The following is a 219161-nucleotide window of genomic DNA, read 5'->3' on the forward strand; positions in this document are numbered from 1 at the left end:
ATTCGTTTCAGTAAAATACGAGGGTTATTCGGAAAGTGTCTAATCGCAATCGTTTTTCAAACATTTTTTTTTGGAGCAATTAGAGTTTTCCCTGTAGTTATTGACGTGTCTACTTTACGTTTAAACAACAAGTACGAATCGATGCGACGATCTAAGCTTACCGAGATATCTGCAAATATAACGAGACTAATTTTTCGAATAACCCTCGTATAAAAACTATGTAGGCAATTTAATAACCTACTATCGAAATTATTCCGAAAATTACGAGTTTTTTAGTCTAAAAATAGGATGAACTGCGTAATAAGGAAACGTGACGTGTATTCGAATTACTTATATACAGATTGTCCAATTAATTGGTTCATAATATTCTTTAATATTAACTTTCACTGTAAAGTTTTATCAAAATTCCGAAACCCAAATTCGTAAAAATAATCAATATCGAAATACTGTCTAATTATTAAAAAAAAATATATTTTATAAATTAGGAGATAAATCGATTTTTGTACTTACCCTGTATAATAAGAACGGCAGCGGTTAAAAGAACGCGTAGTGACCACATGGTGACTGTTAAACATCTAACATTAAAATAAACTTAACGAAAAAGAAGATGAATCTTCGCAACTCGAGTCGTTCGCTTACTTTTTGGCCAGTGGCGTGCATCGAAATTTGTTCAAACAAATTTTGTTCACTCAAACAACAAATAATTTATTATAAAATAAATTCAGTAGGATACAACCTATTTTATTTGAAAAATATGAAGTACAATCAGTATATTACGAAAAGTCTTCATACAATTTAATTCGCGACAAGCTACGAAATTTAAATCTGTACATCGAATCTTCCAGATTCAAATCCTTGTGACTTTTTTCTGTTGAATAACCGTTTAATATTAATAGCCTTTTAAATATCTCAATTCGAACTAAAAATTTCTAATTAATTAATTCTCATTTACATAAACTTTTATATCCACCCCTGTATATTTATTTTAAATTTTTAATGCTGCCAATCGCAAATCCACAGTATTGCCAACTTTAATTAGATTTACTTCGTTTTGGTTATGAATAATTTGTAGTTGAATTAAGTTACGTACGCCTATGTACAGAGACCCCTTTAAAATAATATTCAAGGTCTTTAGAAATGATGAAAAAAGGTATTGAAGAGATATATCGGTTGTTTAAAATTTCTACGGCTGTTGAATCAATAAAATTACATAACACGGCGTGTTATAAAATCTGATAAACTTGGAGAAAACGACGAGAATGATATCTCATTACAAAGAGAATAAAACACTTATCATCGGTGTGGAATTATGCAATATATGATAGAATTGGTGTCGGAAATATTAAAAGAAACTCGTATATACTAATTATTTTATGCAATTGTCGTAAATTCTATCCTAACCTATGAAAAACTGTCATATCAACCACTGGTGGAATAAGTTGCAGTGTTGCCAAGTTTATTTATTTTCCTAATGTAACTAAATATTTTGTAAATCTTGTCCTAAGTATGTTATTTGCATGAAAAATATTGGAAAATAGAAAAATTATTCTGCAAATATTTACTAGTAACGTAAGTGTTGAAATAATTATTATTTTATTATTTCAATAAGGAAAATCATTTGTTCTACGGATTCCCCACCTCTACATTTACAAATATGTCAAATACAACAACTCACAACATTTTATTTTGTGGAATTATATTCCTTTTGTTTAATTTTTTATTAATTTGTATTTAATTGAAAAAAAAAATCCATTACTTTATTCAATGACCTCAAATTATAATAGAAATACATTCCTCCATTTTGTTTTCGTTTTAGACTTGTTGTCAAGTACCACAGATCTCACTAAATGTCAAATTTCGATATTAGTTTTCAATGTAATGTTATAGAACACAATATACTAATATTAATCGATTTAAAATCGATTCAAATTAATCCCGAATGATGAAAAAAAAAACACAAACATTTTAAACAAAAATAATATTATTGTATTCAAAACGTAAAATAAAATTTGTTACAACACAATCGATTAGTTTGTTAGTCGACAGATTGACAAAATATAATACTGCTAACTGATCCTGAAAACATAAAATACGATAAGTCATTTGGAACGAGCGAAATCATCACAACACAACAAGCCACAATGACATGCGTTAAAGCATCTAAAATCACAGACGTTTAAAATTAAAAGCGACATCTATACTTTCAAAAATAAACCTAAAATAATAAGGTTTAAAGTTGCCCAGAAAACTGTAAGTGGTGTTAAGTGTAGAGATGGGAACTTCTGTTTATATTGTTATTCAGTTATTTTTTAACTCGTAAATAGAAATTCCCATCTCTGTAAAAATAAACACCAACATTTTTAGGTTTGTAGCTATAGCAAGTTCTGAATTATTAAAAAGATAAAAGCAGCTACGTCATGAGTCTGGTATACATACAATAAATATTGAATAGATGTAGATCAAGTGGATATTAAGGAATTGATAATATATAAAATTTTGGAATCAAATTGGAATTTGCTATAGGCCGAGGTTCAGAAATATTTTTCTCACTCTTATATTTCCTCAATTTTCCTGAAAAATTAAATGATTCGAGGTTAGAGGTGGAAGTCAACAATTGCCAACTTTTATATTTTTTTATTGTTAATATAAAAAAAAAACGGTAAATAAAAATATTTTGTAAATTTTTTTGATAAATATGATCTTATATTAAATATCGTTCTGGTAATGAAGGTGGCGTACCTGGAGGCGGCGGCGGAGCTGGTCTAGAAAATACTGGAGGCGGTGTTGATAATCTATAATCTAAAAACGTTTTTAAATGATCAATAGTGATAATAATTTGTTATTATTCAATTATAAACTTCGAAAAATAATTAGATCAAGCAACAGAAAGATTTATAAAAAAATTACGTAGAAAATAAGTTATAACAGTGGATCTGGCAACACTGTCTAAAGATATAAATTGATGATATACCCCCACCGACTTCAGTTACTCTTCGATTGTGTTCCGTGACAGTCGTGTTTGTTGAGTGTTAGTTATCGACTGGATATTAACAATTAAACTTTTTAAAGTTTTTAAAATGTGAGTAAAAGTATTGAATTAACCCCGTTGCTTGTTCTAAATAGTAAAATATAAATTGAAAATTACTTTTTTTAGTCGCTATTGTCGGTTTATTAGAAACAGTTGATAGGGAATAGTGATTTTCTTCTTCTTTATTAATTAAAGTATTACTGGAACATTTCATCGTACAGTCACCTATTATATCTAAAGCTGATTTACAAGCTTGAAACATCGCCATTTTTTCTTCTCGTTTTTTAACTTCCGCCGGACATTCTTCTAATAAATTAATCTATAAAAACAAATTTCGATTTCCATAAGAGAAATTTTCGCAATTCCCGTTTATTTTCCACTCACCTGATCTTCTTGAGCATAAATACTGACGAGTAACTCTTCGAATATAAACATTTTCGTATTTTTAATTATCAAATGCGTGATTATTTTGGGAACTAAATCTTTGGTGGCTTTGCTCACTATCGACATGTAACTTTCCACTAAATTTCTTATCACTTCAACTTGTCTTTTAAGTTGAGGATCGACGTCGTTATCTATTATCGCGTTATCTTCTTCTGTTTCATCGTTGATCGGCTTTTCGGGGTAAACGCCGGCTCTTAAGAACGACGCTTTCCACGAATTCATATCGTCTAAAGAACTACAACTCAGTTCCAATTGTTTGTAATCCTACAAATTTTGCTCTGAAGAGAACGTAAGTTTGCACAACTCCCCCCTAATTCGTATATAAATTCCAAATAGACGCAAAATTAGTTCAATTTTGGGTACATTTTAAATCCCATGCTTCGATTCTTCAGAATCACCCTATATAATTGTTAACCGTTAACAGCTGTCTGGGTCTATTAGTTCGAAACAGTGTTGCCAGGCTTTTTTATCGACTTTTCTTTTTAGTATTTTGTTTTATAAAATTGCTAATTATTATAAAAATTGAGTTAACTGTTAAAATTAAATAATTTCTAAATTTGGCTTAATGGCTTAATTTGGTTTTAATAAACAAATTTTTGTTGCGAAAACTTTCTTATTAGAAGTTTATAGTTCAATACCGGCAACGCTGGTTTAAATACATAAACGTTTAACGCGACGTTGTCATATGTAAAAATTCTTTAAGGTTTCAATTCTAATTTAATAATCTACTTCGAAAACAAGCTATAAACATAAAAGTATATTGAAAAAATATTAATATTTTTGTTATCGTCGCGAATATTATTTTTAATCTATCCATAATGCAATTTTTACTTTTACATATAAAAATAATTTAGTTGTGACAACACTGGTTCGAATTTATCTCTAGACTATACGGTTTTTACGAAGCGACGTTGTCATGTTGTATAAAATATCTTTAAAAAACTTTGTAATCTGAAATTTTGTTGCATATGTTATCTAATTGGTTTTGTATGATCACGAAAGTGATGTTGTATGATAGTATCAACGTTCTTCTTACGATTTTTTTGTATTACAACGTTGCCATTTCACAATTTTAGGTACAATGTTTTTTTTTTTGAAAACAACATTTACTCCAACTTCAACCCTGTATATTAGTCACTAGTATAGAACTGAAGGAATACAATGTAGAAAGGAACTTAGACAGACGTTTTCTCAATTGATTCATGTCAACAATGAAACTATATCTCAAATAGCTGCCGAAATACAAAATGTCTTACACAAGCGTGTCAAATTTTTTTGTAATTTCTGGATTTTTTTGTTGTTTTTTCTAAAAATCATGTTACATTTCGATTAAAATGTGTAACTTTCTGCTGTAATCCTTTTTTTAGGACATCCCGATCGTTGGATAGTCATTCTCAGATTTATTAATAATTAATATAATGTTAAAATTTTGTTAAGGAAATTTTGATAAAAGTGGCAACAACGCGATACTACTTGGTGCGAAAAGAGAGAGAGAGATGTTGCTTGGCCGCCATTACAATGACATCATCGTATGTTCGTAGCAGTTCTTGAAATCGAATTAAAAATGAAATTATACAGGGTCTACTCTAGTTTCCAATAACAGATAAATCAATTTGAAAACGAAATAAAAAAATTAAACATTTTTTTGAATCTATTTCAATCTTCAAAACTTGAAAAAGAAAACGTCGAAATATAAATATTATAGCAGGTCATCTTACCTTATATACATTAGCGCCGTTGGGTAAGAATAAAGCAAAAGTTGGTTTCTTATTTATAAAACCAGATCCGACATCCCTTAATCTCAATTTATTTAAAGGTAAAATGTACTGAATTTCCTTTTCCGTTTCATCTTTGTACCACGCCAAATTATCCGAAGACAGAACATACCAGAAGCTTCTTCCTTTTATAATACTTAGATTATGCAACGTCATATAACCTTTTCTGATCACTTGATTACCCAAATGATCGTTACTGACCGGAACTGATTTTTTAGCTTGATTTTCAGCACTGAAATAATTTTTATTCTATTGGCAACACCGCAATATATTTCCCCTACTATTGACGTCATTAGTGAGATATTTGTTAGAGGTGGGCGATGTTACCATGGAATTAAACGGAACGACTTTGAAAATAAAAATTTATACAGGGTTAATATGCACTTACTTGGCGAATCCTATAAAGTCTTCGTGGTTTGTATTCATATAAGACAATTGACAATGTATATAAACCGAAAGTTGGTCTTTACAAAATTCTTCTCTTCGTCTTAAATAATTCGTTATTATCCTCTCTACTATTTCTTTTAATCTCGGAAACCTCGACATCTACGAGAATTATTAAATGTTTTGTAGAGATAATTTTTTTTACATTTACAGTGTTGCCGTACCTGATCTGTACACGTACGAATGATATTTATTAATTCGGTTACTACTAAGTTGACGCATTCTAGACACGGTTCTTTAAGTCTAGCTATCTGTTTTTTAACTATAGCGTCGAAAGCTAAATCGGGTGTAAAAAGCCCGATCTGAAACGAAAATAATATATACAGGATGTCCAGTAAAAGACGATCGTAAATTACAGAAATGATAAATTGTTGAAATACTATAAAAAAAGTATTACAACGAGTTTATATACAGGGTGTACAATGAAAGATATATAATAAGAAGGAATTCTAACCTATAAAAAAATTATTATCATTTCTCTAATTGAAACGGCATTATATATACGGGGTGTACAAAGTTTTTACCCTGATTCCGTGTATGTTGGCAATGGCGATCGCTATTTCTCGTCTTAATTCGCTTTCGTCGAATTCCATTTTGACTATTTCGAAAGGGAACCGTTCGTGGAATATGCAATTAATTTTGGCACCACCCGAGAGTTCCGTCGTATTGACGTCGTCCGATCTAGAACCTTCTAACACTTTTTCGAAACTCAACGCAAATTGTTGGATCATCCTATAAAATTTTCCGGTTTCATTTACGGAATTTCGGTTCGAAAAATTCATTCAAAAGTAATAATAATCGAAAATGACATATTTTCGTGGTATCTACCTGATACTTTCGGCTAAATATTCCTGGGTAGTCATTTTTTTTTGAGTCCGTTTAAAAAATTTATCGATTTTAATGTCACCTGTTTACGAAATACATATTACAAATATGACGTTTATTATAATATGTCAAAATACGTCTATATAATCTAGAATCATTTCTTTCTGAATTAATTTATATATTTTCAAGACTTTTTACACAATATGACAACGTCGCGTCGTTAAAACAATACACCTTAATTATAATTCGAACCAGTGTTGTCATATCGGTAAATAGAGTTGAGGTAAAGTTTTTTTTTTTTCTTTTAAATATTGATAGAAATGTAATTTCATTGGAAAACGCCTTTTCAAAGTTTACCTATTTGAACCACTTATAACTTGGGTTCTTTTTTCCAAAAAATACTAATAGTTTATAAAATTTTTTCATTTTCACAAACTTTATCACATCTCTATCAATATTTTCCTATACGCATAGAAATAATTAAGTTATGGCAACACTGGTTCGAATTTAGTAGGCTGTATTGTTGTACAACACAACGTTGTCATATTGTGTGAAGAATTTTTAAAATAAATTCAATAATACAAGTTTCGATTTTAAGATATGTGATATTTGTGCATTGTTTAAATTTTTAAATTAAATAGGCATTCTCCTTTTCCCCATAAAACAATTTCCTGTTCAGATCTTTTTTATGAAAAATTGAAAATAGTGGCAACAACGTGAACTATGATTCTTTGCCGTGATAGGAAAGTTGTCGTTTAGCGGCCATTACAATGACATCATATATTTCTAAGTCACCGTTCACGGAATACATATCAAAAATACTTCCTTATCCTTATTCTGATAATTAATAAAAAAATTCGATTAAATAGCCGAACTATAAATACATAATAGAAAAACTGGCAACTACGCCTTTTCTTTTATGTGAACGAGCCTACTAGTAGTTAAGTTGCCAGGTGTATATTCAATATTGTAGCTGTGACGCTGAATGAATAAAGTCACTTGATATAAAAAAGAAGATTGTTGACAGTTCATGATATTGAAAGTGTGAATATTGTGTAATTGCATGAATCTGGCTTTGAATGAGTGAATAAAGTACAAAAAAAACATTATGGTAAGTGATTCATTCTATTTTTAACCAATAAACCTTCCATTTGATATATAAAATTCAATTTACTCACGATTCGAATAGAATAAAATTGAAAAGTAAGTTTGAAGAGTCGCCATTAAATTATTAACGATATAAAAACAAAAATTTGATATATTATATTCATTTATTAGAGCAAAATAATTTACTAGTAAACTTTTTAATTAAATATTTTTTTCATTTAAACAAAATACGCTGTTGCCAAATATCTTTTGATTCAAAACTTAATACTTACTGTAACAACGCCTTGTTTTTCAAACTCGGATCGTCCGGGCTGAATTTCTTAAAATCTCCCAATTCTTTTTCCAAAATGATCATTTGTTTTTGTAATTTATCTCTCAATGAGGGTAATGTGTTTCTAATATGATTCGTTAGTTGTTCATTCAAAACTTTTTGTAAATATGGCGTTCCAAGTTTATCTGCAATGTGTCTATAAGCTGGGTGTCTAAAAAATATCAAAAACCATCGTACCTACTAGAAGAAAATCGAAAAAATTTTGCTTAAAAACTGTTTTTTTTGTATTTAGGTTACATATATATAAAATAATGTCCTAATTGAATGATTTTTCCCCGCATAGATTCGAAACAAAATGGAAAAAATTATTTTTGTTACTGTATTAAGCAAATATACAGAGGGAAGTCGAAAAATTTCCTGATGATATGCAATAAAACAATAATTTCAATATATTTTGCATAAAATAGGGAAAAAATATCAAATTTTTGATTCTCGTGATAACTTTGAGTAACCCTCGAAATTGTAAATGAGCAAATCTTCGAACTCTTACCCTAAAAAATATTTTCTTTCCGATTCCAAAGCGAGTTTGATATCTTTTTGACCATCGATGTCTCTTTGCGAACGATTTACTACCCCGACATAACCTCGTCTTAGGGGTAATAATTTATTTTCAAGAATTAATCTGGCGTCTGTACCTTCATCCATAATATCTAGTTTTGTGATCACCCCTATTGTACGATATCCTTAAAAACAAACAACCGATCTGACAACGTTGCTAATTATATTGGAGGTTTAATCAATTTTACACTGTGCCGCGTTGCCAATTTTTCTATTTTCACTTGATCTATTTTCAATTTGATCATAAAACTGAATATATATTGAAAAATTCAATAAAAATCAATATTCTTGTAACGAAAACAGTATTGTTTGAAAATTAGTAGATTTACTGATGAATCTATTTATATGGCAACACTGTATAATATAATGTAATGTTCGTTTTATCAACAATAATAATCTAAAATTAATTTCTCACAAGATTTTATGAAAAATATTCGTAGAGATAAAAATTTATTGCTTTAAATGTGATAAAAAAATATAAATAATATTGTATTAAAATTTTAATTTAAAACATACGATTTTTCACTATATAAAAAGTTAATATCTATTATACTGAAACATGACAACAGCGCTAAATCTATTTTCAATATATTTTGACAGACGAAATTCTAAGAATACGTTATTGTACTTTCATATAAGAATTGACTGTTCAATCGTTAAGATCAAGGCCAGTTAAAAAAATAAAAAGAAGAAAATCTTCATAGACACAGTCATACGAGAAACGCGACTTTATTATTTTGTACTTGTGTTTACGATTATGTGTCACGTGATAATATCCGTTATGTTTACGAGGGTATACTCGAAAGTAGTGAGTATAAATTAGATTCAGTTTACCTTGCGGATCAACTTCTCTTGCAATTTGTAAAGCATCTGAATTCGCTAAATCGGTATTGGCAGGCGTTACCGCCAAAATCAGACAAGATTCTTTTTTGATAAATTGCATAATCATATTTCTGATTTGTTGTTCGATGTCAGCTGGTTGATCTCCTATCGGTACTTTCGTCATCCCCGGTAAATCTATCAGTGTTAAATTCAGGACTGAAATGAATATTGAAAAAAAAAAAATTATACCGGGGTAATTCCAAAAGAAATATTTCGTAAAAATGAAAATTTATTGAAAAATCAACTATATTTGTATACAGGGTGATTCTTAAGTTCGGATTATTTCCAATTGGAATAAAAACTTACCGTGCGGGGAATAAATTTTCAGATTTATGGGAAGCGTTGAAATTCCTTTATTGTTTCCAGTAATTCTATCGGTTTCGGCTTCGATTTCTTTCCTAACCTCATCGAAATCGGTGAATTTCTTTCCCTTGTTATGCAGGAATTCGGCATATTCTATAAAAACAATTGAAAATATTATTTCGGGACACCCAGTATGTTATCGAATTTTCAATAGCGCAACCACGCCTTCCGTTGCTACGTATTATACAGGATGGGTCATTTATTTTGATTAAATTAATCAACTATTTAATTATACATATTGACTCACCAAATTTGGAATGAATCAGTTGAAGGATAAGCGGCCTCCTGGTTACGATTCCCGATCCTCTCGGTAAAAAATCTCTGTAACAAAATATTTATTTAAAACTACGTCACTAATTATCCGTTTTCAAGTTTTATTGGCGCTGTACGTAAATATTTGGACTCGAATTGTTTTTTTTTTTTTAATAAATTGTATAAAGAAAGCGCCTTTGAATATTTGACCTTGAAAAATATATTAAAAACGATCATTTCTTAAACAGAGACGTACTTATATAAAATAAATAAGTACAGAGACATAATAAACATAACGAAACGTCTTAAAAACCTTTAAAAGTTACGATTTATACATTATTTTTAATTAATATATGAAATGGAAGTGAAAATATTGATTAGGAGTGGAAAACACGAGTGTAACCTCCTCTTAGACCGTCTACTAGTTACTGGAAAGGCGTTCAGAGGGTCTAATGATTGCCAGAGTGGCAATTGGAGCAGATTTTGAAAGGAATTGGTGACCTGTACCAACAGCGAAGTCACCAAGATCAATAAGAAAGAAGAAGAGAGTAGAACCTCCTCTTAGAGCGTCTGTTGGTCACTAGAAAGGCGACTGGAGCAGTTTCTGAAAGGAATTAGTGACCTATATCACCAATGAAGACACCAAGATCAACAAGAGACCAGATGGGAGTGGAAACTACTCTTAGAGCGTCTACTGGTTTACCAGAGAGGCAATTGGAGCTGCTTTTGGAAGGAAACAGCAACCTATACCAACAGGGAAGTCACCAAGATCAATAAGAAAGAAGAAAAGAGTAGAACCTCCTCTTAGAGCATGTGTTGTTGACTGGAAAGGCGACTGGAGCAGTTTCTGAAAGGAATTAGTGACCTATATCACCAATGAAGACACCAAGATCAGCAAGAGACCAGATGGGAGTGGAAACTACTCTTAGAACGTCTACTGGTTTGTCAGAGAGGCAATTGGAGCTGCTTTTGGAAGGAATCAGCAACCTATACCAACAGGGAAGTCACCAAGATCAATAAGAAAGAAGAAAAGAGTAGAACCTCCTCTTAGAGCATGTGTTGTTGACTGGAAAGGCGACTGGAACAGTTTCTGAAAGGAATTAGTGACCTATATCACCAATGAAGACACCAAGATCAGCAAGAGACCAGATGGGAGTGGAAACTACTCTTAGAGCGTCTACTGGTTTACCAGAGAGGCAATTGGAGCTGCTTTTGGAAGGAAACAGCAACCTATACCAACAGGGAAGTCACCAAGATCAATAAGAAAGAAGAAAAGAGTAGAACCTCCTCTTAGAGCATGTGTTGTTGACTGGAAAGGCGACTGGAACAGTTTCTGAAAGGAATTAGTGACCTATATCACCAATGAAGACACCAAGATCAGCAAGAGACCAGATGGGAGTGGAAACTACTCTTAGAACGTCTACTGGTTTGTCAGAGAGGCAATTGGAGCTGCTTTTGGAAGGAATCAGCAACCTATACCAACAGGGAAGTCACCAAGATCAATAAGAAAGAAGAAAAGAGTAGAACCTCCTCTTAGAGCATGTGTTGTTGACTGGAAAGGCGACTGGAGCAGTTTCTGAAAGGAATTAGTGACCTATATCACCAATGAAGACACCAAGATCAGCAAGAGACCAGATGGGAGTGGAAACTACTCTTAGAACGTCTATTGGTTTACCAGAGAGGCAATTGGAGCTGCTTTTGGAAGGAATCAGCAACCTATACCAACAGGGAAGTCACCAAGATCAATAAGAAAGAAGAAAAGAGTAGAACCTCCTCTTAGAGCATGTGTTGGTGACTGGAAAGGCGACTGGAGCAGTTTCTGAAAGGAATTAGTGACCTATATCACCAATGAAGACACCAAGATCGGCAAGAGACCAGATGGGAGTGGAAACTACTCTTAGAACGTCTACTGGTTTACCAGAGAGGCAATTGGAGCTGCTTTTGAAAGGAATCAGCAACCTATACCAACAGGGAAGTCACCAAGATCAATAAGAAAGAAGAAAAGAGTAGAACCTCCTCTTAGAGCATGTGTTGGTGACTGGAAAGGCGACTGGAGCAGTTTCTGAAAGGAATTAGTGACCTATATCACCAATGAAGACACCAAGATCAACAAGAGACCAGATGGGAGTGGAAACTACTCTTAGAACGTCTACTGGTTTGTCAGAGAGGCAATTGGAGCTGCTTTTGGAAGGAATCAGCAACCTATACCAACAGGGAAGTCACCAAGATCAGTAAGAAAGAAGAAAAGAGTAGAACCTCCTCTTAGAGCATGTGTTGGTGACTGGAAAGGCGACTGGAGCAGTTTCTGCAAGGAATTAGTGACCTATATTACCAATGAAGACACCAAGATCAACAAGAGACCAGATGGGAGTGGAAACTACTCTTAGAGCGTCTACAGGTTTACCAGAGAGGCAATTAGAGCAGATTTTGAAAGGAATTGGTGACCTGTACCAACAGGGAAGTCACCAAGATCAATAAGAAAGAAGACCAAGACACCAAGATCAACAAGAGACCATATGGGAGTGGAAACTACTCTTAGAGCGTCTACTGGTTTACCAGAGAGGCAATTAGAGCAGATTTTGAAAGGAATTGGTGACCTGTACCAACAGGGAAGTCACCAAGATCAATAAGAAAGAAGACCAAGACACCAAGATCAACAAGAGACCATATGGGAGTGGAAACTACTCTTAGAGCGTCTACTGGTTTACCAGAGAGGCAATTGGAGCAGATTTTGAAAGGAATTGGTGACCTGTACCAACAGGGAAGTCACCAAGATCAATAAGAAAGAAGACCAAGACACCAAGATCAACAAGAGACCAGATGGGAGTGGAAACTACTCTTAGAGCGTCTACTGGTTTACCAGAGAGGCAATTAGAGCAGATTTTGAAAGGAATTGGTGACCTGTACCAACAGGGAAGTCACCAAGATCAATAAGAAAGAAGACCAAGACACCAAGATCAACAAGAGACCATATGGGAGTGGAAACTACTCTTAGAGCGTCTACTGGTTTACCAGAGAGGCAATTGGAGCTGCTTTTGGAAGGAATCAGCAACCTATACCAACAGGGAAGTCACCAAGATCAATAAGAAAGAAGAAAAGAGTAGAACCTCCTCTTAGAGCATGTGTAACTGAAGCCCAAATAAGCTGAAAATTCATAAGTTCGATTAAAATAAAGAGAGTTTGGCAACAATGTATTGCGTTTGAAATGAACGTCACATGATTTCAATACCTTGTTGTCAGACATTATCAGTATTCCGTAAATTGATGGTATTACCTTCAGCGTTACAAGTTGATACTTTATCGGGCCAATCGCATCTGTACGTTTCTCCATTAAACGCCAATCCTTCGGGACAATCGAATACGTACGCGTGTCCATCGACGCAATTTATAAATTTTCCACAATTAGCTTCGTCGCCCATTCTATAATAACCGAATTGGTGGGGACAATCGTCTGTTGGTTGAGCGGGATCTACAAAAATTCGTAATAATTAAAGAATAACCTCGTATTGTTAAATCGACTTACGTGTTTGTTCTCTTCCTGTACAGTCTACGTCAATGGGATATTGACATGGGAATGCGAATATGTCTGACGCAGCGTTAAATAGAAGCCCGTCCGGACATACTTTTTCTTCGGCAACTCCATCTTTGCATTCTATGTACCTGTAGAATAGAATTTCGAATGAAATTTAATTTCGTTTTTTCCACTATTTGCGATAACACTGGCAACCCTGCGTAGAAGTGACAGCATTATTAAAAAGCAATTTCATTCTAGTCGGCGTTGTTTGACATGGAGGGAAACGAAATTATTTTTCTTTATTTTTTAAATTAGTTATTAAATATTTTGCACGTGTTATTTTTAATATATTTTATGACGTAAATACAGGGTATAGTTATTGTGTGTAAAAGAATTTCATTGTTTGTGCTGTGGAGTGTTGTATGTACTACCTATATCGTAATTTTTCTCGGGATTGCCAGATAAATATGTAAGTACTATCAATTTTTGTTGAAAAATGCCCTATTATATAAAAGATAAACAATTTTTAAATATCATTACCCGTCGCAAGTGCTAGTGGGGAAACGACCGTTTTTTTCTGGACAAGCTCTCGAATTTACTGCAACTTGTGGTGTATTTCTTACAAAATCACTTTGGTAGATTGGTTGTCGATAATTTTGGCTGTAGGCTGAAAAGTATCATTTTTAAGTAAACTTTATGAGAATATCGGATTTGTATTTAATGTTTTTGAGCGGGAATTAATGTAGGCCACATCATCACCACTAAAGAGATCGGTTCGAACTTCGTACTTATTCGGCCGAAACCGGACATGCCGCCATTTAATAATAAAACGAAATATTTTTAATTGTAAACATTTATTTTCTACCTATTCGTATGAGAGGGTGTAGTTTAATGTTTTTTTATAAATTAAAAATTTATGTCCTATTATCAACCTACATTTTTTTCACACCTTAACAAAAAAAAAATAGTAGAATCGATGTTATGATTTAACTAATAATCGATTACGTAAATATTACTTTCTCTATTGATCTCAAAAAATAAGCAATAAATAATTTGTTAATAATTATTGTCGTTTATAATATTAATTTTGAAATATTCAACGCATTGTTATCAGTTATCAGTCGTTGATTTACATACGGGGTAGTGCAAAAATACTTTTTTCGATACTTCAATCGATTTGGTAAAACGAGTTACGTAATTTTTCTTTCACTCAAGGCGTATCTTCGAAATTGAAACTTTCACGAGAATATTATATTTATGAGAATATTCAAAATGTCAAGGTAACCGTAGGTTAGTTAATTACCTGTTTTATCAACTGAGAAAATTGTTTATTGCCGAGGGATTGTCACGTGATCGTCTAATCAATATAAATGTCATCAATATACAGGGTGCGAAAGATATATAACAAACATATTAATATTATTACGTCTTAATTAGCTATTTAATGGCGTCCAACGACTAACTAATTAATTATTATAACGAAAATATAAATTTTCCACACTACTAATATCTTCAATCATTATAAACAACATCCTGTATTAAATATTGTAGTGAATATCGAATCTGAGATTATGGTTATTTAAATGTAATCGAATATATAAATATTCCGATCACGTGTCCCTAATACAGCCTTGTAAAGATATTATTTTTGATTCGATGATTCGTTTCAGTAAAATACGAGGGTTATTCGGAAAGTGTCTAATCGCAATCGTTTTTCAAACATTTTTTTTTGGAGCAATTAGAGTTTTCCCTGTAGTTATTGACGTGTCTACTTTACGTTTAAACAACAAGTACGAATCGATGCGACGATCTAAGCTTACCGAGATATCTGCAAATATAACGAGACTAATTTTTCGAATAACCCTCGTATAAAAACTATGTAGGCAATTTAATAACCTACTATCGAAATTATTCCGAAAATTACGAGTTTTTTAGTCTAAAAATAGGATGAACTGCGTAATAAGGAAACGTGACGTGTATTCGAATTACTTATATACAGATTGTCCAATTAATTGGTTCATAATATTCTTTAATATTAACTTTCACTGTAAAGTTTTATCAAAATTCCGAAACCCAAATTCGTAAAAATAATCAATATCGAAATACTGTCTAATTATTAAAAAAAAATATATTTTATAAATTAGGAGATAAATCGATTTTTGTACTTACCCTGTATAATAAGAACGGCAGCGGTTAAAAGAACGCGTAGTGACCACATGGTGACTGTTAAACATCTAACATTAAAATAAACTTAACGAAAAAGAAGATGAATCTTCGCAACTCGAGTCGTTCGCTTACTTTTTGGCCAGTGGCGTGCATCGAAATTTGTTCAAACAAATTTTGTTCACTCAAACAACAAATAATTTATTATAAAATAAATTCAGTAGGATACAACCTATTTTATTTGAAAAATATGAAGTACAATCAGTATATTACGAAAAGTCTTCATACAATTTAATTCGCGACAAGCTACGAAATTTAAATCTGTACATCGAATCTTCCAGATTCAAATCCTTGTGACTTTTTTCTGTTGAATAACCGTTTAATATTAATAGCCTTTTAAATATCTCAATTCGAACTAAAAATTTCTAATTAATTAATTCTCATTTACATAAACTTTTATATCCACCCCTGTATATTTATTTTAAATTTTTAATGCTGCCAATCGCAAATCCACAGTATTGCCAACTTTAATTAGATTTACTTCGTTTTGGTTATGAATAATTTGTAGTTGAATTAAGTTACGTACGCCTATGTACAGAGACCCCTTTAAAATAATATTCAAGGTCTTTAGAAATGATGAAAAAAGGTATTGAAGAGATATATCGGTTGTTTAAAATTTCTACGGCTGTTGAATCAATAAAATTACATAACACGGCGTGTTATAAAATCTGATAAACTTGGAGAAAACGACGAGAATGATATCTCATTACAAAGAGAATAAAACACTTATCATCGGTGTGGAATTATGCAATATATGATAGAATTGGTGTCGGAAATATTAAAAGAAACTCGTATATACTAATTATTTTATGCAATTGTCGTAAATTCTATCCTAACCTATGAAAAACTGTCATATCAACCACTGGTGGAATAAGTTGCAGTGTTGCCAAGTTTATTTATTTTCCTAATGTAACTAAATATTTTGTAAATCTTGTCCTAAGTATGTTATTTGCATGAAAAATATTGGAAAATAGAAAAATTATTCTGCAAATATTTACTAGTAACGTAAGTGTTGAAATAATTATTATTTTATTATTTCAATAAGGAAAATCATTTGTTCTACGGATTCCCCACCTCTACATTTACAAATATGTCAAATACAACAACTCACAACATTTTATTTTGTGGAATTATATTCCTTTTGTTTAATTTTTTATTAATTTGTATTTAATTGAAAAAAAAAATCCATTACTTTATTCAATGACCTCAAATTATAATAGAAATACATTCCTCCATTTTGTTTTCGTTTTAGACTTGTTGTCAAGTACCACAGATCTCACTAAATGTCAAATTTCGATATTAGTTTTCAATGTAATGTTATAGAACACAATATACTAATATTAATCGATTTAAAATCGATTCAAATTAATCCCGAATGATGAAAAAAAAAACACAAACATTTTAAACAAAAATAATATTATTGTATTCAAAACGTAAAATAAAATTTGTTACAACACAATCGATTAGTTTGTTAGTCGACAGATTGACAAAATATAATACTGCTAACTGATCCTGAAAACATAAAATACGATAAGTCATTTGGAACGAGCGAAATCATCACAACACAACAAGCCACAATGACATGCGTTAAAGCATCTAAAATCACAGACGTTTAAAATTAAAAGCGACATCTATACTTTCAAAAATAAACCTAAAATAATAAGGTTTAAAGTTGCCCAGAAAACTGTAAGTGGTGTTAAGTGTAGAGATGGGAACTTCTGTTTATATTGTTATTCAGTTATTTTTTAACTCGTAAATAGAAATTCCCATCTCTGTAAAAATAAACACCAACATTTTTAGGTTTGTAGCTATAGCAAGTTCTGAATTATTAAAAAGATAAAAGCAGCTACGTCATGAGTCTGGTATACATACAATAAATATTGAATAGATGTAGATCAAGTGGATATTAAGGAATTGATAATATATAAAATTTTGGAATCAAATTGGAATTTGCTATAGGCCGAGGTTCAGAAATATTTTTCTCACTCTTATATTTCCTCAATTTTCCTGAAAAATTAAATGATTCGAGGTTAGAGGTGGAAGTCAACAATTGCCAACTTTTATATTTTTTTATTGTTAATATAAAAAAAAAACGGTAAATAAAAATATTTTGTAAATTTTTTTGATAAATATGATCTTATATTAAATATCGTTCTGGTAATGAAGGTGGCGTACCTGGAGGCGGCGGCGGAGCTGGTCTAGAAAATACTGGAGGCGGTGTTGATAATCTATAATCTAAAAACGTTTTTAAATGATCAATAGTGATAATAATTTGTTATTATTCAATTATAAACTTCGAAAAATAATTAGATCAAGCAACAGAAAGATTTATAAAAAAATTACGTAGAAAATAAGTTATAACAGTGGATCTGGCAACACTGTCTAAAGATATAAATTGATGATATACCCCCACCGACTTCAGTTACTCTTCGATTGTGTTCCGTGACAGTCGTGTTTGTTGAGTGTTAGTTATCGACTGGATATTAACAATTAAACTTTTTAAAGTTTTTAAAATGTGAGTAAAAGTATTGAATTAACCCCGTTGCTTGTTCTAAATAGTAAAATATAAATTGAAAATTACTTTTTTTAGTCGCTATTGTCGGTTTATTAGAAACAGTTGATAGGGAATAGTGATTTTCTTCTTCTTTATTAATTAAAGTATTACTGGAACATTTCATCGTACAGTCACCTATTATATCTAAAGCTGATTTACAAGCTTGAAACATCGCCATTTTTTCTTCTCGTTTTTTAACTTCCGCCGGACATTCTTCTAATAAATTAATCTATAAAAACAAATTTCGATTTCCATAAGAGAAATTTTCGCAATTCCCGTTTATTTTCCACTCACCTGATCTTCTTGAGCATAAATACTGACGAGTAACTCTTCGAATATAAACATTTTCGTATTTTTAATTATCAAATGCGTGATTATTTTGGGAACTAAATCTTTGGTGGCTTTGCTCACTATCGACATGTAACTTTCCACTAAATTTCTTATCACTTCAACTTGTCTTTTAAGTTGAGGATCGACGTCGTTATCTATTATCGCGTTATCTTCTTCTGTTTCATCGTTGATCGGCTTTTCGGGGTAAACGCCGGCTCTTAAGAACGACGCTTTCCACGAATTCATATCGTCTAAAGAACTACAACTCAGTTCCAATTGTTTGTAATCCTACAAATTTTGCTCTGAAGAGAACGTAAGTTTGCACAACTCCCCCCTAATTCGTATATAAATTCCAAATAGACGCAAAATTAGTTCAATTTTGGGTACATTTTAAATCCCATGCTTCGATTCTTCAGAATCACCCTATATAATTGTTAACCGTTAACAGCTGTCTGGGTCTATTAGTTCGAAACAGTGTTGCCAGGCTTTTTTATCGACTTTTCTTTTTAGTATTTTGTTTTATAAAATTGCTAATTATTATAAAAATTGAGTTAACTGTTAAAATTAAATAATTTCTAAATTTGGCTTAATGGCTTAATTTGGTTTTAATAAACAAATTTTTGTTGCGAAAACTTTCTTATTAGAAGTTTATAGTTCAATACCGGCAACGCTGGTTTAAATACATAAACGTTTAACGCGACGTTGTCATATGTAAAAATTCTTTAAGGTTTCAATTCTAATTTAATAATCTACTTCGAAAACAAGCTATAAACATAAAAGTATATTGAAAAAATATTAATATTTTTGTTATCGTCGCGAATATTATTTTTAATCTATCCATAATGCAATTTTTACTTTTACATATAAAAATAATTTAGTTGTGACAACACTGGTTCGAATTTATCTCTAGACTATACGGTTTTTACGAAGCGACGTTGTCATGTTGTATAAAATATCTTTAAAAAACTTTGTAATCTGAAATTTTGTTGCATATGTTATCTAATTGGTTTTGTATGATCACGAAAGTGATGTTGTATGATAGTATCAACGTTCTTCTTACGATTTTTTTGTATTACAACGTTGCCATTTCACAATTTTAGGTACAATGTTTTTTTTTTTGAAAACAACATTTACTCCAACTTCAACCCTGTATATTAGTCACTAGTATAGAACTGAAGGAATACAATGTAGAAAGGAACTTAGACAGACGTTTTCTCAATTGATTCATGTCAACAATGAAACTATATCTCAAATAGCTGCCGAAATACAAAATGTCTTACACAAGCGTGTCAAATTTTTTTGTAATTTCTGGATTTTTTTGTTGTTTTTTCTAAAAATCATGTTACATTTCGATTAAAATGTGTAACTTTCTGCTGTAATCCTTTTTTTAGGACATCCCGATCGTTGGATAGTCATTCTCAGATTTATTAATAATTAATATAATGTTAAAATTTTGTTAAGGAAATTTTGATAAAAGTGGCAACAACGCGATACTACTTGGTGCGAAAAGAGAGAGAGAGATGTTGCTTGGCCGCCATTACAATGACATCATCGTATGTTCGTAGCAGTTCTTGAAATCGAATTAAAAATGAAATTATACAGGGTCTACTCTAGTTTCCAATAACAGATAAATCAATTTGAAAACGAAATAAAAAAATTAAACATTTTTTTGAATCTATTTCAATCTTCAAAACTTGAAAAAGAAAACGTCGAAATATAAATATTATAGCAGGTCATCTTACCTTATATACATTAGCGCCGTTGGGTAAGAATAAAGCAAAAGTTGGTTTCTTATTTATAAAACCAGATCCGACATCCCTTAATCTCAATTTATTTAAAGGTAAAATGTACTGAATTTCCTTTTCCGTTTCATCTTTGTACCACGCCAAATTATCCGAAGACAGAACATACCAGAAGCTTCTTCCTTTTATAATACTTAGATTATGCAACGTCATATAACCTTTTCTGATCACTTGATTACCCAAATGATCGTTACTGACCGGAACTGATTTTTTAGCTTGATTTTCAGCACTGAAATAATTTTTATTCTATTGGCAACACCGCAATATATTTCCCCTACTATTGACGTCATTAGTGAGATATTTGTTAGAGGTGGGCGATGTTACCATGGAATTAAACGGAACGACTTTGAAAATAAAAATTTATACAGGGTTAATATGCACTTACTTGGCGAATCCTATAAAGTCTTCGTGGTTTGTATTCATATAAGACAATTGACAATGTATATAAACCGAAAGTTGGTCTTTACAAAATTCTTCTCTTCGTCTTAAATAATTCGTTATTATCCTCTCTACTATTTCTTTTAATCTCGGAAACCTCGACATCTACGAGAATTATTAAATGTTTTGTAGAGATAATTTTTTTTACATTTACAGTGTTGCCGTACCTGATCTGTACACGTACGAATGATATTTATTAATTCGGTTACTACTAAGTTGACGCATTCTAGACACGGTTCTTTAAGTCTAGCTATCTGTTTTTTAACTATAGCGTCGAAAGCTAAATCGGGTGTAAAAAGCCCGATCTGAAACGAAAATAATATATACAGGATGTCCAGTAAAAGACGATCGTAAATTACAGAAATGATAAATTGTTGAAATACTATAAAAAAAGTATTACAACGAGTTTATATACAGGGTGTACAATGAAAGATATATAATAAGAAGGAATTCTAACCTATAAAAAAATTATTATCATTTCTCTAATTGAAACGGCATTATATATACGGGGTGTACAAAGTTTTTACCCTGATTCCGTGTATGTTGGCAATGGCGATCGCTATTTCTCGTCTTAATTCGCTTTCGTCGAATTCCATTTTGACTATTTCGAAAGGGAACCGTTCGTGGAATATGCAATTAATTTTGGCACCACCCGAGAGTTCCGTCGTATTGACGTCGTCCGATCTAGAACCTTCTAACACTTTTTCGAAACTCAACGCAAATTGTTGGATCATCCTATAAAATTTTCCGGTTTCATTTACGGAATTTCGGTTCGAAAAATTCATTCAAAAGTAATAATAATCGAAAATGACATATTTTCGTGGTATCTACCTGATACTTTCGGCTAAATATTCCTGGGTAGTCATTTTTTTTTGAGTCCGTTTAAAAAATTTATCGATTTTAATGTCACCTGTTTACGAAATACATATTACAAATATGACGTTTATTATAATATGTCAAAATACGTCTATATAATCTAGAATCATTTCTTTCTGAATTAATTTATATATTTTCAAGACTTTTTACACAATATGACAACGTCGCGTCGTTAAAACAATACACCTTAATTATAATTCGAACCAGTGTTGTCATATCGGTAAATAGAGTTGAGGTAAAGTTTTTTTTTTTTCTTTTAAATATTGATAGAAATGTAATTTCATTGGAAAACGCCTTTTCAAAGTTTACCTATTTGAACCACTTATAACTTGGGTTCTTTTTTCCAAAAAATACTAATAGTTTATAAAATTTTTTCATTTTCACAAACTTTATCACATCTCTATCAATATTTTCCTATACGCATAGAAATAATTAAGTTATGGCAACACTGGTTCGAATTTAGTAGGCTGTATTGTTGTACAACACAACGTTGTCATATTGTGTGAAGAATTTTTAAAATAAATTCAATAATACAAGTTTCGATTTTAAGATATGTGATATTTGTGCATTGTTTAAATTTTTAAATTAAATAGGCATTCTCCTTTTCCCCATAAAACAATTTCCTGTTCAGATCTTTTTTATGAAAAATTGAAAATAGTGGCAACAACGTGAACTATGATTCTTTGCCGTGATAGGAAAGTTGTCGTTTAGCGGCCATTACAATGACATCATATATTTCTAAGTCACCGTTCACGGAATACATATCAAAAATACTTCCTTATCCTTATTCTGATAATTAATAAAAAAATTCGATTAAATAGCCGAACTATAAATACATAATAGAAAAACTGGCAACTACGCCTTTTCTTTTATGTGAACGAGCCTACTAGTAGTTAAGTTGCCAGGTGTATATTCAATATTGTAGCTGTGACGCTGAATGAATAAAGTCACTTGATATAAAAAAGAAGATTGTTGACAGTTCATGATATTGAAAGTGTGAATATTGTGTAATTGCATGAATCTGGCTTTGAATGAGTGAATAAAGTACAAAAAAAACATTATGGTAAGTGATTCATTCTATTTTTAACCAATAAACCTTCCATTTGATATATAAAATTCAATTTACTCACGATTCGAATAGAATAAAATTGAAAAGTAAGTTTGAAGAGTCGCCATTAAATTATTAACGATATAAAAACAAAAATTTGATATATTATATTCATTTATTAGAGCAAAATAATTTACTAGTAAACTTTTTAATTAAATATTTTTTTCATTTAAACAAAATACGCTGTTGCCAAATATCTTTTGATTCAAAACTTAATACTTACTGTAACAACGCCTTGTTTTTCAAACTCGGATCGTCCGGGCTGAATTTCTTAAAATCTCCCAATTCTTTTTCCAAAATGATCATTTGTTTTTGTAATTTATCTCTCAATGAGGGTAATGTGTTTCTAATATGATTCGTTAGTTGTTCATTCAAAACTTTTTGTAAATATGGCGTTCCAAGTTTATCTGCAATGTGTCTATAAGCTGGGTGTCTAAAAAATATCAAAAACCATCGTACCTACTAGAAGAAAATCGAAAAAATTTTGCTTAAAAACTGTTTTTTTTGTATTTAGGTTACATATATATAAAATAATGTCCTAATTGAATGATTTTTCCCCGCATAGATTCGAAACAAAATGGAAAAAATTATTTTTGTTACTGTATTAAGCAAATATACAGAGGGAAGTCGAAAAATTTCCTGATGATATGCAATAAAACAATAATTTCAATATATTTTGCATAAAATAGGGAAAAAATATCAAATTTTTGATTCTCGTGATAACTTTGAGTAACCCTCGAAATTGTAAATGAGCAAATCTTCGAACTCTTACCCTAAAAAATATTTTCTTTCCGATTCCAAAGCGAGTTTGATATCTTTTTGACCATCGATGTCTCTTTGCGAACGATTTACTACCCCGACATAACCTCGTCTTAGGGGTAATAATTTATTTTCAAGAATTAATCTGGCGTCTGTACCTTCATCCATAATATCTAGTTTTGTGATCACCCCTATTGTACGATATCCTTAAAAACAAACAACCGATCTGACAACGTTGCTAATTATATTGGAGGTTTAATCAATTTTACACTGTGCCGCGTTGCCAATTTTTCTATTTTCACTTGATCTATTTTCAATTTGATCATAAAACTGAATATATATTGAAAAATTCAATAAAAATCAATATTCTTGTAACGAAAACAGTATTGTTTGAAAATTAGTAGATTTACTGATGAATCTATTTATATGGCAACACTGTATAATATAATGTAATGTTCGTTTTATCAACAATAATAATCTAAAATTAATTTCTCACAAGATTTTATGAAAAATATTCGTAGAGATAAAAATTTATTGCTTTAAATGTGATAAAAAAATATAAATAATATTGTATTAAAATTTTAATTTAAAACATACGATTTTTCACTATATAAAAAGTTAATATCTATTATACTGAAACATGACAACAGCGCTAAATCTATTTTCAATATATTTTGACAGACGAAATTCTAAGAATACGTTATTGTACTTTCATATAAGAATTGACTGTTCAATCGTTAAGATCAAGGCCAGTTAAAAAAATAAAAAGAAGAAAATCTTCATAGACACAGTCATACGAGAAACGCGACTTTATTATTTTGTACTTGTGTTTACGATTATGTGTCACGTGATAATATCCGTTATGTTTACGAGGGTATACTCGAAAGTAGTGAGTATAAATTAGATTCAGTTTACCTTGCGGATCAACTTCTCTTGCAATTTGTAAAGCATCTGAATTCGCTAAATCGGTATTGGCAGGCGTTACCGCCAAAATCAGACAAGATTCTTTTTTGATAAATTGCATAATCATATTTCTGATTTGTTGTTCGATGTCAGCTGGTTGATCTCCTATCGGTACTTTCGTCATCCCCGGTAAATCTATCAGTGTTAAATTCAGGACTGAAATGAATATTGAAAAAAAAAAAATTATACCGGGGTAATTCCAAAAGAAATATTTCGTAAAAATGAAAATTTATTGAAAAATCAACTATATTTGTATACAGGGTGATTCTTAAGTTCGGATTATTTCCAATTGGAATAAAAACTTACCGTGCGGGGAATAAATTTTCAGATTTATGGGAAGCGTTGAAATTCCTTTATTGTTTCCAGTAATTCTATCGGTTTCGGCTTCGATTTCTTTCCTAACCTCATCGAAATCGGTGAATTTCTTTCCCTTGTTATGCAGGAATTCGGCATATTCTATAAAAACAATTGAAAATATTATTTCGGGACACCCAGTATGTTATCGAATTTTCAATAGCGCAACCACGCCTTCCGTTGCTACGTATTATACAGGATGGGTCATTTATTTTGATTAAATTAATCAACTATTTAATTATACATATTGACTCACCAAATTTGGAATGAATCAGTTGAAGGATAAGCGGCCTCCTGGTTACGATTCCCGATCCTCTCGGTAAAAAATCTCTGTAACAAAATATTTATTTAAAACTACGTCACTAATTATCCGTTTTCAAGTTTTATTGGCGCTGTACGTAAATATTTGGACTCGAATTGTTTTTTTTTTTTTAATAAATTGTATAAAGAAAGCGCCTTTGAATATTTGACCTTGAAAAATATATTAAAAACGATCATTTCTTAAACAGAGACGTACTTATATAAAATAAATAAGTACAGAGACATAATAAACATAACGAAACGTCTTAAAAACCTTTAAAAGTTACGATTTATACATTATTTTTAATTAATATATGAAATGGAAGTGAAAATATTGATTAGGAGTGGAAAACACGAGTGTAACCTCCTCTTAGACCGTCTACTAGTTACTGGAAAGGCGTTCAGAGGGTCTAATGATTGCCAGAGTGGCAATTGGAGCAGATTTTGAAAGGAATTGGTGACCTGTACCAACAGCGAAGTCACCAAGATCAATAAGAAAGAAGAAGAGAGTAGAACCTCCTCTTAGAGCGTCTGTTGGTCACTAGAAAGGCGACTGGAGCAGTTTCTGAAAGGAATTAGTGACCTATATCACCAATGAAGACACCAAGATCAACAAGAGACCAGATGGGAGTGGAAACTACTCTTAGAGCGTCTACTGGTTTACCAGAGAGGCAATTGGAGCTGCTTTTGGAAGGAAACAGCAACCTATACCAACAGGGAAGTCACCAAGATCAATAAGAAAGAAGAAAAGAGTAGAACCTCCTCTTAGAGCATGTGTTGTTGACTGGAAAGGCGACTGGAGCAGTTTCTGAAAGGAATTAGTGACCTATATCACCAATGAAGACACCAAGATCAGCAAGAGACCAGATGGGAGTGGAAACTACTCTTAGAACGTCTACTGGTTTGTCAGAGAGGCAATTGGAGCTGCTTTTGGAAGGAATCAGCAACCTATACCAACAGGGAAGTCACCAAGATCAATAAGAAAGAAGAAAAGAGTAGAACCTCCTCTTAGAGCATGTGTTGTTGACTGGAAAGGCGACTGGAACAGTTTCTGAAAGGAATTAGTGACCTATATCACCAATGAAGACACCAAGATCAGCAAGAGACCAGATGGGAGTGGAAACTACTCTTAGAGCGTCTACTGGTTTACCAGAGAGGCAATTGGAGCTGCTTTTGGAAGGAAACAGCAACCTATACCAACAGGGAAGTCACCAAGATCAATAAGAAAGAAGAAAAGAGTAGAACCTCCTCTTAGAGCATGTGTTGTTGACTGGAAAGGCGACTGGAACAGTTTCTGAAAGGAATTAGTGACCTATATCACCAATGAAGACACCAAGATCAGCAAGAGACCAGATGGGAGTGGAAACTACTCTTAGAACGTCTACTGGTTTGTCAGAGAGGCAATTGGAGCTGCTTTTGGAAGGAATCAGCAACCTATACCAACAGGGAAGTCACCAAGATCAATAAGAAAGAAGAAAAGAGTAGAACCTCCTCTTAGAGCATGTGTTGTTGACTGGAAAGGCGACTGGAGCAGTTTCTGAAAGGAATTAGTGACCTATATCACCAATGAAGACACCAAGATCAGCAAGAGACCAGATGGGAGTGGAAACTACTCTTAGAACGTCTATTGGTTTACCAGAGAGGCAATTGGAGCTGCTTTTGGAAGGAATCAGCAACCTATACCAACAGGGAAGTCACCAAGATCAATAAGAAAGAAGAAAAGAGTAGAACCTCCTCTTAGAGCATGTGTTGGTGACTGGAAAGGCGACTGGAGCAGTTTCTGAAAGGAATTAGTGACCTATATCACCAATGAAGACACCAAGATCGGCAAGAGACCAGATGGGAGTGGAAACTACTCTTAGAACGTCTACTGGTTTACCAGAGAGGCAATTGGAGCTGCTTTTGAAAGGAATCAGCAACCTATACCAACAGGGAAGTCACCAAGATCAATAAGAAAGAAGAAAAGAGTAGAACCTCCTCTTAGAGCATGTGTTGGTGACTGGAAAGGCGACTGGAGCAGTTTCTGAAAGGAATTAGTGACCTATATCACCAATGAAGACACCAAGATCAACAAGAGACCAGATGGGAGTGGAAACTACTCTTAGAACGTCTACTGGTTTGTCAGAGAGGCAATTGGAGCTGCTTTTGGAAGGAATCAGCAACCTATACCAACAGGGAAGTCACCAAGATCAGTAAGAAAGAAGAAAAGAGTAGAACCTCCTCTTAGAGCATGTGTTGGTGACTGGAAAGGCGACTGGAGCAGTTTCTGCAAGGAATTAGTGACCTATATTACCAATGAAGACACCAAGATCAACAAGAGACCAGATGGGAGTGGAAACTACTCTTAGAGCGTCTACAGGTTTACCAGAGAGGCAATTAGAGCAGATTTTGAAAGGAATTGGTGACCTGTACCAACAGGGAAGTCACCAAGATCAATAAGAAAGAAGACCAAGACACCAAGATCAACAAGAGACCATATGGGAGTGGAAACTACTCTTAGAGCGTCTACTGGTTTACCAGAGAGGCAATTAGAGCAGATTTTGAAAGGAATTGGTGACCTGTACCAACAGGGAAGTCACCAAGATCAATAAGAAAGAAGACCAAGACACCAAGATCAACAAGAGACCATATGGGAGTGGAAACTACTCTTAGAGCGTCTACTGGTTTACCAGAGAGGCAATTGGAGCAGATTTTGAAAGGAATTGGTGACCTGTACCAACAGGGAAGTCACCAAGATCAATAAGAAAGAAGACCAAGACACCAAGATCAACAAGAGACCAGATGGGAGTGGAAACTACTCTTAGAGCGTCTACTGGTTTACCAGAGAGGCAATTAGAGCAGATTTTGAAAGGAATTGGTGACCTGTACCAACAGGGAAGTCACCAAGATCAATAAGAAAGAAGACCAAGACACCAAGATCAACAAGAGACCATATGGGAGTGGAAACTACTCTTAGAGCGTCTACTGGTTTACCAGAGAGGCAATTGGAGCTGCTTTTGGAAGGAATCAGCAACCTATACCAACAGGGAAGTCACCAAGATCAATAAGAAAGAAGAAAAGAGTAGAACCTCCTCTTAGAGCATGTGTTGGTGACTGGAAAGGCGACTGGAGCAGTTTCTGAAAGGAATTAGTGACCTATATCACCAATGAAGACACCAAGATCAACAAGAGACCAGATGGGAGTGGAAACTACTCTTAGAACGTCTACTGGTTTGTCAGAGAGGCAATTGGAGCTGCTTTTGGAAGGAATCAGCAACCTATACCAACAGGGAAGTCACCAAGCTCAATAAGAAAGAAGAAAAGAGTAGAATCTTCTCTTAGAGCGTCTGTTGGTCACTAGAAAGGCGGCTGGAGCAATTTCTGAAAGGAATTAGTGACCTGTACCATCAATGAAGACACCAAGATCAACAAGAGACCAGATGGGAGTGGAAACTACTCTTAGAGCGTCTACAGGTTTACCAGAGAGGCAATTAGAGCAGATTTTGAAAGGAATTGGTGACCTGTACCAACAGGGAAGTCACCAAGATCAATAAGAAAGAAGACCAAGACACCAAGATCAACAAGAGACCATATGGGAGTGGAAACTACTCTTAGAGCGTCTACTGGTTTACCAGAGAGGCAATTGGAGCAGATTTTGACAGGAATTGGTGACTTGTACCAACAGCGAAGTCACCAAGATCAATAAGAAAGAAGAAGAGAGTGCAACCTCCTCTTAGAGCGTGTGTTGGTCACTACAAAGGTGACTGGAGCAGTTTCTGAAATGAATTAGTGACCTGTATCACCAATGAAGACACTAAGATCAACAAGAGACCAGATAGGAGTGGAAACTACTCTTAGAACGTCTACTGGTTTGCCAGAGAGGCAATGAGAGCAGCTTTTGGAAGGAATTAGTGACCTGTACCATCAATGAAGACACCAAGATCAAAAAAAGACCAGATGGGAGTGGCAACTACTCTCAGAGCGTCTACTGGTTTGCCAGAAAGGTAATTTTGGCGAAGTACCAGTAATATACATCAGTTGTGACGATGCCAAGATGAGCAAGACGAAAAAAAAGTGTCATTAGAGATGTCATTAGTAATTGAATCCACTCGATGCTAATGGATTGCAGAAAAGATGCAACAAATACAACCACAACGTGACTGGGATTTGTTTACAGTAGCCGTAGACGCTGCATTCTTAAAAATTGGCCGTATCTCGTATATTTCAAGTTATTTGACATTTTTCTATGAACCTTGTATCAACTTAAGACAATGTACGAGGTTAATCTATTAGGATTATGTGATGTAGGACTATTTGAAACCTTAGTCGATATTTATTGACCATACCCCGTATGATTTGTAAAGGAAAAATGTGCCATAACCTCAAAATTAATCTTAGATGCCATTTTCGATTATAAAACATTGAAATATCTACGGGATTTTGATAAATAACTCAAAAAAAAGTTTTCAACGTTTTTAATTCATTGTTAACGGTATTTAATCAACGTATGTGTCATTAGAGGTTATGTAATCATTCGATATGTACTTGTTATTGTTTCCTGTTGTTATTGAATTCTTGATAAGACTTTTGTGTAGGTTTATTTTACACAGCCATTCGCCCAGACAAGCCCGGTTTAGCGTTAGTAATATACAGTGTGTTCAGAATAAAAACATCGTTATTCATTCCACTTTCAACGGTTGTTTACCAATAAAAATACGCTGCGTTAATTGTATCGTTTTAATTTATACTAATTAACAGTTTCTTGAACCTAAAGTGAGAATTAAGATAAATTTACGGGGTTGACAAGTAATAAAGCCAGTAATTAATATAAACTTGTTTTTTTCTGTATGTACAATACATAAAAATGATAATATTGATGTAAAAACTTTATATGGAACACGAAATTTAATTTACTTAGATCAAAATATAAAAAACTCTAATTTTTTCCATAAATTTTATCAAATTGTTCTCTCAAATAAAAGTTCTTTATAATGTCCGACCCTGTATATAGTAATGGCGGGTTAACCTTCAAAAAACAACAATTCAACTTCGCGTACATCGTGTATAATTTTTACTGCACTTTTTTTTTACTATAATTAACACATTTCGATATAAACGATTAAAAATTTTCAATTCCCGCTTCTCTACATACTCCATTATTAAAAAAAAACATTTCATATTTAAACTTATAGAGAAATGTGAGGTTAAATACTTCGTAAATAATTAACGGGTTCTTTTCAACGACGTAATTATAAAAATTTATTTTTCTGGTCCTACCTTCCGACGAAATTTTCTAAAACTGAACTTTTTCCAGCTGATTGTCCCCCCACCACGGCGATCTGGGGTAAATCGAGACTTAAGTTCACACCCAGTACAGTAAAAGCATCTTGTAACTTATTCACGATCGGTATTAAATGTTCCATACCGGCGTTACCCGCCATATTGTGTCTTTAGAAGAAAAAAATCACCAACTAATTCACGGTAAAACATAAATTATAAACAATTCAATAATCGTCGAACGTTCTGTGATGGCTACCGAGTCGCGAATGAATCATACACGATGGGACTATAGTTTTAAGCACTTTTAAGATAACCACACCATGATCTGCTTTTAGCTTATAATAAACAAGATTCGTTAACCGAGTATTTTGTTAATTTTCCTTGTGTTGCACAGTACACATTGTTATCTATAAAAAATTTAGGTTAGATATTTATTTTCAAGAGGTTAGTACGGTTACTAGGTGTTTAGAACAAATATTAATTATGTCACGATGAATTAAAATCAATCTAAATCTAATAATTATTTTTCTATTAGTTTCGGTACGTATATTCCAATTTTTATCATTACTCTTATACAGATTGTCTCGTAAAAAGGTAGATATTTGATATTGACAAATTAAGACCTAACCTTAAGTAAGTTGAAGTAATCTTAACCTAACTAATGTGAACCTTACCTGAATTCATACTTTTGTCTACATCAATAGATAATTCCATATTTTGATGTAAATAAAAGTTGTATAAATAAAAATTTTAACAATTATTTTTGACTTTCTTCAAAAAAACAACAGTTTACGACATCCAGAACGACGATAAATGTATTATTCCACCTCGAAAACATGTTTTATTGTGATCCTAAACCGGACTGATACGAAACTATAACTAATTATTCAAAATATCTAAAAAAACATCTCGTAAGATGAAAAGTCCCTTCAAAATGCATCAAAGGTATAAATTTTGTATAATAATAATAATAATCAGGGGTTTTTAATATATGCAATATTCTTTAAACACCCTATAAGAAGATTAATCTAGCTCAAAAACTACTTATTTATAATTATAAATCGACAACATTAATTTATATCAATATACATAAGGATTGGCCTAAAATTTTAATTGATATTATTCACAAACCAATCTGGTATTACTGGTTGCCTATTATTAGGTTTAAATTTAGTCGTATTACATTCTTGTTTCGTCTTATTACATTTTATCACTTTGATAATTATTGTAATTTGATATAATTATTATATCTAAATCTTTTATTATATTTTTTAAACACATTATTGTTTTTTTAACGCATCACCCTGTAACTATGAATATAGGGTAGGCGGGACTATAATCTCTCATCATAACATGGCCGCATCTTACGACGGTAACCATGGTAACTCCCCACGTTGTTCTAATGCCGATAAAGTAGAAATTCTTCTGATACAATACATTGTAGTCTTAATACGTCGGTTAATTTGTAAACATGTTTACCAAACGATATTTATCAGGTGCAATTAGAGACTATAACAAAAATTGATACTGTTCTAAGTAATTTTTGGATGACTTAGTATTGTTTCACAAATGTTTGTCGCCGGTTATATAAATAGATCTAAATATTACTATCGCACTTCGATAGTGAAGTTTGTTGAGAGATGTTAATTCGATGTTAATTTAAACGGTGAGTAAAAAAATTTTGTGTTTAGTTAATAAGATAGGGAAAAAGTTCGATGTCGTCGAAAAAGTATTCTATCAAACGGTTAGGTATTTGGAAAACTGAAATCTAAGGTTTTATGTTTAAAAAATGTTTAATTTAGGCTTATATTTTTCCAAAATCTATATTTATATTTTATACATACAAGTTATTATTTATTTAGGGCGTTTTATCGTAAATTCAATGCTTTTATCAACGTTTTTATCAACTTCCTGTTCTTTTATTTCACCATATCAAACTTTCGTAGAGGTTGTAGTATTTTGTATTGATTTATTCATAAACTAGATAATTTTAATAAATGTTTCTAATGTTTATTCCATACTTATTGAACGTACTGTATGCCGGCAGTCTCGAAGACGACGACAAACTAGTTTTACCCCTACTCTAAGTAGATGTACATAAATTTACCGCTCGATATGTGAACTTTAATTTCGTTAGTGACCAGAATACATGCTCAGTTTTTAATTTATCGTGAGCGTGATTAGTGAAAATAGAAGTAATTGCAATATTTTTTAATATTTCGATCATTTTCTAAAAAAGAAATTAGAGAATTTGCGTATACTAAAGGTTAGTGATTGTTATATACGTTGCTTTATCGGAAACTAACAAAATTTGGGAAAAATCTCCGCCACACCTCGTAAAAATTGATTGAATTTAATAGTTATTTGTTTGAAATTAATTAAGGACACCCTATATTGCTTCCTACTATTTTTTTTTATTCCCATCCACATTATTCCTGTCGTTAAAAAAATTGATTCATGAATTATTCACCACACCTCGTAAAAATTAGTTAAATTTAACATTTATTCGTTGGGTCCAATTTTTGATCGAAATTTTTTGTCATTTCAGAAATAATGTGGTTGTATTTACTATTTATATCGATAGTCCTGTTGCCAGTTATTTGGAAATCAAGTTCTTTAGGTAAAAAATGGATAAAATTTTCGATATATATAGCCTTTTCTTTCGCCGTTACACTTTTAATACCGATTTGGTTATTTAGGCCGAAAGACTACAGAAATGCATTGTAAGTTTAAACTTTACAAAAATACCATTGAAATATTTGTTCACCTCGTATAAAGACAAACCTACAGCACAGACCTTAAAATCATATTTAAACCTCCTATTATAACGATAAGAATCAAATAATACAATTATCTTGTTTACTTAGATATTTTTATAAAAGAAATTAGTTTCCTTAATCTTCAAAAAAAAAGATAACAAGTAGACATTTTTTTTTTACAAAAAAAAAAATCAGTCGATATCCTAACAAGATGTTTCATTCATAAATTTAATTATTTTAAAAGTCATCATTAAGTAAGGGAGAAACAGAACCAGCCGGCAACACTGGAAACCTTGAAACACAAGAGTATCAGCAGGCACAATGTTTGAAACTTAACAGTGTTGTCAGAGTGTAGTAATGGGATTCTAATCTGGGTAGAAATTATGGTTTTTGGTTTAATTAAGGTTATTTTTTTAGACTTCCCTCGGCTGGTTTTCGAGGTTTATGCAAAATATTAGGTCTAAAATACAGTATAGAAGGTCAAGAACATATTGTTAGAAATAGCGGCAGCGTTGTTTTGATAAATCATCAAAGTATATTAGATCTAATAGGTAGGTGAAAAATAATAAAATCCGTGGGAAATTGTAACTATTTGACAACATCGCATTTTTTTAATATTATTTTCAGTTCTGTCGTGCCTATGGCCAATTTTACCGAAATGTACGGTTATTTCAAAAAAAGAGATACTTTATTATGTTCCTATTGGATTGTCTTTTTGGTTGTGTGGAACTATTTTTATTGACAGATCTAAATCGTCGAATGCTCAAAATGCCGTTAACAAAACCGGCGAAATTATTAGAAAAACAAAGGTAGTTAAAAACATTGAATTTTAATATTTGCAATCATTAACATACTCGTATAATGGTGGGTGTAAAATGACACCAGCGGTTGCACAAAATATTTAAAAATATTTATTCGTTACCTCGGTGTTGCCAGATCTTTTGTCGACCTTTCCTCAAGCGACTAAAAAGTTTCTTAAAAAAACTACAACAAAATCAAATTTACAATATGAATTTTCAATAAAATGAAAAATTTTCATCTTGTAACTGACGGAAATAGATATCTTTCCAAGTAATTAATTTCAAAAAAGCTTTTACAAGTACAGAAATATCCATTGAATATAAATTTAAATATTTCAATTTCAAGAAAATCTTTGAACTCTGGCAACTCTGTAATTTATCATTTTTATCTACTTACATGGCTCCTGACCTCATTTCCCGTAGCTCCACGATGGAATATTATATTCTGAAATAATCGTTAAATAAAGGAATTTATTCCATTAACTTTTATGTATTAATACTTTATCTATGACTGTTCTTTTATATGTTCTGTGAAACTAATATGACAAATGACATGTTAACTATCAGAAATAAAAAAGAAGATGATTGTTATGACATATCGCTTTAACCTTAGAATGAACATTGTAATAACATTTTTATTAACAATTTGATTATTAATTAGAAAAAAATCAAAGAAATGTTTAAAAATTCATGAAGAAATCACTACGATTAATTTGATACACAATATAACAATGTAAGTATTACATTTAATACCACAATATCTCTACCAATCTTTAAATTATATTTTGCATTTTCTTTATTCAATTCAGACTATTTCCAAACAGTTATTCTTCAAATATATATTTGTGTTCACTAATTGTTTATATATTTCAATTGACCAATGAATATAGTTGTCCGTAGAATGTTTTATTTTAGTCTAGAGTATTAATATTTCCCGAAGGGACAAGAAATGATGGTCCCAAACTACTGCCGTTTAAAAAAGGCGCTTTCCATCTGGCAGTAGCTTCCAAATGTCCCATACAACCTGTAGCGGTATCCAGATTTACATTTTTGGGACCAAATAAATTTGAAGAAGGTATGTAACTACCTTCAGTTGATTTATCGATTAAAACCTCTCGTTTTCGTATAAGTATTGCCAATCTTTTTAAATTGAGCTCTTGTTAGCATAAAAACCCGATTTTAATCTCCCCAGTGACTTTTTTATCACAATTTTCAGGGGAAATTAAAATTAGAATCTTGCCTGCCATACCGACAAATAATTGTACAGTAGAAGATATTCCCAGGCTTATTGAAGAGACTTACAAGACTATGTCGGATAATGTAGATCAGCTTTCAACTACACCTAATTAATATTTAATATTTTTTATGATTGTAAATAAATTATTTTTACAAATTTTTGTTTTTATTGTCACCTTTTATATCCAAAAATGAAAATACGAACCAATAGACCTATCCGTTCGTTTTTTTTTTTTTAATCAAACAGTTTTGATTAGTTTATGTGTAATACTCTATTCATAGCTTTGTTTCGATGATCTGATTACGGATCAGTTTAGAACCGATCAAAAGTGCACTTTCATTGTAGTTCAAGGTTAGTTCAGTTTTAAATCGCCAGGTACAGTTCAGGGGTCACAACGATTTCATTAATTATTAATTACAAATCAGTGATAATATTTCTGATTCGAATGAATATAACAAAGCTATTATTTTGGATATAAATAAACATATTAATGATCACTTCAGTGTGATTGTAGATCTATGTCCAATTGTAACAATTAGATTTATGATCTAGAATTGACAAGTGAGCATAGAACTAATAAAAAATTAAGAATCAGAAAATCGTTCGGTAGGTATTGGAAAAGGTGAACTTTATTTTACGTTATTCTCTAGAAGCTTTTTCATAAACTATGATCCAATTCAAATATTTTTCCACTAAAAATTCACCTCCTTGGATCGAGTTAATTTGATGTTAGGAAGTGATCCCGATCATTTACATTGGAGTGATGAAACTGAACGAAGTAGTATACTACAATGACAAATGGCAAATATGACAGCTAAAGGTTTGTTTATATTTTTTTAATTTACTAACTATTAACCCCAGATATGTATTAATGTTTATACGCAGCGTAATTAATAGGATTCTAAGGTTTGTTATTTTTGTATTTATTATTATTATAGTTTTGAATTTAAAATTTTCGCCAAAAACAAAATAAAAGTCGAGTTGTAGGTTACAATTTGCTTTACAATTTATATCCCCTAGTTGACAATGTTGCTGAATCAAAGTAAACTTTATTTTTTATTTATATATAGTTATTATTTAAAATAATTCCGGTTTATTCAATTCATACATCTTAAACGCTCTTTCATTGGAAATAACATGTGCCCAAGGATGAAATAATGTAAAAATAAAAAACGTAACAAAATTAAATTAAAATTTATTTTAAAATAAATAAACAAAATTAAATCTTCTACAATTAGTTAAAACACAACATGAGAATAAACATTTAACAATAAAAAAATTGTTTTTCAATATATTGAACACTCAGCTAGTTTTTAAATTGTTTTTCACATTATTTTTTGAAGAAATTTCATTGACATTTTCTGATATCATTTTATAAGTTTTATCTATCAATTTTGGTATATCATCAGACGTACAACCTTCTGTAGAAACAGCTGGAAGAATTCTTATTGTTATGTGCCCTGAAAATTATTAGAAAACCATCAATCAACACCCCTAGAACCTCTTCACGTTATAAACAATGACTTAACCTCAATTTAAAGTTGATACATCAATAAAATCACGAAACGTTTACAAATTGAATAAAAAAAGACTAAAAATAATCAATTATGTACCTGAATCGAATCTAAATTTCCCTAAAAATGAATATCTAGACACAGCTACCGGTTGAATGGGAACTTTAGAGGCGATAGCTAAATGAAAAGCCCCTTTCTTAAACGGTAACAACGTATTTCCTAAATTCCTAGTACCTTCGGGAAACATCAATACACGAGCCTGAAAATACAAATAAACAGTTAAAGTTGATGAAAACCGAAGTTATAGACCAACAAAATCACCTTTCGTCTCCTAATAATTTCTCCAGTTTGATTAACAGTTGATTGTGCGTCTTTCGCATTCACCCTGTTTATAAAAATAGTTCCCCATAACCACGACGCCAAACCAAACGGTTGGATATAAAAAATTTCTTTTTTCGATATCACAGTAGAATTTGGCATTAATGGCCAAAGATAAGCCAAAACTAACAAAAAAAAAGAGTCTTTATTAAATAAATTGAATAATATAGAATTTACTCACCAAATAGATCAATAGCACTTTGATGATTTATTAAAACTACACAACCACTATCTTTAATTATGTTTTCAATTCCTTCCACATTATAAGAGAGACCATAAATTCTTTCGGTGGCTCTTAGAAGTGCAGCAGGTATTCTTAAAAAACATTACAATTAGAGTCACTTTTTATCACATTTTTTGACGTATTTTCACTTGTAATATCACTTCCCCGTATAACGAAATTTATTTATTTTATTTATTACATAAAACATTTACTAGATTTAACCACGATATAACTAAATCAGTATAAATAAATACTAAACAAACATTACTCATAACAATCTACTTTATCTATGACCAGTATTACTCCCACACAATTCTAGAGTACGATATAAGAGCAGAGCATTTATGTCTATGGTGTTGATAACAAGATGATTCGACAATTTGTTCTGATCACATTAGCGCCGTCTGGTGTTATATAAACCAACTATTATGCACTTAGAATGATAGAAAGTTTTAATGTAATTTTACTGTAGTTTGTAAATAAACTGCTATAATTTCGAATTGTTTTTTTGTTCCTTATCATAGAAGTAATTAGTACGTATTTTCGAGGTCTATAATAACTAGAATACTAGTTGAAACGTCAATGAGTTTATAATTGGAAAGTATGTCGTGAAACGTTACAAATCTACTAAATTCACATTATAAAGAAATATTTATTATATATTATAAAAACTTTATGAAACAAATTAATATTGTAATCGATAGAATCGAAAATAAATAAATAATTCAAACGCAACAATTCAACAAATTATAACTATAAATGACAGATGTTTTACAATGTTGCCACGTTTCATTTCTTTTCATTTCTAGTTGTTAGCATAAGATGAAATTAAAATTTTGAAGTGAATATTTTGCTAAAGTTGAGGATCGAAACGGCGAATAAAACGTATATATCCAAGGAATTGAATATCGAAATTTAAAAAATGTCAAATCTTTCATTATTACTCAGGAATCAACTAAGCATTTTGTTATCTATATAACAATAACATCCTGTATATGAAGTATACCTATAAATAGTAGTAAAATAGTTATACAATTTCCGTATATATAATTCGAATAGACACAAGGTAAAACGTATACAATGACGGGTCACAAATTTGAATATATTAGTCAGGTATTTAAAATGCGAAATAAATAAAATGTAAATTAGATATTTGACCGGACAAAATTTGTTGATTTTTGAAATATTAAGAAAACTTTTACGTAATTCATTCAAATATGTAAAAAAATCGATAACGCACAGAGCCGTATTTACATACTTACAAAGCGTTTTTACTATCACGGGGTTTTAGAAGCATTAACGGAATAGGTGCGCAAGCAAATATCATACTGGTTATCCCAAAAAACGTAAATTTCAATACACATCTCGCGACAGAGTTTATTTTCCATAATATTGCCAGGAATGTGATTAAAACTAGAGTGTAAAGTAGAAATCCCATATCTGCAATAAAAAACCACCACTGAATTTGTACAATTTAAAATTTACGTCACTAGATACAAAATTTATCAATTATGTTCCTTTATACAAACTTTTCTCACTATATTTTCAATACTGTTATGATATATTGTTGCTTTTTCATACTCGAAAATATCTGGTTACAAATTTTCAACAAAACAGATAAATAATTACCACAATACATATAATTACATTCAAAGGATTACTAATGGATGCAATTAAAAATGAAATTCCAAAACATTATTATCTAAAAGTACTCAAAAACGATGTTTTTCAATATATAACCTCAAAAATTTCACAGCCATGTTGTGATGGGCCGAATCCGACCCTGTAATCGGAAATAATAAAGTTTTATTACTACAATAAATAAATTCAAACAAGTTTTATCTATACAATAATTTATTGTTTTAAATTTGGTAACGGTATGTGTATAATTTTCGTTACTTCAAAACCCTTATTCAGCATCATCGCGAAACTATTTAATTAGTATTACTAGCAGAAAATAACCAATAAAAAAGTAAATATTGATTTTAAACGTTGCATAAATAGTAATTTAAATCTGTTTACGGCTATAATTAGTTAAATCATTCGTTTAATTACTTTTATTTAATAAATAAATCTATTAATCTTTACGCCTTTGTCATTATACAAGAAATTTGTAAATTTAATGATTCACGCTAATAAAATAACTGATTGGTATGTCTAGAGATGGGAATTTCTACTTGCACCTGTACGTGATTAAAAATAACAGTTTTTCTAACTAAATTCTACAAGTATAGAGATGGGAATAACGGTACTGATTTCATTTCGTTTTGAGTTCAATATTTCCGTATTAATACCGAAAATAAACTTAAATTGAGTAATTTTACAATAGATCTAACAATTACATTCGAACGATGTTGTTTTCATAATAATTTTTTATCGCAAATAAAAAACTGCACGATGATGTAAATCGTTGATATCGTTTATCGATTCGGCAACTTTATTAGCAAAATAAAGATAAAATTATATAACCAAAGATAAAAAAAAGATGATGTACATAATAAATATTTATAATATTAACCAGAGATTGTGATTTTTAGTAGTTTAACTAACCTAATTTGCTAAATAGAAAGGCTTGTTCTATATAATTACCATTAGAAGAATAATTGAAACTAAAAGTGAAATTTAAATTATAGAATAATTTAAAACGCTTATAATACAACTTATTTCTAATAAATACATAACATTACTCACCTTATTACTTTAAAGAACTTATATATCGTTCTAAAAAAATCGTTATTTAAATTTATTTTGAAAGAATAGTGTTATAACTTCACGTTTCATGTAGTTTAGAATTTGCACACGATAAAACACTTATTTATCTAACTAAACTACTAATAAAAACCACTCACTCGGAAAATAAATTGTCGATCTCTTAAAAAAGTAATTGTGCAATTCAAAGACATTCGCTTAACGCTTAGTGAGATGTTACAAACAGTGCAAACAAACTCAATGTCAAAGCGACTACCCAAAATGCTGGTATATATATATATATATGGAATCACTCACGAATGCGCGGGAACTATTAAAAATTGTATCTACACTGTTATTAATTTGTAATAAACAAAAAATATTGAGCTATTGTTCGTAATATACAACGAGAATAATCTAGATCACAAGTTTATTATAAATTGGCCTAAATAAAGGAACATTTATATTAAGATTTTTATCTTCTTTAAATTGTTTAAGCAATGTTGCCAGGTTTACTTTTTATATTCTACATAAATCATTCCACATATGTCGACGATTTTGATATCGTTTCTTATCATCTTCGTTGATTAATTTAATCATAAGTTATTTTTCAATAGCGTATTATCTAATAAATTTGTTTTTAACGGCTAGAATCAATTCAGAATTAATAAAGAACCCATAGACAAAGTAGATTATTATCTATGATCTTAATCTGATCATTTTTGGTGCTGTTTTCAAAACTTTTCCGCTTAATACAATCCATACATCAAAAATAAGTTATTTAGATGAAATTTCTGTGAAATATTACCAACGATAAATTAATTAACGTTTTAGAAATATATATTTAAGGTATAAGCTGTAGGATCATAGAAATATAGTACAAGACTGTGTTATTCGTATATTTTCTATGTTGAAAAGTTTTGCCAACTTTAGAAAGAAAAAGCCCCTGGTCCAAGATAGAGTATTTTAGTTTTACTGTACGTTGATTGGTGGCATGAGTTAAAGGAATAGAAGAAGTATTTGACAGAGATAACTAAATCTCATCGAATTCGCAGTCTATGATCGAGCTTAAAATGGCGTCATAGTTGATATTAATGGAGACATAATTTTATGGATATACCTCGTATTTGAATCAGTTGTTAAAAAACCACTATTTTGTTGGAAATAAGAAAAATGGCAAACAACCAGAAATAATTTTGTAATATTACCAATAATAAAAAGAAGTTTTGTTTTAAAATCGTTTATTTAACGTGTATCTACAAATATTAAATAAATTTAATGTGGGGTAAAAGTTGAATCTTTTCCATATTTTTCTTCCCAAAGTTTGACATATTCTTTTTTCCTCTGTTCCCTTCTGGCAAAATATTCAGGATATTGAGCTTTTTCCAGAGGATGCCAGTAGTCTAATACCCAATCCGGAGGTGGTACTTCTCTTCCATAAGCTACACCTCCAGGAGATTCGGGAACTGTAATACATTATTCCTATAAAAACTTGTAAAGCGACATAGACAGAATCATAACTCACATTTTCGTGGGTGCCAGTGTTGTTTGTCGAATAACTCAGCTTCTCCTTTGGCAATTAAATCTTTAGCAATTCTGATATCGGAAATTTTTTTGTTTTCGTCGAATCTTTGTCTCATCAATACAGCGTAGTATCTGTAAACTTCTCTAAAAAAATAAAAGCAGTGTATAAATTATATAACATAATCTGATCTAATATTTATATACCTACGATCGTACCAATTTTCTAGCATGCGAAGAGACCTTTTATACAAACTTTGAACTCTCGCTTTATGAGTTATCAAACCCGTTAAAGAACCCGACATTATTTTATATTAAATAATATTATTTAATTAATATTATGACACTGACACACTACATATGATTATACGTGACAATTGACATTTAATTTAACCATAGAATACTTGTATTTAGAACAAGTCAATAGAGAAATATCATAATAATACAAGTCATAGAAAAACTTGTAAATTGAAATTATAGCTTCGAATTTTATTTTATTAGTGAATTTTCAGTGATGGAATAGTAAAAATTGTCATTTTGTTTTATTTTTCTCAACTTTTTAACAAAAACGTTGTATGTTATCATTCTTCTTTTTTATTCTTGTGTGTCTTTTGTCAATACTGTCTTTAATCAATAATAAAACGTGTATGAATTAATAACTAGAAATCTAAATAGTCATTATATACCGACCAAAAGTAAAATAATCAAAGCCCTGCAGATATAATATTTCTTTTGTTAATATTTTTATTTATGCCAGCAGTGATCTAAACCAGAAATAAAAAATTAATTTTACAAGGAATAATTTACATAAACCGTCTATAAAATTAAGGGTTTGCGATGTTCCAAATAAGGACATATTTTAATTAAAATAATCATTTATTTATAAAGAAACCAATTTCTAAAAATATTTTTATTGTTGTGAATTAAAGAAAATAACATCATCAGCTGCTATAGCTGTTGTTGTTCTCGGTTTTCCATCTTCACCGCGGACTTCTCCATAAGTAATTCTACCATTAACGTGAACTCTCTGACCTTTCTTTAGGTAATTGAGTATAGTTTCTCGAAGACCTGGTTTAAAACAAACTATTCTATGCCATTCAGTCCTTTGCATAAATTCGCCGGATTCGTATCTATAATTAGTATGTGTTGCTAAAGAAAAAACTGCAATCGGATGTTCTTCTGTACCTTTTTTCTGAGGATCTGCCCCTACTCTACCAAGCAATTGAACTGAATTTATTGCTTAAATAGAATAGAGAACATCAGTACGTAATTAATCAAAAATATTAACATTATATCAACAATCAATATGCTCGATTAAAAATTACACAGACAAATAAACAGTTAATAGGAAAATTGTTGTAAAACGTGAATAAAACATATAATATAACAAAAAACTGTTTAATATTTGTACTAACTTTTTTCTATTCTGGCTGGTTCCTGTGTACTAGTTGTAGCTTTACGAATTATATCTAAATACAATATCGGTTTCTTATTTAACATTGAAGATATACTTTTTAGGGCCTAAAATTAAAATTTGTTAATAATTAGAACGCTTATTAAAGTCAGTAACAAACCATTTTAAAGTAAAAATCAGATCTTAATAATTTTCTACCGCCTAGTTTATTTCTTCTTCTTTTTTATTTAAAATCATATGTCAAATACATCGAATATAATGACAGGATGATGTAAGAATACACCGTGTTAATCGAACGAACAGAGCAACTTCCAAATGTTGATAAGCATTGATCGATGTCAAAAATATTTGACAATACTTTGCAAAATTAGTCAAAATATTGAAAATCCCAATATTTCGATCACGTTTTTTATGAGATTTTGAAAAGAAAGTCGTGTATAATAGAAGCAGAGGAACAAAGTTGTAAAAAATTCTCAGTAAGTTTTTCTTGGTATATTATTCTAACAAAACACCGATAAAAACTAGTATAAATCAAATAAACAACTCCGATAATAGAACGATATCTTCGTGGTTTGTACAAACTACTCATTTTAATTTTATTTTTTTATCAAATCTAGAAAAAAAATTAGTTTTTCGAGTCCTAGCATTAAAATTAATGTATTTTATATTGTAGGTTGCAGTGATTTCAAGGAATTATCAATGACTACTATATCTGCAGTACCATTAAAGTCGAATTTTGTAAATATTCATTCCTAAAAGTATCGCATGTTTCTGTTGCATGGATAAGTTCAGCAAATTATATAATTTGCATGAAATACATGTTTACACTGTATTATGCAGCTTAGTGCAGGTAAATGTCGATTTTTTTTCTAATTAACTGTATATAGTTCCTCGAATAGTACCTAGTTTATATTAATTCATATTTTGACTAATAGAACTTGGTGTAAATTTAAAAGATTGGGAGGAAATCCACCGAATTGACAAAAATACATGATAACTGACTTGAATTACTTTAAAAAAAGCATGGGCACTTTGTTTTAAGATAAAATAGAGTATACTGAATGTATTTTCGTGTTTCTTTTATATAAATTTTATTTTTTGCAACAAATTAACTTTGAAAAATTAATAATTGATACATACTATAAGTATTAGAGCTAAAATAAGATTAAACCAGCATCTAATTATTAAATAATGAAAGAATTGTTATAATTTATTCGATTTTTAGATTTACATCATCATTTATGTTTGTTAGAATTATTCTTTCGATGAAAATATTTGAATTTTATCTTGTTATAGGATCTTTTTATATAAATTTGTTCAATATTTTGTAATTCTGTTCCTACCGCTCCTGTTTGTCTTTAAAACGTGTTTAACCCCTCAAAACTTTCCTAATATCGCCCTGGGGGTCATTTTAAACTTTTCTATTTGAATATTCTACATAAAATTAATAATATTTTTAGTATGATAGCTTAAGTATATTTATTTTCAATGAGTCAACTCAACTTTATCATAAATAACAAAATAAGGATGGTGATGATTCATTATAATGACATTCCATATCAATTTTTTGATAATAGGTTTTATATAAAACTAAAATTATTGAAAATAGATTTTAAAGAATAGTCTCCTACGAAAATTTGTTGCTTATTGGCAAAAATTACAACATAACAACAATTTTATTGAAGATTTCCCTAATTTATATTTTATTTTCAAAATCTGGCAACGTTGTTGAAATTGATCTCTCATGTGTAAATATACTTCAATCATTCAATATTTTAATAACAATATAAGTACGATATTCACTACCTAACCTCATTTCTTTCTGTTTATTTAACTCTTTGAATTAAAATAGATATTATACTTACATCTTTTTGTAATTTGATGTTTTGGCTGAAGGTTTTGACAATAAAAGTAACTAATATGTCGATAATAGTTAATTTTTTGAAAAATTGATATATAATAGTTTCAAAACTCACAAAACTTGAAGACGTCCATTCTTCAACATCATCATTGACAATTTGACAGTTGTTCGGCCATCTTTGCTGGGTGGCACACAATCTCTTTCGAAAAATTTGTTCCTTTTGTAAAAATTCTTAATCTCGATCAAATTTATTTAAAAATGCTTCATTACTGTTGTAACTTGTTGAAAGTGAGAAGAAATGCTTGTTTAAGAGCTTTAACATGCAGTGCATATGGGTCGAAATTGTTTATAACTCCCATCATGTCAGTATTTTACATCACCGTTCAAGGTCAGACAATACAGATGGTATTTTTTAATATTAAGATTTTTTTGTATGATTATAAAATAAACACAATGAATATTATCTATGAGACACGCCTTATATTCACTTGGATCCATTTTATTCACATAATGCGACAAAGACAAAAATTGAAATATTATAATTAATATTCGGCAATATGGCCGACTTGTCAAAGTCACGTGTTATAGATTGGTGTATAAAGTATATAACCACAGAACTAGACAAATCAGTGACCATCAAAATGTTTTAATAAATTCTGTAATTATTATAGTCAAGGTATTGATTGGTGATTGATGTAAATCAATTTTGCGGAATACAGTCACTTTATTAATTGTAAAAACTGAGAAAAAAATGTTTATGGGAAATATTTTAACCTAATTTTAATGACATTTCAACTTCAATTTTATAAAAACACGAACACAAAATATAATTAGACAAATCAGTGACCATCAAAATGTTTTAATAAATTCTGTAATTATTATAGTCAAGGTATTGATTGGTGATTGATGTAAATCAATTTTGCGGAATACAGTCACTTTATTAATTGTAAAAACTGAGAAAAAAACGTTTATGGGAAATATTTTAACCTAATTTTAATGACATTTCAACTTCAATTTTATAAAAACACGAACACAAAATATAATTAGACAAATCAGTGACCATCAAAATGTTTGAATAAATTCTGAAATAATTTAATTTGCGAATAGTGTAAATTGGAATAATTGTAATATACAGTGAACATTGTAAAAAATTGTTTACGAACTCTAGGTGATGAGTTAAAACGAGTGTTCATATAAGTGAAGTGATTTGTGGTGTGAATTAGAGTGATCAAATTAATTATTTTCTATTTTTTTTTTGTAGATTATCTAAAACCGTAGTTTTTGGACGCAACTATGTACGGAAACGATGTTTTCTGGAAAAATTCGATCCTATCTCAATTGCAAGAAAGAAATAGGAGGGAAACGGATTTATTTCAAGATTTAGTGAACGAACACAACAAATTATTTGAAAATTACAACACGCTGCACACGGAAAACATCCAATTATCGATCCAAATCGAAAAATTGAAAGGCGGGGGCGGTTTGGGATCGAAAAGTTCGAGTTTAGGCGACATCCGGTACCAGGAAAAAATCCAACAGCTCGAACGGAAACTTTTAGCGCAAGCGGAAGAACTGACGGAACTGCATAGGAGGAAAGGGGAAAACGCGCAGCAAATAATCGATTTGAACGTAGCGGTGCAGGAGAAGGAGAAAAAAATAGCGTCCAAAGACGCGATTTTGGCGGAAAACGCGGCGACGATAATGAAATTGCAAACGGAAGCGGAAAATTTGGAAAAATCGAAAAGCGAAGTTTTGTATTTATTGGGCACCCTAAGGGACGAACACCAATCCCTCCAATTGTTGTTCTCTTCGTTGGAGGAGAAATTGAGGAAAGCCCAAGATGAAAATCGCCAATTGGTGGAAAGATTGATAAAATATAAAGCGAAAGACGCCGATCGGATGAACGAGGAAAACGACAATTTCCTGAAAAAGCGCTACGCCAAGATACAAAAGGAAATCGAGGAGGCGTGCAAGGACGCGAGGAATTCCCCGGAGGAGTTGACCGAAGGGTGCGGCCCGTTGGGCGCGTCGAACCTGCCGGCGTGCGCCAGCGTCAAATTCGACGCGCACGAAGGCGAAGTGAGCGCCGTGAAGTGGAGCCCGTTGGAGAGGTTGCTGGCGACGGGGGGCGCCGATCGAAAAATCAAACTGTGGGAAATTTCGAAAAATTGCCGCGAGAAAAAAGCCACTTTGGTCGGTAGCAACGCTGGCGTGATGGCGATCGACTTCGATTCGACGGGATCTTTGATATTGGGAGCGTCGAACGATTACGCGACCAGAGTTTGGACGATCGCCGATCACCGATTGAAGCACACGTTAACCGGCCATTCCGGCAAAGTGATGGCGGCGAAATTTTTGGGGGAGGCGTCGAAAGTGGTGACCGGAAGTCACGATCGCACCTTGAAAATATGGGATTTGCGCAGTCGCGCCTGCATCGAAACGAAATTCGCCGGTTCGAGCTGCAACGATTTGGTGACGGTGGATAGCGCCGGTTCGATCATAATCAGCGGTCATTTCGATAAGAGCATCCGGTTCTGGGACTGCCGGTCCGAATCGAGCGCCAACAACGTGGTTCTTAACGGTAAAGTGACGTCTCTCGATCTGACCAAAGACGCCAAATATCTAGTTTGTTGCGTGAGGGACGATACGTTGAAATTGCTCGATTTGAGGATGAATCAAGTGGTGACTTTGTTCGCTTGCGACGGTTTTAAAGTCGGTTGCGATTATTCGAGGGCGACTTTTAGTCCGGACGGTCAATACGTCGCCGTCGGTTCGGCGGACGGTGGCGTTTATATTTGGGGCGTGAATAGCGCCAAAGTCGAAACTATACTCAAGGAACACGGTGCGGCGGTAACGGCTACGTCTTGGAATCCGTTCGGAAATTTTTTGGCCACCGTCGATAGGTCTAGGAGGGCGGTCATTTGGTCGGATATTTGATTCGATGTCTGATCGACCACATCTTATTTCCTTTTTATCTATTTCGATTCGAAATATTACACTTTTTCGCCGATAATTTTTCTTGTTCGATCGATCGATTTTTTCCGTTTAAACTTTTTTTTTTTTTTTTTTTTTGTTTGTCGTTGGTATATATGGAGATTTCTTATGGTTTTTATCAACTTTTTCTTCGGTACTTCTCAATCCGTCCGGTTGGAAATCGTTGAAACACGCCAATTTGGCGTTTTCGAATTCTTAACATCCATTTATCGACGTTCCAATTGTCGGAAATAAATATTTCCGGTTTTATCGATAATTGAATCGGCGAATTTCCGGTTTTTTTCGACTAAATTTTCAATTTGCGCGAATCAAATCACCAAAAACACGCTAATTTAGCGTTTTCATAGTCGTAGGATCCATTCATCGACGTCATAAATGTCTGAAGTGGCCATTTCCGGTTTTATCGATAATTCAATCGGCGAATTTCCGGTTTTTTCGACTAAATTTTCAATTTGCGCGAATCAAATCACCGAAAACACGCTAATTTAGCGTTTTCATAGTCGTAGGATCCATTCATCGACGTCATAAATGTCTGAAGTGGCCATTTCCGGTTTTATCGATAATTCAATCGGCGAATTTCCGGTTTTTTCGACTAAATTTTCAATTTGCGCGAATCAAATCACCAACAACACGCTAATTTGGCGTTTTCGAATTCTTAACATCCATTTATCGACGTTCCAATTGTCGGAAATGAATATTTCCAGTTTTATCGATAATTGAATCGGCGAATTTCCGGTTTTTTCGACTAAATTTTCAATTTGCGCGAATCAAATCACCAAAAACACGCCAATTTAGCGTTTTCATAGTCGTAGGATCCATTCATCGACGTCATAAATGTCTGAAATGGCCATTTCCGGTTTTATCGATAATTCAATCGGCGAATTTCCGGTTTTTTCGACTAAATTTTCAATTTGCGCGACTCAAATCATCAAAAACACGCTAATTTGGCGTTTTCGAATTCTTAACATCCATTTATCGACGTTCCAATTGTCGGAAATAAATATTTCCGGTTTTATCGATAATTGAATCGGCGAATTTCCGGTTTTTTTCGACTAAATTTTCAATTTGCGCGAATCAAATCACCAAAAACACGCTAATTTAGCGTTTTCATAGTCGTAGGATCCATTCATCGACGTCATAAATGTCTGAAGTGGCCATTTCCGGTTTTATCGATAATTCAATCGGCGAATTTCCGGTTTTTTCGACTAAATTTTCAATTTGCGCGAATCAAATCACCAACAACACGCTAATTTGGCGTTTTCGAATTCTTAACATCCATTTATCGACGTTCCAATTGTCGGAAATGAATATTTCCAGTTTTATCGATAATTGAATCGGCGAATTTCCGGTTTTTTTCGACTAAATTTTCAATTTGCGCGAATCAAATCACCAAAAACACGCTAATTTAGCGTTTTCATAGTCGTAGGATCCATTCATCGACGTCATAAATGTCTGAAGTGGCCATTTCCGGTTTTATCGATAATTCAATCGGCGAATTTCCGGTTTTTTCGACTAAATTTTCAATTTGCGCGAATCAAATCACCAACAACACGCTAATTTGGCGTTTTCGAATTCTTAACATCCATTTATCGACGTTCCAATTGTCGGAAATGAATATTTCCAGTTTTATCGATAATTGAATCGGCGAATTTCCGGTTTTTTCGACTAAATTTTCAATTTACGCGAATCAAATAATCAAAAACACGCTAATTTAGCGTTTTCATAGTCGTAGGATCCATTCATCGACGTCATAAATGTCTGAAGTGGCCATTTCCGGTTTTATCGATAATTGAATCGGCGAATTTCCGGTTTTTTCGACTAAATTTTCAAATTGCGCGAATCAAATCACCAAAAACACGCTAATTTAGCGTTTTCATAGTCGTAGAATCCATTCATCGACGTCATAAATGTCTGAAATGGCCATTTCCGGTTTTATCGATAATTGAATCGGCGAATTTCCGATTTTTTCGACTAAATTTTCAAATTGCGCGAATCAAATCACCGAAAACACGCTAATTTAGCGTTTTCATAGTCGTAGAATCCATTCATCGACGTCATAAATGTCTGAAATGGCCATTTCCGGTTTTATCGATAATTGAATCGGCGAATTTCCGGTTTTTTCGACTAAATTTTCAAATTGCGCGAATCAAATCACCAAAAACACGCTAATTTAGCGTTTTCATAGTCGTAGAATCCATTCATCGACGTCATAAATGTCTGAAATGGCCATTTCCGGTTTTATCGATAATTGAATCGGCGAATTTCCGGTTTTTTCGACTAAATTTTCAAATTGCGCGAATCAAATCACCAAAAACACGCTAATTTAGCGTTTTCATAGTCGTAGAATCCATTCATCGACGTCATAAATGTCTGAAATGGCCATTTCCGGTTTTATCGATAATTGAATCGGCGAATTTCCGGTTTTTTCGACTAAATTTTCAATTTGCGCGAATCAAATCACCGAAAACACGCTAATTTAGCGTTTTCATAGTCGTAGGATCCATTCATCGACGTCATAAATGTCTGAAGTGGCCATTTCCGGTTTTATCGATAATTCAATCGGCGAATTTCCGGTTTTTTCGACTAAATTTTCAAATTGCGCGAATCAAATCACCAAAAACACGCTAATTTGGCGTTTTCGAATTCTTAACATCCATTTATCGACGTTCCAATTGTCGGAAATGAATATTTCCAGTTTTATCGATAATTGAATCGGCGAATTTCCGGTTTTTTCGACTAAATTTTCAATTTACGCGAATCAAATAATCAAAAACACGCTAATTTAGCGTTTTCATAGTCGTAGGATCCATTCATCGACGTCATAAATGTCTGAAGTGGCCATTTCCGGTTTTATCGATAATTGAATCGGCGAATTTCCGGTTTTTTCGACTAAATTTTCAATTTGCGCGAATCAAATCACCAACAACACGCTAATTTGGAGTTTTCGAATTCTTAACATCCATTTATCGACGTTCCAATTGTCGGAAATGAATATTTCCAGTTTTATCGATAATTGAATCGGCGAATTTCCGGTTTTTTCGACTAAATTTTCAATTTACGCGAATCAAATAATCAAAAACACGCTAATTTAGCGTTTTCATAGTCGTAGGATCCATTCATCGACGTCATAAATGTCTGAAGTGGCCATTTCCGGTTTTATCGATAATTGAATCGGCGAATTTCCGGTTTTTTTCGACTAAATTTTCAATTTGCGCGAATCAAATCACCAAAAACACGCTAATTTAGCGTTTTCATAGTCGTAGGATCCATTCATCGACGTCATAAATGTCTGAAGTGGCCATTTCCGGTTTTATCGATAATTCAATCGGCGAATTTCCGGTTTTTTCGACTAAATTTTCAATTTGCGCGAATCAAATCACCAACAACACGCTAATTTGGCGTTTTCGAATTCTTAACATCCATTTATCGACGTTCCAATTGTCGGAAATGAATATTTCCAGTTTTATCGATAATTGAATCGGCGAATTTCCGGTTTTTTCGACTAAATTTTCAATTTGCGCGAATCAAATCACCGAAAACACGCTAATTTAGCGTTTTCATAGTCGTAGAATCCATTCATCGACGTCATAAATGTCTGAAATGGCCATTTCCGGTTTTATCGATAATTGAATCGGCGAATTTCCGGTTTTTTCGACTAAATTTTCAATTTGCGCGAATCAAATCACCGAAAACACGCTAATTTAGCGTTTTCATAGTCGTAGGATCCATTCATCGACGTCATAAATGTCTGAAATAGCCATTTCCGGTTTTATCGATAATTGAATCGGCGAATTTCCGGTTTTTTTCGACTAAATTTTCAATTTGCGCGAATCAAATCACCAAAAACACGCTAATTTAGCGTTTTCATAGTCGTAGAATCCATTTATCGACGTCATAGGTAGATTAAAATATTCTAAACTTACTTAAAGTAAACCTAACCTAAAAATAGATACGTTCTTCGTTCTTAACAACATCAACAAGAGAAAGTTCCCAATGGGGACTTAAATAAAAAGGAGAATAACGATTATTTCTGACTTTTTTCTTACTCAACCACTTTTTACTTTTCGATAAAACCCCATTCTGCCAAAAATAGCGCCCCTGAACAGGAACTACTAATTTCCGACATCTGAGACGTCAATAAATGGATTGTACCACTTCAAAAACGCTAAAACAACGTGTATACGAAGTATATTTTACGTTTACAATTAAAAATATTAATCAATATTGAGTATTCCTCTTTCTAACCCTTACAATCACCCCAAATTTTACTAATTCAACTTTAAAAATCTATCAAATCCCTTTATAAGAGCTTCAACTATTAGAATCAAATCCGATCGAATTTTCGCACAAATCATATATTCTTATCCACCCTGTACGTCTAACCTGTTTTCTAACACGGATGTTTACTGTGAAAGCGATGTTGCCTTGTGAGTCGTGGTTCCGTTAAAAATAAATGTGATTTGTAGTGACCCCTGTACGTCAAAACGCGAACTTACCGATCGTATATATTATTGTATATTGTTTGAACTGAAATATGTTTCTTCTCTATTGTTGATTTTTGTTAATGTATAATTCAATATTTGTAAAATAAATATGATATTAAAACGTTGAAAATTATTTTTTTTTCGTCCTTAATACTCAATGTTTAAATTAGTGATCGTGTTTTATTCGATTGAAACATGATACGATCAGTTTCTCTATATACGAATTAGTTGCCAGATGTAAAAAAAGATTTTGACATTACTAATAAAAGAAACTTCCAGTCATGGATTCGATACTTAAAATATCGATACATTTATAAAATTAAGTTTAAAAACAAATTTATAAGAATCACAATCAAGTTGTTGACATAACCTAACCCAATATAATGAAATTTCGTAGACGATTTGGCGAACAGATTCACATTTCCATGGGCGTACCGAATATTAAAATTATTTTATCGTTTTAAATTATATATAATATATGAGTTTTATATATTTATTATAACATTCTTAATAATTCTCTATGATTATAAATAACATACATATTAGATAAATAATTGAAATTATTTAAAAATTACCAAATAATCATAATACAAAGTTTTGTTTTTATTTTATTAAAATCACCACGTTCATGAATGTTCGGGAATGTTCGTGACATCGGTTTTTAGTTACACGATAGTCAACGTTATACATAAGGGCAGTAGTATTACAAAAAGCCCGTGTTATAAATGAAGTACAATGAAATTATTGCATGAGTGGAATTAGAATTGTGAAAAACGTTAATTTTATTAGAATATTGAAAACAAATAGTGATTTAGTTAGGTTAGGTCGGCAATTATAACGTATATTACAAAATAAGTTATTTGAATTTATTGTACGACAACGTATGTACGACACTGTCGACATATTGGTAGGTGTTTATATATATGTATATGTATGTATCTCTCGTAAAAATTTATTAACACATATGATTAATCCATCGGATATCAGTTATTCAATGTTTTTAACATTAAATCAAATCAGTGTATACAATAGACGTTAATGTGAAACATGAAAAAAATTTATGGATCAATATCTGTAACGACAGTAAACGTAAGTATTTCAAATAAATTTATCAATCTAGATAAACATTTTGTGCATGTTTCCAATTACCACAATATATTTTTTGTTTATTCGAAGTCCATTTCGAATAGCCACCAAGAAATTTTGTTAAGAGATTATGCGTCGGATACTTATTTACGAGGTGCAATCAATTAGTTAAAGTTTATAACAAACATTTTTATTTCCTCCGTCAACAATTATACCATCTCTTAATCCGGTTCTGTTAAAATCATAAAATAGAGATGGGCAGGTGTGGTACTTTCTGATTTTCGTTACTAGTTACTACAGAATATTATTAACCGTTTGTAATCTGTAAATTTTTTCATCTTCTGTTATGAACTAGGATTTTTTATTCCTTAATACGTTTTCCTTTAATTTATTTCATACTGTATTAGTGTCGACTTGTTCTGTTAGGTTATGATCAATATGTCTCAGTTTATTCTGCATACAAAACGGGAAAACAAAAAATTCATCGTATTTCTGAGCCACACCTCGTATACTTATGAAGTAAGGTTCGTTTACCCTGCAATCCACCGTAGGTTTTAATCATAAAGACGAAAGTTTCCTAATTTTATTGATTCATGTATTGCTTTGTATCTAAGTTTACGGAAACGATTATCGGTTATTAGAAGAGAAGAGTTCAAATTAAAAAAGAACGTATCCGCGGCAAATTCCATACGATAACATTATAAAACAATAGTTCACTTGCTCGTTAAGTAAATATTGATAAAACCTTTGAGAAATGTCTGGTAATCAGAAAAAATGTTTATCTAATAAAAATCACCTGAAATTGTTTTAATTATATCCACAAATACTTTAATAAATTAGAATTTATATTCTGAACTGAAAATAAGTAATTTTATAAAAAAAGTTCGTCCACCTCTATAATATTTCCAAATCTAATCATAGAACATTAAACTCTTGACAAGTCTTTATATTTGAAGGTTCCATCACCTATGCGGGTTTAAGAGCAACGTTGCCAACGCTAGTTATTAATTTTTTATAAAATAATAAATTTTGGTTGGAATTTCTAGAAATTAAAACCGAATTATTAACGCTTGTCATTCTATGACTTACAATGGTAGATTTTTAATATATTCAATTATTTTCAATTTAACTTCTAGATTTTGTTTAATACGCACAGATATTTAACTTGGCAACTGTGTTATATGGGAAGTAAACAAAGTTTTACAGCTAATTATGTGGTTTTTGAAACACATACGATATTCTTCGTATTTAAAAACCAGATTTGATTAATAAATTGAAACATCTGCTATTTAAATGAATCGGAAATTTTATATAGGGATTATATAACAAATGAGGTCAAATTATAATAAACTCATAATGTACTTTTCCTATTCATAATATAGTTATCGTTTGGAATTTTGTTATTATTTTACACTTTTATCATTCTTAATAAATTTTATAGACACAATAATGGTCAATATTAAACAATGAAAATTAATTTCATTCTATTATTTATTTCTAATTCATTTTATGGAACGTTTTTAATGAAATTAAATATTGTCTTGGTTTTTAATCACTTTGGTACAATTATTTCAGGTCGACTCATTAAAATCCATAGGAAATTAATTCAAACTTGCATCAAAGTGAAACGCAACGTTGCCAAATTTCAATTATGTATATGTAGGTAGTTTAGTACGTTTCTAGTAATGACAATATTTTGTAGTGTGTCCCTATTGCATCTAGCAAATTAATTCGTTAAAAGTTTTTGTTTCATACTGTTCGTAGATTCTAAATTGTATATTTATCAAAATTAACAGACCACAACCGAACGTACAAATATATTTATTCATTTGACCGAAAATAACCGAGTTCGAACGATCGTATATGTATACACAAATCGGTTTGGTTCGGGTCGGTTAATTTTGTCCAAAATGGTGGAAAATAGAGGGGAAAAAAGGTATATTTTTGTTATAGGAAAGTCGTCCGAAAACATCGACGTCTAAAAATGAAGAAAAACAACATCTTCTCGAAAACGACGGTCAATCGGAACCGTCGTTTACCAAAACCGATTTTTCAACTAATTTTGAAAGTTCCGTTTTGGACCGTTGTATCGAGAATCCGACGTCCAATTTTGACACAATGATTCATTTATTAAAAGCCAACATCGGTAGGAATAAAACTCGTTGATTTATATTTGGTATAATTATTTGTTTTAAAGGTACTGGTATATTAGCGATGCCGGATGCCTTCCGCAATTCCGGTTGGTTGATTGGATTATTCGGTACTTTGATTATGGGTTTCATTTGTACCCATTGCATGCACATGTTGGTTAGTTGTGCGCATGAGCTGTGTAAAAGAACGCAGAAGCAAACGATGAGTTTCTCGGAAGTCGTTGAGAATTCGTTCAAAACCGGTCCCGAGTGTTTACAACAATATTCCAAGGTCGCCAAGTAAGTTTATACAGGGGGATAACGAAACTCGATGTTTTAGAAAACATTTTATATTTACAGAAGATTAATAAACATATTCCTGTGTATAACACAACTGGGTTTTTGTTGTGTCTATTTCGTTTTCGTCGCCGCCAATATTCACGACGTCGTCAAACATTATATTTTCGAAATCGACGTTCATTGGTATCTGCTTATTTTGCTATTTCCATTGATTCTTCTCAATTGGGTGAAAAGCCTCAAATATTTAACGCCGGTTTCGTTATTTGCTTCGCTCGTAACGTGCAGCGGCTTGGTGATAACGTTTTTCTATTTGCTACAAGGGGGATTGCCGAAAATGTCGACAGTGAAAATTTTTTCTTCGTGGGAAAGGTTGCCGCTGTATTTTGGAACTGCCATTTATGCTTTCGAAGGCATCGGTGTTGTAAGTAATACAAATTTATATTAATAAACGGAAATATAATTAGACAGACGTTTTACATCGTTGCCACGTTGTCATTTTATTATTTATATTGAAGAATATTGAAAGGTACAAACTTTATTTATTTACGTTACTCGTTATGACGCGCGGAATATTTAATTCGTTATTAAATACAAAATAAATCACAAAAACAAGTTTTTTTTTCCTCACAACAACGTTACGTGGTTGCCAAACGTTGAAATATGATTTCACTGTTACATGAATAATGATTTAAGTTACACTTTGGATATTTAGATTTTGTTTAGTGGCTGCAATGGTCACGTGAATTGACATTTGACAGATTGTCATTAATTTAGTTTGTACAGTGTTTTTTCACTTCATAATTTGCAATTAAAAGTGATTTTAACGAAGATTTTATTGCATTAGATTGTTGCAGACGCAATTTTTTTTGTTTACGACGTTTTGTTAACAAGTTTTCTAAGAATAAATCTAACAACAACGTAGTGCAACGCTACGTGGTAGCCAAATGTTCAAATATGATTTCACTGTTACATGAATAATGATTTAAGTTACACTTTGGATATTTAGATTTTGTTTAGTGGCTGCAATGGTCACGTGAATTGACATTTGACAGATTTTCATTAATTTAGTTTGTACAGTGTTTTTTCACTTCATAATTTGCAATTAAAAGTGATTTTAACGAAGATTTTGTTGCATTGGATTGACATTTTTTTTGTTTCGAATAAAACGTGAAGTTAATCGAATTATTCGGTGTATTAAAATTGAATAGAAATATGAAAATATTTAAGGTTTTGCCATTGGAAAACAATATGAAAAATCCACTGGATTTCAGTGGGTGGAATGGTGTATTGAACACTGGGATGGTTATAGTCACATCTCTGTATACTGCTGTGGGTTTTTTCGGTTATTTGAAATATGGAGAAAGGGCAGTACTGGGCAGTATCACTCTATTGATTCCACCGGACGAACTGTAAGTACCTATATCTAATTGAAGTCTCTTTTTGTTGTAAACCAGATAAAAACTGTAATATTTCGTTTTTTTTTACTTGCTTACCACTTAAATATATAAATTTATCTTAAATATATGATTTAAATGCTATTTTTTTCACTAACCTTTACTTTTACTTCAATTTTAATCGATAAACTACACATTTAATATCAAATTTACGTCCTTGAGGTAGGTAATTGTTACGATTCCCTGTATAAACATTACAGTAATATATATAATGAAATATTTTTTGTTCCGTTGTTTTGGCAACTTTACTTTCAATACTTCACTATTTTCAATTCACGTTCTTTATTAAAATTATCAACTCAACTCAAAATGTATCGAATAAAAACATTAGAAAAAGCAGGAGTGCTTTTAATTAACATGAGATAGAAAGAGATGACTATCTGTTAGTAGTGCGTGTTGCCTAAGTCGACATTAGTTTTTGCAGATGTGTAGTTCAATGACCTAGACAGAAGACTTCGTTTGGATTCATATGTGCGCCGACGTTGCCAAATTTTATTCTCAATAATATTTCCAACACAAATATTCTTTTTTTTTTACCCGCTTACCAGAATAGATTTAAAACAAAGACACTTAAATATATAAATTTATCTTAAATATGTGATTTAAATGCTATTTATTTCACTAACCTTTACTTTTACTTCAATTTTAATCGATAAACTACATATTTAATATCAAATTTATGTCCTTGAGGTAGATAGTTATTACGATTCCCTGTATAAACATCATATATAATGAAATATTTTTTGTTCCGTTGTTTTGGCAACGTTACTTTCAATACTTATGTTCAATTCACGTTCTTTATTAAAATTATCAACTCAACTCAAAATGTATCGAATAAAAACATTAGAAAAAGCAGGATGCTTTTAATTAACATGAGATAGAAAGAGATATGAAATATCTATTAGTAGTGCGTGTTGCCTACGTCGACGACATTAGTTTTTGCAGATGTGTAGTTCAATGACCTAGACAGATGACTTCGTTTGGATTCATATGTGCGCCGACGTTGCCAAATTTTATTCTCAATAATATTCGTTTTTTTTACCTGCTTACCAGAATAGATTTAAAACAAAGACACTTAAATATATAAATTTATCTTAAATATGTGATTTAAATGCTATTTATTTCACTAACCTTTACTTTTACTTCAATTTTAATCGATAAACTACATATTTAATATCAAATTTATGTCCTTGAGGTAGATAGTTATTACGATTCCCTGTATAAACATCATATATAATGAAATATTTTTTGTTCCGTTGTTTTGGCAACGTTACTTTCAATACTTATGTTCAATTCACGTTCTTTATTAAAATTATCAACTCAACTCAAAATGTATCGAATAAAAACATTAGAAAAAGCAGGATGCTTTTAATTAACATGAGATAGAAAGAGATATGAAATATCTATTAGTAGTGCGTGTTGCCTACGTCGACGACATTAGTTTTTGCAGATGTGTAGTTCAATGACCTAGACAGATGACTTCGTTTGGATTCATATGTGCGCCGACGTTGCCAAATTTTATTCTCAATAATATTCGTTTTTTTTACCTGCTTACCAGAATAGATTTAAAACAAAGACACTTAAATATATAAATTTATCTTAAATATGTGATTTAAATGCTATTTATTTCACTAACCTTTACTTTTACTTCAATTTTAATCGATAAACTACATATTTAATATCAAATTTATGTCCTTGAGGTAGATAGTTATTACGATTCCCTGTATAAACATCATATATAATGAAATATTTTTTGTTCCGTTGTTTTGGCAACGTTACTTTAAATACTTATGTTCAATTCACGTTCTTTATTAAAATTATCAACTCAACTCAAAATGTATCGAATAAAAACATTAGAAAAAGCAGGATGCTTTTAATTAACATAAGATAGAAAGAGATATGAAATATCTATTAGTAGTGCGTGTTGCCTACGTCGACGACATTAGTTTTTGCAGATGTGTAGTTCAATGACCTAGACAGATGACTTCGTTTGGATTCATATGTGCGCCGACGTTGCCAAATTTTATTCACACAAATAATTTAAATTGAAAATGTTTAATTTATATGATAGTTTTTTTTTACATTTCGGTTAATCTAAATATTAGAATTCATTTGATTGATACAACATTAAATTTTTATTTTAGTTTGGCGCAATCGGTCCGTTTGATGATGGCGGCGGCCATTTTCCTTTCTTACAGTATCCAGTTTTACGTACCGTTTAACATAATATGGCCGTCGATTCGAAATAATTTCGAAACAGAAAAATCTAAAGATTTAGCCGAATATATAACGAGGGCCGTACTTGTGTTTTTTACATTTATAATAGCCATAGCTATACCTAATTTAGGAGCGGTGATATCGTTAGTAGGTGCTTTTAGTAGTTCGGCGCTGGCTCTCATATTTCCCCCTTTCGTGGAAATTATAACTTTTTGGCCGGATTGTTTGGGACGCAACAAATGGATGTTATGGAAAGATATATCCATTATTTTGTTTGGATGTATTGGATTCGTTGTAGGGTCCTATACAAGTTTATTAAATATCCTTGAATAAATATCAATTTTATTATTTAAATAAACGTATGACAATAAAGAAATAGTGACATATCCATAAAATATATATTTAAAAATAAATTTATTATAACGATTAATGTACAAAATGTGTTATTAAAAACATTCCATTAAATTATTTTAAAAATGCAGTTTCTCTTACCTACCTTTTTCCCAGTGTATTAAACTACTTGCTAAAAATCAACTTTCATATTGGCAACATTGTAAAAGTTCGTTCATTGCATCATTTAGAAATGATAAATTTCTGTGTTTAACAGTTCTATGATTTTCTTCTTCTAATTATTTTAATGTTGCCAATGTCAAAGGCAGTTTTTAGCAACCACTCATAATAATGAAATGTTTAGTATTAATTCGGGTTAGTTTTTTTTTTAACTCATGAATATTCCTGTTATTTCAATTCAATTCTCGCTAAAAACAAATACCACCAAAAAAACATTCGACAGCAAGACAGTTTTATCGATAAAATAATTAATGACATCATTGAGTAGTCGTTAAAAACTGACTATGTTTTTTGTTCCAAATACATTGTTGCCTATATCGGAGTTGATTTTAAACAACTTTGATTGAATAAACGTTAAAAAAAAAACAATTTTTATAGAAAAAAAATTATATTACGATTATAATAATACTCAAAACTTTAATTATGACTCATAAATACGTCATGTAGCCTCCGACACTCTATAATTCTGCTTATAATTTCCTGTAAGAGCGTACGTTTCGTTGCTGTAAGCTCCAGCATCAGAATTAGTGCGTTCAAAAGTGATATCGCCGTCTCGTTCGGAGTTTTTGGAATTTTCTCCAATTTCTTGATTATGGTGATATATTCTCGTACAAGTGACTATCGAACTTAAAAGTACAGTAAATTCAACGAGAACAATTACGAGACCGATACCGAGAAACGCCATGTAACGATCCCTATACCATCGTTGTAAAGGTATTCGACATCCCTAAAATAATAAAACACCCTTGTATACGACGTTTCGAAATTTAATTATCGATTTACCCCCGTATGTCGGAATCCTTCGTGTCTGTTCGTGTCCAAAGCTTGACATAAAGCTGAACTGACAGGTTCGGGATTCAAATACGATTTAGTGTCATTATCATTCGATAATTTGCAGCACGTCAAAGGTACTGAAAGTGAAGGTCTCGATGATTGTAACCTCCAATAAGAAGCGTCGTATTCATTAGACGTTTCGATACCGCAACAGTGAAACTAAAAGATGAGTCAATGATTAACGAAACTTTTTTTTTTTGTTTTTTTGGTTTCTTACCGACGCTTGTACTAAATCTATAGCGTTTGTGAATTGATCTTGATTTTCGCTACCGTAATTTCTTTGCAAAGCGTCTATCAATTCTTCGCTATTTATACCTAGACCCATACAACTAGGCCATATCCACGCTATTATAAAAATGGCACATTCCCCTATGAGTATTAACATTACAAAGCAAAAATACTGAAAATTAAATGTAAAACTAATTATTTTAATAACGAAAATATTTTAATGATTCGGCAGATTTGGTTTTACATAGTTGTCATATTTCAATTGTTGACATAAAATCATATACTTAATTTACAACTATTGCACTCTTTTCAATCCATATAAAATAAGAATAACGATTTCAAATAGAATAACTCATAATTACCGTAGAATATTAATTAATTATTTATAAAATTCAAAGAAAAAATTGAAGTACAAGAAATTGTGATATAATTGAATGATTTATAAAAAAGTGAATCTGGCAACATTGAAGACAGATACCGCCCGGCTGCTGTCAACGTCTAGAATACGCCGAGTAATGATTTAACTTACACTTTAAGTTTTTAGATTTAATTCAATGGCTGGAATTAATTTTACTGTGAGTATTTCAAAGGTAATGTAAAATAAAATCAAATAAATCTGCACATTTCACTTAATACTAATAATATGTACTTACCACGCTTAATAAATAATAATTGTGGAAACAAGATGCCCAGCAACCTAAAATAGCAACTAATGCTATTAACGATCCAATTAACGAAGCTCCAATCGAAACATAGTACAAAAGAGGATGAGGGAACGTTGAAAACGGCCCCGATGGCGATACTAATTTCGATATTAACACGTGTTCAGAGTCGAAAAAAATTAGCATACCTCCTACGATAAGTGTAAAACCTGATATCTAAAAATATACATTTTTTTATATATATTCACTTTTTTGTTTGTATACATGTACAATACTTTTTTTACTATCAAGTTTTTAATGTTTTTGTTTTGATTTTTATTATTATATTAACACGTCATCCATTCTTCGCGCCAGACGACGTCAATTACGTCATAACACAAAAACCGCTACAGAATTGACTTCACTAATACAACGTTGCCACTTCGTTAATATGTTTTATATGTTAGATAGAAAATTCTTTTGATTCAAAATAATTTATAAAACTTACCAACATTAGAAAATTGCATACTGCTAACAAAATTTTACTACCGACCAAAGATACTGCCATTTTTAACACTTTTACTATTTTATTCTTGTTATATTTGATAATATCCACTACGTGTTTAGCATCTTTTCGAAGATTCAACCAACAAATACCAGACATAAATGAATTAAATGGATTAAGTGATTGAATGACACATATCTTAATGTTTCACCCCAGGTTCACTGCATTTATTAACGAGTCAATTATGAGATGTAAGTACGTCTCAATGAATATACATCGAACAGTAACTGAAAAATAAACAGGAAGCAGCTTGTCTATTTAAAATATCGTGTACTTCGAATATTCACATTTCAAATTAATTAGTTGTATTATTTCAATTGGAAATATATCTCATAGACAAAAATATATATAAAACATATAAATATATAGTTAGTGCCATCTATTATGATTTACGTCAATTAAAAAGTGATAGAATATAGAAGATTTCGTTCGTCGCGAATTATATGATACGCCACTGATCGTTATACTAAAGGCAAAGCGTTTTCACTTTAAATAAACATTATTAAATCACTTGACCGTGTCTGTTGAACTAAATAATTAAATATGATATTAAAGAACGAAATCCAACCATATCTGTATCAAATATATACAAGGCGATTCATCACGAGGAATAATTACAAGTTTTTGTGTAAAAGATTTCTGATTATATAGAAATTATACTATTACAAAATTTAAATGCGTCAATGACTGATTTTTTGGTACATTTCAAACCTAACCACACAATTTTTATTCGAAACTTTTTTACAGTCTACAATAAGTGATTTTTTAGAACGACCCTGTAGCTATAGTGAAATTAAAACAGTGAATAAACTTTTTTAATTTAAATTACAACAAAAAAATTTTATCTAATAAAAATCAATCGTTTTTATTTTAATATATTGTTTACTAATGAATTATTTAATTTGGTACGTACCTGTATATATAGACCGATTAATTCAGTGCATCCTATCAATTCACAAAATACACCGGCTAAACCCACTTCAACGGATACAATGAAAAGTTTAGAAATTGTTTTATTGTATAATATACTAAAGCACATAAAAGAGACAGGAAGGAAACGGCAATGAATGGAACCAAATGCCAGAACCAGGGAAACATACGAGGGTACAAGAAAATGATCTATGAAAGAATTGTATCAATGAAGTTTACTTATTTATAATAAAATATATCAATAAAATTTGAATGAATTATTATATAGTAGTAAAAATCATTATGTTTATAAAGTTTATTAGTGACGTTTTTTAATCAACAATGGTAGATGTATTAGAAAAGAAATTTTACATATTTACTTAACGATATACCCCCGTATATAAAGTTCAATAATATAAATCAATTAAATAAATACTAAAATTCGTTCATTTTCATTACTTTCTTAATTTTGTATCCACAAATATCGTTTAATATTTCAAGGTCATAAAAACGATAATTAAAAATGCAACTATGGCAGTTCGCAATTGAATATATATCGTTCACAAAAAAGGTTTCAAATGTTATCTTAAAATTCTTGAGTTTAGGAATTTTTCGATGTAATTTTTATTATTTTTTAAAACCTAGTTCGGCAAAGTAATCTTGGTTGGAAACTTATTAAAAGTAGAGTCGATGTTATAAAAAAGAAGATGACGTTTGGTAACGGAAATTTTATAATTTTTTGATAAAAGAAGTATATTAATATGTTTATATTTCCATTTTGGTAAATAATGTGAATAGTTTTAGAGCATTAATAAATTATTGGTTTATTAATATATATACTTTGCTTTTACTACAAGATGGATCAAATGTTACCAAGCCCTGGCTTCAGTATCCCTAGTATCGGTAATTGTATTTGTAAATATTAAGTCATAAAATTATCAAAGGCTAAACGTTCATTGTTATTTTCGAAATACATAGTAAAAAAATGTAAAATCGAAAATTATATACGTATACGTATTTAAAGTATATTATGGAATTGTCGTATTTTTAGGTTAGGTGAAGTTATTACATTATATATGGATTTACGTGATTTAAATTTTTATTTAGTTAAAATGCTCTCTTTTATTTTCTATTGTTTGGTGTATTATGTTCTGATTCTGTGTATTCTACGAGTCAATTTGTTTTACTTTATCACTATTAAAAATTTTTTTGTCGCTTATCATCTTTTTCAATAATTGATACAAATATTTACTTTTTTATAAATTAGGATAGATTTTTCTGAAAATACGTGATTTCTAATTTATATCTAAAAATTTTTACATTGAATCTACTCTGGCAATACTGGAAATAGTTTAAATGTGTTCGCAATTTTTATTTTTTCATTTATTTCACTTTTTTATCGCTTTTTATAAACTTTCAAGTAAATTATGGATAATTTTTTATGCCCCACCCTTATAAAACAGAAAAAACGTGGAACTTAATGAATAATTTGTTTGAATATGTTATTTATAAGCTGTTAAACTAGTGGTAATTTACAAAAATCGATTTTATCTTATAACAGGGACACCTCTTCATCAACCAGAAGAAGACCAATTAATCTTACCTAATGCCCTCCAACAACAGCAGCAACTACAACAACAAATACCTGTTAGTAACTCCCAAGTGCCTCCGTTGGCTCCAATGGGAGGACTGACACCAACACTAGGACTGGGCATGGGCCACGCAATGTCCATGCCACAAACTAAATACGTACCTGGATTTGCGTTACCCATGAATTCAGTAGCACCACAAACACCAGTTAGTTAAAATTTAACATTTAAATTTATCGATATTTAATTTATTTTTGCTATTTTAGCAACATACCATGATGAGCCCAATGATAAATTTAGGTGGATCAGTAACTACCGGAGCCGGAGTAACTCCAACAATGGGACCATCGACTCCTTCTCCAATGACACCCATGACACCACATTCTGCAGATCCAGGAATCATTCCACAATTACAGTAAGTTATTTAAATTTTATTAATGAGGACGACGGAATATGAGAAAAGAGAGAATATGGAAGAAAATAGACAGAAAGTAAAAGAGAAATAATCAAAGGGAAAGAATTTTTAATGTTTTTGAGTTTGGGAAACTTCAAAAATATATAATATGCGATTTTTTTGGGTTTTTAATTCAAAAAGTAATACTTGAAGCACCGAGAGAGCTGTAAAGTTTATAAAATCCTAATAACTAATTATTTATGTTTTTCTTGTGATTGGGAGTTGAGCGTTACCATTAATTTAAACAGCAATAACAGGAAATAGTAAAAATGATAAGGGAATATTTGAAAATTGCAGAAACGGAATGTACAGGAAGTTCATCTTTAGATAATGTGGATAACAATGTTTTATATCTTCCGTCACACCTTAAAAGTGCTGTTAGTATGCAAAACCTCCAGTCAAACGTAAAAGAAATAAATAGTTTATTGTATAATCAAAAACGATGCATTTAAAATTAACATTGTAAGTAGTTTTAATTTGTTGTTCCTTTTAAATGGAATTAACTATGTCTATTTCAAACTTCGTACTTCGATTTTTTGCTTTTGTTTTAGTCCAAACCGTTCAATTCAGTAGTTCAAATGTACCACACTTTCTATTACTGTTAACCATTCAGTAGTTCAAATGGATCATCATAAAATATGAATTATGTTGTACCTACATTAATTTTTAATCATTCTCATAATTTTCTACTTCGATTTTGTGTTATTTTCCCATTATTTTCAGTTTTATCTTCTTATGAAATATTATCTCGACTATTTCAATAATTGAGGGCGAATTTGGTAAAAATTTTCCTTCCATACCGGGCTATATCCCCAAGTTTTATAAGTTGCACAATTATAAGTGTATAAATCCAATTAATTTTTGATTTTCTTTCATTTTTCAGGAATATAGTATCGACGGTAAACCTGAGCTGCAAATTGGATTTGAAGAAAATAGCTCTACACGCCAGAAACGCCGAATACAACCCCAAACGTTTCGCTGCGGTGATAATGCGGATCCGAGAACCTCGTACGACGGCCCTAATCTTTTCTTCGGGAAAAATGGTGTGCACCGGCGCCAAAAGCGAAGAAGATTCAAGGTTAGCTGCCAGAAAATACGCCAGAATAATCCAAAAGCTGGGATTTCCTGCAAAATTTTTGGATTTCAAAATTCAAAACATGGTCGGAAGTTGTGACGTTAAATTCCCTATCAGACTCGAGGGACTCGTACTCACCCACAGTTCTTTCAGCAGCTACGAACCGGAATTGTTTCCAGGACTTATTTATCGGATGGTGAAACCGCGAATAGTTTTGTTAATATTTGTGTCTGGTAAAGTTGTGTTGACCGGTGCTAAAGTTAGACAGGAAATTTACGAAGCTTTCGATAATATTTATCCTATTTTGAAAAGTTTTAAAAAACAGTGAGTATTTTTTTTTTAAATTATATTCGTTCCTCTATTTTCATTGTAAAATTACTTTTAGTTCTAGTCAACATTGAATTTATTGTGGGTATCGTTCATTGAATTTTGAGTTTAATGAAGTTTTAATAGTTCATATTATTCAGTAGTTCAAATGTACCATACTTATAAGTATCAAATTTACTTGAAATTTGAAAGATTAATCAATATTTTGATATCTATTAATTTTATAATCGTAGTTTTGTTGCTGGACTCGTATTTGTTTAATTTTTTTCCTTGTATCATAGGTAAAAATCAATATTTTGTGGTTTTAATTCAATTTTTCTTCGGAATAAGTCTTTGTCTTCATTAATATATATAATAAAGTCCTTGAAAAACAGTAATTGTCCTGTAATAATCACGAGACTTTAAAAAATTGTTAAAATCACTTTTAGTCTTGTTGCGCATAAAAAAATGAATATGTAAAATTCTGTACTTCAATCAAATTCTTGATAAATAGAAATTTGTCATTTATAAGTGTGATACATTTGAACTACTCAATGCTAGGAACTATTAAAACCTCGCTGAATTCAAATTTTATTGAAAATATAACAAATTTAATTAAATAATGGAAAAATAAAAGCAAAAATCAAAGTTAAGGATTCGTAATGGTTGAAATTCCAAAAATTGTTGATTAAAAATAATGTAGGCACTGCATAATTTGTATTCCTTTATATAGGTGATACATTTGAACTACTGAATGGTAATAATCATTTGAAATTGCACTAGGATTTAATTTAGTTGAAAATGTAGTAGATTCAAATAGAAAGTCTGAAACGAATCGTATTCTAAACATTTTAGTTCTTAATGCAATTATTACATAATTAAACGATTCAAAATAAAAGAAGGAATGATGAAACTTGCATTTTCGTCGATAATTTTTAGTAAAATAAATAGATTTCATTGTACATTTGAACTACCGCATGGTAGAAACCATTTAAAACTACATGCGATTTAATTTGACTTAAAATTGAGCAGATTTAACTTGAAAATGGAAAAACAAAACCGAAAAGTTGAAATAATGAATCAAAGTTTAAAATATTTTACTCAAAATGAAATTAACGAATTGTTTATACATATTTAGATGTTCGAAAATGAAGTAGGCAAAGTTTAATTCGTATTTCATTACAATTTTGAAATTGTTTAACTTGAAAATGGAAAAATAGAACCAAAATTTGAAATAAAAACTATAAAACAAAACAAAAATCGAAAATTTTCTCACATTTAAATGATCGGGATAAATTAGATAGTGTATCATTCGATATTATGGAATAAACAGTGCTTAATACTTAGTGGTGCATTTGAACTACTGAACAGTAGAGACTAGATTTAAATTGGTTGGAAACGCAACTTCAAAATATGAAAAAAAATCATTAAGTCGATTGATTTTATATTAGCGGATCTCTTTATAGCATATGACTTAAGTCACTTGTTATTTTTGCTTAATTAATAAAAAAATGTGGATTCAACAGGAATAATTTAATGTGGTTGAGGATAACAAATTATGGGGTGTTAGGAGGCATTAAAACAAAATTAATTTTGACTTAATTTGATTTTTTTTGAGTTTTTTCGGTACCTACATCATAATACATGTTGAACGACGCATTTTTCTTGTTACATTAATAAGAGTATGATTAAGTTTTATTGTACATTCGATTATTTTGTTAAGATTGAATAAAGAAAAATTTTTTTCAACCTATTTCTATGCTTATTAAAAAAATTTCGGCTCATTTCGATTTTCTACTTAATACCGAAGTGAAAGATCTGTCGCTAGAACTAGATTTCGACCGGGACTTTCTGAATCTTGTTCTGGAATATCGTTCGGGCGATTTAGGTGCTGGATATGCGGTTCTAGGTTTCGAAAAATTACGCCCCTTCTTTTGTTTCTTCATACTTTTAGCTATAACTCTTTTTTGGTGGTCCAGCTGAGGAAATAAATCTGAAAAACCGAAAAAAAATGTTTGTTTCAAAAGGATACTAGTTGTTTGAATCTTATTTGAAACTTGACAACATTGCAACAATAAAAAACCTTTGAAATTTGTTTTTTAATACAAAAAAAAAGATTTTATTTGGACCTTGTGATATTTCGAGAGCTTTTTTGGCTGCGTTCATTTCTGCTTGTTGTATACTATGTCCCATGGCACTGGCGAGTCTTCTTCCTCTGAAATAAACCGCTACGGTGTAGACTCTGGTATTAGTGGGGCCCTTACATTCTATCACCCTGAAAAAAATGTTAATTCATGTTGAATGACATACTTTGATCCTTAATCTTCACTGGAAACTTGAAGTCTAACTATAAAATATCGATACGAGATTTATTTTGGATGGCGATGCAGGAAATTTGTGGAAATAATGGGAAAATGAAATCGAAAGTTGAAATAAATAGTACAAAATGGGCATGATTCCAAAAATTGTAGTTTATAAATAACAATAGGCTTGTTGATGAAGATTCTGATGGTTCAATTTGTATTTAGTTGCAATCATTGTGGATTAAACACAATATTTGACACTTATGAAGATGGTACATTTGACCTACTGAATTGTTGGGACCACTAAAACGACACAAATAGTCAATAGGGTTGATTATATGGCAGTTTTAACTAAATAAGTGGCTAAAACAAAATCAAAAAGTCGAAATAAATGGTACAAAATGGAATGAATTCCAAAAATTGTAGTTTGTAAACAATAATTCACTAGTCAATAATGATTCTTATGATTCAATTTGTATTTAGTGGAATAAACACAGTATTTGATACTTACAAAGGTGGTACATTTGAACTACTGAATGGTTGGGACCACTAAAACGGCACAAAGACTCGATGGGGTTAATTATATGGCAGATTTAACTAAATTTTCGATGAAATGTAACAAAAAATTGAAATAAATTGTTTGAAAAGGTTAGAATTTCGAAAATTGTAGTCTATACACAACAATTGACTTGTTTATAACGATTCTGATGATTCAATTTGTATTTCGTGGTGGTTTTCGTGGAATAAACACAGTATTTGATACTTATAAAGGTGGTACATTTGAACTACTGAATGGTTGGGACCACTGAAACGGCACAAAGACTCGATGGGGTTAATTATATGGCAGATTTAACTAAATTTTCGATGAAATGTAACAAAAAATTGAAATAAATTGTTTGAAAAGGTTAGAATTTCGAAAATTGTAGTCTATACACAACAATTGACTTGTTTATAACGATTCTGATGATTCAATTTGTATTTCGTGGTGGTTTTCGTGGAATAAACACAGTATTTGATACTAACAAAGGTGGTACATTTGAACTACTGAATGGTTGGGACCACTAAAACGGCACAAAGACTCGATGGGGTTAATTATATGGCAGATTTAACTAAATTTTCGATGAAATGTAACAAAAAATTGAAATAAATTGTTTGAAAAGGTTAGAATTTCGAAAATTGTAGTCTATATACAACAATTGACTTGTTTATAACGATTCTGATGATTCAATTTGTATTTCGTGGTGGTTTTCGTGGAATAAACACAGTATTTGATACTAACAAAGGTGGTACATTTGAACTACTGAATGGTTGGGACCACTGAAACGGCACAAAGACTCGATGGGGTTAATTATATGGCAGATTTAACTAAATTTTCGATGAAATGTAACAAAAAATTGAAATAAATTGTTTGAAAAGGTTAGAATTTCGAAAATTGTAGTCTATACACAACAATTGACTTGTTTATAACGATTCTGATGATTCAATTTGTATTTCGTGGTGGTTTTCGTGGAATAAACACAGTATTTGATACTAACAAAGGTGGTACATTTGAACTACTGAATGGTTGGGACCACTGAAACGGCACAAAGACTCGATGGGGTTAATTATATGGCAGATTTAACTAAATTTTCGATGAAATGTAACAAAAAATTGAAATAAATTGTTTGAAAAGGTTAGAATTTCGAAAATTGTAGTCTATACACAACAATTGACTTGTTTATAACGATTCTGATGATTCAATTTGTATTTCGTGGTGGTTTTCGTGGAATAAACACAGTATTTGATACTTATAAAGGTGGTACATTTGAACTACTGAATGGTTGGGACCACTGAAACGGCACAAAGACTCGATGGGGTTAATTATATGGCAGATTTAACTAAATTTTCGATGAAATGTAACAAAAAATTGAAATAAATTGTTTGAAAAGGTTAGAATTTCGAAAATTGTAGTCTATACACAACAATTGACTTGTTTATAACGATTCTGATGATTCAATTTGTATTTCGTGGTGGTTTTCGTGGAATAAACACAGTATTTGATACTAACAAAGGTGGTACATTTGAACTACTGAATGGTTGGGACCACTAAAACGGCACAAAGACTCGATGGGGTTAATTATATGGCAGATTTAACTAAATTTTCGATGAAATGTAACAAAAAATTGAAATAAATTGTTTGAAAAGGTTAGAATTTCGAAAATTGTAGTCTATATACAACAATTGACTTGTTTATAACGATTCTGATGATTCAATTTGTATTTCGTGGTGGTTTTCGTGGAATAAACACAGTATTTGATACTAACAAAGGTGGTACATTTGAACTACTGAATGGTTGGGACCACTGAAACGGCACAAAGACTCGATGGGGTTAATTATATGGCAGATTTAACTAAATTTTCGATGAAATGTAACAAAAAATTGAAATAAATTGTTTGAAAAGGTTAGAATTTCGAAAATTGTAGTCTATACACAACAATTGACTTGTTTATAACGATTCTGATGATTCAATTTGTATTTCGTGGTGGTTTTCGTGGAATAAACACAGTATTTGATACTTACAAAGGTGGTACATTTGAACTACTGAATGGTTGGGACCACTGAAACGGCACAAAGACTCGATGGGGTTAATTATATGGCAGATTTAACTAAATTTTCGATGAAATGTAACAAAAAATTGAAATAAATTGTTTGAAAAGGTTAGAATTTCAAAAATTGTAGTCTATACACAACAATTGACTTGTTTATAACGATTCTGATGATTTAATTTGTATTTCGTGGCGATTTTCGTGGAATAAACACAGTATTTGATACTAACAAAGGTGGTACATTTGAACTACTGAATGGTTGGGACCACTGAAACGGCACAAAGACTCGATGGGGTTGATTATATGGCAGATTTAACTAAATATTACTTATAAAGGAGGTACATTTGAACTACTGGATGGAAAGGACCATTAAAACTGCACAAAGATCCAATATTATTGAGAATTTGGCTAAATCACAACAGAATAAAACCGAAAAGTAACCGGTAAATACCAATTAGACAAGAAAATAGATGAAAATTACTTGTATACTGGAATATCCGGTTCGCCGCCGTCCATTGTCCTTAGAGTGAGGCAACACTGTTGCAATTTCGATTTCGGATCGTTCCAATCTTGATTCATGATAAAATCTTGAAGTCTCGGAAACAATGTCACGTGACAGAACGCCTCGCAATACTCCATACCCTAAAAAAAATAATGTTTTAGGTTAGGTTGTACCGGAATTGATTTTTTTGTTTTGGAATTGGGGGTTTCACCTGGTCGACGTATAGAGCCCCAATAAAAGCTTCGAGTAAATCGGCCCGATCCTTAGTTTTCAGTTCGGCTTTCGGATTATTGTAAATGGCGTATTTCGCCATATCGAGATCGTCGCATACCACGGCTTGGGTCCTGTTGTTCACCAAAGAACTTCTCAATAACTGAAAGTTGAAAAAAGTAGCGACATATAAGAAGAAAAAGAAGAAGAAAAAAGGTTAACTCACCGATAAATGCCCTTCGTGATGTTCCGGGAAAAATTTGTAAAGATAATTGGAAGCTATGAGTTGCAGCACCGTATCACCCAAAAACTCCAACCGTTGATTGGAACCCATCGTTAAATTCGTATAACCGACGCTTCTGTCGGTAAACGCCCTGGCCAATAATCGGATATGTTTGAATTCGACGTTTATAGATTCCTCGAATTTCACCAAATTCTGAAGTATGTCGAATTTTTCTATCCACTGTCTGTCGCCGAGAGGTTCTTGTTCTTGCAATGGATGCGGAGGAAGATTTTTCCATACTTCGTGAAGATCGGGATCGCTGTGGAAAAACGTGTCCGAAAATACTTTATCCGCAACCTGAAATTGCAAAAAAAAACATCTATCTATATCTTTGCTTTCCTTTTTGTCTCTTCCACTAATTATCTGTCTATTTCTCTGTCCCACAAGTCAAAAATGATTAAAGATCTCTGTCTGCCAGTTTATTATGAGTGTCTGCCAGTTTATTATGACTGTCCGCCAGTTTATTATGAGTGTCTGCCAGTTTATTATGAGTGTCCGCCAGTTTATTATGAGTGTCTGCCAGTTTATTATGACTGTCCGCCAGTTTATTATGAGTGTCTGCCAGTTTATTATGAGTGTCCGCCAGTTTATTATTAGTCTGCCAGTTTATTATGAGTGTCCGCCAGTTTATTATGAGTGTCCGCCAGTTTATTATGAGTGTCCGCCAGTTTATTATGACTGTCCGCCAGTTTATTATTAGTCTGCCAGTTTATTATGAGTGTCTGCCAGTTTATTATGAGTGTCCGCCAGTTTATTATTAGTCTGCCAGTTTATTATGAGTGTCCGCCAGTTTATTATGAGTGTCCGCCAGTTTATTATGAGTGTCCGCCAGTTTATTATTAGTCTGCCAGTTTATTATGAGTGTCTGCCAGTTTATTATGAGTGTCCGCCAGTTTATTATGAGTGTCTGCCAGTTTATTATGAGTGTCTGCCAGTTTATTATGAGTATCCGCCAGTTTATTATGAGTGTCCGCCAGTTTATTATTAGTCTGCCAGTTTATTATGAGTGTCTGCCAGTTTATTATGAGTGTCTGCCAGTTTATTATGAGTATCCGCCAGTTTATTATGAGTGTCCGCCAGTTTATTATTAGTCTGCCAGTTTATTATGAGTGTCTGCCAGTTTATTATGAGTGTCTGCCAGTTTATTATGAGTGTCTGCCAGTTTATTATGAGTGTCTGCCAGTTTATTATGAGTGTCCGCCAGTTTATTATGAGTGTCTGCCAGTTTATTATGACTGTCCGCCAGTTTATTATGAGTGTCTGCCAGTTTATTATGAGTGTCCGCCAGTTTATTATTAGTCTGCCAGTTTATTATGAGTGTCCGCCAGTTTATTATGAGTGTCCGCCAGTTTATTATGAGTGTCCGCCAGTTTATTATGAGTGTCCGCCAGTTTATTATGAGTGTCCGCCAGTTTATTATGACTGTCCGCCAGTTTATTATGAGTGTCCGCCAGTTTATTATTAGTCTGCCAGTTTATTATGAGTGTCTGCCAGTTTATTATGAGTGTCCGCCAGTTTATTATGAGTGTCCGCCAGTTTATTATGAGTGTCCGCCAGTTTATTATGAGTGTCCGCCAGTTTATTATGAGTGTCCGCCAGTTTATTAATAGTCTGCCAGTTTATTATGAGTGTCTGCCAGTTTATTATGAGTGTCCGCCAGTTTATTATGAGTGTCTGTCAGTTTATTATGAGTGTCCGCCAGTTTATTATGAGTGTCCGCCAGTTTATTATTAGTCTGCCAGTTTATTATGAGTGTCTGCCAGTTTATTATGAGTGTCTGCCAGTTTATTATGAGTGTCCGCCAGTTTATTATGAGTGTCCGCCAGTTTATTATGAGTGTCTGTCAGTTTATTATGAGTGTCTGTCAGTTTATTATGAGTTTCTTCTTTCATGCTACAATAATAATTAAAACTAACTTACCTCGATGCCGCCGTCTAAAAATAGAGCTCCCATCAAAGCCTCAAAACAATTAGCCATGGCGTGTCTCAATTCCAAATCGTGGCATAGATCGGATCCGTGCGCGTATAACATGAACTGATCCAATTTGAGTATTTTCGCCAATACAGACAAATGTTGATTTTGTACGATGGCGGCGCGGTACGTCGCCAAACCCCCTTCTTCTAAATCGGGAAACGAATAAAATAGATGAATGGACGATAGAAATTCGACAACGGCGTCACCGAGAAATTCCAATCTCTCATTGTGGGTTATATTCGATTCGGTTTCTTGTTGTTTACCGAAACGGGACATTATATTTATCAGAGTATTGATTCCTGTAAAGAATGTAATAGAGTATGAACGGACTATAACTTCGAAATATAACTTTAAAAAAATTGAAAATTTTTAGTATGAATGGATTTTAACCTTGAAAAAAGTCGAAAATTTTTAGTATGAATGGACTTTAACCTTGAAAAAAATCGAAAATTTTTGGTATGAATGGACTTTAACTTCAGAAAAATCGAAAATTTTTAGTATGAATGGACTTTAACTTCAGAAAAATCGAAAAATTTTAGTATGAATGGACTTTAACTTCAGAAAAATCGAAAAATTTTAGTATGAATGGACTTTAACCTTGAAAAAAATCAAAAATTTTTAGTATGAATGGACTTTAACTTCAGAAAAATCAAAAATTTTTAATATGAATGGATTTTAACTTCAGAAAAATCGAAAATTTTTAGTATGAATGGACTTTAACTTCAGAAAAATCGAAAAATTTTAGTATGAATGGACTTTAACCTTGAAAAAAATCAAAAATTTTTAGTATGAATGGACTTTAACTTCATAAAAATCGAAAATTTTTAGTATGAATGGACTTTAACCTTGAAAAAAATCAAAAATTTTTAGTATGAATGGACTTTAACTTCATAAAAATCGAAAATTTTTAGTATGAATGGACTTTAACCTTGAAAAAAATCAAAAATTTTTAGTATGAATGGACTTTAACTTCAAAAAAAATCGAAAATTTTTAGTATGAATGGACTTTAACTTAAAAAAAAATCGAAAATTTTTGGTATGAATGGACTTTAACTTCAGAAAAATCGAAAATTTTTGGTATGAATGGACTTTAACTTCAGAAAAATCGAAAATTTTTGGTATGAATGGACTTTAACTTGAAAAAAATCGAAAATTTTTGGTATGAATGGACTTTAACTTGAAAAAAATCGAAAATTTTTGGTATGAATGGACTTTAACTTGAAAAAAATCGAAAATTTTTGGTATGAATGGACTTTAACTTGAAAAAAATCGAAAAATTTTGGTATGAATGGACTTTAACTTCAGAAAAATCAAAAATTTTTAGTATGAACGGACTTTAGACTCGAAAAATTACCATAAAATCATCTTGATAGCGAATTTCAACTTCAAAATTAACAACAAATGATAGAAAATGGTGTACGAATGGACTTTAACTTCAAAATAAACCATGAAGCATCCACCTAAGCATACGAACGGACTTTAAATTATTAAAAAATCATAAAACTCATTCTAACAGTGGCTCCTAACCTCAAAAATAACTACAAAGTATGCAAAATAGTGTACGAATGGACTTTAACTTTGAAGCATCGATGTAAGCGTATGAACGGACTTTAATATCGACAAAAAATGAGTTTAAATATATTTTGGGACAATTCACCTCTCTTTCTAGTGTTCATATAATGGATGCGTCTGTCTCCGTATTCCGGTTGCCGGATACCGCAATTAGTTAAACTGTTTCTGGCGTGATCCGGATTGGTACCGAAGTTTTCTTTATAAGATGGATGCGTTAGGGCCAATTGGAGGAGGGCTCGATTGTTGAAAGTGTATTTGATGTTTTCTTCCAATACGTTCAAGGATTGATGGAATCGCAGATGGCATACCAGCACGGGGATTAACATCGCGTGCTGTAATAGAAAAAAAAAAAAAAATTCGTCGGTTTGAATTTTTTTTTTTTTTAATTTTTATATCCACCTGTATAATATCGCACATAATTCCGGTTCTGTAGAATCCCTCGGAGGAAACGGCTACGGTTACGTCTCTCTTCATTTTTCCTTGGGTTCGCATTTCTTGTAATTTATTTTCTTTGGCTTCGAGTTTTCTTTTATCTTCGTATGTCGGTTTCGACATGTTGGCCAGAAGGTGTCTAAATTTAACGTAATCGCGCCAAGCCTTTTGATAACTACAATTCAAATATCAACTTCTACTTTATATGTCACAAAATGATTACCAGGTATGCTAATTGCGTATGAATGGACTTTAACTTCAAAAGAGATCGAAAATTTTTAGTATGAATGGACTTTAACTTGAAAAAAAGTCGAAAATTTTTGGTATGAATGGACTTTAACTTGAAAAAAAGTCGAAAATTTTTGGTATGAATGGACTTTAACTTCAAAAAAAGTCGAAAATTTTTGGTATGAATGGACTTTAACTTCAAAAAAAGTCGAAAATTTTTGGTATGAATGGACTTTAACTTGAAAAAAATCGAAAATTTTTGGTATGAATGGACTTTAACTTCAAAAAAAGTCGAAAATTTTTGGTATGAATGGACTTTAACTTGAAAAAAAGTCGAAAATTTTTGGTATGAATGGACTTTAACTTGAAAAAAAGTCGAAAATTTTTAGTATGAATGGACTTTAACTTCAAAAAAAGTCGAAAATTTTTGGTATGAATGGACTTTAACTTGAAAAAAATCGAAAATTTTTGGTATGAATGGACTTTAACTTGAAAAAAATCGAAAATTTTTGGTATGAATGGACTTTAACTTGAAAAAAAGTCGAAAATTTTTAGTATGAATGGACTTTAACTTCAAAAAAAGTCGAAAATTTTTGGTATGAATGGACTTTAACTTGAAAAAAATCGAAAATTTTTGGTATGAATGGACTTTAACTTGAAAAAAATCGAAAATTTTTGGTATGAATGGACTTTAACTTGAAAAAAATAGAAAATTTTTGGTATGAATGGACTTTAACTTGAAAAAAATCGAAAATTTTTGGTATGAATGGACTTTAACTTGAAAAAAAGTCGAAAATTTTTGGTATGAATGGACTTTAACTTGAAAAAAATCGAAAATTTTTGGTATGAATGGACTTTAACTTGAAAAAAATCGAAAATTTTTGGTATGAATGGACTTTAACTTGAAAAAAATCGAAAATTTTTGGTATGAATGGACTTTAACTTGAAAAAAATCGAAAATTTTTGGTATGAATGGACTTTAACTTGAAAAAAATCGAAAATTTTTGGTATGAATGGACTTTAACTTGAAAAAAATCGAAAATTTTTGGTATGAATGGACTTTAACTTGAAAAAAAGTCGAAAATTTTTGGTATGAATGGACTTTAACTTCAAAAAAAGTCGAAAATTTTTAGTATGAATGGACTTTAACTTCAAAAAAAGTCGAAAATTTTTGGTATGAATGGACTTTAACTTGAAAAAAATCGAAAATTTTTGGTATGAATGGACTTTAACTTGAAAAAAATCGAAAATTTTTGGTATGAATGGACTTTAACTTGAAAAAAATCGAAAATTTTTGGTATGAATGGACTTTAACTTGAAAAAAATCGAAAATTTTTGGTATGAATGGACTTTAACTTGAAAAAAATCAAAAATTTTTGGTATGAATGGACTTTAACTTCATAAAAATCGAAAATTTTTGGTATGAATGGACTTTAACTTCAGAAAAATCGAAAAATTCTAGTATGAATGGACTTTAACCTTGAAAAAAATCAAAAATTTTTAATATGAATGGATTTTAACTTCAGAAAAATCGAAAATTTTTAGTATGAATGGACTTTTACTTCAGAAAAATCGAAAAATTTTAGTATGAATGGACTTTAACCTTGAAAAAAATCAAAAATTTTTAGTATGAATGGACTTTAACTTCATAAAAATCGAAAATTTTTAGTATGAATGGACTTTAACCTTGAAAAAAATCAAAAATTTTTAGTATGAATGGACTTTAACTTCAGAAAAATCGAAAATTTTTGGTATGAATGGACTTTAACTTGAAAAAAATCGAAAATTTTTGGTATGAATGGACTTTAACTTGAAAAAAATCGAAAATTTTTGGTATGAATGGACTTTAACTTGAAAAAAATCGAAAATTTTTGGTATGAATGGACTTTAACTTGAAAAAAATCGAAAATTTTTGGTATGAATGGACTTTAACTTGAAAAAAATCGAAAATTTTTGGTATGAATGGACTTTAACTTGAAAAAAATCGAAAATTTTTGGTATGAATGGACTTTAACTTGAAAAAAAGTCGAAAATTTTTGGTATGAATGGACTTTAACTTGAAAAAAAGTCGAAAATTTTTAGTATGAATGGACTTTAACTTCAAAAAAAGTCGAAAATTTTTGGTATGAATGGACTTTAACTTGAAAAAAATCGAAAATTTTTGGTATGAATGGACTTTAACTTGAAAAAAATCGAAAATTTTTGGTATGAATGGACTTTAACTTGAAAAAAATCGAAAATTTTTGGTATGAATGGACTTTAACTTGAAAAAAATCGAAAATTTTTGGTATGAATGGACTTTAACTTGAAAAAAATCGAAAATTTTTGGTATGAATGGACTTTAACTTGAAAAAAATCGAAAATTTTTGGTATGAATGGACTTTAACTTGAAAAAAAGTCGAAAATTTTTGGTATGAATGGACTTTAACTTGAAAAAAAGTCGAAAATTTTTAGTATGAATGGACTTTAACTTGAAAAAAATCGAAAATTTTTGGTATGAATGGACTTTAACTTGAAAAAAATCGAAAATTTTTGGTATGAATGGACTTTAACTTGAAAAAAATCGAAAATTTTTGGTATGAATGGACTTTAACTTGAAAAAAATCGAAAATTTTTGGTATGAATGGACTTTAACTTGAAAAAAAGTCGAAAATTTTTGGTATGAATGGACTTTAACTTGAAAAAAAGTCGAAAATTTTTAGTATGAATGGACTTTAACTTCAAAAAAAGTCGAAAATTTTTGGTATGAATGGACTTTAACTTGAAAAAAATCGAAAATTTTTGGTATGAATGGACTTTAACTTGAAAAAAATCGAAAATTTTTGGTATGAATGGACTTTAACTTGAAAAAAATCGAAAATTTTTGGTATGAATGGACTTTAACTTGAAAAAAATCGAAAATTTTTGGTATGAATGGACTTTAACTTGAAAAAAATCGAAAATTTTTGGTATGAATGGACTTTAACTTGAAAAAAATCGAAAATTTTTGGTATGAATGGACTTTAACTTGAAAAAAATCGAAAATTATTGGTATGAATGGACTTTAACTTGAAAAAAATCGAAAATTTTTGGTATGAATGGACTTTAACTTGAAAAAAATCGAAAATTTTTGGTATGAATGGACTTTAACTTGAAAAAAATCGAAAATTTTTGGTATGAATGGACTTTAACTTGAAAAAAATCGAAAATTTTTGGTATGAATGGACTTTAACTTGAAAAAAAGTCGAAAATTTTTGGTATGAATGGACTTTAACTTGAAAAAAATCGAAAATTTTTGGTATGAATGGACTTTAACTTGAAAAAAAGTCGAAAATTTTTGGTATGAATGGATTTAACTTGAAAAAAAGTCGAAAATTTTTAGTATGAATGGACTTTAACTTCAAAAAAAGTCGAAAATTTTTGGTATGAATGGACTTTAACTTGAAAAAAAGTCGAAAATTTTTGGTATGAATGGACTTTAACTTGAAAAAAATCGAAAATTTTTAGTAAAAATGGACTATAATCACAAAAATACTCACTCGGGATTTCCAGCGTAACTCAATTGCGGTGGTCTGATACCGAAATGTACAATTTCCGGAAATTTATGTTCCCCTTCTTTTTGCAAATCTATATTTCGATCCAACTGATCCACCCTTACCGAACACGGTTTTTTACCTGGGTAAGTCACTACCATACCCTGAAATTCAATTCAGTAAACCGCATCGATAATAAAACGTCGAGATATTTATAACACATATCACCCCGTAGATATTTCGATTTCCCTTTTTTTTTTTTACCTTGATTTCGTCGGCGAAATTCTGCCATTCGTACTGGGACATTTCCATCATTTTGCTCAATTCCTCTTTCTCTATCAAAAGCGATGAGCTGTTCAATAAATATTGGAGCACTTCGCTCATGCACAATATTTCTTTACCGTTTTCCGGTAATTCACGAACGAACCGCGGCATGAAATGGAATAACGAACATCCTTCGGTATTTCCGGCCGCTTTGAAATCCAAATCGACTAATTCCAAGATTTCGTAGAACAGATAATTCGCTGGAACAAAAAAAAATAAAAATCCAATTTGATATTTTGAGTAAATCAAAAAAAAAACTCACTGAAAAGATCTAATTCGCATACTGTAAAATTCTCTGGAATCTTCTCTTCTATATATAAAATTGTATATTCGATATTGAAGCGGATAACCTAAAAAAATTTAATATATTATAGTCCGTTCATACGGAAAGTTAGACAGACAGATCGAGAGGTAGACAAATAGATACGTAAGACAAAAGATTAGACAAAAATAGTGAAATAAACACAGGAACAGGCACAAAAGGATAAACGGAGTGACGGTAAGTCAGATAAATTGACGGACAGATAGAAAATAGACAGTTAAATAGAAAGACGGACACAAAACGGCGGACAAAGTGACGGTAAGTCGAATAAATCGACGGACAGATAGAAAATAGACAGTTAAATAGAAAGACGGACACAAAACGGCGGACAAAGTGACGGTAAGTCGAATAAATCGACGGACAGATAGAAAATAGACAGTTAAATAGAAAGACGGACACAATACGGCGGACAAAGTGACGGTAAGTCGAATAAATCGACGGACAGATAGAAAATAGACAGTTAAATAGAAAGACGGACACAAAACGGCGGACAAAAGTGACGGTAAGTCGAATAAATTGACGGACGGATAGAAAATAGACAGTTAAATAGAAAGACGGACACAAAACGGCGGACAAAAGTGACGGTAAGTCGAATAAATTGACGGACAGATAGAAAATAGACAGTTAAATAGAAAGACGGACACAAAACGGCGGACAAAAGTGACGGTAAGTCGAATAAATTGACGGACGGATAGAAAATAGACAGTTAAATAGAAAGACGGACACAAAACGGCGGACAAAAGTGACGGTAAGTCGAATAAATTGACGGACGGATAGAAAATAGACAGTTAAATAGAAAGACGGACACAAAACGGCGGACAAAAGTGACGGTAAGTCGAATAAATTGACGGACAGATAGAAAATAGACAGTTAAATAGAAAGACGGACACAAAACGGCGGACAAAAGTGACGGTAAGTCGAATAAATTGACGGACAGATAGAAAATAGACAGTTAAATAGAAAGACGGACACAAAACGGCGGACAAAAGTGACGGTAAGTCGAATAAATCGACAGACAGATAGAAAATAGACAGTTAAATAGAAAGACGGACACAAAACGGCGGACAAAAGTGACGGTAAGTCGAATAAATTGACGGACAGATAGAAAATAGACAGTTAAATAGAAAGACGGACACAAAACGGCGGACAAAAGTGACGGTAAGTCGAATAAATCGACAGACAGATAGAAAATAGACAGTTAAATAGAAAGACGGACACAAAACGGCGGACAAAAGTGACGGTAAGTCGAATAAATTGACGGACGGATAGAAAATAGACAGTTAAATAGAAAGACGGACACAAAACGGCGGACAAAAGTGACGGTAAGTCGAATAAATCGACAGACAGATAGAAAATAGACAGTTAAATAGAAAGACGGACACAAAACGGCGGACAAAAGTGACGGTAAGTCGAATAAATTGACGGACAGATAGAAAATAGACAGTTAAATAGAAAGACGGACACAAAACGGCGGACAAAAGTGACGGTAAGTCGAATAAATCGACAGACAGATAGAAAATAGACAGTTAAATAGAATGACGGACACAAAACGGCGGACAAAAGTGACGGTAAGTCGAATAAATTGACGGACGGATAGAAAATAGACAGTTAAATAGAAAGACGGACACAAAACGGCGGACAAAAGTGACGGTAAGTCGAATAAATTGACGGACAGATAGAAAATAGACAGTTAAATAGAAAGACGGACACAAAACGGCGGACAAAAGTGACGGTAAGTCGAATAAATTGACGGACGGATAGAAAATAGACAGTTAAATAGAAAGACGGACACAAAACGGCGGACAAAAGTGACGGTAAGTCGAATAAATCGACAGACAGATAGAAAATAGACAGTTAAATAGAAAGACGGACACAAAACGGCGGACAAAAGTGACGGTAAGTCGAATAAATTGACGGACAGATAGAAAATAGACAGTTAAATAGAAAGACGGACACAAAACGGCGGACAAAAGTGACGGTAAGTCGAATAAATTGACGGACAGATAGAAAATAGACAGTTAAATAGAAAGACGGACACAAAACGGCGGACAAAAGTGACGGTAAGTCGAATAAATCGACAGACAGATAGAAAATAGACAGTTAAATAGAAAGACGGACACAAAAAGGCGGACAAAAGTGACGGTAAGTCGAATAAATTGACGGACAGATAGAAAATAGACAGTTAAATAGAAAGACGGACACAAAACGGCGGACAAAAGTGACGGTAAGTCGAATAAATTGACGGACAGATAGAAAATAGACAGTTAAATAGAAAGACGGACACAAAACGGCGGACAAAAGTGACGGTAAGTCGAATAAATTGACGGACGGATAGAAAATAGACAGTTAAATAGAAAGACGGACACAAAACGGCGGACAAAAGTGACGGTAAGTCGAATAAATTGACGGACGGATAGAAAATAGACAGTTAAATAGAAAGACGGACACAAAACGGCGGACAAAAGTGACGGTAAGTCGAATAAATCGACAGACAGATAGAAAATAGACAGTTAAATAGAAAGACGGACACAAAACGGCGGACAAAAGTGACGGTAAGTCGAATAAATTGACGGACAGATAGAAAATAGACAGTTAAATAGAAAGACGGACACAAAACGGCGGACAAAGTGACGGTAAGTCGAATAAATCGACGGACAGATAGAAAATAGACAGTTAAATAGAAAGACGGACACAAAACGGCGGACAAAGTGACGGTAAGTCGAATAAATCGACGGACAGATAGAAAATAGACAGTTAAATAGAAAGACGGACACAAAACGGCGGACAAAAGTGACGGTAAGTCGAATAAATTGACGGACAGATAGAAAATAGACAGTTAAATAGAAAGACGGACACAAAACGGCGGACAAAAGTGACGGTAAGTCGAATAAATTGACGGACGGATAGAAAATAGACAGTTAAATAGAAAGACGGACACAAAACGGCGGACAAAAGTGACGGTAAGTCGAATAAATTGACGGACAGATAGAAAATAGACAGTTAAATAGAAAGACGGACACAAAACGGCGGACAAAAGTGACGGTAAGTCGAATAAATTGACGGACGGATAGAAAATAGACAGTTAAATAGAAAGACGGACACAAAACGGCGGACAAAAGTGACGGTAAGTCGAATAAATCGACAGACAGATAGAAAATAGACAGTTAAATAGAAAGACGGACACAAAACGGCGGACAAAAGTGACGGTAAGTCGAATAAATTGACGGACGGATAGAAAATAGACAGTTAAATAGAAAGACGGACACAAAACGGCGGACAAAAGTGACGGTAAGTCGAATAAATTGACGGACGGATAGAAAATAGACAGTTAAATAGAAAGACGGACACAAAACGGCGGACAAAAGTGACGGTAAGTCGAATAAATTGACGGACGGATAGAAAATAGACAGTTAAATAGAAAGACGGACACAAAACGGCGGACAAAAGTGACGGTAAGTCGAATAAATTGACGGACGGATAGAAAATAGACAGTTAAATAGAAAGACGGACACAAAACGGCGGACAAAAGTGACGGTAAGTCGAATAAATTGACGGACGGATAGAAAATAGACAGTTAAATAGAAAGACGGACACAAAACGGCGGACAAAAGTGACGGTAAGTCGAATAAATCGACAGACAGATAGAAAATAGACAGTTAAATAGAAAGACGGACACAAAACGGCGGACAAAAGTGACGGTAAGTCGAATAAATTGACGGACAGATAGAAAATAGACAGTTAAATAGAAAGACGGACACAAAACGGCGGACAAAAGTGACGGTAAGTCGAATAAATTGACGGACGGATAGAAAATAGACAGTTAAATAGAAAGACGGACACAATACGGCGGACAAAAGTGACGGTAAGTCGAATAAATTGACGGACAGATAGAAAATAGACAGTTAAATAGAAAGACGGACACAAAACGGCGGACAAAAGTGACGGTAAGTCGAATAAATTGACGGACAGATAGAAAATAGACAGTTAAATAGAAAGACGGACACAAAACGGCGGACAAAAGTGACGGTAAGTCGAATAAATTGACGGACGGATAGAAAATAGACAGTTAAATAGAAAGACGGACACAAAACGGCGGACAAAAGTGACGGTAAGTCGAATAAATTGACGGACAGATAGAAAATAGACAGTTAAATAGAAAGACGGACACAAAACGGCGGACAAAAGTGACGGTAAGTCGAATAAATCGACAGACAGATAGAAAATAGACAGTTAAATAGAAAGACGGACACAAAACGGCGGACAAAAGTGACGGTAAGTCGAATAAATTGACGGACGGATAGAAAATAGACAGTTAAATAGAAAGACGGACACAAAACGGCGGACAAAAGTGACGGTAAGTCGAATAAATTGACGGACGGATAGAAAATAGACAGTTAAATAGAAAGACGGACACAAAACGGCGGACAAAAGTGACGGTAAGTCGAATAAATTGACGGACAGATAGAAAATAGACAGTTAAATAGAAAGACGGACACAATACGGCGGACAAAGTGACGGTAAGTCGAATAAATCGACGGACAGATAGAAAATAGACAGTTAAATAGAAAGACGGACACAAAACGGCGGACATTAGTGACGGTAAGTCGAATAAATTGACGGACAGATAGAAAATAGACAGTTAAATAGAAAGACGGACACAAAACGGCGGACAAAAGTGACGGTAAGTCGAATAAATCGACAGACAGATAGAAAATAGACAGTTAAATAGAAAGACGGACACAAAACGGCGGACAAAAGTGACGGTAAGTCGAATAAATTGACGGACGGATAGAAAATAGACAGTTAAATAGAAAGACGGACACAAAACGGCGGACAAAGTGACGGTAAGTCGAATAAATCGACGGACAGATAGAAAATAGACAGTTAAATAGAAAGACGGACACAATACGGCGGACAAAGTGACGGTAAGTCGAATAAATCGACGGACAGATAGAAAATAGACAGTTAAATAGAAAGACGGACACAAAACGGCGGACAAAGTGACGGTAAGTCGAATAAATCGACGGACAGATAGAAAATAGACAGTTAAATAGAAAGACGGACACAAAACGGCGGACAAAGTGACGGTAAGTCGAATAAATCGACGGACAGATAGAAAATAGACAGTTAAATAGAAAGACGGACACAAAACGGCGGACAAAGTGACGGTAAGTCGAATAAATCGACGGACAGATAGAAAATAGACAGTTAAATAGAAAGACGGACACAAAACGGCGGACAAAGTGACGGTAAGTCGAATAAATCGACGGACAGATAGAAAATAGACAGTTAAATAGAAAGACGGACACAAAACGGCGGACAAAGTGACGGTAAGTCGAATAAATCGACGGACAGATAGAAAATAGACAGTTAAATAGAAAGACGGACACAAAACGGCGGACAAAAGTGACGGTAAGTCGAATAAATTGACGGACAGATAGAAAATAGACAGTTAAATAGAAAGACGGACACAAAACGGCGGACAAAGTGACGGTAAGTCGAATAAATCGACGGACAGATAGAAAATAGACAGTTAAATAGAAAGACGGACACAAAACGGCGGACAAAGTGACGGTAAGTCGAATAAATCGACGGACAGATAGAAAATAGACAGTTAAATAGAAAGACGGACACAAAACGGCGGACAAAGTGACGGTAAGTCGAATAAATCGACGGACAGATAGAAAATAGACAGTTAAATAGAAAGACGGACACAAAACGGCGGACAAAGTGACGGTAAGTCGAATAAATCGACAGACAGATAAAACAAACTGAAAAGAGACGGATAGACGTTCGTATAGAAGGTTAAAGGCAGATAGAAAGATAAATAATGAATATTACCTTACAATTCGGTAATTTTTTTAGCGGTCGATGCGCCAACAAGGAAAAACCCTCGAATATAAACTCGTGTTCGTCGTGATGAATAATCGTCGGCGTTTTTATCAAAAAATTCGTAGGCGGCGATATCGTTATACGGTAATGGTACAATCGATCGGCGTTATTTTTGTAGATGTCGCACGGCATCGAAAACGATTCGCCCGGATAAATACCGTGTCGGATACCGGATTTTCTCGATTTCAAAGAACACCGACAAAGCGGACCGTCGTTCATTTCTCCCGGTTCGTTGTACCTAACCGATAAAAAAAAATTAATTTCGCCAATTTTTTTCCGTCTCAATTCACTCACCACATTTCCGGATGCAACCTATCCGGATGCTGTTGCTTCCTGTGCAGCTCCTCCATGGTGCAATCCTCTTCGTCGGTAAGATCCTCCTCGGAACTGTCCGAGCTACTTTGGGCCTCGGCTGAAACGAAATTCCGCGTCGTTTCTAACGGAAAACGATTTTTTTTTTTTCTTATTTACTCACATTTATGTTTGCATAATCTCGCTTTGATTTTGCGCGGCGGCGGTTCGTACTTTGGTTTTCGTTCGTTTATTTTCTTGGCCCTCGTAACTAGATTTTCCTTGAAAGTGTCGCACAGTTGTTCCAATTTCGACGTGGCTTTCATCAGTTTGGAATTACCGTCGTCTCTGACGTAGAATAGTTCCGCCGGGGTCGATCTGGTCCAGATGTTCTTTTCGTTCTCGAGGATATCGTCCACCGACATCGAGGCCAATTCTTCTAATTTATCGGTTAGTTGTTGCGTAGTCGTACAGTAATTTCGCCGCCATTTCGTCAGAAGCTGGTCCCTTTCCGACGTATCTTTTTTGTAATTTCCCCTATTTCGAGGCATGTAACATCTCAAAAGGTAAAATAAAATAATTATATCGAGAAATATTCAACATATTATAAAATACCTGCTGCTTGTCGAAGCGCTTCTGTAGTTGTATCGAGTCCTACTTCGACTTCTCGTTCTTCTTCTTCTTCTATCATAATCTCTACTTCTACTTCTGTCACTACTTCGACTTCTGCTTCTTTTCCTATAACGCGATCTTTCTGAAAAATAAAATATATATATATATATATATATATATATATATATATATATATATATAGATATTAAAAACAATAAAAAGCTTATTGTTTAATTACCTCTTGATCTGGATCGTGTCCAACTTCTTTCTCGTCTTCTTTGATATCCATCTTTTTCTCTGCTTCGAGATCTTCTACATCTAGTTGGCGATGGAGCTCGACTAAGTCTGTAAACAGTTCCTTAGTTCACGTATTGCGGCACAGTAGTCACTTCTCATATATTTAATTTTTTTAACACCCTTTTTATATATAGTGTTCACAAAATTCCCATTATCTTTAATAATTCTCTAAATTCGTGTTTTTTTTTATTTATTTCTTTGTAAACACTATAACAACAACTAAACAAAGTATAAGTGTTTTGTTTACCATCCAAGCAAAATGGCCGAAATGTCAAAATCTAGACTTGTCCATTTAAATCGTATACTTTGGAATAAGTCAGATACAAATGGACTTTTTAAGAAAAGTTCACTTTAATTTCTGTTATTATTATAAAAAAAAAATAACCGAACCGAATTTACTTAATAAAAAAGGTTCACACTAATAATAATGCACGATTCGAGAGAATGCATATTTCAAATTTCCCGCCGAAGAATTCATCACACTGCGTGTAACACTGGTATCGTATGGGGGGAGTAGCATCTCGTAATTTGTTTTGATTAATGTTAATAATAATAGATAAAAATACTATTTTTGTCAAAAGAATTTTTGGATTTACTGATGATTGTTATTTTTTCCTAAATTTGTTTACAATTTGAAAACTCGTAAAGTTACTACTGATTGTAATTTGATAATCAAGTGATCATTGATCGATTTAATTGTCAATGTCAGTTATATTTTGTTGAAGATCGAAACGTCAAAAATATTCTTAACAAAAACAAGTTATTAAATTAATGAAATTTATCAAGAAAAAATATATAATTGGAAATAGTAATAGTGAAAATAAAAACATGGTTACTGACAGGTATTTATAAGTTAAAAGTGGGTAGATATTTAAATTAAAACTTCGATTAGTTGTTTCAAACTTTTATTAAACATCCATTATATTATGTATGAATGAATATTTATTATAAATAGATTAAATACATTTCATTACACATTTCGTACATACAGAGTTAATCATAAGTAAAAACTTTTCAAAATTCCAAATACTTGATTTAAAAATGTATAAAACTTATTCCTTTTATTGAATATTGTAATATTTAATATGAAATTTCAAATTATTTCATAAAAATTCCAAAACGTCCTAAACAAAATTCATAAACACATCCATTTTTGAACACTTTGTCTTCTAACCTTAAATTTTCCATAAAAAAAAATCTGTATACATTAGTTTATACAGGGTTCATCATAATATGTATAATTTTGTATTTTATTTAGCTATATTGTCATCATTGTGATGTTAGACATAAAATTTCAAAATATATTCTAATACAGGGCTGAAGCTTTAAAAAAAAACTACTAATACGTCCTTAATGGTTCATTTTACTACTCACAAACTAAATAAACGTTCAATTTCTAAATATTTCATCTTCTAACCACAATTATAGTACAATCAGTGTGAGAATATTTGTCATTACGCTCTAGTGCATAAAATTGTGTATTACATACGTTGTACATTAGTTCATAAAGCTATAATACGAGGTGTGTCGAAGAAGTTGGGCGAATATCTACCCGGGCAACCTGGTGCTATCGGAATATGTGTTAAACTGGTTAAACGACACTGGGATTAGGGAAACTAGTGGTACCGGATTCTAGGTGGTAATAGACTCACTGATGTTGAGACCTAGTGCTATGGGAATCTAGGTGGTAAACTGGTTAAACGACACAGGGATTAGAGAAACTGGTGCTACCGGATTCGAGGTGGGAATCGATACTGAAAATGAGACCTGGTGCTACCGGATTCTAGGTGGTAATCGACACACTGATGTTGAGACCTAGTGCTATGGGAATCTAGGTGGTAAACTGGTTAAACGACACAGGGATTAGAGAAACTGGTGCTACCGGATTCGAAGTGGGAATCGATACTGAAAATGAGACCTGGTGCTACCGGATTTTAAGTGGTAATCGACACACTGATGTTGAGACCTAGTGCTATGGGAATCTAGGTGGTAAACTGGTTAAACGACACAGGGATTAGAGAAACTGGTGTTACCGGATTCGAAGTGGGAATCGATACTGAAAATGAGACCTGGTGCTACCGGATTCTAGGTGGTAATCGACACACTGATGTTGAGACCTAGTGCTATGGGAATCTAGGTGGTAAACTGGTTAAACGACACAGGGATTAGAGAAACTGGTGCTACCGGATTCGAAGTGGGAATCGATACTGAAAATGAGACCTGGTGCTACCGGATTTTAAGTGGTAATCGACACACTGATGTTGAGACCTAGTGCTATGGGAATCTATATGGTAAATTGGTTAAACGACACAGGGATTAGAGAAACTGGTGCTACCGGATTCGAGGTGGGAATCGATACTGAAAATGAGACCTGGTGCTACCGGATTCTAGGTGGTAATCGACACACTGATGTTGAGACCTAGTGCTATGGGAATCTAGGTGGTAAACTGGTTAAACGACACAGGGATTAGAGAAACTGGTGTTACCGGATTCGAGGTGGGAATCGATACTGAAAATGAGACCTGGTGCTACCGGATTCTAGGTGGTAATCGACACACTGATGTTGAGACCTAGTGCTATGGGAATCTATATGGTAAATTGGTTAAACGACACAGGGATTAGAGAAACTGGTGCTACCGGATTCGAGGTGGGAATCGATACTGAAAATGAGACCTGGTGCTACCGGATTTTAAGTGGTAATCGACACACTGATGTTGAGACCTAGTGCTATGGGAATCTATATGGTAAATTGGTTAAACGACACAGGGATTAGAGAAACTGGTGCTACCGGATTCGAAGTGGGAATCGATACTGAAAATGAGACCTGGTGCTACCGGATTCTAGGTGGTAATCGACACACTGATGTTGAGACCTAGTGCTATGGGAATCTATATGGTAAATTGGTTAAACGACACAGGGATTAGAGAAACTGGTGTTACCGGATTCGAGGTGGGAATCGATACTGAAAATGAGACCTGGTGCTACCGGATTCTAGGTGGTAATCGACACACTGATGTTGAGACCTAGTGCTATGGGAATCTATATGGTAAATTGGTTAAACGACACAGGGATTAGAGAAACTGGTGCTACCGGATTCGAGGTGGGAATCGATACTGAAAATGAGACCTGGTGCTACCGGATTTTAAGTGGTAATCGACACACTGATGTTGAGACCTAGTGCTATGGGAATCTAGGTGGTAAACTGGTTAAACGACACAGGGATTAGAGAAACTGGTGTTACCGGATTCGAGGTGGGAATCGATACTGAAAATGAGACCTGGTGCTACCGGATTCTAGGTGGTAATCGACACACTGATGTTGAGACCTAGTGCTATGGGAATCTAGGTGGTAAACTGGTTAAACGACACAGGGATTAGAGAAACTGGTGTTACCGGATTCGAGGTGGGAATCGATACTGAAAATGAGACCTGGTGCTACCGGATTCTAGGTGGTAATCGACACACTGATGTTGAGACCTAGTGCTATGGGAATCTAGGTGGTAAACTGGTTAAACGACACAGGGATTAGAGAAACTGGTGTTACCGGATTCGAGGTGGGAATCGATACTGAAAATGAGACCTGGTGCTACCGGATTCTAGGTGGTAATCGACACACTGATGTTGAGACCTAGTGCTATGGGAATCTAGATGGTAAATTGGTTAAACGACACAGGGATTAGAGAAACTGGTGCTACCGGATTCTAGGTGGTAATCGACACACTGATGTTGAGACCTAGTGCTATGGGAATCTAGGTGGTAAACTGGTGAAACGACACAGGGATTAGAGAAACTGGTGCTACCGGATTCGAGGTGGGAATCGATACTGAAAATGAGACCTGGTGCTACCGGATTTTAAGTGGTAATCGACACACTGATGTTGAGACCTAGTGCTATGGGAATCTAGGTGGTAAACTGGTTAAACGACACAGGGATTAGAGAAACTGGTGTTACCGGATTCGAGGTGGGAATCGATACTGAAAATGAGACCTGGTGCTACCGGATTCTAGGTGGTAATCGACACACTGATGTTGAGACCTAGTGCTATGGGAATCTAGGTGGTAAACTGGTGAAACGACACAGGGATTAGAGAAACTGGTGCTACCGGATTCGAAGTGGGAAACGATATTGAAAATGAGACCTGGAGCTACCGGATTTTAAGTGGTAATCGACACAAGGGATGAGACGACTCGGTTCTACCGGATTCTAGGTGGCAATCGACACACTGATGTTGAGACCTAGTGCTATGGGAATCTAGGTGGTAAACTGGTTAAACGACACAGGGATTAAGGAAACTGGTGCTACCGGATTCGAAGTGGGAATCGATACTGAAAATGAGACCTGGTGCTACCGGATTCTAGATGGTAATTGACACACTGATGTTGAGACCTAGTGCTATGGGAATCTAGGTGGTAAACTGGTTAAACGACACAGGGATTAAGGAAACTGGTGCTACCGGATTCGAAGTGGGAATCGATACTGAAAATGAGACCTGGTGCTACCGGATTCTAGATGGTAATTGACACACTGATGTTGAGACCTAGTGCTATGGGAATCTAGGTGGTAAACTGGTGAAACGACACAGGGATTAAGGAAACTGGTGTTACCGGATTCGAAGTGGGAATCGATACTGAAAATGAGACCTGGAGCTATCGGATTCTAGGTGGTAATCGACACACTGATGCTGAGACCTAGTGCTATGGGAATCTAGGTGGTAAACTGGTTAAACGACACAGGGATTAGAGAAACTGGTGCTACCGGATACGAAGTGGGAATCGATACTGAAAATGAGACCTGGAGCTACCGGATTTTAAGTGGTAATCGACACACTGATGTTGAGACCTAGTGCTATGGGAATCTAGGTGGTAAACTGGTTAAACGACACAGGGATTAGAGAAACTGGTGCTACCGGATTCGAAGTGGGAATCGATACTGAAAATGAGACCTGGAGCTACCGGATTTTAAGTGGTAATCGACACACTGATGTTGAGACCTAGTGCTATGGGAATCTAGGTGGTAAACTGGTTAAACGACACAGGGATTAGAGAAACTGGTGCTACCGGATTCGAAGTGGGAATCGATACTGAAAATGAGACCTGGTGCTACCGGATTTTAAGTGGTAATCGACACAAGGGATGAGACGACTCGGTTCTACCGGATTCTAGATGGCAATCGATATATATGCGATGATATTTGGCGTTAACGGATTCCGAAAGGTACATTGGTGACGTGGCGCAACTGGTTTTTAGCGGATAATCGACACGGGGGAGTGAAACCCGACGGTAATCGGTGGAACGGTATCAAAATTTCGAGTCCCGGACAATTTCGACCGACTTTTTTTGGAACAACCGTGAAATTATTCATCGGGTAATCATTTTTGCGGACCGAACAGTGAATTTCCGATTCTAAGAGACAATATGGGAGCGCGTTCGACTATACTCGTTTTTAGAGGTCGTAAGGCGTGTACGGGGTGTCAAATTTTTTCGCAAAGGGATTATTTTAAAACGGGAGGGGTTCAATTGTAGTTAGATATTATATTGGGGGGGGGGTGTGTGGTGATATGTGTGTGTGTATATTTAATATTTAAAGGAGTTGATCCCAATCAATTTCGTTTTTGTATACTTCGTCCTCCAACCATAGTTGATAGTTTTTTTTAAAACTTTCGGAAAATTCGTAATCGCGTCCCAAAACGCCGTTCAAACTATTATCGATCGGTTCGAATTCGTTATCGTTATTTTTAATATATCTTCTATTATTAAATTTATCGACCGCCGTTCTCAAAGTGATTTCCTCGGCTTGGAAATCCCAAGGTTTGGCGTCGAGGAAATTTCCGTACGCCCAATCGTCGTTCAAATGATGCCTGACCTTTTGATAAATCAAACTGACCGTTTGCAAATTCGATTTCCTCCAATTCCTACCCAAATATTTCGTTTGCATCTTCAATAATTTTAATACGTACAATTGCGCCATCGAATGTCGTATTTTCAACGCCCGTTTCAATATCGGCGCCGATTTGAACACCACCAACATCATGATCCTCGAATTTTTCCATTTGCACAATTTATTCAACACCCTCAATAAATTTATGCTGGAAAAAACGTTCCTCCAACAATATTTTGTATCGCAACCGATCTCGATGGTCGACGTCAATTCCATACCGTCTCCCAACACGCACGAAGGAAAATCCAACACCGGTATGTCGTTATTCGCTTTGACGTACGTCATAATTTCCTGATTGAAAAATTTGATTATCAGTGGGATGCAATTGGCGAATACCAGATGCTGCGACATAAATTCGAATTGGTAGACGTGATTCAGTTTGAAATGCTTCAAAAGCAACAATAATATACCGGATATGGCTTTGACTATTATTTCTTTGTGTCGGTTGACGTCGATGCCCAATTTCATCGATTGGAAGGAGGTCAAGGGCATTTCTTTGGGCAGGATATCGCCCAATATATTTATGGATTCGTTGCCGGTTTTGGCGCGGGACGTCGTCGCCAATAATATTTTCAAAAGACAGATCATGTATTGGGGTAAATTGGGAAATAGCGTCCGATACAACGTTTCCGCCACCGACGACGATTCGATATCGTCTTTTATAGTTAGAGGATTCTTGTTGATTCGTTCTTCTTTTTTTATTTGTAATTCCGCTACCGAAGTGTAAACGTGTCGATTTAATATTCGGACGCTGTCTTGTATCGGTTTCGGTAGACCGAACATCGTAGTTTCGTCGCCTTCCAAACTGTAACCCAGAAATTTTTCGCGGGCCGTATTTAGAAAATCGTTGATTTCGTTTCGATGCGCCTTCGGTTTCCACGGCAATTTCGCCGTTTTCGCCGATTCGACGAAAGAGCTTTCGAATTGCTTCGAACCGATTTTGTATTTCATATAATTTTGATCGGTTTCGAACATTTCCATGTCTAGCGGTTCGCCGCCGTCCTCCAAACTACTCTGTTTCATCAAACTCCTCTTTCGCCTTTGGTTTTGGTCTTCGAGCAGGTCGGGCGGGAAGGCCGGCGGCGACGACGGCCTCATTTCGCGCACTATTTTCGCGAAATCCTCGTCGAACGGCGGCAGATCGAATTTTTTCCTGATTTCCGCCCGCTGGGCGTCGACGGCGTCGACGCCGCCGAGCGCCACCAAAATCAATTTCCACAGCAGCAACAGAATTTTCTTTATCGGGAAATGCGACGAGGATCCCGCGCAAAATTTCGTCAACATGTTGAACAATTTCGCGATCAGGAAATCCTCGGCGTCGATTACGTCCGATCGAAAGGATCGATAGACGTCGGGACGATTGTCCTTTTCGCTCCTTATCACCTCGACTATGGTGTACATGACGGATAAAATGATTCTCAGATCTTCGGAATCGTTCATGCACACCGATGATCTGCTGATCGACGTTTCGTTCGTTTCTATTTCCATGTTTAATAGATCGACGAAGGAATCGAACGCCCCCAATTCGTATAACAACAGACAATTTTCTTTGGCGAATTTGATTTGATCGGTATCGCTCTGCACGCCCAACCAACTACCTTGGGCTACGTACAATATGCATCTGGCGCCTTTCATCCTTTTACATTTGTCGCTCGATTCCAATTGATCGAGTATCTTCAAAATGACCGAGCGCCTTTTGTTGGGGGAGAGCTGCCTCCACAATTGGGGCATATCGAATTCTTCCAATTGATCTTCGAACGATGAAAGGTTCAAATGCAGATCTTCGTGTTCGGTGTAACTGTACAATTCCGCTATTTCGTTCGGATGGGCGTCGCAATCGTCGTAAACGAAATCGATGTCTTCGCTACCGTCGAAATAGTTGCTCCTATCGGCCGCGTAGCTTTGCGCCGATACGCCGTTACCATTCGGGTCCATGCTGTATAAAAAAATTCCGTTAATTCATTACTTTCAACCGTTTTAGTCAAAATTTCGTCGTTCCGCGCGCGATACTCTTAATTCGTGCGGTTCGATAACAGATGGCGCGTAACTAACGCTCAAATATGTCGAATTTCGGGTTTTTGGAAGGCGATGATGAACGTCCCGGACAGCCAAAAAAGTTTGTAGACGAACAACTGGAAATATTACTCGATTAAGATAAACATTCGACGTGGGTTTCGCATAAACTCAAGTCGAGAGACGGTTTTGCGTGTCCGAAATGCCGCTGCAACGTCATTTTTGCATAGGATCGTTACCGATTATGAAAAATTAATCCGTTACGACAACATCTAGCGTAAAAAATCGACCCCACGTCGCTATTCCGGTTAAAAACTATCCGGAAAACAGTGGATGGGCCGTATTATAGCCCGGACCTTGCTCCTTTTGACTACTATTTATTACGGTCGATGCGGAACGCTTTCGCCGGAAAACGGTTCACATCAGAGCAGGATATCATCAAAAATTGGTTTGATTCGTTCTTGGCGCAGTTCTTTTGGGATGGGATCGACGAATTGCCGGAAAGATGGAAAATTTTCATAGTTTCATATCGGCGAAACTTTGAATAATACTATTTGTACGTGTTTTTCTTATATAAACGTTCAAATTTTGGAAAAAAGAACCGCATGAATTAAGTTATTAAAACCACAATAGAAATAATTTTTTTTCGATACGAAAATATCATAACCGATAACAGTTCCGAGTACGGTCCTGACTAACCGGATTGAAACAAACTTAAAATGATCGGTCCTTTCGAAAATTCCAAATTTTTGACTCTAAATATCAGATTTCGATCAATTTTCTTTTAAAATCATTGTTTTTACAGCAGTTTTATAGAAAAAAAAAATACAATATACGGGGTGCGCCAAAAAAAAAAAAACGTACGATTTTACAAATTTGAACGTTATGAGAGGGAACTGCGCGGGTGGTGGTCGGTTCTTGGAAATTTAGTCGCGATGGATCACGCGACGTGGGTCAAAAACTACTGATTCGACTCTAAATCGAAAACCTTTGATGAAATTTCGAATAAATATTGTTAAAATAATCAAATCCTCGTTCAAATTATATCAGTCGATAAAAAAACGGTAAATTTTTGATGTACTAAGATTAAACAGCGAAAAATTACATTGGGATTATCGATTTATGCAAATTTTAACGGAAAAGTTCAAATTTACGTTAAAATCTAACAATTATGTATCATCTGGCAACACTGGATATAACCTAACACTACCATTCTCAATTCCATTCAACACGAGAGAAAATCTTATCGTTAGAAAATGTAAAAACATAAAAAAATTAACATTTTTATACAAATTTAACATAAAAAAATTTTGAAAATGTGTATTTTTTAGTTTTATGTCAAAAGTTACATAACTCGTATGAAACGCCATTTTGTATTGTGTCAAACGTGTACAATGTTGCAGTTAATCATTAATTATGTCTCGATTAAAGAAATTTTCTCAAAAAAACTATCACAGTTACCACTTTTAGAACGAAACTTTGACACAAATTTGGTAACACTACGGCACAGCATTTTCAGTCATCATTTGTTCAATTAAGTTAGATTATTATTATTTTATATTTCATTTAAAACCTCAACCGACTAGAAAGTTAACAATCTATAAGTACCATGTATTCAGTACTAATATACATCCAATATAACCTTAGTTAGTACACTTGAATGGGGCCTCCCCCCGGTTAACCAAAAATTCATTGGATTACTTATAAAAAAATTACAAACAATTATAAATGAATGAGTGAATTTACAAAAACATTCAAAGCCAAAACGATAAATATAAGTTTCTATTTTTTTTTTTCATAAATCCGCCGTAAAAAAGACTTCAAACAATAATTCATTGAAATGATTTTCCGACTGTCTAGAGATAGAGATAAATATTACTTATATTAAGTGAAACTAAATTGCACTAACCTTTCTCTAGATTTGTAAACTGGCCTATCACTATTAGTTTCACCAATTCTCGACTTGATATACTTGTAATTTTCTAAATCCTTGGCGTAATCGTTAGCTAATGCAGAATCTTGATATTGGAGTTGCTGTTGGGGATACGAATAATTATATGGCGGTTGATGGGATGTAACACTAGGAGCGATATATTGGTTTTGTGGAATATGAGGAGGTGGGTAAGATGGTACCGAAGGATAATAAGGTATATTAGGGGATACTTGTGATTGAGACCACTGCGTACAAACGGGATTCACTTGTTGGTTAGGTACGTTATTCGCTTGTGTTGGAGGAGGATAATTCAGATTTTCATAATACCATTGATCGCCCATAATTAGGTAGACCACGAACGAAACATTGTTTTTGCGTAAACTGAACCTTTATAGCTCAAAATTGGAAACACACATTAAACAAAGATAAAAATGCGAACGGTGCTACTGATTTATAACCACTTCTTCTTTTTTAACTTGACAGATGTTTGCCATTCTCTTTATTAAATTCAACCAACTATTGATATGTTTTTCTCATTACATATAATTGATTATATTCATAAAAAAAAATAAAACAGGATTTGAAAATACACAAATTTGGTAGAAATATTGGAAAACTAGCACAAAATAAAATTTTTATAGACAAACAGTGATATAGATAATAATAGATTTACTTTTTTTATTGATTGTTTTACGAATATTAGGATTAATAAAGCCTTTTTATATATTTTCGAAAAGGAAACAAAAAGTAATTTTAATTTCTTATAACAAAATTTCTCACGAGGTTGGTTGATATAATTTATTTCATTGTTGGTACTACTGTTACAAACAGCTGTCATTCTATTGACAGTTGCTACAGAACTGTTTTATTCTATGCTTCGATAATTTAGTTAGTTTTACTTTTTGTGAGGTAGAGATCGTTTTGTTTGCATCTTTTATCTGTAATTATTAATGATTCGGCCATTACCATTGAGGATACTTTAGTTTGTAGGTTAATTTAAGAAATAGGACGCGAAGTGAGTGAAAATAAATCGGTAATTTATAGCCAAAAAAAAATATATATAGTGAAAAAAGTTGAAAAATATATATATATATATATATATATTAGTAAGTAATCCATTTTAATTTATATTTTCATTCGTTTATTACCAATACATAAAAAACAGTTTCGGATACTCCACTTTTGAGGAATTTTCGCTAAATTGTCATTTTAAAATCATTCAACCGCTTCGAGTACATCCAAGTTTCAATTTATAACGAACTAAACTATAATGCTAAAAACATAATGAAAATTTAGGTTATGGCTGATAACGAAGACTTGGGTTTAGGTGACGATCACATAGATTCCTTTGACGAAACAAACGGAATGCACGACGAAAACATATTAAACGATACAGATGGAGATGGTACAGCCGCAGACGATCCCGAATTGGAAGCTATTAAAGCGAGGGTGCGCGAAATGGAAGAAGAAGCCGAAAAATTGAAGCAACTCCAGAGCGAAGTTGATAAACAGATGAATATGGGTAGTCCCCCTGGTCTTAGTAAGTAGTTAACACATAGTTAACGCGATTTCGGTTATAAGGTTATTTTATTATACAGCAAGTCCCCTTAATATGTCGTTAGAAGAAAAGATGGACGTGGATAATCGCAGTATTTACGTAGGAAACGTCGATTATGGGGCAACTGCTGAAGAATTAGAAGCGCATTTTCACGGGTGCGGTTCGATTAATCGCGTTACTATTCTTTGCAACAAATATGATGGTCATCCTAAGGGTTTCGCTTATATCGAGTTTGGTGATAGGGATTCCTTACAAACGGCTATGGCTATGGACGAATCCTTATTTAGAGGCAGGCAAATCAAGGTAAAAAGTGTTTCTACCATATATTATCTTGTTTTAAATTATTTTTTTTTATTTATAGGTGATGCCGAAAAGGACTAACCGACCGGGTATTTCGACGACGAATCGACCGCCGAGGGGTCGGGCGTCTTTTAGAGGGAGTCGCGGTGTTTCAACTCGAGGTTTTTATTCCGGATACAGACCCACTCGTAGACCAAGGTATTTATATTTCTTCAAACAACTTAGAAACAACAAAATTTTTATATTTGCACAATTCCGAGAATATTTTTTGTTTTTTTTTATATTTTTGGTTTATGCATTTGAAATATAGGAAATTATCCATTAATGATGCGAGGAGCCGTACATTTCGACTGAAAATATATAGATAATCTTTTTTTTTTTTTTGAAAACCGCTTTATATCTTGTAAATATACTTAAAACCATGTTTCTAATAGCATCTGGATCGTGTGTTGCTCCCAGTTTTAATGGAAATTGTTTTTAATGAAGGTTTTGACCTTGCAATTTGTATCGTTTAACACATATTCAATGCGGTTAGTGTCTGGATGAATTACGGGCTCACTTGGAGTTGTAATTTCCTGACGGTACGTTCAGGCTGAATTAGGAATCATTTCATCTTCTGTCAACCTATTTCTTGAAAAAGAGAGACGTTTTTATGCATAAAAATGCAAAAATTTATTTGGTTATTCTTTGTCCTATGTCAGCTTAGCCCAGTTTGAGATTATTATCTGGATTACTCGTGTGCAGAGCTAGAGTTGCAATTTCTACTTCCCGGTGGTAATTTTGTACCATTTTAGCTACTCGTGGATGTTCTTTTATGAACCAAGCAACCCTAAGACAACTAATTTGTGTATCGCTTACTAATTTCTGACTTCTTGGGTGACATTAAATGTAAATTGGTTGAATTTTCACTGGTTCAGGCTAAATAGGGAATAAATTCAATTTTTACCAAACCATTGTTGCACGAAGAGACTTCTTAATGCTTGCAAATGCAAAAATGCAGGTTGGATATGGAATAAATTCAATTTTTTGGCATAAAGAGACTTCTAATGCTTCCTTGGTTGATTTTAAGATGGAAATGAATCAAAATTTGATTAGATTAAACTGAATGGGGAATGAAATTAGTTTTTACCGACCATTTTTGCATATAGAGACTTCGTAATGCGTGCAAATGCAAAAAGGATTAGGTAATTTTGTTTTTTTTTTTTTCTTATGGTAGCTATGTCTGGATGTTATTTGGTTGTAACCAGTTTCCCTGAAGTTTTTCTTGTGTTCAGGACATGGTACACTGTGTCGGTTCGTGTCAAAAAGCCATGAAACAATTTCATGACAAAATATATTCAATTCATTAGAAAGATAATCGATTTTAGTAAATTCACTAAGATATATTGACAACCGAAGTGGTCTAGGTGGTTTCCTATGATTCTGCGGGTGACTGGATAGAAATATATACAAATTTTGATGGTTATAATTGATTTTTTTTTTTTTTTAAACCCTATTGATGTTCATACTACTACCACTACTAACAATTGAATTACTTTTTGGTCCTTCGAGCCGTATACTCGACTCGGGGGACCAGAAAGTGTAATTTATGGTAAAACAGTGTGTTTAGAATGTACTAAATTTGGTAAAATAAAAAATATTTTAGGTTTATTGTAGCACTAATTTTTTTTTGTGAATGTTGTTTCTATTTTGTTGTTATTATTTATAGCGTTATTTTAATGGACTGATCTCTACGTTTTTAGGGGCTTTAGGAGAGGATATTTTGCTCCATATTAATTCGTATTCAAAAAAAAATACACACACACCCTCATTGTTTTTTTTTATTTTGTTAAACAAATATACACGAAAAAAATTGAAAAAAAAGCGCGAAAGAAGAAAAAAAAAACTTTTAAGTGAAAATTAGTGTTTAATTTGCTAAATTTTGATTTAAGGAGGGTGGTGAACGTTTATTTTTCATTTTAATATTTAAATAAATTTCCAGGTATCTTGGAAATTTGTTTTGGGTAAAAAAATTTAATCTAAAAGAATATTAAGAAGATGTAAAGAATTAAATGTAAGGTAAACAATAAAATGATAATATTCGATAATTGTATTGATTATTAAATGCCTAATTTGAGAATCTTCTCGCCCTTTTACCTTTTCAGGTGTCGGATGAGGGTTTCGGGGCCTCTTGTATCCATTTTAAGATTTGTCATCTGATTTCCTGTAAAGTTTTTCTCATTTTGTCCCAAATTTCTCTTTTGTCTCTGTCATTTTCTTCTTTAATCCTCCCCATTGCTTTTTAATGGCGTTTCCAAACTATTTTCTTCATTTTTATCATATTTTCTCATTAGTTTAGCAGTTTTCTGTTCGGTTTTTCATTATTGATTCTTGTTTCATTACTGCTGTGGAAATTTGCTATTTATTTTAATTATTGAATACCTAAACTAAAAGTCTAGTCTTCTTTTGCTTTTTCAGGTGTTGGATGAGGGTTTAGGAGTCTCTGGTGTCCATTTTTCCCATTTTATCGTTTATTGTCTGATTTCCTCTAAAGTTTTTCACATTTTGTCCCCAATTTCTCCATTTAATCTGTCATTTTCTTCTTTAATCCTCCCCATTGCTTTTTAATGGTGTTTCCAAACTGTTTTCTACATTTTTATGATATTTTCATACCAATTCAGCACTTTCTTGTTGCTTTTTTCCATTATTGTTTTATTACCGCTGAAGATATTCTATATACATATTAATTAATACCTAACCAAATAATCTTTTCTTTCTTTTGCCTTTTAGGTAGTTTGATAAGGGTTTCGGAGTCTCTTGTGTCTTTTTCTTCCTTTTTGCCTTAGTCTTCTGATTTCCTGTAAAGTTTTGTCTCCAATTTTTTCTTTTAATCTGTCATTTTCTTCTTCAGTGTTCTCCATTGCTTTTTAATGGCGTTTCCAAACTGTTTTCTTCGTTTTCATGATGTTTTCTTATTAATTCAGCAGTTTCTTGTTAGTATTTTCCGTTATCGATTCTTGTTTTATCACTTTTTAACGTCTACACTTATTGTAATCCCATCTATTTTTTATCCACTAATTCCAGTGTTAATGACCACAACAAAAGTCGTAGATTGTTTTCTAGATTTCTGTCTATTCTTTCAAAGAGCGAAACATTCAAAAATAATGTTTCAATAACGTAATAGCCAAGATAAGGTTAAGTCAAGTTTCTAGCAGAAATTAAAAACAATTTCAGTACTAATAAATAATAATTTGAACACCACGTTTTTTTTCACTAATGACTCTTTTACCTTCTTATTCTCGTTGTTTTTTTTTTGTAATACTTGATATTATTAAGACACTAATAGTTCGTTTACTAATAACAAAAATGAAATACTAACCCTAATAAAATATATGATCTAGAATATAATGGAACACAAACTAAATTATTCTATTTTTCAAAGCCTAAGAAGAAAATCCACTAATTATTTTAATAAAACGATAATATGAAACTACCAGAAATAAAACTGACATTTACAAATTATAAAATTGTTCCGTCATATGTCAATCAGGAATCTACAATATTGCCAATTCATTTTTAAATCACTGTTAGCACTTTTAGACATTTGCATAATAAACAAAATCCTTTTTGTCATTTCCTTTATTCATCGTTCATTAAAAAACAATTCTTGAAATAAAAAGTAGTGAAGTCGAAAACGTGTGGGTTAAATCAAATCAGAAGTACCACAATATGGCAGTTATGTTCATGACGTCATTACCATCGATGTATTGCTGTACATTGCGAAATACGGACTAAGTATATGCTGTGTTGTCTTGCTTAATTATTATAAAGAGATTATAGGAAATAGTTTAAAAGAAATTTTCTCTTTGTTTTTGATAGGCTGTGTTGCCACGTTTGAGTATAGTAAAGATATTACAGGAAATAAGTATTTCTTCAATTTTTACTATAAAATTTGGGTTTTTCATCAAAATTTTCCTAATATTCATAATTTAGTGGAATAATAGAAATTTTTCAACGAGTTTTCGAGGCATTTTCTTTCGGAAATTGGGAAAAAAATAAAACCTCGGTTTTTTTTTCAAAAGTTTTTATTTATACACACAAAATATATCGTAAAAAGGGAATTTCGCTTGAAGGGGACAAGTCAAATCTGCCATAAAGCAAGTAGTTCCTGCTAATCCTTCATATAAACTATAAGGATAATCCGGTGTCCTGGATCCGCTTTGAAAATCACCTGACCACATGAAATTATAAAATTCCAAAGCCCGATGTAAATATTTGGGCTCCTGCGTCAATCTATAGAGAAGTAAAAATACGTATCCGTTCCCTGCGACCCCGTGACAAATCCCCGGTCCTTTTTTCAACAAACCCTTCTCCCAAATCAACCCTCCCATAATAACGCAAGCGTCCAAATATTTAGATTCTTTGAAAACTAGATACGCCTTCGCCATGAGAAATATCATTCCGGGGGCACCGTGGCACCAATGGACGAGTTCGGACGTGTAACCAATTTCATCTGTGGCCGAAGGAAAATTGCCCTCCTGATCCTGTACCGATAATAAAAAATCGATACTATTTTTAATATCTCTGGCTTCGTTCGGATGAGAATCCATGTATCCGGGTACCGTTAGCAGTACCTGTAGAATGGAACACAAACCGTGGGCCGCCCCCAAATATTCCACTTGGTAATAAGAATACATTAGAGGGCAATGACAATTACATCTTTCCGAATATTCTTTACCGGATTTAACAATAACGTCGCATATTTCGTAAATCTCTTGTTTTCTCAAAGGAGTGTTCGTTTCGGCGGATATCCACAGAGCTCCTAGTATATAACCTAAAAATCGCGTACTTCAATCCTTAATACTTAAAACCCCCAACGTATAAGTATAAAATGAAATTCTAACCTAAGAGATAAAACGTCGATTTTGATCATTTTATTTTCAGAAAAAAATTAATTTGAAATGGTAATTACACTGTAATATTTTAAATAAATATCTTACCTGCTCTACCAACAAACAACTCGTCGGATCCGTGACTTAGAAAATTTTCTTTCTTGACAATTTTGGCAGAATCGTAATATAATTGAATGAAATGATTGGATTGACGTAATTCACCTATACTTTTGTAAACCGCGGCTGCTACGGCATAAATACCGGCGCTGCCCAGCATAAAAGACGCTACATCTTCGGTTTTATTACAACCTGCCACGACTAGTGCCGGTTTCAGATACATTATTGCTTGATTTAAAAACAACGACTTTTTTGATGATAACGAAGGAATATTGCTGAGATGATAAAACATGTAAGCTATACCAGCTGTCCCTAGATATATTCCTTCACTAGCGTTCTTTTCAGTTGGTTTAACACCTGGAAATAATGTTTCCATTGCCTCGATCATATAAAAACCAGTTTTATATAATTTCGGTAATTTTGTGGAAAATAAAGGAAATTATACTGACCGTTCTCAATTTTTACAAGAGTTTCATCTATACGTTGCGTTATTTCTGGTACAGGAATTGTAATTTGACCGGGTCCTTTGTAATCGTGTTTTGGATTGGGAAAAAATCTAGATCTGGAACGTGACATTGTTCCAAATATTCTACGAATCCTGCACGAGAAACTTTTAATCTCTTTCATAGACTATTAAACATTTCAAATAACTTTTTATGTATTTTATTACAATTTATTTATAAAAAAAATGTTTCGAATCTGTCACTGTCAAATCACCACAGAAACTAACAAGCGCTTTATTCTAATAAAAAGAAGATCCGGCTACCATTGAATTAAAAAAAGGAAGGAGCATAAAACAAAAGATTGATGCAACAAATTGACGAATAGTAGTAAACGTTTTACCATATAAAAATAAAGAAAATGTAATCAAAATTATCGGGTACCGATATAAACAAAAAAAAATTATTGGAAAGTACAACGTTTCATAGATAAAACGGTGAGATGTTAACTTATTAATACACGATCACAATTAGGAAAAAGAAGATTTATTCGATATTACAATTGATGAGACAATCTGTTTATCAATATGACTATTGAATATCTCAAATAACTACTCACGTATTTCATAATAATTCATTTATTAAGAAATGTCACTATTATATCATCACAGAAACTAACAAGCACTTTACTCTAATAAGAAGAAGTTACCATTGAATTAAAGAAAAAGGAGGAAGCATCAAACAAAATTTTGATGATCTAGGATGACAGATGGTGATAAAGATTTACGATAGACGAGATATATATAACTTAATAAAAATTAAGTACAAAATAACCAAGTAATGAAATATAAAATTCAATATCAGTAAATAGATGTTGACTTGTTATTACGCGATCATAAATAAAAAAGAAGATTTTTTTATTTGATATGACAATTGACGTGACAATCTGTCAAATTGTTCACTAGAGTAAATGTTATGAATCCTTTTAAGTATATTAATGTTACGAGTTATAGTTGTTATTATTAAATGAAAAACGTATTCGTTGCGTTTTTTAAATACCTTTTTAACATTATAAATATACAATTTGTTTGTCATTAATATTATAAAGTCGAATTTAAGTTTTTTGGTTTAGTTTGAGAATCTTTAATTATCGATTGAATAATGCCTTTTACGGCAGACGCTATTGCCGCTCAACAAGTACAAGAACGCTTACGAGCTTTATATCAATTGATTCACGAAATTGAAAAGAAAAGAACCCAATGCGAACAAGGCATTGTGACTCTTCAAAATTATACGCAAGAAGATAAAGGCGGACAAAGCTCACAAGTACGTAAATATTTTTAACGAAATTTTGTAATCATGTATTTTTTTCAAGAAATTGAAGAATTTATATAAGACTGCAATAGCTCAAACCGAACTTGAAGAAGAAATAATTCGTAAAGCGCTACAAAAAATTACTGAAATTAGAAATATAAAAAATGAGAGAAGAATTCAAGTAAGTAATTATTTGTAATATGATTTTTGTGCGGTGAATTTTTGTTTTTCAGTCTAGAATTTCGTCTAATAAGGAATCCATGAGAAAAGGGATATGGATGAAAATGTTATATAGTTCAGCACAAACATTACCACTTTATGTTGGAAAAATAGGTGAAAAACCGCCTCCGTTATGCGGAGCTATACCAGCAGATCCAAGTTATATTGCAAAGGTGAGTTTCCCACTTTTAATATTCATTAATTAGATGGAAATATTTGAATTATTCGAATCAAAATATATATTGGCAAACTAGGTTGGAGATATGGTGGCAGCTTTGGTAATAGATTCTTCCGAAGGCGAAAATTGGATAGTAGCAGAAGTAGTTTCTTTCAATCACAGCACGAATAAATACGAAATCGACGATATTTTAAAAGAACAGAACCAAAAAGGTAGACATACGTTGAGCAAACGTAGAGTTATACCTTTACCATTGATGAGAGCTAATCCGGAAACCGATCCTCAGGCTCTTTTTCCTCAAGGAACGTTAGTAATGGCGTTATTCCCTCAAACGACTTGTTTTTATCAAGCTTTGGTGAATAAACCGCCGGCTACGCACATGGACGAATACGAATTATTATTTGAAGATCCTAATTATACCGAGGGTTACAGTCCGCCGCATTCTGTGGTGCAACGTTACGTTATCGCTTGTAAGCAGAAGAACAAACAAAGCGGACAAAGTAGTTGACAGTCTGCTACCGATAGTGACGCGTCAAGTAATGGAGAGATGATGGATACAGCTGATGTTACATTAAAATGAAAGTTTATTTATTTTTTTTTTTTTCAATAAAAAATAAAATGTTTTCATCAATTTCTTGTAGTTTTTTTCTTTCGCCGGGCTAATATATCCATTAAACTAAAATTTCTATAAAAAAGATTAAAACTTCCACTCAATCTTTCAAAAACCAAGTTTTTTTGGATGAAAAATCATTACATTGTTTCGATATTCTCAAAAAACATCATATACTTTCTCTATTTTAAAAATAATTTTTATAAAATTTTCGAAAACTTCTCGTCTGCTCCTCGTATACGAAAATACTGATATCTACTAAGCAATCTAACGAACTGTCAAAATCAGCTGATGCTCATGCCGCCGTGGGATAAATAAACACTAGATTTCAGCTGTATTAGTTGCACAAAATATAGATGTTACATATTTCTATAGAGTTTTCTTGACACCATAAAACAATACAAAACAACGTACTAACGGAAAAACCAAGAAAAGCTAATACAGGTACATACGAGAAAATATTTTTTTTGTACCACACAGCAGCCAGTTTGCCTAATAGAACTCACTCGAGTTACATAACCTAATTCTTCTTTTTTGTTATTGCAAGTTATGAAACGACGGACAAAACAGTACAAACGATTATTAACTTATTCATTTACGACCATTTGGATCAAAATATTCAAGAACTACAAGTATTAGGTATAGTTTTATCCTCTAAATAAATTGTATAATAATTAAATTCAATACAAAAACATCACAAATAATAGACCACATACCAAATTGTTTTCATTGACATGTAAAAAATGGTTATTAAAGTCAAAGACTAATTTAGGAGTGTTTGCCAGTTTTATATGTAAAAATTTTTTAAAAATAGAATTTTATTAATCCTTTAACGACATTTTTACACAATAAAGAATTTTTTAATCAAATTATAGTATTATTATACCGTCAAAATATTTGTAAATATGCTGCAATCATCAATTATTACAGTGTTGCCGCTAAGATCAAACTGTCATTGTAGGCATAGTATGTATATTCAATCATTGAATACTATTTTATTGGGACTTTTGGTAAACTTATGATGCAAGACATTGATTTGAAGAGAAACTATATGGAGACAATCTGTATTTATTGATTTCTGAAACGTTCGTTACGGCGAATCAGGACAAATCCATGTTGTATAAACCTTTTAGTTAGACAACACACAATACTTTTATGTATTGCACTAAAACGTGCTTCAAGGGGTTTTATTAGAAATCTATGATTTTCTTCTTCTAGTTGTTTGATGTCCTTGATAGATTAAGGCTAATGAGAAATGGTTATACCTTGAATCATACTCAAATAAAGAGTTTTTTAGTGTCATTGACAATTAAAGATAACTTCAAGGTTGTGTGAAGTTAGTAGAAACATAAATAATTAAAAAAAATGCAATATATTTTCGAAATACTTTGAGAAAACATTTCAAAACACAATTTTTCTATCACTGTTTATAAGATACTTTTAGTATTCATCGATTTAATTGTATTGGAATGTAATTGTGGTCCGGACGCTCGGGAATTTTCAAGTAGGTACACAGAATATAAAAGATTGCTACTTTAAATATAAAAATATTCTAAAAAATTAAAAACTTTGTATTTAATACTTAAAATGTGGTTAATTTGTTACTATAGCGATCATTGGCACATGTTGCCAGGTTCATTGGCGTGTAACGCAAATATTCCTCATTCTTGACTTTCATTCTATACAAAGTTCAACGATTCGTGTTGCGCTTGACATTGCAAAATCGTTCACGCGTGGACAAAGAGAAATGTTGGTTAGGTAAACGATTGTTTTCTTATTTTATTAGATACTTTTATCATTTATTTGAAATTGATGAGTGCAGCAAGTATTTTCACAATTGCTATCCACTATACGGAAGAATTTCGTAATTAAACTGAACTTACCTGATTAATAAGTTAAAAAATAATTATGTATTTTAATAAATGATTAGAAAATGGTTTATTAAACATTATTTTACCATAGGATATGGTTTATAGTGTTTATATATGAATAAATTTCCAAGTCCACCACTGGTGAATCATTGTACCTTCAAGTTGGCAATACCAGTGTTGCCACTTATTCGACAAGGATAACGTTCGACATGTGTTCATATCGCAGACAGTTTGTTTACGGAAAGGAAGTAAATGTAATAAAACGCAATATAAAACAAAATAAATTTACTTTTTAGCAAATGGTTTCGATATAAAGATTATAAATAGATATTTATAAATATAAAAACATTATTTCTTCAGAAAAAAAAAACAAAGTAAGTACATTTATTAAACTTTATTAACATTTTTTTATCGAAATTTATCAGAATTACATACTAGATTCGGTAATAAATTAAATTATTTACAGTATTTAGAAAAATAGGTATCTGCCATTGTATAAAATAAAAATTTATAACTATTGGTAGATGAAGATTGAACGTCATTTCTATAACAAAATGAACAAAAGCACTTATTTATAAGAATAAAAAAACATAAATATTTAACCAATAATTGACAAATTAGCTGATATATTTTAGAGAACCCTTATTTTATTTTTTTTATACATAATTTAGAATCCGGACCTGTGTTCTATTACTAACGGTTTATTACAGGGAACGTACTCAATAAAACGTCTCCGTAGATTTTTATTAAAACGAACGCTACTGCGAATGTGCATTCAGTTCACGGCCCACTTTTCTAATGCCGCTCACTACTTTCTCCGAAAGTTTTACATTGTCGTTTTATTTAAAAAGTAAATTTCTCCGTTAGAAAACACGTATATACTCAAACTATTAAATCGTTACGCTTTTTAAACATGATATTAAAGAAAACATTCCGTAATTTCTTTTATTAATAACGGTTAAATTAGAATATTATATATTATAGTTGTTGTCAAGTGTGGCAACAATGTAAAATGTAATTTGATTGCTATTCGAAAATTATTATAAATTATTCAATTCTAAAAGGAAAGATACAAGTATGAAATTGTGATTTTGGACACAAATTTTGTTTAGACGATGTATATTGACCTAAATTTCAAGTTTTCAGTTTAAATCGAATACTGCGAAAACTAAACGTTGATCAAGGTCACTCATATATCTCGTAGCTATAAGTATCGATATGAATCATCGATATCACTCCAATTGAGTGTTAATAAAAGGTTATAACAACCTTCAATTAACAGTTCAATGTTTTTTATCGAACGTTGAATATATTATAGAGGTAAAAAAACACTCGCGTAGATATTGATTCAAATTAGCAGTTAAAAAAAATGAAAACACGCAATTATCTATATACTGCAAGCGCCAGATGCATATAATTAATATTTTTATGGAGAATTCGATATTCTAAATTAAAAGTGAAATCATTCAAGACGATTTTAACGTGAAGAAAGCGAATTGTGAAAGTCGAAGTGTTAGTTTTCTGTATATTTAGGAAAAAATATACAGTGGAAAATAAAAGTAATCAATAATCAAGTTGGCAAGGCTGAGACGGACGGCTACCTTTAACGATAAAAAGTAAAATCACGAACGCCTTGATATTTACAGGTTATGTGTTCTTCCGGTAAGGTTGACCTCCTACGTATATTTCCGGTTTCATGTCATGTTAACCTTCTTCTTATATTACTAGAACTATTAGCGAATGTTTATTTTTATCATATTATTATTGAGTTGTTTATTACTATACGAGGGTAAATATAAATATTCTTTTATTTAATTTATTCCACGGCAACTCATTTTTTTTATTCTATTATTCAAATTACGATGGTCACTAGAAAAATTTAACTACGATTTTTTTCCAAATTTGTATATAGCGTTAGATATGAGGGGCGTTCTAAAAATTCTTGAAAAGCTGTAAAGTTTACTACGATTTTTTTCAAATTTTCACGATTTAAACTTGTGTATCAAGATACGAGGGTCGATTTAAAAATTCTTGAAAAATTTTATTGTTTTGAGTAAACTATGATTTTTTTTCAAATTTTCACGATGTAAAATTGTATATTGCGATCGATACGAGGGTCGTTCTAAAAATTTTTGAAAAGCTGTAAACTTTACTACGATTTTTTTCAAATTTTCACGATTTAAACTTGTGTATCAAGATACGAGGGTCGATTTAAAAATTCTCGAAAAATTTTATTGTTTTGAGTAAACTATGATTTTTTTTTCAAATTTTCACGATGTAAAATTGTGTATAGCGTTAGATACGAGGGCCGTTCTAAAAATTTTTGAAAAGCTGTAAACTTTACTACGATTTTTTTCAAATTTTCACGATTTAAACTTGTGTATCAAGATACGAGGGTCGATTTAAAAATTCTCGAAAAATTTTATTGTTTTCAGTAAACTATGATTTTTTTTTCAAATTTTCACGATGTAAAATTGTATATTGCGATCGATACGAGGGCCGTTCTAAAAATTTTTGAAAAGCTGTAAAGTTTACTACGATTTTTTTCAAATTTTCACGATTTAAACTTGTGTATCAAGATACGAGGGTCGATTTAAAAATTCTCGAAAAATTTTATTGTTTTGAGTAAACTATGATTTTTTTTTCAAATTTTCACGATGTAAAATTGTATATTGCGATCGATACGAGGGTCGTTCTAAAAATTTTTGAAAAGCTGTAAAGTTTACTACGATTTTTTTCAAATTTTCACGATTTAAACTTGTGTATCAAGATACGAGGGTCGATTTAAAAATTCTCGAAAATTTTTATTGTTTTCAGTAAACTATGATTTTTTTTCCAAATTTTCAATGATGTAAAATTGTATATTGCGATCGATACGAGGGTCGTTCTAAAAATTTTTGAAAAGCTGTAAACTTTACTACGATTTTTTTCAAATTTTCACGATTTAAACTTGTGTATCAAGATACGAGGGTCGATTTAAAAATTCTCGAAAATTTTTATTGTTTTCAGTAAACTATGATTTTTTTTCCAAATTTTCAATGATGTAAAATTGTATATTGCGATCGATACGAGGGTCGTTCTAAAAATTTTTGAAAAGCTGTAAACTTTACTACGATTTTTTTCAAATTTTCACGATTTAAACTTGTGTATCAAGATACGAGGGTCGATTTAAAAATTCTCGAAAAATTTTATTGTTTTGAGTAAACTATGATTTTTTTTTCAAATTTTCACGATGTAAAATTGTATATTGCGATCGATACGAGGGTCGTTCTAAAAATTTTTGAAAAGCTGTAAAGTTTACTACGATTTGTTTCAAATTTTCACGATTTAAACTTGTGTATCAAGATACGAGGGTCGATTTAAAAATTCTCGAAAAATTTTATTGTTTTGAGTAAACTATGATTTTTTTTTTTCAAATTTTCACGATGTAAAATTGTATATTGCGATCGATACGAGGGTCGTTCTAAAAATTTTTGAAAAGCTGTAAAGTTTACTACGATTTGTTTCAAATTTTCACGATTTAAACTTGTGTATCAAGATACGAGGGTCGATTTAAAAATTCTCGAAAAATTTTATTGTTTTCAGTAAACTATGATTTTTTTTTCAAATTTTCACGATGTAAAATTGTATATTGCGATCGATACGAGGGCCGTTCTAAAAATTTTTGAAAAGCTGTAAAGTTTACTACGATTTTTTTCAAATTTTCACGATTTAAACTTGTGTATCAAGATACGAGGGTCGATTTAAAAATTCTCGAAAAATTTTATTGTTTTGAGTAAACTATGATTTTTTTTTCAAATTTTCACGATGTAAAATTGTATATTGCGATCGATACGAGGGTCGTTCTAAAAATTTTTGAAAAGCTGTAAAGTTTACTACGATTTTTTTCAAATTTTCACGATTTAAACTTGTGTATCAAGATACGAGGGTCGATTTAAAAATTCTCGAAAATTTTTATTGTTTTCAGTAAACTATGATTTTTTTTCCAAATTTTCAATGATGTAAAATTGTATATTGCGATCGATACGAGGGTCGTTCTAAAAATTTTTGAAAAGCTGTAAACTTTACTACGATTTTTTTCAAATTTTCACGATTTAAACTTGTGTATCAAGATACGAGGGTCGATTTAAAAATTCTCGAAAATTTTTATTGTTTTCAGTAAACTATGATTTTTTTTCCAAATTTTCAATGATGTAAAATTGTATATTGCGATCGATACGAGGGTCGTTCTAAAAATTTTTGAAAAGCTGTAAACTTTACTACGATTTTTTTCAAATTTTCACGATTTAAACTTGTGTATCAAGATACGAGGGTCGATTTAAAAATTCTCGAAAAATTTTATTGTTTTGAGTAAACTATGATTTTTTTTTCAAATTTTCACGATGTAAAATTGTATATTGCGATCGATACGAGGGTCGTTCTAAAAATTTTTGAAAAGCTGTAAAGTTTACTACGATTTGTTTCAAATTTTCACGATTTAAACTTGTGTATCAAGATACGAGGGTCGATTTAAAAATTCTCGAAAAATTTTATTGTTTTGAGTAAACTATGATTTTTTTTTTTCAAATTTTCACGATGTAAAATTGTATATTGCGATCGATACGAGGGTCGTTCTAAAAATTTTTGAAAAGCTGTAAAGTTTACTACGATTTGTTTCAAATTTTCACGATTTAAACTTGTGTATCAAGATACGAGGGTCGATTTAAAAATTCTCGAAAAATTTTATTGTTTTCAGTAAACTATGATTTTTTTTTCAAATTTTCACGATGTAAAATTGTATATTGCGATCGATACGAGGGTCGTTCTAAAAATTTTTGAAAAGCTGTAAAGTTTACTACGATTTTTTTCAAATTTTCACGATTTAAACTTGTGTATCAAGATACGAGGGTCGATTTAAAAATTCTCGAAAAATTTTATTGTTTTGAGTAAACTATGATTTTTTTTTTCAAATTTTCACGATGTAAAATTGTATATTGCGATCGATACGAGGGTCGTTCTAAAAATTTTTGAAAAGCTGTAAAGTTTACTACGATTTGTTTCAAATTTTCACGATTTAAACTTGTGTATCAAGATACGAGGGTCGATTTAAAAATTCTCGAAAAATTTTATTGTTTTCAGTAAACTATGATTTTTTTTTCAAATTTTCACGATGTAAAATTGTATATTGCGATCGATACGAGGGCCGTTCTAAAAATTTTTGAAAAGCTGTAAAGTTTACTACGATTTTTTTCAAATTTTCACGATTTAAACTTGTGTATCAAGATACGAGGGTCGATTTAAAAATTCTCGAAAAATTTTATTGTTTTGAGTAAACTATGATTTTTTTTTTCAAATTTTCACGATGTAAAATTGTATATTGCGATCGATACGAGGGTCGTTCTAAAAATTTTTGAAAAGCTGTAAAGTTTACTACGATTTGTTTCAAATTTTCACGATTTAAACTTGTGTATCAAGATACGAGGGTCGATTTAAAAATTCTCGAAAATTTTTATTGTTTTCAGTAAACTATGATTTTTTTTTTCAAATTTTCACGATGTAAAATTGTATATTGCGATCGATACGAGGGTCGTTCTAAAAATTTTTGAAAAGCTGTAAACTTTACTACGATTTTTTTCAAATTTTCACGATTTAAACTTGTGTATCAAGATACGAGGGTCGATTTAAAAATTCTCGAAAAATTTTATTGTTTTGAGTAAACTATGATTTTTTTTTCAAATTTTCACGATGTAAAATTGTGTATAGCGTTAGATACGAGGGCCGTTCTAAAAATATTTGAAAATTTGTAAAGTTTACTACGATTTTTTTCAAATTTTCACGATTTAAACTTGTGTATCAAGATACGAGGGTCGATTTAAAAATTCTCGAAAATTTTTATTGTTTTCAGTAAACTATGATTTTTTTTCCAAATTTTCAATGATGTAAAATTGTATATTGCGATCGATACGAGGGTCGTTCTAAAAATTTTTGAAAAGCTGTAAACTTTACTACGATTTTTTTCAAATTTTCACGATTTAAACTTGTGTATCAAGATACGAGGGTCGATTTAAAAATTCTTGAAAAATTTTATTGTTTTGAGTAAACTATGATTTTTTTTTCAAATTTTCACGATGTAAAATTGTGTATAGCGTTAGATACGAGGGCCGTTCTAAAAATTTTTGAAAAGCTGTAAACTTTACTACGATTTTTTTCAAATTTTCACGATTTAAACTTGTGTATCAAGATACGAGGGTTACTATAAAAGTTCTCGAATAATTTTATTGTTAAGGTATTTTTATTATGATGATACGAGGGTTATTACGAAAATTTACGAAAAAAATTGTTTCTCGCCAAGTAGGATCCAGATTTTCTCATCTATTCCAATACGAGGATAAAAAATATGTGAATAAATAAGGGCACTCTGCTACAGAATTGTTCAATTAGTATAAGATATACCTTTTTTGGGTTCAAAAATTTATGTTTTTTCGTCGATCTCATTTTATTGTGCAACAGTTGGTAGTCTTTGTTTGAATCCTCTGCTTCCGTCGGGTCCTTTCGGCATTCTCAAAACGTTTTCGCCGTTCAAAAAAGCCGAGCTGTTGCTCCTCGATCTCGGGCTGCTGTATTCCGAAGAAGACGACATTCTTCTTACGAAATTGTCGCTGTTGCTGGACGTGCTGCGACAAAATAACATTTTCTATATATATAAAAAAAATAATCACTCGGATGATTTACCTGCACGCGCTCATCCTCCTCGGAATGAAAAGTGATGATTCACTGGAATCTCGACTGCTAGAAGACAACCTCCTGGGCATGTAAAGGAAATTGGCTTCGGTGCTGGAGGCGCTAAGACGTCTCTGAAGCCATGCTGCAGGCTCTATATATCGAGAAGGAAATTGAGCCGACGAAGAGCCACGACGTAATTTACCTGAAACAAACGAAAATTTCACATTGAAACCTGGCACTGCTACAGTTCTGTTAGTTGCAAAAAATATACATTTTCAAAAATTAAAAAATTAATCGAAATTATACGAATTTGTACGCCGGGAAAATATAGTGTGTGGCCGCCTATTTTAATATAATTTAGTTTTGTGACCGTTGGTATATAACCAAACAGCATTTTGTACTATACGAACGGCGATAAACTTTTTTTACTTCAAACTACTAACCTTTCTAACTTATTACGGTTTTTCGTCACAAATTTTCCTAGTTCCTTCTTGTTTTCCACAATTTATATCATTTAAATCATAATTTATTTATTATTACAATGTTTTTAAATGTTTCTAATTTCAATTTATAATAATTTCACGTGTTTATTATATATACAAGGTGAAACGTGAATACGTAATGATGTTATTGGATTTTTTACAATTCAAATTTGAAATTTATTACTAACTATTTACGATTTGAAAAAATTTTTAATGCTCATTCAATTCCATATTGATTTCAATTTTTTTAACGACGTTTATTTAGTATAAAGAGTTGAAAGGAAACGTACATTTTATTACGTATCTTCTTCAGGGATACAGATAAAAATTTTATAGGTTATGTTTTTTTCAAGACACATCTACAGTATTAATTTTATATTCTAATTAACCAATTTTACAAGTTTTATTCTAAAAATACCCTGTATTAGAGATAATGGTCCTTTATTGGGAATATTTTCCACTTTTTATTGCGTTAGAATATTTATATATTCTAGAAAATACGAAATTATGACAACGTTGATTTAACGCGCCGGCGGTTCAGAGTTAAGGTGGCCATACACTACATATTAGTGGCGAAAATAATTTTTGATGAATAATTATATTAAAATCTCAAATAAACTATGTTGAAAATACAGAGAAAATGTCGTTCTGTATATTTTTCTTCATAAATTCATCATGTTATCAATATCGTATATATTATGACGTTTTCATATTTGAAATCGGTGAAAGTAAGGGGCTGTTCACCTGCATTTCTCTTAGATGCCTTCTTTTAACATTCATATCTCGTTCACTATGACTAATAACAAGTTTTAATAGATCAGAAAGTCGCGGTAATTATTTATAGTCCGGTCAAATTAAGACAAAAAAAATAGTATAAAAAACTGAGTCGATTGGAAAGTATAGATACAAATTTTGGTTTTTCGTTGTGTTATTGAACGTATCAACCCTCGAATGGAGTTTGAACTATAGGAAATCACTCAAAAACCTTGTATTTCACAAATGGTATAGGTAAAATACGAATTTTTATTTTTAAATCTCTATATCTCAAAAACGGTAACACTTAGGAGAAAAAGTATATATACGGTTTTTATAGATAATAACGAGATCTATAATTTTTATATGAAGAAATTTTTTGAAAAAAGTCGCCGAGTGGGTGAAAAACGCGAAAAAATATTTTTTTACTCAAGTTTTCGTGATAAATTAGAAATTTTATTAATCGGATCAATACGAATTGTTTATATTTTATTTATAAAGTTATCTTGAACATTTTTTTCAAGTTTCTTTGAATTTTTAAAAACTTTGAGCCTCAAAAACGTTGTATTTCACTAATGGTATAGGTAAAATACGAATTTTTATTTTTAAATCTCTATATCTCAAAAACGGTAACACTTAGGAGAAAAAGTATATTCACGGTTTTTATAGATAATAACGAGATCTACAATTTTTATATGAAGAAATTTTTCGAAAAAAGTCGCCGAGTGGGTGAAAAACGCGAAAAAATATTTTTTTACTCAAGTTTTCGTGATAAATTAGAAATTTTATTAATCGGATCAATACGAATTATTTATATTTTATTTATAAAGTTATCTTGAACATTTTTTTCGAGTTTATTTGAATTTTTAAAAACTTCGAGCCTCTAAAACGTTGTATTTCACAAATGGTATCGGTAAAATACGGATTTTTATTTTTAAATCTCCATATCTCAAAAACGGTAACATTTCGGAGAAAAAGTATATATACGTTTTTTATAGATAATAACGAGATCTACAATTTTTATATGAAGAAATTTTTCGAAAAAAGTCGCCGAGTGGGTGAAAAACGCAAAACAATATTTTTTTACTCAAGTTTTCGTGATAAATTACAAATTTTATGAACCGGATCGATACGAATTATTTATATTTTATTTATAAAGTTATCTTGAACATTTTTTTCAAGTTTCTTTGAATTTTTAAAAACTTTGAGCCTCAAAAACGTTGTATTTCACTAATGGTATAGGTAAAATACGAATTTTCATTTTTAAATCTCTATATCTCAAAAACGGTAACACTTAGGAGAAAAAGTATATTCACGGTTTTTATAGATAACAACGAGATCTATAATTTTTATATGAAGAAATTTTTCGAAAAAAGACGCCGAGTGGGTGAAAAACGCGAAAAAATATTTTTTTGGTCAAGTTTTCGTGATAAATTAGAAATTTTATTAATCGGATCAATACGAATTGTTTATATTTTATTTATAAAGTTATCTTGAACATTTTTTTCAAGTTTCTTTGAATTTTTAAAAACTTTGAGCCTCAAAAACGTTGTATTTCACAAATGGTATAGGTAAAATACGAATTTTCATATTTAAATCTCTATATCTCAAAAACGGTAACACTTAGGAGAAAAAGTATATTCACGGTTTTTGTAGATAATAACGAGATCTATAATTTTTATATGAAGAAATTTTTCGAAAAAAGTCGCCGAGTGGGTGAAAAAAGCGAAACAATATTTTTTTGGTCAAGTTTTCGTGATAAATTAGAAATTTTATTAATCGGATCAATACGAATTATTTATATTTTATTTATAAAGTTATCTTGAACATTTTTTTCGAGTTTATTTGAATTTTTAAAAACTTCGAGCCTCTAAAACGTTGTATTTCACAAATGGTATAGGTAAAATACGAATTTTTATTTTTAAATCTCTATATCTCAAAAACGGTAACACTTAGGAGAAAAAGTATATTCACGGTTTTTATAGATAATAACGAGATCTACAATTTTTATATGAAGAAATTTTTCGAAAAAAGTCGCCGAGTGGGTGAAAAACGCGAAAAAATATTTTTTTACTCAAGTTTTCGTGATAAATTTTATTAATCGGATCAATACGAATTATTTATATTTTATTTATAAAGTTATCTTGAACATTTTTTTCGAGTTTATTTGAATTTTTAAAAACTTCGAGCCTCTAAAACGTTGTATTTCACAAATGGTATCGGTAAAATACGGATTTTTATTTTTAAATCTCCATATCTCAAAAACGGTAACATTTCGGAGAAAAAGTATATATACGGTTTTTATAGATAACAACGAGATCTATAATTTTTATATAAAGAAATTTTTCGAAAAAAGTCGCCGAGTGGGTGAAAAACGCAAAACAATATTTTTTTACTCAAGTTTTCGTGGTAAATTACAAATTTTATGAACCGGATCGATACGAATTATTTATATTTTATTTATAAAGTTATCTTGAACATTTTTTTCAAGTTTCTTTGAATTTTTAAAAACTTTGAGCCTCAAAAACGTTGTATTTCACTAATGGTATAGGTAAAATACGAATTTTCATTTTTAAATCTCTATATCTCAAAAACGGTAACACTTAGGAGAAAAAGTATATATACGTTTTTTATAGATAATAACGAGATCTATAATTTTTATATGAAGAAATTTTTCGAAAAAAGACGCCGAGTGGGTGAAAAACGCGAAAAAATATTTTTTTGGTCAAGTTTTCGTGATAAATTAGAAATTTTATTAATCGGATCAATACGAATTGTTTATATTTTATTTATAAAGTTATCTTGAACATTTTTTTCAAGTTTCTTTGAATTTTTAAAAACTTTGAGCCTCAAAAACGTTGTATTTCACAAATGGTATAGGTAAAATACGAATTTTCATATTTAAATCTCTATATCTCAAAAACGGTAACACTTAGGAGAAAAAGTATATTCACGGTTTTTGTAGATAATAACGAGATCTATAATTTTTATATGAAGAAATTTTTCGAAAAAAGTCGCAGAGTGGGTGAAAAAAGCGAAACAATATTTTTTTGGTCAAGTTTTCGTGATAAATTAGAAATTTTATTAATCGGATCAATACGAATTATTTATATTTTATTTATAAAGTTATCTTGAACATTTTTTTCGAGTTTATTTGAATTTTTAAAAACTTCGAGCCTCTAAAACGTTGTATTTCACAAATGGTATCGGTAAAATACGGATTTTTATTTTTAAATCTCCATATCTCAAAAACGGTAACATTTCGGAGAAAAAGTATATATACGGTTTTTATAGATAACAACGAGATCTATAATTTTTATATGAAGAAATTTTTCGAAAAAAGTCGCCGAGTGGGTGAAAAACGCAAAACAATATTTTTTTACTCAAGTTTTCGTGATAAATTAGAAATTTTATTAATCGGATCAATACGAATTATTTATATTTTATTTATAAAGTTATCTTGAACATTTTTTTCGAGTTTATTTGAATTTTTAAAAACTTCGAGCCTCTAAAACGTTGTATTTCACAAATGGTATAGGTAAAATACGAATTTTTATTTTTAAATCTCTATATCTCAAAAACGGTAACACTTAGGAGAAAAAGTATATTCACGGTTTTTATAGATAACAACGAGATCTATAATTTTTATATGAAGAAATTTTTCGAAAAAAGACGCCGAGTGGGTGAAAAACGCGAAAAAATATTTTTTTGGTCAAGTTTTCGTGATAAATTAGAAATTTTATTAATCGGATCAATACGAATTGTTTATATTTTATTTATAAAGTTATCTTGAACATTTTTTTCAAGTTTCTTTGAATTTTTAAAAACTTTGAGCCTCAAAAACGTTGTATTTCACAAATGGTATAGGTAAAATACGAATTTTCATATTTAAATCTCTATATCTCAAAAACGGTAACACTTAGGAGAAAAAGTATATTCACGGTTTTTGTAGATAATAACGAGATCTATAATTTTTATATGAAGAAATTTTTCGAAAAAAGTCGCCGAGTGGGTGAAAAACGCGAAAAAATATTTTTTTGGTCAAGTTTTCGTGATAAATTAGAAATTTTATTAATCGGATCAATACGAATTGTTTATATTTTATTTATAAAGTTATCTTGAACATTTTTTTCAAGTTTCTTTGAATTTTTAAAAACTTTGAGCCTCAAAAACGTTGTATTTCACAAATGGTATAGGTAAAATACGAATTTTCATATTTAAATCTCTATATCTCAAAAACGGTAACACTTAGGAGAAAAAGTATATTCACGGTTTTTGTAGATAATAACGAGATCTATAATTTTTATATGAAGAAATTTTTCGAAAAAAGTCGCCGAGTGGGTGAAAAAAGCGAAACAATATTTTTTTGGTCAAGTTTTCGTGATAAATTAGAAATTTTATTAATCGGATCAATACGAATTATTTATATTTTATTTATAAAGTTATCTTGAACATTTTTTTCGAGTTTATTTGAATTTTTAAAAACTTCGAGCCTCTAAAACGTTGTATTTCACAAATGGTATCGGTAAAATACGGATTTTTATTTTTAAATCTCCATATCTCAAAAACGGTAACATTTCGGAGAAAAAGTATATATACGGTTTTTATAGATAACAACGAGATCTATAATTTTTATATGAAGAAATTTTTCGAAAAAAGTCGCCGAGTGGGTGAAAAACGCAAAACAATATTTTTTTACTCAAGTTTTCGTGATAAATTAGAAATTTTATTAATCGGATCAATACGAATTATTTATATTTTATTTATAAAGTTATCTTGAACATTTTTTTCGAGTTTATTTGAATTTTTAAAAACTTCGAGCCTCTAAAACGTTGTATTTCACAAATGGTATCGGTAAAATACGGATTTTTATTTTTAAATCTCCATATCTCAAAAACGGTAACATTTCGGAGAAAAAGTATATATACGGTTTTTATAGATAACAACGAGATCTATAATTTTTATATGAAGAAATTTTTCGAAAAAAGTCGCCGAGTGGGTGAAAAACGCAAAACAATATTTTTTTACTCAAGTTTTCGTGATAAATTAGAAATTTTATTAATCGGATCAATACGAATTATTTATATTTTATTTATAAAGTTATCTTGAACATTTTTTTCGAGTTTATTTGAATTTTTAAAAACTTCGAGCCTCTAAAACGTTGTATTTCACAAATGGTATAGGTAAAATACGAATTTTCATTTTTAAATCTCTATATCTCAAAAACGGTAACACTTAGGAGAAAAAGTATATATACGTTTTTTATAGATAATAACGAGATCTACAATTTTTATATGAAGAAATTTTTCGAAAAAAGTCGCCGAGTGGGTGAAAAAAGCGAAACAATATTTTTTTGGTCAAGTTTCCAGCCTAATTTGACTGTACTATATATATAAATGAAACTCACCTCTGGGATCGAACTTTTTCAAATCTTCCGCCTCCGAACCACTTTGACAAGATATATAATCAGATTCCGACGCGATTTTATTATTATTATTATTATTTGTTTTTTTATTAACGGTTTTCTTTTTTCTTTCCGGATGCGGTACGTTATTCAATTCGTACACCTTCAACGGTTCTCCTAAAATGAGTTGCATATCCAGGGCGTTCCTAGCCGATTCCGAATGCACGAATTCCACCAGGGCGCAAACCATCCCGGCCAAAGAAGGATTTTTGTTAATAAATTGCCTGACGTCGGCCGGAATCGGATTGCCCGGTCTCAATATTCTGATCAGGGCGATTTCGCCGCACGATTTGAATAATTCGGCGACGTTTTCGATCGTCGGTTTCTCCACGGGCATATGTACGGCGACTATCGTTCTCGAAGGGGTAGTTTCGTCGTATTTGGGCAACGGTTGCAATCTGCGTAACTTCGTACCCGCCTCGTTGATTTCCAATTTGGTGGAGCGGTTCAAGGCGTGCGCTACCACCCTCCAATCTTTCGTCAGGTGTTTCACCCTCTTGAAACTCGATATTAATTTCAGCGACACGTACCCCTCCTTATTCCTCTTGACGTGCTTCAATAGAAACGCGTCTTTCGTTATATTGGCATCGGAAAAATAAAACTCCACTTGCTGGACTATTTTGTCCGCCAATTCGTCGTTCGGCGGATCGAACGGCGGTTCCGTTATTTCGGGGGCGACTTCGCATCCGGAATCCTTCCCGCCGCCGTTGGATCCCGTGTCGGAGGAACTGTCACTTAAATCCGCCATGTGGGCCCCTTCGTCTTCCGTCGTGTTTCCCGCTTGTTTTTTATCGAACGACAAAGATACGTCGCTGTCTATCGATGAAATACTGTCGCGGGTTTCCATTAATTTCGAAGATATTACTTCTCCGGCTTCCTGCAGTTCCGATTCAATTTCCTCGTGAGGAGAAGGCATTTTCAATTTTTTTTCTATAAACTAAACTAATATCACAAAATTATCACTTCAATAATAGTCAGTCTTGATCACGAGTTTGTGTGAAAATAGGTCACACGAAGTGATTTAGTTGCTACTGCCAGACACTGACGCGTTGTTTGACCTAGCTCGGATATACTGAACGGAGGCATGTCGTAGCGGTGTTATTTATATCCACACCGAAGCGCCCCACTACCGTTCACTGAACCGTCCGAATAACGCGTGCAATTTTTCGAGTGTTTTCGCGCACCGAAACTTCATATTTTTCTCGAATTAATTTATTAAATAATCGAACGATAAATGATTAATTTCATTTTAATACAATCATTTATTTATCCGAAATATATTATTTTCGACATTTAACTAAACAAAAACTATTTATTCGTGTCATTTACTTCAGTTTGACGTAATCGAAACGTCAATGATCTGACATATTCAATAATTAAAATGTTTTTCTATAAAAAAAAATGTTATCTAATAATTAATTTAAAGAATAAACACTTGAATACTATAATTTAAATAAATTCCATTACATTACATTAAATTTAAATACATTTCTTATTTAAACTAAATACTAACTTGGCAACAGTGTCGTATCTATACACTACTAGAACGAAATAATTTTATTTACATACTTTAACACATTGTATACGGTTTATATTCATGAAATTAGTTTATTTAATCAATATTATTGATAGTTTTATTTATATATCATGTTAAATAACTAATCGTTAGAAATAAAGTGAATACGTGGCAACTACGTTGTGGTCTGTTGAATGATATGAAGTTAGCCGCGTATACGAAACCACGTGTTCCGTGTTCTAAAACTAAATTGAATGATATTATTAAATTAATGTAACTAAAAAACGATATTTTTAATTAAGTGTATTAATTTTGAAGTGTTTACAGTCAAAATTTAATCTAGAATGTCTAATACCGTATTTACGGTGCCAGATAATTTTTTTCTTTGTAAAGTACGTACGTATTTGAATAATTTAAAATCTAAATACTCAAGTATGTACCTAGTATGCTAATAAAAACGGCTCTCGACCTTGTATTATGAACTGTATTGGAAAAATCTCGAAAGTATTTTAAAAATCGTTTGCACGGGAGGGAACAATTAATTTTTAATAACGGATACCTATGATTCCGTGCATTATTTTAATTAAGAAACGTGATTTTATAAAAATTGTGGTGCAAAGACCTTATTTTTTTCTCGACGGTTCCGTTAGTTGTAATAATAAATTGGTTACTCAAGTTAATTTGCTGGAACGATTCGTACGTCGGTGCAAATTGCCGTGTTGCCACGTATACTACAAAGTTGTAATACTATAAATATTGTCAATTTTTTCAGAAATAGTATTTTTGATATCTCCATACACCGAAGTTCAAGTAGAATATAATAAAATGCGAAAAAAAAAACTTTAATAACAATATAGAAAAATAAAAACAGTAATCTAATGTTGATTACTTATAAAAATAAAGTTTATAATTAGTTTCGAAGAAAAATTCATCGTATCGGCAACGCTGTTATACCTTTCAATGAACATAACGAGTTTCACCTTTCATATGTCATGGTCGGGTGCCGTGACCTACCTCAATATGTACGAACAACCAGTTCTTCTTTTTTTTTAACGCGCAAGGTCTCTTTTATAATTTTTATTATACAATACAATCGGTATTTTTCATATAAAAATGATATACTATTTAATAAATGCACTATTTTATCACAAAAAATAAACGATAAACAGAAAAAAATAGTTTGATGTAATATATTTATTTTTAAAGACCCGGTATACTACACAGAACACAAAATTCAATAATTTTGAGAAAATTTTAAACTCAACTGTTTCTAATCTATGTTAATTATAGGAAATTACTGATTTCGTTTCTAGAACGATTCGCTGAAATCACGAAATCAACAACAAACACTTCACTAAATTCGATTATCGAATATTTATTTCCATAGCAACACGTCGTCCATCTCGACTCGTTCTTATTCAGATAAAGGAGATAGTACTTTAAATTGTACGCGAAAAGTCAAAAATCACACAATTACAATTAGATTATTAACTTGTAGTTATTTAATATTAACTCTATAAAATAAATAGGTTACTCTTCTTTTTCTTCAACTTGGCCTTTGACTATGTGATTACGTACATAAATGTTACGAGTATCAATCGATCGGACGGGAAGAAATTGACGTAGCAGTCCGTTTTAATTCTAAACAGTGTTGCCGCTTCAAATAGATTTTCGTTGTTATTACTAAATTTTTAATTGTCTGTAGTATGATTGCGTAATTATTTGCAATTTTTTAGTAGGGAATTAAACATTCGTTATCATTTGATTAAATAAATAAAAACGCCCTCGATAAAAATGTAAATTATTCAAATTCTCACATTCTAAGAACATTTGTTTTAATTTTTTTATATACAGGACGTATTTGAATATATTCAGATTATTCAATTGTTTCGGTTACTTCTGTAGGTTTTATCCATTCGAGTGGTTCGAAAACGAATATTTCCAATCATTTTCATTATTTTAACGATGTAAAATCCATTCGAAACAATTTAAATCTTACACAACATCTAGACAGCTGTCGATTCCACTTATAGGACGCCCTGTATACTAAATTAAATTTTTAAAACTCTTTCAAGGATGATTTACTTTTTGTTTAAAGTTTTTTTAGTTTCGATGGAATGTTTGTTGCAACAAATAACACGAGAATACGTGCTGAAAATATCATGTGATTTGTTACGTGTAAATTTTGTTTTATCAACAGATTAAATTAGGTTTATATATAACCTTAAAACGTGGTAAATATATCTCGGGCATTAAAGGTTTAAATAATAATAATATTACGTATTGCAACATCAGTTAAAATCAACAAAGTTGATGTAAACACTATAAAATTATACGTTTATTGTCGTAAATACAAAAATACGTGTTAGAAATTGAGATAAATCGAAAATAATTCAATATCAAGGTGTAGTGTTTCCTTTTTTAACCATATCGAATATTAATTGTACTGCAAGTGAAATTTTTAGGTTAGAAAACAAGAAAAAATCACCGATAGATATATTTTCTAGCTTATTCTAATAAATTCCGACCCCTATTTTCCTTCTAGGAAATCTGGTTTCAAGACTTTCAATTCAGATTCAGATTAGATACTTTTTTGTTACCCCGTATATTATGTACGAAAAAAACTATGACTAATGTAGGAGTTTATATTTGAAAGTATTTATTAGAAGCTATTAAAAATAATCGACGTCGATTACTAATACTTTTTAATAATTAATTGTTTTTACTTCTTATAATAAATTATATATTAATACAATTCATTCGTTAACAATAATGATAAAGACACGCCACGGAAAATAAAGTGTGACTAATATCGATGAGTTGGCGCTAATAAAATAATCGTGTGGCTATTATCGAACAGATGGCGATACCTGCTGTGAAGTCACGCTATCTCTCTCGCGCTCATTAATTGGTATATCTACTATTCGACACAATTATTTACGAAGAGTTCTACATGTCAAATGTAGGTCAGTATGTCTGGAACATCGTTTTTTACGCGAATGAATACCAACTTGAAAATAAGCCACGTGGATTTTCGTACGTTCGATTTTTTTTGTTACGTGGGTGGTACGTTGTTGAATTAATACCTTCATAGGTCATTATATAAGTACTTAACCTTTGAAATCAACTAATTAATTTATCGTGCGATTAAAATTATATCAAATAATAAACAATAAATAATCTAATTTAACTTGTCACGGAAGTGAACGTTAGAATATCTGTTGATGCTAATAAAATTTTTTATAGACAAATATTTTTCTTGTTATTAGGTATAGCCGGCGTTTACACGAGTTTTTCTATATTATAAACAAATATCAACCGGATGTTTTGTTGAATTGATATAGTTCTAAGTAAATTTCATTTAATTATATAATTATTATACCTAAAAACGTTAAATTCCTGTTGTTTATGTATTTGTATCTACTTTGAAACGTAAACATGTTTTTATACAAAAATATTCTCATACGATATACATATTTAATATATTACGTCAGTTTTTTCAACGAATTCCTTGTGATCTAATTCTCAATGGCCGATACAAATTCTTATTCATTTTTAAATCAATTATTTACGTATAACGTCATATTATAACCTACTATGTATAGACTAACGCTAGAAACTGACTATCGTTGTCAGTTGTCAGGTGACTTTGATGTTTGATGAAATTATTCTACAGTGTTGCCGTACCTAACAGATTTTCTTCAAAATTAATTTGTAATATTTTTTTAGAGAAAAAGTACTTAAAAAGTCTTACAGCGGTTGACCGGACTATATATTAAACACCACTCTTAATTTTGAAACGAAAAATATCAAATTTCATATCAATACTCATACAAATAGATTTAAAACAAAAAATTACTGATCGCTCCTCGTAGTATAAAAGTTGTTCAACCTGAAAATGTCAATAATGAATCAGCTTTAGCGAATTTGTGTCAATGTAATAATTTTTTTCAATGCAATTGTTATTGATGTGACTAATACCGAATACGACTGTTGTACCTTATACTAGAAATATACATTTATCATAAATTTATTTTAAAATTAATGTAATAGTGTTTAAATTCACAGAAATTATTTACGAACTGAATATAAAGATGGCTCTGGACTTCTACGTAACCCGAGCAGTCCATTATTATTTTCAAGGGGTGTACGTCATATGAATAGCTTCGTTCGCGAGGCAAATTCCCAATCAGTTTAGGAACCGATCGCATATTATCTTATTTGTTTATTTACGGAAATATAATATTATGCTTTTACGATAACAAACAAAGAATAATGTCTCCTCGATCTTGATGTTTCGCTTGGATGCTTCTGTGTACTTGAAGACATTGCATATTACTGCTAATTATGCGTTTGTTGTGTCTGGTTACAACGTTTTCGTAACCACCTGTAGGTCACTGAACCGTCTCGCCACTAAATTAAATTTGTTTAGATAACAATTTTTGTAACGGTATCGTTCAGTAAAAATTTATATTAATTGAATCGTTTAGAAATTAGTAGAAAATTTATTTTCACAACTGGCAACATCGCAAAGCCGATATTGTCCCAATTTTATGTTTTTCGTCTCGCAACGTTTTTAAACTTTCAGTTATATTCCAAATGTTTCGTTTGAAGGTACATTTATAAAAATTATTTTATATTTATAGTAATAAAAAAATAAACCCGTATAAACATCTTTACGAAATAAATTATTTTAAATGTCAAGTCTGCAACAAACTTCATCTTCTTTTTTATAGCAAACGAACCTGAAAATGGCTAACAATGGAACGTGAATTAATCTTATTATTAATAGAGAATGTTTTAATTCTTATCCAAACGTCTTAAATAAACGAAAAGTGGTTAATAAAAGACGTCCATAATCTAGAAGGTTTTCATTGGTGGATTTTTTTTTTTTGTAGATTTTTAGCCTTGTTCGATTTCCGGAGGAGGCCAGCAAGTCTGCTGTTTCCGATTCAATTAATAGTGTGAATACAAAAAAAATTGACAGTCACAATGTGTGTATGTTGCGTTGGCCAAGGTCCGCGATCACTAAACTTTAGGTTGGGCTCTCAGATTTCGGTTTGGTATACAGAGGCGGATCGAAATATTTTTTCAAATATATAAATAATTAATTTCAATATTGATACCAATATAGGTGATTAGTTAGTATGACAGGTGACAGTAAGAAATAAAAGCGACGTTGCCAAGTCGTAATTTAAATAAATGATATTAATTTCGTGATACGAGGGAGGTTCGATAGAAGTTGGTGAATGGAAATTTATTTGATTTATGGTGTATTTCACCATTATAAACAAAGTAGTAAGGAATCGATAAAAAAAAAGTTAAAACTGATTAATAAAATTGAGATGTGACATATTTTGTGGAAAATAAATTCCCGCCGCCACTGTATCGGCGAGAAAAGCCGGAGACTTATAAAATTATACATTGAGAGATACTTTTTCTCATTGGTTATTTATCTCACCTCAGTTATAAGCGAATTCAGGTCATTTAATTATTAATGCAATTTAAGGAGCAATAAATTTATCTAGATTTAGTAGGACTGTAAGAAAAAAAATGTTAGAAAATGTATCATGGTCAGCGGATGTAAATAGAAACGAAAAAAAAAAGGGAAGGGCATTTGGTATTAATCTCTAAACGATAAAATTGTATTGAATTGAAAAAAAAATTATTAATTATATAAATTTGGTAATTATCATTAAAAATAATCAATTCAAATGAAAATTAAACTAATCAATTGACCTATTGCAGGCCATTAATAAAAAAAAATTCGTCCGACATATTTAACACCGATTCAAACTTTATGAACTGGCCTATAATGAATGGTAATATGTGAAATTGTTGTAATAGAAGAACGCGCTCATCACCAACAACTCGAGCATGATAAAAATAAAATGTACGTACTTTCAAATACATTCTCTTAATCGTTAAGTTCGTAGCGGATCAAAAAATCAAGAAAGTAGTTCAATTTTTGAAATATCGAAACGTTCTTTCGCGACGAAGCTGCAATATTGAAAGTAATTTAATTTTTGAGGGCGAATGAACTCAATTCATCGATCAATTCATCGGATTTTATACGAGAAAACAATTTCTTGTTATCTTCTAGTAAAATTTTGAGGTTAAGTTACCGAGCGATAATTTCTCTACAATTTACCGTATTTAACCAATAAAAACTGACATTTGCATTATTTATATTACAGAAAATCGTGTTTGTGTTTAATTTCTTTCATAATTGTCGTATTTATAATAAGTAATCGGAGTTTTGAAAAGTTTAATTGGTACATTACGAAATATTATTATCAACTAATTTATACGAATACGTTTTATGTTGTAACAATTTTGAACCCATTGGTAAATTATTAAAATACACATATATATATATATATGCCCAACCCATCTGATCGACACAACTCGAGGTAAAAAAAGTTAATATTACAAGCACCAAGCTGTCTGGTAAACTATGATGATTATTTGAGTTAGCTTACAAGCAGATCAAGGTAAGCTACAAGTCAGGTATGGTACCGACACCTCTACCAACACCCTTAGGCGTTTTGAACGTGACCCTGTATTTATATTATTAATTAGAACTAATAATTATTCAAATACGTTTACTTCGAAAATCTGGGTTTCGTACACTTTGTAGAAATATACTTAAAACAGTATAAATATTTAAACAAAACTTTTAGTTATTAAATTATAATGAAAAACTTACTTGTGGTTTGTTATTTTTCACACAAGCACGCACGCTACTTTCTAATTATCTTTCTTCTCTTACGATTCGATGGTATTTTTTAGCGCCAATTTGCCATAGTAACACAAACTATGGATCTGATTGGTCAGTTGTAGGACAGTTAACGCGGTACAATGTAGACGATGTACAGGGTCGGCTTAGGTATTAACATACGATATTAAAATATCAAAATTCGTTAAAAAATGTATTATTCTAATGCTAAATACTAAAATAATAATTCTTCTTGGTATAAATATGATAAATATTCTCCATTGAGCAATAATATGGCTTTACTAGAATAATTGACTGATGTTATAATGTATGAATTGTTTGGAAATTAAATTGTATGATAATTTTTTTAATAACTTGTTACATGAATAAACTACCGCCCTATTATTACCCAATTCCAGCTTGACAATTTAGTCTGGGGGCCGATAATATTGGAGTAAATACGCTTTTAGAAACTTTAAATGAAATAGCTTATTTTCGACAGTATTTTTGATGATTGTACGTTAAGAAGTGATATTTTTGAACGAAGAAAAAACTTTTATACAAATATTTTCGAATTATTCACGAAATACTAGGAAATAAATATTCGTCAAAGATAAATCATTAGTTTTAAGTTGGCCCCTTGACTACTTTTATTTGAATAATGACATTTAAAAAATATTTATCACAAAAACCTACACAGTTCACTATATAATCGAACGCTTACCAATCCCTGACATAAAAAAAATTGGTTTACATCCTTGAATAATTATATTTCGAAAAAATATATAATTAACAGTAGTTTCGTACCCTAATACACCATATTTGTTTCATACGTATGTAAAAAATATATAAACCTTGAAAAACAAGAGATAGAAAAATGCTTAGGCCAATCCTGCTTAATTAGTAAGAAAAATCCGATACGAACCAGTACGTACTAGATAGTTCTGTATTGATATAAATAAATATATGAATTATTGATCTTAAATACCCTTAAATAATCATTAAATATCTATTTTTATAGAATTTATGGGATTTTAATTAATAAACGTCAGCCGGGACAAATATTTCTTGAATACAATGAGAATCCAGTGGAACAGCTTAATTCATCACATTGTATTGACGAAGTTTTATTGAAACGTACACTGGTTGATTGTATATTCAAAATGAACTTCAACATTTTTGGATCGTTAACTTAATTAGAATATTAATTTTTCTAATTTATAATCAACGTATGTTTTACGAGATTGATTATTGATTGTTCGATTGATGAGTGAATAATGTATAATGAAACTTCAGTTGTACACTTTTTGAGAGGTTTCTTAATCCGGTTTCAAATTATTCAATTCTGTAATCCAATTTGGTAACGATCCGTAATTATTGTATAATTTGAAATCTGTTAGACTTTATAATATACAATAATTGCCTTTAATTATGGGATTAATTAAACGTATTTACGTTTCGGTGATTGAATCACATCAAAATCCAAAAGATTAACTTTACAGATACGTATCTGTAGCGCATGCGCGTGCTACAGCTGATGATCGTAAGGTCGTTGAAATGGAAAAAAGCTGAAGGTTATTAAGAATTGAAAAAAAAAACGTTTTGAATTTTGGAAATAACAACTTTTAATGTCATTTCTTGTATAATTAGTATTATTATAAGTTTTGCGAACACAATCAAACCTATTGTATCTTATCTAATTATAGTAATAAGACTTATGTTTAATTAATTTTAATAAATAAACGACCGTTAACATTTTATTAGTATACGTTTTATTTTCATTATCCCAATAACTTTTAATATTTGTATTAGGGTCAAGATTATCTTCTATTTTAGGTTAAATATCAGAGCCGTATTAATGGAACATTGTACTTAATATTTTAAAGGTATTATCAATATTTATATTATAAATCGACGTTTTAACCATTTTACCATAGGAATTAATCAATAAAATTCTCTTTTTTCGTCCTTTTTTCATACGTGCTCGGTAAGAATTTAAAAAACTCAATACTCTGTAACAGCACGTGATTTCACGTGACGTGACGGTTATTTCATAAATTAGGTTAGGTTAGTTAGTTTAATTAATTGTTTAAAAATAAACCCATCACTTAAATAGAATGTATGGACGTTAACATTTGGAAAAATAAGAAGAAATTAACATATTGTTTGTAAAATTGAGGTCAAAACTAAAAAAAAAAATAATAAATTGAAAAACAACTCTCGTATATTCTTGAATATTTACGTGGTAAGCGTATCGAATAAAGTTAAATTCACTGGGAAGTTCATTAATTATAACAAATAAAAAAAAAATCAAGAACATGTGTAGCTTGGACTTGAAGTACGTAGACCAAGAGACGAACCTTGAGCCTTTAAAGGGTCAACCATCGTTGAACTAAGTAGGCCATGCAGGAGAACCTTGATGCTTCAATTGTTTGTAAATTCAATAATTTATTTGGAAGTGACTACTTGATAGACAGTACGGTCATTTTAAAAACTAACAAATAAAAATATTAGATAAAATTGTTATAAAATTACTGTTGTTATTATATATTGTTATAAAATATTAATAATATTTATACGACGCGATTTGCATTGAATGTATTGTGTTGTGCCGATATTTAGGGGCGTCTATCTGTATATCGAAATAAAATTTTGTACTTTTAACTAGATTAACTAAATTGTAATTAAAATTTAGACGAAAGTATTCGTATATTTGATTATATTTGTTAACCTTCAAGTTAAATACTTTCACTTTTATTAAAATGACCGTTTGGTCGGTTGTATAGACAGACTAATCTTATCGTAAACATGAAAAACTTGTCTTCGGGAAGTAGAGGAAGTGAACGACGGACAATTTAATTGGATAGGCTTAATATTCCATGCAAATTATGTTCATGAACACTCGTAAATCATTATTCATATTGCAATCTCCAGTACAGGGTCTTTATTTTGGATTTATCGATTGTGCCATCTTGTGAACAAATATTGACTTAAGAACTCTTTCAAGGGGTCGTTGACTTTTCGTGTTATTAAATATTTTTAACAACGTTTAATTGACTTTGTTTTTTTATCAAATTGTTTTATCTAATGAGATATTTATTTGTAAATATTTGTTTCATTTTAAACCTCTAGTGTTGCTGTTTTACCAACAAATCGTCACAGTCGAGTGGATACGCAAGGATTTCATGAAAAATAAATTATTCGCTGGCGTTGTCCTTGCTCTTACCTTCTTTTGAATCAGAATAAACCAGGAAGTATATCGGAAGGAAGTTAACATTGAAAAATCCCGATTTGAAATAAACAAAAATACTTGTAATACGCAAATTATATATAAAAATGTATTTTTTTCCAATTAAATTAGGAAAAAACTGTATAATTAACGTAATTAGGTAGTTTGATTTGATATTTATTTTAAAATTAAATTTTCCAGTACAAATATTGGATTCTGAACGCCTATTAACAAAATGGCGGTGGTGCACAGTAAAAGTGGGTTGAAAGACAATTTTTGTTGTTTAAATGAATCGAGTTCAAATCCCAACGCTTCCAATATTTTTAAACTTTTTTTTCATTCTCCACAGTGGTGTGTTTCATGAAATCGAGTGATTTTAGGGGATAAGGGATAAATAAAAGTACTGTCAGTTGTCAACGTCCAATTTTTCGCAAATTAATTACAATAAAAATTTATTTTTTAAAAATAAGTTTCTCCATTGAAAGCATGGGATATTCGAATAACAAGATCCAAATAATTGACAGCCCAAAACTTAACAACATTATTCCCCACGAATCGTAAGCCTAAAATGGATAGTTTTCACTTTCAGTCAGGTAACTTGCTAAACGACTATAATAAATTACTTACTATATTAAAAACACTGAAGTAAATCGGGCTTTTACTAGCGGAAAATATCAATTGTAACAATGGTCGGTGTACAAGATAGATACTGAGACTGAATTTGTTCATAAATTGAAATAATCGTAAAGATAAAAATTGATTTATAAAACCTAAAAGTTAAAAATATTATTGTAACAAAATCAGTTCTATGATTCGTACCAAGTTGAAATTTACACGTCTGTGGATTTCTACTATGCTTTTTAAAAACATTCGATTGGTGAAGTTTAATTTGGCGCGCGTCTATACGAATTGTTATAGTACAGTCAAATTGTGTCAAGTTATTTTTTTATTGTATTATTGCATTTATCGACTATATTTTAAAACTCATTTCCAAATTTTTATCAACCTTATCGATCAGTAAATCATTTAAATAATTAAATTTGTCGTTGAAATACCCCTAAACAACGTTTTACCCACAGAACCTGATTTACGTTACGATTTTAACAAACTGGCAACGGTGTCTATGACATAGATACATTACGACGACGCACTTCCTTGTTCCGTAGCGCATGCCCAAATAATCCAGCAAACGGCTACTGCGAAAGTAGGCTTTAATAGAGCTATACTTAAGGCGTTTTCAAATCTTCGATATTCCGCTCGTCTTAATGAATTGTAGTCTCCGAATATACATACCACTATTATTATCAAACTTAATAACCATAAAATTAGAGAATAAATCTGAAAATATTTAAATGAAAGTAATCCTGCTTAATGCCCAACGCCGAAATATTTACCCCAGACAATTTTACGTGTAGATGTTTTTTTGTAGCTAATATATAACCTAAAATAGTTCCTATAAACCACGGAGTGGCTCTGGTTTCTGTTTTATAGTAAAATTCGTTTAGATACGTAGTAGCGGAGCCTCTAAAATGTTTCAGTAAACAATAAATACAATCTCATAAATAGTATACAGATAAACTACCAAGCGGCGTTGCACGATTTAATGAGTTTTCAGTAAACCTTCCGGATTCTTCACACTTACCTTATAAAATACGCAGTTTCGACTGCGGACATTTCGTAAATATAAGCTCTAGTGAAAGATAATGTAATTGAAAGAATAATTAGCGTAATTATCGTACCGATTCCTATTTTGTAAGATAATCTAAATAACCAAAATATTATCGGCGATAAAATGTATAACTGCATATCGACGTCTAAATACCAAGTATGAACAGTACACTGAAAATGTCCTACAAATATTAATTATGTAATATTATTTTGGTTTCGTTACCATTTCCTCGACGTTCACTTGATTTTGTACGTAAAGTATTGAAGACCACCAATAATTCCGACAATTTTTTATATTTGCTAATAATATACTCCAATGGGGTCCAGATCCCATATATTTCCCCAATGTAGTGAAAACGAGTATCGAAGCAGCCAACGCGGGTGTCAAACTAACAAAAAATATTAAAACTTAATTTGTACGAATCGAATTTACCAGATTTTTCCTCACCGTATATATCGATGTAAATAATGTTTCATAATCTCGATAAAAGTCATTTTACTTTTCATATTTTTATCAAAAAATACGTAAGTTACTAAAATTCCTCCTATTAATAAAAAAGTATCGCACGCCAATGTTCCCCTAATCAATAACATACTGTATATCACTTCTGTAAACTAAAAACAAACACAAATAAATGTATTAGTACAATTTTATTAGACCGTTATTATTGAAAAACCCTGTATAACAAAGTAATAACTCTTCCCTGTAGATTTCTATTACATTTCCTATATTTCTTCTGGATACTTTTTAATTACTCACTTACCTCGATGAAATTCTTGAAATTTATAATCGTCATTTCCTGATACACCATGTATACATGCTTGAATATTATCCATAACATACTTATAAATCTAAGTCCGTCCAGACAAGATAATTTAGAAGTTCGTTTTGGTACATCAAATAATATTTTACCGTTTGTATAAATTGAAAATGATACAAATATAGGGTGAATCATTACTAAAACAAAGAAAAAATATCTTGTATATCAAAGATAGGTAGGCAACACACATGACGTACCATATGATTGTATAGTGTGTTGCCTATATTAAAAAATATTGAAAGATAGTTAAATTAATGAAATTAATATAAATACAGGATATTATTTATCTTATGAATTGTTTTTTCTTAATTTCCAATATTTTCTGAATATGATACTCACCTTTTCGTTTAGATCTTAATCCTAAATCTATTGCTGTTGATGTTATTACAATCAACATATAGAGACACAATATAGTTCTAGAAAAAAAGGAAAACTTGATATATACTTAATTTTTTTAAAAAATTTACCTTTCCTATATCAAACTCTTGTAAATTGAATTAAGATGTTATTAATTTATTTTGATTTATAAAGTTCCTATAATCTTCGTAGTGTTTTGACATGTTGCCAAATTTCTTTTACATTCATCTTTCCACGTACTTACATTCCAATAATGGCGTCCGTATCTAACTTCGGATATGACTCAATAAAAGTTTGACATGTTACAGATGTAGAAGTAAGACCTAAAGTGTCTAATCCTTCTAAAATTTTTTCGGCATCATTATCAGAGCAGTTGCTAGGTAAACATAATGCCCACGAACAACGTTTTGTTTTATTATATCCATCAGCTACGTGCAACATAATATTTTTTAAGTAGATCTAAAAATATTCCCGAAGGAATAAAGTAAAGATTCATTAAAATAGAGATATTGAAAATTATATTCGTTTCGTTAGCAAGAGCGTCGAAAAACCGGCAACATTGCCTTAGCTTGTACTCGATTAATGAAACTATAATAGTTCAGTCAAAGTTGTATTAAAATTCATTTACCACACATTATTATTAGTAGGTATAAATATGTGTTTGTTTATTGGAAAAATCGATTATAAAGAAAATACTATCATTTTATTGATAATATATAGTAAAATGTAAAAGTTTTTTTAACGTAAAATTGAGCTTTTAATTTGATACGTATTTTAAAATATTCCTATGCTTCAACTAACTCAAGTAGACATACTTCATTAAAGATATCAATATGATTATGAAACAAAATGAGGTAAATTTTTTGATAGTATGATTGTAAATACAATGTTGAAATAAAATAACATATAATTAAAATCCACATTAACTGTACTATAAACACTCGCTCGAATCGGAAACGGATGTTTTTGAAAAGGTTAATACGAACGCGTGAAATTTCATTATTAAGTAAAGATAAAAAAATAATTTTCCTTGCAAATATTCACATATTTATTATTGAAATTGAACCGATAAAATTAATATTAACATAACCAAACTCATGAAAATAATCATTTTACACAATATATTAAGTGAATAATTACACGTTTTCAAATGTCAATGATGTCTTACAATAGTGTATTATTGGTTGTCTACCTATCATTTTTTTATCAAATGATTTATCTAACAATTTCCCGTTAATTTGAACGTACTTGTCTATTCAACAAACTTGAGACTAAGTTGGGTTATTTAAAATATCTTAACCTAACATTTTCTGTTCATATTTATATCGATATCTATTTTCGTTTGCAATTCTCATATGTTACTGGCGAAAAATAAAAAACAATTAATACTACACATCAATATGTGATTAATATCATGTGACTAGTAAAAACAAATTTAATTGGCTTCTCCTATTTGCTACGCCAAAAGCGGTATTTCTGCACAACGTTGCCATATTGTTAGATTCGTGAAAAAATATTTTTTGATTAAATTTCTTACCTTGTCGTGTTGTTTTTTATATTATTTTAGTCAAATTTATTATATTATATTATGTAGTAATAAGGATCAAATCTATTACATTTTTATAGCAAATTTAGTTTTACCAACAATTCCTCGAGTGGCAACACTGCGCTCGAAAGTTTTTTATTAGACATTTAACGCAGTAGCGCGGGAAAACGATAATTTCTGAATCCCTCCTTTATTAGTGACCGATTGAAATACTTACGTGATCTCGGGAATAAATTCGATTATTTTCTATTAGTGAACGGTTGAAAATTACATGTCCTAAACAGTATTTTCCTATTATATGATCATTTATGGAATTGATTTCGATACATTGTTCAAAGTTTCCCAATTCGCCGAGATTGTACGACATAACTCCCGCCGGTATTTTAGAAGAAGCATCAAACACTGTGAAAATTAATCGAAATATATTGTTTTAGTCAATTTATGTGTTGTGAATATGTGAATATGAAAATTAGTGATTAAGTTGTGTGAAATGTGATTATGAAATTTTCGGTGTACATGGAACTTCACAATATGGCGGAGGAAACTAAGATATTTTGTTTAAGGTAAAAATTTCGATTAACTAAAATGTAATATAGTGATTAACGTGTTAAATATCGTAATATAAAAACAATGAGATAGAAATCAGTACTTGAGATAAAGTAGTTTTTTGTTTTACCTACTTTGCAACGCCCAAATACCATCAAGATCGTTGGTATCATTCAATTTATTTAAAAACAAAGATATTGTTAATCGACATTGTGTCGAAACACCATCGCTGGTACTTATGCTTCTTAATTTTTTTAATAATTCAAATTCGTTATAAATAGAAACTGTAATAAACATTGGATAAATGAAAATAAGTACGAATAAGTAAAAATTCATGATTTACAAATTAATATTATGGAAGATAGTGACTTGGTGATTTTCTATAAATACCTGCAGTGGTAAATGTATTAAAATTAATGAACTCGTTATCAAAATGATACGAGGTGCAATCAAATATTCGACTAATGAATATATTAAGCAACAAGTATATACAGGGGGTATGTTTGAAAACGGTTAATATAGAAATTTAAAGATTTAAAGAATAAGGTTATGTTAGTAAGTTCGATTCCTGTCTAGATATTTTGGGCCGTAACAGCTCAAATAATGGATTTACGTAAAATATATTTATGTTTATGTTTGGAAATACTTGATCTGGAAAGAAAACTTAAATAAATCGTAAAAAAAAATGATTCGGGTAAATTTGATTTAATTTTAGTGTTGCTTTGACTTGACGTGTCATATATACGAGGTTCTTTACAAAAGTATCGACCGTATTTTCCTATTTTTTAGCATTCAATAAGTTAAATGCGGACAGGACCGGCTTTACGGCCCACTATAAGTGCATTATACCAGATTTTAATTATTAACCGAACAAAAATGTTTTTCGGAGGTGTTAAGTAAGAAGATTCGATATATTGAGATTATGACTATAATAAAAACACTCGACTACTTAAATTTGATCATACAAAAACAAAAATTTCCATAAATATTTTTTTATTCGATGTCAAATGTCAAAATAATGTCAAAATTTGTTTAGAAATTTAGACGTAATGAGTCACGTGACTCATATATGTAATTTAGTGAGGATTTTCGAGATATTGTTGATTATCTGAAACGAAAAAAATTAGTCATTTCATGTTTTTAATAAAACTAAATGCAAACTTACGATTTATTTTGAAAATATCATTTTTTCAATTTCAATCAACGGGCTTTCGAATACCAATATCCATAATATCGATACCCAAAACATAATCATCAAAATTCCACAAACATCGTAAACCTAAAATATAAACAAGTATCCAGAGCGTCTCAAAATTACCTGGAATTAGTCACAAGCCCTAATTACTGACTAAAACACGTTTCGATAACCAACTTACCGTCTTCAGATACTACCGTTAAAGAAAATCAATCTAATAAGATGAATAAAAATATAGATTCAACTTACCATGTTGAATATTCCGAAATACATCGGTGTTTTTACCGAAAGAAATATTATTTTGAGAATCGTCACGTGCAACAAATATACGCTAAAGATGAATTTGTTCAAAAATTGAAATATCGAAAGCGACAGAAATTTGTTAATTATACCTGCAATAAATAAAATTGCGTTAATATCGAGAATATTCGCTGCGAGGTAATGACGTAATTACCTCCGTGTTCCGTGGCGCAAGCCCAAATAATCCATCCGACGGACGTCGCGAAAAATGGCCTAACTAACGCTATAGCTAATGAATTTTCGAGTCTCCGGTAATCGCTCGATCTCAAAGTACTATGACCGGATAGTATACAAGTTACTATAATTGTTAAATTTAGTACCCAAAGACATATTAAATGTATCTGAAATATATAAATCGCTTTCGGTTATATACAGTAAACATATATAATAATATATAAATAAAAATACTTTCAAATCCTTATTCAATTGAAATTTCCGTATTTTCGTTAGTTGTTTCATGTAAACTAAAACACGATCGATCGATTTGGTAGCGACGAATTCGGAAAACGTTGTTGAAATACGCAGAAACGACGTAAAAAAACTCTTTCTTAGAATGTGACTTTATATTTATTCGATGTATTCGACGAGCACGTGTTGTTATGACAAAGACACGACCGACAGCGTTGCCGGTATGGAAAAAAATAATTTAGATTTAGAGAATTTATAATTTAGAAAAGTTTTCAAAGAAAACGGGGTTTTGAAGCTGATATTTCCCTTATGAAATTCATTTCGTATTTTTATTAGTTGTTTCATGTAAACTAGAACACGATTGAACGATTTGGTAGCGACGAATTAGGAAATCGTCGTTGAAATACGCAGAAACGACGTAAAAAAACTCTGTCTCAGAATGTGACTTTATCGTTATTCGAACAAAGACACGACCGACAGCGTTGCCGGTATGGAAAAAAATAATTTAGATTTAGAGAATTTATAATTTAGAAAAGTTTTCAAAGAAAACGGGGTTTTGAAGCTGATATTTCCCTTATGAAATTCATTTCGTATTCTTATTAGTTGTTTCATGTAAACTAGAACACGATTGAACGATTTGGTAGCGACGAATTCGGAAATCGTCGTTGAAATACGTAGAAACGACGTAAAAAACTCTGTCTCAGAATGTGACTTTATCGTTATTCGAACAAAGACACGACCGACAGCGTTGCCGGTATGCAAAAAAATAATTTAGATTTAGAGAATTTATAATTTAGAAAAGTTTTCAAAGAAAACGGGGTTTTGAAGCTGAGATTTCCCTTATGAAATTCATTTCGTATTTTTATTAGTTGTTTCATGTAAACTAGAACACGATTGAACGATTTGGTAGCGACGAATTCGGAAATCGTCGTTGAAATACGTAGAAACGACGTAAAAAACTCTGTCTCAGAATGTGACTTTATCGTTATTCGAACAAAGACACGACCGACAGCGTTGCCGGTATGCAAAAAAATAATTTAGATTTAGAGAATTTATAATTTAGAAAAGTTTTCAAAGAAAACGGGGTTTTGAAGCTGAGATTTCCCTTATGAAATTCATTTCGTATTTTTATTAGTTGTTTCATGTAAACTAGAACACGATTGAACGATTTGGTAGCGACGAATTCGGAAATCGTCGTTGAAATACGCAGAAACGACGTAAAAAAACTCTTTATTAGAATGTGACTTTATATTTATTCGATGTATTCGACGAGCACGTGTTGTTATGACAAAGACACGACCGACAGCGTTGCCGGTATGGAAAAAAATAATTTAGATTTAGAGAATTTATAATTTAGAAAAGTTTTCAAAGAAAACGGGGTTTTGAAGCTGATATTTCCCTTATGAAATTCATTTCGTATTTTTATTAGTTGTTTCATGTAAACTAGAACACGATTGAACGATTTGGTAGCGACGAATTAGGAAATCGTCGTTGAAATACGCAGAAACGACGTAAAAAAACTCTGTCTCAGAATGTGACTTTATCGTTATTCGAACAAAGACACGACCGACAGCGTTGCCGGTATGGAAAAAAATAATTTACATTTAGAGAATTTATAATTTAGAAAAGTTTTCAAAGAAAACGGGGTTTGAAGCTGAGATTTCCCTTATGAAATTCATTTTTTAACCTCGTATCGGAAGTAATCATATGGAAAGAATCGTCGAGATAGAAGGAGATAAAAAATATAAAACAGCAGAGGACAGAACCGGACTGAGACGTACATTGGAAATTGTATAAACTAATAATTCGAAGTAATTTGTGTCAAGCATTTGAAAAATGAAACTTACCTTTCTTAATTTAATTATTTTATCCGTTCTTGATAGAACATAACCTAAAATAGCTCCCAGTAACCAGGGAGTAGCTCTCGTTTCCGTTTTAAAATAATACTGATTCATGTATACATCAAGGTCACCCCTAAAAGTATATTTTTGTATAATTACGTAAAAATATTCAGTCGTGGTATCGTTTTTTCTTTATTTTTGATAAATATATCACCAGAAAATTCGTTATTCAAGCCCGAGAGTACAAAAATTAATCTAGTATCTAATTTTGTGAATTTTAATAACGAGATTGTTACCTCAAATAATGAGTATTCGTTATAGCCGACATTTCATACGAATAAGCCCTTGTGAATGATAAAAACATCGAAAGAAATGCCGATAATAATAAAAAAGCGATTCCTAGTCTAGGAGATTTTTTCAACGACCAAAATATCAATGGAGACATTAAATACAACTGCATATCGACGTTTAAATACCAAGTTTGATCGGCGCACTAAAAACAAAACACCTCAATCCGTAAATTATATAAATCGAAAATTGTTCTCACCATTTTATCGACATTCACAATATTTTGGATGTATAATATTGTGGACCACCAAGATTTTTGACATCGCCCCGCTAGATCCACCATTAAAGTCCAATTAGGTCCGGAGCCTAAATATTTAACTACAGTTATATGCAGTAAAACCACCCCCACCACCGATGGTGTCAAACTAAAAACATATATACGTAAAAACCGTTGAAAAATAATCATTAGAATATGTAAATTTATTAGATACACCTCGTATATTAACCGGTACGATGCTTATTTAATTTAATTCAACAATCACGACCCTGTATACCATATTCTAATAACGTCTTTTTTATGACCCTGTATATGAACACTAATCTGTCTAATACACCCCGTATATCACATCTTACAATTTTTCAACAACAAAATATTTTTCTGAGTGTATAAATCATCCGTTATTTTCGTTTAACGTCTGGCAACGTTGTTTAAATGTGATATTATACTGGCTATATAATAAACGTCAATTTTGATGACGTCATTTCAACTCACCGTATATATCTGTGAAGATAATGTTTTAGAATCTTGGTAAAAGTCATATTATGTTGTTGATTTTTTTTGAAAAACACATAAGTTACTAAGATACCTCCGATTAATAAAAACGTATCGCAAGCTAGTCCTCCATTATATATAAACATACTAGGCCACGAATCTGTAAACTACAAATTACTTAAATGTGCAAAATAATAGGTAATTAAATGTACTAAACTAAAATTTCAATCATTAATTCCAATCAAGAGATAGAGTAGCGCCATCTATTAAACGTTTATAACATTTTCTTTTAAAATTTAGTATTTAACTCCCTCTGGTGTCGATTTGTTTAATCAATCTATCGAATCCAATACTTTTTATAAAATTTTAATTAAAATAAATCTTACGACTTACGTTGACGAAATCTTTGGAATTTACTAACGGTCCTCCCAAATATCCTAAATATACGTGTAACGTCACGATCCAAATCATACTAATAACTCTTATACCGTCAAGACAAGAAAGCATCGAATTACGTTTTGGTATAGTGAATAAAAGTTTGAAATTATTGAGTAAAGAAAACGCTTTAATTGTCTTATAAACCATTCCTGAAAAAATTGTGTATATTAAATATTTGATATTTTCGTTAAATTCAAATGTAGACAACCAAGATTACATTTATTCCAATTTTAGCGAATTTGTTTCCTTTTTTTAGTGCCGCGTCGATTTGTTTCCTTCTTTTAGTGACGTTTAGATTTTCGTCTGTCGTTCTTTCCAAATTACCTCGGAATCAAATTGCATCCTAATAAATATGTATCGTTAATCTCTTAATCAAAATTATCGATCAAAAATTGATATTCATCAATATTGTGCTCACGAGACGTATGTAGTTTGAGTTGCCTATAATCAGTGTTAAATACATGTATTGTGTAATAGTGGTTGCCTATCATTATCATCAGATATCTTTTTATTTCTATTCAACAACCCTATATAATGATCTCACCTTTTTCTTTTGATTTTTTTGTTGTATCTAACAATGTAGAAATTATAATTATCAATAAAATAGTACTGAAAATTGTTCTGAAACAAAAATAGTGAGGGATATATTGGCATTGGACATTTTTTTATGGGACTTACGTTCCATATATTTCGCTAACATTAAAATTGACATAAGGATCGTATTTAGTTTGACATATTACTGATGATATTGACATATTTAGAGTATCTGTCATACGCATTAACTGTAGAGCGTCATTTTCGGTACAACTATCAGGTAAACAGATTCCCCACTTGAGGTTACCGGCAAAAATATGACCTTCAGCTACTTTCATCATTAGGTTTTTCAAGTATACCTGAAAGTCATTTTAATAATTAAAATATTGAAATTGATATAATTATATAGTTTTATGAGAAAACATCGTCAACGCCCTCTGTTGGTTAATAGTAGCACTATATAAATTTATAATATCTATGGTGGAAAATCTATGAAAATTGTATTCTATTTTTTCGAAATCATTCGAGATATCGATTTATCTTTGACATTAATCAATTGAAAAAACATATCCTAATTAAATTTAACATCTTCAGGTTAATATTTGTGGGTTAAAGTTGAAGTAAATAGTAAACTAAAATTAAAGGTATCTGTAATTATGAGAATAGTCATACTTACATGCCGTTGGGAATAATTTGAAGTTTCATAGATGGCGCTACGGTTAACTACTGCATTTCCCAGACAATATTTACCGGAAATATTCTTAAATTTGATATTTATACATTGTTGAAAATTTCCTAATTCTGCGAAATTATACGAAAGCAGACCGGATGGAAATTTAGCGGTGGCATCAAACACTGTAATGTACAGAAAATAATACTAAAAATGGGACGTTTAGGACAAAAAAATATTTGGTAAAATGTTTCGTAGTTTTTTAACGTTTCATTCAAGATTGTACAGCCACATTTGAATTAAACTACATAAAATTTGATATCGTTATATTTAAATGTAGACAACCAACATTACACGCTTCTTTCAATTTTAGTGGATTTGTTTCCTTTTTTTAGTAACGCATAGATTTGTTTCCTAATTTTAATTGACGTTTCTATTTGTTTCTTTTTTTTAGTGATACGTTATATATCGTTTATTTTTTAATCAAAAGTTGTTTTTGATATTAATAACTTATTTTTATTTTAAGTTTTAAGTTCACGCGAAGTATGTATTAACATTTTTTCGCAAAAGTTTATTTGGTAAAAAAATATTCGAGGTTAAAATCAACGGATGCCTTCACACGAATCATTTTCTTCGCTTTTTGGTGTTTATTTTAATATTTTTTATTTCTTTTAAGGGTTAACTAACAAAATAAATTTCCGATTGTTAAAAAATATGAGTAAGTACTTACTTTGTAATGCCCAATTATCCCCATCGCTTTTAGTGTCATTCAAAGTTTCCAAATATAGCGTAAAGTCTTTTAGACATTCTCTTGATAACGCGATACTATGTATCGAAGTACCACTCGATATATTAAAAGGTGGAATGAAAGTATAATCGGAAATAACAGTCGATATCACCCCGCAAAACACAAACAATTTCCAACTGATCTTCATCTTTTTGTTGTTTATTGTCGAGTGATTATTATATTCGTACATATTTACGATTTCTCGAAATAACATCAATTTCGTGACGTATTTTTTATTAGCAATAATCCAAGTTTAATTAAAATTGTTAATACATTTATTATACAATAATATTAGAATTGAAACTTGGGAAATTCTACACAACGAATAAATTACTATTTATTGAAATGTGTATGTCTGAATTTAATTATCTCGTTTCGTTATTTTAAGAAAACGAGTTGCATGCAATAAAATAATTCATATCTACAAGACAACACTACTCTACACAATTTATTCGAAACAATTTTTTTGTAATTGTTTTGAAATTCATTTTTTTATAATTTTTGATTGACAGATCGAAATTTGAGGTCAAAATACGATTTGACACTAACAATTCGAGTATTTTTTGTTGTTTTAGTCTTTGATTTAGTGAAATATTTGGATAACGTCTTTAAAAAAACGATTTTCAAAGTTTTTCTTCTACTTATTCAGCAGCAAATATGTTGAGAAATCGTTGAGAGTTGTAACAGACGACAGTTTTGAATGACAAACCTCCATCGTTTATTTTTATGAATAAGGGAACGTTAAAGTTATAAAGAATCCGTATTTCATGGGGGTGTCATAACAAATCACTCGATAAATCGTATTATAACAAATTTTTTTCCAAAAAATCGTTTTTATTCATCAATGTAATCTCCTTTAAGACCTATACAATCATTCCAAGGCTTCTCAATGCCTTGCTTGTAGAAAAAATTGTCTTTTGTCTTAAAATAACTATCGGTTTCAACAATTGCTTTTTCATTTGCCTAAATTTCTTACCGACGAGCATTGTTTTGATATCAGTTGTCTCTGGTGGCCAAATCTGGTCTATACTGTGGATGAGAAAGCAAATTGTTGGATTTAACCATCGAGTTGTGATTGTTTTAACATCCCCAAGTGACTGTTTTGTCTTTGGACGCTTCGGGAGTGATTTATCGATTGTAGTCCACTCATATTTTGATCGTTTTGAACCAGGAGTCAAATTATAGATCCATCTTTCATTTGTTACCACAAAAAATCTGATTAATTACGTGTAAACATCATCGACACCTTGTAAAAACGTTGTTGTTGATTTACCCTATAGAATAGTTAATGAAACTAGTTTGATTCATAGAAAATTATTTATTCGTTATAAAAGCTTACATAATTGTTTGTGTATATATAGAAATTGAATAGCACCTTGATGAGTATGTTAAGTTCGCGTTAAATGAAAATTAAAATCCCAACCATCACCTCATATTGAGCATATTATTATAATAACCGATATTAAACACGAAATCGATGTCAATATCGGTTTTTAAAAAACGGATTAACAAGAAATTAATATCGTTGGATTTCGATATAAAGTCTGAACGAATCGTAAAGATTTTGGCGGTTCCAGGCCGCCATTTTGTTTAAAACTAACCTCACTTCGTGTCAATTCACTTGAACTGCTTTTATTCAATTATTTTTGGTGGTTGGCGATTTAATCCGACGATATTAATAATTTTTATTAGTTTCTTATTGAAATCCGTTTGAAATTTTAAAACCCGATTCTACAGTTTCCGCACGGAAAGTGGAAAACCGGGTAAATATCTTAGATTTGAAAATACGATCAATTCGTATCACAGCTACAGTTACTAATATTATTTTTTAAAGGAAAAAAAAATAGTCCAGGAAGTGAAATCCATAAAAATTATTTTTGGTGTTGTACCAACAGTTTTTGAATTTTTGGAAATTATTTCGTCAATAACGTGGAAGGGGTTGAAAATTTCAATAAACAAACTTGTACAACGTGAAAAATATATGAGTGACTTTTTTTGTTAGAAATTTTCACGTTCTAAATACTTGTTTCTATACATTGTATCAAAATTTCGACGAAATACCAGTTTTTACCGGTGGTTTTCCCCATTTTTCACGGCACTTTGCATGCAAATCAATTTTTTTCCTTAAAAACTACTTGTTAACCAAAAATCATTGCTATTGATTTAAATATAAGGTTTTAGTAAAATTTTTACTACAGCGCCTGGACTATCAAGTATTATCTCAAATAACGACGTGGTAGGACAAGCAAAGACATTAACTGTTTGTTTTTAATGATATATGGCAACACTGAATGTCACAACAGACAAAAACCGGCCCTTAGTACAAAGTAAATTTTGAGAACTATCAAATTTTCATACAGATGAGATAATTACGTAATTTACACTTTTTTTTTTACTATCATTGACTGGCCTAGAAGTCAACGAACGATTTTTAAACAGATGAAATTTAATTTGACATTTCACAAGGTCGTTGCCAAGTTTGAAGATGCAAATCATGATGTAAAGACTACAAGGTGTGTTCTTATAGCCACAGCCAATGAGAGGCTTTTCCCGCTGTCGGCCATATTATTCTTCAGGCCAATCAATTCGATGCGGGAATTTGAATCTTTTCGTTTTAAGATTGTTATGAACGAAACGTTAAGCAACGAATGTGATACTTTTTTTAAAATGATATATTCTCGTTAATCAAACAATAAATATTTGATCAATGTTAAATCAACCACTAAAAAAATACAGAATAAACTTGTAAACACTCACCGTGTTGGAGGTTAAGTTGTATTTCTCCACATAAACTTTTTTCCATTCGTTAAGTAATTTAATATAGGAGATCTATAGAAACTAATATTTTTACAATTCGTATTTTTATTTGTGCACGAATACGTTTTAATTTACATAACTATTTTATACATTGAACGTAAATAATTATGAATCGGTCAGCTGGTGACAGCCAATATGGCGACTGCGCAGTTAATCATCGGAAGTAGTGTTTACATCATGATGCGCATAAAAACAATTTGGTTTCTAAATCGTTTGGTAACGATCTCGTAGGGTAGAGCTTAATTTACAAATTAATTTTAATTGAAACAGCAAGTTTAACGGCAGTTAACAATTAATTATGAGCGTATTATACTTTATATGTTATAATACAAACCTTAATAATATCTTATTAATATACCGAGTCTATTTATTATTTGTAACTTGATTCGCTGTCGTTATCCGCGAACCAATCTTTCGGCGGACTTCCACGACCTACGAAACTACTCGTAGCTTGAGTTCGATACTCTTGTGATACAACTTGAGTTATACCCCGCGGTCCGGAACTACTACTCGATTGGTTTGTCTGCCAGACGGTTCTATGTTCGCCTAATCGTTGCGGATTGAATCTAGAGCTGCGTTGAGACTTCGGGGTACCTTTAAAAAAAAATAAAAACATTTATTTAAACGGTTAAAATGAATTTTTATTGAATTTGTATTTGCGTTACCTTCGGGCGAAGTGAACTCGCTTGCGGTGTCGTATCTAGAAGGTGCTATCCATCGTTCGGTAAATTCGCTAGCCGATCTCGCTAAACTCGGTTGACTCAACGATCTAGCTAGAGAAGTGTGACCGGTCTCGGAATCTTCGTAATACCTTTTGTCCGGGTAATAACTGGACGTTTCCGATATGTTGTCGGTTCGTCCGAAATCTACCGTCATCTCCGACATTGATCTGAGATCGGCCTCGCTCCTGTAACTAGATCGAGAATTTTTCCTCGATCTTTGCGGCAAGACGAGAGGTTCTCTCGTTAAAGTTCGGACGGAGCTACCTCCGTCCGAATCGTATTCGTACAGGGTGGGTAAACTGCTACGTCGACTCCTATAAATTAATTTAAATGTTTGTAATAATCATGAGAATTAGTTAGGTTATATTCGGGCGAGGATTCTCCACAGGTAATAGCATAGTCTACTTCCGCCCGCCCTACACAATTGACTTTTGTGACGTCATAATTACGTCAGAGTTGCCATCTTGTGAAAGCTTCCGTTTTAGCGGGATTGTGGTTCGGTGTTTTATTCCGTATCGGCGTCAACGTATGATTTAAATAGTTTTTTGGTTTTTAAATCGTAATAGACTATTGCCGGCCTGCTTAGAGTTGTCGGAAATCGAATTTCGACATCGATGAAGCTCGGGTTGAAGCCGTACCAAAAAAAAATAGGAAAAAAGAAAATTCCTTGTAATTTGTGACGTCAGATGACAGTTTGACAGATTTGGTTGAGTAGACAGTCCTATTGTCCGTGGAGAGTCTCGGATATTGGGCAGTGTAATTTAGTATCGTTAAAATGATGATAAGAAAATAAAAGAGAAGAAAATATACCATGATCTGGACAAAAAAAAAATGATAAAAAGGTCAAAACTCGGTGCAATGTCTTTGTAAACAACAATTCGTAAATAATACTTATAGATTGTTATTATCTTTGTAAACAAATATATTAAAAAAATCAATTTGTTTATTAACCTGTTTTTGTCAAAATAACGTCTCTTAATACAGGATGGAAACTATGAAAATAGTATACAGAGCGTAATTATAGTAAAAAATGTACGCGATCTTTATCGTACAATGTGACGTCACGTTGGAATCGAAATGTGAAGGGTATATCTGACACGACGAGTTAAAACTCTCTGTATATGGCAAAATACTTATGATACAATCATGAAAATTTCTATAATTAGGTTTTCGGATACGATCTTTTCAACTAAAATATTTTCAAAGATGGCCGACTTCCGGTTGTACCGGAAATCGGCTGGAACTTTGTTTTTTTAAATGAAACACCCTGTATATTAAAACATTTTTGAAATCTAAGTAAAATTTTAGTACACTTTTGTCTAAAAACTTTTTCAGAAAAATACGTATTTTTTGAGTTATTGAGTTTTTTATAAAAAATTTAACCGTTGCAGACCCTTATAAATTATTTTTTTACGAAAATACCCTTAAGGATATGAAAATGATTTCTATTCGGATGTATTTAGCAAGATCAGCCGTATTCGAATCTATATTGAAAAATTTCTAATTATATACAGGGTGTGTATAAAAAGTGTTCAAAGTTTAAAGACATAAATATCAATTTTTTAAATTTTTTTATATGAAACACTCTGTATATTAATACATTTTTGAAATCTACGGAAAATTTTATTACAGTTTTGTCTAAAAAACTTTTTTCGAAAAATACATACTTTTTGAGTTATTGAGTTTTTTATAAAAAACTTAACCGATGCAGACCCTTATAAATTATTTTTTTACGAAAATACCCTTTAGGATATGAAAATGATTTCTATTCGGGTGTATTTAAGAAGATCAGACGTATTTGAATCTATATTGAAAAATTTCTAATTATATACAGGGTGTGTATAAAAAGTGTTCAAAGTTTAAAGTCATAAATATCAATTTTTTAAATGGAACACCCTGTATATTAAAACATTTTTGAAATATACGTAAAATTTCAGTAAAATTTTATCTAAAAACTTTTTCAGAAAAATACATACTTTTTGAGTTATTGAGTTTTTTATAAAAAATTTGACCGTTGCAGACCCCTATAAATGATTTTTTTACGAAAATACCCTTAAGGATATGAAAATGATTTCTATTCGGTTGCTTTTAGCAAGGTTAGACGTATTTGAATCTATATTGAAAAATTTCTAATTTTATACAGGGTGTGTATAAAAAGTGTTCAAAGTTTAAAGTCATAAATATCAATTTTTTAAATGGAACATCCTGTATATTAAAACATTTTTGAAATCTACGTAAAATTTCAGTAAAATTTTATCTAAAAACTTTTTCAGAAAAATACATACTTTTTGAGTTATTGAGTTTTTTGTAAAAAATTTGACCGTTGCAGACCCCTATAAATGATTTTTTTACGAAAATACCCTTAAGGATATAAAAATGATTTCTATTCGGGTGTATTTAGCAAGATCAGACGTATTTGAATCTATATTGAAAAATTTCTAATTATATACAGGGTGTGTATAAAAAGTGTTAAAAGTTTAAAGTCAAATATCAATTTTTTAAATGGAACACCCTGTATATTAAAATATTTTTGAAATCTACGTAAAATTTTAATATACTTTTGTCTAAAAACTTTTTCAGAAAAATACATACTTTTTGAGTTATTGAGTTTTTTATAAAAAACTTAACCGATGCAGACCCTTATAAATTATTTTTTTACGAAAATACCCTTAAGGATATAAAAATGATTTCTATTCGGTTGCTTTTAGCAAGGTTAGACGTATTTGAATCTATATTGAAAAATTTCTAATTATATACAGGGTGTGTATAAAAAGTGTTCAAAGTTTAAAGTCATAAATATCAATTTTTTAAATGGAACACCCTGTATATTAAAACATTTTTGAAATCTACGTAAAATTTCAGTAAAATTTTATCTAAAAATTTTTTCAGAAAAATACATACTTTTTGAGTTATTGAGTTTTTTATAAAAAATTTGACCGTTGCAGACCCCTATAAATGATTTTTTTACGAAAATACCCTTAAGGATATAAAAATGATTTCTATTCGGGTGTATTTAGCAAGATCAGATGTATTTGAATCTATATTGAAAAGTTTCTAATTACATACAGGGTGTGTATAAAAAGTGTTCAAAGTTTAAAGTCATAAATATCAATTTTTTAAATGGAACACCCTGTATATTAAAACATTTTTGAAATCTACGTAAAATTTCAGTAAAATTTTATCTAAAAACTTTTTCAGAAAAATACATACTTTTTGAGTTATTGAGTTTTTTATAAAAAATTTGACCGTTGCAGACCCCTATAAATGATTTTTTTACGAAAATACCCTTAAGGATATAAAAATGATTTCTATTCGGGTGTATTTAGCAAGATCAGATGTATTTGAATCTATATTGAAAAGTTTCTAATTACATACAGGGCGTGTATAAAAAGTGTTCAAAGTTTAAAGTCATAAAAATCAATTTTTTTCTATTTTTTTAAATAGAACCACCCGGTTTTTTCTATTTTAATACTTTCGGGGGTGAAAAATAAGGCAAATTCACGTATACTTCCCATTATCGTTCAAATTGAACGAAATTTGAAATATATCGCGTGTTTTATAAACCGTTCGTTTGCTTAATAGAAATACAAACTTTCAGTTACACATTCTGGTCCTTCGAGCCGGACTAAACCCGGCTCGAAGTACCAAAAACTACATACCTATTATCCCACTTCCTATTCTTGGGTTGTTTATCCGCCGGCGCCAAAATACGAATGATTATATCCCATTTCGGAGGTTCGAACAGACTAGAATATCTGGAATCGTTTCTGATCCTTTCGAAATCCTCCCTAACGACGCATTCGGTCAACAGAGTACGCAGAGTCGATTCCGTCGATATTATTTGTCTCCACTTCATTTTATCGGCGGCGGTTAATTGCGAATTGAAAGTTTCCGCGCTATCTATCACCGGCCCTTCTTCACTGTCCGTCGGCCGAAACACCCTGATCAGTATATTCCAATTGGGCACTCGGGGATTTTCCGGAGCTATGTCGAACGCGGATAAGTAATTTTCGTCGGTTTCCGTCGTCGAAATGTACCTGGAAACCAACTGGGTTACCGATTTCATATTCGGGGAATTTTAGGTTATATTACCTCGGGGCGGAGGATTGCTCCAAGTTGGCGACGATTTCGGGCGCGTTCAGAGGGAGTTTGTCGTCGACTATTAGATTTTTGGGCGGTAGACTCATGGCGGCTCTCTCCATTTTTGGGGTGAGCGTCATACCGGAAGCCGACGATATGTCGGAGAAGTTTTCCCATTCGGGGGGCTCCGGCACGTCTACGGGATAATTCCTAACAAAAAACGAATTTCGTATTCGAATCGATTTTTTTATTTTTTTTCGATGTTTACCTTATGGTGACGTCCCATTTTTGGTTTTCCATCGGCTTGGGTCTGGTATGGTATTCGGTGACGAAACGTTTGTGTCTTTCGATGTCTTCTACGGTCTTTTTTTCGGTGATGGTTTTTAGGAATACGTCGTCGACTATATGGGAGGTTATTTCCGGTTTGTGGACGACCGCGATCGGCGGTTCCAGCGAATCGGTGACGTCTTGGACGTATTCTCTTTTGGGGACGATCGGCGGCGGCGGCGGCGGCGTCGGCGCTACGTATCTACGAATAAAATTACAACCGTAAAAAATGTCGAATTTCGTTATGTCAATGTCAGATTTGACGTAATCGTATCGCGGCGTTGCCGTATTTCGGAAGTTGTCAGTTGTCAATTAACTGTCGTAGAAGACATTTTTTTGGTAAAGGGGTTTTTGGAAAACCTACTAACCGTTCTTCTTGCATTTCCATTTGCCTCCTAAGTATTTTGTTGTAAGTGGGAGCCGGTTGTGCGTGTTTTGGAGGTGGATGTAGTTCGGGAGCGTAAGTGAATTGGTGTCGTTCGTAAACAGATGGCGAATCCAATGATCTAAAAATTATTTCGTTAATTAGATATTAATTTTTTTAATTACCAAATTTTGGTGGAATAGAATCGGTCTATACGCTCTCTAAATATTCCACCAAAATTTTTTTTATATTTCGCCGACTGAATTTTTTTTTTATTAAAAACGTATTTACACAAAAAACCACCATTTTTAGTCCGATTCAAAATGAATACCTTATACTTTCTTGTTGTTCCAAAATGGTGGAAAGGTTTTTATCGGTTCTGGTGCTTTCCGTATCCGATAGTGAGATGCTGGGAGGCGGTGGGGGTGTTTTCTTAACCTTGACTTGGATGTCGAATTTGGGTTCTTCTTTAACGGCGATCGGTAGCCTGGAAACCGTCCCCGGTGCGGCGACGGCGTTTTGAATTTGGTGTTCGACGGTATGGCCGTAACCTTCGCTGTAGACGCTGCTGTTATCTTGAATGTAAGCTTGGTTTTCGTAACTTCCGGCGGATGATACCGGAAGTGAGCCTGTATCGACGTCGATTTCTGAATGGGATTCGGATGGGTAATCTGATGGTAAGTTGTCGCTCATTAGGTGACCTTCGCTTCCGGCGCTGCTACCGGCCGCCGTGTAGGGTAGGACATTCGCTCTGGGTATTTTTAAACCTTCCACCATCGGTAGACTTCCTATAATATGAATTCGTATCGATAAATGTTTGATTACAACGTTTTTATTTAACGAATTATCAAACTCGTTCATTTTCATTTTTTCGTAATGGTTTTTTGGTGGAATAGTTTCGGTATATATTTCCCTTTACTTTTCCACCAAAATCGAAAATAAAATCGGATTTTAAAAACAATTTCGTCGAGTTTCATTTTTTTAGATATCTTTTGGTGGAATAATTTTGTTATTTTTCGAGTAATTTTTTACTAAAATCAAAATTGAAACCGAAAATCTAAAAAATTTGTTTCTTAATTTTAATTTTGCATCGTCGTATGTTGGTGGAATAGTTTCGGTATATATTTCCCTTTACTTTTCCACCAAAATCGAAACTAAAATCGGATTTTAAAAACAATTTCGTCGAGTTTTATTTTTCTAGATATCTTTTGGTGGAATAATTTTGTTATTTTTCGAATAATTTTTTACTAAAATCAAAATTGAAACCGAAAATCTAAAAAATTTGTTTCTTAATTTTAATTTTGCATCGTCGTATGTTGGTGGAATAGTTTCGGTATATATTTCCCTTTACTTTTCCACCAAAATCGAAAATAAAATCGGATTTTAAAAACAATTTCGTCGAGTTTCATTTTTTTAGATATCTTTTGGTGGAATAATTTTGTTATTTTTCGAGTAATTTTTTACTAAAATCAAAATTGAAACCGAAAATCTAAAAAATTTGTTTCTTAATTTTAATTTTGCATCGTCGTATGTTGGTGGAATAGTTTCGGTATATATTTCCCTTTACTTTTCCACCAAAATCGAAAATAAAATCGGATTTTAAAAACAATTTCGTCGAGTTTCATTTTTCTAGATATCTTTTGGTGGAATAATTTTGTTATTTTTCGAGTAATTTTTTACTAAAATCAAAATTGAAACCGAAAATCTAAAAAATTTGTTTCTTAATTTTAATTTTGCATCGTCGTATGTTGGTGGAATAGTTTCGGTATATATTTCCCTTTACTTTTCCACCAAAATCGAAACTAAAATCGGATTTTAAAAACAATTTCGTCGAGTTTTATTTTTCTAGATATCTTTTGGTGGAATAATTTTGTTATTTTTCGAGTAATTTTTTACTAAAATCAAAATTGAAACCGAAAATCTAAAAAATTTGTTTCTTAATTTTAATTTTGCATCGTCGTATGTTGGTGGAATAGTTTCGGTATATATTTCCCTTTACTTTTCCACCAAAATCGAAACTAAAATCGGATTTTAAAAACAATTTCGTCGAGTTTTATTTTTCTAGATATCTTTTGGTGGAATAATTTTGTTATTTTTCGAATAATTTTTTACTAAAATCAAAATTGAAACCGAAAATCTAAAAAATTTGTTTCTCAATTTTAATTTTGCATCGTCGTATGTTGGTGGAATAGTTTCGGTATATATTTCCCTTTACTTTTCCACCAAAATCGAAACTAAAATCGGATTTTAAAAACAATTTCGTCGAGTTTTATTTTTCTAGATATCTTTTGGTGGAATAATTTTGTTATTTTTCGAGTAATTTTTTACTAAAACAAAATTGAAACCGAAAATCTAAAAAATTTGTTTCTCAATTTTAATTTTGCATCGTCGTATGTTGGTGGAATAGTTTCGGTATATATTTCCCATTACTTTTCCACCAAAATCGAAACTAAAATCGGATTTTAAAAACAATTTTCTCGAGTTTCATTTTTCTAGATATCTTTTGGTGGAATAATTTTGTTATTTTTCGAGTAATTTTTTACTAAAACAAAATTGAAACCGAAAATCTAAAAAATTTGTTTCTTAATTTTAATTTTGCATCGTCGTATGTTGGTGGAATAGTTTCGGTATATATTTCCCTTTACTTTTCCACCAAAATCGAAACTAAAATCGGATTTTAAAAACAATTTCGTCGAGTTTTATTTTTCTAGATATCTTTTGGTGGAATAATTTTGTTATTTTTCGAGTAATTTTTTACTAAAATCAAAATTGAAACCGAAAATCTAAAAAATTTGTTTCTCAATTTTAATTTTGCATCGTCGTATGTTGGTGGAATAGTTTCGGTATATATTTCCCTTTACTTTTCCACCAAAATCGAAACTAAAATCGGATTTTAAAAACAATTTCGTCGAGTTTTATTTTTCTAGATATCTTTTGGTGGAATAATTTTGTTATTTTTCGAGTAATTTTTTACTAAAACAAAATTGAAACCGAAAATCTAAAAAATTTGTTTCTTAATTTTAATTTTGCATCGTCGTATGTTGGTGGAATAGTTTCGGTATATATTTCCCTTTACTTTTCCACCAAAATCGAAACTAAAATCGGATTTTAAAAACAATTTCGTCGAGTTTTATTTTTCTAGATATCTTTTGGTGGAATAATTTTGTTATTTTTCGAATAATTTTTTACTAAAATCAAAATTGAAACCGAAAATCTAAAAAATTTGTTTCTCAATTTTAATTTTGCATCGTCGTATGTTGGTGGAATAGTTTCGGTATATATTTCCCTTTACTTTTCCACCAAAATCGAAACTAAAATCGGATTTTAAAAACAATTTCGTCGAGTTTTATTTTTCTAGATATCTTTTGGTGGAATAATTTTGTTATTTTTCGAGTAATTTTTTACTAAAACAAAATTGAAACCGAAAATCTAAAAAATTTGTTTCTTAATTTTAATTTTGCATCGTCGTATGTTGGTGGAATAGTTTCGGTATATATTTCCCTTTACTTTTCCACCAAAATCGAAACTAAAATCGGATTTTAAAAACAATTTCGTCGAGTTTTATTTTTCTAGATATCTTTTGGTGGAATAATTTTGTTATTTTTCGAGTAATTTTTTACTAAAATCAAAATTGAAACCGAAAATCTAAAAAATTTGTTTCTTAATTTTAATTTTGCATCGTCGTATGTTGGTGGAATAGTTTCGGTATATATTTCCCTTTACTTTTCCACCAAAATCGAAACTAAAATCGGATTTTAAAAACAATTTCGTCGAGTTTTATTTTTCTAGATATCTTTTGGTGGAATAATTTTGTTATTTTTCGAATAATTTTTTACTAAAATCAAAATTGAAACCGAAAATCTAAAAAATTTGTTTCTCAATTTTAATTTTGCATCGTCGTATGTTGGTGGAATAGTTTCGGTATATATTTCCCTTTACTTTTCCACCAAAATCGAAACTAAAATCGGATTTTAAAAACAATTTCGTCGAGTTTTATTTTTCTAGATATCTTTTGGTGGAATAATTTTGTTATTTTTCGAGTAATTTTTTACTAAAACAAAATTGAAACCGAAAATCTAAAAAATTTGTTTCTTAATTTTAATTTTGCATCGTCGTATGTTGGTGGAATAGTTTCGGTATATATTTCCCTTTACTTTTCCACCAAAATCGAAACTAAAATCGGATTTTAAAAACAATTTCGTCGAGTTTTATTTTTCTAGATATCTTTTGGTGGAATAATTTTGTTATTTTTCGAGTAATTTTTTACTAAAACAAAATTGAAACCGAAAATCTAAAAAATTTGTTTCTTAATTTTAATTTTGCATCGTCGTATGTTGGTGGAATAGTTTCGGTATATATTTCCCTTTACTTTTCCACCAAAATCGAAACTAAAATCGGATTTTAAAAACAATTTCGTCGAGTTTTATTTTTCTAGATATCTTTTGGTGGAATAATTTTGTTATTTTTCGAGTAATTTTTTACTAAAATCAAAATTGAAACCGAAAATCTAAAAAATTTGTTTCTCAATTTTAATTTTGCATCGTCGTATGTTGGTGGAATAGTTTCGGTATATATTTCCCTTTACTTTTCCACCAAAATCGAAACTAAAATCGGATTTTAAAAACAATTTCGTCGAGTTTTATTTTTCTAGATATCTTTTGGTGGAATAATTTTGTTATTTTTCGAGTAATTTTTTACTAAAACAAAATTGAAACCGAAAATCTAAAAAATTTGTTTCTTAATTTTAATTTTGCATCGTCGTATGTTGGTGGAATAGTTTCGGTATATATTTCCCTTTACTTTTCCACCAAAATCGAAACTAAAATCGGATTTTAAAAACAATTTCGTCGAGTTTTATTTTTCTAGATATCTTTTGGTGGAATAATTTTGTTATTTTTCGAGTAATTTTTTACTAAAACAAAATTGAAACCGAAAATCTAAAAAATTTGTTTCTTAATTTTAATTTTGCATCGTCGTATGTTGGTGGAATAGTTTCGGTATATATTTCCCTTTACTTTTCCACCAAAATCGAAACTAAAATCGGATTTTAAAAACAATTTCGTCGAGTTTTATTTTTCTAGATATCTTTTGGTGGAATAATTTTGTTATTTTTCGAATAATTTTTTACTAAAATCAAAATTGAAACCGAAAATCTAAAAAATTTGTTTCTCAATTTTAATTTTGCATCGTCGTATGTTGGTGGAATAGTTTCGGTATATATTTCCCTTTACTTTTCCACCAAAATCGAAACTAAAATCGGATTTTAAAAACAATTTCGTCGAGTTTTATTTTTCTAGATATCTTTTGGTGGAATAATTTTGTTATTTTTCGAGTAATTTTTTACTAAAACAAAATTGAAACCGAAAATCTAAAAAATTTGTTTCTTAATTTTAATTTTGCATCGTCGTATGTTGGTGGAATAGTTTCGGTATATATTTCCCTTTACTTTTCCACCAAAATCGAAACTAAAATCGGATTTTAAAAACAATTTCGTCGAGTTTTATTTTTCTAGATATCTTTTGGTGGAATAATTTTGTTATTTTTCGAGTAATTTTTTACTAAAACAAAATTGAAACCGAAAATCTAAAAAATTTGTTTCTTAATTTTAATTTTGCATCGTCGTATGTTGGTGGAATAGTTTCGGTATATATTTCCCTTTACTTTTCCACCAAAATCGAAACTAAAATCGGATTTTAAAAACAATTTCGTCGAGTTTTATTTTTCTAGATATCTTTTGGTGGAATAATTTTGTTATTTTTCGAGTAATTTTTTACTAAAACAAAATTGAAACCGAAAATCTAAAAAATTTGTTTCTTAATTTTAATTTTGCATCGTCGTATGTTGGTGGAATAGTTTCGGTATATATTTCCCTTTACTTTTCCACCAAAATCGAAACTAAAATCGGATTTTAAAAACAATTTCGTCGAGTTTTATTTTTCTAGATATCTTTTGGTGGAATAATTTTGTTATTTTTCGAATAATTTTTTACTAAAATCAAAATTGAAACCGAAAATCTAAAAAATTTGTTTCTCAATTTTAATTTTGCATCGTCGTATGTTGGTGGAATAGTTTCGGTATATATTTCCCTTTACTTTTCCACCAAAATCGAAACTAAAATCGGATTTTAAAAACAATTTCGTCGAGTTTTATTTTTCTAGATATCTTTTGGTGGAATAATTTTGTTATTTTTCGAGTAATTTTTTACTAAAACAAAATTGAAACCGAAAATCTAAAAAATTTGTTTCTTAATTTTAATTTTGCATCGTCGTATGTTGGTGGAATAGTTTCGGTATATATTTCCCTTTACTTTTCCACCAAAATCGAAACTAAAATCGGATTTTAAAAACAATTTCGTCGAGTTTTATTTTTCTAGATATCTTTTGGTGGAATAATTTTGTTATTTTTCGAGTAATTTTTTACTAAAATCAAAATTGAAACCGAAAATCTAAAAAATTTGTTTCTCAATTTTAATTTTGCATCGTCGTATGTTGGTGGAATAGTTTCGGTATATATTTCCCTTTACTTTTCCACCAAAATCGAAACTAAAATCGGATTTTAAAAACAATTTCGTCGAGTTTTATTTTTCTAGATATCTTTTGGTGGAATAATTTTGTTATTTTTCGAGTAATTTTTTACTAAAACAAAATTGAAACCGAAAATCTAAAAAATTTGTTTCTTAATTTTAATTTTGCATCGTCGTATGTTGGTGGAATAGTTTCGGTATATATTTCCCTTTACTTTTCCACCAAAATCGAAACTAAAATCGGATTTTAAAAACAATTTCGTCGAGTTTTATTTTTCTAGATATCTTTTGGTGGAATAATTTTGTTATTTTTCGAGTAATTTTTTACTAAAACAAAATTGAAACCGAAAATCTAAAAAATTTGTTTCTTAATTTTAATTTTGCATCGTCGTATGTTGGTGGAATAGTTTCGGTATATATTTCCCTTTACTTTTCCACCAAAATCGAAACTAAAATCGGATTTTAAAAACAATTTCGTCGAGTTTTATTTTTCTAGATATCTTTTGGTGGAATAATTTTGTTATTTTTCGAATAATTTTTTACTAAAATCAAAATTGAAACCGAAAATCTAAAAAATTTGTTTCTCAATTTTAATTTTGCATCGTCGTATGTTGGTGGAATAGTTTCGGTATATATTTCCCTTTACTTTTCCACCAAAATCGAAACTAAAATCGGATTTTAAAAACAATTTCGTCGAGTTTTATTTTTCTAGATATCTTTTGGTGGAATAATTTTGTTATTTTTCGAGTAATTTTTTACTAAAACAAAATTGAAACCGAAAATCTAAAAAATTTGTTTCTTAATTTTAATTTTGCATCGTCGTATGTTGGTGGAATAGTTTCGGTATATATTTCCCTTTACTTTTCCACCAAAATCGAAACTAAAATCGGATTTTAAAAACAATTTCGTCGAGTTTTATTTTTCTAGATATCTTTTGGTGGAATAATTTTGTTATTTTTCGAGTAATTTTTTACTAAAACAAAATTGAAACCGAAAATCTAAAAAATTTGTTTCTTAATTTTAATTTTGCATCGTCGTATGTTGGTGGAATAGTTTCGGTATATATTTCCCTTTACTTTTCCACCAAAATCGAAACTAAAATCGGATTTTAAAAACAATTTCGTCGAGTTTTATTTTTCTAGATATCTTTTGGTGGAATAATTTTGTTATTTTTCGAGTAATTTTTTACTAAAATCAAAATTGAAACCGAAAATCTAAAAAATTTGTTTCTCAATTTTAATTTTGCATCGTCGTATGTTGGTGGAATAGTTTCGGTATATATTTCCCTTTACTTTTCCACCAAAATCGAAACTAAAATCGGATTTTAAAAACAATTTCGTCGAGTTTTATTTTTCTAGATATCTTTTGGTGGAATAATTTTGTTATTTTTCGAGTAATTTTTTACTAAAACAAAATTGAAACCGAAAATCTAAAAAATTTGTTTCTTAATTTTAATTTTGCATCGTCGTATGTTGGTGGAATAGTTTCGGTATATATTTCCCTTTACTTTTCCACCAAAATCGAAACTAAAATCGGATTTTAAAAACAATTTCGTCGAGTTTTATTTTTCTAGATATCTTTTGGTGGAATAATTTTGTTATTTTTCGAATAATTTTTTACTAAAATCAAAATTGAAACCGAAAATCTAAAAAATTTGTTTCTCAATTTTAATTTTGCATCGTCGTATGTTGGTGGAATAGTTTTAGTATACAGGGTGTGTCCCACGACGAGTTAAAACTATCTGTATATATAGCAAAATACTTAAAGTAGAATCATGAAAATTTCTATAATTAGGTTTTCGGATACGATCTTTTTAACTAAAATATTTTCAAAAATGGCGGACTTCCGGTATAACCGGAAGTCGACTGTAACTTTGTTATTTTAAATGGAACACCCTGTATATTAATACATTTTTCAAATCTGCGTTAAATTTTAGTAAACTTTTGCCTAAAAACTTTTTTCGAAAAACGCACAATTTTTGAGTTATTAATGTTTTTGTAAAAAATTTTACCGTTGCAGACCCTTATAAATTATTTTTTTACGAGAACACCCTTAAAGATATCAAAATGGTTTCTATCCGGTTGTTTTTAGCAAGGTCACACGTATTAGTATCTATGTTGGAAATTCCTCATTTTATACAGGGTGTGTATAAAAAGTGTTCAAAATTTAACTCCATAAATATCATTTTTTTTTTATTTTTTTAAATAGAACCATCCGGTATTTTCTATTATTATTGCATATTGTAAAAAGAATTGTCAACAATTCGAATCTATACGGTTCATTTGAAGCAAAAGTTAATCGAAATAAATCAGTTATTGACCTGCATTTGCATCTTTAGAAATTTACAGAAAACATTTAATATCTGGATAACGATAAGATTTAGGTATAGGACAGTATACATGAATTTGTCTTATTTTTAACCTCTGAATGTATTAAAATAGAAAAAACCGGGTGGTTCTATTTAAAAAAATGAAGAAATTTGATATTTATTAAGTTAAACTTTGAACACTTTTTATACACACCCTGTATAAAATTAGAAATTTTTTAATATAGATTCAAATACGTCTGGCCTTTCTTAAAGCAACCGAATAGAAAACATTTTTATATCTTTAAGGGTGTTATCGTAAAAAAATAATTTGTAAGGGTCTGCAACGGTTAAATTTTTTACAAAAAACTCAATAACTCAAAAAGTATGTATTTTTCGAAAAAAGTTTTTAGACGTAAGTATACTAAAATTTTATGTAAAATTCAAAAATGTATTAATATACAGGGTGTTCCATTTAAAATAATAAAGTTACAGTCGACTTCCGGTATAACCGGAAGTCGGCCATCTTTGAAAATATTTTAATTAAAAAGATCGTATCCGGAAACCTAAATATAGAAATTTTCATGATTCTACCATAAGTATTTTCCCACTTATAAAGATAGTTATAACTCGTCGTGGGACACCCCGTACTTTTCCACCAAAAACTAAAACCAGAGTTCAAAGAAAAAGTCGGTTGCCATTAGGTGGAATTTTTGCGCTTTTCTACGCTCTTCACCAAGTCACAGTTTATAAAAAAAAAATAAAAAAAATCGAATATTCGTCTTTTTCTTTAAACACATTTTTGAACTTTGCGACCAGTTCTACGGGCGTTTTTCGAAAATTTTTCGAAAAAATATTCATAAAACAGTACTCGAAAATCGTTTTCTAAATCTAAAATCGCATTTTCAGAATCTAGACAATCTAAACGGGGACTCACAGTCCAATTTCGAAACCACTCACCTAACGAACTCCTCGATATTTTGGTGATTTCCGAACCGCTTCCTAGCGTGGAAAAAGGTTGTCTTATGACGGTTAACGGCTGCCTTCTCAAACAATAATAAGAACAACCCAAACCTAACAGCATCAAAGACAAGAACAGAATCCCGCAGATGATCAACAATATTTGGAATCCCTTCAGCGGCGCCGGCAGGGCGCTGACCGGAGCTTCGGGTCTGAAAAAAATCAACAATAATTCAATCGATTCCTTCAACAGGTAGTAAAAACTTACACGATTTGTGGTAGCGGCGCGGGCACAGGCGTAATCGGCGGAGGATACCTACAAACTATGGTGATGATTTCGTCCCCGTCGATTTCGAAGCCAGGATGGAAGCGAACCACTACATTGTTGGTAAACACCCTTTGGGGACCCTAACCAATCAAAACGTTCGAAAATCTCCCGCTAATAACCCCCAGTATTTCATTTTATTTACCTGTTTGGTGCCGCATCCTTTGAGAGGCAGCTCCAACTTGTAGCTCAAATCGCCTTTGCCGAACACTCTGCACGCCGAATTCCTGTCGAATTGCGCGTAAGCGATCCCATAAAATTTGTCGCCGAATTTCAATTCTATCTGCATGGTTCCGGCGGCGCAATTTAGCGCGGCTTTCGTTCTATTCAGAAATATCACCGGACTCAGATCGTCCAATTTGGTAACTTTACCATCGAGGATGCCTTCTTCGGGGAGGCCTTCTCCTCGGTAGGCGACGTTGTTCGCTTGATCCGCGTAATTCGATTGGCCGGACGCGAATTTCATCAACGATACGATGCAAATCCATCGCAACTGATTGAAATTCATCTGAAACAAATCATCCGATTAATTGTCGTCCGAAAACATCGACGCTGCGCGTTAACCGTTCGTTATGGGACGCACTGTAGATTAAAGGCGCGTTCGGGCTTCAGTTCCGGTCGCGTACGTTCGAAATTTAATGGACGATCGGCCGTCGAAAAGATTTATCCTTGATCCGTACTGTATAACTAAATAATCGTTCGAAACGAGCTCGAATCGATTCGCCGCGAGCCGAATCTAAGCTCGCGCGAATTTTATTGGTTTTTTACGGAAAATTAGAGCGTTAGAGCAACGTGGAACAATGGTACGTCGCTGTTTGTTTATCAAAAGCGTGCGATAACTCAAAAGTCACTTCGAACAAAAACTAGACTCAAACTAATCATTATTATAGTTTAATATCACATAAAGGACTTTATTTAAACATTTAATGGACAAAAAACGCCGAAGAAACAAAATTTACGACGTTCCTGACGATTCTAATATTGTTTATATAGGACAGACATCTCGATATTGGACAAAAAGAATAATGAATCACTAAAATTATAAAAAAACGTTAAATAATATAAAAAATCGTAAAAAATCGTGTAAAAACGTAGAAAATTAACGAAAAACATCATTTTTAAAAAATATAAATATACAGGTAGGTCAAAAAGTTCCGATTTAATTAAAAAATTTATTTTACAAGCAACGCGTTGTATCTTATCGTTTTTACGCCTGGTACTTTGTTCTAATTCGACGGCGGGCATCACCTGTCAAAATATAATCGCGATTTGAGATGTTTGAGCATAGAGCGTAGAGCCATCCGTCACTTTATCTCGTAGTTTCTTTAACGCGGCGCCGATTTATTTGAAATTTTCACAGATGATAGGTGTGTATACAAAAAAACGAGATCTACACGGTGCCGAAGCGTGTAACCCCCTCCGGGGGGGGATGCCACCCCTTTTCGGGGGTGGAAAATTTTTTACCAAAAATAACCCCGGAAATCGAAATATTAGTGTATTTAAAGTAAAAAATGTTGTATGAAATTTTTTTGTCGGATTAATAGTTTTTGAGTTATTCGCAATTGAAAAGTTTCGTTGAAAAAACTGATTTTTTTAATAGTTTTTTACGTATAACTTTGTAATGGTGCGTTTTATCGAAAAAATTGTTATGAACAAAAATGAAGCTTATAAAAAAACGAAGAAATTAAACTATATTTTGAATATTTAATGTTTTACCTAAAGCGAGTTATAGATATTTTAATAAATTTTGTTTTACGTAATTGAGTATTTAACCTCAAATAACTGGAAAAGGGTGCATTTTTCGAAAAAAAGTTATTAAACACTTTTTGAAGAGCTTAAAAAGACCTTTCGAATGACTAATGATAAAAGTCGTTTCGACTAAAATTTTAACGAGATATGATGTAAAATAGTTAAAGTTAAAAAAAAATTGTATTAAAACTAATGCCATTTCATTGAAAATCAAAAATAAATTTTTTCCTTGTACCAAATACTTTATTTGGATGTTATTCACGACATCTGAAAATTTGGCTGATTACAAACGCATAATTTTGAAAAAAATCAGCTTTAAATAATATTTTTTATAAATTTTTCCAAAAATTTTTTTTCTCCCCATTTTTTCTCTATAACTATAAAAGATACAAAAATAAATAACCAGTCAAATTAAAGCATTTTTTATGTAGATTATTTTTCTTTTTTTATTTTTTTTTTAGCACAAAAATTGACGGAGTTATAACCAAATTAATTTATCAATATAGTGCTAAAATTGCTGATCCACAACCCTTTGACCCTTTATTAATAAAATGCGGAAAGTCTCAAGCCCTTCTAACATACATAGACTTGTAGCCCTGAAAATTACCTTTAAAATGGTTTTTTGTAGGATGTGATATCTTCAAAATTAATGGAGTTACATAAAAAATAAAAATTTGAAGTTTTTTTTGTGAATTATAAAATACGAAAAACTTTCAAATTTTAGCGCGCGGATTTTTTGTTGACTCTAAGTTGCCTTTAAGTACAATTGAGAATACCAAGAGTTGATTTACTTATAATATTGATAAAAGGGTGGTTTTTAAGGGTTGATAGGATATAGAAAATTAAAAATTACTTCAAATAGAAAGAAAAAACTTTAATATCAAAAAAAAACGCGCAAAATCTAAAAGTTGGCAGTCGTTAGATTTATTTTTATTTCATTCTCTACAAAGGGGTAGTTTTTCAAGGGTTGAATAATAAAAATTTATTAAAATATGAATTTGTCGCAGTAAAAACGAAATTTCAAAGTTTTAAATCGTTAAAAAACTTTTCTTTTATTATAGGGTAGTTTTTGATGATTTTTAAGGGTTGAAACATCGAAATATATAAATTTTCTATTATACAATATGTGATTTTCATCCCTTAAACGCAATTTGCACCCCTAGCGATCGTATAGATCTTGATGAACTCAATTTTAAATTTTCGTTTTTAAATCCGAGAATCCGGGAGGTTCGACACCATTTTGAGCTCAAATGCCTGCACTAATAACAAAATGTCGACACGTAACACGTTAATTAAAACCGGTTGTCATATATAAGAGAAGGTAACTAAGAAAATACTTAACAGTTAAGCAGTTATCCTTGGAAAAAGTATGTTTCGTATTTTAAAACGTGGGCGACTTCAATTCCATAGTTAAAATCGTAATAAACTCCAAAATTGAGTCAAAAAGTAAATAAAATCTCGATAGACGTGCATTTTTCGACAACAGCAAACGTTGTAGACGAGACGGCGACCCGCGCGGCAATTGTTTGTACTGAATATGAAACTCGAAAGTTTTTACAACAAACAGTCGACGATTTTCTTAAAATATCATATATTTTGATTAAAGAAGCCTTTTTACTGGAAAATCTGTTACGGAAATTTAATAAATTTGAGGTTATGTCGAAAATGAAGTCTACGCGGACAAACAAGGCGATATTCGATGCACAGAATCGAATTACATCGTAATTCTATTAGAAAGAAACAATTTATATGAAAAATGAATTAAAACGGGATGATTATATTAAATTTTTATTAATTAATAGCTTATTAGTACGCCACTGATTATTATATCGACGTAGTAGAAGAGAAAGTAATCGGAATTCATCGCTAAAAATGAGGTCGATGGTTCGTTTATATTCGCCATAACTAACTTTCATTTTTTTTTCAATAATATATTATGCAATGCATATTATCCAATAAATAATATATTTGTACATACGATCGAATAAATCGATAGATAATTAACTAGTTTCGAGTAATTTAATCGATAAAATGTCGTGCTTCGATTGAGAATGTTCGATATAATTTGACAGCTGTCAGATATATCGATTATGACATTACATATTGAAAATTAAGTTCCGAGTATGGAAAATCGAAAAGGAAATTGTCCAAATATCGAATAAATAATAAATTTGTACATACGATCGAATAAATCGATAGATAATTAACTAGTTTCGAGTAATTTAATCGATAAAATGTCGTGCTTTGATTGAGAATGTTCGATATAATTTGACAGCTGTCAGATATATCGATTATGACATTACATATTGAAAATTAAGTTCCGAGTATGAAAATCGAAAAGAAAATTGTCCAAATATCGAATAAATAATAAATTTGTACATACGATTGAATAAATCGATAGATAATTAACTAGTTTCGAGTAATTTAATCGATGAAATGTCGTGCTTCGATTGAGAATGTTCGATATAATTTGACAGCTGTCAGATATATCGATTATGACATTACATATTGAAAATTAAGTTCCGAGTATGAAAATCGAAAAGAAAATTGTCCAAATATCGAATAAATAATAAATTTGTACATACGATCGAATAAATCGATAGATAATTAACTAGTTTCGAGTAATTTAATCGATGAAATGTCGTGCCTCGACCGAGAATGTTCGATATAATTTGACAGCTGTCAGATATATCGATTATGACATTACATATTGAAAATTAAGTTCCGAGTATGGAAAATCGAAAAGAAAATTGTCCAAATATCGAATAAATAATAAATTTGTACATACGATTGAATAAATCGATAGATAATTAACTAGTTTCGAGTAATTTAATCGATAAAATGTCATGCTTCGATTGAGAATGTTCGATATAATTTGACAGCTGTCAGATATATCGATTATGACATTACATATTGAAAATTAAGTTCCGAGTATGGAAAATCGAAAAGAAAATTGTCCAAATATCGAATAAATAATAAATTTGTACATACGATTGAATAAATCGATAGATAATTAACTAGTTTCGAGTAATTTAATCGATGAAATGTCGTGCCTCGACCGAGAATGTTCGATATAATTTGACAGCTGTCAGATATATCGATTATGACATTACATATTGAAAATTAAGTTCCGAATATGGAAAATCGAAAAGAAAATTGTCCAAATATCCAATAAATAATAAATTTGTACATACGATTGAATAAATCGATAGATAAAAAACTAGTTTCGAGTAATTTAATCGATGAAATGTAGTGTCTCGACCGAGAATGTTCGATATAATTTGACAGCTGTCAGATATATCGATTATGACATTACATATTGAAAATTAAGTTCCGAGTATGGAAAATCGAAAAGAAAATTGTCCAAATATCCAATAAATAATAAATTTGTACATACGATTGAATAAATCGATAGATAAAAAACTAGTTTCGAGTAATTTAATCGATAAAATGTCGTGCTTTGATTGAGAATGTTCGATATAATTTGACAGCTGTCAGATATATCGATTATGACATTACATATTGAAAATTAAGTTCCGAGTATGGAAAATCGAAAAGAAAATTGTCCAAATATCGAATAAATAATAAATTTGTACATACGATCGAATAAATCGATAGATAAAAAACTAGTTTCGAGTAATTTAATCGATAAAATGTCGTGCCTCGACCGAGAATGTTCGATATAATTTGACAGCTGTCAGATATATCGATTATGACATTACATATTGAAAATTAAGTTCCGAATATGGAAAATCGAAAAGAAAATTGTCCAAATATCCAATAAATAATAAATTTGTACATACGATTGAATAAATCGATAGATAAAAAACTAGTTTCGAGTAATTTAATCGATGAAATGTAGTGTCTCGACCGAGAATGTTCGATATAATTTGACAGCTGTCAGATATATCGATTATGACATTACATATTGAAAATTAAGTTCCGAGTATGGAAAATCGAAAAGAAAATTGTCCAAATATCCAATAAATAATAAATTTGTACATACGATTGAATAAATCGATAGATAAAAAACTAGTTTCGAGTAATTTAATCGATAAAATGTCGTGCTTTGATTGAGAATGTTCGATATAATTTGACAGCTGTCAGATATATCGATTATGACATTACATATTGAAAATTAAGTTCCGAGTATGAAAATCGAAAAGAAAATTGTCCAAATATCGAATAAATAATAAATTTGTACATACGATCGAATAAATCGATAGATAATTAACTAGTTTCGAGTAATTTAATCGATGAAATGTCGTGCCTCGACCGAGAATGTTCGATATAATTTGACAGCTGTCAGATATATCGATTATGACATTACATATTGAAAATTAAGTTCCGAGTATGGAAAATCGAAAAGAAAATTGTCCAAATATCGAATAAATAATAAATTTGTACATACGATTCAATAAATCGATAGATAATTAACTAGTTTCGAGTAATTTAATCGATAAAATGTCATGCTTCGATTGAGAATGTTCGATATAATTTGACAGCTGTCAGATATATCGATTATGACATTACATATTGAAAATTAAGTTCCGAGTATGGAAAATCGAAAAGAAAATTGTCCAAATATCGAATAAATAATAAATTTGTACATACGATTGAATAAATCGATAGATAATTAACTAGTTTCGAGTAATTTAATCGATAAAATGTCGTGCCTCGACCGAGAATGTTCGATATAATTTGACAGCTGTCAGATATATCGATTATGACATTACATATTGAAAATTAAGTTCCGAGTATGGAAAATCGAAAAGAAAATTGTCCAAATATCGAATAAATAATAAATTTGTACATACAATTGAATAAATCGATAGATAATTAACTAGTTTCGAGTAATTTAATCGATAAAATGTCATGCTTCGATTGAGAATGTTCGATATAATTTGACAGCTGTCAGATATATCGATTATGACATTACATATTGAAAATTAAGTTCCGAGTATGGAAAATCGAAAAGAAAATTGTCCAAATATCGAATAAATAATAAATTTGTACATACGATTGAATAAATCGATAGATAAAAAACTAGTTTCGGGTAATTTAATCGATAAAATGTCGTGCTTTGATTGAGAATGTTCGATATAATTTGACAGCTGTCAGATATATCGATTATGACATTACATATTGAAAATTAAGTTCCGAATATGGAAAATCGAAAAGAAAATTGTCCAAATATCGAATAAATAATAAATTTGTACATACGATTGAATAAATCGATAGATAATTAACTAGTTTCGAGTAATTTAATCGATAAAATGTCGTGCTTCGATTGAGAATGTTCGATATAATTTGACAGCTGTCAGATATATCGATTATGACATTACATATTGAAAATTAAGTTCCGAATATGGAAAATCGAAAAGAAAATTGTCAAGACGTCGTCGACGTATCGATTTATTTCGATTTTGACGTTTCGAATATTTAATATTCCAAAATGTCGCGATTTGGTGGTAATTATGGAATGAATCGAACGTACCCCCTATAAAAAAGCGTTTTAAAGAATTCAAAAAGCTCGAGCAGGAAAACTGGGAATCCGTTTTGCGAAAATTTGGCAAAAAAATACAAAATATGTAAACAACATTCTAAAAGAACAAAATTTGGTTAAAAATTCGAGAAAATCTGCTCGAAAATATCGATAAAAAGATTTTTTTTCTGATTATTAGTTTCGTCGAGACTATCAGTATATAATAACTCAAAATTCATTTTGTTTTCGATAATAAACTTGCATATCGACGACCTTACGTGATTAAACGTCTCCGTATTTTTCATTTCGAACAGGTATTAATGTACCTGTTAACCATGAGACATAAAAAACGTCGAATAGTCCGTGAAATAAACTAAAACATTTTTATCTTATTAAATCCTTATTGTTTTGAGTTTCCTCGCGTATGATCCCAGTTAATCCCGATAATTCCCGGATATAAAACAAACATCGAACCATTTTTTCACAAATCAACTGATATAAACTTGATTTTACGCACACTCTGTATACATACTTCATAACTAGAATCCCACACACATATCCGACCATATGTTGTTGCTTTTTTCAATTATTTACGAAACAACTTCTTGCAAAACTAGTTTTAAATAAAGCAAAAGATATTACGCAAGAAATACCCGGACCAAATTATCACGGAAAAAACGTTTTTTGGATTTATTTTTGATTTTATAGACTTTTTAAATGTTTTTCGTGAAATATTTACTTGATTTTAGTTGTATTTTGATAGAAATATCGATTTAATTTTACTTAAATCGATTTTTTTATCGAAAGAAATCAGAAATTTTGGAAATTCATTTTGAAAAATATATAAAAATGCTTAAAAAATCGAAAAAAAACAGTTTTTTGGTTTTAAATTGTCTAAATTGGAAGATTTTTTCGATAAAAAATGAATTTAGACAAAATTAATTTCATTATATCAAAAAAAACCAAATTATCACGGAAAAAACCGTTTTTTTTAATTTATTTTTGATTTTATAGACTTTTTAAATGTATTTCGTGAAATATTTTTTTGATTTTAGATATATTTTAATAAAAATATCGATTTAATTTTACTTAAATCGATTTTTTTATCAAAAGAAATCAGAAATTTTGGAAATTAATTTCGAAAAATATATAAAAATGCTTAAAAAATCGAAAAAATGGTTTTTTTTGGTTGTAAATTGTCTTAATTGGGAGTTTTTTTCGATAAAAAATGAATTTAGACAAAATTAATCTTATTTTTATCAAGAAAACCAAATTATCACGGAAAAAAACGTTTTTTTGGATTTATTTTTGATTTTATAAACTTTTTAAATGTTTTTCGTAATGTATTTTCTTGATTTTAGGTGTATTTTAATGAAAACATCGATTTAATTTTACTTAAATCGATTTTTTTATCAAAAGAAATCAGAAATTTTGGAAATTAATTTCGAAAAATATATAAAAATGCTTAAAAAATCGAAAAAATAGTTTTTTTGATTGTAAATTGTCTAAATTGCGAGTTTTTTTCGATAAAAAATGAATTTAGACAAAATTAATCTTATTTTTATCAAGAAAACCAAATTATCACGGAAAAAAACGTTTTTTTGGATTTATTTTTGATTTTATAAACTTTTTAAATGTTTTTCGTAATGTATTTTCTTGATTTTAGGTGTATTTTAATGAAAACATCGATTTAATTTTACTTAAATCGATTTTTTTATCAAAAGAAATCAGAAATTTTGGAAATTAATTTCGAAAAATATATAAAAATGCTTAAAAAATCGAAAAAAATAGTTTTTTTGATTGTAAATTGTCTAAATTGCGAGTTTTTTTCGATAAAAAATGAATTTAGACAAAATTAATCTTATTTTTATCAAAAAAACCAAATTATCACGGAAAAACCGTTTTTTTGGATTTATTTTTGATTTTATAAACTTTTTAAATGTTTTTCGTAATGTATTTTCTTGATTTTAGGTGTATTTTAATGAAAACATCGATTTAATTTTACTTAAATCGATTTTTTTATCAAAAGAAATCAGAAATTTTGGAAATTAATTTCGAAAAATATATAAAAATGCTTAAAAAATCGAAAAAATAGTTTTTTTGATTGTAAATTGTCTAAATTGCGAGTTTTTTTCGATAAAAAATGAATTTAGACAAAATTAATCTTATTTTTAATCAAAAAAAAACAAATTATCACGAAAAAAAACGTTTTTTTTGGATTTATTTTTGATTTTATAGACTTTTTAAATGTTTTTCGTAATGTATTTTCTTGATTTTAGGTGTATTTTAATGAAAACATCGATTTAATTTTACTTAAATCGATTTTTTTATCAAAAGAAATCAGAAATTTTGGAAATTAATTTCGAAAAATATATAAAAATGCTTAAAAAATCGAAAAAATAGTTTTTTTGATTGTAAATTGTCTAAATTGCGAGTTTTTTTCGATAAAAAATGAATTTAGACAAAATTAATCTTATTTTTAATCAAAAAAAAAAACAAATTATCACGAAAAAAACGTTTTTTTGGATTTATTTTTGATTTTATAGACTTTTTAAATGTTTTTCGTAATGTATTTTCTTGATTTTAGGTGTATTTTAATGAAAACATCGATTTAATTTTACTTAAATCGATTTTTTTATCAAAAGAAATCAGAAATTTTGGAAATTAATTTCGAAAAATATATAAAAATGCTTAAAAAATCGAAAAAATAGTTTTTTTGATTGTAAATTGTCTAAATTGCGAGTTTTTTTCGATAAAAAATGAATTTAGACAAAATTAATCTTATTTTTAATCAAAAAAAAACAAATTATCACGAAAAAAAACGTTTTTTTTGGATTTATTTTTGATTTTATAGACTTTTTAAATGTTTTTCGTGATGTTTTTTCTTGATTTTAGTTGTATTTTAATAAAAATATCCCACACACATATCCGACCATATGTTGTTGCTTTTTTCAATTATTAACGAAACAACTTCTTGCAAAACTAGTTTTATATAAAGCAAAAGTTATTACGAAAGAAATACCCGGACCAGTCGTTTCGATACGACATTTTTGTACACAAATTTTTGAAATCCCCCCAAAAATCGTTCAGCAACACGATCTACATCAAATAATTGTCCTATCCCGCTAAAAAGGACTTCGAACACAACAGTCCTGTCGATCTAAATGCGTGGTTAATAGTTTAAATCCCCCACAAACCATTTTTTTTTATTTGGGCCTTTGAATACCATTCCAAATCACCAATTTCTTGTCTATACGACGAAAATTAACCTCAAAATTGAGTAATAACATGACATAACCTCAATTGTACTAGTTTTATCTATTTGAGGTTATGTATCAACGTACAATAACGCTATTTTGTTATAAAAACGAAGATTCAAACGTCTAATCATCAATTGGATTAATCATTAAGTACATCGATGTATTACGAATGTTTCCTGGTATATTTTGATTTCAGTATGACATTCCGTTTATTTTTAGGTGTGTTCAGTTCCAAAGAACCGAGCGCGTTAGTCACCACATTCGTTCACCTTGAATTTTATTTAACACATTGTACAAATCAGTCGTTAATAATTTGTGTAATTAGTTGCAGGCTTTGTTACCCACAGTACTACCGTCAATTTGTTTAAATAAAAAAATCTCGAAGTTTCTAACCCAACTTATGTTTCCAATATGTCGATAAGTCGCTTCCGAATGTTGGAAGACTTTTTCTGCTACCCTGTACGCCGTATGAAATCACGGGAAAACATAAAACATTCTGTTCGTTGTTTCAACTAATCGCCCGTACTAATATTCGACATTCCGTTGTTCGTATCGTGCGCTGTTGCCTAGTTTGGCGTTTGTGTTTAATGAGCTATCAAGTTGGCCGAGAAACGCGAAGGTTACCTTTCGTATCGACTGTTAAAATCTTTTGAGATTGAAAAAGGATAATGGACGACGTATTGCTGTGATTCAAACGATTCGATTTAACCATTGTTTTCGTTTAGTAACTAAAAAGTTTTGGTATTAGTTTGTATTGGATTCGCGAATTTCACTGCGTGTTTTTTCGTTTTTTTTTTGCTTATTTATATATTGTTGATAATAAACTTGATGTTGTTTGAAAGATTTTTCGTCTAGCGACACAAAATATATTGAATTGTAATAAGTTTAATAAGTGAGGTTAATACTAGAGGGCGTTGTATATAAAGTTCCTTTTCGTGATGTATTTTCTTGATTTTAGTTGTATTTTGATAAAAATGTCGATTTAATTTTACTTAAATCGATTTTTTTATCAAGATAAATTGGAAATTTTGAAAATTCATTTCGAAAAATATATGAAAAGGCTTAAAAAATTGAAAAAAATAGTTTTTTTGGTCGTAAATTGTCTAAATTGGTAGTTTTTTTTTCGATAAAAAATGAATTTAGACAAAATTAATTTTATTTTTATAAAAAAAAATCAAATTATCACGGAAAAAAACGTTTTTTTTGGATTTATTTTTGATTTTATAGAATTTTTAAATGTTTTTCGTGATGTATTTTCCTGATTTTAGTTGTATTTTGATAGAAATATCGATTTAATTTTACCTAAATCGATTTTTTTATCAAAAGAAATCAGAAATTTTGGAAATTAATTTCGAAAAATATATAAAAATGCTTAAAAAATCGAAAAAATAGTTTTTTTGGTTGTAAATTGTCTTAATTGGGAGTTTTTTTCGATAAAAAATGAATTTAGACAAAATTAATCTTATTTTTATAAAAAAAAAACAAATTATCACGGAAAAACCGTTTTTTTTGGATTTATTTTTGATTTTATAGACTTTTTAAATGTTTTTCGTGAAGTATTTTTTTGATTTTAGTTGACTGTTAATAAAAACATCGATTTAATTTTACCTAAATCGATTTTTTTATCAAAAGAAATCAGAAATTTTGGAAATTAATTTCGAAAAATATATAAAAATGCTTAATAAATCGAAAAAAAATAGTTTTTTTTGGTTGTAAATTATTTAAATTGGGAGTTTTTTTCGATAAAAAATGAATTTAGACAAAATTAATCTTATTTTTATCAAAAAAAAACAAATTATCACGGAAAAAACCGTTTTTTTGGATTTATTTTTGATTTTATAGACTTTTTAAATGTTTTTCGTGAAGTATTTTTTTGATTTTAGTTGACTGTTAATAAAAACATCGATTTTATTTTATCTAAATCGATTTTTTTATCAAAAGAAATCAGAAATTTTGGAAATTAATTTCGAAAAATATATAAAAATGCTTAATAAATCGAAAAAAATAGTTTTTTTGGTTGTAAATTATTTAAATTGGGAGTTTTTTTCGATAAAAAATGAATTTAGACAAAATTAATCTTATTTTTATCAAAAAAAACAAATTATCACGGAAAAAACCGTTTTTTTGGATTTATTTTTGATTTTATAGACTTTTTAAATGTTTTTCGTGAAGTATTTTTTTGATTTTAGTTGACTGTTAATAAAAACATCGATTTTATTTTACCTAAATCAATTTTTTTATCAAAATAAATCAGAAATTTTGGAAATTAATCTCGAAAAATATATAAAATGCTTAAAAAATCGAAAAAAATAGTTTTTTTGGTTGTAAATTATTTAAATTGGGAGTTTTTTTCGATAAAAAATGAATTTAGACAAAATTATTTTATTTTTATCAAAAAAAAAACAAATTATCACGGAAAAACCGTTTTTTTGGATTTATTTTTGATTTTATAGACTTTTTAAATGTTTTTCGTGAAGTATTTTCTTGATTTTAGTTGTCTTTTAATGAAAACATCGATTTAATTTTACCTAAATCGATTTTTTCATCAAAATAAATCAGAAATTTTGAAAATTAATTTCGAAAAATATGCAAAAAGGCCTAAAAAGTCAAAAAAAACAATTTTTTCAGTTGTAAATTCATATGTCAGATGGCAGCCATATGCAAATTCATATAAAGTCCCTGTCAACTGTCAACAGTTTTCTCCTTTGAAAACGATCACGCAAATATCACGTGATTTACATAAAAAGAAAAATTTTGGGTTTCGTTTGCTAAAAATGCTCGTGGAGGATCCGGAGGAATTCTGCGCGGGATAAATTTGGTGTCATTCAATCGGAAAGCGCGTGTTAATTGGTGGAAACGCGTTTTCGTCGATTAAATAACGTTGAGGTGGACCTGGTGCAACTGGAAAGCTCCGTATTTAAAACAAAAATGATTAGCGGAATATTGATCGAGAAAGTTCAAGTTTTGGTAATTGAACAAGAAGATTTCGATACAAACGTCGTTTTTACACAATATTTTAATAAATTGGGGTTTAAAATAACTAAAATTACCGGACTATTACTATATAATCAATTTTACGATATATCTTTTCAATTCGCCCCGTATATGTTGTATTTTAAGTAACGAATCGGGTGTATGGATATAGAGGAATCAAAATGGCGGATTTCTAACTATCAGCATCATTGTTTTATACAAAAATTTCTTAATTAAAGTTTTAAAACCTTAAAAATAAAAAATAATAAAAGTTTGTTTGTTAAAAAATGGTTAGTTTGGTATTTAAATTAGTTTTTCTCACGATTTCTTTTTTGAAACAACGAAATTTCGATTACATTCTAACTAAATTACGATAAAAATCTGTTTGGTACCTACGGTGATGTTTAGATGAAGTAATTTGATTTTTTACCTAATTTCGTTTAGTTGTTATCCGATTTCGGGGGGAAAAGGGGGTTTTTACACTTGAGTAAATCACGCAAACACTAAACCACACTGGACCGGTTCTCGCGCAATTTTCTCTCGCAATAGTTTTGTTTCGTTTCGGCTTCGGATTCCGTGCACCAGGTTAACCTCCGACGGATCATTCTCCGTCGACGATGGCGCTCGATTCAGGTGGGGTCGATTCGTCGTCCGCGGACTATATCATACTAGGAATTCGAGAGAATGTGAATTGATGGAAATTTGAAAAAAAAATCGAATTTTTTATGTTTATTTTTCGAGAAATTATCGAAAAAAATAAATTATTACGGAAAAAACTAATTTTTTCGATTTTATAGATTTTGTTGAATGTTTTTCGTGATGTATTTTCTTGATTTTAGTTGTCTTTTAATAAAAACATCGATTTAATTTTACCTAAATCGATTATTTTATCAAAAGAAATCAGAAATTTTGGAAATTAATTTCGAAAAATATATAAAAATGCTTAAAAAATCGAAAAAAAATTGTTTTTTTGGTTGTAAATTATTTAAATTGGGAGTTTTTTTCGATAAAAAATGAATTTAGACAAAATTAATCTTATTTTTATCAAAAAAAAACAAATTATCACGGAAAAACCGTTTTTTTTCGATTTATTTTTGATTTTATAGACTTTTTAAATGTTTTTCGTGAAGTATTTTTTTGATTTTAGTTGACTGTTAATAAAAACATCGATTTTATTTTATCTAAATCGATTTTTTTATCAAAAGAAATCAGAAATTTTGGAAATTAATCTCGAAAAATATATAAAAATGCTTAAAAAATCGAAAAAAAATTGTTTTTTTGGTTGTAAATTATTTAAATTGGGAGTTTTTTTCGATAAAAAATGAATTTAGACAAAATTAATCTTATTTTTATCAAAAAAAAACAAATTATCACGGAAAAACCGTTTTTTTTGGATTTATTTTTGATTTTATAGACTTTTTAAATGTTTTTCGTGAAGTATTTTTTTGATTTTAGTTGACTGTTAATAAAAACATCGATTTTATTTTATCTAAATCGATTTTTTTATCAAAAGAAATCAGAAATTTTGGAAATTAATCTCGAAAAATATATAAAAATGCTTAAAAAATCGAAAAAAATTGTTTTTTTTGGTTGTAAATTATTTAAATTGGGAGTTTTTTTCGATAAAAAATGAATTTAGACAAAATTAATCTTATTTTTATCAAAAAAAAACAAATTATCACGGAAAAAACCGTTTTTTTGGATTTATTTTTGATTTTATAGACTTTTTAAATGTTTTTCGTGAAACATTTTCTTGATTTTAGTTGTCTTTTAATAAAAACATCGATTTAATTTTACCTAAATCGATTTTTTTATCAAAAGAAATCAGAAATTTTGGAAATTAATTTCGAAAAATATATAAAAATGCTTAAAAAATCGAAAAAAATAGTTTTTTTGGTTGTAAATTATTTAAATTGGGAGTTTTTTTCGATAAAAAATGAATTTAGACAAAATTAATCTTATTTTTATCAAAAAAACAAATTATCACGGAAAAACCGTTTTTTTAATTTATTTTTGATTTTATAGACTTTTTAAATGTTTTTCGTGAAACATTTTCTTGATTTTAGTTGTCTTTTAATAAAAACATCGATTTAATTTTACCTAAATCGATTTTTTTATCAAAAGAAATCAGAAATTTTGGAAATTAATTTCGAAAAATATATAAAAATGATTAAAAAATCGAAAAAATAGTTTTTTTGATTGTAAATTGTCTTAATTGGGAGTTTTTTTCGATAAAAAATGAATTTAGACAAAATTAATCTTATTTTTATCAAAAAAAAACAAATTATCACGGAAAAACCGTTTTTTTGGATTTATTTTTGATTTTATAGACTTTTTAAATGTTTTTCATGAAATATTTTCTTGATTTTAGTTGTCTTTTAATAAAAACATCGATTTAATTTTACCTAAATCGATTTTTTTATCAAAAGAAATCAGAAATTTTGGAAATTAATTTCGAAAAATATATAAAAATGCTTAAAAAATCGAAAAAAATAGTTTTTTTGGTTGTAAATTATTTAAATTGGGAGTTTTTTTCGATAAAAAATGAATTTAGACAAAATTAATCTTATTTTTATCAAAAAAACAAATTATCACGGAAAAACCGTTTTTTTAATTTATTTTTGATTTTATAGACTTTTTAAATGTTTTTCGTGAAACATTTTCTTGATTTTAGTTGTCTTTTAATAAAAACATCGATTTAATTTTACCTAAATCGATTTTTTTATCAAAAGAAATCAGAAATTTTAAAATTAATTTCGAAAAATATATAAAAATGCTTAAAAAATCGAAAAAATAGTTTTTTTGATTGTAAATTGTCTTAATTGGGAGTTTTTTTCGATAAAAAATGAATTTAGACAAAATTAATCTTATTTTTATCAAAAAAAAACAAATTATCACGGAAAAACCGTTTTTTTTGGATTTATTTTTGATTTTATAGACTTTTTAAATGTTTTTCATGAAATATTTTCTTGATTTTAGTTGTCTTTTAATAAAAACATCGATTTAATTTTACCTAAATCGATTTTTTTATCAAAAGAAATCAGAAATTTTGGAAATTAATTTCGAAAAACATAAAAAGACTTAAAAAATCGAAAAAAATAGTTTTTTTGGTTGTAAATTGATTTTTCAACAAAAAAAAATACAATTTGTTTAACTCGATAAAATTCATAGTTTACGAGATAAATAAATTTTTAAATTATTGTACATACCAAAAAAACCATTCGCCACAACGAAACATTCTTAAAAAAATTAATCATAAATTAAAAATACCCACAAAAATATTAAAAAACAATAAAAAACTCCTAATTAAACTGCATGCTGTTGATAAAACATCAAATAAAAACACTACCATCTAAAAATCCTGTAAACTGTAAAATTCAATCTATTTTCCAAAAAAAAAACCACGATAAAGTCCCGACCAAACACCGAGTGATTTTTTTAGCGAATTTGTTTCAAGAACGGCGTTTCCAAATTGACAAATCATCACAATTCATTCCAATCATCGACGTACCCTGTAGTGACCAAGAGATGGCGGTAATTGCTCGAAAAATATACAATATTTGTTGAATTTTTAAATACTCGATAGAAAACTTTTATTCGAAAGACTTTAGTCCGAATAATAGATTCAATTTTGGATGAGATCGATCCTTCGTTCTAAACACTTAAATTTTGAGTAGGATAGTTTCGACGAGACCGTACGATTTGAGGCGTCCAGCAGACTCGAGAAATTCTCGCGCGGTTGGAAATAAAAAACGAACCTCGTATATAAAATACGATTAATCCGTCGTCGACTGGTATAAATAAGTTTTGTTTCATGCCCCGTTGGATGCTGTTAAACGCCAAGTAATCGTCGATTTTCTAAAAACATATTTCTCGTGAATCGTTCGGATTTGATACGGAAAACTTGATGTGGTCGTACATTTGGATCGTCTAGACTCTATAATGTCTTTTCTACTAAAAAGAATGACTTGGTATTCATAATTTTGAGAAATATAATTATTATTTAGTCGTTCTTTGTGAAATTTCGTTAAAAACATCAAGAAATCGTAATATTGTACCATTTACATAAGACAAACGACGCAAAATATGGAAAATAGTCGTAAATACGTTCGGAAAAATATATTTTAAAAAATGTAAATCTTTCGAAACCGTTAAGAAGTTTAGGTAATATTAAAATTCCACCTACAACCGCCCACGATCGAAAACCATTATTGGAATAGCAAATACAGTGTGTGCTAGAATAAACTCGGACTTTTTGTGTATTGTCATCAAATCAAACGGGAAAAACGATTTTTTTGTGTGTGTAACTAACCTTAAATGATATATCTCTGAAATTTTGGTTCGCTATTTCAATTATTTTGGCCTGAGCGATTTTTTGAATAAGCTTTTGTTTTCCGTTAATATTCGACAGAGTTTGAAGCTTCGTATTTCCAATACCTTGACCCCAACCAAAATCTTGATTTTTTTAAAGATACAATCAACCTTCGACAATACTTTTTCAGAATTTCAGCGCAGTATTCGAATTATTTTGGCCTGAGCGATTTTTTGAACAAGCTTATGTTTTTCATTAATGTTCGAACGAGTTTGAAGCCACGTATCTCCAGAACCGTGACCCCAACCAAAATTTTGATTTTTCTCTTTATACAACTAATCTTTATCACTAATTCTCCAAAATGTTAGCGCAGTAATTCAAATATTTTGACCTGAGCGATTTTTCAAACAAACTTCTGTTTTTCATTAATATTCGAACGAGTTTGAAGCCACGTATCTCCAGAACCGTGACCCCAACCAAAATTTTGATTTTTCTCTTTATACAACTAATCTTTATCACTAATTCTCCAAAATGTTAGCGCAGTAATTCAAATATTTTGACCTGAGCGATTTTTCAAACAAACTTCTGTTTTTCATTAATATTCGAACGAGTTTGAAGCCACGTATCTCCAGAACCGTGACCCCAACCAAAATTTTGATTTTTCTCTTTATACAACTAATCTTTATCACTAATTCTCCAAAATGTTAGCGCAGTAATTCAAATATTTTGACCTGAGCGATTTTTCAAACAAACTTCTGTTTTTCATTAATGTTCGAACGAGTTTGAAGCCACGTATCTCCAGAACCGTGACCCCAACCAAAATTTTGATTTTTCTCTTTATACAACTAATCTTTATCACTAATTCTCCAAAATGTTAGCGCAGTAATTCAAATATTTTGACCTGAGCAATTTTTCAAACAAACTTCTGTTTTTCATTAATATTCGAACGAGTTTGAAGCCACGTATCTCCAGAACCGTGACCCCAACCAAAATTTTGATTTTTTTCTTCATAAAACTAATCTTTATCACTAATTCTCCAAAACTTCAGCGCAGTATTCCAAATATTTTGACCTGAGCGATTTTTTGAACAAGCTTTTGTTTCTCATCAATATTCGAACGAGTTTGAGGCTTTGTATCTCCGGAACCATAACCCCAATCACAAGTTTTGATTTTTTTTTAAACATAAAACTGATCTTCTGCATTATTTTTTCAAAATTTCAGCGCAGTAATTCGAATATTTTGCCTTGAGCGATTTTTTGAACAAGCTTTTGTTTCTCATTAATATTCGAACGAGTTTGAAGCTTCATATTTCTGATACCTTGACCCCAACCAAAATTTTGATTTTTTTCTTCATAAAACTAATCTTTATCACTAATTCTCCAAAATTTCAGCGCAGTATTTCAAATGTTTTGACTTGAGCGATTTTTCAAACAAGCTTACGTTTCTCATTAATATTCGAACAAGTTTGAAGCCGCGTATCTCCAAAACCGTGACCCTAACAAACATCCTGATTTTTTTGAAAATACAATCTACCTTCGACAATATCTCTTCAAAATTTCAGCTCAAAATTCCAATTATTTCGACCTGAGCGATTTTTCAAACGACCTTACGTTTCTCATTAATATTCGAACAAGTTTGAAGCCGCGTATCTCCAAAACCGTGACCCCAACAAACATCCTGATTTTTTTGAAGATACAATCAACCTTCGATAATATCTCTTCAAAATTTCAGCTCAAAATTCCAATTATTTCGACCTGAGCGATTTTTCAAACGACCTTACGTTTCTCATTAATATTCGAACAAGTTTGAAGCCGCGTATCTCCAAAACCGTGACCCCAACAAACATCCTGATTTTTTTGAAGATACAATCAACCTTCGACAATATCTCTTCAAAATTTCAGCTCAAAATTCCAATTATTTCGACCTGAGCGATTTTTCAAACGACCTTACGTTTCTCATTAATATTCGAACAAGTTTGAAGCCGCGTATCTCCAAAACCGTGACCCCAACAAACATCCTGATTTTTTTGAAGATACAATCAACCTTCGATAATATCTCTTCAAAATTTCAGCTCAAAATTCCAATTATTTCGACCTGAGCGATTTTTCAAACGACCTTACGTTTCTCATTAATATTCGAACAAGTTTGAAGCCGCGTATCTCCAAAACCGTGACCCCAACAAACATCCTGATTTTTTTGAAGATACAATCAACCTTCGATAATATCTCTTCAAAATTTCAGCTCAAAATTCCAATTATTTCGACCTGAGCGATTTTTCAAACGACCTTACGTTTCTCATTAATATTCGAACAAGTTTGAAGCCGCGTATCTCCAAAACCGTGACCCCAACAAACATCCTGATTTTTTTGAAGATACAATCAACCTTCGACAATATCTCTTCAAAATTTCAGCTCGAAATTCCAATTATTTCGACCTGAGCGATTTTTCAAACGACCTTACGTTTCTCATTAATATTTGAACAAGTTTGAAGCCGCGTATCTCCAAAACCGTGACCCCAACAAACATCCTGATTTTTTTGAAGATACAATCAACCTTCGACAATATCTCTTCAAAATTTCAGCTCAAAATTCCAATTATTTCGACCTGAGCGATTTTTCAAACGACCTTACGTTTCTCATTAATATTCGAACAAGTTTGAAGCCGCGTATCTCCAAAACCGTGACCCCAACAAACATCCTGATTTTTTTGAAGATACAATCAACCTTCGACAATATCTCTTCAAAATTTCAGCTCAAAATTCCAATTATTTCGACCTGAGCGATTTTTCAAACGACCTTACGTTTCTCATTAATATTCGAACAAGTTTGAAGCCGCGTATCTCCAAAACCGTGACCCCAACAAACATCCTGATTTTTTTGAAGATACAATCAACCTTCGACAATATCTCTTCAAAATTTCAGCTCAAAATTCCAATTATTTCGACCTGAGCGATTTTTCAAACGACCTTACGTTTCTCATTAATATTTGAACAAGTTTGAAGCCGCGTATCTCCAAAACCGTGACCCCAACAAACATCCTGATTTTTTTGAAAATACAATCAACCTTCGACAATATCTCTTCAAAATTTCAGCTCAAAATTCCAATTATTTCGACCTGAGCGATTTTTCAAACGACCTTACGTTTCTCATTAATATTCGAACAAGTTTGAAGCCGCGTATCTCCAAAACCGTGACCCCAACAAACATCCTGATTTTTTTGAAGATACAATCAACCTTCGACAATATCTCTTCAAAATTTCAGCTCAAAATTCCAATTATTTCGACCTGAGCGATTTTTCAAACGACCTTACGTTTCTCATTAATATTCGAACAAGTTTGAAGCCGCGTATCTCCAAAACCGTGACCCCAACAAACATCCTGATTTTTTTGAAGATACAATCAACCTTCGACAATATCTCTTCAAAATTTCAGCTCAAAATTCCAATTATTTCGACCTGAGCGATTTTTCAAACGACCTTACGTTTCTCATTAATATTTGAACAAGTTTGAAGCCGCGTATCTCCAAAACCGTGACCCCAACAAACATCCTGATTTTTTTGAAGATACAATCAACCTTCGACAATATCTCTTCAAAATTTCAGCTCAAAATTCCAATTATTTCGACCTGAGCGATTTTTCAAACGACCTTACGTTTCTCATTAATATTCGAACAAGTTTGAAGCCGCGTATCTCCAAAACCGTGACTCCAACAAACATCCTGATTTTTTTGAAGATACAATCAACCTTCGACAATATCTCTTCAAAATTTCAGCTCAAAATTCCAATTATTTCGACCTGAGCGATTTTTCAAACGACCTTACGTTTCTCATTAATATTCGAACAAGTTTGAAGCCGCGTATCTCCAAAACCGTGACCCCAACAAACATCCTGATTTTTTTGAAGATACAATCAACCTTCGACAATATCTCTTCAAAATTTCAGCTCAAAATTCCAATTATTTCGACCTGAGCGATTTTTCAAACAAGCTTACGTTTCTCATTAACATTCAAACGAGTTTAAACCTCTTATTTCCAATACTGCGGCCCCAACCAACGCGTCGTCGTGTGGGTATTTGAATTGATTGTTTCCACACCACGCATGAACCGTATTCGGTATGTCAAAGTCCAATACACTTTTAAGGCTAACAACAAGAAAATAAAAGTCATTCTTTAAAGTATTTACAGTATATTTAAGACAGTTTAAAAATTATCGCTTCTAGGTGGACAATTTTTCATTATTGTTATTTTCTAATTATAATATTTGCTAAAGAATTATAAAAATTTTATTTATCGAACAATATATAATGTACTCAATGATATTCGCAACGTCAATATTAATTATTTGCAAAAAATAACGTAGTTTGTACCTCAAGGACAATCATTAATATTTATTGGACTGGATGCAGTTGGAATACGTAAATATCTACTAGACGTCGATGGATTCGAATAATTCTTCATCGCTGACGTTTTCTTTTTCATCATTATTCATTAATTTAGATAAAACTTCGAATAGAACAAGTAAATTCAGAAAATTAAAAATTAAAGTCAATACAAAATCATCGAAATGACACTGTCAACTGTCAAAATTGAAGTGGTTACTCCAGAGCACCCCGAAAGTGTTTTGCAATACGGAACTGTCACTTTTACTACACGGAACACTCAAAACGCAACTTTCGGTATAGAAATAAATACAGAACGCACAACTTTCAGATGGTATCGTCTAAAAAAGTAATTTCGCAATGAAAATTTTCAATTACTTTGTAAAAAAGTTGTAAATTAATGTCTGTAGATAATTATATATAAACTAGAGTTGTTGAAACTTTATATTTACGAGTCGTAAAATGTCTATTCGAAAAATTAACACGATCGTTGGTTTTTGTTTTATTTTTTATATTCCCGACGTGTCTGGATTCTTTTTATATTCAAGTAGTACAAATTATTCGTAGAATTAGATGGGCGTTTCATCCTTTAATTGTCAACTTCGGGTTTTTTTACGTGATAATATTTTCAAATAACTAAATTGAGTGACCGTCGTGACTCAAATATTGACCAACATTTTTTCTTTTCGATTTTTCTGCCTTCCAACACATCTAATACTTTATTCTGAAACTTTTATTGAAATAACATAAAAAAAAATGATGTTAGTAGTCCAGTCATTTTAGGTTTGATCTTCGGAAAAATTTGAGATTTGATTATGTCAAACTTGACATTGACATAATAAAATTTGACGTTTTCAACGGTGAACTTGTTATACGAGTGCTATTCGAGTCGTTACACGGATCAAAAATAAATTACGAGGTAAACGTTTTTCTACACTTCAAAAAGTACAAATGACGTGTTTTGGAGGTTAGGTTTGGTTCAAAGGAATTCTGGGAACGTTTTTTGTGGTTAATTTCACGATAAACTTGAATTTCGAGCGATAAATCGCGAGATATTCGCGAAAAATAGTCCAGTCATTTTAGGTTTGATCTTCGGAAAAATTTGAGATTTGGTTATGTCAAATCTGACATTGACATACTAAAATTTGACGTTTTTAACAATGAACTTGTCGTTATACGAGGGCTGTTCGAGTTGTTACATGGATCAAAAATAAATTATGAAATAAACGTTTTTCTACACGCTAATAAGTACAAATCGCGTGTTTTGGAGGTTAGGTTTGGTTCAAAGGAATTCTAGGAACGTTTTTTGTGGTTAATTTCACGATAAACTTGAATTTCGAGCGATAAATCGCGAGATATTCGCGAAAAATAGTCCAGTCATTTTAGGTTTGATCTTCGGAAAAATTTGAGATTTGGTTATGTCAAATCTGACATTGACATACTAAAATTTGACGTTTTTAACAATGAACTTGTCGTTATACGAGGGCTGTTCGAGTTGTTACATGGATCAAAAATAAATTATGAAATAAACGTTTTTCTACACGCTAATAAGTACAAATCACGTGTTTTGGAGGTTAGGTTTGGTTGAAAGGAATGTTGGGAACGTTTTTTGTGGATAATTTCACGATAAAATTGAATTTCGAGCGATAAATCGCGAGATATTCGCGAAAAATAGTCCAGTCATTTTAGGTTTGATCTTCGGAAAAATTTGAGATTTGGTTATGTCAAATCTGACATTGACATACTAAAATTTGACGTTTTTAACAATGAACTTGTCGTTATACGAGGGCTGTTCGAGTTGTTACATGGATCAAAAATAAATTATGAAATAAACGTTTTTCTACACGCTAATAAGTACAAATCACGTGTTTTGGAGGTTAGGTTTGGTTGAAAGGAATGTTGGGAACGTTTTTTGTGGATAATTTCACGATAAAATTGAATTTCGAGCGATAAATCGCGAGATATTCGCGAAAAATAGTCCAGTCATTTTAGGTTTGATCTTCGGAAAAATTTGAGATTTGGTTATGTCAAATCTGACATTGACATACTAAAATTTGACGTTTTTAACAATGAACTTGTCGTTATACGAGGGCTGTTCGAGTTGTTACATGGATCAAAAATAAATTATGAAATAAACGTTTTTCTACATGCTAATAAGTACAAATCACGTGTTTTGGAGGTTAGGTTTGGTTGAAAGGAATGTTGGGAACGTTTTTTGTGGATAATTTCACGATAAACTTGAATTTCGAGCGATAAATCGCGAGATATTCGCGAAAAATAGTCCAGTCATTTTAGGTTTGATCTTCGGAAAAATTTGAGATTTGATTATGTCAAATCTGAAGTTGACATAATAAAATTTGACGTTTTTTACAATGAACTTGTCGTTATACGAGGGCTGTTCGAGTTGTTACATGGATCAAAAATAAATTATGAAATAAACGTTTTTCTACACGCTAATAAGTACAAATCACGTGTTTTGGAGGTTAGGTTTGGTTGAAAGGAATGTTGGGAACGTTTTTTGTGGATAATTTCACGATAAACTTGAATTTCGAGCGATAAATCGCGAGATATTCGCGAAAAATAGTCCAGTCATTTTAGGTTTGATCTTCGGAAAAATTTGAGATTTGGTTATGTCAAATCTGACATTGACATACTAAAATTTGACGTTTTTAACAATGAACTTGTCGTTATACGAGGGCTGTTCGAGTTGTTACATGGATCAAAAATAAATTATGAAATAAACGTTTTTCTACACGCTAATAAGTACAAATCACGTGTTTTGGAGGTTAGGTTTGGTTGAAAGGAATGTTGGGAACGTTTTTTGTGGATAATTTCACGATAAAATTGAATTTCGAGCGATAAATCGCGAGATATTCGCGAAAAATAGTCCAGTCATTTTAGGTTTGATCTTCGGAAAAATTTGAGATTTGGTTATGTCAAATCTGACATTGACATACTAAAATTTGACGTTTTTAACAATGAACTTGTCGTTATACGAGGGCTGTTCGAGTTGTTACATGGATCAAAAATAAATTATGAAATAAACGTTTTTCTACACGCTAATAAGTACAAATCGCGTGTTTTGGAGGTTAGGTTTGGTTCAAAGGAATTCTAGGAACGTTTTTTGTGGTTAATTTCACGATAAACTTGAATTTCGAGCGATAAATCGCGATATATACGCGAAAAACTGTTTTTTGTAACATATTTATCAAATTTTGGTGATTTACTCGTTTCCAGGGAGTTAAATCCGGAGAATAACGTGGCTGTGGTAACTTCAAAGTCTTTTTGAGGATGATGGATGATGTTTGATTCAATAAAATACAAATACGTACGATTTTTATTGGAGTTTCAATACAAAAATTAACAAGAATATTCTAATAGTACAGTCACTTTATTGTCGTTTCATAAGACTTTGTTATTTACGCGATATACCTAGGAATGTACATAATTAAAATAAAAATAAATTAATTATTATCATAAATAATAAATTATTGACTAGAAATCTCTTTGAAACGATTGAACAATTATACTAATAACATTGAAACGTATATTTTATAATTCGTTAACCAAATTTCTAAACGGACCGTCGCCGAAAAATATTTGCAATTTACCTGGACTAACGGGAGGGTTTTCATCCACACTCTCGGTACATGATTTGACTCGGCAATATTACGGATTCAAACAAGGGCGGGAAATGTCAAAAAGTTGACATTTTTCCCGCTTAATACAGAGTCGTACTTAGCGGAATTCGATTTACGTAATTTCTATCGTATTAAATCAATTTTTTTTTTCAAATTGTTTATTCGACGGAAAATTTTGAAAAAAAAAGTTTTTGTTAATATATTTGTTTAAAATTTCGTTAAATTTGTCTATTGAACTTTATTTTATCGAGTGCATGTCGATATACAGGGTGTTTGTGAAACAAAATAATAAATTTTGATTTTTTGAATTTAGAAACCACCCTGTATATGATATTACGGCCGCCATTTTGAATTTCCAAACTTTTTTACAAACATTTCGGTTATTTTTAACATATTTGTCGTATAAATTGAAAAAAAATGACTAAAATTCAAAAATATCTCGATTAGGGACGTAATTTCCCTTATAGGGGAAAATTCTTGATGGTTTTCCAAGTTTCCCGTAATATAATTCATAAATCTTTATGTTATTTCAAATTTAATACGTAAAATTACATTTTTAAGGTTAAAAAAAAATAATAATTCCACCACACCTCGTATATATAATTTTCATTGAATAACAGATTTGTTTTTGTGTTTAAAGTTTAAAAATAAAAGTTTGCAACTTAAATCCCCAAAAAGTATACACGTAGAATTGAAATATTTGAAAAAAATTTTTTTAAACAATTATAAAACGCAATTTAAACAAAAAAAAATGTTCCTGCATGTAGAAATCATCAAATTAATTATGTAATTTACGAATAAGTTCGCGAAATTAGTCCTTAAGTCGACCCCGCTTAGTTACAATCGAATTTTAAATTTTGGCGAATGCGCCTATTTTTTTATACATTACGAAATTCGTTTGGTGTTTGTTTTTTATATTAATTTTTATAGCAACGTGTTTCTTTGGAATAATTTCTACGAAGGTCTATTTATTTATTCGTTTTTGTTTCCTAATTATCGAGAAACTTGGAAAATTCTCTTGGGGGATATTCTTTATTTGTTTATAAGGAGTTTTGTAGCACAGTTTATAATAAATAATCGTAATTAACAAAACGAATTAGCAAAAGTAATCGAAATATTTTAGTAAATTAGTTAAGTGATAGTGATAAGTGTTAGTTAAGTGTATAGTATTTAAATAAAATAAAAACGTAAAAAAACGATGTCATCTTGTATATGATAAAAAGTTGTAAAAATACACAAAAACGTAGACGAATTAAGCCCAATCGTTGTCGATATTCAAAAATAAAAAACATTTTTTTTTGACACAGCAAAACGGTCTAAAATATGAGACATTCTTTATAATTGACGTATAGACTACACACTTTACAGTGTGTCCCGATAATTAATTGTTTTTTTACCATATTATATACAGGATGATTCATAAAAGTCGAAAAATCAAAATTATTATTCGGTACTTTTTTCGATCACCCCGGTTAACAAATTATATAAAATATAATAAATTATATTAAATTCGATATATTCCTAACAATTTTTTCATAAATAAAAATCGATATTTACATTTTTTTTATAGTACGTCATCTTTGGCAGTATAAAAAAATTGGTACCCCTAAATTATTCCCCGATACCTAAAAATTAGGGTTGAAAAATAATTAGGAATCACCGTCATAATCGTCAAAATGATTTTCTCGCCGATTAAAATCCAATCGGAATATTTGGCAACATTGTAAACGTGTTATTTAGTTTTGACAGTTGGTAGATTTGACGTATCATGTATCATAACAAATTAACCCGCCAAAAATTATTGTTGAAAGTCCAAATTAACCCACACGAAGTTGACACCGCACTTAGAATGTTGTTCTAATTATTTTTAAGTTGGTACCGCCGTCGTAGAATTGTTCTGTGTTCTACAACTTCGAGACATAACAGTTCCACAAATTGTTTCAAATTTTTCCAAAATATCTCTCGAGAAAATGCGATACCACCTCAAAAAACGATTTTTATTTTATATATTTCGTCTAAAAATTTCATTCTCGGTCTTGTAAGATTCTGGAACAAAGTAGAACAGTCTAGAACAACTTATAATCATCTCTAGAATTTAGGAATCGGTTACGGCAGTTCGGAACACTTCTAAAATGGCAATTTTTCACGATTGAAGTGGTATTGAGATTTGTGGTATCGGAACAAAGTCGAACGAATCTAGAACAACTTAGAAAAGCTTTTGAAATTTATATGGAAAGATAGAACAACTCATAAATGAGCGATTTCTCGAATTTGAGGTGGTAGCAGGATATTATTTGAAGAATTTTTTCAATTTTCGCGAATATAGTGAGTAATTTTTTTTTTTCGATGGCTATATTTTGGAACAACATAGAAAATAGCTAGAACAAACTTTTTAACAAAGATAACTTATAAAAACGGTTCTACAGCACAAAAATAGGATTTGCTTTCGAATTTTCTCTAAAATTTTGATTTCTAGTATTTTGGAATAAAATAGAACAGTCTAGAACAACTTATAATCATCGCTAGAATCTAGGAATCGGCTACAGCAGCTCAGGACACTCTCTAAAATAGCAACTATTCAAAATTGAGGTGGCATCGAGATATGTCGTGTTGGAACAAAGTCGAACAAATCTAGAACAACTTAGAAAAGATTCTGACATGTATATGGAAAGCTAGAACAACTCATAAATTAGCGATTTCTCGAATTTAATCCGGCAGAAGGATATTATTCAATTAGTATCTTATATTTTCGGAAATATAGTGAGAAATATTTTTTTTTCGATCGCTATATTTGGGAACAATATAGAAAAAAACTAGAACAATACAGAACAACCGTAAAAATAGCAATAGTTTGATAATGCAATTCTACAGATCAAAAATCGAATTTTTGTTTTTTCAAACAATTCTCAATTTTGGAACAAAGCAGAACAAACCTGGAACAACTTATAAAAATCGTTAAAGTCTGGAAAATAGCTAGAATAACTCATATAATATCGATTCTTTTACAATCTAGGTGACACTGGGATATTCTGTTTCGGAACAAAGTAGAATAAACCTGGAACAACTTATAAAAATCGTTAAAGTCTGGAAAATAGCTAGAATAACTCATATAATATCGATTCTATTTCGGAATAAAGTAGAATAAACTTGGAACAACTTATAAAAATCGTTAAAGTCTGGAAAATAGCTAGAATAACTCATATAATATCGATTCTATTTCGGAATAAAGTAGAATAAACCTGGAACAACTTGTAAAAATCGTTAAAGTCTGGAAAATAGGTAGAATAACTCATATAATATCGATTCTATTTCGGAATAAAGTAGAATAAACTTGGAACAACTTATAAAAATCGTTAAAGTCTGGAAAATAGCTAGAATAATTCATATAATATCGATTCTATTTCGGAATAAAGTAGAATAAACCTGGAACAACTTGTAAAAATCGTTAAAGTCTGGAAAATAGCTAGAATAACTCATATAATATCGATTCTTTTACAATCTAGATGACATTGGGATATTCTGTTTCGGAACAAAGTAGAACAAACCTGGAACAACTTATAAAAATCGTTAGAGTCTGGAAAATAGCTATAAACACGGGGTGGCATTGGGATTTATTGTTTCGGAACAAAGTAAAACAAACCTGGAACAACTTATAAAAATCGTTAGAGTCTGGAAAATAGTTAGAAACACTCATATAATATCGATTTTTTCACAATCTAGGTCGCATTGGGATATTCCGTTTCGGAACAATGTAGAACAAACCAGGAACAACTTATAAAAATCGTTAATGTCTGGAAAATAGCTAGAAACACGGGGTGGCATTGGGATTTATTGTTTCGGAACAAAGTAGAACAAACCTGGAACAACTTATAAAAATCGTTAGAGTCTGGAAAGTAGCTAGAAACACGGCGGCATTGGGATATTCTGTTTCGGAACAAAGCAGAACAAACCTGGAACAACTTATAAAAATCGTTAGAGTCTGGAAAGTAGCTAGAAACACGGCGGCATTGGGATATTCTGTTTCGGAACAAAGTAGAACAAACCTGGAACAACTTATAAAAATCGTTAGAGTCTGGAAAGTAGCTAGAAACACGGCGGCATTGGGATATTCTGTTTCGGAACAAAGCAGAACAAACCTGGAACAACTTATAAAAATCGTTAAAGACTGGAAAATAGCTAGAAACACGGCGGCATTGGGATATTCTGTTTCGGAACAAAGTAGAACAAACCTGGAACAACTGATAAAAATCGTTAGAGTCTGGAAAGTAGCTAGAAACACGGCGGCATTGGGATATTCTGTTTCGGAACAAAGCAGAACAAACCTGGAACAACTTATAAAAATCGTTAAAGACTGGAAAATAGCTAGAAACACGGCGGCATTGGGATATTCTGTTTCGGAACAAAGCAGAACAAACCTGGAACAACTTATAAAAATCGTTAGAGTCTGGAAAATAGCTAGAAACACGGTGGCATTGGGATATTCTGTTTCGGAACAAAGCAGAACAAACCTGGAACAACTTATAAAAATCGTTAAAGACTGGAAAATAGCTAAAAACACTCATATAATATCGATTTTTTTGCAATCTAGGTAACATTGGGATATTCTGTTTTTGAACAAAGTAGAACAACTTATAACAATTGCCGAAATAGCGATATCTTGAAAATGCGGTGATTTAGCACCAAAGCCTTTTTCTTCTTTCCAAAATTTTTTCTAGATGTTCCATATTTAACCATATGCCGTTTTCGAATGAAGTAGAACAAACCTAGAACGACCTGAAATAATCTTAAAAATGTCCGTAACTTCAAAGTGCGATGTAAAACTTCTTCGACGCGGTTTCAAAAGGAATTTTTTCGTTCGAATTTTACGCTTCTTGGATTTCTCCTTTGAAGCCTGGTCCATGGTGAAAATCGTGCCTATTAAGCTTGTGCGCCAACTCTTGCATAACATCCCGAAAAATTAACGAATCCACGTTCTCCCCCAGCATATAAAATAAAAACCAATCCCCCATTTTACTCCTGCGGACCAAGGTATCGACGACGTCCCTCCTAACCAACCTGTACCTCATCCTCAGAAGGTAAACTCGCATCCGAGGCGAAAAAATTATGATAATTCTATAAACGACAGTGAGAAACGTCAAAATTGTCAAAATAATGAACCAAAACCACAGGAAAACGTAAATTTTCTCGTTGACCACGTTCAAAGGAAGTATACAGAGGGCGTCGTGTTTTTCTTCGTCGCCGGAAACTCCGTATTTCCGGAAAGTGCATTTGGTCATCCTCGGGAATATCTGGATCATCGGATCTATACGATCTTCTTGATCGCTGTTCATGAACGATATCACTTCGAAACCGAACATTATGAAGGCCCCGTCGAAGAATCTGTTCATCAAAAACATCTGACCTGGAAAACGATCAAAAGTTAGGTTAGGTTACAACATTACCGAACGGTCCCGGAGAAAATGTCGAAAAAAAGAAAAAAAAATTCGGACAATCTTTATAATAACAATCGTAAAACTTACCGACGACATTGATCAACGCCAATACTTCGCATAAATAATACTTGTAAGCCCACCAATTGTGGTATCTCAAATTTTCCCATAAATAATCGATCATCAATTTCTTTTTTTGTTTTTTTTCGATTTCCGTGCAAACGGCAACGTCGAGATCCATCATCAGCGCGTGAATTTTGCCACCTTCCCACGATTTCCAGAGCCATCTGGGCGTGTAGAATAGAATTGCCTGAAATGTTGATTTTTTTTAACTGCATTATCGAAATTTCAAATTCATTTTTCAAACAAAATCGAGTTTCCCGCTCTCCCCCATCTCGTATTTCAACAAATAGAATTGACTTCGTAATAATAACGGCGAAATTTTGTACTTTATTTACTGTACTATAATTATTCCTGGACTATTTTTATGTCAAATGTCATAAAAAAGAAGAAGAATCATCGAATTGAAATGAAAGCTGCACGTTGTTTGTTGTATACATTCAAATAAAATAAAAAATTAATATGAAATATTAATAATTGTATAAAAATCTGATTTTTTAAAGAAAAAATCTTGTTTCGGTAGCTCTAATATTGAATATTTTCGAAATAAATGCTTTAATGCTTTTTTTACTATTGAATAATGAATCAGAATTAACATTTCTAATTTCTCAGTATATATAAAAAGGTATTATGAACCTAAAGGTGACAGTTCTATTTTTTCATTCAAACTAACCTCAAATGTCAAACTTTTCGTGTGGAAAACAAATTCCAACACACAATTCGTCTATTATTGATTCTAAACATTGACACACGTCAAAAATGACAGTTTTGTTTTCGAACTAACCTCAAATGTCAAACTTTTCGTATGAAAAACAAATTCCAACACACAATTCGTCTATTGTAGATTCTAAAAATTGACGCATGTCAAAAATGACAGTTTTGTTTTCGAACTAACCTAAAATGTCAAACTTTTCGTATGAAAAACAAATTCCAACACACAATTCGTCTATTGTAGATTCTAAAAATTGACGCATGTCAAAAATGACAGTTTTGTTTTCGAACTAACCTAAAATGTCAAACTTTTCGTATGAAAAACAAATTCCAACACACAATTCGTCTATTGTAGATTCTAAAAATTGACACACGTCAAAAATGACAGTTTTGTTTTCGAACTAACCTAAAATGTCAAACTTTTCGTATGAAAAACAAATTCCAACACACAATTCGTCTATTGTAGATTCTAAAAATTGACACACGTCAAAAATGACAGTTTTGTTTTCGAACTAACCTAAAATGTCAAACTTTTCGTATGAAAAACAAATTCCAACACACAATTCGTCTATTGTAGATTCTAAAAATTGACACACGTCAAAAATGACAGTTTTGTTTTCGAACTAACCTAAAATGTCAAACTTTTCGTATGAAAAACAAATTCCAACACACAATTCGTCTATTGTAGATTCTAAACATTGACACACGTCAAAAATGACAGTTTTGTTTTCGAACTAACCTAAAATGTCAAACTTTTCGTATGAAAAACAAATTCCAACACACAATTCGTCTATTGTAGATTCTAAAAATTGACACACGTCAAAAATGACAGTTTTGTTTTCGAACTAACCTAAAATGTCAAACTTTTCGTATGAAAAACAAATTCCAACACACAATTCGTCTATTGTAGATTCTAAAAATTGACACACGTCAAAAATGACAGTTTTGTTTTCGAACTAACCTAAAATGTCAAACTTTTCGTATGAAAAACAAATTCCAACACACAATTCGTCTATTGTAGATTCTAAAAATTGACACACGTCAAAAATGACAGTTTTGTTTTCGAACTAACCTAAAATGTCAAACTTTTCGTATGAAAAACAAATTCCAACACACAATTCGTCTATTGTAGATTCTAAAAATTGACACACGTCAAAAATGACAGTTTTGTTTTCGAACTAACCTAAAATGTCAAACTTTTCGTATGAAAAACAAATTCCAACACACAATTCGTCTATTATTGATTCTAAAAATTGACACACGTCAAAAATGACAGTTTTGTTTTCGAACTAACCTAAAATGTCAAACTTTTCGTATGAAAAACAAATTCCAACACACAATTCGTCTATTGTAGATTCTAAAAATTGACACACGTCAAAAATGACAGTTTTGTTTTCGAACTAACCTAAAATGTCAAACTTTTCGTATGAAAAACAAATTCCAACACACAATTCGTCTATTATTGATTCTAAAAATTGACACACGTCAAAAATGACAGTTTTGTTTTCGAACTAACCTAAAATGTCAAACTTTTCGTATGAAAAACAAATTCCAACACACAATTCGTCTATTATTGATTCTAAACATTGACACACGTCAAAAATGACAGTTTTGTTTTCGAACTAACCTCAAATGTCAAACTTTTCGTATAAAAAACAAATTCCAACACACAATTCGTCTATTGTAGATTCTAAACATTGACACACGTCAAAAATGACAGTTTTGTTTTCGAACTAACCTAAAATGTCAAACTTTTCGTATGAAAAACAAATTCCAACACACAATTCGTCTATTATTGATTCTAAACATTGACACACGTCAAAAATGACAGTTTTGTTTTCGAACTAACCTCAAATGTCAAACTTTTCGTATAAAAAACAAATTCCAACACACAATTCGTCTATTGTAGATTCTAAAAATTGACACACGTCAAAAATGACAGTTTTGTTTTCGAACTAACCTCAAATGTCAAACTTTTCGTATGAAAAACAAATTCCAACACACAATTCGTCTATTATTGATTCTAAACATTGACACACGTCAAAAATGACAGTTTTGTTTTCGAACTAACCTAAAATGTCAAACTTTTCGTATGAAAAACAAATTCCAACACACAATTCGTTTATTGTAGATTCTAAAAATTGACACACGTCAAAAATGACAGTTTTGTTTTCGAACTAACCTAAAATGTCAAACTTTTCGTATGAAAAACAAATTCCAACACACAATTCGTCTATTGTAGATTCTAAAAATTGACACACGTCAAAAATGACAGTTTTGTTTTCGAACTAACCTAAAATGTCAAACTTTTCGTATGAAAAACAAATTCCAACACACAATTCGTCTATTGTAGATTCTAAAAATTGACGTACGTCAAAAATGACAGTTTTGTTTTCGAACTAACCTAAAATGTCAAACTTTTCGTATGAAAAACAAATTCCAACACACAATTCGTCTATTGTAGATTCTAAACATTGACACACGTCAAAAATGACAGTTTTGTTTTCGAACTAACCTAAAATGTCAAACTTTTCGTATGAAAAACAAATTCCAACACACAATTCGTCTATTGTAGATTCTAAACATTGACACACGTCAAAAATGACAGTTTTGTTTTCAAACTAACCTAAAATGTCAAACTTTTCGTATGAAAACCAAATTCCAACACACAATTCGTCTATTGTAGATTCTAAACATTGACACACGTCAAAAATGACAGTTTTGTTTTCAAACTAACCTAAAATGTCAAACTTTTCGTATGAAAACCAAATTCCAACACACAATTCGTCTATTGTAGATTCTAAACATTGACACACGTCAAAAATGACAGTTTTGTTTTCGAACTAACCTAAAATGTCAAACTTTTCGTATGAAAAACAAATTCCAACACACAATTCGTCTATTGTAGATTCTAAAAATTGACACACGTCAAAAATGACAGTTTTGTTTTCGAACTAACCTAAAATGTCAAACTTTTCGTATGAAAAACAAATTCCAACACACAATTCGTCTATTATTGATTCTAAACATTGACACACGTCAAAAATGACAGTTTTGTTTTCGAACTAACCTCAAATGTCAAACTTTTCGTATAAAAAACAAATTCCAACACACAATTCGTCTATTGTAGATTCTAAAAATTGACACACGTCAAAAATGACAGTTTTGTTTTCGAACTAACCTCAAATGTCAAACTTTTCGTATGAAAAACAAATTCCAACACACAATTCGTCTATTATTGATTCTAAACATTGACACACGTCAAAAATGACAGTTTTGTTTTCGAACTAACCTAAAATGTCAAACTTTTCGTATGAAAAACAAATTCCAACACACAATTCGTTTATTGTAGATTCTAAAAATTGACACACGTCAAAAATGACAGTTTTGTTTTCGAACTAACCTAAAATGTCAAACTTTTCGTATGAAAAACAAATTCCAACACACAATTCGTCTATTGTAGATTCTAAAAATTGACACACGTCAAAAATGACAGTTTTGTTTTCGAACTAACCTAAAATGTCAAACTTTTCGTATGAAAAACAAATTCCAACACACAATTCGTCTATTGTAGATTCTAAAAATTGACGTACGTCAAAAATGACAGTTTTGTTTTCGAACTAACCTAAAATGTCAAACTTTTCGTATGAAAAACAAATTCCAACACACAATTCGTCTATTGTAGATTCTAAAAATTGACGTACGTCAAAAATGACAGTTTTGTTTTCGAACTAACCTAAAATGTCAAACTTTTCGTATGAAAAACAAATTCCAACACACAATTCGTCTATTGTAGATTCTAAAAATTGACACACGTCAAAAATGACAGTTTTGTTTTCGAACTAACCTAAAATGTCAAACTTTTCGTATGAAAAACAAATTCCAACACACAATTCGTCTATTGTAGATTCTAAAAATTGACGTACGTCAAAAATGACAGTTTTGTTTTCGAACTAACCTAAAATGTCAAACTTTTCGTATGAAAAACAAATTCCAACACACAATTCGTCTATTGTAGATTCTAAACATTGACACACGTCAAAAATGACAGTTTTGTTTTCGAACTAACCTAAAATGTCAAACTTTTCGTATGAAAAACAAATTCCAACACACAATTCGTCTATTGTAGATTCTAAACATTGACACACGTCAAAAATGACAGTTTTGTTTTCGAACTAACCTCAAATGTCAAACTTTTCGTATGAAAAACAAATTCCAACACACAATTCGTCTATTATTGATTCTAAACATTGACACACGTCAAAAATGACAGTTTTGTTTTCGAACTAACCTAAAATGTCAAACTTTTCGTATGAAAAACAAATTCCAACACACAATTCGTTTATTGTAGATTCTAAAAATTGACACACGTCAAAAATGACAGTTTTGTTTTCGAACTAACCTAAAATGTCAAACTTTTCGTATGAAAAACAAATTCCAACACACAATTCGTCTATTGTAGATTCTAAAAATTGACGTACGTCAAAAATGACAGTTTTGTTTTCGAACTAACCTAAAATGTCAAACTTTTCGTATGAAAAACAAATTCCAACACACAATTCGTCTATTGTAGATTCTAAACATTGACACACGTCAAAAATGACAGTTTTGTTTTCGAACTAACCTAAAATGTCAAACTTTTCGTATGAAAAACAAATTCCAACACACAATTCGTCTATTGTAGATTCTAAACATTGACACACGTCAAAAATGACAGTTTTGTTTTCGAACTAACCTCAAATGTCAAACTTTTCGTATGAAAAACAAATTCCAACACACAATTCGTCTATTATTGATTCTAAACATTGACACACGTCAAAAATGACAGTTTTGTTTTCGAACTAACCTAAAATGTCAAACTTTTCGTATGAAAAACAAATTCCAACACACAATTCGTTTATTGTAGATTCTAAAAATTGACACACGTCAAAAATGACAGTTTTGTTTTCGAACTAACCTAAAATGTCAAACTTTTCGTATGAAAAACAAATTCCAACACACAATTCGTCTATTATTGATTCTAAACATTGACACACGTCAAAAATGACAGTTTTGTTTTCGAACTAACCTCAAATGTCAAACTTTTCGTATAAAAAACAAATTCCAACACACAATTCGTCTATTGTAGATTCTAAAAATTGACACACGTCAAAAATGACAGTTTTGTTTTCGAACTAACCTCAAATGTCAAACTTTTCGTATGAAAAACAAATTCCAACACACAATTCGTCTATTATTGATTCTAAACATTGACACACGTCAAAAATGACAGTTTTGTTTTCGAACTAACCTAAAATGTCAAACTTTTCGTATGAAAAACAAATTCCAACACACAATTCGTTTATTGTAGATTCTAAAAATTGACACACGTCAAAAATGACAGTTTTGTTTTCGAACTAACCTAAAATGTCAAACTTTTCGTATGAAAAACAAATTCCAACACACAATTCGTCTATTGTAGATTCTAAAAATTGACACACGTCAAAAATGACAGTTTTGTTTTCGAACTAACCTAAAATGTCAAACTTTTCGTATGAAAAACAAATTCCAACACACAATTCGTCTATTGTAGATTCTAAAAATTGACGTACGTCAAAAATGACAGTTTTGTTTTCGAACTAACCTAAAATGTCAAACTTTTCGTATGAAAAACAAATTCCAACACACAATTCGTCTATTGTAGATTCTAAAAATTGACGTACGTCAAAAATGACAGTTTTGTTTTCGAACTAACCTAAAATGTCAAACTTTTCGTATGAAAAACAAATTCCAACACACAATTCGTCTATTGTAGATTCTAAAAATTGACACACGTCAAAAATGACAGTTTTGTTTTCGAACTAACCTAAAATGTCAAACTTTTCGTATGAAAAACAAATTCCAACACACAATTCGTCTATTGTAGATTCTAAAAATTGACGTACGTCAAAAATGACAGTTTTGTTTTCGAACTAACCTAAAATGTCAAACTTTTCGTATGAAAAACAAATTCCAACACACAATTCGTCTATTGTAGATTCTAAACATTGACACACGTCAAAAATGACAGTTTTGTTTTCGAACTAACCTAAAATGTCAAACTTTTCGTATGAAAAACAAATTCCAACACACAATTCGTCTATTGTAGATTCTAAACATTGACACACGTCAAAAATGACAGTTTTGTTTTCGAACTAACCTCAAATGTCAAACTTTTCGTATGAAAAACAAATTCCAACACACAATTCGTCTATTATTGATTCTAAACATTGACACACGTCAAAAATGACAGTTTTGTTTTCGAACTAACCTAAAATGTCAAACTTTTCGTATGAAAAACAAATTCCAACACACAATTCGTTTATTGTAGATTCTAAAAATTGACACACGTCAAAAATGACAGTTTTGTTTTCGAACTAACCTAAAATGTCAAACTTTTCGTATGAAAAACAAATTCCAACACACAATTCGTCTATTGTAGATTCTAAAAATTGACACACGTCAAAAATGACAGTTTTGTTTTCGAACTAACCTAAAATGTCAAACTTTTCGTATGAAAAACAAATTCCAACACACAATTCGTCTATTGTAGATTCTAAAAATTGACGTACGTCAAAAATGACAGTTTTGTTTTCGAACTAACCTAAAATGTCAAACTTTTCGTATGAAAAACAAATTCCAACACACAATTCGTCTATTGTAGATTCTAAACATTGACACACGTCAAAAATGACAGTTTTGTTTTCGAACTAACCTAAAATGTCAAACTTTTCGTATGAAAAACAAATTCCAACACACAATTCGTCTATTGTAGATTCTAAACATTGACACACGTCAAAAATGACAGTTTTGTTTTCGAACTAACCTAAAATGTCAAACTTTTCGTATGAAAAACAAATTCCAACACACAATTCGTTTATTGTAGATTCTAAAAATTGACACACGTCAAAAATGACAGTTTTGTTTTCGAACTAACCTAAAATGTCAAACTTTTCGTATGAAAAACAAATTCCAACACACAATTCGTCTATTGTAGATTCTAAAAATTGACACACGTCAAAAATGACAGTTTTGTTTTCGAACTAACCTAAAATGTCAAACTTTTCGTATGAAAAACAAATTCCAACACACAATTCGTCTATTGTAGATTCTAAAAATTGACACACGTCAAAAATGACAGTTTTGTTTTCGAACTAACCTAAAATGTCAAACTTTTCGTATGAAAAACAAATTCCAACACACAATTCGTCTATTGTAGATTCTAAACATTGACACACGTCAAAAATGACAGTTTTGTTTTCGAACTAACCTAAAATGTCAAACTTTTCGTATGAAAAACAAATTCCAACACACAATTCGTCTATTGTAGATTCTAAACATTGACACACGTCAAAAATGACAGTTTTGTTTTCAAACTAACCTAAAATGTCAAACTTTTCGTATGAAAACCAAATTCCAACACACAATTCGTCTATTGTAGATTCTAAACATTGACACACGTCAAAAATGACAGTTTTGTTTTCAAACTAACCTAAAATGTCAAACTTTTCGTATGAAAACCAAATTCCAACACACAATTCGTCTATTGTAGATTCTAAACATTGACACACGTCAAAAATGACAGTTTTGTTTTCGAACTAACCTAAAATGTCAAACTTTTCGTATGAAAAACAAATTCCAACACACAATTCGTCTATTGTAGATTCTAAAAATTGACACACGTCAAAAATGACAGTTTTGTTTTCGAACTAACCTAAAATGTCAAACTTTTCGTATGAAAAACAAATTCCAACACACAATTCGTCTATTGTAGATTCTAAACATTGACACACGTCAAAAATGACAGTTTTGTTTTCAAACTAACCTAAAATGTCAAACTTTTCGTATGAAAACCAAATTCCAACACACAATTCGTCTATTGTAGATTCTAAACATTGACACACGTCAAAAATGACAGTTTTGTTTTCAAACTAACCTAAAATGTCAAACTTTTCGTATGAAAACCAAATTCCAACACACAATTCGTCTATTGTAGATTCTAAACATTGACACACGTCAAAAATGACAGTTTTGTTTTCGAACTAACCTAAAATGTCAAACTTTTCGTATGAAAAACAAATTCCAACACACAATTCGTCTATTGTAGATTCTAAAAATTGACACACGTCAAAAATGACAGTTTTGTTTTCGAACTAACCTAAAATGTCAAACTTTTCGTATGAAAAACAAATTCCAACACACAATTCGTCTATTGTAGATTCTAAACATTGACACACGTCAAAAATGACAGTTTTGTTTTCAAACTAACCTAAAATGTCAAACTTTTCGTATGAAAACCAAATTCCAACACACAATTCGTCTATTGTAGATTCTAAACATTGACACACGTCAAAAATGACAGTTTTGTTTTCGAACTAACCTAAAATGTCAAACTTTTCGTATGAAAAACAAATTCCAACACACAATTCGTCTATTGTAGATTCTAAAAATTGACACACGTCAAAAATGACAGTTTTGTTTTCGAACTAACCTAAAATGTCAAACTTTTCGTATGAAAAACAAATTCCAACACACAATTCGTCTATTGTAGATTCTAAAAATTGACACACGTCAAAAATGACAGTTTTGTTTTCGAACTAACCTAAAATGTCAAACTTTTCGTATGAAAAACAAATTCCAACACACAATTCGTCTATTGTAGATTCTAAAAATTGACGCATGTCAAAAATGACAGTTTTGTTTTCGAACTAACCTAAAATGTCAAACTTTTCGTATGAAAAACAAATTCCAACACACAATTCGTCTATTGTAGATTCTAAAAATTGACGCATGTCAAAAATGACAGTTTTGTTTTCGAACTAACCTAAAATGTCAAACTTTTCGTATGAAAAACAAATTCCAACACACAATTCGTCTATTGTAGATTCTAAAAATTGACACACGTCAAAAATGACAGTTTTGTTTTCGAACTAACCTAAAATGTCAAACTTTTCGTATGAAAAACAAATTCCAACACACAATTCGTCTATTGTAGATTCTAAAAATTGACACACGTCAAAAATGACAGTTTTGTTTTCGAACTAACCTAAAATGTCAAACTTTTCGTATGAAAAACAAATTCCAACACACAATTCGTCTATTGTAGATTCTAAAAATTGACACACGTCAAAAATGACAGTTTTGTTTTCGAACTAACCTAAAATGTCAAACTTTTCGTATGAAAAACAAATTCCAACACACAATTCGTCTATTGTAGATTCTAAAAATTGACGCATGTCAAAAATGACAGTTTTGTTTTCGAACTAACCTAAAATGTCAAACTTTTCGTATGAAAAACAAATTCCAACACACAATTCGTCTATTGTAGATTCTAAAAATTGACGCATGTCAAAAATGACAGTTTTGTTTTCGAACTAACCTAAAATGTCAAACTTTTCGTATGAAAAACAAATTCCAACACACAATTCGTCTATTGTAGATTCTAAAAATTGACGCATGTCAAAAATGACAGTTTTGTTTTCGAACTAACCTAAAATGTCAAACTTTTCGTATGAAAAACAAATTCCAACACACAATTCGTCTATTGTAGATTCTAAAAATTGACACACGTCAAAAATGACAGTTTTGTTTTCGAACTAACCTAAAATGTCAAACTTTTCGTATGAAAAACAAATTCCAACACACAATTCGTCTATTGTAGATTCTAAAAATTGACACACGTCAAAAATGACAGTTTTGTTTTCGAACTAACCTAAAATGTCAAACTTTTCGTATGAAAAACAAATTCCAACACACAATTCGTCTATTGTAGATTCTAAAAATTGACACACGTCAAAAATGACAGTTTTGTTTTCGAACTAACCTAAAATGTCAAACTTTTCGTATGAAAAACAAATTCCAACACACAATTCGTCTATTGTAGATTCTAAAAATTGACGCATGTCAAAAATGACAGTTTTGTTTTCGAACTAACCTAAAATGTCAAACTTTTCGTATGAAAAACAAATTCCAACACACAATTCGTCTATTGTAGATTCTAAAAATTGACGCATGTCAAAAATGACAGTTTTGTTTTCGAACTAACCTAAAATGTCAAACTTTTCGTATGAAAAACAAATTCCAACACACAATTCGTCTATTGTAGATTCTAAAAATTGACGCATGTCAAAAATGACAGTTTTGTTTTCGAACTAACCTAAAATGTCAAACTTTTCGTATGAAAAACAAATTCCAACACACAATTCGTCTATTGTAGATTCTAAAAATTGACACACGTCAAAAATGACAGTTTTGTTTTCGAACTAACCTAAAATGTCAAACTTTTCGTATGAAAAACAAATTCCAACACACAATTCGTCTATTGTAGATTCTAAAAATTGACACACGTCAAAAATGACAGTTTTGTTTTCGAACTAACCTAAAATGTCAAACTTTTCGTATGAAAAACAAATTCCAACACACAATTCGTCTATTGTAGATTCTAAAAATTGACACACGTCAAAAATGACAGTTTTGTTTTCGAACTAACCTAAAATGTCAAACTTTTCGTATGAAAAACAAATTCCAACACACAATTCGTCTATTGTAGATTCTAAAAATTGACACACGTCAAAAATGACAGTTTTGTTTTCGAACTAACCTAAAATGTCAAACTTTTCGTATGAAAAACAAATTCCAACACACAATTCGTCTATTGTAGATTCTAAAAATTGACGTACGTCAAAAATGACAGTTTTGTTTTCGAACTAACCTAAAATGTCAAACTTTTCGTATGAAAAACAAATTCCAACACACAATTCGTCTATTGTAGATTCTAAACATTGACACACGTCAAAAATGACAGTTTTGTTTTCGAACTAACCTAAAATGTCAAAGTTTTCGTATGAAAAACAAATTCCAACACACAATTCGTCTATTATTGATTCTAAAAATTGACGCATGTCAAAAATGACAGCTTTCACAGTCTTTTTATTATTTACTGATGCTCTTAATACTATTTCTTGATAAAATCGTATAATTTCACGTTTCAAGGTTAAAATTTCTGGGGAAATTCCGTTGTAAACATTGGCAACCTTGCCTTATCGATATTCGTTGTTGTAAAATTCATTGTATATGATAAAACTTGTTTCTAGGTTAGGTCGACAGTTCTCAATCGATCACCCGGTACATACCATTGGATATATTTACACAACAAATCAATATTATAAATAATTTGTTTACGTTTTCGAGTTAACTAAAAATATCCAGCGGTACAAAGAATTTTCCTCATAGCTTGTAGATTTCCCATCACGAAAATTCTTTCGAAATACTTGACAGGTTTCGACGGTGATATTAAATGAATGACATTTATTGGGTAGACGCCAGATGTCGCGAGTGGTAATAATTTTTATTGAAGAATAATTATCAAAACGAGACATAAATTTTATTTAAAGAAAAAATCATTTTTTTGTTAAACAAATTTTAATAGGACAGATAAACGATGTTTGTATTTAATCGAATGAATAATTATGAAAATAAAAAGTGACACAATTTTGAGAAAAATTGGAAAACAGCCATCATCATTCATTCAAAGTTTTTAAAAAAAAAAATGAAAAAACCTCAAGTTGTATTTCAAATATCATAATCGATTTCGATCAATAACAAAAAAAGATTTATGCAAAAAAAATTCATACAGATAAACCTGATATTTAATTATAAAAATCCAAAACTGAACTCATGAAATATTGTTCTGTTTCGATATACAGGGTGTTTGTGTGTGAAAAAAATAGCTTGGAAGCAAATCACAGAAGTTTCCAGTTGATTTGACATTATCATCAGTTTTGACAGATGACAACGTTTTGTTTTGTTCTTTATATGTACCGAACGATGATTAAATTTGGTGTATTTGTGAGATTTATGTCAAATTTGACAGATTACATTAGATTTCATTGAATATAATGATCCAATCTTGAGATATACGTCAAATATTGACAGATAACGTATATTTTACGAAATATAATGATCCAATCTCAAGATATACGTCAAATATTGACAGATGACGTATATTTTATGAAATATAATGATCCCATCTCAAGATATACGTCAAATATTGACAGATGACGTATATTTTATGAAATATAATGATCCAATCTCAAGATATACGTCAAATTTTGACAGATGACGTATATTTTATGAAATATAATGATCCAATCTCAAGATATACGTCAAATATTGACAGATGACGTATATTTTATGAAATATAATGATCCCATCTCAAGATATACGTCAAATATTGACAGATGACGTATATTTTATGAAATATAATGATCCCATCTCAAGATATACGTCAAATATTGACAGATGACGTATATTTTATGAAATATAATGATCCAATCTCAAGATATACGTCAAATTTTGACAGATGACGTATATTTTATGAAATATAATGATCCAATCTCAAGATATACGTCAAATATTGACAGATGACGTATATTTTATGAAATATAATGATCCCATCTCAAGATATACGTCAAATATTGACAGATGACGTATATTTTATGAAATATAATGATCCCATCTCAAGATATACGTCAAATATTGACAGATGACGTATATTTTATGAAATATAATGATCCCATCTCAAGATATACGTCAAATATTGACAGATGACGTATATTTTATGAAATATAATGATCCCATCTCAAGATATACGTCAAATATTGACAGATGACGTATATTTTATGAAATATAATGATCCCATCTCAAGATATACGTCAAATATTGACAGATGACGTATATTTTATGAAATATAATGATCCAATCTCAAGATATACGTCAAATATTGATAGATGACGTATATTTTATGAAATATAATGATCCAATCTCAAGATATACGTCAAATATTGACAGATGACGTATATTTTATGAAATATAATGATCCAATCTCAAGATATACGTCAAATTTTGACAGATGACGTATATTTTATGAAATATAATGATCCAATCTCAAGATATACGTCAAATATTGACAGATGACGTATATTTTATGAAATATAATGATCCGATCTCAAGATATACGTCAAATATTGACAGATGACGTATATTTTACGAAATATAATGATCCAATCTCAAGATATACGTCAAATATTGATAGATGACGTATATTTTATGGAATATAATGATCCAATCTCAAGATATACGTCAAATATTGACAGATGACGTATATTTTATGGAATATAATGATCCGATCTCAAGATATACGTCAAATATTGACAGATGACGTATATTTTATGGAATATAATGATCCGATCTCAAGATATACGTCAAATATTGACAGATGACGTATATTTTATGGAATATAATGATCCGATCTCAAGATATACGTCAAATATTGACAGATGACGTATATTTTATGAAATATAATGATCCAATCTCAAGATATACGTCAAATATTGACAGATGACGTATATTTTATGAAATATAATGATCCAATCTCAAGATATACGTCAAATATTGACAGATGACGTATATTTTATGAAATATAATGGTGAATATGTATAAATTTAGAATGATTGGATATTTTACAATCACCAAAGCTTGTCCCCTCGCAACTAAACAAAAATGAGAGCACATAAAGTCAGTTTCACTTTATGAAATGTTTGTCGGCTAATAAAAAGTATGAAATTAAAATCATTCCACCGAAAACTAGATAGAAATATTTCAATATCAGCTCTAATAAAATGTATCACCTTCGCTAGGCTGCTAAAAGCTATTGAGAAAGCATTTTTCAAATTACTCCAGAAATATTTATTATAACAGTTGCCGAATCAGAATTAGAAACTATTCGCTATACATCTTTCGATAATTATTTTCGTAAGTATTGAAAATGGGCTTTGTAACATCGATTTTAAATTTGCTGGCAGTGGTATCCATTTCACTAATAGGAAAAATACATTTAGTCATATAAATATTTATTAAGACTGGAGAATGAAGTGATTTTCGGTTCGGTTTTCAAAAATATCACTCAAAATTTATGGAAATTCACAGATAAATGTATTATTATTTAAATAAATATAAGTCGAAAGTGATTGATGAAAATTGCTACCGAAATAACCAAAAAAAAACAATATTATATGCAAATATAGCAAGAAATGACAGTACGGTAGTCAAAATCACGAAAATTACCCAGTATTATACACAAAATTTTCGAAAATAGGACTAATACAGCCAAAATGACTAAGAAAAGATTGAACCATAGTCAAAACCTCCTAAAAAGACTAAATTATATCCAAAAATAGCAGGAAATGACAGTACAGTAGTCAAAATCACGAAAATGACACAGTATTACACACAAAATTTTCGAAAATAGGACTAATACAGCCAAAATGACTAAGAAAAGATTGAACCATAGTCAAAACCTCCTAAAAAGACTAAATTATATCCAAAAATAGCAGGAAATGACAGTACAGTAGTCAAAATCACGAAAATGACACAGTATTACACACAAAATTTTCGAAAATAGGACTAATACAGCCAAAATGACTAAGAAAAGATTGAACCATAGTCAAAACCTCCTAAAAAGACTCAATTATGTCCAAAAATAGCAGGAAATGACAGTACAGTAGTCAAAATCACGAAAATGACACAGTATTACACAAAAAATTTTCGAAAATAGGACTAATACAGCCAAAATGACTAAGAAAAGATTGAACCATAGTCAAAACCTCCTAAAAAGACTAAATTATGTCCAAAAATAGCAGGAAATGACAGTACGGTAGTCAAAATCACGAAAATGACACAGTATTACACACAAAATTTTCGAAAATAGGACTAATACAGCCAAAATGACTAAGAAAAGATTGAACCATAGTCAAAACCTCCTAAAAAGACTAAATTATGTCCAAAAATAGCAGGAAATGACAGTACGGTAGTCAAAATCACGAAAATGACACAGTATTACACACAAAATTTTCGAAAATAGGACTAATACAGCCAAAATGACTAAGAAAAGATTGAACCATAGTCAAAACCTCCTAAAAAGACTAAATTATGTCCAAAAATAGCAGGAAATGACAGTACGGTAGTCAAAATCACGAAAATGACACAGTATTACACACAAAATTTTCGAAAATAGGACTAATACAGCCAAAATGACTAAGAAAAGATTGAACCATAGTCAAAACCTCCTAAAAAGACTAAATTATATCCAAAAATAGCAGGAAATGACAGTACGGTAGTCAAAATCACGAAAATGACACAGTATTACACACAAAATTTTCGAAAATAGGACTAATACAGCCAAAATGACTAAGAAAAGATTGAACCATAGTCAAAACCTCCTAAAAAGACTCAATTATGTCCAAAAATAGCAGGAAATGACAGTACGGTAGTCAAAATCGCGAAAATGACACAGTATTATACACAAAATTTTCGAAAATAGGACTAATACAGCCAAAATGACTGAGAAAAGATTGAACCATAGTCAAAACCTCCTAAAAAGACTAAATTATGTCCAAAAATAGCAGGAAATGACAGTACGGTAGTCAAAATCACGAAAATGACACAGTATTACACACAAAATTTTCGAAAATAGGACTAATACAGCCAAAATGACTAAGAAAAGATTGAACCATAGTCAAAACCTCCTAAAAAGACTCAATTATGTCCAAAAATAGCAGGAAATGACAGTACGGTAGTCAAAATCACGAAAATGACACAGTATTATACACAAAATTTTCGAAAATAGGACTAATACAGCCAAAATGACTGAGAAAAGATTGAACCATAGTCAAAACCTTCTAAAAAGACTAAATTATGTCCAAAAATAGCAGGAAATGACAGTACGGTAGTCAAAATCACGAAAATTACCCAGTATTACACACAAAATTTTCGAAAATAGGACTAATACAGCCAAAATGACTAAGAAAAGATTGAACCATAGTCAAAACCTCCTAAAAAGACTAAATTATGTCCAAAAATAGCAGGAAATGACAGTACGGTAGTCAAAATCGCGAAAATGACACAGTATTACACACAAAATTTTCGAAAATAGGACTAATACAGCCAAAATGACTAAGAAAAGATTGAACCATAGTCAAAACCTTCTAAAAAGACTAAATTATGTCCAAAAATAGCAGGAAATGACAGTACGGTAGTCAAAATCACGAAAATGACACAGTATTACACACAAAATTTTCGAAAATAGGACTAATACAGCCAAAATGACTAAGAAAAGATTGAACCATAGTCAAAACCTCCTAAAAAGACTCAATTATGTCCAAAAATAGCAGGAAATGACAGTACGGTAGTCAAAATCACGAAAATGACACAGTATTATACACAAAATTTTCGAAAATAGGACTAATACAGCCAAAATGACTAAGAAAAGATTGAACCATAGTCAAAACCTCCTAAAAAGACTAAATTATGTCCAAAAATAGCAGGAAATGACAGTACGGTAGTCAAAATCACGAAAATTACCCAGTATTACACACAAAATTTTCGAAAATAGGATTAATACAGCCAAAATGACTAAGAAAAGATTGAACCATAGTCAAAACCTTCTAAAAAGACTAAATTATGTCCAAAAATAGCAGGAAATGACAGTACGGTAGTCAAAATCACGAAAATTACCCAGTATTACACACAAAATTTTCGAAAATAGGACTAATACAGCCAAAATGACTAAGAAAAGATTGAACCATAGTCAAAACCTCCTAAAAAGACTAAATTATGTCCAAAAATAGCAGGAAATGACAGTACGGTAGTCAAAATCACGAAAATTACCCAGTATTACACACAAAATTTTCGAAAATAGGACTAATACAGCCAAAATGACTAAGAAAAGATTGAACCATAGTCAAAACCTCCTAAAAAGACTAAATTATGTCCAAAAATAGCAGGAAATGACAGTACGGTAGTCAAAATCACGAAAATTACCCAGTATTACACACAAAATTTTCGAAAATAGGACTAATACAGCCAAAATGACTAAGAAAAGATTGAACCATAGTCAAAACCTCCTAAAAAGACTAAATTATGTCCAAAAATAGCAGGAAATGACAGTACGGTAGTCAAAATCACGAAAATTACCCAGTATTACACACAAAATTTTCGAAAATAGGACTAATACAGCCAAAATGACTAAGAAAAGATTGAACCATAGTCAAAACCTTCTAAAAAGACTAAATTATGTCCAAAAATAGCAGGAAATGACAGTACGGTAGTCAAAATCACGAAAATTACCCAGTATTACACACAAAATTTTCGAAAATAGGACTAATACAGCCAAAATGACTAAGAAAAGATTGAACCATAGTCAAAACCTCCTAAAAAGACTAAATTATGTCCAAAAATAGCAGGAAATGACAGTACGGTAGTCAAAATCACGAAAATTACCCAGTATTACACACAAAATTTTCGAAAATAGGACTAATACAGCCAAAATGACTAAGAAAAGATTGAACCATAGTCAAAACCTCCTAAAAAGACTAAATTATGTCCAAAAATAGCAGGAAATGACAGTACGGTAGTCAAAATCACGAAAATTACCCAGTATTACACACAAAATTTTCGAAAATAGGACTAATACAGCCAAAATGACTAAGAAAAGATTGAACCATAGTCAAAACCTCCTAAAAAGACTAAATTATGTCCAAAAATAGCAGGAAATGACAGTACGGTAGTCAAAATCACGAAAATTACCCAGTATTACACACAAAATTTTCGAAAATAGGATTAATACAGCCAAAATGACTAAGAAAAGATTGAACCATAGTCAAAACCTTCTAAAAAGACTAAATTATGTCCAAAAATAGCAGGAAATGACAGTACGGTAGTCAAAATCACGAAAATTACCCAGTATTACACACAAAATTTTCGAAAATAGGACTAATACAGCCAAAATGACTAAGAAAAGATTGAACCATAGTCAAAACCTCCTAAAAAGACTAAATTATGTCCAAAAATAGCAGGAAATGACAGTACGGTAGTCAAAATCACGAAAATTACCCAGTATTACACACAAAATTTTCGAAAATAGGACTAATACAGCCAAAATGACTAAGAAAAGATTGAACCATAGTCAAAACCTTCTAAAAAGACTAAATTATGTCCAAAAATAGCAGGAAATGACAGTACGGTAGTCAAAATCACGAAAATTACCCAGTATTACACACAAAATTTTCGAAAATAGGATTAATACAGCCAAAATGACTAAGAAAAGATTGAACCATAGTCAAAACCTCCTAAAAAGACTAAATTATGTCCAAAAATAGCAGGAAATGACAGTACGGTAGTCAAAATCACGAAAATGACACAGTATTATACACAAAATTTTCGAAAATAGGACTAATACAGCCAAAATGACTAAGAAAAGATTGAACCATAGTCAAAACCTCCTAAAAAGACTAAATTATATCCAAAAATAGCAGGAAATGACAGTACGGTAGTCAAAATCACGAAAATTACCCAGTATTACACACAAAATTTTCGAAAATAGGATTAATACAGCCAAAATGACTAAGAAAAGATTGAACCATAGTCAAAACCTCCTAAAAAGACTAAATTATGTCCAAAAATAGCAGGAAATGACAGTACGGTAGTCAAAATCACGAAAATGACACAGTATTATACACAAAATTTTCGAAAATAGGACTAATACAGCCAAAATGACTAAGAAAAGATTGAACCATAGTCAAAACCTCCTAAAAAGACTAAATTATGTCCAAAAATAGCAGGAAATGACAGTACGGTAGTCAAAATCACGAAAATTACCCAGTATTACACACAAAATTTTCGAAAATAGGACTAATACAGCCAAAATGACTAAGAAAAGATTGAACCATAGTCAAAACCTCCTAAAAAGACTAAATTATGTCCAAAAATAGCAGGAAATGACAGTACGGTAGTCAAAATCACGAAAATTACCCAGTATTACACACAAAATTTTCGAAAATAGGACTAATACAGCCAAAATGACTAAGAAAAGATTGAACCATAGTCAAAACCTTCTAAAAAGACTAAATTATGTCCAAAAATAGCAGGAAATGACAGTACGGTAGTCAAAATCACGAAAATTACCCAGTATTACACACAAAATTTTCGAAAATAGGAATTAATACAGCCAAAATGACTAAGAAAAGATTGAACCATAGTCAAAACCTCCTAAAAAGACTAAATTATGTCCAAAAATAGCAGCAAATGACAGTACGGTAGTCAAAATCACGAAAATTACCTAGTATTACACACAAAATTTTCGAAAATAGGACTAATACAGCCAAAATGACTAAGAAAAGATTGAACCATAGTCAAAACCTTCTAAAAAGACTAAATTATGTCCAAAAATAGCAGGAAATGACAGTACGGTAGTCAAAATCACGAAAATTACCCAGTATTACACACAAAATTTTCGAAAATAGGATTAATACAGCCAAAATGACTAAGAAAAGATTGAACCATAGTCAAAACCTCCTAAAAAGACTAAATTATGTCCAAAAATAGCAGCAAATGACAGTACGGTAGTCAAAATCACGAAAATTACCCAGTATTACACACAAAATTTTCGAAAATAGGACTAATACAGCCAAAATGACTAAGAAAAGATTGAACCATAGTCAAAACCTTCTAAAAAGACTAAATTATGTCCAAAAATAGCAGGAATGACAGTACGGTAGTCAAAATCACGAAAATTACCCAGTATTACACACAAAATTTTCGAAAATAGGATTTAATACAGCCAAAATGACTAAGAAAAGATTGAACCATAGTCAAAACCTCCTAAAAAGACTAAATTATGTCCAAAAATAGCAGGAAATGACAGTACGGTAGTCAAAATCACGAAAATTACCCAGTATTACACACAAAATTTTCGAAAATAGGACTAATACAGCCAAAATGACTAAGAAAAGATTGAACCATAGTCAAAACCTCCTAAAAAGACTAAATTATGTCCAAAAATAGCAGGAAATGACAGTACGGTAGTCAAAATCACGAAAATTACCCAGTATTACACACAAAATTTTCGAAAATAGGATTAATACAGCCAAAATGACTAAGAAAAGATTGAACCATAGTCAAAACCTTCTAAAAAGACTAAATTATGTCCAAAAATAGCAGGAAACTGACAGTACGGTAGTCAAAATCACGAAAATTACCCAGTATTACACACAAAATTTTCGAAAATAGGACTAATACAGCCAAAATGACTAAGAGAAAGATTGAACCATAGTCAAAACCTCCTAAAAAGACTAAATTATGTCCAAAAATAGCAGGAAATGACAGTACGGTAGTCAAAATCACGAAAATTACCCAGTATTACACACAAAATTTTCGAAAATAGGACTAATACAGCCAAAATGACTAAGAAAAGATTGAACCATAGTCAAAACCTTCTAAAAAGACTAAATTATGTCCAAAAATAGCAGGAAATGACAGTACGGTAGTCAAAATCACGAAAATTACCCAGTATTACACACAAAATTTCGAAAATAGGATTAATACAGCCAAAATGACTAAGAAAAGATTGAACCATAGTCAAAACCTCCTAAAAAGACTAAATTATGTCCAAAAATAGCAGCAAATGACAGTACGGTAGTCAAAATCACGAAAATTACCTAGTATTACACACAAAATTTTCGAAAATAGGACTAATACAGCCAAAATGACTAAGAAAAGATTGAACCATAGTCAAAACCTTCTAAAAAGACTAAATTATGTCCAAAAAATAGCAGGAAATGACAGTACGGTAGTCAAAATCACGAAAAATTACCCAGTATTACACACAAAATTTTCGAAAATAGGATTAATACAGCCAAAATGACTAAGAAAAGATTGAACCATAGTCAAAACCTCCTAAAAAGACTAAATTATGTCCAAAAATAGCAGCAAATGACAGTACGGTAGTCAAAATCACGAAAATTACCCAGTATTACACACAAAATTTCGAAAATAGGACTAATACAGCCAAAATGACTAAGAAAAGATTGAACCATAGTCAAAACCTCCTAAAAAGACTAAATTATGTCCAAAAAATAGCAGGAAATGACAGTACGGTAGTCAAAATCACGAAAATTACCCAGTATTACACACAAAATTTTCGAAAATAGGATTAATACAGCCAAAATGACTAAGAAAAGATTGAACCATAGTCAAAACCTTCTAAAAAGACTAAATTATGTCCAAAAAATAGCAGGAAATGACAGTACGGTAGTCAAAATCACGAAAATTACCAGTATTAACACACAAAATTTTCGAAAATAGGACTAATACAGCCAAAATGACTAAGAAAAGATTGAACCATAGTCAAAACCTCTAAAAAGACTAAATTATGTCCAAAAATAGCAGGAAATGACAGTACGGTAGTCAAAATCACGAAAATTACCCAGTATTACACACAAAATTTTCGAAAATAGGACTAATACAGCCAAAATGACTAAGAAAAGATTGAACCATAGTCAAAACCTTCTAAAAAGACTAAATTATGTCCAAAAATAGCAGGAAATGACAGTACGGTAGTCAAAATCACGAAAATGACACAGTATTACACACAAAATTTTCGAAAATAGGACTAATACAGCCAAAATGACTAAGAAAAGATTGAACCATAGTCAAAACCTCCTAAAAAGACTCAATTATGTCCAAAAATAGCAGGAAATGACAGTACGGTAGTCAAAATCACGAAAATTACCCAGTATTACACACAAAATTTTCGAAAATAGGATTAATACAGCCAAAATGACTAAGAAAAGATTGAACCATAGTCAAAAACCTCCTAAAAAGACTAAATTATGTCCAAAAATAGCAGCAAATGACAGTACGGTAGTCAAAATCACGAAAATTACCTAGTATTACACACAAAATTTTTCGAAAATAGGACTAATACAGCCAAAATGGACTAAGAAAAGATTGAACCATAGTCAAAAACCTTCTAAAAAGACTAAATTATGTCCAAAAATAGCAGGAAATGACAGTACGGTAGTCAAAATCACGAAAATTACCCAGTATTACACACAAAATTTTCGAAAATAGGATTAATACAGCCAAAATGACTAAGAAAAGATTGAACCATAGTCAAAACCTCCTAAAAAGACTAAATTATGTCCAAAATAGCAGCAAATGACAGTACGGTAGTCAAAATCACGAAAATTACCCAGTATTACACACAAAATTTTCGAAAATAGGACTAATACAGCCAAAATGACTAAGAAAAGATTGAACCATAGTCAAAACCTTCTAAAAAGACTAAATTATGTCCAAAAATAGCAGGAAATGA

General features: G+C 31.0%; 19 protein-coding genes and 1 long non-coding RNA gene across 30 annotated transcripts in view; 7 read left to right on the forward strand and 13 right to left on the reverse strand.

Moving 5' to 3' along the window:
- Window positions 1–1833: 1833 nt before the first annotated feature.
- LOC130445519 (dynamin-like) lies at window positions 1834–10074 on the reverse strand. 2 transcript variants are annotated; one of them, XM_056781179.1, is made up of 13 exons: window positions 9701–9834; window positions 9347–9550; window positions 8445–8637; window positions 7896–8105; window positions 6216–6423; window positions 5856–5993; window positions 5636–5793; window positions 5191–5479; window positions 3413–3736; window positions 3146–3347; window positions 2740–2799; window positions 2437–2571; window positions 1834–2076 (listed from the first exon to the last, which is right to left on the reverse strand). In XM_056781179.1, the coding sequence occupies exons 2-12, from the start codon at window positions 9516–9518 to the stop codon at window positions 2471–2473; spliced, it is 2055 nt and encodes a 684-aa protein (XP_056637157.1). In that variant the 5' UTR covers window positions 9519–9550; window positions 9701–9834; the 3' UTR covers window positions 1834–2076; window positions 2437–2470. The 2 variants fall into 2 exon arrangements, with proteins under 2 accessions (XP_056637157.1, XP_056637158.1); XM_056781180.1 differs by lacking the exons at window positions 1834–2076; window positions 2437–2571 and adding an exon at window positions 10005–10074 and having other exon boundaries at window positions 2602–2799; window positions 9701–9850.
- Window positions 10075–17013: 6939 nt separating this feature from the next.
- Window positions 17014–30650, reverse strand: LOC130445518 (dynamin-like). Of its 2 annotated transcripts, XM_056781178.1 has the most exons (15): window positions 30487–30650; window positions 25187–25260; window positions 24883–25032; window positions 24529–24732; window positions 23627–23819; window positions 23078–23287; window positions 21398–21605; window positions 21038–21175; window positions 20818–20975; window positions 20373–20661; window positions 18595–18918; window positions 18328–18529; window positions 17922–17981; window positions 17619–17753; window positions 17016–17258 (listed from the first exon to the last, which is right to left on the reverse strand). In XM_056781178.1, exons 1-14 carry the CDS (start codon window positions 30648–30650, stop codon window positions 17653–17655), a joined length of 2475 nt encoding a protein of 824 aa, XP_056637156.1. In that variant the 3' UTR covers window positions 17016–17258; window positions 17619–17652. The 2 variants fall into 2 exon arrangements, with proteins under 2 accessions (XP_056637155.1, XP_056637156.1); XM_056781177.1 differs by having other exon boundaries at window positions 17014–17753.
- Window positions 22314–30848, forward strand: LOC130445521 (uncharacterized). Its single transcript, XR_008910062.1, has 2 exons — window positions 22314–22809; window positions 30524–30848. It is a non-coding gene; the product is annotated as an uncharacterized LOC130445521 (long non-coding RNA).
- A 1042-nt stretch (window positions 30849–31890) lies between these two features.
- On the forward strand, window positions 31891–35441 carry LOC130445522 (1-acyl-sn-glycerol-3-phosphate acyltransferase alpha-like). Of its 2 annotated transcripts, none has more exons than XM_056781183.1 (6): window positions 31891–32155; window positions 33038–33212; window positions 33666–33799; window positions 33876–34057; window positions 34964–35123; window positions 35265–35441. In XM_056781183.1, exons 2-6 carry the CDS (start codon window positions 33043–33045, stop codon window positions 35396–35398), a joined length of 780 nt encoding a protein of 259 aa, XP_056637161.1. In that variant the 5' UTR covers window positions 31891–32155; window positions 33038–33042; the 3' UTR covers window positions 35399–35441. The 2 variants fall into 2 exon arrangements, with proteins under 2 accessions (XP_056637161.1, XP_056637162.1); XM_056781184.1 differs by lacking the exon at window positions 31891–32155 and adding an exon at window positions 32535–32755.
- Window positions 35442–36320: 879 nt separating this feature from the next.
- On the reverse strand, window positions 36321–40554 carry LOC130445527 (1-acyl-sn-glycerol-3-phosphate acyltransferase alpha-like). The gene is made up of 7 exons (XM_056781188.1): window positions 40250–40554; window positions 40092–40121; window positions 38663–38840; window positions 37359–37492; window positions 37121–37302; window positions 36899–37058; window positions 36321–36745 (listed from the first exon to the last, which is right to left on the reverse strand). The coding sequence occupies exons 3-7, from the start codon at window positions 38836–38838 to the stop codon at window positions 36588–36590; spliced, it is 810 nt and encodes a 269-aa protein (XP_056637166.1). The 5' UTR covers window positions 38839–38840; window positions 40092–40121; window positions 40250–40554; the 3' UTR covers window positions 36321–36587.
- Window positions 40555–41311: 757 nt separating this feature from the next.
- Window positions 41312–41984, reverse strand: LOC130445529 (NADH dehydrogenase [ubiquinone] 1 beta subcomplex subunit 9). The gene is made up of 3 exons (XM_056781190.1): window positions 41817–41984; window positions 41614–41756; window positions 41312–41554 (listed from the first exon to the last, which is right to left on the reverse strand). The coding sequence occupies exons 1-3, from the start codon at window positions 41912–41914 to the stop codon at window positions 41364–41366; spliced, it is 432 nt and encodes a 143-aa protein (XP_056637168.1). The 5' UTR covers window positions 41915–41984; the 3' UTR covers window positions 41312–41363.
- Window positions 41985–42463: 479 nt separating this feature from the next.
- On the reverse strand, window positions 42464–43236 carry LOC130445528 (single-stranded DNA-binding protein, mitochondrial). The gene is made up of 3 exons (XM_056781189.1): window positions 43184–43236; window positions 43025–43130; window positions 42464–42848 (listed from the first exon to the last, which is right to left on the reverse strand). The coding sequence occupies exons 1-3, from the start codon at window positions 43184–43186 to the stop codon at window positions 42520–42522; spliced, it is 438 nt and encodes a 145-aa protein (XP_056637167.1). The 5' UTR covers window positions 43187–43236; the 3' UTR covers window positions 42464–42519.
- Window positions 43237–43343: 107 nt separating this feature from the next.
- LOC130445523 (autophagy-related protein 16-1) lies at window positions 43344–52486 on the forward strand. Its single transcript, XM_056781185.1, has 3 exons — window positions 43344–43499; window positions 43697–43873; window positions 46146–52486. The coding sequence occupies exon 3, from the start codon at window positions 46178–46180 to the stop codon at window positions 47819–47821; it is 1644 nt and encodes a 547-aa protein (XP_056637163.1). The 5' UTR covers window positions 43344–43499; window positions 43697–43873; window positions 46146–46177; the 3' UTR covers window positions 47822–52486.
- A 604-nt stretch (window positions 52487–53090) lies between these two features.
- Window positions 53091–60025, forward strand: LOC130445524 (proton-coupled amino acid transporter-like protein pathetic). The gene is made up of 6 exons (XM_056781186.1): window positions 53091–53451; window positions 55402–55594; window positions 55646–55877; window positions 55938–56298; window positions 57105–57286; window positions 59476–60025. The coding sequence occupies exons 1-6, from the start codon at window positions 53410–53412 to the stop codon at window positions 59879–59881; spliced, it is 1416 nt and encodes a 471-aa protein (XP_056637164.1). The 5' UTR covers window positions 53091–53409; the 3' UTR covers window positions 59882–60025.
- On the reverse strand, window positions 59860–63448 carry LOC130445525 (CD151 antigen). Its single transcript, XM_056781187.1, has 6 exons — window positions 63300–63448; window positions 62330–62613; window positions 61834–62058; window positions 61170–61352; window positions 60902–61111; window positions 59860–60845 (listed from the first exon to the last, which is right to left on the reverse strand). The coding sequence occupies exons 2-6, from the start codon at window positions 62483–62485 to the stop codon at window positions 60558–60560; spliced, it is 1062 nt and encodes a 353-aa protein (XP_056637165.1). The 5' UTR covers window positions 62486–62613; window positions 63300–63448; the 3' UTR covers window positions 59860–60557.
- A 388-nt stretch (window positions 63449–63836) lies between these two features.
- Window positions 63837–68472, forward strand: LOC130445531 (uncharacterized). Its single transcript, XM_056781193.1, has 4 exons — window positions 63837–64198; window positions 64857–65092; window positions 65151–65299; window positions 66222–68472. The coding sequence occupies exons 1-4, from the start codon at window positions 64153–64155 to the stop codon at window positions 66739–66741; spliced, it is 951 nt and encodes a 316-aa protein (XP_056637171.1). The 5' UTR covers window positions 63837–64152; the 3' UTR covers window positions 66742–68472.
- A 28-nt stretch (window positions 68473–68500) lies between these two features.
- LOC130445530 (ribonuclease 3) lies at window positions 68501–98404 on the reverse strand. Its single transcript, XM_056781192.1, has 17 exons — window positions 97917–98404; window positions 88000–88106; window positions 87765–87903; window positions 87334–87707; window positions 87153–87270; window positions 86808–87096; window positions 80907–80994; window positions 80585–80844; window positions 80327–80484; window positions 76548–76755; window positions 76234–76480; window positions 74523–74875; window positions 72546–72899; window positions 72321–72482; window positions 72089–72249; window positions 68849–68994; window positions 68501–68712 (listed from the first exon to the last, which is right to left on the reverse strand). The coding sequence occupies exons 1-17, from the start codon at window positions 98279–98281 to the stop codon at window positions 68501–68503; spliced, it is 3741 nt and encodes a 1246-aa protein (XP_056637170.1). The 5' UTR covers window positions 98282–98404.
- Window positions 98405–98821: 417 nt separating this feature from the next.
- Window positions 98822–101885, forward strand: LOC130445630 (polyadenylate-binding protein 2). 7 transcript variants are annotated; one of them, XM_056781371.1, is made up of 5 exons: window positions 98832–99046; window positions 99268–99480; window positions 99539–99801; window positions 99860–99996; window positions 101541–101885. In XM_056781371.1, the coding sequence occupies exons 2-5, from the start codon at window positions 99306–99308 to the stop codon at window positions 101572–101574; spliced, it is 609 nt and encodes a 202-aa protein (XP_056637349.1). In that variant the 5' UTR covers window positions 98832–99046; window positions 99268–99305; the 3' UTR covers window positions 101575–101885. The 7 variants fall into 7 exon arrangements, with proteins under 7 accessions (XP_056637345.1, XP_056637349.1, XP_056637350.1 ...); XM_056781372.1 differs by having other exon boundaries at window positions 101550–101885; XM_056781369.1 differs by having other exon boundaries at window positions 98856–99046; window positions 99237–99480.
- Window positions 101886–103839: 1954 nt separating this feature from the next.
- Window positions 103840–105516, reverse strand: LOC130445632 (lanC-like protein 3 homolog). Its single transcript, XM_056781373.1, has 3 exons — window positions 105236–105516; window positions 104778–105143; window positions 103840–104611 (listed from the first exon to the last, which is right to left on the reverse strand). Exons 1-3 carry the CDS (start codon window positions 105411–105413, stop codon window positions 103863–103865), a joined length of 1293 nt encoding a protein of 430 aa, XP_056637351.1. The 5' UTR covers window positions 105414–105516; the 3' UTR covers window positions 103840–103862.
- Window positions 105517–106159: 643 nt separating this feature from the next.
- On the forward strand, window positions 106160–107568 carry LOC130444972 (SAGA-associated factor 29). Its single transcript, XM_056780373.1, has 4 exons — window positions 106160–106552; window positions 106602–106721; window positions 106774–106932; window positions 107014–107568. The coding sequence occupies exons 1-4, from the start codon at window positions 106388–106390 to the stop codon at window positions 107443–107445; spliced, it is 876 nt and encodes a 291-aa protein (XP_056636351.1). The 5' UTR covers window positions 106160–106387; the 3' UTR covers window positions 107446–107568.
- Window positions 107569–112045: 4477 nt separating this feature from the next.
- On the reverse strand, window positions 112046–123900 carry LOC130445400 (la-related protein 6). The gene is made up of 3 exons (XM_056780999.1): window positions 122763–123900; window positions 116130–116322; window positions 112046–116071 (listed from the first exon to the last, which is right to left on the reverse strand). The coding sequence occupies exons 1-3, from the start codon at window positions 123733–123735 to the stop codon at window positions 115894–115896; spliced, it is 1344 nt and encodes a 447-aa protein (XP_056636977.1). The 5' UTR covers window positions 123736–123900; the 3' UTR covers window positions 112046–115893.
- Window positions 123901–134686: 10786 nt separating this feature from the next.
- LOC130445390 (nose resistant to fluoxetine protein 6-like) lies at window positions 134687–139456 on the reverse strand. The gene is made up of 11 exons (XM_056780984.1): window positions 138892–139456; window positions 137373–137587; window positions 137111–137187; window positions 136715–136908; window positions 136399–136565; window positions 136174–136339; window positions 135925–136121; window positions 135677–135806; window positions 135434–135620; window positions 134910–135052; window positions 134687–134845 (listed from the first exon to the last, which is right to left on the reverse strand). Exons 1-11 carry the CDS (start codon window positions 139039–139041, stop codon window positions 134735–134737), a joined length of 1737 nt encoding a protein of 578 aa, XP_056636962.1. The 5' UTR covers window positions 139042–139456; the 3' UTR covers window positions 134687–134734.
- Window positions 139457–139919: 463 nt separating this feature from the next.
- Window positions 139920–146895, reverse strand: LOC130445389 (nose resistant to fluoxetine protein 6-like). The gene is made up of 13 exons (XM_056780983.1): window positions 146397–146895; window positions 145673–145851; window positions 145141–145355; window positions 145007–145083; window positions 144418–144611; window positions 144025–144191; window positions 143512–143677; window positions 143261–143457; window positions 142971–143097; window positions 140870–141056; window positions 140665–140807; window positions 140386–140499; window positions 139920–140328 (listed from the first exon to the last, which is right to left on the reverse strand). Exons 1-12 carry the CDS (start codon window positions 146665–146667, stop codon window positions 140389–140391), a joined length of 2034 nt encoding a protein of 677 aa, XP_056636961.1. The 5' UTR covers window positions 146668–146895; the 3' UTR covers window positions 139920–140328; window positions 140386–140388.
- Window positions 146896–147748: 853 nt separating this feature from the next.
- Window positions 147749–178912, reverse strand: LOC130445388 (uncharacterized). Its single transcript, XM_056780982.1, has 11 exons — window positions 178774–178912; window positions 165022–165384; window positions 164820–164959; window positions 164552–164763; window positions 155095–155551; window positions 154768–154905; window positions 154341–154601; window positions 154085–154282; window positions 153652–154029; window positions 149936–150306; window positions 147749–149864 (listed from the first exon to the last, which is right to left on the reverse strand). The coding sequence occupies exons 2-11, from the start codon at window positions 165382–165384 to the stop codon at window positions 149641–149643; spliced, it is 2742 nt and encodes a 913-aa protein (XP_056636960.1). The 5' UTR covers window positions 178774–178912; the 3' UTR covers window positions 147749–149640.
- A 16558-nt stretch (window positions 178913–195470) lies between these two features.
- LOC130445033 (innexin shaking-B) overlaps window positions 195471–219161 on the reverse strand; it is a 41665-nt gene continuing 17974 nt past the window's right edge. For both annotated transcript variants that reach the window (XM_056780508.1, XM_056780509.1), the window contains exons 3-4: window positions 196193–196412; window positions 195471–196074 (exon numbers count right to left, since the gene is read on the reverse strand). In XM_056780508.1, the coding sequence (XP_056636486.1) occupies window positions 195536–196074; window positions 196193–196412 (759 nt within the window). In that variant the 3' untranslated portion in view covers window positions 195471–195535. The remainder of the gene's footprint in view (window positions 196075–196192; window positions 196413–219161) is intronic.

Source organism: Diorhabda sublineata, chromosome 6 (genome assembly GCF_026230105.1).
Source record: "Diorhabda sublineata isolate icDioSubl1.1 chromosome 6, icDioSubl1.1, whole genome shotgun sequence".
Classification (NCBI taxonomy): domain Eukaryota; kingdom Metazoa; phylum Arthropoda; class Insecta; order Coleoptera; family Chrysomelidae; genus Diorhabda; species Diorhabda sublineata.

Excerpts from the sequence above, each read along its gene's own strand:
- LOC130445390 (XM_056780984.1), bottom strand. The coding sequence starts at position 139,041 with ATGTCGTACAATCTCGGCGAATTGGGAAACTTTGAACAATGTATCGAA. Across the intron at positions 135,053-135,433 it reads ATGCGCTACGGAACAAGGAA|GTTTTATAAATCAATTTTTA; the intron begins GTGCGTCGTCGT and ends TTTAACTTTTAG. Across the intron at positions 134,846-134,909 it reads ACTTCAGTGTTTTTAATATA|GCTTACGATTCGTGGGGAAT; the intron begins GTAAGTAATTTA and ends TATCCATTTTAG.
- LOC130445518 (XM_056781177.1), bottom strand. The coding sequence starts at position 30,650 with ATGGCGGGTAACGCCGGTATGGAACATTTAATACCGATCGTGAATAAG. Across the intron at positions 23,288-23,626 it reads GAAAGAAAATATTTTTTAGG|ACACCCAGCTTATAGACACA; the intron begins GTAAGAGTTCGA and ends GATATTTTTTAG. Across the intron at positions 18,919-20,372 it reads ACGGCGCTAATGTATATAAG|GATTACAAACAATTGGAACT; the intron begins GTAAGATGACCT and ends CAAAATTTGTAG.
- LOC130445525 (XM_056781187.1), bottom strand. The coding sequence starts at position 62,485 with ATGTCTGGTATTTGTTGGTTGAATCTTCGAAAAGATGCTAAACACGTA. Across the intron at positions 62,059-62,329 it reads TATGCAATTTTCTAATGTTG|ATATCAGGTTTTACACTTAT; the intron begins GTAAGTTTTATA and ends GTATATTTTTAG. Across the intron at positions 60,846-60,901 it reads AAGGATTCCGACATACGGGG|GGATGTCGAATACCTTTACA; the intron begins GTAAATCGATAA and ends TTATTATTTTAG.
- LOC130445400 (XM_056780999.1), bottom strand. The coding sequence starts at position 123,735 with ATGCCTTCTCCTCACGAGGAAATTGAATCGGAACTGCAGGAAGCCGGA. Across the intron at positions 116,323-122,762 it reads GAAAAAGTTCGATCCCAGAG|GTAAATTACGTCGTGGCTCT; the intron begins GTGAGTTTCATT and ends CGTTTGTTTCAG. Across the intron at positions 116,072-116,129 it reads AGGAGGATGAGCGCGTGCAG|CACGTCCAGCAACAGCGACA; the intron begins GTAAATCATCCG and ends ATTTTGTCGCAG.
- LOC130445530 (XM_056781192.1), bottom strand. The coding sequence starts at position 98,281 with ATGGGCGATCAATGGTATTATGAAAATCTGAATTATCCTCCTCCAACA. Across the intron at positions 87,097-87,152 it reads AGGTTGCATCCGGAAATGTG|GTACAACGAACCGGGAGAAA; the intron begins GTGAGTGAATTG and ends TTTATCGGTTAG. Across the intron at positions 68,995-72,088 it reads CCGGATATTCCAGTATACAA|GGTGATAGAATGTAAGGGCC; the intron begins GTAATTTTCATC and ends CATTTTTTTCAG.
- LOC130445523 (XM_056781185.1), top strand. The coding sequence starts at position 46,178 with ATGTACGGAAACGATGTTTTCTGGAAAAATTCGATCCTATCTCAATTG.
- LOC130445528 (XM_056781189.1), bottom strand. Across the intron at positions 42,849-43,024 it reads ACCAGCCAGAATAGAAAAAA|CAATAAATTCAGTTCAATTG; the intron begins GTTAGTACAAAT and ends ATTCTATTTAAG.
- LOC130445522 (XM_056781183.1), top strand. The coding sequence starts at position 33,043 with ATGTGGTTGTATTTACTATTTATATCGATAGTCCTGTTGCCAGTTATT. Across the intron at positions 33,800-33,875 it reads AAGTATATTAGATCTAATAG|TTCTGTCGTGCCTATGGCCA; the intron begins GTAGGTGAAAAA and ends TATTATTTTCAG. Across the intron at positions 35,124-35,264 it reads ACCAAATAAATTTGAAGAAG|GGGAAATTAAAATTAGAATC; the intron begins GTATGTAACTAC and ends CACAATTTTCAG.
- LOC130444972 (XM_056780373.1), top strand. The coding sequence starts at position 106,388 with ATGCCTTTTACGGCAGACGCTATTGCCGCTCAACAAGTACAAGAACGC. Across the intron at positions 106,553-106,601 it reads AAGGCGGACAAAGCTCACAA|AAATTGAAGAATTTATATAA; the intron begins GTACGTAAATAT and ends ATTTTTTTCAAG. Across the intron at positions 106,933-107,013 it reads ATCCAAGTTATATTGCAAAG|GTTGGAGATATGGTGGCAGC; the intron begins GTGAGTTTCCCA and ends TTGGCAAACTAG.
- LOC130445630 (XM_056781367.1), top strand. The coding sequence starts at position 99,240 with ATGGCTGATAACGAAGACTTGGGTTTAGGTGACGATCACATAGATTCC. Across the intron at positions 99,481-99,538 it reads GGGTAGTCCCCCTGGTCTTA|CAAGTCCCCTTAATATGTCG; the intron begins GTAAGTAGTTAA and ends TTTATTATACAG. Across the intron at positions 99,802-99,859 it reads TTAGAGGCAGGCAAATCAAG|GTGATGCCGAAAAGGACTAA; the intron begins GTAAAAAGTGTT and ends TTTTATTTATAG.
- LOC130445531 (XM_056781193.1), top strand. The coding sequence starts at position 64,153 with ATGGATCAAATGTTACCAAGCCCTGGCTTCAGTATCCCTAGTATCG. Across the intron at positions 64,199-64,856 it reads CTTCAGTATCCCTAGTATCG|GGACACCTCTTCATCAACCA; the intron begins GTAATTGTATTT and ends ATCTTATAACAG. Across the intron at positions 65,300-66,221 it reads GGAATCATTCCACAATTACA|GAATATAGTATCGACGGTAA; the intron begins GTAAGTTATTTA and ends TTCATTTTTCAG.
- LOC130445388 (XM_056780982.1), bottom strand. The coding sequence starts at position 165,384 with ATGAATTTCAATCAGTTGCGATGGATTTGCATCGTATCGTTGATGAAA. Across the intron at positions 154,906-155,094 it reads GAACAACAAGAAAGTATAAG|ATCATTGGATTCGCCATCTG; the intron begins GTATTCATTTTG and ends AATAATTTTTAG. Across the intron at positions 154,602-154,767 it reads ATGGAAATGCAAGAAGAACG|ATACGTAGCGCCGACGCCGC; the intron begins GTTAGTAGGTTT and ends TTTTATTCGTAG.
- LOC130445529 (XM_056781190.1), bottom strand. The coding sequence starts at position 41,914 with ATGTCGGGTTCTTTAACGGGTTTGATAACTCATAAAGCGAGAGTTCAA. Across the intron at positions 41,757-41,816 it reads GAAAATTGGTACGATCGTAG|AGAAGTTTACAGATACTACG; the intron begins GTATATAAATAT and ends TTATTTTTTTAG. Across the intron at positions 41,555-41,613 it reads ACACTGGCACCCACGAAAAT|TTCCCGAATCTCCTGGAGGT; the intron begins GTGAGTTATGAT and ends AATGTATTACAG.
- LOC130445527 (XM_056781188.1), bottom strand. The coding sequence starts at position 38,838 with ATGGGATTTCTACTTTACACTCTAGTTTTAATCACATTCCTGGCAATA. Across the intron at positions 37,303-37,358 it reads AAGTGCTATTGATCTATTTG|TTTTGGCTTATCTTTGGCCA; the intron begins GTGAGTAAATTC and ends TTTTTTTGTTAG. Across the intron at positions 37,059-37,120 it reads AAATTATTAGGAGACGAAAG|GCTCGTGTATTGATGTTTCC; the intron begins GTGATTTTGTTG and ends TTGTATTTTCAG.
- LOC130445632 (XM_056781373.1), bottom strand. The coding sequence starts at position 105,413 with ATGAAAGAGATTAAAAGTTTCTCGTGCAGGATTCGTAGAATATTTGGA. Across the intron at positions 105,144-105,235 it reads TCTTGTAAAAATTGAGAACG|GTGTTAAACCAACTGAAAAG; the intron begins GTCAGTATAATT and ends CATTATTTCCAG. Across the intron at positions 104,612-104,777 it reads GTTGTTTGTTGGTAGAGCAG|GTTATATACTAGGAGCTCTG; the intron begins GTAAGATATTTA and ends CGCGATTTTTAG.
- LOC130445389 (XM_056780983.1), bottom strand. The coding sequence starts at position 146,667 with ATGTTATTTCGAGAAATCGTAAATATGTACGAATATAATAATCACTCG. Across the intron at positions 145,852-146,396 it reads GGATAATTGGGCATTACAAA|TGTTTGATGCCACCGCTAAA; the intron begins GTAAGTACTTAC and ends TGTACATTACAG. Across the intron at positions 143,678-144,024 it reads TATCTTCACAGATATATACG|TTTGACACCATCGGTGGTGG; the intron begins GTGAGTTGAAAT and ends ATATGTTTTTAG.
- LOC130445519 (XM_056781179.1), bottom strand. The coding sequence starts at position 9,518 with ATGACGAAAGTACCGATAGGAGATCAACCAGCTGACATCGAACAACAA. Across the intron at positions 6,424-7,895 it reads AAAAACAAGGCGTTGTTACA|GATGATCCAACAATTTGCGT; the intron begins GTAAGTATTAAG and ends AAAATTTTATAG. Across the intron at positions 5,994-6,215 it reads CCAACATACACGGAATCAGG|ATCGGGCTTTTTACACCCGA; the intron begins GTAAAAACTTTG and ends TTTTCGTTTCAG.
- LOC130445524 (XM_056781186.1), top strand. The coding sequence starts at position 53,410 with ATGAAAAAAATTTATGGATCAATATCTGTAACGACAGTAAAC. Across the intron at positions 56,299-57,104 it reads CTTTCGAAGGCATCGGTGTT|GTTTTGCCATTGGAAAACAA; the intron begins GTAAGTAATACA and ends AAAATATTTAAG. Across the intron at positions 57,287-59,475 it reads TTGATTCCACCGGACGAACT|TTTGGCGCAATCGGTCCGTT; the intron begins GTAAGTACCTAT and ends TTTTTATTTTAG.